The following is a 288,358-nucleotide window of genomic DNA, read 5'->3' as shown; positions in this document are numbered from 1 at the left end:
TTTCTGTGCAGGTGAAATAAAAGAGAACCAATGGTAATCTGTTCCTTCTACAAGCCACCACGATGATTATGACTCGATGTCCCTTTATTAAAAGCGATATTTAGAAGCAACGGGAATAAGCCCATGGCGATTTCACCTCTGAAAGCCAACTTTTCGATAGCATCACAACAAATCAGGATGGTAGGGTGCTCGCCAATTTTTGTCATGCAAATATGATTGATGTTTATGCACCGCAATACCTACACATTATCCCTACAAACATTCAGCATAGGTCAGACGTAGTTGACTTTGACTTGACAAAAAACGTACTACACGGAGTCACCATTGAGGTGCTCAGTGCTCTCGGATCTGACTATAATCCGGTACTATTCGAAATTGACAGTGGTATCACTTATCAAATTCCACACGTGCTTCGTACAGATTAGACTAACGTCCGTACAACACTGGAAAATGAACCAGTTCATTGATATCAATAGTTTTTCAAAAGAGATCATTCATATTGCAGCAGAAAAAAATTACTGAGGTAATTCAAATTGCCGTAAATAATTCGGCAAGGCGTATTAAGCCTTTTAAAATTATGTCATTCCCTAAGGAGTTGAAGTGTAAAATTAGCTTCAAAAATCAACTCCGAAGACGAGTACAGCGTACGAGAGACCCCAACCTCCGTAACACGCTGAACCGTATGTCCAGAGAAATAAGAATCAGCCTCAAGGAATATCACTCTCAGAAGTTGAATGATTTTCTTGACGAGGCTGATGTATCGGATGGGTCTCTCTGGAAATTAATTAGAATTTGTAAGCCCAGAGCCATCAACATTAACAGAATACATGGTACAAATGGTCTTGTATACACTGATGAAGAGAAAGCAGAGTCATTCGCTAACACATATGGAGACCAGTTTCCACCAAACACTAACAAACCGCCTATTGTAAGAAGCACACTTTGAACAGGTGGTTAACAACTTTTTACAAAACAACCAGCCGCATATCATCTTGACGGCTGCTCCCACTGATCCTGAGGAGATCCTCGAGTTAATTAAAAGACAAAGATAAAAAGGCCCCTGGATATATCATAATATTACAAAAACAGCTTTAAAGATACTTCCATCTAATATTATCGATACATTAGTAAACATCTTTAATGGTATGTTAAAAATTTGTAATTTTCCTTCCATCTGGAAACATGCCATTATTAGAGTTATTCCAAAAACTAGGGAGATAAGTCTATTTACGAATGATTTTCGCCCGATCAGCTTTTCCGTGGGAGATTGTCCAAGATTTTTTTTTTTTTTATTTACTTCACAAATACAAACATATAATACACAAAAAGTACATACACACATATCACAAACAAACACTTTGTAGCCTCAAGGGACTGAAAAGTCCTTCCAGCAGGCCTAAAGGAGCTAGATTTTTTTTTTGCTCTTGCGCAACAGCATTATTATATTTATTAGATATGTTTTCAGATGTATTTTCGTTCATGTATATTATCTGAATAAAGTTCAGAATTAAGTTGTTTATCGTGAATCTCAATATAATATAATTATCGTACACCATTTTATTATTATTATTATACTCTTTACTTGTACTCAGTTCAAAATTGATTTTATATATCCTTTTAATACATTCATTTAAATGTTTTCGTAATCTATGTGTCTGACGAAGTCAAAAATCACATGATTTATATTCTTATTATTCTTAAATTGATTTTCAGTGTGAAAAATGTTTAATATCACTGGGGCAATGAAGGAAAAGCTCTTTTTATAAAATGTTTTATTTGGTTTTGGCACTTGATAAACTCGATTATACAAATACAAGTACAAATACAACGCCAAAACAGACAAAATGCCCAACGAGGTGGCTGATAAAAAGATGCCCATAAAAATATGGTTGCCATATATTTCAAAAACACAGCAACGCAATTAAAAATGCAATTAACACAAATTATAAACAATATATACACAGGCCATATAATTTGATCATTATATAGGCTTTTCACTGTAGTATGTTATCGCTTTACACTGTAGCCTCTAAGTTATGATTGTACAAAATGCTAATTATTAGAATTTATACATACAAAGAAGGCGCAAAGAAAAAAATAGGTTTTTACATCAATTCAAAGTGTGCTGCTAATGAAGATCTAAACATTGCTCATTAGAAAATGTCAGATTAAGAAATTTTGGTATACAATATACAATTTCAACCACTTAAAGATATACCATCAGAATGTACCCCAAGAATACAAAATGTGGTAAGAATGAAAAATTTTGACTAATAATGAAGCAATATATTTTTCAGGGGGAAAAACATATTTTGGCCACTTTTTGTGATTTAAAAAAAGAAAAAAGCAGACTGGTTTTTTTAAAAACCACTTGTTTCAAACCAAGCCACCCTGATATGTAGTAAGCCATAAGGCAGTTGCTTCTTGAATTTTTGCAGAATCTTTCGGAAAAGTAAGCTTTTCTATATATCTTTCGGGAAAGTAAGCTTTGCTACAAATAGATATGTTTATATCTATTTGTAGTTCTATTTTGATTTTTCGTTACGATTTTTCATTTAATTGCGAAAATTTGATAACTCTACAAAAAGTTTTCTCAAAGTTAGGGAATGACATTACATTTTGGAACTTTAGATTAATATTTGAGATCTTATTCTGTTATATATATATATTATCTAATTTCCGAATATTCTCGTGATATGCTCTTTCCCAGGTATTAATTGCATAATTGACAATTGAATATATCCATAGAATAAATCTTTCAAAAGATCAATCAAGTTTTTCATTTCGTAAATAATCACGGCATATTTTGTAATATTTTTTATTAAAATATCACAGTGCGGGTTCCATTTGAGACCATTCTGTATTGTGATACCCAAATAATAGTACTCCCGAACAATATATATTTCTTGGCAATGGCATTGATTGTTCTCCAGGCACTGACAATGATTATGTATTCTTAGATGTATGTTTGTGTTATAATTTATGCTTTCTTGTCTTTATATTAATAAATTTTGTTCTTTGAGTGTTAAGTTTTAATTTATGTTTAATGAACCAGATATTAATATTTGTTAGATCATCTTCTACTTTTCTAATTAAATTTTCTGCATCAGTATCTTCTACATACAGCACTGAATCATCGGCAAAGGTTATAATTTTCCCATTTAATCTCAAGTTACATAAATTATTTACATATGTTAAAAATAATATAGGACCCAGAACAGAACTCTTAGGTTTTTTCACTTCTTGAAAAGTACTAACTTCTTTTTGAATAATAACTGCTTATTTCCTGTTGCAATAGTATGACTTAATCCATTCAAGTATGTTTCCTCTCACTCCTATTTCAAATAGTATATTTGTTAAAATGTTCAAAATCCACAAAATTGAACGCTCTTTTCAAATCTAGGAACACAGTTATGGAGCATTTATTATTGTTGAATCCATTGTTTAAATAGTTAGTTAGATCAAGTAAAGCCATTTCTGTATTTCTTTTTTTTTTTAATACATATTCGTTAGATGAGAATTTTTTTTTTGTCTATTTAGGAAATCAAGAAGCTCGTTTTTTATACATTTTTGCAATTATTTTTGAGAAGACTGAAAGTATTAATATTGGTCTGTAATTTGTCAAATCATTACTATCTCCTGCTTTACACATGGGATGGACTAGAGACTATTTCAAATCATGGTAGAATATTCCATTCAAAATACAGAATGATCGATTAAATTTTTTATTCTACTTAAGTGGTATTTCGCAATTATTTTAGTCATTTTAGGGGTCAATCCATCATAACCACTTGCTTTATTCTCCTTTAAATCCTTTATAACATGCTTTAATTGTTCTTGATTTATAAGAGTCATGTTTTTCAGTATAAAACATGGGATTGATCGAATTATTTTGTTCCAAACAATGGGTGCAAAAATTATTTTGTTCATTAGTATTTAAATTCCTTGTAATAAAGTCAATATTGAATTTAATGGCCAAATACATTGGATCTTGAAAGTCTGGAAGTACGTTATGTCCAGTATTTTTGTTTAAAATATTTTCATTAATGTATTTCTATTGCAATGCGTTTATCTTTTCCAATTTCTTTAAAATTGCTTTTAATATACTCTTGTTTAATTTTTTTATATGTTTTTCAAATTTGTTTCATATTTCTTGCATTACAATTTGTACGAGACTATTTGCGGATTATTTTTGTATATTTGTAGAGTTTTTCTTTATAATTCATTCTAATGATTTTTTTATTTTTATTATTTTTAATTTCATTTTTATTTGTTTTATTTGAACGAGTCTTTAGGGCGAGATTATCCTTGTATCTCGATGATAACAGCTTTATCCGAGATACACAACATACCTTTCGTAGCGGACGTTCTTGTGCAGTACAACTGGTCCGTGTTGTAGAATACACACAAGATGCTTTCATCCCCAAGGACTATGTAGCATATTTTGATTCAGACATACCGAAGGCCTTCGATAAGGTTAAAAGCACTCAACACTCTTTGCCATTATAATGCTTAAAAATTTTCCGACCCACTTTATGTAATATGGTTCACAGCTACTTCGTGGATAGGACATTTCAGGTCCGTATCAAAAACGCCCTCTCTACTCAACGCGAACTTAAGGCATCTATATGTCGAGGGTCTCAGTAATTGTCTCAATACTCTTCAATATTTTTATTAACGATTTTCCGGCTCCACAAAGAGGAATCTTAACTTCTTATGCTGACTACTCGAAAATCCTTATGGCATCCAGGGACCCTCAGCAAGCTCTGAGGAACTTGCAAAAAATGGTCCAAAAGGTCGAGATCTGGTGTCAGGTACATGCAGTGGTCTACAAGGAGAGAAAATGTAACTTCATAAAATTTGCAAGAAGGCAACTACCGTCGAACACCACTATCACAGTGGGGCACACCATATTACAACAAAATCTCAGACAAAATATCTTGGTATTATTTTGGATAAAAAGCTCAGTTTCAAAGCTCACATTCATGAGGCGAAAGTTCGAGCCGCTAAGGCTGCAGAACTTCTAAACAGAGTCTGATACATACGATCTACACTCAGCCTCACAAACAAAACCATTATGTGTGTACAAGTTAGTCATCAGACCAATTATGCCATCAGACCAAGACTACGCAGCACCATACTTTTCCACAAAAAAACCCTCTGTCATCAAACAATTATAAGTGCAACACAATAAAATACTTCGGCGATATACCGGGCACAATGGTATATCAGAAATCTTGACATAATGAAGGATGTGAACATTGAAGCCCTACAGAACTATTTAGTCAAACTATGTAGAGGATATTTTGATAGGGCGGAAACATCAGAATATTATCACATAAGAGACATCTCGCCTTATCGTGCGTGAGAGATATTGAGGTTTCTTCGACCTAAGAACATACTGGCCTGATATTGGTCAGTGAATTGGTTTGGTTTTGTAAAAAGTGTAAATAGTTCTAATTCTATCTTCATTGATTGAAGGCATAGTGTTGCATATACACTGAACGCTCTACCCATATTTATCGCATTTAATCTTGTAACCACATGTAATCACATATATTGTATTTAATCACGCAATTCATTAGAATGGACATATATAGACTCTGTTGTGACCATTAGGTTCAGGATTCCACACTTTTGTCAATTATTTCCTCAGATAATTAACGGTTAGATTTGGTGATTGCATATGAAATGCGTTCTTGAATTTTGATACTTCACCTCCTTAGGACGTAGCTCTACAAATTCCAAATTCCTGTGATAAGTAAGCCACAACTTATCGAATTCATATTTTCTAAAATGATCTCAATTAATTTGACATACACTGACTCAGAGAGTCAGTTTGTCATATGTAAATTTTTTTATCTTTGTAAATTTTAAATGTCATATGTAAATTTTTTTTATCTTTTTTGACACGCCTTTTATATACGTACACTCACACACCCAACAATCACATACAAAGTTTCTTAACTTCTTCATTCAGCTCGTACAGAGCAGCATCGAACAGGGAATGTTATGGGATCTTAAAGACTCGGTACGCCCTGAGAAACTGTATCTACCTCAGTCAGACAAAAAAAAAATGCAAATGATTATACTTTAATTTCTAGTTTTACATGACAACATTGTTATGTATGTTTAACCAGCACCTCTTTCTGCTTGTGACGTCAGTAAGTAGTCGATTTTCCATTAGAATATTCAGGAAAAAAACAACTGCCTGCTCGTGCCAGTATCATCGTTGTGATTAAAAAAAATGATCGGGCTCAGAATTGGCGATTTCTATGCCCCGCATCCAATCACTATGCTGTATTTGTGAGCCAATCAGGAAGATTCTACGCCAAAATGAGAAAAAACGAAATAGGATGCTGTGCTTCAAAATGTGGCAAACTTGCTAGGTAGTCTGAATGACGTTTATGGCAAACAGTGCAGAGGCCCTCTATCTCTAGGAGGTGCTGCTTTAACTCAATAATACTCGTATTCATTATGAAATCAAGAAATTTATGGCAAACAAGTGTGTGTGTGTATGAATGATTAGATTAACATGTTGATTCACATTCGATGAGTCATGTTTATGAGAAGATCCTGTTAGATGGTGAATGTATCTGATATGAATATCTCTATGCTATATTCTTGAGCATTTCAAGAAAACTCTACATGCACAGAACTCAATTAATTATCCATTAGAGTGAGATGTTGGACTCTCGTCAAAACACACTCTGGACGAATTCTGTAGTCTTTTGTTCCACTGGAAAAATAAGTGACATCACTATTGAAAGTTGGTTCCGTCTGTTTTCCCTCTCCACACAAATGTCAGCTTATCCTTTTTCTTTGTGGAATGCGCGCTACATGTCGTTAATCAAAGCTTTTCAAAAGAGGTAATGACTCGGAAGGCTCGTGGTAACATCCTCCGGCCGCAAAGAAAAGCCGCAAACAGTCCCGACTTCTCCAGCCAATGCGAGATTCATTTCACAAAACAAAGAACGTTTTCCCCCGCCACTGAAAAGCTTCTTACACTGTCATTTATCAAATTGTGGCGGGCGGCTATTGTGCATATCCTTCATGGGTATAAAACAATATTATTAAAAGCACGCGTGGGGGGGGGGGTTGTTGGAAGAGTAATAATTTAGCCGTAGTGGTGTCATGTCCGCAGGCGGGAATCACGAGAAAAGGGGGAATAGCTCAAACAATCCGATATATTGTTGTCTCTTTTCCCGATTCTTCATCAATATTCCGACTTGCTGCTCGAATCGGATTATCCATTCGTAATTAATCAAAAGTCCGAAAAGTGTGTAACAAGCCTATGATGCTGATTCGCGGCGGTGCGAGTAATGAACTGGCATGCTTTCCTGCGTCCCGCTTCCGTTCGATACATCGGAAAGATTTCCGAAATGGCTGCAAGGAAATCCGAATGTTTATTTCTCGACAAAATGTTGCTGCATGTGCTTATTTCAAAGAACCAACCACACAAATATTAACGTACACAACACACTCTCTGTAGAAGACATTAAATCAATTCCCAGTCGCAATTCACGAATGCTCTTGGCTTTTCGACTCGTGCATGCATTCACTTTTATCTGAAATTTTAGCCAAATAGTGGCCAAATGTAAACCGGGTTAACAGTTCTAATCCTAGCTGAAGCGTGGATGACCTTTCTCCAATCATTCAGAATCACTCTAACGCAGGGGTTCCTAGCGCTTTTATGGTCTTCAGACCCATTGTGCCGATGAAGGGCACGGTTACCCGGTGTCATTAAAAACGATGGTCACTGTGCTATTGGAATGGGTTTACGGAAATTTAGCCTCCGATATTTCTTCCTCATTTCGCCCCTGGCACGTTTCTTACTCGGTACATTTCGCCTGTCCCGATCGTGTGAGTGACGAAGTAAGTGGGTAAGTGACGGTAAAAATGAAGACCGTAAGACTGATCAAGTCAGTGGGTGAGTGAATGGTCGCGTGAGGTGGGATTGATCAAGTGCGTGACCACATGAATGACAAAGTGCGTGACTGTATGAGTCGCCTAGTGAGTGATCGTATTAGTGATCAAGTTAGTGAACAATTGAAGGGGTGAATGGACAAGTGAGTGGGTTCGTGACCAGATGAGTGGTGGTTGGCCACATGAGTGGCCAATTGAAGGAGTAAGTGACCGTATGAGTGAACAAGTGAGTGGGTGGGTGACTACGTGAATGAGTGAGAGTGTGACCATATGGGGTACCTAGTGGCCACGCATACGGTCATTAACTTGATCACTCATACAGTCACTCCCTTTGTCACTCACTCTATCACTAACTTGATCACGAGAATGGTCACTCATACAGACACGCACTTGATCAGCCATACAGTCACTAACTTGATCAGCCATACAGTCACTAACTTGATCAGCCATACAGTCACTAACTTGATCACTAAAACAGTCACTAACTTGATCAGCCATACAGTCACTAACTTGATCACTAAAACAGTCACTAGCTTGGTCACTCATGCAATAAATCATATGGTCATTCACTCACCCATACAGTCACTCACACTCATTTACTCCTACGGTCACTCACCTACTCACTTCACTGCGCATACTTTCACGAACGGTTCGAACTGATTCAAAAATTACCCTGTACTAGTTTTGAGAGTGAAAATACAGTGCGTAACAAAAATTTTAAAAACCTCACTCATACGGTCATTCACCCATTTACATAGTCACTCACTCATACACTTCATAAGACACTCACTTGATCACTCATCCACTTATATGGAAACTCATACAATCACGCATCCAATCACTTGGTCACTCACAGAGCCAGTCACTTACTTTGTCGCTCTCATGGTCAGGACAGGCGAATTTTCCGAGGACAAAACATCGGGGCTAAATGTCGAAGGCGAATTTTCCGGATCCCATTAAAATGAATGCCACGAACGGACACCTATGCCATTAAAATGAAGGCAGTGCACCCCCTTGTGCTATTGAAATGAAAAAGCCAAGAATTCCTTTTTGCCATCAAAATGATCAAGATTCTTTGTGCCGATGATATATATGAACGCCACTGACCGCCATTTGCCACGGACAACCTGTGCGATTGAAACGGAAGACCATAAACATGTGGCATTTACATGAACGCCACGAACCCCTTTACAGAATCATATTCAGTATGAAATAATGAGTCCTGTGGATCCAAGTTCGAACCCCGTTGACGGCACAGTGGTGGCCGGCTGAAATTGATTCTCTGTGGTTTTCCAGCTTCGAGGCGCGAATGTGTGTGAGAGCCGGTCTCCCATTTCAAAAAGTCTATCCGCAGAGAGCAGGCTGGCCTACAATACGACACTGAAATAACACGAAAATCAAGCATTTCCATCTTTACTTCAGAAAATGTAAGCCAGATGGCAGCATGATACACGTAACTCGACAACATAAATACATTAGGGCCACTCATACATTCATAACACTCATTCCGGCACAGTGATGGTAACTCGTGGGAAATTTCCCATATTCGTGGGAAAAATTGGCCAAAATCGGTCCATATGGGAAATTTCTTGGCGTTTGTGGGAAATTTTGAAATTTGGTCAAACAAAAGAATTTCTGTCGAAAAAAATATATAAATGCCAAACAATGCTTTTCTAGTGTAAAATAATTGACTACATATTTCCACCGATAGATGGCAGCAAAAATTTTGGAATGTGTGGGAAAAATTTAGTCAAAAGGGAAATTTTTGTGGGAAATTTTGCCTGACGGGGTTACCATCACTGTTCCGGCATGCGCCGTTCCGTTAGAAATTCCGTAGAGCATAGTTTCCCAACTTTTTTTGTCCCATCACCCCCTTCTTCAGAATTTTTTTTTAACATCATCCCCAACGCAATCTAACCCGTAGAATCCTATGTTATACAAGTAGCTTCTTTCGCCCCCCTGGAACATTCCATTGCTCCCAGGGGGCGTTAACGCCCACGTTGGGAATCACTGCCGTAGAGGAATGTGTACGAGGCGCATGTACGGTTAATAAGTAGTAGTAGTAGTAGTAGCAGTAGTATGAAATAATGAAAAAACAAATAACTCATTGTTATCAATCCAAGATCACGGACCTACAGAAATCTCATCAAATGCCTCTCCCCCCCCCCCACAAGAAGTCCTTGTGGCAGTTCCTGGTTAAGAACCCTTGCTCTAAACTGTGACAGTAACTAATTACACTTCCCAACATGTTGCACTGTTCGTAAATTACATTAAATAAACAATTACACTCAAAATTTCAAACCAATATTTATTACAATCAGTAAATCTAATAATATACGGGTCGTCCTGTTAATGCTTATGTGGCCTTTATCTTATCAACCGTCCATTGTAGAGGTATGATTCCAATTCATAAAATGCTCAAAAATTTTTCAGGAATCACCCTCTACCAGTTTTGAGAGTGAAGATACAGTGCGTAAAAAAATTAAAAGGTCTAAATTTTAATACGGTCCTCCTGTGATCTAACTTACAATTACAGAGTTGTTGTCCTTTATCTCCTGAGGCCAACAAAAAAAAAATTCATGCTTCTAAGTGCAATATTCGCTAAGATATAGATAATTCAAAATTCATTCATTCTAACATAATTCAAAAATTCGATAAAAGTCGGGAAAGGACAGCATAAATGAGGGAAAGAAGCTTTTCGCCCGTTAGTTTTTGCTGTTCTTTCTCATAACTTTCCTCAGATTTTTTCAATTGGAATATCTCAGCGAATATTGCACTTAGAAACATGGAATTTTTCCTGTTGGCCTCTGGAGATACGGGAAAACAACTTTCTAATTGGAAGTTGGAGAGCATGGGGATCGTATAAACATTTATATTTCTTATTTTGTGACACACTGTATTTCCACCCTCCAATTCCCAATTGGAAAGTTGTTGCCCCTGTATCTCCTGTCGACAAAAAAAAATTGCGTGTTTCTAAGTGCAATATTCACAGAGATATTTTCGAAAAATGGATGAAATGTGGGGAAAGAACAACGTTAAATGCGAGTAAAACGTTTTTCCCGCATTTAACGCTATTTTTTTCGCGAAAACAGGGGCAAAAACTTTTTAATTAAATGTTAGAGCATGGGAGGGACCGTGTAAAAATTTAAATTTTTATTTCATTACACGCTGTTCCCACTCTCAAAACTGGTACAGGGTAATTTTTGAACGTCTTTTGAGCATTTTATTAAATAGAATCAGACCTCTACGATTTATGGTTGACGAGATAAAGGCCGCATTAGAACTTATGGGACACCCCGTGTATAGTAGTCACAATTTAAGAATATGCGTTTTTTCGGCCTCTCGTATTTTATCCATGATTAATCCTAAACTCCAGGTCACAAATTTTCCCCGGGCCAGGGAGGAAAAAAAATAGGATTATTGAATCCAAACCAACGCGATCTCCCGTTTTATCAGGGTCCCGTTTTCCCCCCCCCCCCTCCCTTCATTTATTTACGACCCGGAGTCTTTTCTTATATTGATTTATATGCAGCTTCCCTGGATCGTTTTATTAAGTTCCAGGACATGGAAAAGGTGGATCTTCTCCAACTTTTAGAGCTCTATCCTACTACCATCTTATACCTTACAAAACAATTCTTTTATTCGGTTCTACTTCTGCGTTAAACTCTATGGATTTTCAATGTGCAGTTTTTTTGTTTTTTTTTTACTTAAAAAGGGAATTTCCCAGTGAAAATCTCTGAAGGAAAAATGCCCTTTTCATGCTGAAGAGAAATGTTCTAGATTCGATTTTATTTATGATTTTTCTTTTTCTATTTTGAGAGAGTGGAATGTTTGGCTTATCACTAGGGGCTTCGAGACAAGAATATATTTGCATGGAATTTTAGATCGAATCTGTGTCGAGTTTATCCCCTTTGGAGTTCAATAAACGATGGAATACATTTTGTACTCTTATTTGATGGGTTTTTTTTTTATCTTAATGATTGTACAATGTTTCTCGTGAAGGACTTCAGTATAATATTTCGGCCATTGTGGGCCAGAAAAACTTTATATTTAAAAAAAAAAATGATTTTAAAATTAGCGGGACAAAGAAAGTTCCAGAATATTCAACAGAGAGAAATATTTCAAAATTGATGAAAAATATTTCTAGAATAATTCTGTGCTCTCAGATGGCAAAATGCCATTAAGTTACTCTTCCCAAAAAATTTAGGTTTTTCGTATTCAAGAGTCTCGTTCGAGAAAATTTTAGAAGGAGGCAAAATTTTTCGTCTTGCTCTTTTTAATTTATGAGGAAACAATCGAAGCTTTATGTGGAAACGATCGAAGCTTTATGAGGAAACAATCGAAGCTTTATGAAGAAACAATCGAATCTTTATGAGGAAACACTCGAAGCTTTATGAGGAAAAAATCGAAAGCTAGAATGCTTTCAAAATCGAAAGCGGTTCATAAAGCTTCAATTGTTTCCTCATAAGGAAACAATTGAAGCTTTATGAGGAAACAATCGAATCTTTATGAGGAAACAATCGAAGCTTTTTGAGGAAACAATCGAAGCTTTATGAGGAAACAATCGAAGCTTTATGAGGAAACAATCGAAGCAAATTGCAATAAATCAAAAAAGCTAGAGCATGGCATTTTTGCAAAATTTGTTCGCAAATTTGTCGTCGTGGAATTTTGAAAAATCGACTTATAACATTTTGCTATCTGAGCACAGAATTAGGAGAAATATTTCCATAAATTGGATAAAAACATTTCCGAAATTAATGAAAAATATTTCTCGATGAATTACTGTATTACTATATAAGTCTATGTGTGGGGAGAAGAATATATTTGCATGAATTTTAAATGAAATCTGTTTCGAGTTTATCGAATATGAACTTTCATTAGTGCTGAGAAATCGTTTCTTCATCAAATAAAAATCTTTATTAATTCTGAGAAATTGATTTTTCATATTAAATCTGTTTTCATTAATTCTGCGATAATTTTTTCATATCAAATACTATTACATATATATAATTCTGAATTTTTTTTTTTCCATTGAGTATGAATTTTTCTTACTTCTGAAGTCGATTTTTCATCAATTATGAATTTTTATTAGTTCTAAAATTGTTGTTCATTAAGTATGGAATTTCATGAATTCTGAAAAAATGTTTACATTATTTTATGAATTTCATTAATTCTGAAATTATTTTTTTATTAAATTTGAATTTATATCAATTCTGCAATTAATTTACATTAAAAATATGAATTTTCATAAATTCTCAAAGTACAATTTATTTCGTGAGAAATTTATTTTTTATAATAAATGGGAATATTCAATAATTCTGAAATCGGTTTTCATCAAAAATGAATTAAATTCAGAATTTTCCTTTTCATTGAATAGAAATTTTCAGTACTTTCAAAATCTTTCATTTTTCTAATACCAAATATGAATTTTCCTTAATTCTGAAATGATTTTCTTATTGATATGAATTTGATTAATAATAAAACTGTTTTTCCATCGATTTTGAAATGGTTTTTTCGTTAAATATGAATTTTCGTGAATTCTGAGATAATTTTTTCATTAATATGAATTTCATCAACTCTGAAAATGATTTCTCATCATATAGGCTAATCGTGAGAAATTTATTAATTTATTAAATTTATTAATGAAATGTGAATGTTTGGTGTATGTGAATTTTTGCACTAGGGGCGCTTCATACTCCCCAATCATACTTCATACTCTTTGAATACTGTATATTTGCATGGATTTTAGATGGAACCTATGTGTCGTGTTTATCCAATTTGTAAATTCAATAAACGCTGAAGAATAATCGGAAAAAAATATTTCCTGACTCAATGAAAAATATTTTTTCCAGAATATTTAAAATAATTTTTTTAAATAATTAGAAGAGAATTTTCCAGATTAATTAATTCCATTAAATCTGAAAAGAAATATTTTCAGATTTAATGGAAAATATTTCCAGAATATAATTGGAAGAAATATTTCCAGAATATAATTAGAAGAAATATTTCCAGAATATAATTAGAAGAAATATTTCCAGAATTGATGAAACATATTTCCAGAATTGATGAAACATATTTCCAGAATTGATGAAAAATATTTCCAGAATTGATGAAAAATATTTCCAGAATTAATGAAAAAAATTTCCAGAATATAATTAGAAGAAATATTTCCAGAATATAATTAGAAGAAATATTTCCAGAATATAATTAGAAGAAATATTTCTAGAATATAATTAGAAGAAATATTTCCAGAATTGATGAAAAATATTTCCAGAATTAATGAAAAATATTTCCAGAATATAATTAGAAGAAATATTTCCAGAATATAATTAGAAGAAATATATCCAGAATATAATTAGAAGAAATATTTCCAGAATATAATTAGAAGAAATATTTCCAGAATTGATGAAAAATATTTCCAGAATATAATTAGAAGAAATATTTCCAGAATATAATTAGAAGAAATATTTCCAGAATTGATGAAAAATATTTCGAGGAAAATCGAAAGAAATATTTTCAGAATTTTCGGAACATATATTTACAGAATCAATGAATATTCACATTCAATGGACAAAACTTCAAACATTGTGGGCCAGAAAAAATTCCATGAAGACTGAGAAGTCATACTTCGGTAACTAGATTCATACATTTGAGTCTTAATGGATGTGCACAATGAAGATCAAGGCTCGAGTCAAAAAGTCATTTCTTATACATTATTTGGAAAATTTCATTTTTTCAAGTCTGAGATTATTTTTTTCATTATATATGAATTTTCATGAATTATGAAATAGTTTTTTTGTTGAGTAAGAAAATTACATTATAGAATTATAAATTAAATTTTTAAATTGATTATGCAATCCATTAATTCTGAATTCTTTAACTGAATATTTCGTGCGAAAAATGTTTTTAGAGAAACGTTGTGCTGCCACCTATAAAATAGAACCAAAACTATTTATTGATTTTTTTAAACTAGAATTGATTGTTGTTTTAAACCGGTGTGCAGCATGAAAATAAATAATATGCTAAATGATATCATGTATTGCTTATGTTTTGCTGTATAATGGCGCAAATTTTCTGTGCCAAAAATACCGGTCGATATGTTTTTATATTTTCCACAAAAGTTTTTACGAAGAAGTGATTTGCATCAAACATGAAAACATAGTAGGGCGGAACGATATTTTGACGCATTTATGCCGGTTCGAAGCATAAAAATGAACAATATATAGAACTGAGTATTGTGCCACATATTGTTCATTTTTGTGCAGCAAAACGGTCTGAAAGCAATAGCCAATTTCATTCGAAAAACTATGACAGTTCTGGTTTTATTTGATAGGTGGCAGCAGGGACTCTCTTAGCTCAATGATGTTTCTCGCATTCATAAGTAGGATAGTGAATTTTGAAATATAAAAAGTAGGACGGTTTCAAAGGAAATCTTCCTATTACTATTTTTTCGTCGTTTCTCAAATTATTTCTCGCATTCATGCTGGTCAGCGAAATTATTTACTTTATTTCACCGGTCTTCAAGTAGAAAAAGATTGAAGAGAACACTGTCATAGATTACGTGAATATTACTTTCTTTCTTCACGGAAATATGCCTTTCCGCCGGTACGGCACACAAGTCTACTTTAAGTAATTTTTTTGCCTTTGTCTTTTGTGAAGAATACGGTAAAATGTCGAACGACGCACCTCGAATTTTGAAATTAATCTCAATGCGAGGCACAATCTGCCATCTATCGACGTATAAGAAAAACAATAATTCCCGACTGTCTCACAACTGTGACCTTATAAAATGTTGAAGAAATTAATTTAAGGTGGGGTTATGTTTCTTTTCCGAGAAACTCGTAGCTGGTACCAGTGGCATATAAATACAGGGCCGGAAAAAGGGGGGGGGGGGGGGTACAAAGGGGCAACTGCCCGGGCGGCAGAATTTGGTGGGCGGCAAATTTCATTCCCCCTTCCCCCAATTTTTTTGCCTTTTCAGTAAAAAGATGAAGTGGCAACCGAACGCTGGGCACGGTTTCTTTTCCTCTCTTTACTGTACTGCCGTCTATCTTTCGGATATAAAATAAGAATCTGACTCGAAATGAATAAATATTTTCTGGAGTAACTTTAATACAGCGTACCGAGTAAGATGCCATTAAGACTCTTTCATATTTTCGTAAAGGGTGGTGGATGACGTAAGAATCATCCAAACCCCTTGTCATCAAAAGTCAGCGAATCGGAAACCCCCTCCCTCATCGATGATAACGGAGTACTTGAATGACCCCCTAACCTTAATACAAGCCTCTTTAATATTCGAAAAGTCTTAACTAGACTAGTGTTTCCTAAAGCGGGCAATATCCCCAATAATATCCCATGGGGGAAGTTAAAGCGATGTAACGTACCAGTGGAAAGGGTGATAATTGTTACAGATAGGCTTACAGCATTACAATATTTTATCTTACGCGATTGCTCAACAGGAAGGGGAGGGGGTGATGGAAAAAATTCTGAGGAATACAGCGAAGAACAAAAAATGTCCTCGGAACTGGGAACTAGACTAGAATTTGGAAGAGTAAGTAATCCTTTGCCTGATATAATCACAAATGAAGAGCAACGATAAAGGCAAATACACGGAAAAATACGAAATACTTTTTGTTAACAAACCCGAGTGGGATCCCCGGTCACCTTTGTAGTCGTTATATTTATCTGAAGACCGCACCCATAGTGTGTCGAAATGCATTAGGAATTTTGTATTTTTTTGGTGAATTGTGCTTTACCGTTGTTCTTCCCGCATGATTAGACCAGTTTGCAAAACTTTGTTTCATTTCTCTCTCTCAATATTAAAGTTACTCAAGAAAATATTTATTCAATTCGAGTCAGATTCTTATTTTAAATCCGGAAGGTAGACGGCAGTACAGTAAAGAGAGGAAAAGAAACCGCGCCCAGCGTTCGGTTGCCACTTCATCCTTTTACTGAAGAGGCAAAAAATTGGGGGGGGGGGGAAGAGGGGAATTGAAATTTGAACACCAAATTCTGCCACCTGGGCAGTTGTCCCTTTGTACCCCATCCTTTTCCCGGCACTGTGTTTAGATGCCACTGGCACCAGCTACGCGGGTAATTTAAGTGATCTTTGAATGACACACGGACCTACTTCAGTGATCTTAAAATGTGCCACGGGCCACTTAAATGTTCTGGAATTGCCCCACGGGGCATTTAAATGATCTGTAAATGTGTCGCTTTGTTGATTTTTACAAAATTGGGTTGGGAGGGGCCGCATTTAGTCCACGAGTCAAGGGTTTACCATATATGACTAGAAGGGTGGATCTCAATGAATTTATTTAAGATAAATTTTGAGTTCTTACCCTTCAAATAGCATTGAAATTAACGGAAATTGATTATAATAACATAATATATATAAACTGAAGAGCCAAAAAAACTGGTACAGGCATGCGTATGCAAATAAAGAGATATGGAACCAATCAGAGTACGGCGCTGCGGTCGGCAACGCCTATATAACGCAACAAGTGTATGACGTTGTTAGATCGGTTACTGCTGCTACAATGGCAGGTTATCAAGATTTAAGTGAGTTTGAACGTGGTGTTATAGTCGGCGCACGAGAGATGGGACATAGCATCTCCGAGGTAGCGATGAAATTTGGATTTTCACGTACGACCATTTCACGAGTGTACCGTGCATATCGGGAATCCGGTAAAAAATTAAATCTACGACATCGCTGCGGCCGGAAAAAGATCATGCAAGAACGGGACTGACGAGAATCATTAAACGTGACAGACATTTCCGCAAATTGCTGCAGATTTCAATGCTGGGCCATCAACGATGGGCTTCAGCTTCTGTATATGTCGAACCATTTTGTCGCAGAAAATAAGGCGTCACGAACCCAGAACACTTTCATTTATGTTTTTTGAACGCATAAAATGTGGGGCCTTGATTTTCTCTCAATATATTTTGCGATCCTCGACATCCTTAAGTTGAGGAAGGTTCTATGATTTTCTATATGCTCCCATCTGCTGCAGTTTCTTAGATCGTTTCTGTGGCTTCAACGAGTTATAGAGAGTCACACCACGGTCATTTTCTGCACACGACAGCTAATTAGACCGGGACCTACAATTTATTGTCGATTCCGAACGGCAAGCTTGTTTCTATGCTCATCGAGAGGTTGGTTCACTAACTCCTCAATGGGGGACTTCCTGCGGTAGCAATTTTTTTTGCGGTCAAGTCGCCGTGTCTGTTGTACCCCTGTGTCAGGAAAGTTTTCTGACAAAGACGAACCGGGTATCGAACTCGCGACACCTCTAAACATCCTTTGGTACTTTAGGCGTGTATCTTATCGACCTCATCTACCGCGCCCGAGAAATAGTTTTATATTGATTTAAATCTTCGTCATCAGAACCGCTACTTTCTTCACTACAGTTCGACATAGGGTAGATCTATGCTCTTCTGCACTTTCATCATAACTGCTTCCACAGTTTCTCTCATCTAATCTGTGCATCTCCTGGAGATGCTATGCTGGAAGCTATGTTCTAAACCAGTGGTTCTCAACCTTTTCTTGTCCATGGCCCCCTTTCAACCATTTCTCATTCCTATGGCTCCCTCTTGCGAACATTAATAATTTTCTACCCCCCCCCTCCCGCCGGCCGTTTTTCCATTAGAAGATAGTTATTCAAAAATTGTCTGAAGTATATAAATATGTTTGAATTTAATTTGATTAATTTTTAATTTATGAAAATAACGAAAGAGCAAAATGAACGTAATAGAATACAGTAAAAAAATATATATATATATAATAAATTATTTTCAATCAATGTAAATTCTGCGCTTGAAGACGGTATAATGTCACCAAGTTACTGTACTGGATGAAATTTGTATTATTTCAAATTAGTTTATTTTTGTGTAAATTATTATGGTTTCGTTGAGAAAATGTCAGTTGTAGCTTCCAAAATACGCATTCTTGTAGTGATAAAAATCGCCAAATGTGGTAGCAAGCAGTTTTATTAATTTTATTCTCTTCATGCGGATAAAAGTGGTATATAATGAGGGAGTAGCCAGACAGAAATGAATCACAATTGAAAAGTTCAACCTTTCACTCGTTTTCAATAATGTGTCAAGGATATACATAGGTCCATGTTGTAGTAACCATACTATGAACTTAAAAAAATGAACTATAAATACGTGTGAAGCACGTGTGAAAGATTTTTAAATATTTGTTTGAAGCATTCATTCCAGAGAAAGTCACAGGGCCGGATTAAACATTAAGCAAAATAAGCACCTGCTTAGGGTATCAGTACTAAAGGGGCACCACCAAAAAGATATCATATGGTATTTTATTTTTAATGCACGATTTTCTTTCAGCATCCATCATCCGATAGAAGATCCTAAAATTGTAAGAACACTTCATTGTATAGATGAAGATCATTATCACAAGAATGGCACGAAAGATGAGAATTTAATTATATTGAAAACTAGACTTCACATTATTGCCAAGTTTTTCGATTAGCTTTTCGCAATTTTCATAAAGCCCGCCCGGGACTGTCTTAACATTATCATACGCCCGCATACAAAGCGACTTTTCTGAGAGAGGAACTACTACCTTGCTAAAAGTTCCTACCTACCTATTTGTATATTTACTCTTGAAAATCGGAACCAGATCTAATTGTCACTTGGTTGCCAGAGGTGACCAGATGGGTCCCATGCAGCAAACCAAGTTCTGAAGAATAAGGACATTTTTATGTGTCATTAGTGGATCAACTGTGTAGTTTGATCCATAGAAGTAAAAGAAATGCTACCAGGTGTAAATTACAAACTTGAGAATGTATCTAAAAGAAAAAGTACCCAATATTACGGCGATTTGTCAGAAATAAGATACCTATTGGCAGGGCCGCAACTGCGTAACTGGATACTTGGTTAGCGAGGGCAGCTACTCATTTAGGCACCCCCCCCCCCCGTAATGCTGAAGGACAGGTTGAATTTGCGCCCCCTTTTGTAATGCGCCCGGGGCACCAGACTCGCCTGCCCCCCCCCCCTAGTTGCGGCCCTGCCTATTGGTAATACTATGGCCATTATAAGTTTCAATGGTTTCTCCTTGGAGTGTTGGTACAGCCTTTATCCATCAACCGTTCGTCGTAGCGGTATGGTTATAATTTTAAAAATTCTGAAAATATGACCAAAAATCACCCTGTACGAGTTTTGAGGATGAAAATACAGTGTACACGAAATAAAAAATGTAAATTTTTGTACGACCCCCCCCCCCTCTAATTTCCAATGAGACAGTTGTTGCTCTTTCTCTACCGAGTCCAACAAACAAATCACATGTTTTTGACTGCATTATTCCCTGAGATAATTAAATTCAAAATCGGACACAGGTCCGGGCTCGGAAGAATTTCGCGGCCCAATGCAAAAAAAAAAATTTTTGCGGCTCCCTCTAAAAAAATTTTATGTAGTTGCTCCCGACTTACAAACTTTTCGAGTTGTGAACATAAATCTTGGAGGGAAATTTTTTTCCAGAAAGAACGCATTTTATTACTCTAATTTTTTCATTATTTCATGAACGCGTTGATAGTCTGTATCGTAATCAAACAGCACCCATTGACAGAGAATGACATTTAAATTAATTTTACAAAATTCGTAGATCATTAATAATAATTAGCGCGTGGTCCAGCTGTTGACATCGTGGCTTGAATCATATTGAACAGTCATAACATCTCTTTATCAAATATACGTTGCAATTCGATAACTTTGATCATTTTTCGAATTTTTTATTGCTATTTTTGTGTAATTAATGTAAATTAATAGAAGTAAAGGAATCAATTACTGGAATTCCATGATTTCCACAAGAGTAGGACTGACGAGCAGGATCGTCGTAATAGCATCATAGCCCCCCCCCCCCCCCGAGCCAAGAGATTTTTTGGAGGCCCTACCTGGATAATTCTCGAAAAATTCAACTACGTCTCGTTTTTCTGAGGCACCTCTTCTCTTGAGGCACTTCGGGCACGGCCCGGGGGGGGGGGGAAAGCATGCGTTAAGACGGCACTGCCTAAGGTTCGCACCAGGCGTTCCCCTTCTTCAGTTTTGAATCTGGTAACCCTATCCGAAGACCACATAATCCGTGTTTTCACTTATTTGTTCGATCATCCATATTTTCCTAATGATTTTGTACAAAGAAATAATTATTTTTTCTACATAAAATCGATTGTTGCAAATGTACGAATTTTGTTACCGAAATTTTCGTCTCATAAAAAAATTTCCTGCCAAAAAATGACAAAGAACTCTCTTATCCCTCTTTCATCATCTCATGAGTTGCCTGAAATTTCGAGATTAAATGGCAGCACCAACAGTATATAAATCAAGCCTTTGGAGAGAGTAGGCGGTCTCCGCCTTGGCAGTGCTGAGAACTGTGTTTCTCAATATCTTCCGTCCGGAACATCACGTGACTCGGTGAAAACAAACATGAACCCCCCCCCCCCCGTCACCTTATTTTCTTATGGCATAAATAGGAGTTTAAAACAATCAATGAAAAATAATTTCAGCTTGGATGAGATAATTCCAAAATTAATGAAAGTTATAATTTCAGCATTAATGGAAGAAACTATTGTAGAATTAATGTAAGAGAGAATTACAGCATTGATAAAAGTGATAATTCGAAAATTAGTGAAATAATTAATGAAAGAGATAATAATAAAATTAATGAAATAATTAATGAAAGAGATAATAATATAATTAGTGAAATAATTAATGAAAGAGATAATAATAAAATTAATGAAATAATTAATGAAAGAGATAATAATATAATTAATGAAATAATTAATGAAAGAGATAATAAAATTAATGAAAGAGATAATAATAAAATTAATGAAAGATATAACAATAAAATTAATGAAAGATAATAATAAAATTAATGAAAGATAATAATAAAATTAATGAAAGATAATAATAAAATTAATGAAAGAGATAATTCCAAAATTAATGGAGACAATTCCAGAATTCATGAGATATAATTTCAGAATCAATGAAAGAAATAATTCCAGCATTAATGAAAGAAATAATTCCAGCATTAATGAAAGAAATAATTCCAGCATTAATGAAAGAAACAAATCCAGAATTGATGAAAGCAATTATTTCAGAAGTAATAAAAGAAATAATAATTAATGAAGGAAATGAAATTCCAGAATTAATGAAAGAATATTCAAAAAATAATGAAGGAAAATCCAGAATTGATGAAGGAAAATTCAAGAAATTATGAAAGAAATGATTCCAGTATTAAATAAAAATAATTTAACCTTTTTTCATCTCTTTTTAGATGAGTTCTTCTCTCTATCCTTTTTTTAAATCTTTAAAACCCAATATTTAGAGACCGAACTGTACATTTCTATGTGCAAATTGCCAGGCGAGAAGTTTGTTTTGACCGAGTCACGCGATTTCCTTGCATTTGATGTCGCTGCGATCGCGGTGGCTGGATTCTACGAGCCGTTAAAACCCAAAACGGCTCAGTGATATGATTGGCTGATGAGGGAGTGACGTCAGTATAAACGTACTAACATGGTTTCATTAGTTTATCATATTTGGCAAGAAATTGTACTTTTCAATCTTAGAAACAAGTCGCCAAGATGACCTTATGTTGCCATCTTTCAAAACAGAACTGTATCTGGAAATCTCATGACCATGTAATCTGTATTTTACGGGACAAAATTACGTAGAACTCAGAAAATTGCAAAATTTTCCCCGTTATCACGTCATTTCTAGTAAAAATACGCATTTTGTGGATTTTCGTCTTCGAGAGAAAAAAGTTTTTTTCAAACCGTGAATTTTTAATTCTAATGAAAATTTCCCATCCATGAAATTTCTCGTTTTGAGATATTGGTTGCATTTAATACTACTGTGCTGTTGTTTCATACATGCTCGAACCGTGGCCAACTGTGGTCCTCGGACTTATCTGATGTGCCTGCGACCTCAAACTTAATTTTGTAAACATTTTCAGATCACTTGAGTGACCGCCGCACAGTTCCAGAGCACACTTAAACGGCCCGTGGCACATTTACAGAGAACTTGAATGGCTCTTGGAACAGTTTAACATCAATCACTCAAGTGACCCGCGACATATACACAGATCACTTATCTGCGGCATGGTCTAGAACACTTGAGCGAACCTGACACATTTCCAGATCATTTTAGTGATCCGCGGCACATTTTAGATCATTTAAGGGGCCTTTGGAACAGTTCACATCGCTCAAGTGGCCCGCGACACATTTACAAATCAGTCAAGTGACCCACGACATAATTACAGATCACTTAAGTGATGTGCGGTACAGTTCCAGAGCACGTAAGCGGCCTGCGGTGCAGTTCCACATATTACTCGTGGCTCAGCTCCAGATCACTCAAGTGGCCCGTGCCACATTTTCAAATCAACGAAGAAGTGGCCCGCGCTCTCCTAAAGATTGAGTATCCTTGCATTACAGTAATGTTGAAAAGAAAGGTCAATGGTAAGATTACGGTTGGTCCGTGTAATCACACGGACTAAACTTTTTTCACTTCCAAGCTTATAAGCGAAAAAAGTTTCGTCATGATTCTTATCAGTATAGTGTTTTAACAATAAGAGAGCCACTAGATCAAATGGACCCCAGGACCAGGGCAGCAAACAGATTTGGTGCCCCGGACCAGAGGGGGCGCAAATATAATCTATTAACCCCACCTTCAATATTAGGAGGACGAGGCACCAAAATGCGTGCTTGCATCGGCTAACTAAGCATCTATAATTGCGGCCCTGTCCAGAAATTTATTTTTGAGGGGAGGGGACAGAGTAATAGAGAGCAAACGATTATACCATGTTATAACATATATCTCTGTCATTTTCTTAGGTTTTGAGGGGATGGACCCCCCCCCCCCTCTCGGCACTGATGGACAATGGAAGGCTTTTACTGATTATCAAATTTTTTTTTCAAAAATGCAATTTTATAATTGTCATAAATTTTCAATTGCGTATTTCTTTCATTTATTCTAAATTTTCAACAATGGGGTTATAATTAACTCTCACATTCGATTTTAATAATGTATCTCTTACAATTCTAAATTTTCATAATTTTTTATATGTTCATATTTTTAATTAGTTTTCATCATTATATATATACTGAGTATGCTGTACTAATGTGCAACATACTGAAAAAAGAAGTGCAGAACCGCTGACGTACGCAAGATGGGGGTTCAAAACCCCCAAGCAGAAGCCTACGCGTGGGGGGGGGGGTGCTCAGGGAACCTATATGCCCTCCCCAAGCTATCAGTGTTTTTTTTTTTGCGGTGAAAAAAAATGAGCACCTCTCCTTAAGAAAATCCTGCGTACGCTACTGAGCAGAGACCAACGGGGAGATCAGTAATTTGGCAGATTTTTTTAATTGCTGGAAAAGACGTTGACACAAAATGAAATGTTGTTCGAACAACAAACTATCAAATTAAATTCTTCGGTGCCAGTCTTTCTATGCTTTGGTTTTACACTTGAAGTATTGCACAAATAAATTGAGCTATGCAAAATTTCGTTTGTTTGTATGCGCTCACGTTATCAGGTTTCACCCAAGTTCTGTGCTTTAATCACTAGAGGAATGATGGCGTGGATGGGAATACAAGCAACCTATTGTTTTTACATTGCTTTGCACTAAATATTATGGGAAAAGAGTTAGTTTTTTCAACTTCCGCCCTGAGTTCAGCCCTGACTAAGGATTGTAGGTGTGTTATCATTGAATTCAAGGTCTAAAAGGGTAATAACATTTTTTTTGATAGGCTACCATTATTGCCAAAAAAGCAATACTCAAATACCTTTATATTTTCAAAATTCAATGTTATTCAAAATATCTTCCACTTCTCGAATATCAAAATTCATAAGCTGGTGAATATAAATTAATACAGTAACAAAGGATAGGAATCAGACTTGTTTAGAAAAAGTTCAAAAGCACCTCCGCTCCAAATCCTAGCAAGTCTTCAGAGTTCAATGAAAATTTCACATCATTTTTGTAAATAAATCACAAAATACAGTAAATTGAAGTATTTATTGATGAAAAAATATCAACTACATATACTGTTCATTTACAATACGTATGATTGCAGCCACTATGCACATGCAAAGGACTTTCTAAACTTTCGATCATTTCTACTTTCTTAGCATAAAAGTGTCAAACTCCTTTTGAATGTTGTCTTTTTGGTGATTAAATGTTTCCTTTCGAGAACTGAAACTAATAAATCTGATATCATCTAGTGTTTTGTGGAGAAAGACCCCAGCTTTCATTTTATCTGAAAAGAGAATGAAAACAATTGTAAAATACTAGACAAGCAGTTATGATAAAAAAACATTCATTTAACAATTAATAATACAAATACAAACTGAAAGGCCGCAACAGGGAAATTTCCCAAGCGAGGACTGATGCTGGGAATAGGTTTTTAACTCAAGCAAGGACGGTGAGCAAACAGATGGTGTTCCAAAAAAGATGGGATAGTTTTAAAAAGATGGCAGAACAGGTGAAACCCCATTTCCACCTTAGCATCATGCATGGAACAAAAAACATGCTACAATACACTTGAGCAGAATTGACTTCTGAGAGGAGGGGGGGGGGAACCAAGGAATTTCCTACAGAAAAACTTTGAGTTACCAACCTTTAAAATGATCGAAAATAATTACAATAGCACGTAAAAGGTGTTTTCTTTTGTAATATTTTTTTCTGAAAATATTTGAAATCATTATTATAATATATTTAAAATTTTGCTGACAAGGGAGGTGGAGGGTATCGGAGGAGGCCAAAATTCTTCTTACACAATACAGTAGATACGGTTTATTGAAATCATGCATAATGCTATCATTTGGATATTCCTATCAATCACTAATATAAAATATAGAATGGACCAATATTGTAGCATAGGCAAAAGTTCATTGATAGTTATCAGGACTTATGGCTTTTGTTATCCTTTTTTTTTTTTTTTTGCATTTAGAAGCTGAGGTTTAACCATACTTTTGTAGGAGATTAAAAAATGCAACACCCCTCCACCCCATTGACAAACATTTCTGTATTCTGGTTGATGATTTTTGCTTGCACATGACATTGATAGGCTATCTGAATATTATTAGCTGCTATAATCCATGGACGTGTGAAGCTGCTTTTGTAATGAACTTCCGGCAATGCAGGCATACAAAAGGTAAGATCAAAAAAAAGAAACTTCAAATTCTCAGTCAATTATCCAAATCCAGTTTGCTTGAAAGACTGCCTTGAGGGATCTATAGAACACATACAGTACATAAATTAAACACATGACTGAATTTAAAAAAAAAAAAGATTTTTTTTTTCCTCAAAACAGTCCTAAATAATGTTTTTCGACTTTTCAGAGACTTAATGACTCCTCCTGATGTTGAAAGGCACACTGCAATAAAATCAGAAAATTTTGTGCCACCCTTAGACTCCATTTTAACAATCGCATGAATTTCAGGCGACCATTTACCCATTTTATAATCACCACGTCGACTGAGATTTGTCAAGCCCTGAGCTATATGTAAAATGGAGTTGCCCTGTTTTCATGTATCCTGTTTGACCAAGTAGGACTCAAGATCATCATTTGGCTTCTGGGTTTCTTTCGGATATAGTTATCAATTGGTTATTGTTATCTGAAACTATACGAGTCCACATTTTGGAAGAAAAAAATATTGGTTTGTTTTTTTCTTCATTTTTTATGAAAGCCCCATTTTTTGTGATTCCAAACCAGGCCTTTGACGCTTAGAACCGAAGCTATGCCCACTTTAGAGTTGAATTTTTACCAGGATTGGCAAGTTACCTCAAATATTGCTTTTCAATATAAAAATTCTCATTGGAAATGCATATGTTAATTACATGTAATGTTCAAAGTGACTGTTATACAAAGAATAAATACTTAATATGATTGTAAAATAACATTCTACTCTAAAGAATTATTTTGGACAGTATGTTTTCTTTCTTACAAATACACTTTTAATAAATATACACTTTTTAATAAAACATAGCATAAATTCTGAACGAAAAACTATGGAATGATTTAATATTCTTCAATCCAAGATGATTCTTGATCCTCCAAAATTTCTTTAACTGCTTATACATGTGTATTGATATAAATCATCTGCTGTACTCTCTTCATAACAGAGAGGTATTTAAAAAAGTTCTTTTACATCATATATGTAATGTTGTTTTCTGTTATTATTAAATTATCTAAATAATCACTGATATTCAAAGCGATACCCTTATCGTGTATAACATTAGAATATATCTAGCAATCAAAATAATAAATTGTAAGACTAAAATTTTCTCTAATTTGGCAGTGCTGTACATGATGCTTAAGAAACTCTTGTAACTTAGTGCATGAGTAAGGATAAATTTTTTTACTATGATATGGTATATTTACTAGCATTTATAATGCAATGGTTTTTTGACTGAAGCTGTATCTAAATATGCAATGGGCATCATGTCCTGCCAGTTCTTTGATTAAAAATACTTGTTAAAACTCTGGATTTATATGACCTAAGATATAAAATTTTTAGGTGAGAATAAATGAGCACCATTAGTGTATTAACAGATGCTACACGAGAAATTTTAAATGGAATAAAATTTTGTGGGTAGATCAGAAAATTTAAAATATCAAAATAGATATTTTGTGCTCAGTAATTATAATTCAAAATATAAAAACATGTTAATCTACATAAAAGCGTTTTGTTATTCAACCTATCTATCAGGTTAACAAAAACTGTTTGACATCAGTAAGTTTTTGACTGTTTTAATACTGAGCTAATTTCTGAGGTAAGAAACCTATCCCTGATCTCCTATCACACATATTTTGAATAAACAGCTCCACTTTGCTAAGTAAATTGAACACAGGTAATCAGTAGTGTAGATAAAATGAAACATATGAAAGTGTTTTTCATAATATTATATACTTATTGTGTTCAAAACATCATCCAAAAGCATTCATTTAAGATTTTGACGCTTATGTCTTTTGACCCAACCCTGGTTTTTACATCAAGTAATCTGTGAATGAAAATTTTAATGGCATTTTATGAAGAATGTTATTTCTGACATTTTACTTGGGTTTAAAACACAATTTCTAAAAATCTATTGACTGTATCATTGCAAAATTTTATTATATTTTGCCATTTGTTATTAAGTGTCATAAACCAAAACCTAAGGTGTATAAAAATCTAAGTATTTGTCTAATTGCAGTGTTTTACATACACGATATGTTAAGTGAGATTTCAAAAAATTCCCATGTACATTAATTGAGTGAAATGATACTTTTGCCAAAATTTGGGATTCAAATCGGAGTGAAAATGTAGTGTAGTTGAAGTTATATGATGCATAAATGAAATATAACTTTTTTTTTTTTAAAAAGTATAGAGAATAATTGAGGCTAAATCTAAACGTAATATAAATGAGAAAGTATTATAAATTAGTTATATAAACAGGGTTCCACTGTAAATAAGTGATTTCCCAAATTGTCTGGAAATACAATATCCTGTTCCCGGAGGCTCAAAAATGTCAGGAATTTAGAAACCCTAATGTCAGCCTCTCTCGCAACAGTTTTCTTTAGGGGCAGCACACAAGGCTTTGCACCCAGGCCGCAGTCAAGCTCGAGCTGCCCCTGGTGGAGGGGGCCATGGTACTATTTCTAATATAACATTGATTTTTAGATTGTTTCTGTAGTTTTCATGGCTATAACATTTTTGAAAAAAAAAGGCACAATTGAATATAGAAAAATGTAGGTTAGTGTGTTAATGACTTCATTGCTACCAACATGTCATTAAATATAAAGGTATAAGCTCAATAACTAGAAAAGATGCATTAAGGAAGGGGGAAGAATCACAATTTCTTACCTCTCTGCTTTGGCAAGAGCCAAAGGTTTGCCCAAAGTGAATTTGCCAGTGCTGTACTTTGATTCCTGAACTTTCAAATAATATTATTTCAGCAGTACACTAGACATTCATCTTTCCGCTACCCTGACTTTTCCAACCTCTATGGCTAGTGCATCTGCTGGCGAAATTTCCTGACCTATGACAGACAAAGGTCTTCCACATTCATTTTGTATCATTCTGATGCTGCTTTTGATAGAAATATTTGGACTGCCTTTCCAAAGATCAAAATCTACAAAAAAAGAAAATCGTGTATTTAAAAAACACAACTCAGGGCCAGAACTGGGGGGGGGGGGGGGGCACAAAATTCAGAAGGGCTACTAATTTCACATGGGGAAAAAACACAGTTGCAAAATCAATAATCAAATTCTAGTGGTGGGAACAGCAAAATCACACTTGGCCCCACAAAAATCACAGTAAACCCTTACAGCGGCAATCTTGAGATATCTTGTTAAACTTGATCTACTTTATTTTGGTCACCCCGAAATATCTCTGGTTCTTTTAGCACACTTTTATAAACATAAGTGGCAATTGCGATGCACATCAGGAAAATTTTAAAAACCGCTTAAAGGGTTAAGGTTCTGGCGTAATTTCCATTTTCAGTCATTTTAATTTTGTCGCCACTGGTGATTTCATGGTGGGGTGAACAAAAAAAAAAAGTTTTAGCTTTGTGTTTGCTTTACACGCAAACAAACGTATAATTTAAGAAATATGTCAGATACTAAAGATATGTTTACATAGATTAAATGAATTAATGGAAATACAGTGAACAAGCGTTATAACGACCACGTTCTTATCACTACCCAATTCTTCAACGTTTCCTATAGTGGAAAAACCATTATTTTATTCTAATTAGCTTATTTATTCAATATAAATTGAAAACAATTTTTTAAATGTATCATGATATCCTCATTCAACCTTGGTTTTCCCGCATGTTGGAAATGGACTAGACTACAAATTTCAATAAGCTGGATTCTCTCCTAATTTTTAAGGCATGCCAGCTAATGCAGGAAATAGGCTACTGTAACTTTGATGCCAGTGTCATCTTAATGCATGGGACCACCCCAGCGTGTGGGGTCGGCCCCCCCCCCCCCAGCCTGAGGGCATCGAGAGCAGCATGACTGAGATCCGGTTTAAATTGGACAGTAAGCATGGCAATTGGTGGGCAACAATTTGTCCTGGTGGGGGTCCCTCATTTTTTCCTAATTTTTGGTCGGTTTGGGAAGGGCCCCCCCCCCCCGGCACTGCGTACGCCTCTGGGGGCCGTGATGCTCTTAGAACGCCCCTGCCCAGCAATTTTAATGATGGTCGTATCACGATTTCTTTGATTCAAGGAATTTTAGGAAGTTTCTGTGCATATATCTGCATTAATAATGTCACCCCCTCCCCCTCCCGATAAAACAATTTTCTCAATTTAAGGTATGGAAATGCCAGTTTTACACAATTCGTTAAATCGAAGTTCGACTACGAATAATTTTAACAAACGAATCAACTCACCCAGGATCGATGAGAATACATGCTCCTCGCATTCAATTTCATGTCAATAGCTTTTCAATCAGATGATTGCGAAGAATGTCGAGCCGAGTGCTTTCACATTCTGAACGCATCAACAGTAGTCGAAAGTAGAATGTATTGTTTGTTGGCCGTTTATTTTCGTCATGGAATGACAATTACGAATTAAAAACCCGAGAAAAAGCAAGCGCAAAACGTGAGGGAAAAATGGCGGTACGATCAGTAAAGAAGGAAAGCATAAACAAAATGAAATTTCGACGCCAACCATGTACTGCCACTTTCTTCACCAAATCCCTCGCAGCCGGTAACCCATTCATTTTTGTTACATCATCGGCAGCCAATCATATCACGGAGCCGTTTTGGGTTTTAACGGCTCATCCCTCCAGTAATGTCGTCTGCTTCTCTCCAGGTTACTTGTTTCGGGCGTCTCCTTGTGTCCTTAAAAAATAACCGAACTGGTAGTTTGAACTTCCAGTTCTGTTTGTGAGCTTAGCTTGTAGGGAACCGAACAAACCGTCTGTCGTCTGCTCATTAAGAGGACCTTTGTTTTGGACGTCTCCTCATGCTCAAATAAAATAATCGAACTTTCAGTTTGAATTCCCAGTTCAGTTCACGAGTTTTGTTTACAAGGAACTGAGCGGAATAAGGCATATAGTTTTTTTCACTTTGAACTTCATCATCACCATATGAGTCACTTTTAAATTTGACATTAGATGGCAGCACATCACTATAACGTGGAGAGTGGAAAAATTCACTTTTTACGATCTTACCTGTCGTTTGCTTGTGTGGAGGATCTTTGTTTTGGATGTCTCTTTGGGTCTTGAAAAAATTACCGAACTGGAATTTTGATCTTTCAGGTCAGTTTATAAGCTTTGTTTATAAGGTGCAAAGCTGAATGAAGAATTTAGTTTTTTATACCTGAGCTTCGTCATCACCTGATAACTAGGGTGACCATACTTTCTCGACAAAAACACGGGACATTCGGTTCGCCAATACGGGAAAATACGGGACAGCGCTAATTATCGCCAAACTGCCGCCAAATTACGGCTAAATCACCAATTATGGCACAAAATTTTCTAAAATACCAGTGAAACACAGCGGTTTTTAATCCCCCAAGTTTGAAAGACTCGGAATGAGTTCTTTTGTGTTGATTCGAAGAATTCAGAATATTTTGTTTCTCAGTAATCTCGATTCAAATGCATTTTTTCGATACTTCACTCTACTTTTCTCCCTGAGGTGAAGGAAAAAAGATTGCTATAGCAGAACATTTTCCCATATTTAAAATTACTTCGTGCTATATATAATAAAAATATGTATATATTCTATGAAATTCATAGGCAGTATCCACGTTTTGTTGAAAAAAAATGAGTTACTATCCTATGTTGAATAAAATCTGTTAAATTAATTTTCGTTCACAGCTGCCTGTAAAATCTGAAAAGCAACACACTTCTGATAATGAAAAAAATTTCAAAAGCTTAATATTCTGTATGGTATTGTTTATATTGAGAATTACTGTCTCACTGAGTATTTTAAAAATTTTCAACTCACCTTTTATCCAAGCGCAGTGCAACAACAAAGACAAAAACTGTAATAAATATTTTATTACACGTTCACAACTTCCAAATAAATACGCTGTGTCCGAATAAATATAAAATTGTAAAAAAAAACAAGACATAAACTGAAATATTGTAAATTTTTGCAAAAAATTAGAATAAGGGAGCCTCTGCATTGTTATACCATGGATTATCTGATGAAGCTACCCTTAAAAGCAAACTTTTATCTTTCAACACCTTATCATAAAACTTCTCGCATTCCATGTTACAGTTTTGCCTAACAATAAGCAGAGCCCGCATTGTATCCACACCGAATCTAGATTTCTCCTTTGACCACAAATTATTCATAAGTGAAAATACTCGTTCCACGGGAGCTGTACTCCCAGGAAGACAAAGAATAAATTCAATAATGTTATTGAAGTCTTCATAATAAATATTTTTTGTTTTCAATTCAGAAAAAATGTGTACCCATCTATCAGGTAAAGAAATGTTTTTTTCATTCCATGCATTTAGTTCCCTCACAATTATACATCTTATAACATTCCATTGATCAAATACACGAGCTTCATCTGTTTCAGTGCGCGATAAGAATTCCTCATTCAGACTGTCCTGTATATCTTTCCATTCAGGTACCTGGTTTAATAGCACCCACTTAAACTTCTCTGAGTTGCAAAAACTCTCTTCCCATTTTCTGATGTATTCCAAACTTGTTTGATAGAAATCTCGAACAATTTCAAAGAAATAATCTTCATTAATTTCTCCAGTGTTTACTAATATTTTCAGCTGTTTTTTTACATCACTTGTTACAAATGATTCATTTTTTCTTAGCTCTAAGTTGCAGACGAGCTCTTCAATTTGTAACGCCACTTCTGTAGCTGAAATGTTTTCTTTTTCAATGCAATTTATGCATGTTTGGAATGTTACAATTTGATCTTTTACGAAAGTCAACCACAACTTCAGACAAGGATCTTCAAACAGTTTTCGCAGCATAACAGGACATTTCTCTTGAAATAGAAAATATGAACGAAGCCCATCAAACATTTTCAATATTTTCTCTATTGATGGTCCCAGGGACAAGAATCTTGTGTGTCCATGTTCTAATAATTTAGTGTAGTGGTTTTCTACAAACTCACAAAAATTTTTCAGCTCTTCTACTCTGACTGTATACACATGAAAATAGTTATATATTTTCACAGCAAGGTATTCGACAGCTACAGGTAGGCAGTCAATAGCACTCTGGAAGCAATTGTGCACAATATGTGCACCACAACCAATGCCAATGATTTGCCGCTTCAATATTTCTTCGAATTTCCGCCAAACATTATTCTTCCCTTGTCTTCTGCATCCGCCAAAGTTGGTATTGCAGTTATCTGCACACAAAGCAACAATTTTGTTTTCCAAGCCAAATTTATCAATGAACTCTTTTAACATGGCACTCTGCAAGTCAGATGTTTCACCAGGTAAGGAGGAAAAGTCCATTATTTTGATTTGAACTCCCCGAGTAGGTAGGAAATACCTCACAATGATAGGAAAAAGTTTTATGTTCTGCCTGTTCGATGCATCTATACTAACTGCAATACTTTTGATTTCACTCAAGTCCTTCTTCACTTCGTCTAGTATGTATGGTGATAAAACATTTACAATTATGGCTTCCGATTTTGTACGGGCGGACGAAAATTTGGTCTCGTACAATTTTCTAATTAAATTAGATAGACAATCATTTGACCGGAAACTTTGTCCATGGCGAACAGTATGGAAAGCTATAAGAGCTTCACTCGCTGCTATTTTTTCTTTCATGATATTATTGTCTTGTCTAACTACGAAAGAGTTGATGGTTTTAGCAGAAGCTACAGCCTTTTCGGCATTCTTGTGCCGCTGGGTCGACACATGTTGATTGATGTCATTTCTTCCTCCATGGGCAACAGAAAAATGAGCACCACAATGTGTACACATTACTTTGGACAAATCGTTCTGAATGCTATCCAGTTTGATGAAATTAAATTCTTTTTGGAGTGCATCATTGAAGCTGCATATTCTTTTCTTCGACATTTTTTGACACAGTTATAACGTTACCGGAACTCAAATAGGGTTATTGCATCTAAAAATCCTTTTCCTACGATGTTCTGATGAAGGCAAAGTCAAATAAAGAGCTAAAGACCACCCTTACAGCACAATAAGTAGAAACTCAGAAACAGAAAAAAACAATTTCTGGAACTTCAAACTGGTGCATTAGTAAGACACTCGAAGTGTTGCCAATACGTTTGACATACAGAAAAAATACTGAAAATAATGTCAACTCGTCAATTCCTAGTTATTGAGCTATGAAAATTATCTGTATCAACATTTCTGAAGAAAATAACGAATTCAAGCAAACATCGTTAAAAATACGGGAAAAACCGGGACATATTTGCAAAAAAGTCGGGACGGCCAGAAAAACAGAAAAAACCGGGACTGTCCCGGGAAATACGGGACGTATGGTCACCCTACTGATAACGCACTTCTGATTTTGAAAGTAGGTAGCAGCACCAACAATATTTTTAAAAATGAATTTCTTAAAGTATTCTAGAGCATTAAATTAATTTTAATTCCCTTTTAAAATTGTTAGTGCCATTGTGAATTCGCGGCAAATGCTGCTACAAGGCAAAAAAAAAAAATTCTATTGGCGGACGGCGTAACATTTCGAGTCACCCGGTATATACGGATTTTGTCATTGCGTAACGCAGTGACAAAACTGTTCATGTGAACATAATAATGATTCATTATCAGGATTCCAAGCCCGTCGGCAAATATAAATAAGGGGGCATTCAAGTATTACATAAGCAGATTTTCAGCCATTTTTTTGACCCCCCCCCCCCGCGTTGTCAGCAAAACACTGACCCCCCCCCCCTTCCCCGTCAGCAAAATTTCGTCAGCAGCTTAGAATATTTCATATCTTCAAAAAGGGGTCGTTGATGACGACGTAAGCAACCTTCAACCCCCGCCCCCATCATCAAAAGTCAGCAAATCCGAAACCCCCTCCCTCCCCTCGATGCTGACGTAATACTTGAATGACCCCTAATCAGATTTTCAAATAAGAAAATTATCAGTTTGTTGACTTCAATTTCGATACGGTGAAGATCTGATATATTTCGTTGATGATAAGCTACCTTCAAGTGGCTTTTTGGTTCATAATGTGACCGCTCTCTCGCAGGCGAACGAAGCAACGTGCGTGTTGGCTTGAACGCAACACAATATTTCACATGACAGTCCGTACTATATTTAATATACAGGGCGCATAGGTAACGGGGCATATGACATTTTACTGGCGAACCATTGGTCCTAGAAGCATACTTCCAGTTGGAAAAAGTACCCGAATAATGTGTTGTACTCAGATATTTGATTCATGTTGCCAGGGGTTACATAGTTATTAAAATAAAAATGTTAACTTTTTATATGGACACCCTGTGCCCCAAAACCCAGTTGGAAAGTTGTTTCCTTGTCTCCAACAAAAAAATTCAACATTTCTAAGTGCAATATTCCTTGAGATATTCGAAGAAAGTTGGAGGAAAAAAAACAGTATTAGATGCGGGAAAACCATTTTACCGCGCATTTAATGCTGTTTTTTCCCCCCAAATTTCCTCAATTTTTCGAATTCGCATATCTCGGTGAATATTGCACTTAGAAACGTGAAATTATTTTAGTTGCCATCGGAAAAGACAGAGCAACAACTTCTTAATTGGGTTCTTTGGCACACGAGGATGGTATAAAAAGTTGGTTTTTTTTTTATTTATTTTATAACTATACAACCCCTTACGACATGAATGACATATCTGAGTTGGGCACGTGATTTGGATACTTTTTCTAGTTGGGTATGTCTTTAAGACTAACGGCTCGCAAGTAGTGTTATACTCCATGTTACCCATGCAGTCTACATATACACGTAAAAAAATACAGTCGACTCTATTTTTAACTAATACCGTTATAACGGAAAAAATATCGTTTTAACGAAAACTTTTCTAATCCCCCCGGATTAGTTTACATAGGAACAATAAAAAAATCTGAAATTTAACGAAATTTCTTTATTACTCCGGTCTCTTGGAGTTCATTATAATGGGGTTGATGTGAAAGCAGTTCTTGCATAATTTTTGATGTGAAAGCAGTCCTTTTTATAATGATTATGTCATTTTACTTTTATAAAATTTTAGAAGGAAACAAAAGAAAGAAAGGGTGGGGAGAAAAAAAGAAAAATGGCCAAGAGGGGCTCGGTTGTCCGTAAATGCCTTGAAATTCCACTTGTGTGCAAGGGGATTCGGGCCTTACACTCAGTTTTATGACAAAATTTCACATTTATGAGACGTTTGACTACGGTTACGATTAACCTCTATATATATATATATATATATATAGCTTTCAATATTAAAATATTTCATTTATACGAAGCACAATTTCAATTATTTGGCATTTTCATTTTGACTCGAACTCCAAATCTTTGGCATTCAGACATCATTTCCAACTATCAAATAAAACGAGGTTTTAGCAGATTGTGAAAAATGCGTCGCTGAATTGGTTTTGCATGCGTATTATCAACACTAAAAACCACAAATTTTAGTTTGACAGATACAGACCAATACATTATCTGCTTGGATTGCATATAGAAACCAATCAGCAAACCAAACGACGTTAAGATCGTCGTAAATATGTTTAAAATCACGTTTTTCCTGTTAAACTGAAATGAATGGCACATGAACACTTGCGATATTGAAGCAACAGCAAATTTATGCAATTACAGTTTCTTAAGTTATACAGCAATGTAGTTTTAAAAAATTTAATTTCGCGGGTATCTTTCCTCATGTATGATTTGATCTCTTCGAGTTCGTTATAATTGGATTCGACTTTATTTCTTTTCAGCAAAGGCAATGGGTGTTGGCACACCCCCTACCCAAAAATTCATTGAAAAAATACCCCAGAGCAATCGTTCTTTATTCGATTTTTATAAATATATTCCCCATCAGACCACTCAGGTTTAGAGGTGTCGCGAGTTCGTTACCCGGTTCGTCCTTGTAATATAATTATAAGGAAGACAGGGTCGTGTCTCCAGTGGTGTAGATGGTAGCATGCATGCCCGGTATGCAAGAGGGCCTGGGTTCGAGTCCAGGCGAAGACGAGATGACTTTTCTTTCCGAGTTCACCTGAGCATAATATCCAGAAAATAAAATGTTTTCTTAATCTGGGAATGTGCGTTCGGCGGATAACTAGAGTGATGTAGGGCCGCTCAAGTACTCTGAAACTGTGCCACATGTCACTCAAGGGATCTCTAAATGTGCCATGGATCGTTTAAGTGTTCTGGAACTGTGTCGCGGGTTATTTCAGTGATCTTTGAATGTGAAAGTTATCTTTGAGGCCTACTTCACAGTGACCTGAAAGTGTGCCACGGGTCATTTAAGCGATCTGTAAATGTGCCACTTGGTTCATTTTTACAAAATTGGGTTTGAGGGGGTAAGCCGCATCACATAACCTTGAGGGCCACATTTGGTCCGCGGGTCAAGGGTTTACCATGTATGGTTTAAAGGGTGGGTCGCAATGAATTTCTTAAAGATAAATGTTTCGAGTTCTTACCCTTCATTAACAGAAATCGATTATAATAACATATAAAGGTATTTTGATTTAAAAAATATTTTTTCATCTGGGGGGAGCACGAGCCTCTATGCCCCCCTCCCGTGTACGTTTCTCATCCCACCAATATATGATAGGAGGTAGAGGGCAGTGCTGACGAAATTTCGCTGACAGAAGTTGGGGGGGGGAGGCAGATTTTTGCTTACTTTTGATGATAAGAAGGGGGGGGGGAGTCAAAAATGGCTAAAAATTTTCTTACGTAATACTTGAACGGCCCTAATAATTATTTTTTACCAATACACGTTTGTTTCAAAATACGGTGAAACCTCGCCACAACGATTCTCGAAATAATGATAAATCCCTGTACAACGATGTTTTCTCTTTGTCCGCAAAGTATCATTATATCAAAGTTTCACTATCAGAAAATCCTAAAAACATGCGAGTGCAGTTGATGAAATGATTGAATTGGAAAGTGTCAATTACAGTACGACTAATTTCCATTTTCTGGTGTGTTCATGTTGGGTATATCAGTGGCAAAAAATTTATATAACTTGGATTGAATATACCTCTCATCAAATGTCAAAATATTTTTCCCCTTTTGATTATATATATATATAAAAAAATGGGAAGGATATCATATTGCAAGAACAAATGGTGCACGTCTTCCCAGATTATATGTTTTGCTTTGACAGTATGGGCAAACGCATGCTGATATTGTGAAAATGAATTGTACTGTAGTCCTGGCTTTGATCATTGATTTTTCTATGTATTAAAAGGTATTGAATCGATTTTTATGACGCAGCAGTCACTCCTGGTATATACTTCTTGCAGGGCCGTCTTAAGAGCATCACAGGCCAAGTGATTTTTCTGAGGCTCTACCTGGAATATTCTCAAAAATTTCAAGCAGTTCTCATTTTTGTGGACCCCCCGCTCTTCTCTTCAGGCCCTCGCGCCATGCTCAGGTGGGCCCACGCGTTAAGACGCCACTGTAGTCTTGCACAAATAAAGCAAAACCCAATCAGGGAAGAAAAACATTTAACAATTACTCTTGCAATGTGATATCAATTTCCATGAAAATATTTCACGTAACAACACATCTTTTTTTTCTCTGAAACTAGTTTCTTGTTCATTTTAATTTTTTCAAATAAAAATGAAAAAGTATTTTCACATTTTGAGAAGCATTCAATCCTGTTCACATAAATTTTTTGGCACCCATATACTGTGTGCCGGTGGGTGAAGAAAAATATCTTAAAAAATGGAAATGTAAGTTGAGTATTTCACAAACTGCGAGTTTTTGGGATGTTTAAATATTTAAAAAAAAATATGATCAAAACATGTTTGTTTTTGAAACAAACATGTGAAATACAGGTTAAATTGCAAAAATGTCAGAATACACAAATAATGCAAGTGTTCAAAGATCACAAAAGTATAGGGAAGAAACAAAATTTTATTCCTATATAATCTAGAAAATTAGATTTTATTGTGTTAAGGCCTGCTGATCTATTACAATGTGTGGCAGAACAAAAATATAATCGTATCCATAAATACATACAGATCATAAATAATAATACAAATTACATAGATACTAGTTGCGGAATAATCAGGTAATTAAATGCAAATTGTAATTCTCAAATAAATAATAATTATAAAAAAATCACAAAAAATAATCACACGCAACTTCACTTGTAAATTTCTAGCAAATTCAAGAACAATACCACATCTTGAAAGAAATTAAATAATCCATTTATAAAAGGTCAATTAGAAATATGGATATCCAATAATCGAATTAACAATAGCTCACTTGATGCTCAAGAATTAATGAATTGTGAAATAGATTAACAGCGAAAAGAAGTGTACATCTGAGAACAAAAAATTACATGGACAAGATCGTTGGCCTCTCTCATGTCTGTTACAAATATTGCAATCAGAGCTATTTCTGAAAAACAAGGTTCTGACAGAAGGATGTCAGAGTATGTCATGGGGTTAATCTCAAAAGTTCACATAAAACCTTATCAAGTTTATTAGGAAGTTGATGAAAAGGTATTCTGCTGGTAAAATAGAAATTCTTATTCCATTCCCTTCTATTATATGGTTTGGCTATCTGGGGTGGCGACTTCGTTCCAAATCTTACACCAATAATGAAACTCCAAAAAAAAAGAGCAATAATCACAAGTGACTTTTTAACCCCTTCAAATCAACTTTTTCAGTCTTGGAATCCTCCCCTTACGCAGTGTCGTCTTAACGCATGGGCCCACCCGGGGGGCCTCAGAAAAATGAGAAATCATTGAATTTTTCAAAAATTTGTACAAAGGGTAGGGCCTCAGAAAAATCACTTGACCCCCGATGCTCTTAAGACGGCTGTGCCCTTACATCAGCTTCACTTCTATAAATATTCTATAATTATTTTTAAAGACAATTTGCTTTGCCTTTAAACAGTTCTCGTTTCTCAAATAGATTGAACAATATATACTCGCTACCACTTATTCATAAAACTCTTCTAAGAAGCATTTTACTTACCTCATCCCGAAATTTTGCAATTCTTTACCAACTGATATCCTTAATATTTATATACTAATTTATTACCTTTCAAAAGACACATGAAGCAATATCTTTTATCAATAAGTGGCATCGAAAGTTTGTTTTGATTTGCCTTATGCTTCTCAATCAGTTAAATTATGGATCTATTTGATCTTGCGCATTGCAACACTATATTTATTTTTGACGTTTATACTTATCTGAAAATCATGCAATGTGTATTTCATATAATTGCACACCTTGCTGTGGAGCCAAAAATACTGCAAATTATGTGACAGTTTTGTTTTGACAGATTTTTTTTTTTTTGGTTTTTCGAACCCCCTTTTTTGTATAACTGTGTGTGTGAGTTTTTCTAACATTTTACTTTTCCGTTTTAGTTTGTTGATATTGTTCACTAATAAGCAACTATGTTCCTTATTATTCATTATAAACTTGCAATGTATTACCCAGTATGGGTCTCTAGACCCCTTGGCTAATTTTTCTGTCTCATCTTGTATTTATGTAAAAAATTAAAACAAAACAATAATTAAAACATACAAAAAATGAAGAAGGTATGGGGAACCCGCCCCCCCCCCCACATTCAGCCACCATTACATTTCAATAACTTACCCATTTCCAGAGCTGATCAGTGGTGTTACATATTACTTAATTTAACCAAGCAGATTCTCGGAAATCAAGTTACAGGCATTTTTAATAATCGCATCCAAAATTTTATTATATAAGATGAATTACAAAGATTTTTAAAATAGGACGTCCCAACTCTAACATAATCATGTAGCCAGGTATATTTCTGCATAAATTATAAACTCTTCTGAAGAAAATTTGTTGAATTTTTTCAATGCTGTTTAAATCAAAAATACCCCATATGGGGATCACACAAAAAAATACAGATGTAACCAATGATTGAAAAGTTTGCAATGTATATTTAAATTATTACATTTTATCTTTGCAAGAATTGAGATTAAATTGTTAATTGCTAGCTGAGCCGTTCCAGTGAAGTAAGTACTTGTTAGTTTTTGTGAAGATCTTAGAGGTTAGTTTTTGTGAGATTGTTTTATAAAATGAATATCTCTGTTAGTTATTGGAAAAAAAGGACTCAGTTTCCTATACCTATGCGTATGGACATGGTGATCTTTATCTCTGCATACAGAAATACAATAATAAATCTATTGTGTGCAATATTAATGCAAAATAAATGCAATACAAAATTATCGGAATAAATAAATCTTTGCTTCCACTCAGTATACACATGCTTTCACCCCTCAGCTGTATGAAAAAAAGCAAAATTTTCTTTGGATTTTATAATTATTACTTAGAGCCAAAAAAAATTAATATGTATGATCAAATGTATCACTCTTTGAACAAAGCTCTTTTTTTAAGAGTATAGACTGTTTCTCTGTAATTTCACTGGAAGTAGGTTTAGAAAGTTTAATTTTCTTGCTGGAACGTGTTTTCTTAACTGAATAAAATCTTTTTTGTTTTAAGATTTTTTTGTTAGATGGCTCTGAACTAATTTTATTTTGATGTAGCAAAACACTCTGTGTATTAATTTGCATTAAATGTTCAATAGCATTTAAATGGTGGTTTATTTGCAGAGATGTATTATCATCCATGCTGCCAAGTGTACACAATTTTTTGGCGAGTAAATCTATTTTCATTACATTCATCTCATGACAATTTGTAGGAGCCTTTATAGAGTTTGCTTTAACCACACCTGTAGATATGGAAGAATTATTTAGATCATTTAAAGGACCAGTGAAGTTTTGTTCCTTGTTTAGTGAAAATATAACATAATGAACATGTTTGCACATGCAGTTAGAAATGACATTATCATGGCAAGTACATACATACGCTGTTGAACACACTGCACAATCTCTACAGGCAATAATGCAAGCATTACCACAAGAGTGCTTTTTCACGACATTGTATGTATTCCCAGTAGACACTATTTTCCACTCACCATCTTTGATTTGCTCAATTTTAGCATTGAGAACTTTCCCTTCTCCATGTCTCTTAAAATTTTGAGACCCCTTTCTTGTAATTTTTCCTTTTAGAGTTTTGATGTGCCCATCAAAACTTTTATCTTTTACGAAATTGATTAGTTCTCCAATAACTTTGTCCACTCTATCTTTTTGCCCTCCAAGTATATATGTTTAAGTTGCCGGTGGAAGCTTTCGAGATGCATGTTCGTATTAATTTTTGCTCCTTTCCGGAAACAATAAGCCCACATCTCAGATCTTTTTAGATAATGCTCTTTAAAATAATAAAAGAATTCTTTTGTGGCAGCATCTTCTTCAAGCATTTCACAAAAGTTCTTGCACATTTCATTAAATTTACGTTCATCCAACTCATACATTATGGTTTTCAAAGTTTTATACACATCTGCTTGTATTTCTCTTTTGAGAGACGAAAGATGTTTCTTCCACGCTCGATCCACATGCCAAGCACATAACAAATACTTGTCACATGGACCAAAAACACTTATCCAGGCATTCTTGTATATCACTGCATCATCACTCATGAATATACGAGATGACACATTATTTGGTGAAGATGCTTTTACGCAGTTAAAAAAATGCACTAGGGTTGCAGTGTCTACTGTTGACAAAATACAGAAGGCAACCGGCATTCCTTCTTCATACTCGTCAATCACAAGTAAAGTGACAAGTTCAAACCCATGTCCAGATATACCATGAGTAGAGTCTACACACACACGATCTCCACCAAAACGACTAAACATACTTTTTTGATAATTAGTCATAATGACAAGCATGAAGTCTTTTTTTGAAATAATAGGGTGTTCTTCATCTTGTCTTTTGAAAAAAAGCACTGGATTCTTTTCTTCACTTTTCATTATTTCCACCCAAGCACAGACACTGGCTTCATCATTTGCTAAAACAGATCCACTGTTCGGCAGCATCAGTCCAAAATCTCTTTTAATGTTGTGGAGATCTTTTTTTGTTACCAGATGCGTTCGCTCGGTAGGAAATTCCACTGGATGTCTGATGTCTTGAATAATTCTTTTTTCCCCTACTCCTTGCAAAATTTTACCTAAATTATAAAAGTAAAGTAAAATTAAAAGCAATAAAAATAAGTATCTGCTAAGAATTAGTCACATTTTATAAGCAAAAGGTTTCATGTATGCAGCGATTTTGGGTTATGTTTTCATTCAACTTTCAAATGTATCGGAAACCGCTCGACCTATCAAGACCTAAATTTTGCATATGTGCCAAATGATGGTACTCTAAGACATTGTTGGAAGCCATCGAAAACCAATTGTTTTGGGCTTAACAATCATTGTTTTAATGTTTACTAGGGGTCCCATAATTCCTATACTATCTTGGACTGACAAGGCCTGACTTAAATGATTTTATTTCTTGATTTTTACATTATATCATACGTATTGGAGGAAGTGAAAAGTTCAGTTCGGCGCCTTGCCCCCACTTTGAATAACCAATTGTTAGGAGGAGCAGCATTTGATTATTGTGGTGAACTGCAAATTGAGCTATATTGTCTTGTGTTGCTCATTTAAGTGCATCAAACAGCATTGTTTATTGTTGTGAATCAGGTATTGCACTGATTCACAGTAGGTACATATTTTGGTGTATCATGTTCTGGTGAGCACCGTGTTTTATTGTGCATCGAGGTTTCATTCTGTTGAGAGGGTGTATTACGGATCGTGAATTGAGCAGGCACTATTTATTATGGTGCATTAGATAGAGAGGTTTATCATGCATTGTTCCCTATATATTGCATATATCTGAGTTTTGTGTAATGAAGTGCATTGTGTGCGTGTGTATTTTTTTAGTGTATCGTAGTGTATTGTGTAATTGCAATGCATTGCGTAATGAGGTATGTTGCAATTGAATTTGTTTACTGTTGTATAATATATTATCCTAACTATTCGGCTGATTAATATGATCTCTGTATGGCTAATCATGGCCCCTACATGGGGGGGGGGAGGGGCTGACAGAGCTCTAGCCCTGGGGCCCGGGACAGTTCTCATCATTTTTTGCTCTTTCACGCTATAAATTAACTACAGAAGGGACCCGCAAAAGATGCCAGCCTAGGGCCCCCGCTCCGGGATGTGGGGGCCATGTGACTAATGATTCAGGATTATGGTAATACTCATACATCTATCTTCCAAATCAGCAGTTTGAAACTGGCAATTACGTGACTATTTTTTTAAGCTCCCACAATACATTTCTGCTGGATGAAATGAAAGTGTGACGAGTAGCAAGGTATATTGCTGGAGAAAGGGAAGTTGTTGGACATCAAAGCCATCGGGGAGTGGGGCCTCTATTTTAATGCCTGAAATTATGCAGTATTTCATGACTAAAAATTTATTTAAATTTATGAAATGGTGTTTCCTTTGGAAACAGAATTCTTACTACATACCTGCTATAATTTCTTTTTCTGATTTAGGTATTGGGACATGGCACCATACAGAGTTGTGCTTATAATGTTCTTTGTAATATGACACAGAAACATGACTATCAAAGTCCTTCACTTTCAGGCATGCTGTACAATGGAATCCTAATTTTCTTGTTCCTTGGGCTTTCAACTGTCTCTTTCTATCTCCAACTTTTAGTTTGGGTGATCCACTGCGATTACAAACCAATACAATGTGCTTGACATTTTTTACCGTCTTTTTGGAAGTTACAACAAACTTGGCATCAGTCTTTTTTTCTTCCTCTGCCAACCACTCACAAAAATCTAAAAGAAAAAGCAATATTTCAACAACAAAAATATTTTAAACAGAAAATTTCAATACATTTTTCAACATGAGAGAAAGTTATCTACTCTTTAGACCAGTGTTTTACCAACCTGGGGGGCGATGGAATGGTCCATGGGGGTGGTTGAAGTGCGCTACAAGTATAATATAGGATCTTATGACTTGGGGGGGGGGGATGAGAAAAAAAATTCTGGAAAAGGGGGCGATGGAACAAAAAGTTTGGGGAACTATGTTCTAGACAAAAGTAAAAGAATCCAATGCACCACACAATATCTTTTAAAAGAGTTCTTGTTTCAGCAAATGAATGTCTTAAATTGCCCTGTCAGCATTTGTTCTGTCTTGACTTGGTTCATCAACCTTCACAGGACCAACCATACTCAGGAATTTCACAGCATGATGCAAAAAGAAAATTGCAGCCCCTTCTTAAAAAATTTATTAAATTACTCCCTGACTTACGAACTTTCTATGTAACGAACAGAAATTTAGTAGTCTTGGTTATACAGTATGTAACAAAAATTGTACAGGCGGTGTACAGAATCAGAACGCTGAAAGGAAAAATATGTTCAGAAGGAAGTCATTTTATAATGTAACGTATGTATTCCTTTTCGTGTACATTCATTATATTCATTTTCATGGTGTAATGTATATTGGAAACAGGGCCACAACTGGGGTGCGGGGGGGGGGGGGGAGGCAGGCAGTCTAGTGTCCTGGGCGCCGGACCAGAGAGGGAACGAATTTCACCCTTTAACCTCTCCTTCAACATTAGAAAAAGGCGCCAAAATGTGTGCTGGCCCTAGAGTACCAAGCATATAGTTGTGACCCTGACTGGAAATATTTGGAGGGCTCAAAAATATTGGTGGTGGGCTTCCATAAGCATTACAATATTGGGTAGAAGGGGGTTTGATCCCAATACAATTTTAAACATACACTTTTTAGAATGCCTTCCATAATTGTAATAGCTATCAGTGCTTCAATATATTATTGGGGTTGAAACTGAAAGCTGTTGCCCACAAAATATTACTTTCAGGAGAGAAAAATTTAATTTTTATAAAATATTTCCCATTCCAGAAGAAAAGGGTTTCTTTTAGGAAAGTTGTGCGCCCCCCCCCCCTAAATTTTGTAGCCTGGTGTAACACCTTTCGCACCTGCTTAAGTCTGGGCCTAAACCTTTCAGTATCTGTAACTAAATTTCCCATAGTAATTTTAATCATGCTCCCCTCTTTATGGCTTACCTTTTTAAAAGCGTGCCGTGTTTTCCACATTTGCTATATTAAGGCAAAATTGACATAAATCATAGCTGAACATAGAGAGAGCTTTTGATGTTATGATTTCCAACACAGCATTATCAGTGGTAGTCACAGGTTCAGAATCAATGGTGTAGACCAATGATTCTCAAACTTTTGTCACCTGCAGCTCTCTTACCCAATTCATGATTCATCTATGGCTCCCTAGAATAGTTTCGTGGATATTTTCCCATAGGAAAAAACCACTTCATAGGCACACAAATCAATATCTCCAGCTTGCCACAACGTCCCTGATAAAGTTTGGTGACACCCTTTGGAGCTACAACTCACACTTTGAGGAAACACTAAAATATTTATTTCAACCGTAACTTTTCAACAACTGATATACATGCTAAGACAATTATAAAAGTTCATATCTTATACATCACATTTTACAATTTTGAGAACTGGGATTACAAATCCGTCTAAATAATCGTAATTAGCAGGGCTTGGAATATCAAGAAAACGATGCGCCAACTAAATATTTTAGGAGTGACACATAATTCTTTTGCCCAAGCTACAAATCATGCATAGAAAGTTTTAGATGCCTATATGAATTTTTTTAATCACCATGACGCCTGGAATTATCAATCCTTGCAAATTAGATGTTGAGTGTTTATAAAATTTTTCTCCTCTCGTATTCAATACTATAGGAGTCGTCTTTAAGCAATATCTCAATAATATTATAGCAGGGGTTTTCTAAAAAAATACCAATATAGTAGCATATAGGGTATATACTATACGTACCTGAATACTCTTTGAACTCCAAATCTTGGCAGTTTCCAATATTTCCAAAATCATGACTATCCTTCAAATGATCTCTGAGTTGGCACACAGTCCGGAATTTCTCCTTGCAATCGTCTTTTTTGCATTGAACAGTGAGTTTCTTCACTTCGTGGATTTCCCTCTTATGTTTGTTTAGACCACTCTGGGAAGCAAAACTTTTCTCGCAATATTGGCAAACAAACTTATTCCCTGCATAATCATTTGTCGTTTTTAATCCATGAACCCGGGACTTGTGACCACTCAAGTAACGCTTAAAATAAAATTCCGCGCCGCAAATTGAGCATTTGTAATCCATTTTTTTTTCAAGACCTGATATCAACAAGGAAAAAAAAAATCATCAAATATATGCTCCAAGAAAGGAATTTGGCCCTGAAAAGGGCCTTTTGAAAAATTAAATAAAACAAGAAGGATGAAATTTAAAATTAGACGAAAATGAAAACGGGCGAGAAACTACGAGCGAAGCACATGGAAAATAAGAGAGAAAAGTAACAAGCAGAGTTGCCAGGTCCTTAAAAATTTTCCAGCCAAAATCCTCTTCAAAAGTAGCCAAAAAGTAGCCCAAAATATTTGAACTTGTGCTGCCATCTATGAAGCAACAAGCGAGCTACAGTTTGGCGATATTCTAGTCTGGAAATGTGTGGTTTATAGCTTTTCTTATTATAGTCCAGTAACCCCCCCCCCTTTCCGTAAAAATATGGGGGGGGGGGGTTTACCGAATAAATTGATTTCTTCGAAAAGTTGCGAAAGTCAAGGCTACACATTTTCTCTCCTGGAAAAACGGCCCAGAGATGGCCTGGAGTGGAGGCCGTCTTAAAAGCATCATGGGCCTCCGGGCAAATTGATTTTGCTCAGCCCTCTATCCAGACTGCAATTGCCTACTTACGAATTCACATGCTTAATGTCGCAAATCTTAACCATATCTCATTATCCCCCCCCCCTCCCCCGCCGCTCTTCATTCAAGGCCTCCGTGACGTGCCCGGGTTTGCCAATGCGTCAAGACGACACTGCCTCAAATTGTGCATAGGTGCCTACGAAATTTGGTACAATGATTTTAAAAATTAGGTATGGGCTTTAAATCCCAGACCAGATTTTTCACGGTCTAGTAAACAAAAAATTTAAGAAGAGGGTTGTCTTCTTGTCTACTCTTCTGGGTTCGTTTTAAGAGCATCCAGGGCCCCGAGAGCCAAGTGATTTTTCTGATTCCCTACTAGAAAATCCCCGAAAAATACAACCACCTCTAGTTTTTCTGAGGCCCCTCTTCTCTTGAGGCCCCCGAGCCATGCCCTGGTGGGCCCATGCGTTAAGACAGAACTGGTTCCTGGGAGCTCTGCCAGCTCCACGCTTGTGAAGGCTACGGTTTCTTTCACAGGCTTCTGTGGTCTAGATACTGTGTTTCCCAACCGTCGGGTCAGAGCAACACCTTCTATAGCAGGCGGCCTCCGTGCGAAGCTCGTGAGGTCACTGAAGTCTCCCATTTCCCTTATAGTCATTGCATATACAACATACTACTTCCCTTATACTACATTGGATATATGATAACCGACCGGCCGTGGTATCATAAAGGTTGAAAACCACTATCTAGAGCCTAGGACAGTTCCCAAGTTTTTGTTTTACGGTCCCTTCAATTATTGGGTGGCAAAGGCATTATGGTTGAAAGTTCTGGCTTTCCATAGTTGGGTGAGATGCCCCCCCCCCATCCTTTCTGCCTTGTCAGGAAGAAAACACAACATGAGGTGGGGACTGAAGTGAAAAAGAAAAACTTCTTTGCTCGCAAGCAAAGAAAAATAAAGAAAAATAGGGAGAAATTCGCCATGAACACAATTTTGGAAAAACCGCCCAAAAACCCGCCACCCGCCAAAGCCAAAAATTTCCCGCCGAACCGTTTTCAAACCAGCCCAATTTGGCGGGAAAACCGCCAATCTGGCAACTCTGGTAACAAGCGCGGGAAAAAGAGAGAGAGAAAAAAAAAATAGCGCCAAAGCAATACCTTCTAAAGCAGAGCCTTGCTCTAGAAGGTGTTGGCCAAAGCCACATGCAAAAGGTTACAAGGAAGAAAATCCTGATTTTACGTCAATGATCACGTGGTAGTAACGGTCCAATCAAATCCGACACTAGAACAGAGTCGGACAAGGATTGAGGTGCTTTCCAAAAAATTACTACCGCTCGGAGTCCCCCATCGAAGGGTTAGCGCACCAACATCTCGGTGAGTATAAGAAACAAGCCTGCCTTTCGGAATCGGCAATAAATTGTAGGTCCCGGGGTCTAATTAGCCCTCGCGTGCAGAAAATGACCGTGGTGCGACGAAAATGATCAATGATCAGACCACTCAGTGCCGGTTGAATATAGCTATGAGCTAAACTAGATGGCTATCCGTCTGTAATTGCATGAAAACGATGGGTTTTTCTTTACACACAAGCTTTCATTTCTCACCCATCTACTTCTTGGATTGCATTTACTACCAGCACTCAAAAAAATTTCAATGAATGGTCAACAAATCTTTGTCTGCTTTCTTTATGGCAGCCCTCTTTGAATGAAAAGTCTTCGAACACACACAATTTTTTGTCTTTACAGTTACTCCATTTTGCTTTAAACCTCTTCTATAGTTTGTGTCAGGGCCTACTGTCACCCCCAAGTCGTAAACCCACCGAGATTACATGCAACGCCTTTTTTATTTTCTTCTTCATGTTAATGTTGCTTGAATAGCGGAAAAATTGCGAAAAATATTTTCTATGCATTTTTTGTTTGAAATTAAACTTTTTTAGTCAGAGTGACTAAAAAAATTTAATTCCACAAACTTCTTCGTGGCCCTCGTATCAGTAGCCGTGGCTCCCCTTTTGCCAGATTTTCATCCATGGCCCCCGTGCAATATCCTAGGGCCCCCCCGAGGTCATATGGCCCCCGGTTGAGAACCACTGTTCTAAACTAACTGTTTGAAAAGATCACATGCACTCAAATTTTCTACGTCCCAGAATAAACAATTTAACGGATAATATGACAAGAATGCTTGACAAAAACCAAAAAGGACACACCTGCTGACGACACTTGCAGGTAAGAATGAGAGGAAAAGAAAGGTCACACACAAGGTCAAATGCAAAAAAGACTTTCAGAAAGATTATAACCTACTTAGAAATCAATTGTGACGACGATAGTAGTATTTACCGCATAACGTGCTAGAATATAAGGAAGGGTCACTATGAACCCCTTCGGTCTTTCTAGGTATATTCGTTCGTAGCTTCGTTGTTAAAAAAGATAACGAAAGGAATCTTTGGTATACAATAAGAACATGCTAATTCAGGAACAGTCCAGAAATTCCAAGTGGTTTGGTTTATTCTTAGCAGAGATATGTAAGCTTAAACAACGTGCAGGGTCAAAAAGACCCCCCCCCCGTTCCGTCTTTCTACTGTTAATATTTCATCATTGATAAAGGGAACTTGCAAATGCGGATTATGCGATATCATTTTGTCTTGAAGTAACCGAGATTTTTATCTACGGATTTATGAACAAAAAATATAATGTATAAAGCGCCCGTTAACTCATCTATTCGAGGGAAAGTGACCGTGGTATGTCGGTCACGGAAAACAAATTGGTATACGTTGGTTTACCATATTTTATCGGTGGAAATACGGGAGATAGAGATCCTAAGTAAAGAATTGCTTATTGTTAGGTCGACCATATTTGCTCGAGAAAAATACGTGAAATTTGGGATTCGAAATACGGGAAAATTCGGGACAATGTCAATTATCGCTAAATGATGCTAAAAGTAAGCGAAGTCGTTAACTCGTGCTAAAATCACAGAAAATTCGCCAATCGCGAGAATTCGCCAATCGCGTACTCAAAGGTTCCCTTTGAGTACGCCAATGCTGATGATGATTATGATGTAAATTCCAAAAGCCTCATTATCGTGATGTAATTTCTAAGCTGGAAAGATAATTTTAATCGTTGATTTGAAGAATAAAAAGTCAAGTTGACTTCGTTGAAAATATTTGAAAACTCGGGACATTTCTGCAAAAAAGTCGGGACAGCAAAAAAACAGAAAAAAACCGGGACTGTCCCGAGAAATACGGGATGTATGGTCACCCTGCTTATTGCTATTCTATCTCTCAAAAAATTGTCAAATGTTGAAAAATTGCTAATTACGGTTAAAATTGATGGGAAAGAAATGCTGATGGGTATGTACGAAGAAGGACTACAATAAATTGCAGTAAATAAAAATGTATTTCACGAAATAAATATTATGTTATTGATATTTTTTTAAAAATGTCTTGTTTTTGTTATGTAAAAAAGAAACACGTCACAAATATGCGACATGAACGTTTATGTTTATAATCATAATTAATCGTACAGTGATTTGTAAGAAATTAAAATTATCTTCCTCCACGTTTTCAGTCAAGATTGAGCGAGTTTCAGTGAGTCAAGTGAGTTTAGTCGAAAATACGGGACATTTTGAAAAACAAATTCAGGACAGTGAAAATAAGAGATAAATAGCAAAATATAGGCCTACTTAGCAAACGTTTTGTGGTGACCTTATGCATATGACACATATGTCACGCATTTCCCGGGACATTCCCGTATTTTCACTTTATTTTGGCTGTCCCGACTTTTTTGCAAGAATGCCGTGGTTTGTCGCGAATGTTCTACATTGTAGAATCTACAAAGCCTACTTTTAGATGCTTATAGTTTTATACTTTATTAAAATCAACAATTGAAATTATTTTTCAACGCATAAATTATATCACTATAATTACAACTATGAATAAGAATGACCTGACCTGACCTGACCTGAATAAAACGTTTTTCGGCGGTTCCGCGGCACGTTCGCCGTTCTACCGCTCTTAGCGAACGGGCCAATGGGGTGGCCTATAGTAATAAGAATATTCACCTCACATACGTCATGGTTTTTTTTACTTTCTTGATAAAGTGATCCTCAAATATGTTCAAGAGATCCTGTATGATCTGTCCAGGGAATTTGTTAATGTTAATAAATATCCATGCCCGAGAGAATCGGGTTTGGAACCAACACTTCCACAGTAAAACGCTAGCTCCCAAACTACTCCACTGCAAGACGGCAAATACTAAACGTTCATTTAATTGTTTGCCCCTTCAAACGTTTTATTTCGTTATTTTACAATGTACTTTGTGGAATCCATTTTTGTTCACTGCAATTCTCTCAGAGTAATGCTTTGTTTCCTGTCATTGAAGTTTTTTTAGTGATTTCTGCAAAAGTTGGCAACTTTGCTTACATTCGACGTCATTTATGGCGATGATTGGCGATGTTCAGTATTTTACCCGTATTTAAAATCCTGAGTTCCGGTATTTTTCTCAAAGAAATTTGGTTAGCCTAAATGTGCAATAAAACTTAGTGACACGGTTTCTACAATCTACCAAAATTACGTGAATTCTTTGGATAGCAATGAAATCATTTACCTCAGCTTTGGGAGCTTACGTTAGTGGTGAAATAATTTACGTTATGTGTCTCATCAGGCCCATAGCCAGAAATTTCATTCGAAGAGGGATCACTTTCATTTCGTGGGGAGGGACCAAAGTGACAAAAAACTGGTTCCAAAATTTTTTACGTCGCGGGGCACTTTTCAGAATTGTTATCATTGAGCACTAATTTTGACAACATTTACAGGTTGGTGCCATGTATAAAATACAGTAATTGTGATAAATCTGGTGATTATGCATAATCACCGGTTATAATGCACAATAATTTCATCCGTTTTTGATCGGCGATTATGCAAATTCCAAAAAGAAATTACCCGCTTAAATTCAGTTGTGATTTTGACGAATGAATATTAATTTGACGAAAATTTGACATTTTATTTCGTCCATGCACAGATCCCTTGTCAAGAAAGCCAAAGGAAAAGTCTACAGAAAAAAATTAAGAAAAATTATATTAAATTGTAATCGTATAAATTGAATATTTTATACCGCCCCTAAACAGATCCCTTCTCCAGAGAGCCAGACGTTAAGGTTTCCCGGAAAAATCGAAGAAAACTGTGAAAATATAATTTGAAGACACCGCCCCCCAAGGGATTCCTTCTCAAGAGAGCGAAAGGGAAACGTTTACGGGAAAAAATGACGAAAATTCTGTGAAATTTCAATTCGATGAAATTGTAATATTTTATACCGCCCTCAACAGATCCTTTTTCACGAGAGCGAAAGGGAAATGTTTCTGGGAAAAAATGAAGAAAATTCTGTGAAATTTTAATTTTATGTAATATTGTATACCGCCCCTAAAGAGATTTGTTGGAAGAAGATATTTCATACTTTGCCTGGATAGTGTTTAGGCATTCTATAGAATGCCTAGGCAAAGTATAGAATAAAACCGGTATTTCATACTTTGCCTGAAACGACCAGGCATTGTATAGAATGCCTGGATTTCATACTTTGCCGGTAACATATATATATAATGGTATTTTCTTTCGAAATTTTTTTTAAATGTTTTTTTACATAGAATTTTTTTTTTTTTCGTTGTGGGGGAGGCGCACGAGCTCTCTACGTTTCTGATACCACCAATATGTGTTAGGAGGTAGGGGCAGTGCTGACAAGGGGGAGGGGTGTCACGGTTTTTTTTTTGCTGACGGGGGAAGGGAATTAAAAATGGCTAAAACTTTGCTGACGTAATACTTGAATGCCCCCCCCCCCTTATCTCACTTTCTGATTCGGGTTCAGGAGCTTCACTGAATCTTTATTTTTGAACATGTTACTTGAGGAACAAATAATCAAGATATTAGATGATCATCATCGTTATCTTTGATTTGACAATTTTTCAATTTGAAATCAAAGTAGTTCCAAAGACATGATTACCTCGTTTCCACGGTGCAAAACAAAAATAAAATCCTCCCCCCCCCCCCCCCCAAACAAAAATCTGAAATTTGAATCAACCATGTTGCGAAAAAAACAGTTCAAGCAGATATCAGAAACAATGCATAGTGGAAAAATGTTGGACATATTTTAATTTTTATACCAAAAAATTATCAACATCACTCTCATACAAATTACATGACAGACATAAATCTCATACACAACGAGGAGAAGAGGAATACAAAAAAAAAAAATCTAAATTTTTAGTCTTCTTTCAATACGATTGGAGCGTATCCCCTACTGTCAGCTTTGTACGCCTGATAAACAAACAGTCCCAGTATGATGTGAACCACCAGCACACTCACACCAGTCGCATAGATGTAGCTGCTGTTGGCAGGAATGTGGAAAATGTTCTCGACGACGTTCTGGCAAACAAAGAAAGCCCCGACGGGTAATGTCACCATGAGGATGCTGTAGAACAGAAGAGCTAACATCGGATTCTTCGCGGGTGCCATGTTGGAGTAACTTTTGGATTTTGTTCTCTAGACTGACTAAAAAAAATACAATTTTCAGATTAGACAAAGGTGAAGTAATACAGGATTATTATCATTTGAATTGAGGCAATTATAACAAATCATGCTTATTATAACTGTATTTTCAACATAAATGTAAGCAGCAATCTTTTTTGATACAGGGAGAATCACGCAACATTGTTTGAGATCTGACGGCTTCAAAATTCGCGGTTTGTTACCTATAACAATAATAATTGTGGGTGACTACTCAGGAAATTACAAAACAACTGCGGGAACTCCTGATACAATGTAAAATAAGCATTTTATCAAACAACAGTGAGAATACAAAAAAACATTCTATTTCAACATTCACAATTTAGACGAAAACCTTCTTAAAACAAGCAGTAGCGTATCTCAAAGAGAAGTGAATATATAATTACAGTAGAACCTTTGATTATTCCAGAAGCAGATTAATTGGGGCATAATGAGGAAACTTCTAAGAACGCGAGAGTCAAACACGAGATAATGTAAGGTCGAACAACAGATAGGCTAATATTTTTGGCAGGGTTGTTTGGTATAAACCACGTTGGTTTTACAAACCTAGCGGTTTTCTTTTCTTTCAAAAAAATCACATAAAAGTATCCCTGAATATAATTTTCCCCCTGTTAAAAATATCATATTGGTTCGTTATTAGTTAAAATTTTCATTTTTACCACATTTTTTACTCTTGGAGGAATTCTTATGGTATATCTTGAAATGGTGTAAGATGGTATTAGCGGTTTTTTGAAAAAAACTCATAAAAGTGGCCAGAATATAGCCTATATATACAGCATACATATTTTTTGGCATGTAAAAATATCTCAATTACTTAAAGTTACCTACGGCACCTAGATTTCCCAGTAGTCCCACATCTTCTCACGTCCTACTTTCTGATGCTGTTTTAGCAAAATTAATGAATGAAGATTGCATCGCACATCTAAATGAAGTGGAGTATTATCTCACAGCCCCCCCCCCCACACACACACACACAAAGAAGCAATCGTGACTTCATCATCATGCTGGAAGTACATGATGATGAAGTCACTATTGCTTCTGTAACTACTTATAATCCAATAAAGACACCAGCTGCACCTAAAGGATCAGTGTATTAGTAGTTACATTACCCCTTCCCCCCATTAAAAAGTCTTGCCGCAGAGAGCAGGCCTACAACGGTAAAATATGCAACCATTACACTTCACTCATAGTTGTAAAAATACAAAGTAGACGGCAGCACTATAATAAGTATTACACAAAAACAAAATTCACGTTAGGTTCACAACACGGACACACACATTCCAACATGCACCAATTCGTTAGAAGTTCCGCAGAGAAATATGGACGAAGTACACGGGTAGTTTAGTAGTTATATTACCCCCACAGACATTTTTATTCCATAAGAAGCAGCACATCTCATACTATATATCACCACTAGGCTCAATATTTTTCACCATTACCTCCAGTTAATCAAGGTTCTACTGCATAGTAGTAACAGATTTATAAAAAATAATAAGCTATATGCAGAGTGATTATAATTAAAGTTCTGGATTCCAAAACAATTTGCATGGACACTCCTGAAGCAATGGGGTTTTCCCCGGCTTCTCAACTGCATCAATATGCGGATAGCACAACGTTTATCCAGATACACATTGCAACACCAGCAAAGCAGTTCCCGAAGAACCATTTGACGATAGCAGGATGACACTTTCACCTGGCCGCCACATTCATCTGACTTTAACCCTTGCAGCTTTTAGCTTTGAGGGGCACCTCAAAATGTTATGTCGGATCGCAAACTTTGGTGAATTGGAAGCGCATCCATATCATTACCATGACATATTCTGATTTGTTGTTGAACAAACACTTTTCTGCGCTTCCATCACATAGCCAGTATACGAGGTTTCAACATACTTAATATTTCTTGTGTAAATTATAGGCCTAGTTGTTTGTTTAATGACTTCATTTTTGTGATGTTTCCATGAATTATGAAATCGTGCGATGCTAATTAAGACATTATTTTGCCCTGACTGGCAGTCATTTCCATTTTGAGAGTAAATTTCCCACGTATTGGATGAGTACACAGCGTCGCCATTTTTAAGTATTTTTCCCCTTTCTGCAAACAAAATTCCATCTCTCAAGGAATATTCATGCAAAATTTTCAAATCATTCCCACCAATGGTTCTTATTTTACAGTGTTTCGAAATCAGAACTTTAGTTATAATCACTCTCGGTATCATGAATCACTGATAATTAATCTGCATTAATTATGCTTCATTAAACGAATTGTGTATTTACCTAGGGACAATGCAAGGTTATGGTGTCGCAGGGAATTTTTCTCTAATTGCGTTGTTAATAGATAGAATAGCTTACCCCCGGAGGTAGTAAATTGTAACACAATTGGCAAGTTTAAAAAGAAATACGATAAACATCTTGTAGTAAATCGAGAAGCTATCCATACTTTGAATAAGACAACCATAAGTGTTCTTTATGGGCATTGTAAAATATTTTATCATGTGCATTTATTTTTTGTAATTGCATTTTTAATTGGGTTGCTGTATTTTAGAAATATATAATCTTTTTCCCAGCCACTTTGTTGGGCATTTCGCCTGCCCTGGCATTGTATTTGCATATTTGTATTTTTATCAATTTTTTGCAAAATAGCTTCTTAATTAATCATATTGATCTTTACTACATGGTTAATAACATTAAGAATTTTCAAACGAAATAATTTCTTGAGTTAAACGTATAAAATAATTCTAATTGCAAAAGTTGGATTTTGTTGCAATTCAAGGAAAATTTATAGATTATGTAATATGGGAATAGCGTAAATTACATTAATGAACATTTTATTTTAAATAACTATTATAAGTTTGAATAATTTTTTAGAAACTTTCATGATAATGCTATTTAAACAAAAAAAAAAAACCCCGGTATTTTGGTTTTTTTACCATCCCTGATTTTTGGTAAATACAGGGTTCATACTCATTCACATGAATAAATTTCTCCGATTTCTGTGGGTTTTCCAGACAAATTAAAAAAAAAAATTCCAGATACTGATTTTTTTCCTATCAAAAGTTTGTCAGGTTTCAATCAATCTAATAACTTTTCTTTTGATTTCTTGGCTCAACAGTGGCCATAGGCGCAGATAGACATGATTGCTGGGGGAAGGGAACGCACGATAATGAAAGGATGAGGGAAGCATGATGATGATGCCAACCTATATATATATACACAGGGTGTCTTGTAAGTGTTAATGCGGCCTTCATCTCATGAACCATTCGTGGCAGAGGTATAGTTCCATTTTTTAAAATCTCAAAAGGAGTTAAAGAATTACCCTGTGTCTACCAGTTTTGAAAATGGAAACGCAGTGTGCCATAAAATAAATACAAAATCTGAATTTTTATACGGTCCCGTCCTCTAATTTCCAATCAGAAAGTGGTTGCCGTGTTTTCTGAGCCCGAAGGGGAAAAAATCACGTTTTTAGCTGCAATATTCTCTGAGATATTTCAATTTGAAAATCGGAGAGAGAGGTTTGGAAACACAGTAAAAACTAGTATAAAATACGCCCCCCCCCCTTTGTGTTCATTCCCAACTTTTCTACGTTTTTCGAATCAGAATATCTCAGCGAGTATTGCACTTCAAAACATAGTATTTTTGTTGTTGGACGCAGAAGAGAGACAAAACTTCTTACTGGAAGTTAGAGGATGCGAGAGGAAGGAGGGCGTATAAAAATTTAGATTTTATATTTTGGGACACCCTATATTTCCACTCTAGCCCACACACAGCGCATCTGCATTTCAGGGCCCCTGCTGAATGCTGGACTACGGTCTGAATAAAATGGATACTCAAAAGACCGGAACTAACCAAATGACTAGTAAACCTCATCACCTTCCTGAGCGACCACCCTCAGAAGGCTAGGATGATGGGGAGCCCGAATGATGATGAAGAAAGGGTGGACTCGGACACCGCAGTGGCCACTCGGAGATCAGCTAGACTGACAACAAGGCAAGTATACACAAGAGATCCAGTCGGACCCAGAGGGGTAGGACCTGGAACTTGCGCAGAGCCACCAACAACATGAGCTACGTTCCCCTCCTTTGGGTCCAATGGTAGGACGGCCGATTTTTCTTTTTGTAAATTTTGCGTTTACTCATTGTGAATTGTATTTTTGAATCTCGAATGAATGTATCTTGTCCAGGGTCGTCTAAGAGCATCGTGGGTCCCCCGAGCCAGGTGATTTTTCTGAGGCTCTCTACCTGGAAAATTCGTGAAAAATTATACTTCTTCTCGTTTTACTGAGGTCTCTCTCTCTCTTGGGCCCATGCGTCAAAACAACACTGATATATAACGATTGCAGACCTATGTATATTGCCACAACGATTGTATGTATAACGATTAAGGAATGTATATAGCTAAAATCGCATAAGCGACAGAGCCTGGTCGTGCTCGGTCTGTTCTGTATTTCCACTCTTAAAACTAGCACGGGTCATTTTTTAACAAATGTTTAAATTGAAACCATACCTCTACGACGAATGGTTGACGAGATAAAGGCCACATTAGTAGTTACAGGACACCCTATATACATTAGACGTCTCTCGGCTCCTTGTTTGACTCTGGGGCGAGGCATTGCCCCCCCACACCCATGTCCCCCACTCTCCGCCCACGACAATGACTTTCAGCAGCGGTTCTCAACAGGTGCTCACGGAGCCCCGGGCTCCGTGTATACCTCCCAGGGGCTCCGCGGCGACTCGAGGAAAATAAAATGAATCAGTAAATTTGACAGATAAGTAAATAAGAGAGGCCTACAAGGTTCTGTCATAAAAATTATGTACAAGAAAGAGCTCCTCGAGTCAAAAAGAGCTCCGCCATAGAAATTATATACTGAAAAAGGCTCCGCGAGTCAAAAAATGTTGAGAACCGCTGACTTTCAGCATTCAACACAGAGTCTTACCCTGAAAATAATCTGATTATGTGTTTTTATTTTGCTTATGAGCACAGCTTTCTTTCCTGATGTTTGCTTATCTCAAAAGTAAGATAATTATTACTGGACATAACACTGCGATATCCCAGAAGTAATTTCTATTAGCAACCGCTTCATTTGACTCAGAGCTGCAAATAATGGATTGTGAAGGTTTATTTACCAAAGCTTAAACTCGATTCTGGAGATGCATAACCATGAGATAGATAAGATCCATTCTGACAATTTGGAACACATCTCTGAATATGCCAATTTGCAAAAGATACATTATATTCGCTTCTCTCAAAATGCATCAATTGCCTCAAGTTGTAATTAAAAGGATAGAGAGCAGGCAGAACTTCAATATTATACCCGTATGCCATGAAAATGCAAGCATTTCTGATTTTCAAGTCAAAATATGGAAGGCAGATGGCACCACCAATATAATACTAACATTTGCCGCTGTGGTGGTCGAGTGGTTATAGTGACGGACTCGCGATGCGAGGATCCGGGTTCGAACCCCACAGTGGTGGTCGGCTGAAGTTGGTTTTCTGTGGTTCCCAACTTCAAGGCGCAAATGCGAGCCGATCTCCCCGTTAAATGTCTCGCCACAGAGAGCAACAGTCCTACAACGATAAATCATTCAATCATAACACTTCACTCATAGTTAGAAAAACTAGTGGCAGATGGCAGCACTACACATAACAAGCATTACAGAGAAACAACAAAAAACTTCGTCAGGTTTCACTACACGTACACGCACATTCCCGCATGTACCGATTCGGTGGGGGGGGGGGTTCCGTGGGGGGTGGGGGTTGGGCGGGGTGCATGTGTGGTGTAGGAGTAGTAGGTAGGGCCTCCAAAAAATGGCTCGGGGATCCATGATGTTCTTAAGTCAGCCACCTCGTTGGGCAATTTGCCTGTTGTGGCGTTGTATTTGTATTGATGGACTGGTTTCAAATCTTCAAGGAGGAGATTTCAAAGCATTTCCCATCTTCAGCAATATAAGCAGCATAATGCTGACAAGATAAATTGGTTGAGGTTACACATTCCAGCATGTACCAATATGTTATAAATTATGCAATAAAATTATACATTCGTCTCTATCACTCCAGGTACGCTCCTTTTTGGTGACAAAGGCCAGGTTAATTTATTGTGTGTTTTATATACACTGCTGGCCACCGTAAATGCAACACCCTGAAGGAAGCATGCAAATAATATGAAATTTACAACATGCATTAGCGGAGGTGAGATATGCAAATGATTAGAATTTCAGCGCAGACGCACATCACGCGCGCCTGTGGCGCCACTTCAAAGCGCTATTTAAGGCTTGGAGATTTGGACGATTTGAAGTACGGCAATTGTGTTTTTCTTGTGGTTTTTTCAAAAAAACGATCAATTATGCCTCGTAGAAAACAGCGATCATCTTTTGATCAAGTATCCGAGTTCGACAGAGGAAGGATAGTGGCCTACCGAGATTGTGGATTATCTTTGAGGGAAATCGGTAGTCGTGTTGGACGAAACCAAACAACTGTAATGCGGATATGTGATCGTTGGATGCAGGAGGGTACGACGGACCGACGTGTTCGATCGCATCCACCTCAGTGCACCACTTCACGTGATGTCAGGCGTATTGTGCGTATGGCAGTGACGGATCGCTCAGCCACATCACGAACCATAGCACAGCACATTCAGTCTGTACCGCATCATCCAGTGTCTGCGCGTACCATTCGACGCCGTTTACAGCAGAGTGGTCTGTCCGCAAGACGTCCATTGCTTCGTCTACCCTTGACGCAGAACCACAGACGTCTCCGCCGCCAATGGTGCGATGAAAGAAGGATGTGGACGGTACAATGGAATGAAATTGTCTTTACTGACGAGTCACGCTTCTGTCTGCAACACCACGATGGTCGGATTCGAGTCTGGAGACACCGTGGAGAGAGGATGCTGAACAGCTGCGTTATGCACCGCCACACTGGTCCTGCACCGGGTATTATGGCATGGGGCGGTATTGGATATCACTCTCGCACTCCTCTAGTACGCATTGCCGGTACTATAAAAAGCCAGCGCTACATCTCCGAGGTGTTGGAGCCAGTTGTCCTTCCTTACCTTCAGGGCTTGCCCACAGCCATATTTCAACAGGATAATGCGCGACCACACGTGGCACGCATTGTCCAAAGGTTCTTCGTCAATCGCCAGATTGAATTGCTTCCCTGGCCAGCTCGCTCTCCGGATCTTTCGCCGATAGAAAACATGTGGTCCATGGTTGCTCAACGATTGACCCAGATTACATCCCCAGCTGCCACACCAGATCAACTTTGGCAACGCGTGGAAGCTGCTTGGTCTGCTGTACCCCAAGAACACATCCAAAGTCTCTTTGAATCAATGCCGAGGCGTGTTTGGCGTGTTGCAGCGGTGATCTCCAACAATGGCGGCTACTCTGGCTACTGATTTTGGCAGGAACCACACTTCAAGAAGTCTATAAATTTAATCATTTGATGCTTGGTCAACATGTTATCTACAAAATAAATATTGTTGCGATATCTCTTGTCTTTCTTGGTGTTGCAATTTGGGTGGCCAGCAGTGTATATTGTATTTTCACATATTTTATATTAAAGGTATTCAAGTATTATCAGGGGATGATACACGAGGGATTTCAAACTGAAACACTCTGAAATCCCTGCTTGCATTAACAGCAACAACACATAACGAAAGGGAGAGAGTCGTTCATGGGCTTGTGCTATGAACATCACTCCTGTAGTCAGGGGTGTCTTAATGAATGGACACAGGGCCAGAAAGGATCCCCAAGTCAGACAAGGACTTCTGAAAGTCTTTATACACATGCATACAATATATTTAAAAAATTTTCATCATGATTTTGTAATTAAAATAATAAAAGAAGCCGCAGAAATGCTTGGGCCTGGCTCCGGAACTCTCCAAGATGGCTTTGGCAGCGATGAGAGAAAGAGGGTTACCAACTTAATTGTGATCATGTGATGCTCAAAGAAAACAGGAATTTGTAAATTCTTTTACAGATTAGTCCTCATTTAAGAGACTTCTGCATGTGTACTCTCATATTGCAAGAAATCTCTAGTTCATCAAGTAAAAATCTATAAATTTTTTTAAAAGTTTTGGTCACCTTACGAGAAATCGCTTGTTCATCAATCTCTGCTCGTCTTGTGAAATACTTGTAAACTCATACTGTGCTACTTGTAATCCAAAGTTTTACTGTATTCCAAAATTCTATTGTACTTCCATCAATAAACCATGACCCTAACTAGAATGGGGGCAACCGGGGCAATCCTCTGGAGACCCAAGTTAAATAGGGGGGGGACAAAAAACATGTACATTTATTTCACAGATAATAATGCTTTCAAAGGGCTCCCGAGAAAAAGTCTGCCCCAGGACCCCCTACAGCTCTGCTGCAAACTCCAAAAATTCTTTTTTTGCTAAATCTGTATATAACTCTAACATTATAACTCATGAATACCATGGCCAAATAAAGTTTGGCCAAGGCCTATAGTACAAGAGGATGCAGAAATTATATATGGTGAAAATGATGGTTGATAGTACATGAAAATTTAGAAATTGCAGTACAATCTATAATATTTGATGGTAGGTTGTTCCAGTCGATGATAGTTCTTGGGAAGAAACTAAATTTGTGACAATCTGAAGAGGCAAAGATGGGCTGTAATTTTTGGGAGTGATTGAGTCTAACAGAGAAATGTGAAGATTTAATTAGAATATTGGAAGTGTCGATATTAAAAAAACCCTGGAGGATTTTGAAAAGAAAAGTTAAGCGAGAAATAAGTCTAAGGGAGGAGAGTGGTTGCATATTCAGTTGGAGCTTGAGTTCTGATATGGAGACAGATGAAGTCCAACAGTTAAAAATGAAGCGAGTGGACTTATTTTGGAGAGATTCTAATTTGTCTATGTTGGTTTGAGTGTGGGGATCCCAGACCTCACAGGCATAAGAGAGAATAGGGAGAATATATGTCTGGTAGCACAAGAGACAAACATGACGGGTGGAGTTTTTCAGATTATGACGAAGGAAAAAGAGTTTTTGGAGACATTTATTAAATGTATAATCAATGTGAAGATTCCAGCTGAGATCGGAAGATATTATTATGCCCAGGTATTTATAATAGGAAACCTCAGAGATCAAAGAATTGTTTATCGAGTAAGGGAAATCGTAAACAATTATAAAATTAAAACAAAAAAAAAGAAAAAAACAAGAAATGGGAAAAACTACCAAACTCTTTCATCATGACCCTATTTATCATGCTAACTACCACATTTTTACTTTTGAAATTAATACATATTTTCAGTTTTATGATCTCACTAGCTACAATACCTGGCGCTGCTGGGGTTTTCTTCAATGAGGCTTTTTGGATCATGCGATATCTCCCTCTTTCTTTGAGGGACATGCAAACCTTGTCTAAGTTAACCAATATGGCGATGTCCTGCGCGACTCATGAAAGAAATAAATCTAAATTTAAAGAAACGTAGAAATGAATAGTCCCCCCCAATTTTTTTTTTTTGGGTGTTAGGTATTTCGATTTCCTCCCCCTGAACTTCAAGTTATCTATTTCTGCCTGTTTCAGCTTCCAAAAATGCTTAATTAAAGCTGTGGAATTTTTTCGATGCACTTTACGGGGCCCATAACTAATTTTAAAAACATCCTAAACTATATGAATTTATGCAAATAAATATCAAAAGACAATACGGAGAACTTAATTTTCATGCTTGAGAAGATATAAATAAAAAGTTGAAATCAATGTTATTACATGGATATCCAACTCAAAAGTAGATCCGGCTAATTACTTCATATTTTTAATTTTCTGGGCTTTGTATCTCCAAGTGAATTCCATATTTCAAAAATCGAGAATTCAATTTAATTTTTAAAATTATTGATGTGGCAGGGAACCTCCCCCCCCACTAAATTTCCGTATTTATGCAGTTAAATCGGCAATTTTAATACTGATTTCTATGAGGATCACCCTTTTCCTGACCCTCAAAGCGATGATGGTGATGATTATGACGTCTATTCAAAAAGCCTCATTACTGAGAGTATTGAAAATGTGGCAAACCATTATAAAGGCATAAACTATTATACATAACTGGCAGCATTAAAGAAGTGACAAACCATTGTAAAGGCATAAACACGTCTGAAACGCATTGCTAGGGAACCACGGTAAACAAAGTAAACGTTCGGAAAGTGATTGTTGAGGCCCAAAAACCATTGTTGCCGGACAGTTTTTTGCCCATTTGGGGCATTTGCCCTGGTCTGACGAAATTTTAAAGTAGCCTATCGTTCAAGTCGGGTCCCATTTGGTATATATGCAAAATTTGGCGACGATCGATCTAAAATTGTAGATTTGTATAGAGAACATACAGACACACAGAAAATCAATTTTATATATATAGATAGATTTTTCATGTAAAATCTATCTGAATGCTAACATCTATGTCTTCATAGTTCTGTACCTCAGGACTATAATATTGTATGTCCATTTGTGTCAATTTTGAGTTCTTGTAGTTCTCATTCTGTAGTTCAGGGCCATAGTATTGTACTTCAGCTAAAATAATTTTTTAATGAAGTAGCCAGAACCCCAGACTATAGTATGTCCTAATATACTTTTCGAGGAATTAATAAAATTATGAGATAAATTATTGTTTTCTGTTCATACAATAAAATCACTCAAATGGACATACAATAGTATGGTTCTGAGGTACGGAGACTTTGTATGATTTAGGCAGGTCTATTGGAAATTTTACAGGACTTCAAATAACAGTTCTGTGATAATTTTCCAGGTTTATTGGTTTGATAATAATCCAGGCAGACCTACAACATAATTCTCTCATAATGTAAAAATTCAAGCATTTGTCATCTTTACTTCAAAATATGGAAGACAGATGGCAGCAAAAGTAAGAACACAAAACAAGTCCAACTCTCACAACATAAATACTATAGGGGCTCACACATGCACTCAGAGCACATTTTAGCACGTACCGATACATTAGAAATTCAGCAGAGGAATGTATACGAGGTGCATGTATGGTCAAATAGTAGTAGCAAAATTCTTGGCCTCCGTGCAGTCATTTGGGCATCGCGCTGGACTCTCATTGTCAGAATCCAGGTTCGAATCCCATTTGTGGCACAGTGGTGGTTGGCTGAAGTTTGTTTTCCAATTTCAATATATTAATGCCAGCCAGTCGCCCACTTCAAAAAGTCTCTGCGCAGAGAGCATACTTTACTCTCAGCAGAGGCAGACCTTCAACATGATACATGCATTACATGAAAACTCAAGCGTATATCATCTTCACTTGAAAATATAGGAGACAGATGACAGCATTAGAGCTATGTCTGTATCCTCAAAGCAGAATATGCCGAAATCCATAACATATGTTGCAGAACAATCTGGAAGAATTTTAAAAAAAATGTGGGAAACACTATTATGGGAATTTTTACTGAAAAACATTTCCAGTCAGCTGAGGTCTCGTTGTAGAACAAAACATTGTTTTAGGGACATGTAAATACGCAACAAGTTTCTGCACGTACTGATTTGTTAGTAATTCTACAGAGGAATGTGCAAGGTGCATGCACGGTTCAGTAATAAGAGTAGTAAAAATTTCAGAGACAGTGTACACATCTCTTCAAATTTTTCCCAAGATTGTTCTGCACCAGCACTGATTGTTCTGTGACATGCATTAGTTTCCTGTGTATCCTTGCTTTCGAGCACAAATGCATGTCACTTTCCCTGAACATGGTCCTGATATATTTTAGCGATAATCAAATTCCCTGACAGTTTTAGGTTTCCCCTAATCCATATGAACTGTGTAATTAGATGTTGTTAATATTGAAGTTATGATCTTTTTCAAATTCTTCCGTGTCAATAGTGATCTCAAAAAAAAAAAAAAAAAAGAAGAATGAGAAGCAGAAAAAATAAATCCAGAAGAAAAATTGTTTGTAATGACATAATTGCTTGTATGAATCCAAATTCAGTTGCATTACTTGCAATCAGGCAATTCAACTTCAAGAAGCTCTAAAAAAACACTTAAGGCGTCCAAGAATAGGGATCAAAGATGTTTGGTTTAGTATGGGATATATACAGTTTAAATTCAGATAAAAATTATAGGGGGACTTGGATAAATGTCTACTTCTTGGTGTGGAAATTAATTCTGACTTGTACAGTAAACTATAACAAGTAACTATAACAGGCAACTATAACAAGTAATTTTTTTTTTCTGCACTTCCGCTTTTCTTAATTTAAATTTTGATTGCTAGAAATGAATAGCATGGATGTACAGATTGATGTGCACAGGGCAGGACAAATCTATCACCCAAAATGTCCAAAGCATTTAAAAAATTTACCAGACATGCATTTTTTTCAACCACATGCCTGACGCCGGCACATAAAAAAAAACCACTTCCATATTTTTTTTTATAGAAATGACACAGCAGGCAAATTGCCCAACCAGGTGGCTGAGAAAAAGATGGGTGATTTTTAACCATAAAAAATATGGATGTCAAATATAACTAAAGTACAGCAACCCAATATATGAGCATATATCATGAGGTTGTTGAATAGTCTTTACTTGCTAACTAGGAGAAGACCCTACAATTGATTCATTTCTTGAAAGAATGGACTAGGAGTAGAGGCAAGGTCCAATTCACACCTTCTCATAGTGCAGTCTGTAAATAGCCATGTTTAACACGTGGTGAACAGATGTGGATGGGCTTCCTCCACCCCCACACCAGCCAGCGTGGAGGATTACTAAAAATAAACACAAACTGTCTCTAAAAAAATAACTAATTCTGAAGAGTCACATGCCTGTTTCATTATGCCTAAGAAAAGTGTTTAACCAGTGTGTGCTACCAGCACAGACTTATGAAGATGAAACATGGACACTTACAAGCAAGATGTTACAAAGGCTACAGACAACACAAAGGAGCATGGAAAGATGTATGTTAGGCATCACAAGAAGAGACAGAAAGCAAATCTTTTGGATAAGAAGCTACACAAACAAAGGTATATGATATCATGGAAAGAATTAAATGTTTGAAATGGAAATGAGCTGGACATATTGCAAGAAGACCAGACAACAGATGGGCCCACAAGTATTCTGGATCGGTGGTGTATCCTGTGGTATTAAACGTACAAGAAGGCATCCACAAACAAGATGGATTGATGAGATCTGAAAAATGGCTGGGGTCAACTGAATGGCTAAAGCATCAGAGTAAATGGGAAAATTTAGAGACCTTTCATCCAGCACTGGATTGAAAATGGTTGATGATGATGATGGGGAGAAAATAATACACATATAAAAAATATTATGGCTGTCGTATCTAAGTATGGATAGCTCAATTGTCTTAAAATTCCCGACTCCAGGGGGTAAGCTATTCCATTTATGCACAACCAATATATCACAGTCAATTGACGGTGCGTTAATAACTCATAGTCCATCCTATTCATGCCATTGAAAATTCTAAACAATTATATCATACCCCCCCCCTCCTGACACCTATGTTCTTCCAATGTGAACATATTCAAGAAATCAAGTTTCCCTTCATAACTTGATCCCTGTGTACCAACAAGAATGGGTGTGACTCTTCTCTGCACCCATTTAACCGCGTCTATGTCTCTCTGTAGATATGGTCACCAAAATCTTATGGCATACTATAGTTCAGGGCAAACTAAGCCTCGGAAAAGCAGAACAATAACTTTAGGAAAATGTTCAAATGCAGCATTTCCTGAATGACTTCTAGAGGTATAGGCTACTGTTCTACACAACTGAAACAAATGTAACAAGCTTTAAAGCATTAGCCCGTTTTATGCGGCAGGTCGGGATCACCTCATGATCTTTAGAAGTAAGCCCCTCCATGTAATTGTGAGGCCGTTCTGTCAGCAATCATCATAAGAATGCTTTCATTTTCCAGTAGAAAGTTTTTCACATCATGTGTGAGGTGTCCCTCATATGCATCCATCACTAAAATCGTCAGAAGCTTTAGCAATGCTCCCAGACAATGCAGCCATACTGTTTTCAACAAATCAATCGTAAGTTTGTAAGTTCATTCATCACTTTTCATGACATTGGATAATTTAGAAATGCCTGGATTAAAACAATCAATAAATAGAAATGTCTGTCTTTTTGCAACGTGTAAACCCAGCGATTCTTTGACCTATCCCTAGGGATTGGCCCAGCAGTAGGCTATAATTACAACATGAGCTATAAATGGTTAAAAAAAAACAAACAACATAGCAAATTCTTCACTCGTGCATTAGGACAGCCTAGGTTTATGAGGTAGTAAAAATAGAATAAGGAAAATAAGAAACTGAAAATCAAATCCAATAACGTAGAAGTGTGCACGAATTACACAAGTCAAGTTCACTACTGAAGGATGTATCTAGACAATATACCAATTAAGTTACTGAAAGAGGCAAAACTGGCAAAGACCATACAAACAGAGGATCATTTATGGTTTAGCCGCCTGCGGGCTGAACAAATTTTGCAGCCCCCTCTCCTATTCTAGTCTAATTTTCTCGTCTATATATATATATATATATATATATATTCTTTCCTCAAATTCGCCCACCCTGTGACATAACTCGCTTGGCCTCCCAGCACTCCAGCAAGTAAACCTACGTCTCTAAAGTGATTCTTTTAATCAGTCACATGCTTGCACGCTGTTTTTTTTTTTTGAGAGACAGAGAGTAAGGCTTATTTGCATGAATAAACTACATACAACAACACAACACATGAACTACACACAAACTGTATACAAGGGTATGATCTCCCAAGGGACCTACGTCCGTCCACGGCAGATCCATGAAAATAACACCAAAATGTTTTTTCGTGGCAAACACATCGTTTAATATATGCACGTATGTGTTACACGTACACACACATATATATATTGCCCCATGGTTTTTATGTATGTGTTTATTGGTCTGTCTTAAAACTTTATATACTATTTATGATATTGATATTTTCCACATGTTTTAATCAGAGTTTTATATTTTTTATGAATTTTTCATTTTTTATGTGTGAATCTAAGGTATTGTAAATTTTTGGTCCTAAATAGATAAATTGTTTTTTTATTATAGTTTTACGAGGAAGAATTATTTGAAATTGGGTCCCGTTATTTCTGATATTTCTTTGAATTTGTCTTATTTTAAACCAATCTGTATTTCTGAATAGAAAGAGTAATCTTATATATAAATGTGAAAGTATGTCTGTATGTGTGTATGTCTGGTCTTTATACAAATCTACAGTTTTAGGCTGGTCATCGCCAGATATTGCATATATACCAACCGGTATATATGCAATATCTGGCGATGACCAGACAGGTATATATGCAGGATTGAACCGTAGGCTACTTTAAAAGTTCGTCAGAGCTGGGCAAATACTTGAAATGGGCGAAAAACTGTCGGGCAACAATGATTTTGGGTCCTCAACAATTACTTTCGGAACGTTTACTTTGGCTACCGTGGTTTCCAACAATGCTTTTCAGACGTGTATATATGCCTTTACAATGGTTTGTCACACCTTTAATTCTGTTATTATAACAGTTTATTCCTTTATAACGGTTTATAACTGTTCCGATCCTCCCAGTAATTGAAGAAAACCCGGGAAGAGTGCCGGGTATTTCTGCTAGCCTATATACAGGGTATCCTGTAAGTGCTAATGCAGCCTTTATCTCATCAGCCACCCATCGTAGAGGTATAGTTTCAATTTAAAAAATGCTTAAAAGGCGTTTGAATAATATTCGCTGCACAAGCTGGACGTATGACGTCGCTAACAACTACAATGACAAAATTGGGAATAAAAATGTTTAATGCCAGCTGATGAACTCAATGCTTGCCTCAAATCATCAACACTCTGACATGAAGTTAAAAAACTATCATTATCCACTAACATGCGAGTTCAACTGAAAAATGACTCAGCACTGCTATCATTTTCACGTCAGTTGATCAAACTTGGCAATGGAAGAATTCCCGCAGAGACCCAAGCACTAGACTCATTACGTTCCCAAATGGATTTTGCCAGTTGTTAAACTCAGTTCAAGAACTTGCAGACTAAGTCTTCCCAAACATTGAACAAAATCACCGAAATCATGAGTGACTTTGCGAGAGAGTGATTCTGGCATCGAAAAATGACAGTGTGAACAAGATCAACGAAAAAATCCCAAAAATTATTCCGGGAGACTCCACACCTTACAAATCGGTTGACACTGTCACAGACCAGACAGTTCTGTATTCTGCAGAATTTCTAAACTCTTTGGATATTCCGGGTGTGCCACCACACAATTTGACCCTCAAAGTCGGAGCACCTATAATGCTTTTAAGAAATTTGGAGACACAGAGACTCTGCAATGGCAGCAGACTCTGCGTGAAGAAATTGCACAATTACATCATCGAAGCACTGATTCTAACTGGATGTGCCAAAGGAAAAGACGTCTTCATTCCACATATGGGGGTCATTCAAGTATTACGTCAGCATCGGGGGGGGGAGGGGTTTTTGGATTTACTGACTTTTGATGACAAAGGGGTGGGGGGGGGGGGGGGTTTGAAGGTTACTTACGTCATCAACCACCCCTTTTTGAAGATATGAAATATTCTAAGCTGTTGACAAAATTTTGCTGACAGGGGAGGGGGGTCAGTGTTTTGCTGACAAAGGGAGGGAATGGGGTCAAAAATGGCTGAAAATCTGCTTATGTAATACTTGAATGGCCCCTATCCTAATTACCACTAAAGAAATGCCATTCACTTTAAAGCGATTACAGCTCCTGATTCATTTAGCTTTTGCCATTACCATCAACAAAGCGCAAGGCCAGTCGATAGTAGTAGCAGGTATCAACCTACTTGAGCCCCGTATTTCTCACGGACAGCTTTCCGTCGCCTGTTCGCGTGTTGGTAATCACAAAAATTTGTACATCTACACACCAGATGGAAAAACAAAAAATATTGTGTATCCACAAGCAATTGCCTCAAGTTCTTAATTAAAATATTTAAAAATGAAAATAATTTTTTCTTACTTGATGCAGAAATTTTTTTGATTAGAAATAATTAATAAGCTATACATGTATAAATTTTTTACAGGGCGGGCAAAGTCGCCGGGTATCAGCTAGTAGTCTATAAACATAGGTTTTACGAACATTTGATCTGTAGTCATTTATTTGGATATTTGATGGATGATGAGTATTTGGCCTGATTATATTTAAGCTTTTGTTTATTGTTTTGTTGAGTAATTGGATATTACAGTCATAATCACCTCCCCATACACAAATTCCATAATGAATGGTGGACAGGATCCAAGCATTGTAAATAGTTTTTAAAAAGTTTTCTGAAATAATATTTCGGAGATTATACATTCTTATATTATAATATTTATTCTATTGCTGATTATTTCTCTATATGATTTTTCCATTTCAAATCTCTACTAAATGTTATTCCTAAATACTTGAAGGTTTCAATCTTTTCTATTTGAGGGCAATTGCAGAGCTCATCCATACAATTTAGAGAGTGATACCTTATCTGAAATGAAATGTCAACATGATTTCTTCGAAGCTGAAATTTTATGTATTTTGTTTTTGAGACGTTTAACTGGAGTTTATTCCTATGGAGCCAATATTGAATTCGATTTAAGTCTTCTTCTGTATATTGCTTTAGTACTTGATCATTTGAAGCTGATATGCTCAATGCAGCATCGTCGGCAAATTTAACTAATTTCCCATGCAGTTGCAAAGAATGAATGTGGTTTATATATACTAAAAATGCCAATGGTCCTAAAATTTATCCCTTAGGAATTCCTTTTCTTATTATCTTATAATCACTTATTACATTATTTATTTTAACAGCTTACTTTCTATTTTCAAGATAACTCGTTAGCAAGTTAAAAATTTTCCCCCTTAAACCTGCATTATAGAATTTTTTAATTAATATATCATGATCAATACTTTCAAACGCTTTCTTTATATCTAAGAAAAGGGCTAAGTTTATAATATTTTTATTATTTTCGGCGTAGATATATTTAGAGAATTTCAAAATGGCCATTTCTGTATTCATATTTTTTCGGAAACCAAACTGTGAACCCGAAAAATAACTATGTCAAGAAAATTGACAATTTTATTTCTAACAACTGATTCGATTACTTTTGAGAATATGGGCAAAATCGAAATGGGGCAAAAATTTGTTAAGTTATTTTTATTTCCGGTTTTATAGATGGGTTTTACAATTTCGTATTTTAATTTTCCCACAAATTTCCCTTTTAATATGGAAGTGTTTACAAGATAGAGTAAGAATTTAGAATGATATTTATACACTATTTTTAAAATTTTTGCAGTAATACCATCATAACACCATGCTTTATTATTTTCCGAACTATTTATCACTATTTGTAAATTTTTTTCATTTATTGGGCTGAATACCATTGAATCTCTTTCAGAGTGTGAAATATGATCCATATGCTCATCTAGATCGGGAGAAATATTTTCAACTGTGTTGATGAAAAAACCATTAAAATCCTCAGCCAATTTAACATCATTTAGAAATTCTGGTAAAACAATCTGTGGCTGAGGTGCCTTAACAATCATATTCACTAGTCTCCATTGTTTTCTATTATTTTTGCCACATTTAAGAAATTCATTTTGAAAATATCTTTCTTCGACAAATTTGGGTTTTGTTTCAGTAAGGTATTAAATTTTTTATAATCTCTGTATTTCTGTACATTATTAATGTCGTGCCTATGAGTTTTATATAGTTTTTCTTTATAATTTATCATTTGTTTTATTTTGGAATTCATCCAATTATGCTTATTCTTAGTATTTTCACTTTTGCACATCCAGTGTTCCTTATGTTTATTTATTAATTCTAAAGATTTAAGTGTTTTGGTCACTTATGTGTGTGCTTGCACACGCTCCAGATCTCTCACTGACCAGGTCACTCGTTTGGTCATTCACAAGCTTGCTCATGCTCAAAGTCACTCTTTTGCTCACTCACGTGCTTGCAAACTCTATATCACTCACTGACCTGGTCCCATGTCTGGGCAGAGGCAGATTTATTGAGGGTTATACAAATTTTGCAGAATTCTTTCTTCATTTCCACTAACTTTTTACTTTTAAATAATGCTTAGGTATTCGGCCAAATATCTTTGTTAAAATGGTTGAAAATTTTTTTTGTTAGATATAAATTGATATTTGGCCAATAAATATTCAGTATTTGGCCATAACTTTAGCCAAACATTCAGTAATCAGCCAAATCACTATTCGTCCCATCCCTAATTTTTACCAATTATTCCAGCACGAATCAGAATCTCCTTAGCAAAGTACATCAGACAATCTATTGACTCAAATTAATGTAATGCCTAAAAGCAGATTGTGCTAAAGAAAAACTTAATGTTAGTAATTGATAAGGTTTATGCAGTCATTGTCAATTTGAAGAGCGGTTCTTTGAACAAGCACTAGTGTTGGGAAAAACGCTGAGGAAAATGAATTCATACTGCGATGGTCATTTGCTATGAGAACCTATCTTTCAACTTACAGTGTTTCTGATGTAAGCGATAGAATGTTAAAATCAACTTGAAAAATATTTTATTCCCGAAAAAGAATATAATGATGAGGATGAATATAGTTTGCACATAAAAATGTTGCATCGAAAAAGTTTAAAATTGTCGATGAAGAATACCAGACTTGAACTGTTTGGGTTGACTGAATTGATTTGTAAGACAGACTCTTCTTACATCCATTATGAATGTCAGATTGGTACCAGAATGTGGGAATCCAATGAAGGGTGCTGCAGTTCATTCGAAGGTGGATAGGTTTCAGGAGGTGCAATGGTGGATGCATTTGAATCATGAGAAGATGAACGGTCAGACGTCATGTTTATAATGGCTGCTTCTGCTTCAGATACTGCCTGGAAAACTTGTGCCCTGACTCTATGTTGGTAGTTAAAGGGCATATTTTTAGTGAGCTGATACATGGATATGAAAAAGTTATAAAGAGGGTCATCGGAAGTGTTTTTTTGCTCTAGTAATATTCTTGGTGTTGTTGTTGTGTTAATATTCACCCGTTGTTGTACCCGCTCCTCCTGCTGTTGCATAGATCGTTGTAGTATGTCACACAATTCATTGTTGATTCTTTTCCTCTTGTGCACAAATCTGTCTTCACTATCGATGTGAGATTGCTCAACATTATTTCTTTTTTCATCGACTCTCTGAACATTTCCACCAAGGCACATTAGTGAACACCCTTCTTTTTCATGAGCCGAATCTACTCCATCACTTTCAAAATTCTTACTTGTTGGTGTGTTTAGAAGTTCCAATTCATAATCGCTGTTGCTAACATTTCCGTCACATGATCCAGTGTGCATATATGGTTCAAGAAATGACATCTGCTTCTGAAACTTCCATGGCTTGATCTGGTCTGGAGCAGTCCCACTTCTCACACATCTCTGCTGCCGTCGGCGTGCATCTCGAAAGCTGCCTCTTAATTTCAACCACGTGTTTTTTGCATCTTCTCCTGCAAAAAAATGACAAATTAGATATTTGAATTTCCTTTTTAAGATAATATTATTCAACTATGTATATTACTGAGTTAAAAACATGGTAGGAATTTCATAAAGTTCAAAGCAGAATTTAACACACTTTTAAAACAAATGAATTTTTTTTTCACTGCTTTTTTTATGCGTTTTGGCTCTACAATGGAGAACCGCTTCAGAACCTTGTGGTCAGAGAAACCACATACAAGTAAAACTAATGAAAGGAGGAGTGATTTTCACTTTTGGTCAACTGGAGAGCTCGCCTTTGTATTAGTTGAGCCTGAGTGGCCTTTGAATGTAAATTACTAATCTGTTGCAAAGTTGTGAAAACACTGTCTTGACAGAGGTCTATAAAGTCTGCTCAAGCTGACGATATAAGTGGCATGTTCCTTCTATCATTAATGAGAAAATCTTGGCAAGTTCTGATAAAATACCCCTCGAGAATTTTATGTAGGACATTGCAATGCATTCCTTATCCTGAGAAGAAACTACTTTGGTGATCATCAGGTGATACTAAGTGAAATAGTTAATGCAGCCAGAATTTACAGCTTGGTAGATTTTCTTAATTATATTAAACAACTAAACTCATGGTGACAAGGGCGTAGCGAGGGAGGGGGGACTTGGAGGTCTGGTCCCCCCCCGAAATGTAAGAAAATGACCGAAAAAAGGGAAAAAGATGGCCAAATCCATTGTTCTGTCACTTTGGTCCCCCCCCCGAACGAAATTTCTGGCTACGCCCCTGCATGGTGAGTATCAATTCTTTACTCTGATTCGAACTCTCGTGTGTTATTTTTCAATAACTTCATGTCGAGTTTCTGGCCATATCCCCAGGAGATCTCGGCCTCTTTTACCCTTAGAAAAATGGTATTGCAGATAGGAGCAGCATCCTCATTTATTCCGATATGGCCTACATCGTTTGCAGGTATCTTATAATATCCCCTTTACAGATTTTGATATTCACAAAAGGTAATATACGGGGTGATTATAAAAAAACTATCCTGACATATGGGCCCCTAACTATCATACCATTCACAGAAACTGAATGAAATTTTGGCATAAGGTATTTTGAGGTATGCGCTCAAGAATGATATGGAAAACAACAGTGTCACTCTAACAGTTACGGTTACAGTGAGAAAATTTCGAAAATATCAAATGGCAACATCAAGTTTTTTGTATTGGAATGCGATCTCCATACTGAAAAACACTAAATAGCATTGGAATGGCACCTGTAGCACGAAAATCCCCGGAGCTAGGCAAGGAAAAAGTAAAAAGGACTTTGCCGTGCACCAGAGCATTAATGTTCGTTTCATTCGTCACACCATTTCTTGGGCTGAGATCCCAGCCTGATTAGTCCTCCACAAGGTCATGTGGAAAATTTGTGAAACAAAATAAAATGCTTTATTTTATGCTGCTTCTCTGTCCTTATTGATCATGTCTGTCCTCACTTTTAGCCTATCTACTGCCAGTGATTTTCATGCTACAGTTGCCGTTCGAATGCTATTTAGGGTTTTTCACAATGGAGATCACATTCCAATACAAAAAACTTGGTGTTGCCATTTGATATTTTCGAAATTTTCTCACTGTAACCGTAACTGTTAGAGTGACACTTGTTTTCCATATCATTCTTGAGCGCATATATCAAAATACCTTATGCCAAAATTTCATTCAGTTTCTGTGAATGGTATGATAGTTAGGGGCCCATATGTCGGAATAGTTTTTTTATAATCACCCTGTATATAGTTACCATGCCTTTTGTTTCCAATGTTTTTTGCAAAACTTCTGGGAAATATCCACAAAGTGATACTTCTTCACATCTACATGATCCATAATTTGAGTTATACTACTTGGTGTCAGAGCAATGGGTAAAATTGCCTAAGCTCTTCCCTCTTGAGACACCAATGATTGATGATTATAATGACCCATCGAGAAAATTAAGTTCGGAATTTGTAATGCTTCCTTGAAAACACTTTCTCAAAATCAAAATTATGCAAAAGTTACCAACACCTATATCATCAGATTGGGTGAACAGACTTAATAGACCTCAGCTGAGAAAGGATTTTCCCCACTTTGCTACAAGTGGCATCTTGATTTGCATTCAAAGACCACTCAAGCTCTGCTAATACAAAGCCAAACTCTCCACATGACCAACAGTAAACATTACTCCTCTCTTTAATGGCTTTGCTTGTTTGTGGTTTCTCTGACTGCAAAGTTCTGAAGACAGCTTTCCATTGTAGAGCTGAAATGGTTAAACCAGTAAAAATAAAATATTAATTTCTCTAAAAAATATGTATATAAAAAATTTAATTTTATTGTAACGTTTCTATTTTTTGCATAATATCATAAAGTCATAAACAATATGAACAACAATTAAGTCAGTGCTATGCAGCAAATTAATTCAGAACAAATTTTTTTTATGCATGTGATTATAGTAAACATCAGTTATAACGAGAGCTCAGAATTATGGGAAAAATTAGTCATATCAGCCTTATCAATCTAAGGAAGAAAAATATTATTTTTGGCTTTTGAGGTTACAAACTTTCTTTTTCAAACTGAACACAACTTTGGTCTATTGCCATGGCAATTTACTACTTGTGTCCAAAGTGTGAGTGTGTGTACCTAACAGTCTGAGTGCATGTATAGTGTTGTGTCTGATTTTTCAGTACTGCTTTCTATGTTTATTTGAGGTGAAGTGTAATGATTCAATATTTGTACCATTGTAGGCCTGTTGCTCTCTGTGGCGAGATCAGCTTTCAATAGCGCCTAGAAGTTGGGAACCACATCAGATTACAAACTGCAGAAAGAATTCCCTGCAATATCTCTATTATAGTCTTGCAGTGGTCAGCATGCTCACCATAATACAGACTATGAAGGACTTCTGATTAGAACATATCTACATTATAATCGTATTTTGGATCATTCTGTTCTAATATTTGAGAAGAAACAGGAATCTAGTCCCGAAATTAGTCACACAACATTGATTCTGACGTTTTGCATAGAATTTCTTACTCTCAGAACCGTTGAGAGGACTAACCCGGTCAATTCAAATTCTTAACTACCATATCACTGTTCAATTCCATGGCAATATGGACTCGTTAACATTTTTCCATTTATCGTACAAGTTTTTTTACACAATTTAATCAGCTGTTTGTAAACAACTTCAAATTACAAGTTGTGGTCAAGCCCTGGCAGATAAATATGGTAAAAATGTGGAACTCAAAATTACCCCCCCCCCCATTTGTGTAAGTTCCCTGTTGATCAGCCCTGAAACCAGTCGTTGTGGATTTTGTGGATCCTAAACTGCCTTTACCAGACGTGGAAATCCGTTCACAGGGTTAATTTCACATATTTTCAGATTTTTTAAAGTTACAATGTTAGAGCTATTATTTAATTTTATTCACTCTAGGATCATGTTCTAGTGCCTGCCTGGACCATGAGCTTATCATTGCATTCCTTTCCCTTCAGCCTGAATATTCTGTTGTAACACTCTTAATGACTAATACATAAATTTGATAGCCAAATCTTTTCTAGCCTAATGTGTCTTCTCTCAGACTCTCTTGTTCTGTCACACATGCACACAATTTTTTTCCACTACACTATAGCCAGTCAGTAAAGGTAGATGTAATTTAAACATCAATAATAAGTAAAATACCACAAAAAACACAATGATCACAAATTTTTTTTTTTTTGTAGGAAAAAAATATACAGTGAAACCTTCCTACAACAATACTCAATATAATTATAAATCCCTCTACAACAATATTTTTCCAGTCTTATTTGGAAATACCTATTATTTGGAAATGATATAGTGAAAAACTCTCCGCAACACACTCTTTCCCAAATTTTTTCTTCTCAACCCCCCCCCCCCTCAACTCAAGCCAACCCATAGGATCCTACACTAAACCCATAACTTCTATGAACCATTCCATTGCCCACCTTGTAAAACACTGCTCTACAAGCATGTTTTTTTCTTGGTCCACAGAGTATCGTCATATTGAGATTTCACTGTACAGGCCTATAGTCTTCGAAGGAAAAAAATCTATTTCTGTAGTACTGAGAGTGTTCCCTGTAATTGCTTTGTAGTTAAGTGCGGCCATTCATAGCAGTTGAAAATTCTGCTAGCTAGTTCTCTCCTTATTTAGGATACTTGTGTCATGAACCATATTCAGATAACTTAATTCAAATTTCATATTTGTTTTTGCAACTACAAATCTTGATTGAAATAAATATGTTAGATATCAAGCATGCTATTCATTCATGTAGATCAGATGAGTTAAATTTAAATATAAGTAGACTAGTACTTAACCATGTATGTACCTTGTGCACATTCCTCTATGAAATTTCTAATGAATTAGTATATAACAGAATGTATGTGTAAGTGTTGTGAGCCTAACATGAAATTTGTGTAATGTGCAAATCAGTGTAATGTGCAGTGTACAGACATCCACCACCAATTTTTCCAACAATAAGTGAGGTGTAATGATTGAATAATTGTAGGTTGTAGGCCTGTTGTTCTCTGTGGCAAGACTTTTTAACGTGGAAATATTAATAGACTGCAAAGTATTTTCACATTGCTTGATCATGTGTTCCAGAAAGGAATAAACAGACCAAAAAATTACAGAATCTCAAGGTAAAGCATGATGTTGTAATACAAAAGTGGCAGCATATTTCTTGTTTTCTGAATATGCAAAAAATTTTGCAAAACACTGTATTTGAATTTCGTATTAGGTTGATTGAATATTTGTACCATTGTAGGCCTGTTGCTCTCTCTGGCGAGATCAGCTTTCAATAGCGCCTCAAACGCTATTGAATGCTCAAACCATTGCTTTAATTGCTAAATTAGAGCAATGGTTCTCAACAGACCTAAGGGTTCCATCTACACCAGGCCTTGGCAAGTGTCAGGTTGCTATGGTGATTATAAAATAGGTATTGGTGTCTAAAATTTTCTTTATGTGACTGCTAATTTATCTGATTTTGAGTCTAGGGATGAAACAAGATTTTCTTTTTTATTTACTGCATGTCTTATGGAAAGAAATTTAGTCCCTGAGAAGTTGAAAAAACAAAAACAAAAACCCTGCTTGGGGCTCCTAAGAAATTCAGCTGGGACCTAGATATTTTTTTTTATTTTTCAAGCTCTGGTCTACACTTCCCAGAGGCTCCACAGCCACTTAAATTCAAATATGAAAATTGATCCTGAAAAAAGGCTCAGGGAGTTGAAAAAGGTTGAGAAAACTGCTGAATTAGAGCAATAAGAAAATTCTTAGTTTTCATTATCGTTATTCAAACCCCTGAGGAAAACCCATTTGCTAGAGTGAAAAATCATTATAATTTGATTTACTTATTCATTTAGCACTTGATAAAAACTTATAATTCCTCTTTTGATGTATTATATATATTCTCTGATCCTTATCAAACCTAGCTTCACCAGACATGCCAGGAATAGACCAGACTCAATCCCTTCAAAAGCTGGTGTCCTCCCACCCCAAGTTTTATGGTATGGCAACTAACACAGGGAAATATGAAATAAATTTGTTGTCCCCATAAAATGACTAGAAAAAAATCGAGAAAAGCTAATAAAAAAAATGAACCTAAATTCATTTCTGGAATATATGGTAGGAAGTTATTGATTTTGATATCTACAAGTATACAGTGAAACTATTTTGTGCAGTTTTTTCGTTTTAAATAACGTGAAAATATTATTTATATTACAATTACTCACCGTCATTAAAATGTAACTTCCTCGCAATGTCGTTCCAGATCCTTCCCTTCAGTTTTGCTTTCATGTAGTTGGAATTTTTTGGGTCATAAAGCTCTCTGTGCTGCCTGACAGCCTCTATTAATTCCTCGTCCGCCATCACATATTATGAAATCGAAATAAAAAGTAAATAACGCAAGCCTCTTTTAAATTATTCAATTCTCATGACCATGAAATTTTGCGAGAATCACCTATAAAAAAAGAAATTGCCCAATAAATATGAAAACTCCTGCACATGGGCGCGAGAAAGTGTGCTTTAACAGCCAAGGCTAGGAGTCGGGGTAATTTGTGTCAGGAGAAGTGGCGATAAATAAATAGATATATATACAATATTTTTCTTGCTGAAAAAGAATCACCATCCTGGTAAAAAACATCAGGATTTTTTAGTGCAGATTATACACTGCTGCATATTTCTGCAGTTTTTTTCCTGAGAGGTTGAAATAGGATATTTTGACATTTTTTCTTACAGTTTTGTATGTATAGATGGTGTATAGACGTAGTAGAATGTAATTTTTTTTCTACAAAAGCGTGAAAATAACCCATTTTATTCTTTTAGATTTCATTATTGACGAATGGGATTTCATGAAGAGATTACACATCACTGATTGTAATGTCTTCAATTGCACACTCAGACGACGTAATAACAATTTTTCTTTGTGCACAGAATTTTTAGTCTGCTGGTTAAACATCACTCTTTATTATACCCACAAAATTACAGTGATTTTGCTGATCCCTCCACAGTTAAAGTAATGATATTACAGTTGACACACTTATTATAACAACCCCACATTATAGTGAGGATTCCGTTCCAATGATAAGTAGGATGTCCAGAATGTTTTCATGTTACTTTTTCTTTTGATATAACATCGGTTTTTGACAGAATAATAAAGGTCGTTGTAGCAAGCAATGATTGTAGAACAGTATTTTTCTATTTCCCCCAAAAATGTACTGCTCCCTCAAGATTGCCCAGTTCCGACCCTGTCAACAGTTGCCCACACACATCTGTAGGCTACTCATACCCAAGCAGCACAGCATTACCAATTTGCACTGTCCTATCAATTTCTGTTGGTTATAAAACAGTGTTCTGTGATGCGTCAGCTCACAAGTTTCCCACACATCTCAATTTACACCTAGCGTTACAATTGATACAGAAATGTGACACATTGAAAGCACAAAACATTGCACACTGAAAGCATGAGACCTGACACATTGAAAGCATGAAACACGGCACATTGAAATTGAAAGCATGAAACCTGGCGCACTGAAATTTAAAGCATGAAACATTGAAAGCCCCACAAAACATAATATACTAAAGCATACCTCAAAAACACAGAAAACTTTTCCTTGAATAAGGTTTTTCAGAGTTCTACATCACAGCACCTGAAATGTCATATATAGACCTATAACATTAATTAATATTACCTCACAAGCGAAATAATCAGTTCAATATAAAACTTAATGTTTTCATTCAAATAAGCAAAGAAAGTTTTAAACCTGGTGCTCGAACAAATCACTGTCTATTCATAAATACTGTAGATCAGGGTTTGACAAATAAAAAATACATTTAGGTCAACCCAATTGCTTAGGAGCCGAGCGTGGGATTTTTTTTTTTTGCTCCAGAAAATGGTCCTAAATAATGTTTATACTTATTATTGTTGGTTTCCACTTTTGTTACGATTCCTATGCTGGTGATTTTTTTTTTTCGGCGTCCGCAGTTACGGCCGTCGGACATGTTTGTAGCCAAAAGAAAAGTCGCCAAGGGAATCTTGATATACCGTATATATTTCGGTATAAGGATTTTTTGGTATAAGCTGAGTTTTTTGTGGAAAAATTTGTTCCCCAAGTGGGGGGGGGGGGGCGGCGGCTTATACTCGGGTCAGTTTTTGATGAGAAAATATTGACCCCCACAATCAGTAGTCATTTTTGAAGCAGTGTTCGAGAAACTGGCATTATTGGTATTGGATATGTTCAAACCCCACAGAACTGATGATGTCAAAGCCGGGGCAAAGAAATTAAAAACATCATTGACTTTGACACCAGGGGGGCTAACGCGTCGATTGTACAGCCTTCAGATGTGAGCATCAACAAGCTTTTCAAAGACTATTTAAGGAATTTGTGGATCGAATGGATGAGTTCTGATGATAAAGAAACTACAAAAAGTGGTTCTTTGAAGAAACCTGACATTGGTCTAGTGTACCAATGGGCACATGAGGCGTGAAATTCTGTTCCCATCGAAATTATCATCCGATCCTTTAAAAAGTGTTGCATCAGCAATGCGATGGACAGAACTGAAGATGATATCCTCTTTGAAAGTGACAATGGCGATGACAGCCCAGATGAGGATAAAAACGAAGATACCGCACCCCCTATGATGATCTGATGGATTACCATGAGCTTGAAGACTTAGAAGAAACGGATTAAAAAGTTTGAACCATTTTCTATTGTAAATTTCCGTAAGCTATTCATTTTGCATGAAAATATAAGGATTTTTTTCTCTGAAATGCACGGATTTTTTGGGGGTTGGCTTATACACGGGGTTTCAATTTATTGCGGTTTTGGTGGTCCTGAAGTCGGGGGGTCGGCTTATATATGAGTCGGTTTATACACAAGCATATATGGTACTTATTATTCCAAAAACAAAAAATAAATAAAATCTGATCCGGAGTCATTATGTCACTCTTGGGGTCTACCTATCATTGGACAAAAAGTCACCAATATTTGCGGTGGATTATACTATAGCTGCTCCAATAATATATTCATAGAATCAAGTTGGGACTCTGGGAATTATGAGAAAGACATATGGGCTAAGATTCCATTAGCAGCATTGCAGCAAATATGGTAGTTATTTTTTTGTCATGAACCAATCACTTTGGTACTTTCAAAATTTTCAATCGGTGAAAATTTTTTCAAGTCACACACAATGTGTGCTATTCTTATCTATTTCAGCTCCATTTTAATTTTTTATTGCCACCTGTGTCTTAGGTCTCATGATCATGTTTGTCATCATTGAAATTTAGCGTCAAGTTCAAAATTTAATGGGTCGGTAAATCAAGTGGCAAATGCTTTCCTCAATGATTCTAGACTTTATTGTCACACATTCTAGCTTGAAAAAAAAAAAAAAAGAATTACAGGGTTTCTTTTGTGTCATCAACAGAGGTGCCATTGACATGCTATAATGCGTCAAATACCCGAAATTTCGGGAAAGTACGCCTAAAATTTGGTTCACGCATCCTCCGGGACGCGTTCTTTCCTAGTTCTAAAAGAAGAACAGAGTTTTTTTCCTAAGAAAGTTTCTAGATGAAAAAAGTAGAGAGAAAAAACCTCCCCAACTTTTTTGTTCTTCTTTTCACAGTCTTATCAAAATCACGTGCGACCTTGAAAACGGTTTTACTACTTCATATACTGTACTGTATTGCAGTGGTTCTCAACCTTTGGAAGCTTGCGGTCTGGTTGAGTATTTTTTTTGAGTGGAAGGCCCGGTCATAAGCACGACTAATGGGAAATGAATTGGAAAAAAAATTAAATGATGAATCACTCACTGCCCGGTTTGACTGATGCCAGGGCCCAGCAGTTTAGAAACACTACTGTATTATATTGATATACATGCAGGTTGTTGAAGATATTTAGTTTCCGTTAATGACGGGCCGTGTACCGAATTTTCAAAGAGAATTTTGGAGTTTTTACTCCCCTACAGATTTTCTCCCCTCCTGTTACATATCGGAAATTACGGTACTTTCGGGGCTATCTGCCGGCACTGAAAGACAGCGATCTATACGGCGTAAATTTGCCTTGTTCTTACAAGATGGTGAATGCACATTTTTGAAAAATCGTAAAGGATTTGGAAAACCTGTTCAAAGCGTGAAACATTTTCCGAGATCGTTAAAAAAAAAAGAATCTGTAAAAACTCTTGAATATTCAGTTTTGTCATCTAGCTGCTATGTGGTAGTCACCGTTTTGCATTGCGAAAATCACTGGTGTGTACACAGAATTCACTTTAGGAGGGGTAGGATTTCTTCCACAGAAATTGTTTATCATTAACGCTCAAAAAGAATTTTAAATTAACATAGTATAAAAGACTATTTTCTCCAATATTAAATTTTCTAACAAAATATTTGTAAATTTTCATTTTCCGAGTGTGGGGGCCTCCATACCCCCTCCACCCAATTTTGCCTTTGGTGAAAATCTGGGTTTTGAACCCGCAATTGTGTAGTGGTAATCGGCTAAGAATACAATTTTCTAAGGTTTTCCAATTTTGAGTTGGCTATTTCTTTGAAAAACGCTCCGGTTGCCACGAAAATCACACAGACCTACAACACAAATATGTATACATTAAATTTCAAATCCATGAAAAACCAATTTGGAGGATAGATTCAGGGCCGCAACTAGGGTGGGGGGAGAGCAGGTGGGTCTAGTCCCCCCCCCCCCATGGGCTCTGGACTAGAGGGGGTGCCGAATTCACCCTTTATAACTGATTTTTCTACATTACACGGGGTGACAAAATGTGTGCTTGCCCTATTTGAGAAAGTATCTAGTTGCAATCCTAAATAGATGGCACCACCTACTGAACACAAACACGCACACAAAAGTACAAACTGTTAAGTTTCACCAACACAAATCTGACATAGCTCCCATATTCAGGTGTGAAAATATGTGGCAGTTAAATGGTGACAGATCAGAGTGTTGGACCAACAAGGAGGGAAAATAAAATCATTCTACCAGAAAATCACTTCGCAAGGATTGGTATGAAATCCTTGCTCGTATGAATAGAAAGAATCGGAAGATAAGTGTCTGAGAGAGAGAGAAAATCTCATTTGCTTTTTAAATTTAAATCAGAAGATATTATTGAAAGAGCTAAGATTTTTTTAAAGAAATGAAAAGTCAATCAGAAGGGAATTTATAGATTGATTTATTAATATAAACGTGTGCCTCTAACTTTTAATAATAGTGGATCCTGCTTATAACTCATTGTAAAAAAACTAGAATCTTGGTTTGGTATAAGAATTGGTGCCTGTGCCATAAAAACATTGTAAGCAGGAAAACACTTGAAACAGGAAATCTTAATAAGAATTACTTAAAGTTAGGCCCATGAAAATCAGTTGTACTAAGTAGAAAAATTTACTAAATGGGAACGTTATAAGCGGGATCAATTGTATATTTGGTTTAGATTTGTTATATGTGTGGAATTCCATACGTTAAATTCTCATTAATGGGATTCTTTGCAAGCTTTTCCTACTAATGGACAATGAAAGTAAATGAACCTTTGTATACAACATGTTTTTAGAAATTAATCATTTGATTCACAGAGATACCTCTTTCTCCTACCCAGAACATGACACGCTGCTCTGTCTCAACGAACAGATATAAGCAGGTGATTAAAGACCTGGGGCATGCTGGAAAAAAAATTCATAAAGATACCAGTGAATTATGAGGAAGAGGGCATACCTTTTCTGAAATTTTTTTTTTTTTTTCGAGAGGGACCCACTTTTACTCAAAAGGGACTCAGATTTTTTACCTGGGACCCAGGTAAATTAAAGTACAGTGGCATTAATATTGATTTTCACGATGTCGAAGACGGTTGGCAAGCAAAAAAAAATTATACGTCGTGAAGAGGCAAAACCTTGGAGAAATTGTAAATCGCCAAATTTAGCACAATCCTACTTACGGAATCTTTACTAACCTAAAGGCCAAAGAGAAACACTGCATTTAATGACACTAATGAGCCGTTCAGGTATTGCATAAGCAAATTTTTAGCCATTATTGCCCCCCCCCCCCTCTTCAGCAAAATTTCGTCATCAGCTCTGCCCCTCTGAATTCTAACTCATATTTTCATAAGGGTTGGTTGATTACATAAGCATTATCCAACCTCCCCCCGTTGTCATCAAAAGTCAACAAATCGGGAACCCCCCCCGCCCCATCGATGATGACGTAATACTTGAACGGCCCCCAACAAGATACTTTTTGATCACTTTTCATATAAAAAAATTCAAATCGGTGTGAAACATCTATTTATAAAAGCCAAAGTAGAGCATCAAGAAACAAATTTTATCAATAGTAATATCACTAACAAGACTCGATTCACGAATTCTCATTCAATACCGAAACTTAAATTCGTTTATTTACCCAAAGATAAATGAAAACAGTAACGGCTTGTGGCTTGTGTAACAACATAACATCCTCCTACGGTTAACACAATCCAGGAGAGATTAAGACGGCTGTGACATTGCAATTGTATTGTGTTGCCAGACCAAAACCTTCAAGATATATCAAAAAACATTTTTATAAAAACAATCAAAAATGCTTCTCTCTACGAGGAAAAACTGATAATGTCGAATATGCCTGTCATTTATACACTTTTTTGTTCCGAATGTGTTCAATTGAATAATTTTTATAACGTTAAATGGATTGAAGAGCATGGAAGTAAACAACTTTGCTGAATGACGAGCTACACGTGTATACCATCAGCATTGCAGAACCGAACTAAATTATCGTGATCCGACACGTGCTTGACATCAATCAAACTGTATCAGTTTCATTTGAATACTTACTGTTATATATACAATAAACAATGGGAAGGAAAGGCAATTTTTCCGAAAAGGCTAAAAGAGGTCCTGGCCGGAAAGCTAGAAAGCAAAAAGATCCGCTATTGCCTTCCCATTTAAGAGGTTTGTAAAAACATTTCTTCATACTTTGTTTAGTTAACTTGCATAAATGCTTTCCCAATAATTTGATAACTTGCATATTGATCTATTACATATTCGTGCTAAGCAGTTATATTGTGTGTACTTACAGATGAGCCGAAAGAATCTCGTAGAGCTAAGATGAGGTTTGTATCCATTTTTTTAATTAATGTTCTAAACATTGTTTCTGAACATTGTTCAGCGGTTGTCAAAAAATCGAATAGAATGCTTGGTCTCATTTTCAAAAAGGTCTCTTCGCGTTCTCCTAAAGTCATTCTTCCGCTTTTTTGAGGCTTAGTTCGTCCTGGATTGGAGTATGCTGTAAGGTTTTGGAGACCATACCTACAGAGGGACATAGACTTGATTGAAGGGGTGCAGAGAAGAGCTACACGTGTCCTTATTGGCACACAGGGCTTGAGTTATGAAGAGAGACTTCATTGTTTGAATATGTTTACATTGGATGAACGCAGTTGTCGAGGAGATATGATCGAAGTGTTCAAAATTTTCAATGGGATGGATAGGATGGGCCATGAACTTTTAGTACACCGCCAATCGACTGCTTTTACAAGGGGACACCAGTATCGATTGGTGAGGGACAATGCAAGGTTATGGTGTCGCAGGGAATTTTTCTCTAATAGGGTTGTTAAATGGAATAGCTTACCCCTGGAGGTAGTAAATTGTAACACAATTGACACGTTTAAAAAGAAATACGATAAACATGTTGGGGTAAATCGAGAAGCTATCCATTCTTAGAATAAGACAACCATAAGTATTCTTTATGGGCATTGCATAATATTTTATCGTGTATATATTGTTTATAATTTGTGTTAATTGCATTTTTAATGGGGTTGCTGTATTTTTGAATCATATGACATCCATATTTTTATGGGCATCTTTTTATCAGCCACCTCGTAGGGCATTTTGCCTGTTGTGGCGTTGTATTTGTATTTGTATAATCTGAATGACAAAGATAATGTTCATTTGCTACGCTGCACATTTGAATTGTGTGGGACATCTAATCAAAACAATTTCAGAAACATTCAATTTTATCAGTACCGTATATACTCGTATATAAGCCGACCCCCCCCCCCCCCACTTCAGGACCACCAAAATCGTAATAAATTTAAAACGTGTATAAGCCGACCCCAAAAAATCCATGCATTTCAGAGAAAAAAAAAATTCTCCGTCAGATCATCATAGGGGGTGCGGTATCTTCGTGTTTATCCTCATCTGGGCTGTCATCGCCATTGTCACTTTCAAAGAGGATATCATCTTCAGTTCCGCCCATCCCATTGCTGATGCAACACTTTTTGAAGCATCGGGTGGTAATTTCAGTGGAAACAGAATTCCACGCCTCATGTACCGATTGGCACACTGGGCCAAGGTCAGGTTTCTTGAAGGCACCACTTTTTTAGTTTCTTTATCATCGGAACTCGATCTACAAATTCCTCAAATAGTCGTTGACTTATTCGTACTCACAAAATGGCTTTACAATCAACATTAGCCCACCTGGTATCAAAGCCAATGATGTTTTCGATTTCTTTGCCTTGTCTTTGACATTATCGGTGTTTTGAACATATCCCATACCAATAATGCCAGTTTCTCAAACACTGCTACAAAAATGACTACTGATTGTGGGGTCGAAATTTTCTCATCAAAAACTGACCCAAGTATAAGCCCACCCCCCTACTTGAGGAACGAATTTTTCCACAAAAAAACTCTGCTTATACACAAGTATATACGGTAAATAAAATAAATATTTAGCACTTTACATTGATGTCGATTAGAAATGCTAACTTTTCAATGGTGGTGCCTTTACAGCAGATTCCCAACGTGGGCGTTAACGCCCCCTGGGGGCAATGGAATGTTCCAGGGGGGAGGTAGAAGTTACGGGTATAATATAGGATTCTATGGGCTAGAATTGGGTTGGGGGGGGGGGGGTAATGGGAGAAAAAAAATTTGAAGTTGGCGATGGGACAAAAAAGGTTGGGAAACTGCTCTAGAGCAGCGGTTCTAAACTGATGCTCCATGTGTGCCTCCCAGGGGCTCTGCGGCGACTCAAGGAAAATAAAATAAATCAGTAAATTTGATAGATAAATAAGAAAAAGGTCTGCAGATCCACCATAAAATTTACCTGCAAAAAAGGACTCCTCGAATCAAACAGAGCTCCGCGATTGAACTTATGTACTGAAAAGGGCTCCGGGAGTCAAAAAGCTCTCTACAGCAGTGGTTCTCAACCTTTTTTGACTCGCTGAGTCCTTTTCAGTATACAAGTTCTATTGCCGAGCCCTGTTTGATTCGAGGAGCCCTTTCTGGCGATTTTTGGCGCCAAACATGTCCAACGACCCCATCAAAAGTCACCAATGCTCGACACATTATGGGTGCCAAAAAAAAAAATTGCCAGCATAGAAAGCAATCGAAACATAAATAAGAGCTGGATTGAGCGAGCATAAAAATTCTAAAACCAACAAGCATAATTATAATAAAAATAATTATAAAAAAAACCCCAACTCTCTTTCCAGGAATCTGTGTTCTTATTAATAAATAACGTTCGTGCATGCTGTATAAATAAATATATTCTATGTATTATAAATTAAAAAGGATGCAGGGGCATCCTGTATGTAGAAAGGAATAAATATGGTACAGGTGCTGCATAATCCAGAGATTGCAAATTTTTTTTTTCCGGCTCCAAACACTTCCATAGAAACAATCTCCAGCAAAAAAAACAATAACGGGAAAAATATAAAAAAACTCAACAAAAATATAACAATAACAAATGTAAATATTCTGGATTAAAAATAAATATTCTGCGTTAAAGTAAATAAATTTCTAATAGTGATGGCCGGAAAGTGTTAAATATTATGTATATAATATTTTATTATATAATAAAATATGGCAGGTACAACCTCAGGAAAGAGATATCAAAAATAATTAATGCGACACACACTACATTATATATATATATATATATATATATACGGAAGGAAGAGAAAATGAACTAATCTCCCAACGGTTTTTCAAAACAATGTGGCTATAAGGTGGCATCATTTGGAAGAAAAAAGAATGGAAAAAAAGACCTGTTTGAAAGACGTGCTAGGAACACGGAAAAACAACCAGTGCCGCCACCTGGCAGAATTCAGAACAGCTTTAGAATAGCATGAAACATTCTGGAACAACACTGAACCAGAGCGCGCCAACGATGGCAATTTATCGCTGGAAAAAAAGTTGCCATTTTGGCGTGTCCCTTACACCAAAGCTGTTTTTAACACCAATGGTAGCACTGTATTTGTGAAATCCATGACTGAAAAATCAATTGTATAATCAAAATTGCATATCGTACTTGTGGGAAAGTTGTAAAATCTATTGATATAAAATGCCACCAACTATTAATACAAAGGCAGAGGATACATGTACGGAACTGAACATTTCTAAAGTGTATGGTAGAAGACTCATTGACAGCACACTTCCTTGCCAGATCTTTTGCACACACGTGACATCCCACCGGTGCCTCGGAAAACTTTTCCACGTCCCAGTGGTGAAGATGAAGATGCTCCTCTGCCACTATGAAGGTTACCATCAAGGATCAGATGTGGTTTGGAACATCGGAAACAAGTTCTTTACCTACTGGACTAGGTGTGTGGTCCCCAGGCTGGAGCCCTGTCAGATTCGCCTTTATAGGGGGCCATTCGAGCCGAGACGACCCTCCAGGGATGATTGGATGCTTTATATCAACTTTGAATACAATCAAAAACAGGAAAAAAATCAGTTATCCAAAAAACAAAGATGCAAGTGAGAGAAAACTACAGTTGCGTGCTGGATTTGAAGCCCATCAACCTTTATACTGCAAGTTGTACCCTCAACCAACAGGCCTAATGGTGGGTACTGGGCAGAATCCCAATTTAATTCAATTCTTGAACATCCACTTGTCACTAGCAAGCATGCACTCTTAGATTGAAGACACTGAAGTGACGTCAGTTCTTGTTCTGCGCGTATGCTGAATAAGCGTCCTTTGCTGTATAAGTATCCAGTGCATAATATAAAACTGGTAGAGACTCCACGCCCCTAAATTTGGTCCTAAGATCTCAAATCCAATTACACCATTGTACTGTTAGAGACTGTCTCCAACAGTTCAGCTCAAAGCCGCTTGTAAGTTAAGCGTACCCACTCAATGTTAAAGAAAGGCCGCGGAATTGATGGCAGCGCCATCTGAAGTCTGATGGGTCAAACTTGCCGATTGATCACGTGGCTCCCACGCTTCTCTTCCCCCCTTTCCTTGATCGCGTTATTCCAATTTCAACTTTGATTTATTTTTCAGTCTATTGCTACGGAACCTAAAAATCTTAATTCCCACTAAAGCGGACATTTCTTACTTCTTCATAGGAGACGTACTTGTGCATAAAAATATAAATCACTCAATAACAATATTATCGACACTTCAACAGCTAAATCTATACTTGTGAACACCCGTCTTCATGTCATTTTACACCCATCAAATGCACGCGGACTTATTCAATAAATATAATTTTAGTTGGCCCTCAGAAGGCCCGTTTTTATCATTTTAAAGATGAACAATTTGCCAAAATAACCACAAGCAATAGCTAACCTGAGAGTCTTCACATGAGTAAGTAAACAAAATGGCGCCGTGATGGGGAAATGCATTATGGGAAATGACTTTCCTACCTGATGCTAGCAGCCAATCACAGGCCAGCAGGCACCCATCTAAACAGAGAGGGCGCTGATGCCGTTTGGCTACCAGTTTAACGATAGGACTGTTTACGCTTACTCTTAATGCAGCTTTGGTTCAGCTATAGTACTATCCTTTTTTTGGAGACGTGTTGACAATTTTTTCTTTTTCAAGAAAATTACTCAAAAGAATGATGAGGAATTCTCAGTAGTGAAAGTTCCATAGTTTCAGATGTCTATCTTGCCGGTGAAGAAAGTCTCCAACACATCGTCAAAGAGTGATAATACTATAACTGTTAAAATGAAAAAAATTACAATAAAGAACAAACTATAACATTCTTATACTAAATAAGGAATCAAGGTTGAAAGATCCTTCAGATATGATATTCTAGACCAGATGAAGGATTGAAAATGAAGTAACATAAAATGATCAAAAGGGAATGAAAACTTGTTAAAAATAGAAATGGGATCTGTTTTCAAAATTATATGACAGTCGGCTAGCTCTCTAGACTTGAAAGAAACACGATTTTACGAGATTACAAACTCAAAGTATAAGATCAAAAAAAAAATTGTCTAGATCAAAAAAATTACTAAAAATTGGCATGTATGTACAACATGAGAAAAAACGAGATATTTCGACATGAAAAACTGAAGGTGAACATACTGGGGGGAACAGTATATCGTACAACAAGATGAACAGAAAAAAAAAGCTTCAGTTGCAATAAATAACAATGAAAAAGAAAATGGGGTAAGCCTAGAAGCCAAACCAAATCATAATGACTATAGTCAACAGAAAAAAATTTCGACAGAAGGAAATGGCTGACCAGGAAGAAAAACTCCAACAGGCTAGAAAGGAAATCGCTAAAGAAAAAGATTATACTAGACCAGTGATTACCAATGTGGGTATTAACGGCCCGGGTGCGGTGGAATGTTCCACGGGGCGATAGAAGCTACAAGTATGACATAGGATCCTATGGGTTGGATTGCATTGGGGGTGATGGGAGAGAAAAATTTCTGAAGAAAGGGGCGATGGGACAAAAACGTTGAAAAACTATGTACTAGACCTATATAGCTGCTCCTGATTTCATGTCGTTCACTAATATGTCTTTCAAAATGTTGATGTGTACCTCTTTGTAAACATACAATAGATGTTTAGATTTTATCTACCGCGTCACCATGTCTCTCTCCCCCCCCCCCCCATGGAAATCAAAAATATGATTCTTGCACTCGTGTTAGGGGAAAACACGGAATCAAAGTCAGTGCCACTGACTTGTCGGATCCACATTGTTTGCCTCATAGCATCTCATCACATTACTTGTAGGCTCAATAAATTGCATTTTGTGAAATGACATTTTTTCAGCCTGAAATATAATGAGAAATTGAATTTTCTGGATGTTATGCTGAAACTAATATTTGGGGAAAAAAGTGATTTGTCTCCTCCAGGAATCAAACCCAGGCCGATTATTAGTTGATGTAAAATTCTTGATAATATTCTCTGGTAGGACTACTATTATAAATAACTTGAGAATATTCTTGTAAGTTCTTGATGAGAATATTCTCCTGTTTATAATAAAGTTACATATAATATCCTTGGCAATATTCTGTGGAAGGACTACTTTCATATATTACTGAGGAATATTCTTATTGAAAATAATAAGAATTATTCTAAAGTTAATAATAGTTCTTCCACAGAATATTCTCCTCGATGAGAATATTCTTCAGTTACCGAAATCTTTCCACAGAGTATCAAGAATATATGTAATAACATGTATTATAATAAATAATCTTGATAAATAACTTGAGAATAATTATTATTTTCGATAAGAATATTCTTTAGTAATTTATAATAGTCCTTTGAGAGAATATCCTCTGTCCCTGTTTCGCTTCCCGTCAAAAAGATAGGTCTATTGAAGTTTGTAGACCACAACATGAAAGTTTGAAAGCAAGAAAATTAAACCAACAGGGCTGAATTACCCAACTTTGAAAGAAATGTGATACAGAATTTAAGTATATGTGCATTGAAGAAAACAACAGTTCTTTCTCTTCGAATGAAGGTGATTATATAAGAATAGCTTCCTTCATCAATCGACTTTGGTTCAATTTCTTTTGTTTTGAACTTATTTCTGAAAATTTGTCTAATTTTGAAATAATTTTTTAAGGTTTTAATCTAATGGTTTCTAAAATCTTTATAACCAAACTTTTTTAAAACCTCTCGTCATGACCTGAATAATATTCTGAGAATGTTCTTGAACTAAAAGTTGACATTGGGAGTGATTATACCAAACATTGTTTTGTTGTAAATGTTTCAGGCAATGAACGCTGATTTATATTTTAAAATATAAATAAAATTAGTAAAAAAAATCTAAATTATTTAAAAAAGAATGAATATTCTCGATTATTTTCCAATTTTTACATTCAAGAGAATATTCTCACCACTAAGTTGATGGTTGGCGCACTTGCCCAGTATGCAAGGAGACGGGTTCGATTCCCAGAGGAGACAAATCACTTTTCTTTCCATATTTTAGTTTTGGCATAACATCCAGAAAATTCTATTTCTCACTTTTCTGTAGCTTTTATCTTTTTTAATGCATATTATTTCATTTGAATTTCATCTATTTTTCAGATTGAAGAAACGCCTGGAGAAACAAGCGAAGGCATCCAATGTTCTGGAAATTCATTCGCCTGCTGATGACCGTTAGTTTTCAGCATTGTTTTTAAATTTGAAATTGTCATGTAACTTCTGGCTTATTACTTTTCAACACAGTGGAACTTTGATTAACAAGCTTAATTCATCCTACCTACCTGCTCATTATCTGGATTGTTTGTCGTACTTTTCCACCAAATCCTATCTGCACAATTTGTTTAATTGTTTTTATGAACAGGGAATCATTGATATTGCCAAATGGTACATATGTTGTAAATTACAATTAATGATTCTGCCAAAGCAGAAATTGTATCACTTTCAAGATTTTTTGTTGGTAGTATGTGGACCATTTGATTTATTCATTTTTCTTTTACTTAGTTTTGAGGGTTCAACATGTAGAGTAATTAAAAACTAGTCTATCCAGATGGAAAAAAATAATTTTGTATTTACTTATCATGGTCTTGGACAGTAACTAGCAGTCATCATTCAAAATTATTGTGCACATTTTGTGTATAAGTGAAACGCAGTTTCAAAGCCTAGAAATGAACGTGCTTCATTTTTCAAAAACGATTACGCTGGTATTGAATAGTAAAATGTAAACAAACCCTTTAAAAAAGGGATGTAACACACACAGTAAAACCATCCAGTTCACCTTGACCTCGGATGTAAATAAATATTGGAGCTTGTAATTTATACATTTTGCACTATGCTTTTGAAAGTGGTCTCAAAGGTGCATATCATTCTTAAAAATCTTACATGCCTTCATAATTTGCTGTGCATTGTCGAAAAGAGTCGACAGATTAGACTTTGGAAGACTTCTCAAAAAAATAATGTAATATACAGTAATATAGTGAGGGAGAGACAAAAGAGAATTATCTGTAGTCGCTAGTACTCTGTTTTGGCCAAAAATTTTTTGTAACCAAGTCATTTCTGTTATTTTGCTTTGACTTGAGTCAATCTTACAGGATACTGAAATAGTGTTACGAAGAAGAAGAAAAATAATGAAAAATATTTTTTTTTTGTTATGCTACGATTATATGTAGGGGGGTACCCTCCCTCCATCCTACTTTTTAGTCCTGCTTTTTTCTACTTTTTTTTAATTTTTCGAGTGGAGCCCTGGTGACTGGGAAAAAGAATCTGTCAAATGATGTTTTGCCTCCTTAAGATTTTTCGGAAATGAGAAATTGCATTGTCTCTTTAGACAGATTCATTCCTTGCTTTGCTACAGATTTATTTGATTGGCTCTTTTCTACAAAATTTTGCAGATTCCCACATTCTATAGATCTCTCTAGACTCGTTTGAAGTTAGGGACTTCTCTCTTTCTTAGACAAGATACCATTCATAAGCACTTGCTGTTATGTGCAAAGTAGATCTGTCAGTTCATCTGCAGTCAACTCCTGGCCATGTTCTACAGCTGGTTATTGCATATCATCCTCATGCACCTCCAGTCACGTGATCTTCTCCAAAGACATAACCTTTTCGACAAAATGTGACTCCTATTCATGAGCTTGCCCCCCCCCCCCAAAGTCACTTTCAATAATACAATCATCCCATAGTTTCCTCCAAGAAGAATTTGAAAAAGTACACACACATGGCTACAATGCTGTATTTAGTTTCGTATCAAGCAATCATGCTCACATATGTGTTCATTTTTCGAGTGAGGTACGCTGACCAGAGACTAAGGGAGAATATTACCCACATTTTACTGTATGTGTGTGGATGAGAACGAAAAACCATCACCTCAGTTGTAATAACGGGAAAATAAATAAAGCGCAAAATTTTTGCTCATAATGTAAATCATCGTTCGTTATCCGAGTCAAAGTTTGTTCACAATTTTTGCTTGTTAACCGAAGTTCCACTGTATTTAATATGTGGGTATTTCCATCCAGATGAAACTGAAGAATCAAAGAAAGCAAAAAAACTCAAGTTGTTTGATGAAGACAGTGGTCTTGATGAACCTCATACCTCTGGTGGCGATGAGGTAATAATAAGGCATTTTAACTCATTTTTATTAAATCATTCCTTTGCTTAGATATTTATGAATAATTTATGTTGGTGAAACAAAACTGTGTTGTCAATTGCTAGTTATGTAATGTAGCCTTTAAACACTTGCAAATCAGAGTGACAACCATAGTCACACTAGCATACGCAAGAGGGTTTTTTGCAGGGTTCACACTGTTAAATACCATTTGGTTTGGTATGTAAAGTTGTAATTCCTGTCCAAATGAAAACTTTATGCATATAGTCTGTAAGTGCATCAGGGTCATTATGGAAATGTTTTGCTTTTGATTGCATCTGATACAGGACTGATGAAACATCAATACAGTATTTGATATTTTCATTAAATTGTACAGTATAATTTCAAATCGAAAGAATGGGGGGGTCAATGCTTCTCATTTTTTTGTATCATAGAAAAACACTCAAATTGTGCTTTGTAAAAGTAAAAAATCCCTAAAAATAAATCTCTCAGTACCTGCATTTTTATGCAGGGTTCCTCCAGAAAAATTACAGGAAATCATCGTTAAAACAAAATTTTGTTATAAAGGAATTCCAGGTTACCTAGTATTATTCCTATGTAAACTTATTTTGGGGATTAGAAAAGTGTTTGTTATAAAACGAGATTTTCGCTATAATGGTATTCAGTAAAACAGGATTCGACTATATTAATACTGATAATAACATGACAAAATCACATTCTACCTAATAAATTAAAGAGATTATTAATGATAGTTTCTTGAGACCTCAAAACACTTTTTTTTAATCATGGTCATTTTTACTCATTTTCATCCCATAATCAACAAAAAGAAAAAGAAATGCATGCATACTCTCATCCTTCTTTCCGCTATCATTATTAGTGTAGGCCTACATCTATCTAGATTTCAATATACACTGTTGAAGCGAGCCTTGGCATTTTGAAAATTAAATAATGCATTCAAGTGGAAATTTTGTATGCAATCAATAATTTTGTATAACAGCTCTGATTTATTCAGAATGCTTAATGTTTGATTTTCATTAAGGGAGTGTCTGATGACGAAGTCATGGACGATGATTTTGGACCTGCTGGTTCAGACAGTGATGATTTTGAGGATGATGAAGCTGGTGAAGGAGATGAAGAAGTAAAAATGTTTTCAATATTTTGTTGCTCAATGTTTTTAAATGGTGTCTCTCAAGAAATATTTGTTTGGCATCTTCACATTGCATCTTTATCCTATGTTTTCCAACCTTGTCAAGTAGATGTCAGTAATTGGTGTAGTTCAGTTAACCATCATTTTTCATAGTTGGAAAACAAAGTTCCACAATTTTCATCAGCATTCAGGGTTATGAGTAAGGTTGTACAAGCAGGTTTGGTTGACAAACCTGAGGTGGGAGGCTAATTCAAATTTATTTTATTGTAAGCTGCCTGTTTCTTTGACAGTTGACTCAGTATTATGAAAAGAGGCTGTCTGAATATAGAAATTAGCCTTATGACTGGGTACATTTTCTTTCATTTAGAGTTTTTTTACTACACTTAAAAAATAATATTCTGTTTCATGTGTAAAAGAAAAGTCTTGAGAGTTTCTTTTTCCTAAAGTGACATCATGTGTATAATGTTAGTTATCGTTAAGGCTTCTATGTAGGAATTCTAGCTGTATGATTGAGATATTTCAAGGAACTCTAGTAGTGGCCATCATGCCTAATCACATCAAAATGTTTCATTGTGGCAAGGAAAAGATTAATTTTGCCTAAATGTCATTGCAGATTTGGCTTTCTTGGCAATTGAATCAGAGAAGTGACTTGTGTTGAATGACAATACACCTTGTTTTAGTGAGGCTGTCCAGTTTATATGAGGTTAATCGCACTTGTCAACCCCGCCCTCCTCTGAAACTGTTCTGAAAGTTGCTGAACATTGTCCGCAATTGGCCAACAAAACATTTCATTTCCGGATTTTTGTGCATGCTTCAAATGTCCAATTTGACAATCAAGAGGATGAATGGATACTCACAATTTTGACATTTCATTTATTTGCTAAATGAAATATTTCATTGCAATTTAGCACAATGGCAACCGGCTGCACAAACTCTGCCCCCGACTGACCGAATGTCAATATGATTCCAGTGCTTAATATTTGATTAAGCGTAGTATTCATATGTAGGGAACATTTTGATCATTATGTCATATCATTAATATAAATAAAAACAGGATTTTTGTTGGAAAAAAGTCTTAATTATGTCTGAAATAAATTGATTATAAATGGAATGAAAATTATGACAGAAATTATAATTTCCTCCTAGCATTACCCAAAAAAGGAGCAACTTTTTTTTAAATCTTCTGTGTGGTCCAAAAATTGTTTTAATTTCTATTCATTTCGTCAAAATTTTCTGAATTCGTTCATTACAAATTTTTGCACGTACAAAACCTGCAATGTTTTGAACATTCAACTTAATTGTTTCTTTGCTGTCATAACCATTACTTTCAAGCAAAAAAAACTTTCACCTACTCTGTATATAATTCATTTCCTTTTTTTTGCAGATGTTACCCATTGAAAAAGCTGCAAAAAAAGAACTAAAGAAACAAAAGGCTCTGAAGTAAACTGAAAATTTTTGTTTGCATAATTTATTGTATACATATGTTTATGCTTTCAAGTTGTATTTGGTTGTATAGGAATTTCTGGAACTTTTCCTAGTAAGCTACGGAGCAAAGAGGAAAATTGATTTTACCTCTATCTTTCAAAATAAACCCAATTTCTCACCCCCCCAAAAAAAAAACCCCACATCTTACAAGCTATTTTTCAGAACAGAGTCTCGCTGCAGTGTTACATATTATGTTTACCAGTACAAGTAATGATATTGTCATATAATAAATGTAGCAGCTTACTGAAAGCAAATTTTATATTTCCTTTCTTAGGGAATTCATTTTCATTATGAACCAGTAACAAAGAAATGGGTTGGCTCCCCTGCGGTTGCAACACATTTTACCGCCTATGAACACAAAGACAGTTTCAAATACACCTTCTCTTATAGTATTAAGTACAAGCTAAAACCTCTCCTTAACAACTTATTGGTCAAGAGCAAATCTTTCGATGAAGAAAACAGTAATTTTAAAACATACTTATCAGTAAGGCTTGGATTTGTATGACCTAAAGATCAAACGTTGTTGCTAATAGGTTAAAAACCCTGAATTTCAAGTTTTTTAAACTATGAGCATTAATGTTTCATCTTTAGGCCATAAAAATCTGAGCCCTACTTATCAGTCAACAAAAATCAATCAGGATCATTGTCTTGATGAAATCCAAGTCGTCGCCCAGCAGGTCAATCTAAAAACATTGACACTTCTAATTAGTACTGATATCGAGACATAGACTGAAGGAGTCATGGATCGGCGATCAGCCCAGATATTGATAAGGAAGCAGCACCAGATGTAGATCGAAGATCAGTCCAAGGAGCTGATAGGGAAGTAGCATCCAATTTTGGAGATCGGCACAATCCTGCAAATAGGATCAGAATCAGTAGGATTTGAGAAGATAGTGAGATTGAAGATGACCATTAATAGCTTCTTCCCCTGTGAGCATTAGGCAGTCTTGCGTGGCAATGGTGAAAATTGTTTTAGTTAATAGAAATTGCTTATAACAAATCGTAAACAAATAAACACAAAAATGACGTCTGCACAACTTTATTAACATGTAATATAAATTCCAACTAAACACAACATACAGTACATGCATTATACTACACAAGGTCAAATGGTCAGGCGAATGTCAGCCAATGTTACATGATTACCCTGACCTCGGTCTCGCCATGTTTGCGGTTCGGGAACAACCCAATCCTATGCACCATGCAATTGGTGGTGAAATACAATACATTAAAAATGACTTGTACTTTTGATTTTTCTAAAAAAAAATTTCAGAAATTAAAAGGACAAAAATAAATTCTATAGTCACAAGTGGGTTTGACAGCCTTACATCCTGACGAACTGTCTTGCAAACTGTGGTCTTAACTTAATATATCAATTCTTGACCCCATCCACTTTTCTCTAATGCGCATGCACTTAAAGACGTTCGTCACCACAGTGAGCCTTTTTTTTCCAGTCACCTAACCCTTTAAAGCAATGTTCTTCCTGATCTACGATTTCACTGTCTTTGTAGAAATCACTGAACCCTCTGCGAAATTCCACACATTTTTTTTCAAAAAGAAAATATTTTGTAGCTGATAGTGCTTCCACCTTCCAACTAAGAATAATGAAAGAGCAACCGAGGATGAGAAATACTCTGCCGTTTCCTGTTAATTATGCCATATGATTTCTATATTAACTTGAAGGGTGCCAAAAAAATTTCTGTTATAAATATTTCAGGAAAAACTGAGTCTGCCTACTGGCAGTTGATCTGATAGATTGAGGGATGAACATGCCATTAGGTACAAGCCGATCTCCCCATTAAAAAGTCTCACCACAGAGAGCAACAGGCCTTCAAACAGTACAAGTATTCAGTCATTGCACTTCACTCGTTTCACTTTTGAAATATAGATGGCAGCACTGAAAAATCAAACAACACTAGATACACACTTGGACTCTTAGGCTAAGCGCAAATTGAGACATGCAGTGTTCGCGACACGCCATAGGGCAGCACTCTGTTTTGCAGCCAAGGGAAATCAGAAGGGCATCTCAAATTGAGACACGACAATACGCTAATCACACGTACACGTGCATTCGTTGGTGCTGCTGTTGAGTCACAGATTTTCTTGTCCCATGTACACGATTCTTCCGAATTTTCACTAATTTTGTGATTGTTTCCAAATTTTAAATTGTCATTAATTCTGAATTTTAATTAATTTTTATGCATCCATAATTTTAATTAATTTTTATGCATCCATAAATTTTTTTAATTTTTAGAGGAAAAAATCCACTTTTATTTTTTTGAATAGCCTATGAAATAATCTCCATTTAATTTCTGAATTTGGCTTTAGTTCCGAATATTCATTAATTATGATATTTCATCAATCGATAGAGGAATAATTTTTCATTAAATCTGAAATTTAATTATCAAATCCACTAATTTATGGTGTTTCATCAATCTAGTTATTTTTCGTTAAAAATGAATTTTCTGCAGTTTTGGCATTATTTATTAATTTTAAATTGTGATGAGTCATTTAATTTGCTTTAACTTTTCACAAGTTCAAAATTTTCATTCATTATGGGATTAGCATTGGAAATTAATTTTGGAAAAATTCCATTAATTTCAGAATTTTCGTTCATTCAAATTTCTATTAGTTATATAATAATCTTTATTTGATCTTATTGTGTGATTCATTCTAAATTTTGAATTTTCTTCAATTCTATAATTTCATTAATTTTTATCCATCTTATATTTGCATTAAGTTTTATCCATTTTCAATTTTGATTAATTTATGTAAATAGTTTCCATTAATTTATGTACCTTTAGTTTTTTTAAGGAATAATTCATCAGAAAAATCTGAATTCTCATTGATCCTGATATTTTTTTTGTGCTCATGTTTTTATATACTGTATTTTAATATATTTCAGCATTCCCGTAGTTGATATTTTAATTAATGTTATGTCTTCATTAATGTCAACTTTAATTACCAATATATAATATCAGGTTCCGGGAGCCTCCCAAATGCCAAAGTCCTGGGCCCCTGAGATCTTTTCCTTCCAAAAACGCTCGTGCACTGGAAACTAGAGATGTATAATTCTCGAGAATAAACAATATTCTCTGCTAGGACTATTATTATAAATAACTTCAGAATATTCTTATAAGTTATTCATGAGAATATTCTCCTCTTATTTATAATATAGTTACATATAATATCCTTGAGAATATTCTCTGGAAGGACTACTTTCATAAATTACTGAGGAATATTCTTATAGAAAATAATAAGTATTATTCTGAAGTTATTAATAATAGTCCTTCCATAGAAATTCTCCTTGATGAATAAAATATTCTTCAGTTACCGAAATCTTTCCAGAGAGTATCAAGAATATATTTAATAACATGTATTATAATAAATAATCTTGTTAAATAACTTGAGAATAATTATTATTTTCGAAAAGAATATTCTCTAGTAATTTATAATAGTCCTTTAGAGAATATCCTCTGTCCCTGTTTCTCTTCCGGTCAAAAAGATGGGTCTATTGAAGTTTGTAGACCACAATATGAGAGTTTGAAAGCAAGAAAATTAAACCAACAGGGCTGAATTACACAACTTTGAAAGAAATGTGATACAGAATTTAAGTATATGTGCATTGAAGAAAACAACAGTTCTTTCTCTTCGAATGAAGGTGATTATATAAGAATAGCTTCCTTCATCAATCGACTTTGGTTCAATTTCTTTTGTTTTGAACTTATTTCTGAAAATTTATCTAATTTTGAAATAATTTTTTAAGGTTTTAATCTAATGGTTTCTAAAATTTTTATAACCAAACTTTTAAAACCTCCTCTCAATCATGACCTGGAGACTATTCTGAGAATATTCTCGAACTAAAAGTTGTCATTGGGATGTGATTATACCAAACATTGTTTTGTTGTAAATGTTTCAGGCAATGGAAACTGATTTGTATTTCACAATATAAACAAAATTAGTAAAAAAAAATTAAATTATTTAAAAGAAAAATGAATATTCTTGATTATTCTCCAATTTTTACATCCAGGAGACCTGGATATAAAAATTGAGGTGAGAATTTTCTCACCTCACATCTCTACTGGGAACATTCAATATGCACATCCCCTCACTATGCTTGGGGCATGTTGACATCATTGCACTCGGATCCCGCCCACCGCTGCACGTGACTCAATTTGTGCTTTGCTTTAGGTACACATACTTATACTTCCAGCGCAACTCACTAGGTAGTAAATTTCCCATGGCGATAGACCTGAGTTGTGCTTAGTATTTAAAAAAAAAAAAAATGCTATTAGGCAGACTTGCTGGGCTTTGCAATGTCCAAATGAGAGTGTTTTAAGGATGCAAGATATCTCAGAATTGCCAAAATAAAAAGTATGGGGTTGGGCGAGATTTGGCATCATTGCCATTGTAAGGGTTAAACAGTTTGCAAATATGTTGATACAAAATTAATTTTAGAATAATGATAGTTAAGATAATGATAGATAATTTAGAGAAATTCTTCAATTTTGTTTAATTAATTAATTTAAAAAAACATGCTCCTTTTTCATGTTTGTGGGATTACCAACATTTTATATTTATGTAAGAAATTTCATCTTTTCTAAGCATTATGCTGGTTAGCATTATGGCCTAGATATAAAATAAGACAACTTCCATTAATTTATTAGTGTGCATTGACTTGTGCATAATTAAGTATCCAGAAGTTAAATGTACTTTTCTTTACAGAAAAATTCGTGAATGGAAAGTTGTTTTGCATTTGGAAATTTGTTCTAACCAATTATTTATATTCTCATACTTTTTCAGAAAACTGGAGGAAGCAGATAATCTTGCCACAAATATCAGAGAAACTGAAATTTTTCACCTTCCTAGTGGCCAAGAAATCGAAAAAGAAAATATCCTTTGTTTGATGAAAATTTGCACAGGTTTATAGTATTTTTAGCTATAGATAGTCTTGAAAACAAAGATGCTAGCACATTGGAAAAAATGTCTCTTACAATTTCTGTTCCGCTTATTGCAGATTGAACCAGGGGCTGTGGTGGTGTGCAAGACTTCTGGCATAATCATTTATTGACATTCCATTGAGTATTGTTTAACCTTCCAGTGTTCAGATTGGCCGCAGATGATCCAGTTAGGGTGTATGGATTTGTTAAGAGGCTCTTTTGGGAGAATCGGTGGGAATGGGAGATACAATGTTAAAGAGCTGTGAAATAGCCAATATTTGGACAAGTCCTCTTCACTGATTTCATCACTGAATACTTAAGAGTTGATTTGATTTTTAGTAAATTTTTCAAGTAAAATCTGATTTATTTTTTTACTTCAAAGTAAAACACAGTTACTGTATGTACTCCTATATAAGCTCCTTTGTTCAAAAATCTTCCAAAATTGGAGAAGTTGGCTTATACACATGTCAGCGCTTATAAAAAAACACTTTACCCGGGTTGTGGCGGTCCTCGATTTAGGGTGTGAATCAGCTTATACAAAATATTGTGGAACCTCCATAATGGACACTTATGGAGATTGTGGAACAGGAGCCTCTCCATGTATTTTGCTATATATTAACAAAGTTAGCGGACAAAAATATCAGTTTCATAGTGTCCATTGTTGAGAAGTATCACCGTAACGAATCCGAATAAAATAATAGTTTTCAAATATGTTTTGCCCATCAATTTGATAATGAAAATTCAACATTTGCTTATTTCTCTAATTCAATTATGTTCAACCCATTATAAAATAGTTACAGTGATGTCATGGCTCATGAATTTTTGGGCTAAATAAGATTTTTCCCTCTGCTAACAAATTGTTCTTGTTGCTATGCTGGTGCATACTAACAAAATACAGCCGCATTGCAAGCTGAAATTTAATGCCAATCGTCAAAATTATTGTCACTCAATCTTGATTAGTTTATTTCTGCCTTGGAATCACTTTCTCCCCAGATGCATCTTCACTTCTCTTTTTTTACGTTTTTGAACCATGGAGCTTATTTTCTCCATGTATGGGATAGAGAGTAGAGCTGAACACATTACTAATGGATGGGGGACATCTACGAACTCAATAGGGTTATGTACGCAGTGTAAAATAAAAAGATCTTCAGTTTTTCATCTTGCAAATTCTTATATATTTGATTTTGCCTTTAATCAGTTTTTTCTTTTTATAGTTCTTCAGTGTTTCATGGGACTTACCATTGAATTTTGGTCATCACCTGGAACAAATTTTATTATTTTCCATAGAAACATGGGAAATTGTATTTTGTTAACGAAGATTTCGACTTGTGAATTAAATTAACAAACTACCTTTGTTAGCTGAGATATCACTGTACTATGTTCTGCAAGTCCAGAGATTTAAGAAATATTCTGTAATTTTTTTCATTACATCGTGATATTTGGCATTGTTTTGCAAAAAGCTCTTGGCTGGCAAAAAATTTTCTGTGGTAAAAACTTTCCTCGCCAACATGGCTTTGGTAATCACTCATACACCTTTTTGGGACTGATTGGGAGTTATGTTCTGTTTTTGTGGTAAAAGTTTCCACTCAAATATCTATGCCAGATAGGGAGGAGGAGGCATCTGGTACTGAGGTATTTTCTTAAAATTTGTACTGATTGTTCTACAACGTGGGTCACAGTTTTTATCATATTCTGTTTTGGGGCATCATGTTTTGCCTTGCAATTCTTTAATATTTTGCTGTGGTAATTCTAGTTTTACATACGTTTAAATATTTCAAAAACACTCCTAAGTCTGCTCATGTTTACAGAAAAATACGGTGAAATCTTGATATAACAATATTCTGGAGACCAAGAAAAAATATTGTTGAGGGATTATCGTTATTTCAAGAGGCGATAGTTTAACATTAGATTATAACCATTTCCAAACAAGACATGGAAAAATTCTGTGTAGAGGGATTTAGCATTATATTGAGTATCGTTGTAGTAAGGTTTCACTGTATATGATGAAAATCCAGTTTAACGGTACCCTCTGATAATTACCTATATAACAATATTATGCTCCAGTCCCAATTTTTGATCGTGATTCTATCTACAACGTTAACTCCTTTATAACAATGTGGTCAACTAGTTTGTAGAATAGAAAGGGCCCTAGACAAGACATGCTGGGAACAGACGTGGTCCAAATCAGCCAGTTCAATCGATTCATAATGTGCAGATGTTTGAGAATCGTTCAGAATCTGTGACTTGAATTTCCTGCCATGTTTGCTGATGCAGTAATGTATTTCCTCTCCCCCCCCCCCCCTGAAAATCAAGGAAAGTATGAAACCCTGAATCATAGTTATGTTTTCAGTTTCATCCAAAGGTGCTGTGGTGATTGATTGCTCATAATGAGAGACATTGTGAGGACTCGGGTTCAAATCCCAATGGCGATGGCCTGCTGAATTTAGTTTTCTGTGGTTCCCAATTTTGAGGCATTAATACGACTGGATGTCCTAGTTAAAGAGTCTCACTACAGATAACAATACGCTTGCAATGGTACAAATATTTGATTTTTACACTTCACTTCTGGCAGCACTGAAAAAGACAACCCTAGATACTCAGATTGTTAGGTGCACATCTTTGTTTCAGACCATGATGCTTGGCGGGAAGAGATTTTGGCGACAGGATACGTTCAGTAGCAGAGTCCTGGTGTACATCCATTCACTTATGTTCAAAAATTTAGTTATCATTGTTATATATTGATGCTTAGCTATTTACTGTTTGGTCCACTAACTATAGCGATGGACACAGATGACTACAACCAGTTAGCATGGCATCCAGAGCATGACTGCCCTTCTTTATTACAATCACTATCTTACAAGGCAGAATGATGCTGCCATTTACAAATGGTATTATGAAGTAGTAGATACATTACAATCATGTAAAAGACTGTAACACCCTGATCATTTTCTGAATAGATCTGATAATGTATTAGAAGGAAAGGTGGAGCATTTGGTAAGTTTAAGGTATAATAATCTAGAATTTTCTTTTTTTATAGGGATATGCAGTTGATGCTCGTTCTAATGTAACAAATTGTTATTTCCCATGTTTACCGTCACCATATTGTATCATGCCTGGATGGCCTTGACCGTGATGTTTCATGTTAAAACATTTTTGACCATATAAAATTGTAAAACTGTTGCCATCAATAAGGTCTCTGTCATTCTGAGACAAGCCTATAAAGCTGGTTGTTGCCGGGAATTTCCCTCCCTTCCGTATGTAACAACTAACCAGTGAGGACCTGTTGAGTCTCCCCCCTTTTTTGTAATTTTTTTTAATTAAATTACGCTCATTCGTGAGACATATTTGTCACAGGATCTTCTGAGATAGCCAGATGCATGAGTTGGAGGATCGGCCGACCTAGTCACCTCATTGAGACTTGCTTGAAAACAGTGGTGTGAAGGTCAGTGAGTAATAAATTCTTGTCTAATGGAAGAACTTTACTATTTTCTAGTTTTGTTGTTTGCTTGTAAGTTCTCATAATAGAACAACCAAGGAATCCGGGGCAAAATGTGTTAATGACTTCGTTACAATAACGACCCCATGTTATGCCATCCATTCCATTGGAACTACCAGAAGGATAAGTCCCAAGTGTTTTCATAAAATGACTATCATATGTTTTACTGTCGTATATATATAACGTCTGTTTTCGACAGGATAAAAGGGGTCGTTGTATTGCGTGTCAACTGTATATATATGTTTATTATATATTTTGCCATGATACTTGTATATGTTTCAATCAAAACAATTTTCTACCTTAACTGTTTCACGTGCTCAGCCTCCAGACCTTGTGCTATTGAACCAAAGGGTCAAAGACATTGCTTTTGTGCTTGCAGATTTCAGTAACCGCAAAGAAGAGGGAAGGTATGACATTGTGATAGAACTTTCTTCTGTTTTTGAAATTAAAACCGAACAATTCCATTTAACCAAGATCTTAATGACAAAAGGAATCAATGAATTTTTCATTGTTATAGGTCAAGGCAAGATTACATTGAGCAGCTGAAACAAGATCTTTGTGCATATTACAGTTACAATACTTTTCTCATGGACAAGTTTATAGAATTGTTTTCTCCATCCGAGGTAATTTTTTAATAATCAATGAGACTTTAATTAAAACAGCCTCGGCCACTTTTTAAGTTTTCCATAGGCAAGTTCTGGATAAATTAATAAAAAAAATCAACCAATTGATGTAAAACAATGCAGCTGTCACTAAAATATTTATCATGGCCGAGAATGTTTTGGATAAACAAAAAAAGTTTAAAATTTCACTCAGAGGTGGCACTGTATCTCACAGAAAACTGTATGTTATGCCCCCCTCCCCAGTCTTCAGATTTTAACCTCCCTTGATATCTTCTTGAGGAAATATGCTAGAGCAGAGTTTGTCAACTGCTACAGATTGTCAGTAGTTTTTGCAGGTGACTGCAATGAACTATGGAGCTACGGTCGACACTCTCAATACTACGGAAATTGGTAAAAAAAAAATCGGGTCTTTGAGTTTACTTATGGTGTTTCACTTATTATTTTTTGTGAGAGAGTTTGAGAGAAGAAAACTTGGATCTGATCTGTTTTGTCTGTGTGTGAAAGGCAATCTTCAAAGCCATGTTGACACCTGCTGCTCTACTCGAGCCCAAATGCACAAACGTCGGTTTTCTGTGAAACCGCCCACGTTGTGGGCTAAAAACAGGTTATTGAGTGGTTCAGTGTGGTCGGTTTGGACTCATCTTCATTTGCATCTAAGCCATTTGAAAGTTTACTCTTAATGCAGCTTTGATTTGCATAGTGTGTGGTCGAGCTTGTGGAACTTGTGTCTGAAAGAATCCTTCATCGTTGATGCTGTAGGAGCTCTGATCAGAAGAAAACTGAGGTGGGTCTAGGGTTGCTAGATGTCTGTATATATGGCCGGCCCACAAGGGCGTATATATATATGTAGGGATTATATTGAATATTCATGAATTAATAAGAGACTCTGCAACCTCGGAAAGTTGCTTCAAGAGGTGGGTTCATGTGGCCTGAGCCTTCTAGGGTCCAGTGCCAGTGAGGTGCTGTATTTAATGAACTTTTCAATTAATTTTTAAAAAATTGAATTTTTGAGTGATTATTTTTTTATTGCACTATGTTTATGTTGTCCTAGAGGGGTACCTTCCATGGCAAAGCTGAACATTCATCACTACTTACAAGCTTTAAGCCAATGTTGGCATGTCTGTTAGAGACGAAGTTTACACCACATACGCAACCAACATCAATGAACTGAATACAAAAATCAAAGGAAGTGATCGAGACTTCTGAAATCTCTGTTAGTTGATACTTGGGTTGAAATTGAGTATGGTTTGGATGTAATCCTAACTACAAAAGGTTCTTGTATTGAAATTTGTAGGGTTTATGTGAAACAAATCATAACCTTGAATATAAAATTGATTTTCCATATGTGTGTGTGTCTGTGGTATGTTCTCTATACAAATCTACAATTTTGGATGGATCTTCGCCAAATTTTGTTTACAAAAAAAAAAAAAAAAACAGGACCAGACTTGAACGAAAGGTTACTTAAAAGTTTTATCAGAGCTGGGTGAATTCCTGAAATGGGGAGAAATTAACTATTGGGTAACAATGGTTCAAAGTTCCCTAACAATGACATTGTTGGGATGACACCCCATGTGTCACCACACATGTCTGGAACACATTGTATGTGTTCCAGACATGTTTATCCCTTTAAAATGGTTTGTCACTTTCATGCTCTCAGTTTTCGATTTTTGTGATACAGTACCATATGTGAATGAAATTTTAAACTTTTTAATTTATCAAAAAAAAAAAAAATAAATAAAAAATAAAGTTGTTGGCCATGATAAGTACTTCAGTGCAAACTTCACCTTTTTATGTCAATTGGTATTTATATTAATTTTCAAAATGTGTTCAGGACATCTTTCTCACCTTGTATGTTTTAATGTGCGAAGAACTGTTTCAGATCTACCAACTCTCAGGATTTAGGCGGGAGACTGGATTTTTCACCCTTCCTCCCACTTTGTGGAAATTTTATGAATTTCCTCTGATTTTAGCCAAAAATAATACTTTCTGGGAAAAGTTTTAGCAGAACATTAACTGCACATATGGATGAAGAGTAAACTAGAGTTGCCAGATGATCATGAATGGTGAAAACCATGCAACTCTTGAGGGACAGAGTTTTTTTTTCTACTATAAAACAGGCTCCTCCTGTGAAAAACAGTGCTCGACTGACAACTGGCTGTGTGCTTCATCATCTTCTTTCTACAGTGATAATCTCGTTCTTCTGGGGTTAGCCTAACTTTTTTTTTATACCCATTGTATCAGAAAACTAGTTTGCCATTTCAAGCAAATTTCTTGCTCATGAGAACACTAGATTCAGTTTATATGTGGATTCCTCTGCCCTTGTTTGATTGGTTCTGTCACTCCATCAGAATCACCTGTGCTGTCTTCAGCCATGCTTCTAAATTGGTTTGGTGTGGCACCGTTCAAGTCTGTCTGGATTCTGCTCTATATTAAAAACTGTGATTGCCATGGGTTACGATAGCTGTATTGATCCATGGGAGCTTGCTGCCATGTGCCAATCACATGGGAAAAGCTTGAATGATATGGTTGTACAGTAAAACTTTGATCAACCGTCACCGTCTGGACCAGGGCTGTGACGGATAACCGAATAGAGGTAACAGAAATTTCTTAATACATATGTACAATAACATGATTCCACTGTGGACTTGGGACGAAAATGAAAATAAAATCCTTTAAAACTGAACATTTCATACATATTGTATTCCATTTTACAAAACAATCAATATAAACTTCAATATATAGTTGGCCCAGACAGTGGCCACATTGAAAATATCTTCCTTTATGTTGTATCTCTTCCAAAATTCTTTGACAGTCATGGCATCATCAGATGAAAGCAAGTCTTTGATGAAAGTCCTTCTTTAACTTTGCTTCATATTTTCAATTATGTCCTGGTCCGAGTGGAGTTATATTCACTGGGAGAAAGAGACATGTTATTTTGCCATCATCACTTTTGAGTTCACAAGAGAAGTGTGTCGGCGCATTGTCCATTAACAGCAGTACTTCCTGTTGCAACTGCTTTTCAGCCATATGAGTTATAACTTGAGGCACAAAAAACATTGTGGAACCATTCTGAAAAAAAATTGTTTGGTCCATCCAAGCACTTTTTCGTTCACAAGCAATGTGTTCATATTCAAATTTTTGAAAGCACATGGTTTTTGGGTTTACCAGTTGCTAGTGGGGGCAATCTATGATTGCCTGTGACTTTAGCACACACCGTAGCAGTGATATGATCTTTTTCGATCTAAAAACCTTTGGCTGTTTTTTCATTTTTTTACGATGACGAATAACAGAAACTGGCTGTTGAACGAGTGAGGGTTAATCAAAGTTTTGCTGTAATGAAAATAAAAACGGACACTCCAGATAGAGCATAAAATTTGAGCTGCAAAGGTTTTGCATCATTTTCTCAATACTGTCAAGTTCTCATGGATTTCTCGGGAGGCTCCCAAATTTTTACTCCATCTCCTGGACTCCTGAGAAATTCTCATATCTCCAGAATTTCACCCGTGATTGTAAAAAAAAATCCCCTACTTTTGGGGGAGGGGAGAATTGTTCCTAAAAAATTTACCCAGCACAAAAATGATGCTTTCGTTTTCATTTCTGGAAATGATGTCACAAGCGTAATGTAAATTGCCACAATTGCATCAAATCACAAAACAAAAAAAAAAATCAGTTTTGGAGGGATGAGACAAAATTCGCCAAACAGCCACCATCAATTTGGCATTTTGACGTCCAAAATTGGTGAAATGACTTGTATTTGCTTTGTCCATGTGCCCCATTAAGTCTGTATGTCCCGATTTAGATCTGATGGCAATTCTTTTTTTAACATGATTTGATTTGAGAGTAGTAATGATATGATTTTTAACCTACTAATTGGTGACTTAGCACTAATCGACAATGTCTTGCTGCCTGGCAAGTGGTTTCAGCTTCTGACTGTGCAGGTCTGGGTTCGAGCATGGATGTCTACTAACACTAACAAATTCCCTGGACAGATCGCAAAAATCTCTTGGGAATACGTAATGATCATGTTATTTAAAAAAAAGTAATGTTTTTGCTAGGGGGGAAATCCTTATAATTATACTTATGTTATTAAAAAATTCTCTACATAGTTTCTCTAAAATCCTGTTTATATTTATTTTTATACTGAATTTGGATCAAAGCGCAAACTGCCCTAATTCTCATTCTCTAAAGTTGGCAGTTATGTATTCTGTTCAAGGGAATGCGCAAAACCTTCCTGTAGGGAGAAGGGGGGGGGGGCGCTTTTCTTTTATTAAAATTGATTTTAAAAAAATTCGCAAAAATGAATTAAAATTTATATTATTTTTGAGTGGAGCTTTGGCAGCTGGGAAGGGGAAAATTGACTTCCTCCTCCATCCCGGGAGAATCCCCCAATTTCTGGCCTCAAGTTTCTACTGTTTATTTACAGTATTTTTTGAAATTTTTTAAATTTCTGCTGTTTATTTACAGTAAATCGAGTGGGACTCTTAATCACATTCAAAAACATAATGGGGGGTTCCAACTTAACAGGATTGTTCATACTGGAATATGTATGGTGGACAGTGGCTACATTAAAATCCTTTATGTAATCTGTCTGAACTTTTTTTTTCTCTGCTGAATCACTTTTTTTTTTGCTTCACTACCATTTTGTAGCTCATAGAAGTGCTAGAAGCAAATGAAGTAAAAAGACCTGTGACTATAAGAACCAACACATTGAAAACAAGAAGAAAAGATTTGGCACAGGTTAGGGTTCTTTTTTTCCCCTCTTCATAAATCATGCATGAAGTTTTTATTATGAATTGTCTTATGTAATGGTACTTGAGTTTTTGTTTTATGTATGTGAAACAGGCACTTATAAACAGAGGTGTCAATCTCGATCCTGTTGGAAACTGGTCCAAAGTTGGTCTGGTGGTGTACAACTCTCAAGTGCCAATAGGTAAGCCTAATTTAGTGTGGATTTTTGTGTTATGCATATTCTTAAGAAAAGATTTTTTAAAATAAGGTTTGTGTTCATAAAAAATATTGTCAAGGGCTTATGCCCACTCTTGATGGAGCAAAAATGTGACCGTGTAAGATCCAATAAATGGAGTAAAACCATGATCATGAATTATTTTTCTGTATTATGTATACATTATTATATTGTGACTTTGTATCACTTAATAGGTGCTACTCCAGAATACTTGGCTGGACATTACATGCTGCAAGGTGCTGCTTCTTTTCTACCCGTGATGGCGCTTTCTCCTAAAGAAAATGAAAAAATATTGGACTTGTGTGCCGCTCCTGGTGGCAAGACATCGCACATTGGTGAGATGATTCGGCTAGGAAACTATTTTTCTCTTTAACTTCAATGTTTTCATCAGTGTATATTGCGAGAGATCACATTTAAATTCCTTCAAATATTTAATTTAAAAAAAAACTTTTTTTGTTTTCTTTGCAGCATCACTAATGAAAAATACAGGGATCCTCTTTGCAAATGATGTTGTGAAAGAAAGAGCCAAAGCTATCGTTGGTAATATGCATCGTCTTGGAATTACGAATACAGTTGTGTCTGTGAAGGATGGGCGAAGTTTTACTAAGGTATGAGCACTGTCTGGGAAGTAAATACTCATTTTATAATTGAAGAAAAACCAGTGGGAATTTTTTGGAAAACTTTTTTGTATAAAACATGCCTAACACATGCTACTTCATAGTCATGTGAATTCAAATACTTATAACATTGTGGTTTGGATGCATGAATGAATAAACGCCAGAACTTTGCCACTGAACTTATCCCGTTGCAGAGATCCCTTCCAGCCCAGCTTCATTGCAGAGTCTGGAACACTTTATTTTGTGTTGTGGTTTGGATGCAGCCTTGTGTTTCTTTGCTGCCAGTTCACTTATTACATTGACTAGTAAATATCTTGTATTTATTAGTCAGTGCTCCCTTTTTCATTATGAAATTGTGTTCCATTCAGAAGAATATTTTTGGATATTTTTCCATTTTCAAAATAATTTAATTTACAAGTAATGTCTTGTAATTTAATTTACAAGTAACTCATCGGAGGATTTTAATGCATGGAATTCTTTTATAGGTAGTGATTGGATTTGACCGTGTGTTAGTTGATGCACCTTGCAGTGGGACAGGAGTTATATCAAAAGATCCGGAGGTCAAATTATGTAAGGTAAGTTGAATTTGTATGACAACTGTAATTATTGTCTCAGTTTTTATTTTTTAAAGTAAGTAAATTGATCACTGTGTTGTAATCGGTCTCATTTTATTGATTTTTCTTCATTAAGGTTATGGAAACCATGAGTTAATATAAGAATTTTTCTTGAACATGTGTGACCCTTAATAGTTTCCTCTCTTTGATGATTTCAGTTTTCATCAAGAAGTGTGATGGTATTATGCATAATTCGAAATTTGTATTATAAAGACTTTATCATAGGATCCAGTGCTTCCGATTATGTAGTCTTATTGAAATCTTCCGATCAAAAATCATGGCTTTTTATCAAGCTTTCCATTGCAAAATCCCAAGTAGGGTTTGTAGGGGGTCAGGGAAAACCTAGAATTGTCGGGAGAATTTTTTATTCAAAAAAGTAAAAAAAATCAGGAAAAATAGCCCATTTTGTCCTAAAACCTGGAAAATCGTTGCAACTGTCATCTGACAAAAATAATTCCTCCAACAGAGAAATTGAGAACATAAATCGCAATCTGATAACATCGTAAATATTGATAATCATCAATATTTATGATGTTATCAGATTGCAATTTATAATAATTAATTGATTTTTATAATCTGTAATGGATACAAAGTGTTTCCGAAAACTTATTCTAACTGTGCAATCGCAGAAAGTCATGCATAAAATATCTCAGGCAAGCTTGGTTGCAATAATTTCGTAAGTTGACTTCGGTGATCAATGCCGTATGAAACATGTGTATATTATGATTACCACGTGGGTACTTTTTATTTGAAAACGATGAGTGGCAAGAAAACTGTTTTCAATCCAGAATGAAGGGATAAAACTCTGAATCTTCAGTATGTGCTGATTGGATTGAAGCAATCAAACATAACCAGTATTAAGTGTGGTGTCTGCTTTGCAGCTATTCAGACCCATACTGAGCATATGAAATCGGAAGCATTTTGTAAAAAAACCCTGGTTACCCAACTTTACTGTTTTAGGGTTAACGCGAATGTGAATTGCAAGCCATCTGTAAAAATTTGTGATGCAGCAAAACCAACTACATCTTTGACTTATTATGTCACAAAGGAAATAACAGCGAAAGCTCAAATCTTGTAGCCATTGAAATTAGTGATGTCCCTCTCATCCTATTATAATTCAAGGATGTTGGAGAAGTTTTTAAGTTAATGTTTTCAGACAGTGATATTGCAGAAAAGAGAAATCTTGCACTCCTTGATTGTGCTACATTTTTTCACCAGGTGTATTTGAAAAGTATCAATGCATGTATAAAAAAATTTAATAAATGATATATGATGATTATGATAACAGTTATTGTTATTAATATATTCCAGAAGGCATTCGATCGGGTCCAACATGGCAAACTCTTGAAGCGTTTACACGAGATTGGAATAGGGGGCAACTTGCTGAATTGGATAGAATCGTGGTTAAGAGATAGGTCGCAACGAGTTATGGTGAACGGGGAATTCTCTGGTTGGACAGACGTCACAAGTGGAGTTCCTCAGGGAAGTGTCCTTGGCCCCATACTTTTTTCACTTTTTATCGACAAACTCGATCAGGGTATCGATGGAATTACTAGCAAATTCGCAGATGATGTGAAGCTAATGGGGGTAATCGGGAATGAAAGCGATAGGGAGTTGCTCCAGACCAACTTAAACAAGATTGCAGCATGGGCAAATGAATGGAGCATGACGTTTAGCGTAGATAAGTGCATGGTCGCTCATTTTGGTTCGAACAACCCACGGTTCTCTTACGAGTTGAATGGTGTCACTATCCCGGATGCAACTAGAGTCACCGATTTGGGAATTCTCATTGACGAGCGACTTAAGTTTTCTGAACATTGTTCAGCGGTTGTCAAAAAAGCGAATAGAATGCTTGGTCTCATTTTCAAAAGGGTCTCTTCGCATTCTCCTAAAGTCATTCTTCCGCTTTTTCGAGGCTTAGTTCGTCCTGGACTGGAGTATGCGGTAAGGTTTTGGAGACCATACCTACAGAGGGACATAGAATTGGTTGAAGGGGTACAGAGAAGAGTTACGCGTGTCCTTATTGGCACACAGGGCTTGAGTTATGAAGAGAGACTTCATTTCGTGAATATGTTTACATTGGATAAACGCAGGTGACGGGGAGATATGATCGAAGCTTTCAAAATTTTCAATGGGATGGATAGGATAGACCATGAATTATTAGTATACCGTCAATCGGCTGCTTTTACAAGGGGACACCAGTATCGATTGGTAAGGGACAATGCGTGAATTTTTTTCGTACAGGGTTGTTAATAAATGGAATAGCTTACCCCCGGAGGTGGTAAATTCTAACACAATTGTAAATCGAGAAACTATCCATACTTGGAATAAGGCAACCATAAGTATTCTTTATGGGCATTGTATAATATTTTATCATGTATATATATATATTGTTTTTAATTGAATTTTTAATTGGGTTGCTGTATTTTTGAAATATATCACATAGATATTTGTTATGGGCATCTTTTTCTCAGCCATCTCGTTGGGTATTTTGCTTGTTGTGGCGTTGTATTTGTATTTGTATATATGAACTGTGACAGCAATCAATCTTTTCAGCGAAAGAGGCTTAACATTAGTTACTTTCTGGGCTAATCTTCGGCGTGTATGTTAGCTGCAGCCGTCGTCACTTTTGGATTTGATCACACTTACTATGTGTTGTAATCTTGCTGAGAATCAGAATCAAGTTCGTCCGATACTTTCAGTTGGGTTTAAGATCCAATGGTGATTCGGGGATTAACTGTAAAAATGGCGTATGACGAAACCAGGAAAAACTATTGGATTGAAATTCGCTGATTGGCGAATCCCCCCCCCCCCCCCACCCCGGAAAAATGAAATATTTTTTGTTATTTGACGATACGGCGACAATTTACCCAAAGCTTATGAAGCACCAATAAATACCTACAGAGGGACATAGACTTGACTTGATTGAAGGGGTGCAGAGAAGAGCTACGCGTGTCCTTATTGGCACACAGGGCTTGAGTTATGAAGAGAGACTTCATTTCGTGAATATGTTTACATTGGATAAACGCAGGTGACGGGGAGATATGATCGAAGCTTTCAAAATTTTCAATGGGATGGATAGGATAGACCATGAATTATTAGTATACCGTCAATCGGCTGCTTTTACAAGGGGACACCAGTATCGATTGGTAAGGGACAATGCGTGAATTTTTTTCGTACAGGGTTGTTAATAAATGGAATAGCTTACCCCCGGAGGTGGTAAATTCTAACACAATTGTAAATCGAGAAACTATCCATACTTGGAATAAGGCAACCATAAGTATTCTTTATGGGCATTGTATAATATTTTATCATGTATATATATATATTGTTTTTAATTGAATTTTTAATTGGGTTGCTGTATTTTTGAAATATATCACATAGATATTTGTTATGGGCATCTTTTTCTCAGCCATCTCGTTGGGTATTTTGCTTGTTGTGGCGTTGTATTTGTATTTGTATATATGAACTGTGACAGCAATCAATCTTTTCAGCGAAAGAGGCTTAACATTAGTTACTTTCTGGGCTAATCTTCGGCGTGTATGTTAGCTGCAGCCGTCGTCACTTTTGGATTTGATCACACTTACTATGTGTTGTAATCTTGCTGAGAATCAGAATCAAGTTCGTCCGATACTTTCAGTTGGGTTTAAGATCCAATGGTGATTCGGGGATTAACTGTAAAAATGGCGTATGACGAAACCAGGAAAAACTATTGGATTGAAATTCGCTGATTGGCGAATCCCCCCCCCCCCCACCCCGGAAAAATGAAATATTTTTTGTTATTTGACGATACGGCGACAATTTACCCAAAGCTTATGAAGCACCAATAAATACCTACAGAGGGACATAGACTTGATTGAAGGGGTGCAGAGAAGAGCTACGCGTGTCCTTATTGGCACACAGGGCTTGAGTTATGAAGAGAGACTTCATTTCGTGAATATGTTTACATTGGATAAACGCAGGTGACGGGGAGATATGATCGAAGCTTTCAAAATTTTCAATGGGATGGATAGGATAGACCATGAATTATTAGTATACCGTCAATCGGCTGCTTTTACAAGGGGACACCAGTATCGATTGGTAAGGGACAATGCGTGAATTTTTTTCGTACAGGGTTGTTAATAAATGGAATAGCTTACCCCCGGAGGTGGTAAATTCTAACACAATTGTAAATCGAGAAACTATCCATACTTGGAATAAGGCAACCATAAGTATTCTTTATGGGCATTGTATAATATTTTATCATGTATATATATGTTACCGGCAAAGTATGAAATCCAGGCATTCTATAGAATGCCTAGGCATTCTATACAATGCCTGGTCGTTTCAGGCAAAGTATGAAATACCGGTTTTATTCTATACTTTGCCTAGGCATTCTATAGAATGACTAGTCATTCTATAGAATGCCTAAACACAATCCAGGCAAAGTATGAAATATCTTCTTCCAACAAATCTCTTTAGGGGCGGTATAAAATATTACAATTTCGTCGCATTAAAATTTCACAGAATTTTCGCCATTTTTTCCCGGAAACGTTTCCCTTTCGCTCTCGTGAAAAAGGATCTGTTGAGGGGCGGTATAAAATATTACAATTTCATCGAATTAAAATTTCACAGAATTTTCGTCATTTGTTCCCGGAAACGTTTCCCTTTCGCTCTCGTGAAAAAGGATCTGTTGAGGGGCGGTATAAAATATTACAATTTCATCGAATTAAAATTTCACAGAATTTTCGTCATGTGTTCCCGGAAACGTTTCCCTTTCGCTCTCGTGAAAAAGGATCTGATGAGGGGCGGTATAAAATATTACAATTTCATCGAATTAAAATTTCACAGAATTTTCGTCATTTGTTCCCGGAAACGTTTCCGTTTCGCTCTCGTGAAAAAGGATCTGATGAGGGGTGGTATAAAATATTACAATTTCGTCGCATTAAAATTTCACAGAATTTTCGCCATTTTTTCCCGGAAACGTTTCCCTTTCGCTCTCGTGAAAAAGGATCTGATGAGGGGCGGTATAAAATATTACAATTTCATCGAATTAAAATTTCACAGAATTTTCGTCATTTGTTCCCGGAAACGTTTCCGTTTCGCTCTCGTGAAAAAGGATCTGATGAGGGGTGGTATAAAATATTACAATTTCGTCGCATTAAAATTTCACAGAATTTTCGCCATTTTTTCCCGGAAACGTTTCCCTTTCGCTCTCGTGAAAAAGGATCTGTTGAGGGGCGGTATAAAATATTACAATTTCATCGAATTAAAATTTCACAGAATTTTCGTCATTTGTTCCCGGAAACGTTTCCCTTTCGCTCTCGTGAAAAAGGATCTGTTGAGGGGCGGTATAAAATATTACAATTTCATCGAATTAAAATTTCACAGAATTTTCGTCATGTGTTCCCGGAAACGTTTCCCTTTCGCTCTCGTGAAAAAGGATCTGATGAGGGGCGGTATAAAATATTACAATTTCATCGAATTAAAATTTCACAGAATTTTCGTCATGTGTTCCCGGAAACGTTTCCCTTTCGCTCTCGTGAAAAAGGATCTGATGAGGGGCGGTATAAAATATTACAATTTCATCGAATTAAAATTTCACAGAATTTTCGTCATTTGTTCCCGGAAACGTTTCCCTTTCGCTCTCGTGAAAAAGGATCTGTTGAGGGGCGGTATAAAATATTACAATTTCATCGAATTAAAATTTCACAGAATTTTCGTCATTTATTCCCGGAAACGTTTCCCTTTCGCTCGCGTGAAAAAGGATCTGTTGAGGGGTGGTATAAAATATTACAATTTCATCGAATTAAAATTTCACAGAATTTTCGTCATTTTTTCCCGGAAACGTTTCCCCTTTCGCTCTCATGAAAAAGGATCTGTTGAGGTTCGTAATTTTTTCCGAAAACATGCATTGGCCAGCGACGACTTCCATTCTTATTGGTGTATAATCGCACCATTTGATCCACGATGTAAACTCCTTATTTAATTTCTTTATTGTAGGCAACTATTTCTGGGGTCTTTTTCACGTTTTCGTTGATAGTTACATCCAGGGTGGTCTTAGGGCAGTGCGACAGGTGCAATTGCACCGGGCCGCGAAACGCGTTATGAGAAGGGGCGCCGAAACGCGTTAAATATACATTACTAGAAAAATATCTTTAAGATACGTATTTATAAAAAAACTGTAAAATATATATGAAAAAAATGACCGAGATGAATTTAGAAAAAAACAAAGATTTGAGTGTGTATAATATTAGTTATTTTTCGAAACGGAAATAATCGATGGGCAGTTGTGCAGTGCATAATATGGCCCCTTCCCCAGGGCTGTAGCGTGCTTTCTCGGGGGCAGTCTTTTCTTGGAGTCTCCTTGAAATGGTTATGCTCAGAAAAAGGAAGAGTTACAAGCCTCCCCCCCTCCATTCGGCTCGTTGCACCGCCCAAATTGCCTCAGAATAGTTACGGGCCTGCCCAAGTTGCAGGGCCCGGTGCTTTAGCTGGTGTTAGCCTGTCCCTTCCGTTTCTTGGTACTGGTTCTGAAAGGGGTAATTTCAAATGAAGTTCATGTGTTTTATAAATATGAAAAGAAATCATACGGAAATATCACTAATTTAACCACTTTTATTATCATCTTAGCCCGTACGTGATGCGTGCGCTACACGAATTTTACCATAAAACTCAATTAACATAAGTATGAAGAAGATTGATCCTCCGTGATGAGTATCCTGCACAAATGTGTGACGTTTTGCTTCTTTAATGTTTTTAAATCTCTTAATTAAATCAAACAAGTTGGGTTTTTATGCTTGTTTACAAGTTAAATAGCGGTGTGCCGGGGATGGGGGGGGATGTCACAACACAAAGAGTGTCTGATGATATGGTAGAATGAATCTATCCCGTATGACTAGCAAAAATTGCCTCCTCTGGCACATCACTCTGGATTTACGCCTGGGGGGGGGGGCGCTGACTACTTTTTTTTGCACCGGGCGCCACTGGGCCTAAGACCGGCCCTGGTTACATCAGTATGAAGTGAACTCAGAACTAGAACATTTTTAATCTTTTTTCTCTGATAAGATGTCAGTGTAATATCAGTTCCTGTTTTTGCATTTGGAGGTACCTCACGACGGTCTTTTTGAAGGGTCCCAACCAAGCTTGTCCTTTTAAAAAATGCACATAATCTCAGTGATGTAAAATAATCATCTGTTGTTTTGTTTCGAATTACATGTTCATAGACAAGTTGATTTGCTGGTCTGGTATTATCTGCCCCAGTGTAATCGAAACTGATTTTCTGTCCATTCAGAATATATTTGGAATCAACGCAGGCAAGAAGCCAGAATTTTATCCCAAATTTATCAGGATTACTTTGGATATACTGTGTAAATGGACATCTTGCTTTTGAGGGTAGAAGTTGTTCGTCCACAGTTAGATTGGGCCCTGGTTTGTAGCAAGTCACACTGTATTCTATGAATGAAATCCATAGTGAACATGCAAGAGAAAATTGGTCAGTTTTTAATATTTCAGACTTTTCAGATTTCAGATCGAATCGCATGAATTTCAAAATTTCTTTGAAACAATGTCTTGTCATTGTTTGGGGAAAAAATAGGGGACCCCAAATCTCGACGACCACAATGAATTCAGTAGGAAGTTTTTTGCACCTCTTGCATACATAATGGATATCGTTGCATCCAGTTCAAGCAAAGAAACTGACCAAGAAGTTTCATTCAGACGACGATGGGCTTCAGCTTCTGAAGCCTCTGAAGCCCATATATATGTCGAATCATTTTGTCGCAGAAAATAAGGCGTCACGAACCCAGAACACTTTCATTTATGTTTTTTGAACGCATAAAATGTGGGGCCTTGATTTTCTCTCAATATATTTTGCGATCCTCGACATCCTAAAGTTGATGAAGGTTCTATGATTTTCCATATGCTCCCATCTGCTGCATTTTCTTAGATCATTTCTGTGGCTTCAACGAGTTATAATGAGGCACACCACGGTCATTTTCTGCACACGAGATCTAATTAGACCGGGACCTACAATTTATTGCCGATTCCGAACGGCAAGCTTGTTTCAATGCTCATCATCGAGAAGTTGGTGCACTAACTCCTCAATGGGGAACTTCCTGCGGTAGCAATTTTTTCTGCAGTCAAATCGCCGTGTCTGTTGTACCCCTGTGTCAGGAAAGTTTTCTGACAAAGACGAACCGGGTATCGAACTCGCGACACCTCTAAACATCCTTTGGTACTTTAGGCGAGTATCTTATCGACCTGGGCTACCGCGCCCGAGAAATAATTTTATATTGATTTAAATCTTCGTCATCAGAACCGCTACTTTCTTCACTACAGTTCGACATAGGGTAGGTCTATGCTCTTCTGCACTTTCATCATAACTGCTTCCAGAGTTTCTCTCATCTAATCTTTACATCTCCTGGAGTATTTCTTCAGTAAATATACGTTTTCTCGTCATTTTAAACCAATGTTTCCCAAAGTGGGCAATATCGCCTCCTGGTGGGCGATAGAAAGGGCCAAGGGGGCGATAGAAGCCACGGGTATAACAGAGGATCCTATGGGTTCACTTGAGTTGGGGGGGGGGGGGATGAGGGAAAAATTTATCTGAAAAAGGGGGCGGTGGAACAAAAAGTTTGGGAAACTATGTTCTAAACTAACTGTTTGAAAAGATCACATGCACTCAAATTTTCTACGTCCAAGAATAAACAATTTAACGGATAATATGGCAAGAATGCTTGACAAAAACCAAAAATGACACACCTGCTGACGACACTTGCAGATAAGAATGAGAGGAAAAGATAGGTCACACACAAGGTCAAATGCAAAAAAGACTTTCAGAAGGATTATAACCTACTTAGAAATCAATTGTGACGACGATAGTAGTATTTACCGCATAATGTGCTAGAATATAAGAAAGAGTCACTATGACCCCCCTCGGTCTTTCTACGTATATCCGCTCGTAGCTTCGTTGTTAAAAAAGATAACGAAAGGAAGCTTTGGTATACAATAAGAACATGCTAATTCAGGAAAAGTCCAGAAATTCCAGGTGGTTCGGTTTATTCTTAGCAGAGATATGTAAGCTTAAACAGCGTGCAAGGTCAAAAAAACACCCGTTTCGTCTTCCTACTGTTAATATTTCATCATTGATAAATGGAACTTGCAAATGCGGATTATGCGATATCATTTTGTCTTGAAGTAACAGAAATTTTCATCTACGGATTTATGAACAAAAAATATAATGTATAAAGCGCCCGTTAACTCATCTATTCGAGGGAAAGTGACCGTGGTATGTCGGTCACGGAAAACAAATTGGTATACGTAGGTTTACCGTATTTTATCGGTGGAAATACGGGAGATAGAGATCCTAAGTAAAGAATTGCTTATTGTTAGGCCGACCATATTTGCTCGAGAAAAATACGTGAAATTGGGATTCGAAATACGGGGAAATGCGGGACAATGTCAATTATCGCTAAATGATGCCAAAAGTAAGCGAAGTTGTTAACTCGTGCTAAAATCACAGAAAATTCGCCAATCGCGAGAAATAAAGTGCCACTTCAAATTACAGTGAATTAAAAAAAAACATGACAAATGTGTGAGATGAATATTCTTGTTTTTAGTCTCTTAATGAGGCTTTTTGAATCACGTGATATTTCCCTTTTTCTGGAGAGACATACATGGTAACCAATATGGCGACTTCCTGCGCAACTCATGAAAGACATAAATCAAAATTAAAGAAACATAGAAATGAATTGGTTTTTTTTTTCTTTTTGATGGGTGTTGGATATTTCGAAAATTTTCTTGAAGCTCAAGTTATGGATTTGCCTGCTTTTGCTTCAAAAAATGCTTGATTAAAGCTGCGGAATTTCTTCAGTGTAATTTATGGGCCCATAATTAACTTCAAAACATCCTAAACTATATAGATTGATGATATTGGATATTATAAAACAATACAGAAGTATTAATTCTCATTTTTGTGCTTGAGAAGATATAAGTCAATGTTATTGCATGAATATCTAACTCAAAAGTAGGTCCGGCTAATTATTTTATATTTAATTTTCTGTGCTTCATATTTCTAAGCGAACTCAATTTTTCGAAAATCGAGAATTCAGTTCAACTTTTAAAATTATTGATGAATCGGAAAACCCTACTAAATTTCCACATTTCTACGGTAAATTCGGCAATTTTAACATTGATTTCCATGGGAAAAACATGCTGTGCTTGTCCCTCCAAGTGATACTGATGATCATAGGAGTACGCAGAATTTTCTCGAGGGGGGATTTGAAATTTGTTTACCCTATGAGGGAGTTTTACCTTTTTTCCTGTAAAATAACACTATAATCTTGGCTCGGGGAGGGGAGGGGGGTGGTTAGAACACCTTCCCCCCCTTTGAGTGCGCCAATGCTGATGATGATTATGATATCTATTCCAAAAGCCTCATTATCGTGATGTAATTTCTAAGGTGGAAAGATAATTTTAATCGTTGATTTGAAGAATAAAAAGTCAAGTTGACTTCGTTGAAAATATTTGAAAACTCGGGACATTTCTGCAAAAAAGTCGGGACAGCAAAAAAAACAGAAAAAAACCGGGACTGTCCCGAGAAATACGGGATGTATGGTCACCCTGCTTATTGCTATTCTATCTCTCAAAAAATTGTCAAATGTTGAAAAATTGCTAATTATGGTTAAAATTGATGGGAAAGAAATGCTGATGGGTATGTACGAAGAAGGACTACAATAAATTGCAGTAAATAAAAATGTATTTCACGAAATAAATGTTATGTTATTGATATTTTTTTTTAAATGTCTTGTTTTTGTTATGTTAAAAAGAAACACGTCACAAATATACGACACAAACGTTTATGTTTACAATCATAATTAATCGTACCGTGATTTGTAAGAAATTAAAACTATCTTCCTCCACGTTTTCAGTCAAGTTTCAGTGAGTCAAGTGAGTTTAGTCGAAAATACGGGACATTTTGAAAAACAAATTCGGGACGGTGAAAATAAAAGATAAATAGCAAAATATAGGCCTTTTTAGCAAACGTTTTGTGGTGACCTTATGCATATGACACATATGGCACGCATTTCCCGGGACATTCCAGGGACATTTTCACTTTATTTTGGCTGTCCCGACTTTTTTGCAAGAATGCCGTGGTTTGTCGCGAATGTTCTACATTGAAGAATCTACAAAGCCTACTTTTAGATGGTTATAGTTTTATTATGGATATACTTTATTAAAATCAACTATTGAAATTATATTTCGACGCATAAATTATATCACTATAATTACAACTATGAATAAGAATATTCACCTCGCATACGTCATGGCTTTTTTACTTTCTTGATAAAGTGATCCTCAAATATGTTCAAGAGATCCTGTATGATCTGTCCAGGGAATTTGTTAATGTTAATAAACATCCATGCCCGAGAGAATCAGGGTTCGAACCAACACTTCCACAGTAAAACGCTAGCTCCCAAACTACTCCACTGCAAGACGGCAAATACTAAACGTTGATTTAATTGTTTGCCCCTTCAAACGTTTTATTTCGTTATTTTACAATGTACTTCGTGGAATCCAGTTTTGTCCACTGCAATTCTCTCAGAGTAATGTTTTTATTCCTGCCATTGGTGTTTTTTAGTGATTTCTGCAAAAGTTGGCAACTTTGTTTACATTCGGCGGCAGTTATGGCGATGATTGGCGATGTTCCGTATTTCACCCGTATTTGAAATCCTGAGTTCCGGTATTTTTCTCGAAGAAATTTGGTTAGCCTAAATGTGCAATAAATCTTAGTGACACGGTTTTTACAATCTACCAAAATTACGTGAATTCTTTGGATAGCAATGAAATCATTTACCTCAGCTTTGGGAGCTTACGTCAGTGGTGAAATAATTGACGTTATGTGTCTCATCAGGCCCCTAGCCAGAAATTTCATTCCAAGGTCAAGGGGGGATCACTTTCATTTTGTGGGGAGGGACCAAAGTGATAGAAAACTGGTTCCAAAATTTTTTACGTCGCGGGGCACTTTTCAGAATTGTTATCATTGAGCACTAATTTTGACAGCATTTACAGGGTGATGCCATGTATAAAATACAGTAATTATGATAAATCTGGTGATTATGCATAATCGCCGGTTATTATGCACAATAATTTCATCCGTTTTGATCAGTGATTATCCATAGTAATCGATATAAATCCGGCGATTATGCGTAATTACAGATTTATGCCATTTTGTTTACAGTAACATATTCCACGAAAAACGTCCGAAAGCGATAAAATGTTGTTGTCCGTATCCGATTTGAAATTCCAAAAAGAAATTACCCGGTTAAATTCAGTTGTGAATTATTTTGATGAATGAATTTTAATTTGACGAATGAATTTTAATTTGACGAATGAATTTTAATTTGACGAATGAATTTTAATTTGACGAATGAATTTTAATTTGACGAAAATGTGACATTTAATATCGTCCATCCACAGATCCCTTGTCAAGAAAGCCAAAGGAAAAGTTTACAGAAAAAAAATTAAGAAAAATTATATTAAATTGTAATCGTATAAATTGAATATTTTATACCACCCCTATAAACAGATCCCTTTTCCAGAGAGCCAGACGTTTCCCGGAAAAATCGAAGAAAACTGTTTGAAAATTTAATTTGACGTCACCGTCCCTCAAGGGATTCCATCTCAAGAGAGCTAAAGGAAAACGTTTGAAATTGAAAACTGTGCGAAAGTTTAATTTGACGACACCGCCCTTCAAGAGAGCGAAACGGAAATGTTTCCGGGAAAAAATGACGAAAATTCTGTGAAATTTTAATACGATGAAATTGTAATATTTTATACCACCCCTCAACAGATCCTTTTTCACGAGAGCGAAACGGAAACGTTTCCGGGAACAAATGACGAAAATTCTGTGAAATTTTAATTCGATGAAATTGTAATATTTTATACCGCCCCTCATCAGATCCTTTTTCACGAGAGCGAAAGGGAAACGTTTCAGGGAAAAAATGACGAAATTTCTGTGAAATTTTAATTCGATGAAATTGTAATATTTTATACCGCCCCTCATCAGATCCTTTTCCATGAGAGCGAAAGGGAAACGTTTCCGGGAAAAAATGGCGAAAATTCTGTGAAATTTTAATGCGACGAAATTGTAATATTTTATACCGCCCCTCATCAGATCCTTTTTCACGAGAGCGAAAGGGAAACGTTTCGGGGAAAAAATGACAAAATTTCTGTGAAATTTTAATTCGATGAAATTGTAATATTTTATACCACCCCTCAACAGATCCTTTTTCACGAGAGCGAAACGGAAACGTTTCGGGGAAAAAATGACGAAAATTCTGTGAAATTTTAATTCGATGAAATTGTAATATTTTATACCGCCCCTCATCAGATCCTTTTCCACGAGAGAGAAAGGGAAACGTTTCGGGGAAAAAAATGACGAAATTTCTGTGAAATTTTGATTCGATGAAATTGTAATATTTTATACCGCCCCTCATCAGATCCTTTTCCATGAGAGCGAAAGGGAAACGTTTCCGGGAAAAAATGGCGAAAATTCTGTGAAATTTTAATGCGATAAAATTGTAATATTTTATACCACCCCTCAACAGATCCTTTTTCACGAGAGCGAAACGGAAACGTTTCCGGGAACAAATGACGAAAATTCTGTGAAATTTTAATGCGACGAAATTGTAATATTTTATACCGCCTCTCATCAGATCCTTTTTCACGCGAGCGAAAAGGAAACGTTTCCGGGAAAAAATGACGAAAAGTCAGTAAAATTTTAATTTTATGTAATATTTTATACCGCCCCTAAAGAGATTTGTTGGAAGAAGATATTTCATACTTTGCCTGGATTGTGTTTAGGCATTCTATAGAATGACTAGTCATTCTATAGAATGCCTAGGCAAAGTATAGAATAAAACCGGTATTTCATACTTTGCCTGAAACGACCAGGCATTGTATAGAATGCCTAGGCATTCTATAGAATGCCTGGATTTCATACTTTGCCGGTAACATATATATATTGTTTTTAATTGAATTTTTAATTGGGTTGCTGTATTTTTGAAATATATCACATAGATATTTGTTATGGGCATCTTTTTCTCAGCCATCTCGTTGGGTATTTTGCTTGTTGTGGCGTTGTATTTGTATTTGTATATATGAACTGTGACAGCAATCAATCTTTTCAGCGAAAGAGGCTTAACATTAGTTACTTTCTGGGCTAATCTTCGGCGTGTATGTTAGCTGCAGCCGTCGTCACTTTTGGATTTGATCACACTTACTATGTGTTGTAATCTTGCTGAGAATCAGAATCAAGTTCGTCCGATACTTTCAGTTGGGTTTAAGATCCAATGGTGATTCGGGGATTAACTGTAAAAATGGCGTATGACGAAACCAGGAAAAACTATTGGATTGAAATTCGCTGATTGGCGAATCCCCCCCCCCCCCCACCCCGGAAAAATGAAATATTTTTTGTTATTTGACGATACGGCGACAATTTACCCAAAGCTTATGAAGCACCAATAAATACCTACAGAGGGACATAGACTTGATTGAAGGGGTGCAGAGAAGAGCTACGCGTGTCCTTATTGGCACACAGGGCTTGAGTTATGAAGAGAGACTTCATTTCGTGAATATGTTTACATTGGATAAACGCAGGTGACGGGGAGATATGATCGAAGCTTTCAAAATTTTCAATGGGATGGATAGGATAGACCATGAATTATTAGTATACCGTCAATCGGCTGCTTTTACAAGGGGACACCAGTATCGATTGGTAAGGGACAATGCGTGAATTTTTTTCGTACAGGGTTGTTAATAAATGGAATAGCTTACCCCCGGAGGTGGTAAATTCTAACACAATTGTAAATCGAGAAACTATCCATACTTGGAATAAGGCAACCATAAGTATTCTTTATGGGCATTGTATAATATTTTATCATGTATATATATATATTGTTTTTAATTGAATTTTTAATTGGGTTGCTGTATTTTTGAAATATATCACATAGATATTTGTTATGAGCATCTTTTTCTCAGCCATCTCGTTGGGTATTTTGCTTGTTGTGGCGTTGTATTTGTATATATGAACTGTGACAGCAATCAATCTTTTCAGCGAAAGAGGCTTAACATTAGTTACTTTCTGGGCTAATCTTCGGCGTGTATGTTAGCTGCAGCCGTCGTCACTTTTGGATTTGATCACACTTACTATGTGTTGTAATCTTGCTGAGAATCAGAATCAAGTTCGTCCGATACTTTCAGTTGGGTTTAAGATCCAATGGTGATTCGGGGATTAACTGTAAAAATGGCGTATGACGAAACCAGGAAAAACTATTGGATTGAAATTCGCTGATTGGCGAATCCCCCCCCCCCCCACCCCGGAAAAATGAAATATTTTTTGTTATTTGACGATACGGCGACAATTTACCCAAAGCTTATGAAGCACCAATAAATACCTACAGAGGGACATAGACTTGATTGAAGGGGTGCAGAGAAGAGCTACGCGTGTCCTTATTGGCACACAGGGCTTGAGTTATGAAGAGAGACTTCATTTTTTGAATATGTTTACATTGGATGAACGCAGGTGTCGAGGAGATATGATCGAAGTTTTCAAAATTTTCAATGGGATGGATAGGATGGACCATGAACTTTTAGTACACCGCCAATCGACTGCTTTTACAAGGGGACACCAGTATCGATTGGTGAGGGACAATGCAAGGTTATGGTGTCGCAGGGAATTTTTCTCTAATAGGGTTGTTAATAAATGGAATAGCTTACCCCCGGAGGTAGTAAATTGTAACACAATTGACACGTTTAAAAAGAAATACGATAAACATGTTGGGGTAAATCGAGAAGCTATCCATTCTTAGAATAAGACAACCATAAGTATTCTTTATGGGCATTGTATAATATTTTATCATGTGTATATATTGTTTATAATTTGTGTTAATTGCATTTTTAATGGGGTTGCTGTATTTTTGAAACATATGACATCCATATTTTTATGGGCATCTTTTTATCAGCCACCTCGTTGGGCATTTTGCCTGTTGTGGCGTTGTATTTGTATTTGTATTTGTATAGTTTTATAAGAAGGGGTTTTACTAGATAACCTGGAAAAGTCAGGGAAATTATTTTTAGAGAATGAGTATATGAACTCTGTCGATGTATACTCGCAATCGTGCGGTGGTGGTCGACTCAAAATGGTTCTCTGTTTTTCCTAACTTGAGCCTGTTTCTATTTCTAAAAATAAAAGCCACCATATCAAGCCGAAGAAACAAGCAGGTTTTCTATTGTTGATTGTCATTGCGTTGAAGCTGAGCGAAATTTTTCATTTCATGCACACAAAAACAATATATATTTGGCTAAATAGTGAGTGGTAAAATTGCCAATGATGTCACCAAATAAGTCAAAGAAAATTCACCATATTTTCCTTCTGGTAGACACACCTGTAAAAAGTAATTTTAACTTCTAGAAAATAAAAGTGGTAGTTAAGAATAGAAAAGGGTTGGCGCTTGCATCCCAGTCACAAATAGGAACCCCACCCATCCATTGTTGATATGTAACTTATTGAAATCGGGGCCAGTTTGGAAAAGTGTGTCAATGGCCATAATACAGTAAATGGGGCAAAAAAAATTGTCCGTGAAACAGGGAGTGACCGTAAATCAGGCGTTTGAAATGCATACTTTTTATACAAGGGGAAATTATTATTTGATCGTAAAAGAGGGGTGACCACATCTGAGAGTGTCCATTAAGAGGGGTTTTACTGTGTGACTTGCCAGGTTCCAGAAATGTTATGCATTAAGAAAAAACTACTGGATAAATGTTAATGATATTTATCCATTATATTCATAACATTCATTTGCAGGAAGCTGTTGACATACAGAGGTGTTATACATTACAAAGACAACTTCTTCTAGCTGCTATAGACTGTACAGATGCACATTCCAAGACTGGTGGTTATATCGTCTATTCTACATGTTCTGTTCTGGTGAGTTCACATTTTTTAAAAACTTGTTTTTATGTCAATGCTTTTGTGGAGTTCCAAACTCCCATTCAAAATATTTGTGAGAATTTAATTTCCTATGGAGAGAAACTGAGTGAAATTAGTTTATTGGAGTAGGACAGAGTAATGTCACTCATCATCGCATGTGCTAATTGTAAAGACTATTCTGAGTTACTTCTAAAGAAAAAGGATGGATACAGAAAAGTCATATTTTTTACCCACTCCCTTATTTTCTTACATACATACATACAAGGCATTTAACAACTTTTTCATTTTTAGTAACTCATGGACTATGATCATCTTTCACTGCCAGGGCTTATTTGATCAGAACTTTCTACTTCATCACACACCAACTTCGACCATATTGCTATAGTGCAATTTACTGTGGATAAGAAGGTGGGTCGGAAATGAAGGTGCCATCTACTTGTGGTCGCTTCAAGCCCGTTAGGGAAAATAACTTACCTATATTCTTCCCCCAATTTTAACCTGGAACCTGGCAGCAACTTTCACGGTGGTAGATGAGCATCTTACTCTTACCACCACACCACTCGGGCACAGATCGGAATTTACTGGCTGAAGTCTTTTCCAAATAGCAGAATTTATTAGGCTAAAGGAAAAACTTTCCGATTTGGGGAAAGATGTTAACCCTCAACTGGCATTATGAAAGTTATGTGCATAACTGGCATCTTGGTGCCATTTTACTCCAGCAAGTATTAATTCATTTTAAAAATCAACAAAAGAAATTTTCATAAAAACAATGGGTTTTTTACATGACTCTGTTCATCTAACAATCAAATCACTAAATATTTTTCAAATTTCTTTAATTATTTTCTCAAAAATGGTCTTTTATTAACCCTTTGCACTCGAGAGATTACTCTCAGTCACCACTTGATTTAATGCGATAATTCGCGCAGTAACGATGCTTATTTAGGTTTGGTATGTGGGTGAGACCAGATGTGGCCTCCCACACTGACGCTTTTGTTGTATTATTTGTAACATAGCCTTGTCTACGTTTGCCTGACCTTTGCCCCTGATGTTATGGTAGTGCATGTGTTATGTTTTATTATTGAGTTTGTTATGTCTATTATATACTTTATGTTTATAATTATTTCCTGTCGACTAAACAAACTTGTTACTTACGGACGTTTTCGGTGCCGATGTGTCACGAACTGTTTTAGGAAGAAAGGGAAACTAGTTTCCGAACTTGCCGCTTGGAACGCCAATGTCGATGGGGGCGCATGTGCGTTACTCCTCATTTGCATGCTTAGTGATTTGGGAGCTATATATAATCACGTCCGTGCTTCAAATCGGGCCTTCAGTCATATAGCGCTAGAATCGCTAATCACCCGAACAACTCGGCTGGTCCGATGTTCTCGTCACGTAAGTTCCCGTCAGTTGCTCTCCAAGAATGACGTTCAGGGATGTCTGCTGGTGTCCGTTCTCGATCTTAATGCCTTCGTAGATCTGGCGTTGGCTGGCATGGTCAATAGCAGTGATGACGCTGTATGACGCTGCAATCTGATGCTACCCTTTCGTCACGACGTCCACCATCGGACTCCACCGCTTGAACACCGAAATCCACGTGTAGCACGCCGATGTCCGCGATCTAACGACGCCTCTTCGTCAACGCCCTGGGTTCGTCGAGATATCCGTTAACTGGACTCCATCACTTGATTGCCGAATACCTTGTGTGGTTCTACCGGTGTTTGGGATATAACATCGCCTCATCTACGCTCTGGGTTCGTCACGATATTCGTCATCTGACTTCTACTGCTTGATCGGTGAAGACCAAGTGTGGTTCTGTCGACGTCCGTGATCCGATTTCGCCGCCTCGTCGACGCCTTGGGTTCGTCGCCGAACTCTGTGTGATTCTACTGACATCTGTGGTCGAGCATCGTTTCTTTAAGACCATAGCTGAGTGTCACTTCCGCCCTAATCGTTTCACTATAAGTATACTTTGCGATTTTCCTACTAGTGAAGGGTTTGCCCTTAAATTGATGTCTTAACTAATGTTTGAATTTGTAATAATAGAAATAAATAGTTGTTCGAAACTGTTTTGTTCATTGGCAGATAAAGACATATGTTGCATATTTTGTTTCTTATTTAATGAAGATCAATAGGTTAAACTATCTTAGTATCCCTTTTAGTTGCATTAATGTGAGCATTGTGGGGAATATAGCCCAATAAGCATAGAATAGGATGTAGGAATCAGTTCAAGTGAAGATGAGTTTGATTTTTCGTTGATGATGAACTAAATTATGTCTATGCATAGACTACTTGACGATAGAAAGGAGGAAAGCGGCGATGAAGTAAGAGGTGTAAGAAGGCAAAAAATCTTGGTAATAGATAGTGAATGTGAAAGCGACAGTGATTCTGCAGAAGAGACAGAAAATTCAGAATGGATAATGTGCACAGAATCAGAAGAAATACCGCAAAGAATACTGTTTGTATCCGGCGAAAGAGCCACAGTACCGCAAGTATCGTCAGACGTAAAAGAGCCATTAGATTTATTTGATGTATAGAAAGATATATAAAATGTGGAAATATAAAAGTTTTAAACATTAACTTGTGTGTGAAATCATTTGAAGCTAGCTGTAAGAAATTCACCAAATATGCGGAAAATTGTTTGGAGTTGGTTTCCAAAGTGCAAAGTGTTAAGACACACATTCGAAGAAAAAAAAAATGGAGAGAGACATGACTTTTTCGAAAATTGTTTTTTAAATTATTTATTAAATTTTTTTGAACTCCACTTTCATGATTAAAAACTGAATAGATGTGATTAAAATATACTCAGAAAATAAAATTTACAAATTAAAATAACATTTACTATTTTTTCACGAGCACCAAAATTAGTCTTGTTCTAAGTTGAAAGCACAGTACTTGCAAACAACTCCATGACATGTTGATCACACAGATCTTATGTACAATTCACTAACAACACTATACTTAACCTCACCTTGGATATCCAATGTTTCACCATTAATTTGAAACTGTTATCGAGAAAATTGACGCTCTTCCGATATGCCATTTCAACCTGAACATTCCGTATTTAAACCACAACACCCAATAGAAATTTTTTACAAAGATCAGCATTTGCAACTTTTTTTTAACTTTTGTGTACCCATCATCCAAAAATATTTTCAAAAAGATGATCATTCCACCAAAAATAAGCCATAGCATGATTTTTTGGGATACTTCTAATATAACTTGCATGCTTAGAATAAGATAATCATAAGTATTCTTTATGGGCATTGTATAATTTTTTTTATCATGTATATATATATATATTGTTTGTAGTTGCATTTTTAATTGGTGTTTGCTGTATTTTAGAAATATATGACATCAATATTTGCTATTGGCATCTTTTTCTGAGCCACTTCGTTGGACATTTTGCCTGTTGTGGCGTAATATTTATAAACCCTAATGCATTTTTGAAGCAAAAATTTACAACTGGATCTTATCTTTGGAGAAACACTGTAGCTTGAAAGGTAGTGAAAAATAAGATGGTCCAGATGCATTTCTTTTTCAAGGGGTGACAAGATGAAGAATGTGTGGGGTCATTTGGACCCTACCACACCAGTTAAGGGTTAATGAGTCTATAGAGCTAAAGTGAGCAGCGAAGTATTTTAATTGTTCAATCAGTTGGCTTAACATTTTGAAGAATGCTAACGTTTATGCAAAAAGTTTCAGAGAATCAATTGATGCAAGCCCAAAAAATCTATCTCTCGACTGGAGCCTCTCTCCCCCCCCCCCCACCACTCATGAACTGCCGTACTGGCTGTTCTCATGTGCTTCTTGCAAGTTCACACCCATTATGCAGTGAGCCCTTCACCCATTTGTATATATTGTATAATTTTTTTTCTGTGTTTATTTTACATGTTTTCTGTGTTAGGTTTCACATGTTCTACTTGTATATAGCTGCTATATCTGTGTATTTTATTTTTCATGTATTATATAATAAAATTCCCCATGGTCTAACCCCATTGGGATATGCTAAAATTGCCTGATGGCGATAAAGTATGGGCCGTTTTCGGTTCGAAAGGAAAACACTGAAGTCCTATTAATGCCCTCATACTACAATGAATTGATTTTAAAACAGTTATATAATGGAGGTAATGCAAGAATTTTCTACAATTTATTTCCTGAAAGAAAACAAATTTGCTTATACTGAGAAGTCTGTTATGATCACCATTTCTCCAATGATTGTGAGCTCTCGTTATAACAGACTTTGACTGTACTTCGTTAAAGACACAAGAATTCTCTGTCTGTTGCTGGAGACTGGAGGGCCACATGATTCAGTAGCTCTCGTATGCACTGATCTTTTGTATATTTTAATTGCTAATTTAATATTTGCAGGGTTCCCACTCGCCATACTTTTCCTACTTTTTGGTAAAATTACCTACTTTTTTCCTACTTTCTCTGTTTTGTCCTACTTTTCCTACTTTTTTACCGAATCCTATCGACAAAATTTGTGTAATTCATTTTAATTGAACAGGAAATCATTGATGTATTGCCAAATATTACAAATGTTGGAGAAGGCAATTAATGATTCTGCCAAAGCAGAAATTGTATCGTTTTTAAGGTTATTTGGGGGGGGGGGCTGTGTGTTTAGCATTTGATTGATTAATTTTTCATTTGCTTAGTTTGAGGGTTCATCAAGTATAGTAGTAATTAATAACGTCTGTTTGGATAGAAAAAGTAATTATGCATTTATTATATATATATATACTTTATGGTCTTGGATAGTAACTAACATTCATCATTCAAAGTTAAGGGGCAAGTAGGTGAAACAACATTTTGCATTACGAAGCTGTTGGATACATAGGCTTATTCTAGGTTTGGTGATTCTGATGCTACTCAATAGCATTCAGTTTTCTTCTGTATTTTTAAGGCATGAAAAGAGGCATGAACAATATTTACAATGCTCAGCAAAGAGCTAGAAATGAAAGTGCTTTATTTGTCAAAAATGATTACATCGGCATTGAACAGTAAAATGTGAACAAATCTCTTTAAAAAATGATGGACAACGCAGTATACCTATCTGGTTCACCTTGCCTTATTTACATGGAATATTGTAATCTACACATTTTGCACTGTGCTTTCAAAAGTGGTGTCGAAGGAGCGTCATTCTTAAAAGACTTACGTCTTCAAAATTTGCTGTGCATTGTTGAAGAGAGTTGACAAACTCTGCACTTTGAAAGACTCCAAAAAAAGAATGTTATATATATATAAAAGGAGAGACAGAAAAAAAGAGAATATTATAGTCCTCCTACCACGAGATGAGATTTGGCTACGGCACATCATGTCACGTCAAACGATTCTATTTTATCCTAGAAGGACATGCCAGTCGTGAAAGCTCAGTCACTGATGAACTTTTCTCGATGTGCAATAGTTTTACCAAAAAAAAATTGAATAAAATCATCCGACGTGACATGACACAGTGAAAATTCATCTCGTGGTCGGAGGACTATATCTGTGGTTGCTAGTACACTGTTTTGGCCAAAAATTGGTTTTGTCACCAAGTCATTTGTCATTTTGCTTTGGCTTGAGTCAATCTTATAGGAAACTGAAATAGTGCTATGAAAAAAAAAAGTTAATTCAAAATTAAAATTTTAATTATTTGAAACAATTTTTTTTTCCATTATGCTATGATTATGTTGTCTGAGGGGGTTACCCTCCCCCATCCTACTTTTTATTCCTGCGTTTTCCTATCTTTTTAGTGGGAGCCCTGTATTTATTGAAATTATGTTCGAATTCAGCCTTTCTTCCCCCCCCCCCACAAATGTGCTAGCAATACATTATCGTGCATTTATAATATAGTTTATAATATAGTTTACTATTTTAATTTATGGTTCATTTAGTATATTTTCTTCCGATTTCTATAGCCTGAAGAAAATGAATGTGTCATTAATTATGCATTAAACCACCGTAATGTCAAAATGGCACCCACAGGACTAGATTTTGGCCGTGAAGGTCTTTCAAAGTAAGTTCATCTGTTTTTTCTTAGCTCTTGAATACAAAGCTTTACAAATTCCCAAGGTGCCTGATTGCTGTGGCGACTAGAAAATCTGTATTGGTACCAAAAATTTTATATTTTATATGCAGTTGCTAAAATGGAGTTTGAAGAATTGTGCAAAATGTTCTGATTTCATACATGAAATCGTATCTTTTAACATGGGAAGTAGATGAGCCCCTGAAAAATAAAAAATAAAAGTTATTTAAAACCAGTTTTCTTGAGCAAAATTTATGCTTGGCTCCTAAAATGTTATGTTGGCACTTGAATTATTTTTCAATTTGTGAAACCCTGCTTGAACATCTTTGAGATGACTATGAAATGCTGCATATTTAGGAATAGGTTTTGGGGGGGGGGGACCAATTAATAGTGAATGGATTGCATCAATAAAAAAGGTTATATTATCTGAAGATGATGTCACTCTCCTCTATTACTACAAAGGTTTCGAAACCTGGCTGATGTAAAGATAAATCCAGAAAAGAAAATTCAACTGTCCTTGCAGGGAGTCGAACCCACATGCTCTCATTTGCCAGGTGAAAGCACTAGACCCTCTTTCTGTAGAGCTTGTGTATGTTGAACTGGGTCATACACATGGACAGCCAGAGCTCAATTTCTGACACTGCCACCAGATGGTGACTCATCCAAATGGGGTGTCACTCTCTGCTATTACTACAGTTGGCTGATGGAAAGAAAATAGTAATAGTGGGGAGTGACATCTTCAAATAAGTCGCAATCTGGTGTCAATGTCAGAAATTGTGAACTCTGGCCTGAGTTAGGTCTGACTGTGCATGTATAGTCCCTTTTGGGGTACTCACCCGGCAAGTGAGAAGACATGGGTTTGATTCTCTGCAAGGCCAGTTGAATTGTCACTTTTGGATTTATTTTTGCATCCGTCAGCTGTCAAAACCTTTGGAGGCTATATTATGTTTGATAATCAAATCAAACTTTTAAATAAATGCAAATGCAAAATTAAGTTTACCAAAATTTTAAGTTGAGCATTGCTATTGTCAGGGGATCCAGAATTGTTCTCAATAATTTCTCTAACTCTAATTATTCGCATGATTGATTCCTGCATCCTAGGTAAAAATATATTTTAGCCGTTTTGTGTCTGGAAAATTCATAATTTTTGTAGTTCTGTTGTAAAATGGAATGAAATCTTAAATTTGTATTACTACTTGTCAATTTATAGTGATATTGTAATTAATTCAAGAATAGTTGATAAGGTTTTTGCGGCCATCATTTGATACAAATTGTTTTTTCGGGTTCGAAGACCGTCGTCCGTTTGAGTTGGTTCTCAACGTTTCCCCAACACTAGTGGTTGGCATCAACAACCTGAGACTCTGGAAAACTTGACTTTGATCCAGTTTATCATTTCTCCTGATGATGCCAACCACTAGTGTTGGGGAAACGTTGAGAACCAACTCAAACGGACGACGGTCTTCGAACCCGAAAAAACAATTAATTCAAGAATGTTATCTAATATGAGGTGATAATTTTTGTGTTTTCTTCGTTTGCTTCTAGGTACAGAAATTACAGGTTTCATCCATCAATGAAGCTTGCTCGTAGATTCTATCCTCATGTCCATAACATGGATGGATTTTTCGTTGCAAAATTGAAGAAGTTTAGCAACATCATACCCAAAAGCAGTACGTCTCTAGATGTTAAACTGTAGTGTTTTGCTTCTTTTTTGTGTGTTTTTATATATAGCGACGATTTGACAGACTTCAGTGTTCCTACAGTTCATTAGAAGTCCTTGAAAAACAATTAAATTTTCAAGCGCCATTATTTGGAAGTGCAATTGCATTTTTTTATAGTGCCGACTGCATTTTTTTTTTTTGGTTTTTTTTGTGAACAAAGAAGAAAACACTTTCTTCCCCGCCTCTTCCTTCTCAAATGATTCTCATAAAGTATTTGAAAATGCATTTTTTGAAAATTTCCCTGGACTGGTTCACAGTGAGTCCTTGAAAAAAACCAAAATATTTTGCCTTTCCCCCCCCCCCCCAATAATAGTTTTTGGCTATGTTCCGACAGAATTGTCGGAAGTTACTTCTGTCAAACAAAGAGTCTAGCATCTGAAACGTATTATGAGAACTTTGGTGCTCGATCAATTATCCAAGAGTGCTAGAATCTTGTACCAGATTTTGTAGTTACAAGCTATTACCTGACACCCAAACTATAAACTGTACGAACAAACTGAACTGAATCGAACCGTACAAACTATAAACCTATCAACGCATGGACACCCCGTTCTACTTCGGAGATGGTTACGTTCGTGGGCAAGGTACAGTGGAGGGCGAGAGTGCTATCGAGCCTTCCCTGGAGAGGACCATCGTTCAGTGCTCCGCCTTTTCGACCATGGACACTGTCTTGATCGGTAATGCAGAGGACTTCGACGGCCTTTCGAATAATCATCTAGATCACTCTCCCGTTCCTTGGACCAGAGAAGACGTGCTCAACAGCACGTTCATGGATGGAGTCGAGGAGAGTTTCCTTGATGATTATTTGCAGGAGGATAGCTCAGTCGACCTTGCTGAGTTTATGGTCGGATGTAGCACGACTCCTAACTGGGAAACGTCTTCTGAGTCGGATCATGGTTCCGGAGTTATCTGGGTAACGGAGAGTGCTCACACCGAGTCCGATTCCGGAAGTTGGGAGACAGAGAGCGAGCTCTCTGATCTCGACTCCGGAAACAGTTGGGAGACGGAGAGTGAGTACACCGACTCAGAGGAGGAGTTAATCTTGGATTAACTCATTGGCCTACAGACGCGAAATCGCGACGGTTGTGGGATCGCGAACTGCACTGTTCTTCTCTTGTTGACTAAGAGGAGCATAAGATGCAGCGTGAAAAAACAGATCAACAAAAACTAAAAAATGCAGTGCATGGAAGTTTTTGGATACGACTTCTTTGAGCCAAGTTGTTAGACAAAGCTTGGCTCAACCGAGGGGTAGGACAAAGCCTCATCCTACCCCTCATTTTTCCTTCTCCGCTTGTCCGCCTTGTCGTGGCGAGGAGGCTTGCGAGTGTCGATGACGGAGCCAGCTGAGCCGGCGGTAGCAATGAGCTACCAGCAGGGCCACCCTTGCCGGATAGGTGACTCCTCGAGACACCAGACTAAGTAGACAAGCAAGAGGCTCTACATGTAAAACACGAACGCACCCATTCCCTGACTGGGTTATGGACCTCGATAAGGGTACGGAACAAAAGGTGCCGGCTGGTTTACTATTCTGCGAGTCGGCGCCAATTTGCGCCTCATTCGTCGCAGGTTCGTTCAGTCTCTCACTCGCAGACTTTCGGGATGTTCGTCGTGCGGTCAAATAACTGCGGTGTAACTCCGTAGTTGGAAAGTAAGAATTGCAGTTGGAATCGCTTGTCTTTCTTTATTTAAGCAATAGTGTGGCTTTTGCCACGTCCTTGAGACGAGTCTATGACGTCGTGGCGAGCTGTTTGTAATCAGAGACGAATTAGTTATTAATTACATTCACGGTAACGATACGCAAACACGAATCGACAACATGGCGTAAATCAAGGGGAATTAAATTTTTCGGAACTGTTCCGAGAATTTTTTGAACTATTCTGCGAATAATTTGGAATTATTCCGAGAATTCTTTGAATTATTCTGCGAATAATTTGGAATTATTCCGAGAATTCTTTGAATTATTCTGCGAATTTTTTCGCAGTTTTCCTCTCCGGAGGGTATATAAGGGCGTTCTGACATGTTTCGCGTTCTCGGTTTATCCGGCTATTTTAATTTGTGTATCACGTTTTTTCGGTGCATTCGTTTTAATGATGTTCGTCGTTGGTTTTGTCGCTTTCGTAGCTGCCTTGTGCTTCTGGGGGCTATGGCGAAGGGCCAATTCAGACGCTGTGTCTGTGACCGTCCCTAAGCCTCGCCGCCACCGTCAATGGGAGAAGCCAGTGCCTCTCGCATTCGTGCCAGGCATTGGTGCAAGTCCCTTCAAGGAGATCGAGCCTCCACTTGACCTTGATGCTTCGTATACTGGTGTTTCCCAGGTGTCTTAATACATTTTGTGATGATACAAGGAGGTGATGAGTTACCCAATCAAATGTCTCGCTAACATTTCATTGCTGCTTGATTTAAATACCAGCACAGTGAAACCCCCCCTCCCACTTTTTTACAGACACCAGCAGGGAAAAAAAAATTGTTCGTTAAAGGATTGGATTGGATTGGATTTTGAATTTTTTTGGCGCAAGGACCAATTTGGTCAAACTGCGCCAAAGCAAGACATAAAAATGAGAAAAATGTCCTTCTGTCATGTCAAAAAACTAAAACATATAAAACGGAACATGAAACGTATAACAATGACATAAATTTTAAAAACTATAATTTGTCATAAAAACCAATGGCTTTGATGAATTTAAAAATGCGAGATGCATCGCTATTGTCATTTAAAATATCATGAAGTGAAAGATGACTATGACCAAAAGCGGTCGTAAAATGATGACGATGATGTGAACAAGTAAAAGTATGAGCAATGGTCAATGGACTTTGACAATGAGGGCACTCTGGTTGACTCTCTCGTAATAACAAATATGATTGTGTTAGGCGACTGTGTCCTATGCGCAACCGGGCAAGCAGAACTTCCTCCTTTCTGCTAGTTCTGCAGCTCGAACGCCAAAGGCCAAGTGTGGGCTTGATGGCATGAAGTTTATTATTTATCTGATGGTTCCAATGATCTTGCCAGCGGTGATGCATCACTTCCCGAAGGATTGAGAAGTGGTCACTGGCAGGTACCAAAAGGTTATTGTCAATGTTAGTTGTTGTTCGAGCTGCGGTGTCTGCTTTGTCGTTGCCCGGTATTCCTACATGACCTGGTACCCAGTATAATTTTACTGTGGTACCATGATGAATGAGGTAATGCAGTTCATGAAAAATGGCATGAATGAATGGATGAGTGTGAAACGTACAGGAACACAGTGCTTGTAATGCGCTGAGAGAGTCACTATAAATGATGCATCGTCGGTGGCGTTTGCGTCGTATATGACGTAGAGCCTGAAGGATTGCGTACAGTTCTGCCGAATAAATAGAGAATGTGTCGTGAAGTTTGAAAGATGTCTCCTCACAGCAGATGTAGGCACAACCGACATGCCCAGGGCTCTTGGAGCCGTCGGTATATATGGGGAAGTACCTGTTGTACCTACCCCTGTGCCTAAAGAATATATGACATCTGCTGTGGTGGCTCTGGGGTATAACGATAATGAAACAGAGACATCTGGCAGAGACTGCTCCCATGGTGCCAGTTGCCAAGCAACTGGGGCCACACGACTGATGTCTAATTCTAGTTCTTCCACAAGTGCCCTCATACGAAGACCGTAAGATGGAACACATGAAGGTCGAGCAGCAAAAAGTCTATGAAATGAGGGATTAAAAATGACACGATGAAGTGGATGACCTGGTAAAGACTTCATTTTGATATAATATTTCAAAGAAAGTTGTTGGCGTCTTGATGTCAGTGATGGCTCGTTGCATTCGACATACAGGCTCTCCATTGGAGACGTCCGGAATGCTCCAGAACAAATCCGCAGGGCGAGATGGTGGACTGGGTCGAGCACACTCAGATAGCTCCGAGGTGCCGACCCGTATACAATGGAGCCGTAGTCGAGCTTCGATCTTATTAAAGCTTTATATAAGTGAAGGAGCGACTTACGGTCAGCTCCCCACGATGTAGAAGAGATGACCTTCAAGAGGTTCATCGTCTTCATGCAACGAGCTCTCAACTGTGAAATATGAGGTTTAAATGTAAGTTTCTTGTCAAATGAAATGCCGAGGAACTTTGTATTCTCTACAATAGGTATTTGATTATTATTTAAAAATAATTGTGGGTCATCATGAAGCTCACGACGCCGGCAAAAATGCACAGCGACGGTTTTGTCAGCGGAGAAAGAGAAACCGTTATCATGAGCCCACTTGCTAATCTTGTTGAGTGCGGTTTGTAATTGTCTCTCGGCTGACCTCATATTCACTGATTGATATGATATTAACAGATCATCCACATAAAGTGCGCCAGTGACTGACAACGGGAGTTGGTTCAACACCCCGTTGAGTCTCAAAATAAAAAGTGTCACACTTAAAATGCTACCTTGAGGTACACCTTGTTCTTGAATTTGGGGAGCTGATAATGTGCTTCCGATCCGTACCTGGAAGATGCGGCGAGCAAGAAAGTTCTTAATGAAAATGGGCAAGTTGCCCCGCAAGCCGCAATTATAGAGGTCGGAAAGAATTCCGTGCCTCCATGTACGATCGTAGGCCTTTTCTATATCGAAAAATATAGCTATCATATGCTCCCTCTTTACGAATGCTTGTCTTATTGATGTCTCAAGGCGTAACATATTGCATGTTGTGGACCTGAACCGTCTAAAGCCGCTTTGATGTTTCGATAAAATATTGTTAACCTCAAGGTAGTGCATAAGGCGATAGTTGACCATGCGTTCCATGAGCTTACACAAACAACTGGTCAAAGCAATAGGTCGGTAACTGTTAGGTTGCTGAGGATTTTTGAAAGGCTTCGGGAATGCAAGAACAATGGCTGCTCGCCAGGTGTCAGGAAATGAATGACTGACCCAGATCCGATTAAATAATATGAGTAAATGTGAGAGTGATTCAGATGAGAGATGCCGAATCATGGAATAATGAATGGCATCCGGCCCTACAGCTGAGTCAGGACTTCGCTGCAAGGCCGTCGTCAGTTCATGAAGGGTGAACAATGAATTGTACCCCTCCGGTGTAAAAGGCCGGAAGGTGTACGATGTACGTTCGGCCGATGATTTAATGGGATGAAACGATGGGGGATAATTCGCATCGCTGGAAACAGCGGCGAAATGGGCGGCGATGGTGTCCGCAATATCCCTCACATCGCTAATGATAGTGCCATTGGTGTTTAAAATAGTGATCGGATGAGACTGATAATGACCATTGATTTTTCGGATCCGGTCCCAAATGACTTTAGATGAAGTAGATGAATTGATTCCCGTGGTAAACTTGTGCCAGGACTCGCGTTGAGCCTGGCGCCTGGTTCTTCTCGCTATCGCCTTTGCTTTTAAAAATGCCAACTTGTTGTCATGGGTAGGATACCGCCGGAACCTACTCCATGCTTTCTTTTGTGCTTTAATCGTAAGATTACATTCGTGGTTCCACCAAGGTTTAGGAAATTTAGGAAGTTTCGAGGAGACTTTGGGTATTGTTTCATTGGCTGCTGAGATCATACAACTGGTCACAAGGTCGACACAATGGTCGACGTCGGGTTGCGAAACCATATCCTCCGTGATTTCTGCCTTGACCGTGAAGTCTGCCCATCGGGCGGCCACAAGCTTCCACCGAGGAGGACCCTCAGGTATCCTACGGCTTCGATCAAGACACTTAACCACTAGAGGAAAATGGTTGCTCCCGTGGAGGTCCGGATCAACCGAACAGGACCAGTTGGGCAAGAGTGAAGGTGAGCATAACGATAAATCTATTGCAGTGAAACTATTGTTTGGGGCATGGAAATGAGTGAAACTGCCATCATTCATGATGGCGAGGTTCATGTCGTCTAACAGACGTTCAACCATTTCCCCACGAGGGGTGTTGCTGTTAGAACCCCATATCATGTTATGAGCATTGAAGTCTCCAAGAAGAAAAAATGGTGGATGTAATTGATCAATCAGATCTTCTAGATCGCTCTGTAAGATGGTGTCATTTGGTGGCAAATAAATAGAACAGATGGTAATTCTTAGGCCTGTAGAGATTTCCACCGCGATGGCTTGCAGGTTCGTGCGCAGCGTTAGAACGCGCGACGACACGTGATGTGGAACCAGCAGAGCAACACCGCGGCAAGCTCTACTCCCGTCATCGTAATCAGTACGGAACAAGGAATGTCGCCTGATGTTCCATGTCTCCGAGGGCTTCGTAAAAGTTTCCTGGAGTGCCACGCAAACAGGATGATAACGATTGATCAAATCCTTGAGATCTTCATAATTGGATCTAAGACCACGAATGTTCCATTGAATTATGTTGGCCATAAATTAAGTAGAATTAGACGGTTCAAGATCTTTAAATTTATTCCGGTCTAGTTTACGGCGAGTAGTACCGGTATCTGATCTATTGTCAAGCTCCATGTCACCAATTGATGTGTCATCAATTAGTGACACATTCTTCATGGATGGACATTTCAGCACTCTCTGTACAGCTTTTCGTGAATATCCGGTCTTGAATGGTTTTTTTTTTTTGATTTGTTTGCAGAGTTGATTTTTGGTTTAGTATCTGTAGTTATTTTGAATGTGTTAGCCGTTGCTTTTCCCGCTTCTTCTTCGGAGGTAGTGGACTCCCTCCGGAATCCAGCTGAGCAACAGCAGCCACAATTATTGCACGGTTGGTTAGATGATGATGTTTGAGTTGATGTGTCAGCTATTGGTTCAGTCTGAGTTGTTACAGATGCTTTGGTGACAGTGTTAGTCTTATTAGCTGACGATGGATTTGTTACCATATTAGAGTATGATCTAGTACCTATTGGAGTTTGATTAGAGGTTATACAACGGCGTGCTTCGATATATGAGATGTTGTTAAGGACCTTGATCTTCTGGATCTCTTTTTCTTCATTCCATTTCGGACATTTCCTGTCATATGCGGGGTGGTCGCCACCGCAATTGACGCACTTGAATGGTGAATTAGTGCAGTTGTCCGAAATGTGGTCCTTCTCACCGCATTTTGCGCAGGTGGGTTGACTTCGGCACGCCGTTCGTGAGTGACCGAATTTCTGGCAGTTAAAGCATCTAACAGGGTTAGGAATGTATGGGCGGATTTTGAGGCTATAATAGCCTATCTTAATATCTTTCGGCAATGTCGGTGATGAGAATGTCAGGATTATGTTACGTGATGGAGCTGGATTGCCATCTTTGCGGCTCATGATATGCTTGGCAGATGTTACGCCTTGAGATGCCAGCTCTTCTGTTAGTAGTTCTTCATCCATGTTAATCAAGTTAGTATCTGAAATGACACCACGTGAATAATTCAACGTGGGATGAATTTTTGCTGTTATGGGAATATTCCCAAGAGATGTGAGCTTTTGAATAAGTTCGGATTGTTTCGGTGTGTTAGTTTCAATTAGAAGGTCTCCTGAACGAAGAGCCTTCACTGATTTTAATGTGCCTATTGCGCCGTAGAGAGCTTTGTCTATTAAGAATGGTGATGCTTTGGCCAGAGGTTTATCGGTGTCAGTAGAATGCAAGAAGAAAAATGAAACAGTAGGAGCAGGTTCAGTGACAATTGTTTCACTCATAGCTAGACGTTGACGTTTTGGTGCATTTGTATTTTTCCCCATTTTGGAGGTAGTTTGTTCGGCCCCTACCGACCATGCCCACCATGGAGCCCTACGAGGGGACGCGCACACGTAACCGGTGAAGGTTAGTAGCAACGTCAGGTTCGGTAGTAACTATACACCACCGAAACAGGCGAGCAGACGCGTTCAAGATCCAAGATCGTCGTGAAGCAGCACCAACAAACCTCAACGACGTCCGGCAGGCCCGGTCCCTCTACCTGCCCAGTAGTGTAACCCCTTCAGCCACCGAGGCGACCAGCCGATTGACCCAGACGGGGCTAATCCAGGCCTCCCGTTTCGGCTGAATCCGAGGCCAAAGCTAGCGCATCAGGCTAACCAGGATCCCCATCTCCAGCCTTACGGGTCTCCACGCACGGCAAACACGCAGGTAGACAGCGTCCCGGATGGGGCATACGCTAGAAGCAACGCCCCATCCGGGAGGACCCCTCCCCGCCGGAGCGGGGCCCACAATGAGGGGTTGCACACATAAACAAGACAAAACGAGACGCAAGACAGGTACTGAAGTTGTGTAGAAAAAACATGTAATCTGGGCTATTGAAAGTGAAGGTTATGAGCACAAAAAGCGATGACAATGACGTGTGATAGATTTAGCATTACCCAGGGTGCACCACGAGGAGGCCTATCACATTACACCCCTGTTCGTTAAAGAGGAGGAGTGACTGTTAATCAAAGGTTCAAAATGCATACTCTTATTCTACAAAGGAAATTATTATTTGGTTGTCAAAGAGAGGTGACCATTAAGAAAGGTTCCATTGTGTTATGCTAGATTTAAGTTTCACTGTGGATATTTCGTCATTAAGTGGTAGTCGAGTGAAATTGGTTTTCTGTGCTTTCCAACTTAAAACCATGAATGGGTGCTGATTTTCTTATTAAAATGTCTCACCACAGAAAGCAATAGACCTACAATGATATGATTCAGCCATTGCACTTCACGCATTGTTTGAAAAATTGATGACAGTGCTAAATTTTATGCACTTAGACTGTCAGGTACTTACGCAAACTTTTTGTTTTCTTTCTAACTGAGCACAATTCTTGTCTATCACCATGGACAATTTTACACATGCACCCTTCTGGCGCAATTCATTCGGTAGTGAATAATTGCCTATGGCAGTAGCCTGAAGCTGTGCTGGGTTTGAGAGAAAGGATGGAAGAAAGTTGAGTACTCTTTTTCTGCTTCCAATGGACCTATAGATGGTACTTGTGACTTTGAAAAAAAAGTTAAATTCCCAGTTTAGATCGATCTTACTAAGGGAAATATCTAGCCCTACAAAAATATAAAATTAAACAAATAACTAACATAGCACCAGTGATACATTGTGCCTCAAACTTGTTTCCCGCAGTTCCCTTATCCAATTCATGGTTCATCTGCAGCCCCTCAGAATAGTTTAGGAAACATTTTCACTTATAAAAGAACTACTTTAAAAGCATAAATAGGCACACAAATCAATATCTGCAGTTCGTTGTGACACTCGTAGGAACCATTACCAAACCACAAATGCACCTCGTTCACATTCGTCTGCGAAACTTCTAACAAATTGTTACATTTTGGAATGTGCTTGTGCGTTTGTGAACCTGATATGAAGTTTGTTTATGTGTAGTGCCGCCATCTGTATTTCCTAACTATGAGTGAAGTGTTATGTTTTTACAAAAATTCTGAGAAACACTTGATGTAGTGCATTGGGACATAACATGTAGGAACGTAAAGAAGAATTACTAGCTACAGTAACTTACAGAATAAAATGTTTTAACAATTTAATAACTATTTATTTAGCTCTTATAAATTGCTGATTCAGAAACAGCATTCATTATGGATTTAAATATAGGGCTGTAGCAAGCCAGCCCTGTGCAATAATTTGAATTTAGGCCTCTTCTGACCTATTTTTGAGCCCATAATGGGCACCCTTCCAAGTGGGCCCTGTATGGGTGCACCTGCCTAGTTCCTGCCCTGAATTTAAATATTTGAAAAATCAAATTTTGCTTGGTAGAATGGGTGTGCAACGTTTTCAATCTATAGGCCAAATTTGCAGGGGGACTAATTCTGTAAACACAGTGAAACTTTTCTCGGGTCTTCAAGGAAGGTTATTTCATACATTTTTCATACATGTTTGCCAAATGAATTGCATTTCATACTTTTTTATTGTCCATTTATTTTCTTATGTGAACATAACATTATTATTTCCTAGCTGAAGAAGAAGAAGAGTTAAAGAAGAAGCAACTTCATAAAAGAAACAAAAAGGAAGCAAAAAAAGCAGCTGCAAGAGGAGCCCGTGAATCAGGTGACACAAAGCTATCAGAATCTGAAGCAGATGAAACTGATTTGGTGCCTACTAAGAAGTTTAAAAAGGGGCAGAAAATTGTGTCTTCTCAGGGGGGAGGTTCATCTAAAATGCCTGTTGGCAAAAACAAGGTGCAAAAGAAATTTCAGAAAAATATCCATGCTTCATCGAATGACCAACAGCTGGTATCTGTACCAGACAACTCTAATTCAAATACACCTGATGGTGATGCCTCATCAGGGTCTGCCAGTGCAAAGAAACAGAACTCTTCTAAGATATCTTTTACAGTGAGAGCAGGTGGTAAAATTTCGCATGGACATTCTTCTAATAATGAAGATTTACGCCTAAATTCTGATGAGGATGATAACAAACCAAAAGAAGAGTCACCAAAGAAAAAGAACAAGTCTGCCATAATGGCGAGGAAGAAAATGCTTAAGAAGGTGGTGTCTGAAAAATTTGACGATGGTGTCCTGAGAAAGAAGAAAATCAAGAAGACAAAATTCTCATCTGAAACAAGTAAGGGTCGTTCTGTGATGATAAGAGAATCACGCGTTTCGACAGAAGAGACTGATAACAACGGACGACAGATTTCTGCCAAGAAGAAGAATATCAGGGTTAAAACTACAAAGAAATAATTCTGTTGGTATAAAATGTACATCTTCATCACTGTAATTGTTTTGCCATTGATTCAATGTTGCATAAAAATTATGCAGATATTGATTTCTGCAATTTATTACTGAATGTTGAGCAGTTCATTCATTAGATCCATGATCACTACATTTCATGAACTAAATGAAAAGAACTTCACAATAGAGTCAATCATATCATTGTTAATGCGCTTCAACTTCCACTTTATTCTCAACATCAAAAAATGTTTCATTCGATCACTGACATCAGTTAATACTGAAAGAACCAAGCCAGTCATTTTGACTGTTTTCAATTTACTTGTTCTGTTTCGATAATGAACCAAATTGTTTAGAAAGCTGGAAAATACTGAAGCAATATACTGTCCTACCAGTGCCGGTCTTAGAAATTCTGCTGTCTTAGGCGACAACAACCCACCCTTAGCGATTTTGAGGCTCTGAGGTGATTTTGCCACCCTTAAGATAAGAGTGTCTGAAAAGAGTTTTCTTTGTTCACCCCATTATCTTAATACAGTAGTTCAGCGGTTCTCAACCTTTTTGACTTGCAGAGCCCTTACAAGAAAAAAAATTCTATGGGGGAGCCCCGTAGGTCAATTATTCATCAAAGTTAGTGATTTATTTTTACTATTTAAAAATATTTATAATTGTTCTTTTTAAATTTTCCTCGAGCTTCCGCTGAGCCCCTGGAGAGTACACAAGGAGCACCGGTTGAGAACCGCTACAGCAGTTTCCAACTTGTTTCTCATGACCCCCCTTAGAAGGGAGAGGGGGAACATTGATGAATTTAATTTCCTAAATAAAAATGACCTGATGAGAGTAAATATATCAAATCAATATAATAACTCTTTGGCGAGAGGGCATAGCGGATGCACCTATTTAAATTTTTCCCCTATTGGTTTTGCAAAATGTCTGCCCTTCAAAATATTAACTGAACTATTTAGCACATATACTGGTTGTCCACTCTTATTGTTATCCAATGGCTATTTCCTGAACTGGGGGTTTAGAGAACTTTCAATTAGAAAAAAAATGTTTCAAAAATGATGTCGCTCATTATGTTAAATGGCATTCAAATTAAAAAAATTATTGAAGTTACGGAATTTAAATTTTACGGTCTACGTGTCCTTAAACTTCGAATTAGAAAATTTGTGCCCTATCACCTAAGGCCAACAGAAAAATTCCATGTTTCTAAGTGCAATGTTCGCTGAGATATTTAAATCCAAAAATTAAAGAAAAGGTGGTGAAAGAACAGCATATAAACTAACGTATAATGCTCCTTTCCCTCATTTACACTGGTGATACGACCTTTCTTGTTTTTCGAAGTGGTTTCTTGATTTGGGAATACATGGACAACACCTTCAAATCTTTGTGCAGATGGGTGAGGCGGAAAAGTTTTGGTTCTCCAGTGAAGCACCTGAGGACGTGATTCTGGAATCTTAATTTATACATGTTGCTTTTAGATGTGAAAGCCCAAGGAGTTAATATCTTTGCTTTGCTAGTTTTACTACGCAAAAATAACAGCTGTTAAAACTTCGAGACAAAAATTTAGCAATTTAACTAATATTATTAGTTATAAAATATCATCATATACAGCTTTGTTCATGCAAAACATGATAAAAAAACCAGGCTCTTTTTGTAATTTTATTCAAAGAATTATAACAGCTTTGTGTTATAGGCAGCAAAAATGGTTCCAGTTCATTAATGCACTTCTCACATTTAATATACTGTATACTTGTTTTTAATATTTACTAGAAAGCATATTTTTTAGTGATAAAATTTTAATTTTACCCGTTTATTGATAATGGACAAAAGTAATTGAGGAAGGCATCTTTTTTTCATAAGTTCGCAAAATACAGAGATTTAGATTCTTAGAATGACTGAGAACAATTTTTATTCGGGAAAAAACAAATTTGAAGAGAAATTTCACTTTTTTCCAAAGTTTAAAGCCACAATTTTGTGAATAGAGGGAGTGTTTTTGTTGTTTCCTTTTAGTGAATAACAGAAATATAACTGTTACAAAAGTTACCTAAAACTTGAAGGAGTATATTTTCATTCAATGAAATTTGAAGCAGTAAAACTGAATTTTTTGTGGTAAATCATACACATCGAGATGCTTATTGGCGACCATTGCTGAGAACGCTTGCATATACACAGTATTTGTTGAGCAGAAAAAAAATTCTCGCTCACTGTATACAGTGGCACAATATTCTTTTCATTTCACACAAATATCGAAATTCTGTGCGCAGAGAAACAACGGTTGTAGGTGAAATTAAGGAAATCGCACATTTCATGTAAAAATAATTTTTTCCCCTTTAACTGCGAGCATTCTAGAGCTATCCCCATAAGACAGATCTTTGATGGGGTCTCTATAGTGAATTTAGTATATGGCAGGGGGTTTCCAACGTAAAGTTTCTCGTGGAACCCTTGATAGTTATAAGGCTGTTTTGCAAAACCCTTGATGATATTGAGGCTGCTCTACGAAACTCAAACAAATGCAGGGTGGTTATAAATAAATTGACACTACTCAGACATATGTAGCACCTATTATTGTGGAGGTATTTTGATGAAACTTGGTGTATAGTTTTGTATACGGACCTTTGGAAAAACCAAGATTCAATAAAAAAAAATAGTTAAATTTTGCTGTTTCATTGCAGTTACCTTTTCCTTCGTGGTCCGAATAATGTATATGTCGTAAGTCGATGAAACACGTCCGCCACAACGGGTGCTACATAGATCGGAGTAGTGTTAATATTTTTCCCATGGTCACATATCTTATATACATACCAAGAAGTTTATCAAAATGCCTACATCAGGATAGGCTCTACATATGTGTGAGTAGTGTCAGTTTATTTATTACCACTCTGTATTTGAATATTTATCAAAAAGTGTGTCCCTCTACTGTTGTCTCAAAAGCATCATAGCCCCAGTGCAAAAAATGACCACCACCTCAGAGCATCATATTTATTATCATAAATCAATGTGCTAGATCAGATCTTGTGGAAACTACTATGCAACTGAGGTCCCCCCCCCCATGGCCCTCACAAGGAAGGAAGGGGGGGGGGGACAAGCCTCCAATCCGGACGTCAAAGATGGTTCATAATTTTTTTGTTTTTCACTCTGTGAATTAATAGAGCAGCTCACCAAAGATCCTAGCCTAAAGACCATGGGAGTGTCATGCCCAAGTGGAACTCGTGTGTCTAGGCTAGGCCATGGGTTTCCAACTGTGTTCCGTGGCAGCTTTTTTTTGGGGAGTTCTGCATGATAAAATCACTGTACCAACTGCGGATGTCGATTTTTTGTATACTTAAGTATGTATATCTATTATTAGTAGGGGTTATGGTGTTCACTTAAACTTGTGGTTGTGTGGGGGCTTTTCTTCTGGTGATGGTTATAATCGAAGCTCTTGATTCGTGAATATGCCTCCTAATAGGATGGCGGTGCTCCAACTTCGTGAGTCCAAACTATGAGTTCAATCGGGCAGGTACGGAGACCTTTAGTCCCCACATCCTGCAGTAGGGCCACTGGGCCGAGATCTTGGGTGGGACCCCTCTATCATGAATTTATAGTGTGAAAAAAAATATGAGAATCATCTCGGGTTCGAGCCCTGCCATCCCTACCTCCTTGTTCGTTGCCATGCGGCGACCTCAGTTGAATAAGGGGTTCCACGATGAGATCCGGCACAATGATTTATGACAAATATGTATGTTAAGAGCAAAGAATCATGCGGGGAATAATCTGTGCCCCCCTCCCTAAAGCTGACCAAAAATGGAAGGAAAAAAAGTTGAATATTTCGGTAAAAAAATTAAAATGTATCGAAAGAAAATTTATTTTAACCAAATTCGGTTAATTTTGATGCTTTTTGAAATGTAACATAAAATTTCGTGGGAAGACAATTTTTGTGTCCATTTGTATACCCTCGAAAGATAGAACCTGATTAAGAGGTGGTAACTATAAGCCCCCTTTTATTTTGCCCCGGGTCTATGATGCTGTTGAAATGGCAGTAGGGTCACACTGTTTTGGAGAAATGTTCAAAAATTTGTATGAGTTCCGTAGAACAGCCTCATTTTCATCAAGGGTTCCGCGAAGAGTTTTACGTTGGAAATCCCTGGTCTATAGATCAGTGGTTCTCAACCTTTTCAAGCCCTCGGCCCGGTTTCATTCATTTTTAGGAGTCGAAGGCCCTGTCAAGCACACGACCAACGACGAATGAGGAAAAAGGAAACGGCTAATCACTTGCGGCCCGGTGGTTGAGAAACACTGGTCTAGATCAGGGGCTCTCAACCGGGGGCCATATGCCCCCCCCCCTCCTAGTGGTACTGAGATACTTCAAGGGGGGGGGGGGGCATGACAGGTGGTTTGAAGGGCTGCAGAGAGCTGAGAAGAAAAATTAAGGTGTGAAGAAATAATGCTTTTATATTAGTGACTATACACTTAAATAATCCAACAAAACCAGGGCCGTCTTAGGGCATGGACCCACCCGGGCCACACCACCTACATTTTGCAGCAGGTTCCACAGGATGGGATTTTTCACACCCCAACCCTCCTCTATATTAAATTTATAGTGTGAAAACAAAAAAATGAAAACCATATCAGGCCCCGGGCTGCAGCTCTGTCAGTCCCACACTTGTGAGAGGTCATGCCCAAGATCCTTTAGGATCTTGCTTCAAGATGAGGGTAAGACGCGAGCCACGAGAAAAAAATTCTTCAAAGGGCCCACGGGCAAAAAAAGGTTAAGAAATGCTGGGTCTAGGTGGCCCGTAAAGCACGCGTAAATTCTGCAATCCATTCCAAGAATCCTCAATTATAGTGGATAAAAATTTCCAAAACAAAACATTCTACGATTCATTGTATCCTGATCAATCGGAAAATGAGATTCATGCACTGGCTTCTGTGATTCAAAAATTCGAATTTTATTTATAAAGACGAGTGATTGTGTTCGAACGTTTTTTTTTATTGGATGTTTTCGCATTTAAGGCCAGCGTTACACTGTAAAAGTTTGGTAAAGGTGCTTTCATAAAACTTGAAAAATACAACCAATGAACTGATCGGTTATATTCGAGCAAATGCAACCGATCAGCTTATTGGTTGTATTTGTTACTGTCCACTTTTATTGTATCATCGAGAACATAACATGTTGAATCAGCGTTATCTTCAGGTCTGTCTAGTCACAAAAAATTCTCTCGCGCAGTCCCCGCACTTGGCGACCGTTGGCACAGTCTTTGGTGAGCCGCCGCACACTCCCCCCCCCCCCCCCCAGTAGCGAACTTACGGTTCGAAACGGTCCGGGAAATGGACAGTTCGTCCGGAACGTGTTTTTCTTGTCTGAGGAACGGGAGGTGTAGGTAAGGTAATTCTTGTTGGTGACGGACTGGAATCGTTCACGTCTGAAGCCAGGAAGGCGGGTTTCAGTCTGTCCAGAGAAACTGTTCTTTTTTTTCCACGGACATCGATGTCGAATGTCTTTTCACGTCGTTGAATCACTTGAAATGGTCCGTCATATGGAGCTTGAAGCGGCTTTCGCACTCCATCGTGCCGAATGAATACGTGTGAGCAGTCTTTCAAATGAGGGTGGACGAAAATACTTTGTGGTGCATGACAAGATGTTGGTCGCGGTCGTAATTTTGTAAAATGTTCTTTGATAGTCTCAATAAGTTCTTTTGATGATGTTTCCCTCGGAGTGGGATCGAATATTTCTCCGGGAAGTCTGAGACTAGTGCCGTATACCAATTCCGCGGTGGTAGCTTTCAGATCTTCTTTGAAGACGCTACGGAAACCGAGTAATATAGTGGGCAAAGCAGTACACCAGTGTTCTGTGTTATAGGCTTTGATGGCAGCTTTGAGGGGTCTGTGTAGCTCCTCTACGAGGCCATTTGCTTGCGGGTGATATGGTGAGGACCGTATTCGTTGAATTCCTAGTACTCTTGCCAGTGCTAGGAAGAGGGAGCTCTCGAATTGACGGCCTTGATCTGTTGTGATTTTGGATGGCACCCCAAAGCGAGATATCCATGTTGCGTAGAATGTGCGAGCTACAGTCTCGGCGCTGATGTCTGGAATCGGGACCGCCTCCGGCCAACGTGTGAACCTGTCGATCATAGTTAGACAATAGGCATTGCCACCAGAAGGAGGAAGAGGACCAATGATATCAAGATGGATGTGATCAAATCGCTCAGTTTGGTCAGGAAATAAACCTAATGGGGTTTTCGTACGTCGTGTTATTTTGGACTTTTGACAAGGTATACATTGTCTGGACCAGTTATTACAATCTTTATTTAATGAAGACCAAATGAAGCGAGTCCGAATCAATTTAGTTGTAGCTTTAATTCCTGGATGGGAAATATTATGAATGGTCTCGAAAACCTGCTTACGAAACTGTTCTGGTATGTATGGTCTAGCTGTGCCAGTGGAGAGATCACAAAATAGTGAAGTATTTGAGTCTGGCAAAGTCACTTTTTTGAGCTGTAATCCTCGTGGATTTTGTAAAAGATCAGTTAAAGTTTGGTCGCGTTCTTGTGCTTTTGAAATTTCGTTATAGTCAATAGGATTGGGCATTGAAATTGATGTTATGCGGGAAAGTGCATCTGCGGGTATGTTTTCGCTACCTTTTATATAGTGTATGTCAGTAGTGAATTGGGCAATAAAATCTAATTGCCTGCATTGACGAGGGGAAGCCTTGTCTAATTTTTGCTTGAAGGCATATGTTAGTGGTCTATGGTCCGTGAGTAAAGAAAAGTCCCTAGCTTCTAACATATGCCGAAACTGCTTTATAGAAGCATATGCAGCCAGCAATTCACGGTCGTACGCGCTGTAGTTGCATTCCGCGGGAGATAATTTCCTAGAAAAAAATGCAAGAGGCTGAAGCTCGTTGTCAACCACCTGAAACAGTGCGCCGCCAATGGCAAAATCGGATGCATCTACCTGAAGTACGAGTTTGGCATCGGGTTTCGGATGTGCTAAAAGGGTTGCGTTGGACAATAGTGTTTTGGAATTTTGAAATTCCTTATTTGCTATGTCAGTCCAAGCAATTTCTCTGTTGTCGTTTTTTTTTTACCCTTTTAAATAATTATTCAGTGTAGTTTGTGTATGTGCTGCGTGTGGTAAAAATCTACGAAAAAAATTGAGTAGTCCAAGGAAACGTCGTAGTTCTTTAATTGTTCTTGGTCTTGGATAATTGAGAATCGGCTCAACTTTTTCTGGCAAGGGTTTGGTGCCTTGTTTGGAAATGGAGTGGCCTAAGAATGATATCTCCGCAACACCGAAGACACATTTGGAAACATTAATTGTGAGGCCATAGTTATTGAGCCGTTGCAAAACAGTGCGTAAGTGAACCTTATGTTCAATTTCACTGTCACTGAAAATCAAAATGTCATCTAAATAGACATAACAAAATTTCAGATCACCAAGAATCTCATTCATAAATCGTTGGAAAGATTGGGCAGCATTACACAAGCCAAAATTCAGGTAAGGAAATTCAAATAAGCCGAAAGGTGTGCAAACAGCTGTTTTCGGAATGTGGTCGGAATGAACAGGAATGTGAAAATACGCGCGCACAATGTCAAGTTTTGAAAAACAACTTTTACCGTGTAATGCATTTGAAAAGTCCTGAATGTGAGGAATGGGGTACCTATCTGGGACCGTGCAGGCATTGAGTTTGCGGTAGTCACCCACTGGACGAATACTGCCTGAACTTTTTGATACGACATGTAATGGTGATGACCAGGGCGATTTAGAAGGCCTACATATTCCTTGATTCATCATAAATTGGAATTCCTCCTTAACAGCATCATAGAGCTTGGAATTTAATCGCCTGGGTTTGCTATGTATAGGCGGGCCGGTGGTTTCGATGTAATGTACAGTGTTATGCTGAACAGGCTTCACTTTGTGCGACACTTTTGTCAGTTCAGGAAATTCTGCCAAGATTTTGTGATATTCCGAAGTTTCGGATATTACCTTAATGGAATAGTTTTCAGAGTTATATTCAATTTTTCCAATTTGCGAAAGTTTCGTGACACTGTCCATTAATCTACGGTGTTTGAGATCAATTAAAAGTCCAAAGTTGAGAAGAAAATCCGCGCCTATGATCGGTATTGGTACGCTTGTAATGAGAAACTTCCACTCAAAACAACGTCTTAATCCAAAGTCAACATTGAGAACTTTGGTGCCGTAAGTGTGTATCTTAGAGTTATTGGCAGCAAACAATTCAAATGAATCAGGAACTATTTTTGTGTAATGTTTTGTGAGTGGAATGCAAGAGACGTCAGATCCTGAATCAATTAAAAATCTCAAATGGGATCTTTTATCAAATACATAAAGGCGACAAGTTTTCACGGCCATCGGTGTTGACGTCGCCGATATATTATAGTCGACGGCCGTGTTTAGTTTCCCTGTTCCTTGGTTTGAAAGGAGCACGGTTGTTGACATCTGAAGGCGTTGTTGCCGAATCTAGCATGGTAATAGCAATAGCCGGTTGTTTGTGATGAGGGAGTGAAACGACGATAAGGAGATCTGAACCTCCGTCTCGTATAGTTTGTTTCTCTCTCTCTAGACAAGCGGTCGAGTTTTTTGCTAAGAGAAGCTATCTCCGCTCTCATGGCACTCATTTCTGTCAGAGGGGAGGGATTATCGGGTTCAACGTTGTTGACATGTAGCTGCGGGGTCCCTGTGCGTTCCGCTCTCCCCATGGCATAGATGCTGTTGTTGTATGTGTCTTTACTAACTTCTATTATTTTGTCGGCCATTTTCGCTAATGTCTCTAAGCTCTCTGAGCTAACTGATAGGATGGCCTGTGTTTCTGACGGCATACGTTGGAACCATAGAGTTTTTAGAAAATCGTCGCTTACAGATTTGCCGGCTAAATCTCTCATTTCCCTTAATAGGTGTGAAGGTTTTTTTGTCCCCCAACTGTAGTTCGGACAACAACTTGCGTACTTGACAAGTGTTAGAATCAGAGAATTCTTCGATTATCCGTTGTTTAAGAGTCTCATACTTGTTTGTTTCGGGTGGGTTCAATAAAATATCTGAAACGGAAGCGAGCGTTTCTGGATCTATAACCGCAATCACGTTATTGTATTTGGTAGCGTCGTTAGTTATGGCGGATATTGAAAAACAACTTTCCACTTGAATGAACCATAACTTTATATTTTGCCGCCATATGGGCGGGAGTTTCAAGGCAACGCGACAAATTTGTAAGTTTTCTGGTGATGGGTCAGGTGGCGAAGGGTTAGGAGAGTTATCGTTAGGCATTTTTGGATACAGACTTTTATGCGAATCTAGTTATATAATTGCGAAAATAAAAATAAGAACATTTGTTATCCTGACCAAACAAAATAGAGCGATCACAAAAAGGTCCTACCCTGATCTTAATGGCATCGGCGGTGCTGCACACATTGGGCTTCGGCTGAGTAGATTCGTCATCTTTATGTCATCAGAAGGTTGCTTCGGTCTAGGTCACCACTGTTACTGTCCACTTTTATTGTATCATCGAGAACATAACATGTTGAATCAGCGTTATCTTCAGGTCTGTCTAGTCACAAAAAATTCTCTCGCGCAGTCCCCGCACTTGGCGACCGTTGGCACAGTCTTTGGTGAGCCGCCGCATATTTTTCAAGTTTCATAAAAGCACTTTTACAACACTTTCATAGTGTAATCCCGGCCTAAGAAATTTATAGGTTTGGTAGTGTTCTGCTATCTACTGGAATTTTCAAATGAATTTTTCTAAGATGTTTTATATATTTATTTATCTTTTTTTTTTTGAAAATAGGGTGGCAACACACTTTGGTTCTTGTACTAAGGGAATTTCGGCGGCGATTGGTCAAAGCCCGTAAATGTGTGGGAGTGAATAAAAAAATTTCAGAAACATCTCAAATGGACGATAAAAGGACGAATTTTTGAAAACGTAGGATGATTCTTGAAATTTCATTAAAAAGGAAGGCGTGTGTTAACCCTATTCATACACGCATGATGCAACTCTGCATTTTATGATTTTTTTTTTTTTTTTTGAAAAAATCCGGCATTCAGATTGAGATAAGAAAAGAAATCTGGTGCAAGTAAGCGAAGTATACAACATACTTGCTCAAATTATGGCCAATGGGCCATATGTGGCTCTCGGAGTCATCTTATGTAGCTTGCGACTTGATTCTGTAAAATTAGCTATAGTGGCACATAAACAGATCTCTTAAGTGATCCACTGCATACCTACATAACACTAGAGCAGTTTCCCAAACTTTTTGTTCCATCGCCCCCTTCATTAGAAATTTTTTTCTTTAATCGCCCCCCAACTTAAGTGAGCTCATAGGATCCCATGTTAAATACATAGCTTCTATCGCCCACCAGGGGTCGATATTACTCACTGTGGGAACACTAGAGTAACATTCAACACAGTTCCAGAGCACTTTGGCACCCGTGGCATAGTTATAAATCACTTAGGGCCGTATTCACCGACATGGTTTAAACTGTAGTCACAATTTTTGGATAAGAAATCAACATAGATTGGTTAAAAAATCGAATTTAACCAATCCGTGGGGATCTCTTATCAAAAAATTGTGACTATAGTTCAAACCATGTCGGTGAATACGGCCCTAAAGTGACTACTACTAAACCACGCATGCACCTCGTCCATATTCCTCTGCGGAACCTCTAACGAATTGGTACATGCGAGAATGTGCTTGTACGTGTAGTGAAACCTGACGTGAAGTTTGTTTCTGTGTAGTGCTGCCATTTGCCTCCAGTTTTTCTAACTATGAGTGAAGTGTAATGATTGAATAATTAATCGTTCTAGGCCTGTTGCTCTCTGTGGCGAGACTTCTTAATGGGGAGATCGGCTCGAAGTTGGGAACCACAGTAAACCAACTTCAGCCGACCACCACTTTGGCGACGGTTGAAGTCGAACTCGGATCCTCGCGATGTGAGTCCGTCATTATGACCACTCGACCACCACAGCGGCCACTTAAGTGACTTTTTTTTCTTTCAAACCGAGCACAACTCAGGTTTATCGCCATTTATGGGCGATTTACTACCTAGTGAGTTGTGCCGGAAGTGTAACTGTGTGTGTACCTGACCTAACAGTCTGAGTGTGTGTTTGTATGTAGTGTTGTGTTTGATTTTTCAGTGCTGCCATCTATATTTCAGAAGGGAAGTGAATGATGTGTTATGATTGAATTACATTTGTGCTGTTTGTAGGTGTGTTGCTCTCTGTGGCGAGACTTTTTAATGGGGAGAAGTTGGGAACCACTATGGCGACGGTGGGGTTCAAACCCGGGTCCTCGCGATTCGAGTCTGTCGCTATGACCACTCGACCACCATAGCGGCCAATTAAGTGACTGCGGCACATTCATAAATAACTTCAGTACCCTGTTCTATATCACTTAAGTGAACCACGACATATTTACGAAGCCGACACATTTACAGACCACTTCAGTGACGTGCGGCACGGTTCCAGCTCCCTCAAGTGACCCAAGATGTAGTATTTACGGGTCGCTTAAAATGTTCTGCGACATATTTACCGATCATTTGAGTGACTCGTGGAACATTTACAGATCATTCAAGCGGCCCACGACACATTTACGAATCACTTAAGGGACTTGCATCGCTCGACCAGATTGATAGACGGAGATGCGGGGGATCAAGTGGCCCGCTATCCGTTTTCTTACGAATGATGTGGCCCGAGCGCTCCTAAAGATTGAACACCCATGGTATACATACACCAACTTGTGTTTGACAATCAATGAAATTTAATTAAAGTTTAACGACTTTAGCACCATCTATTGTTGACGTATGCAACATGGATACCGTCAAATCCGATAATTAAAGTTATAAAGGCTTTCGACAAATTAAACGGTTGCAATTCAAACTGACAAAAGGCAATGAATTTTTATTTTTTTACCGTTGATTAAAATTTGGGTGCCCTTTTCCGTTTCTGTGCTTTACTGTTCAGTGCGTAACACTGCCAATACGTAGCTCAGCCCCAACACCTTCTATAGCAGAAAGTCTCTGCGCGAAGCTTTGACGTCACTGAAGTCGCCCATTTCACTTGCAGCCACTGGATAAAGCAGGCCGACGTATGCGAAATCTTTTTTTTTTCAATGTATGCAATCACTATAGGTGAAATGGATGACTTCGATGACGTCACGAGCTTCGCGCGGAGGCTTTCTGTTATAGAAGGTGTTGACTCAGCTGAGATGAACGCTGGGTGTTTTTATGTTCGATTTTTATTTATACTGCGAAAGATGGAAATAGATTTCCTGTGTAAGTTATTTGAATTTTGGAAAGTCTTTTGCAAACCCCCGCCCCAGATCATTACGTTGCCCACGGGGGTCACGACCCACAGTTTGGGAACCAATTTTCGAAACAGCATACATGCTCAATTTATGGCCCTCAGGGTCCTCTGATGTGGCCCACGACCTCAAACCTAATTCTGTAAAACTGAACTATTGTGGCACATAAATTTCTTCAATGATCCGTGGCATACCTGCGTATCACTTGAGCAACATTCGGCACAGTTCCATAGCACTTGTGCGGCCCGCGACATATTTCTAAATCACCTAAGTGACCTGCGACTCATTTCCAGATCACTCAAGTGACCCGCGGCACAGTTCCAGATCTCTTAAGGAGCCACGTCAAATGTTCAGATCAATTAAGTGACCAGCGGCACGTTTACAAATCACTTACGTGCCTTGCGACACACGCTGTTGCATATCACTTAATTGGACCACGATATACGGATTACTCTTGAGTGATCCGAGATATATTTACGGATCGTTTAAAAGTATTCTGCGACATATTTATTGGTCATTTGAATGAACCGCGGTAGGTATACAGATCATCAAAATGGCACTTTCTATCGGGATTTGCGTTTCTCTCAGCGAGGAAAATCGGGACGCCGGATAATGCAAATCCCGACAGAAAGTGCGAAGTGCGGCTTATTAAAATTTTCAATTTTATTTTGAAATTCAATTTTTCAATTCGACCTTGTCGGGATTTTGACGCGTCGAGATTTCGATCCTGACGGCCGGCAGTGCCGTAACTAGTCATTCCTGTGCAAGAATTCGCATTTATGCTCGTTCTGGTCCATTGTTTGGTCCAGAATTGCCCATACTGGTCCCCCCCCCCCCTTCAAAGTGGGCAGGATGCTAAATTCGCTCCCCTTCATAGCAGACACAAAATTTTCTTTGATTTTTTTCGACCAGTGGAACTTTTTTTTAGCCATTCATCTCGCCTTTAGCACAACTCTTTAACGGCGCCCCGTGTAGCCGCATGGTTAAGTGTCACCCCGTGAGTCAAATGGGTCCCTATATACTGTATATGCAAAAGTTAAATGAAAACTTGACCCAAAATCGTAACTGACTTCCGTAACACAAAAACATAACTGATTTCCGTCACTCAAAAAACGTCACTAATTTAGGTTGCCTAGAACAAGGCCCTTTTCGAGATTGTGATTTTATATTAGAGTAGATATATAAGGACATGTCCTGACTGACTGAATCACCATCGCCGCGCGGGAACCACCGAAGCTATAAATATCAAATTTGGTCAATATTTATATTTTATGGAGTAAAGACCCACTAAGAAAGGGGTTTTCAAAATTCGACCCAGAAAGCCCCGTTCACATGTACAATAAAACATCCCTGGAAGTTCCCGGTAACGGGGATTTTCGCTATAAACCGTTCACATGACGTTAAGTTTATGCCGGTAATCCCCCCCCCCCTTCTTTCCGGAAGTCGTCACTGGTTACGTAAGTTGAACGGAAGTGATTGATTCAAGATGGTTGACGAAGGAGCTTATAGCAGTTTTCGCGGCGCATAGGATTATGGGAGAGAAGGTTTGTGTCGACCTCCAATCCACCCCAAGAAAGATGGGCTTTTTTTATGAGCTTTTCTCCCTTTTTCTTCCCTAGGAGGGGAAAAAAGTTGTCATGCCAGTAATTACCACCAAAGCGACGCCAATCTTGCACATGTGAAAGGGGTCATAAGAGAGTTCAAAGGTTATACAGAAAAATCATGCCAAGCCGAAATCGCTGGAGCCAACATTTATGAAATTTGGTCGGTAGTTTTATTTCATGACATAAAGACTCACTCAGGTTTTTCAAAATTCGACTCATAAGAGGGGGTTGAAATGCTGTGTAGCGAAATCATGCCGAGTGAAAAACCGCTGAAACTAAATTTGAAATTTGGTCATTATCTTCATTTTATGATGCAGACTCGCTATGAAGGGATTTCTCAAAATTCACTCCCTAAAGTTCTCTCATGGAAGAATTTTTGGATTACCAAATTCACGCGAGCGAAGCCGCAGGTTACAGCTATTGCATTTATATTTTGCCGAATAACTTTAGTATAAAAATGAATCAATTAACTATTATAACAAAAAATATGTAGAAAAAACTATTAAGAACAATAATGATGTACCAAAAAATTCGATTCCTTTTAGCATATCTTTACTCTTCTGAAGTTCTGATATTTAAATATTTTATAGTTGCTGACAGATTATATATTAACATGAATGATATATTTTTTATACTATAATTTATAGGTTTATTTTTAGTCGATTTGCTATCGAAAAAAATGCATTGCTAAATTGGGGAAATTTTTTACTTGCAAAGATTTTCTATCACAGAAATTTGAAATCGTTATCCGCCTTTAACTGTTTGAATATTTGTTTGCTCTCAATGTATAAATTTGCTGGTTTAAAAAATAAAATCGTTTATATAGCATTTGAAAATAGTGCGATTGCATATTTGAAGTGTCTCATGGAACATCGGTGGAAATGTCAACCTTGTTTGCACCGCTGTTCCGCGATCAGATACGAAAATATCGTAGAGTTACGCAAATTATCATAGAGGCTGAAGCAACGTGATTGGATGTGTGGAAAAAAATTACTGAAAAAAATCATGTAATGGCGGTTCATTTGCGAAATATGCTGACGGGATTGTGGCTTGTCGGGATGCATATTTCGCAAATGCACCGATATTCCGCGATTACACGATTTTTTTCGTAATTTTTTTCCACGCAGTTAATCACGTTGCTTCAGCCTCGACGATAATTTGCGTAACTCTACGATATCTTCATTTTCGTATCTGATCGCGGAACAAACAGTATAGTGCAAACAAGGTAGACATTTCCACCGAAGTTCCGCCAGGCATTTCAAATGTGCAATCGCGCTATTTTCAATGTTATAAAAACGATTTTATTTTTTAAACCAACAAATTTATATATATTGAAAGCAAACTTAAATATTCAAACAGTTAAAGGAGGATATAACGATTTCGAATTTTCGAAAATGTGATAGAAAATCCTTGTAAATTTTAGTAAAAAATTTCTTCAATTTTATCAATGCATTTTTCGATAGTAAATCGATTAAAAATAAACCGATAAATGATAGTACGAAAAACAATATTTTATATTTAAATATCTATTTAAATATCACAGAACTTCAGAAGAGTAAAGATATGCTAAAAGGAATTACATATTTTAGAAAATTATTATTGGTCTTAATAATTTTTTCTACATATTTTTTGTTATTATTTGTTTAATTGATTTATTATATAACAAAGTTTTAAGATTCGGCAACATATAAATACATTATTAACTCGGTACAAACTGTATTCAAACAGCCAAAGTGGGGATAACGAAAATCTTTGCAAATTTTAGTAAAATTTATCACTGCATTTATTGATAGCAAATCGACTAAAAATGAACAGAAAAATTATTGTATAGAAAGAAATATATATTATGCACGTTAATTAGTCGTAAACAACTATAAAATATTTTAAAATCGGAACTTTGGAAAAGAAAAGACAACTACGTTTTTTGTAACATTATTGGTCTTAATTTCTTCTGCATGTGCTTTTGTTATAATATTTAACTGATTTACTGAGTACTCTATTACTACCAGTGCCGTCTTAAGGCATGGGCCCACCCGGGCGCCTCAAGAGAAAAGGGGCCTCACAAAAATGAAATGTGGGTGAAATTTCCGAGAATTCGCCACATGAGGGCCAATATATCGCCACGTACCGCTTCAGAAAAATCATTTGTCGCGGGGCCCCATGATGCTCTTAAGACGGCCCTGATTACTACTATAATAGATTTACTATTTTGAGTCCGCAAAATATATTGTAAAATATATTGCATCAGTAAAAGAGAATTAAAATGTTTAAATCATTCTCTGGCGAGGAGTGGAAAAAAAAAAAACAACAGATAACTTTCACGAACTGGATTCGAACCTTTGTCTTCAGGTTCACAGTCCGTTATCGCCTACACAGTGGTTCTCAACCTTTGGAAGCCCGCGGCCCGGTTTCATTCATTTTTGTAAGTGGAAGGCCCGGTCAAACACTTGGATTAACGGAACGTGAATGGGGGAAAAAAGGAAACGGCAGATCAGTCGCGGCCCGATATGAATGATGTCACGGCCCAGTACCGGGCCGCTGCCCGGCGGTTGAGAAGCACTGGCCTACACTGATTCAGTTGATTTAAAAGGTTTTAAAACTGTTTATCACCAAAAGCATATACTTTTAGTGCATTTTTTTTTCCCGAAACTTATTACCACCTTCATCCCTCGCTACCATTGTATAACCACGGAATTTCAATCCTCCCTTACGCGAATTGAAATGAACAATTTTGTTTGTCATACAGAGTGTTAATCTTTCAGAAATACATTCCAGTTATTACATAAGGAAGCCACCTTGTGACCGAAAGCACAACAAATCGTACGATATTAAGGTAGTGGGAATTATCGTAAACCAAGAAGAGACGTAATTGGCTGAAATCATGTAATCGCGGAATAGCGGTGCATTTGCTAAATTAGCTGTCGGGATTATGAACGAAACTGGTTCTAAGCGCTGATTTTTTGTGACAACTTGAACAGCGCCATCTTACGATGTAATAGAGAAATGCAACTATGTTTTTATCATTTTAAATAATTTGAATGAAATTTAAATCTCAAAATATTGCTTATCTAACCCGTTTAAAAAAAAAAACTAACAATCTTCAATTACTTTTTATTTTATAGAATAATAAAATCTGTGAAATAAAATGAAATTACGTAAGACGTGCCAAAAGTTTCTTGCATTAGACGGGCGGCCTTACCTCCGAGGGAACATTCGGTCTGCCTGCGTCGTCCTAACAAGATTCACAATAACATCGTTGTTTTTACAATGAAATTTTCAAACATCCCCCACCACTGAAAAGTATGAAGAATTCGCGTCAGAAGATTATGAAAAAGATGAATCGAGAAATTCCAAGTTATTTTTGCGAAGGTTCTTCAGTTAAGGAACGAATGATAAATGCTCCAGAAAATGCCTGTCTTAGGCCGGGATTACACTATAAAAGTTTGATAAAGGTAATTTTATAAAACTTGTAAAATGTCACCAATAAGATTATCAGTTTCATTTGCTCGAATGTAACCTATGAACTTTATTGGTTGAATTTTTTGAGTTTTATACAAGGGATTTTATCAAACTTTTATAGTGTAATACCGGCCTTAAACAGAGGCGCACATCCTCAAGGCTGGTAGGTCCAATGCGGCCAAGTGATTCCGTCCGGCCAGCGAAATGTGTTCAGGTAAAAAAAAAACATCATTACCTACAACACGATAAATGGTTAAGCTGGCCATATTTCTTTTATAAAAATACGAGATGTCGCCAAAACAGTTATCAAACTAGTAAAGTTGCCAATTACGGCCAAATAAATTGTCAATGGCAAGTAAAGCTGCCATTTACAGTCAAAAAAACTGCCAGATGCCAGTAAAGCTTCCATTTACAGCCAAAAAAAATTTTTTTTTTTTTCAATTGCCAGAAAAGTTGTCAGATCAAAAAAGTTTTTCAAGTAAAACTGTTAAAGCCAAGAAAGTTGTCAAAGGCAAGTAAAGTTGTCATCTATCACTAAAATTAATGGAAAATTTCCAATCGCGGAAAATGATGGGTACTACTACTAAGCCACACATGCACCTCATCCATATTCCTTTGCGGAATTTCTAACTAATTGATGCATATTAGAGTGTACATGTTGTGAACCTAATGTGAAGATTGTCTGTGTAATGCTCGCAATCTCTGCCATCAGTTTTCGAACTATGAGTGATGTGTAATGATTGGATATTTGTACCGTTGCAGGTCTTTTGCACTCCGTGACTAATATCTAACGGGGAGATCGGCGCGAAGTTGGGAACCACAGAAAACCAACATCAGCCGACCACCACTGTATCACACGGGGGGTTAAAACCCAAGTTCCCGCAACGCGAGTCCATCACTATGACGAACACCACCACAGCAGTAATGCAAGTCAAAATGTGATTCGCCCAAAAAAAAAATGTATATATACGTTTGACAAATATGTGAGATGCATGTATTTTATATGATTATGTTACTGCCAAACCCGAATTAGCCGAGAATTTTGGCGAAAGTCCGATTTTCAGAAATGATTCGAGTTTTGCCCGCCAATTGTGCGAAGTGGTCGGAGATCCCTGGCCAAAGTTCGATGTGAGACAGTCCGGTAGGAACTAAATCCATTTTTTTCATCGCCAATGTGTGATACATAGCTATATATACTCGCAAACTTGGCGATAACCCTGAATCACGTCTTTTGTTATCGGACTTTGGCCAGGGATCCCGGCCACTTTGCGAACTTTCTGGCCAAAGCCCGAAATTCGGACATTGGCCTGGTCTATTTACAACGATATTGGCCATTTCGCGATCTGGCTGATTCCGGGCTATGGCATTAAAACTAAATTTATTATGATAATTAGGGTCATAATTATCATAACTTTCCCGTCAAATGGCCACCTTTTATGCTGCTTAAGAACAAGTTGCTGTCCCGAGCGCCGCTGCCCGAAATACCGCACATTTGGACTGAAAAAGTTGTGCACCCCTGGTCTTGTATTAGTCTGGGAGGCAGTGGCACTCTTTTGGGTTACACATTTTACACCGACTGGTTTGTGCAACAATAGTTAGCTAATTTATGGGTAATGTCAAAAATTAAAGGGGCGCGGTAGCCCGGTCGATAAGATACTGGCCTAAAGTACTGTTTAGAGGCGTCGCGAGTTCGATACCCGGTTCGTCCTTGTCAGGAAACTTTTCTGACACAGGGGTACAACAAAAAACGGCGACTTGACCGCAGCAAAAAATTGCTACCGCAGGGAGTCCCCCATCGAGGGGTTAGCGCACCAATCTCTCGATGAGTATAAAAAACAAGCATGCCGTTCGGAATCGGCAATAAATTGTAGGTCCCGGTCTAATTAGCCCTCGTGTGCAGAAAATGACCGTGGTGCGACAAAAAAAAAATGGTCAAAAATTAAATTCAGCTGGTGCGACCGACGCAGTGGGTGTAGGCGAGAGGACATTCAGAACATGTGTATGGAAAAAGTTAAAGTATATACGTATTTCACACCGACTGGAAATTAATTTACATGTTATTTGGATATTTTCTGATGTTTTTAGGTATTCAGCTGGTATTCCGAGGGTGGGTTACACTTCAGCTGCTCGTTTGTTTAAGTAAAAAACGACGTTCTGTAAAAATATTTTAACATCGTATGGAAAATTTAACGCGAGATTGTTATATTTAGGTATTAATCAAGGAAATACTCTTCTACTCTGGCTCGGTAGTGGTGGAAAGATCTTCAGCTGAGTCTATGAAGTGGCTCCACGCTAAATTATATTCGAGCGCCACGCGGTCTCTTCAATCATCTAGCTCAGTTTCCCAAAACATTTTTTGTCCCATCGCCCCATCTTCAGAATTTTTTTTTCTGCCATCGCCCCGAAACGCAATCTAACCTATAGAATCCTATGTTATACTCGCAGCTTCTACCCTTCCCTCACCCCACCGGAACATTCCATAGCCCCCAAGGAGCGTTAACGCACACGTTATGAATCACTGATCTAGCTGGCTGAAGATCTTTCCACCCACTACTGAGCCAGCTGAATGTGATTTTTCTAAATCTTATCTTTTATACTATAACATACATATTTTGAAATATATGACATCCATATTTGTTATGGGCGTCTTTTTCCTCACCCACCCCGTCGAGCATTTTGCCTGTTGTGGCGTTATATTTGTATTTATAGCATGCACAGTTTCGTGTGGTGTAAAAATTTTCCGGACACCTCCATCCTTCAGGAATGGTTCGAGAGATGTGAAGTGGGGTGTGTCACAGTCCTTCAATATATCAATGTGTTGTGTAAAATTGATTTGATTATGAAATCATTACCAAACATCGGAAAAACATTCAAAATTTGACTTCGTTATATCTCAAAAACGGGAAATATAGTTTGTTATGGCAGATATGAATAACATTAATAATTTGAAGGAAAAACTAAATATTCTCATTATCGGAAATATCAAAATCATCCGCAATATCGGGGGATCATTGTCTCCTAGTGCACAAATGGCGTTCATTAATGAACGCCAGGGTCTCTGCCACCGGACTTATCCCGTTGCCGAGATCTCTTCCAGCCCAGCTTCGTCGCAGAGTCTGGAACAAAGCGAGTGTGCACACCTAACAGTCTGAGTGTGTAGCTAGTGTTGTGTATGAAATTTCAGTGCTGCCATCTTCAAATTGTGAGTGAAGTGTAATGATTGAATATTTGTAACGTTGTAGGACTGTTGCTCTCTGTGGCGAGACTTTTTAACGGGGAGATCGGCTCGCATTCGCGCCTTGAAGTTGGGAACCACAGAAAACCAACTTCAGCCGACCACCACTGTGGGGTTCGAACCCGGATCCTCGCATCGCGAGTCCGTCACTATAACCACTCGACCACCACAGCGGCACCTAGTGCACATCAGAATAGTCATCAATATCGATTTCCTGTGATGTCTGCATCATGTTCTGCTTCAGGGCCATCTGATGTAATGAAGAATGTTTCTAGTTAAGATAAATAAAATAATTGTGTAATATTGAAAATCAACGTATTCAATTTTCTGTAGTTTAATATGCGCCGCTGTGGTGGTCGAGTGGTCATAGTGACGGACTCGCATCGCCGTCGCCGCAGTGGTGGTCGGCTGATGTTGGTTTTCTGTGGTTCCCAACTTCGAGGCGCAAATGCGAGCCGATCTCCCCGTTGAAAAGTCTCGCCACAGAGAGCAGCAGTCCTACAAAAAGTACAAATATTCAGTCACTACACATCACTCACTTCACTTCTGAGATATAGGTATCAGCACTGAAAAATCAAACACAACACTAGATACGCACTCAGACTGTTAGGTACACGCACTTAAACTTCCGGCATAACTCACTGGGTAGTAAATTGCCTATGGCAATGGACCTGAGTTGTGCTCGGTTGGAAAAAAAAAAAGAGTTTAATATGCAGGGTGGGCAAAAAGTCTGTAGAAACTTTAAAAATGAATAAAAACCGGAAAAATAACCGAAATAAAAAACGGTTTGCAGGGTTAGCATCGCTAGGTCACGGGAATTTTTTTGACAGCAAAAAAACTCAAAAACAGCCGATAGGTGGCGCTGACGTACACAAGTCAACGAAAAGATACGCAAATAACGAACAGATGCCTCCAAATCATTTATTACAGCAATATGTGTTCCACATGACCACCACCACAGGGGATAACACATTGCATTCACCAACAAAACTTTATCCTTCGCACTCAGCATCCATGTTCACATACACGGTGAACTTATTGTGAATTAGGAGCGCAAGTTCTTATAACCGTCTCATTTGCATATTTCCACCGAAGTCACTCGTACCAGCGCTACCTATCGGCTGTTTTTTGAGTAATTTTCTTTCTTGTGTTAAGAAAATTCTCGGGACCTAGTGATGCTAACCCTACAAACCATTTTTTATTTCGATTATTTTCTCCGTTTTTTATGAATTTTTAAAGTTTCTACGGACTTTTTGCCCACCCTGTATTTTTCTAACGCTGTAAATCGCTGTTTACACTTGGCGTGATATCGTTGAAAATCATTCATTAGGGTTGGTAGTATCAAATCTTTAAAAGATAAATTTTGGCATCCTTGATGATTTTCAATATTTACAAACATTTTTTGCGAACATTTTTTTTTTTACACAGAATGCACAGAACGGTTTGTCTGACGACATTTTCTATGCAAGACGCTCCGATCATTTCGCTTCTCAACAGCGTACTGGGACGCCAAGAGCTCAAAGAAGAGCACAGCTGCGCTCTAAAATTTTGGAGTGGCGGCAGGTAAGCTAGCGAGGACACTTGTATCAACACCGCCTATAGTAGAAGGCCTCTGCACGAAGCTTGTGATGTCACTGAAGGTCATCTCACCATTGGATATAGCAGGACGAAGCATGTGGCATCTTTACACTTTTTTGTAGTATCTCCAATGGCTGTAGGCTTTTTTTGTATACCCGGTCCAGGAGGACGGATCGTGTATGTTCGCTCGATCGTCCCGAATTTTAACGAGTCAAACACAAATTTCCCCATATTATTCGGATCTTGGGAGGGTGATATTTCCTATTACCCCCCCCCCCCCGGATCCACACCTGAGTGAAGGTAGGCAGACATCTTCAGCTGTGAATGGAGTGGAAGCAGATAGGTAACTTTTCAGTTGTGAATGAAGCTGAGGCAGAATTCTTCAGCTATGAATGGAGTGGAGACAAAAATTTTCAGCCAGGGGTGACTCGAGAGAAAATCTCTACCCGTGCGGGATAAATTTTTAGCGCCCCCTGAGCACGGTTTTTTGCTCCACATAGTTTTTTTTTATATTTCGCCCTCTTTCAACTCCTATTTTTCTCCTCACTTAGAGCGGCCTAAAAAGGTAGGCAGATATCTGTGAATGGAACGAAGATAGGGGGATCCAGGAGGATGTGTCGGAGAAGCGAATACTACTACTACTGAACCACACAAATACAAATACGAAGGCCACAACAGGCAAAATGCCCAACGAGGTAAATGAACAAAGATACCCATAAAAAATATGAAAGTCCAATAAATATCGAAACCACGCCAAAAATACAGCAACCCAATAAGAGCAATGCAAAACCAATAGTTATGATAAAATATAAATATATATACTGCCCCTAAAAAATTATGGTTGTTTCATGCACCTTGTCCATATTCCTCTGCGGAACATCTAGCGAATCGGTACATGCTGGAATTCTACGTGTTGTGAACCTGATGTGAAGTTTGTTTCTGTGTGATGCTTGTTATATGTAGCGCTGTCATCTGCCATCAATTTTTACAGGGTTGCTGCTACACGGTGTTTTGTGTCCCATTGGAACCGCTTTCGTTTGGCAAAATTGGGCCAAGTTCACCTTGCATATTCTGATTTGCATCATAAGCAAGTCGCATGCGGACGCATCATTCGTTAGTTACATATTGTCATCATAAGTTTCACCCAATAAAAATCCATCAAACATCCCTATCTCGTACTTGAATTTTGGAAAGCAGTGTAAAATAAAACACAAATAAAACCCAAACAAGATGAGGATAAGGTTAATCTTATTACAAAATGGTGGTCAAGAGAGGGGGAAGAATCGAAAGGTAATGGAGTTTACTTTTGTTTCTCCACGTCCATTTATTTTTTTTTTTTGTTTCCTGTAGGATCATGCTCGGCTGCATCAGTTAATGACCAACGTAAAAACGTCCAACTGACGTCATAATCACGGCATCTCAAGATGTTCAAGTTTTTCGAGCAGAAACTCTCCTGTTACACAGAGCCCGCAACATCCTTTTCACATGGTTTCTCGGTTAACAACAGCTCTTGGAAACGAAAAAAAATTATAGTTATCGGATTCATTTCTACTACATTCTTGTTTGATTTGGTTTTTTTTTTTTCTTGTATGGTGTTGTTAGTGAATTGGTCTATTATGAAATGCTTTCCTTAGATTGGACAGGTGAGTGTGTTGGAATGACAAGTTTTCTTCTTATTGTTTCATCCATTGATTAGTTGATTGATGGGGGGTAAAATCAATAGATCTCTGGCAGTTTCTGTGCAGCATACATGATGTATAACCAATGAGCCGTGGGCCAAATAATGCTCTCGGAGACATCTGATATGACTAGCAGCGTCAAACTTGGTTTTGTAACAGTTAACTGAGAGGCGCATTTAAAGATCACTTAAGTGACCTGCGGCCATGGACGGAACTAGAGAGAACGTGCGGCGGGCAACTGCCTTAAGCGGCAAAATTTAAGGAACGGCAGTTTTTTAGGCGGGAACAAAGAACACCGTTATAGAATTATCGAATCTTAAAGTTGTGGGGGCGGCAAGAATTCCTAATTACGGCCCTGATTGCGGCACAATCAAAAATTCACAGAAAATAAATTTATTTCCAAATTTTCATCAATTCGAAATTTTCATTCATTTTTGTGGTAATTTTTATTTAACTGTGTTTATTTATTTATTTTTTTTGTATGGGTATTTTTTAGCATTTCTGTAATAATGAATGATTTTTCTTATATATGCCAATTGCTCCCTCTCCCCCATTTTTGGATGTCGGCTAAGGGGTCGCGAGATTCTTAAGACGCCTTTGGCCCCGTTTGCAGTTTCACACCTGGCCATGCGTTAAATAAATATAATGGCTGCCCTGAAAAAAAATCCAGCCTGATGCATAGGCGGAGATAGACTTGGAAGTCTGGGGGGGAGCACGGTCATTATTGCTGGGAGGCACGATGCAGACCTCCCCCGCCCCTTTTGCCCAGTAAGATAAAGGCCACGGAACCTGTATAGGATAATATTCGGTAAAGAAGCAAAAGCCAATTAATTATCTCATTGAAGATCTGGGACCCCTGAAACTTCTCCGATTACCAAGGTTCTTGTGGGGTTGAGGCACTCAGAAATTCGATCTCCCTCCTCCTCCTCCTCCCAACGAAATGTGGGACAATAGCTGATATGTATGGAATATATATCAGCTTTCGCGTCCCCTCTTTCGCAATAACAGTTTTCCCTCTCCAGAAAAAAATTTCTGGCTACGACCCTGGCTATGGCTAATGGTTAAGAATCACTGGCATAGTAGCAATTATGGTAATGTATCTGAAGAGTACTGACAGTTCAGTTGTTGCAGCAGCTGCATCTATTTCGCGCACGTGCTGGACAAATTATGCCACTTATACGATTTATATAAAATTGATGCCGCCGCATCATTGGAGAGCTGCGTTATCGCGGGGTGAGGAGAATGCTTTCAAAATTTTTATTGATATGTGACATCTTTTTTCTAGCCGTGTCAGTAATAAAAATTCAAGAGAAAAATCCAATTAAATGGCTCCTCGGGCTGAGAAAAAAGCCATTTATCTCACTCTAAACCGTCCCTACCGGGCGCCATTTCCTGAAGTTGAGAGGCTACTGCCTCTACTTCAGCGCCTCACGCCACAGTACGTGAAATAAGGAAGGCAGGGTCATGTGTCTCCAGTGGTGTAGATGGTAGCATGCTTGCCCAGTATGCAAGAGGGCCTGGGTTCGAGTACCGGCGGAGATGTGATGACTTTTCTTTCCGAGTTCACCTCAGCAAAATATCCGGAAAAAAACTGTTTCCTTGAAATGCAATTAAAGTTAATGCATCGCTTTAGATCTCAGAAACAACGCTGAAGCCACTTATACAGGGTGTCCTGAAAGTCCTAATTCGGCCTTTATCTCATAAACTGTTCATCATATTGTCATGGTTCCAACTGAAAAAAAATGCTCGAAATGCGTTCAGACAAAGCCGCAACTACGGGGGTCTGGTGCGCCGGGGGAGGGCCCGATTAGAGCTTTATCTCACATAGTTTGTGGAAGAAATTCAATTTTCTCTCAAATTTTAAACTAATAAAAAATTTCAAATCTACAAGTTCACGTAAATACAATTTTTTTCCATATTAGACTCATCGATCATGATATTTATGGATTGAAAATTTGAGAATTATGCATAATCACTGGTAAATGTGATAAATGTAGCAAAATTTATCAAACTTTATCGAAATAATCCGATATTTTATCACTATTGTCAACATATATGTGCTGTATATAGACTCCAACAATGTTTTCAACTTTCCCACACAACCTTCAGATGACTTTTCGATATAACTTAAGAAGTCTGATGAATTCCTTATTTGGAAATAAAAATGCATTGTTACATTTTTTCGTCATTTTTTTAAAATATGAATCACATAAAATAAACTATTAAAGAAAGAATTTAAGTTATCTCGCATGGACGAAAAAATTGTTTACTAAGAATCGAGCTAAGAAGTGGGCAGCTTCGGTTCTTAACTCCCTTCTTAACTACGGAACAAAAACGATTCTTAGTTAAGAATATGGTAGCAAAATTCCCTCTCGATTCTTAACTAAACATCAAATCCATAGTTAAGAAGCGGATTCTTATTAAGAATCAGAAGGTGGTACATCCCCAGATTTGCAGATTAAAAACTTTCTCCTGTCCTGGTCAGAAGCAACAGTTAACGTTGCAATTTGTCTGTTCATGGGGGAAAACAAGAGATTTGAGTGACTTTAAGCGCAACATGATTGTGGGGCGCCAGAAGGGGTGGTTTCAGTATCTCCAAAGCTGCTAACCTTCTTGGCTTTTCTCGTTCAAGTCTTCGAAGGAGGCACAGAAGCCAAACAAACAACTTCGAGAGGAAAGCGGAATAGTGGGTGGAAATCACTTGTAAACAAAGGAGGTGTCAGGCGACTGACACGCATTTTGTGCAACAACAGAAGAGCTACAACGCAACAAATTGCAGCGCAACACAACTCAGGATAATCGCAAAGCATATCCGTACGCTCTACAAGACGAATCTTAAATCGGATTGGTTTTCATAGCCGGAGACCAAACAAGAACCCCTTTATTTTCACTGGAAAACATAAGAAAACGGCTTCTGGGGGTAGAGAATGTTGAAATTGGACACTTGATAAATGGAAGAATGACCCCGCCTGAACCCGTGCTGCTAGGCCCGAAGAATGTTGTGCGAGGACAGGAAGAGTTCAAGACGTGAGAAAGAGGCGTCCAAAAATTTTAGAGATGCCACTAAGCAAGCTGATAAGTCTAAAATTTTGAGAGAAAAGAATATCAGTACAGGGCTTGTGGATAGGTTTAACGATTGACAGCTTCCAGACATTAGAGAAGTAGTTGATTAGCAGCATGCAATTAAAGAAATTAGTTAGAGATGAAATAATAGATGGTGATACATAGATTATTAAGAGCAAGGTTAGAAATTTTATCAGAACAGAAGCTTTTTTTTGTTTTTAGTTTATTAATGATGCCCTTTTCATCATCAACATTAGTCTGCCCGGCAGCATCCGCTCAGCGCAAGCCATCCTCACGTACCCTAATTCAGAAAGTCCATCTCTTTTCTAGAGTTTGCGACGGCAACACTTCTAGGGTGAAGTCTATTTGGCATGAACTGTTTTTCATAATTGTAGGCAAAAGTCTCTATAATTTCATCGTTTACGTTCAACATCTGACTCTGATCATTGAAGATTTTGTTGACTGCAGGGGATTTCATTTTGCACAGATTAAATGCCTTCCATAGAAGCAGGGGCGTCTTCAACGAAATCAGCAAATCGCTCATTTATAAACTCTGAATTTGTATGAGGGGTCTTGCTTCTGGAGGTTTGTGGCTGTGTGGCTTGATGTGGGTAGTTTTCTGGTCTTGGATGTCATGGGATTTCTCCACCGTGGTCGGTCCACGTCTCCTGAGACGGACCAGCTTATATCCCCTAGGGGAACAGAGCGGTGGTCACGGTTGGTCTGGTGGTGTTTAACCCAAGAATTTGGCTTTGGAGATGAGACGTTTTCTATAGAGTTCGTATTATTACTGCTGGCATTTCTACTCTCAAGGACTGATCGGTCTCTAGAGTTTTATATTATCGGAAATTCTTCAAGAGATGGTGGTGACTTTTGATATGAAAGTTCTTCCAATATCACCTGTGGGTCTAGCCGAGCATTTTAAATATGTTCCTGTGTGTGGACCTCTCCACAGAAATAGCACCTGATTTTCCTGGGGGGGTCTCCTTTTATCAAGCAGTTTCTGGTACTGTGCTTATTGGCACAGAAAGCACATATAGACTGGTTATGGGAAAAATAGCTTAAATGTCCAAATTTCATACAATTTCCACATCGAAATTTGAATCTATTTCCTTTATGCCTCTCTATTTCAATAGGAGTTTCATCTACTTCAGTCAAATTTGCAATTTCTTTAGACTTAATTGGAATCTCCACCAGAAAGAGGGGTAACACACGGACTGTTGCATAACTTTTGAGGTTGCAAATTTTAATTTCCTCATAACCCTTCCTTGATAAGTCACTGGTGATGTCAGAATGTTCAACAATTGCTGGCAGGCCTCGTATCACAAAATTCAGAGTTCTTTCGCTATTCATCTAATTGTGATACTCTAAATTGTTGTCGTCCAAAAATTTTGTGACCTTCCTGTGATCATTTTGACTAAAGAAGTTTAATAGCATGTTCTTATCAGTAGTTATAGACACCGGCGTGATGTCACACGTTCTTCTAATTTCTCGCAATGTCGACAGCCAAATGCTTCCCCAGTTAGTTAAGACAATTTGAGGTACGCTAACCTTCTTCCTTCTTCTATTTACTTGAGTAAAGTCATCTTTAGAGCCCCGATTATATGCACTAAAAAGTGGCAAAATATGCTCTAAAAATATGCACCTAAAAATGCAAAAATAAGCACTTAAAATGCCAACATATACACTGAAAATCCCAAAATATGCATTAAACACCCCAGAATATGCACTAGAAATCTTAACAAAGTCAAAAATTCCGAAATATGAACAAACATGAGAAAATATGCATTAAAAAAAATGACCACGCAAAAAAAAAAAGCAGATGTGTTTTAAAAGGCATCTTTTCTATTTCTTAGTGCATATGTATTCATTTACAAAAAAATAACCCCTCATATATATATATAGCATATGCAAATAAGTTCTACATATGCTGAGAAATGGAATTTTCTGGATGATATGCGGAAACTGATATTTGAAAGAAAAGTAGTCTGAAGTGCTGAGTGGAGTCAGCATTCACGCTACTAATGCATGTTATAAGGAATTGAAAAGTGTGTCTCTGATGTATACGTTAGCGCACTTGCCAGATATGCAAGGGGACCCACAGGTTCGATTCTCGGAGGAAACAAATCACTTGACTTTCCAAATATCAGTTTCGGCATACCATCCAGAAAATTTCCATTTCTCAGCATATTTCAATCCGATAAAATATCCTCTCTTCATACAACTTCCACATATGCTTTTATTCAGGCATTTTTTTTAAATTTTTAGTTTGTTGTAGCTGCTCACACAATAACGAAAATGCCAGTAACAAAATAATTTCGACACTATTTCTATAAAACATTTAACACTTTGACAATATCTCTAGAAATAGCCTTACGATAAAACGGTTAATATTCGTAAAATACTTTATAAATATGTGTTAATTTATTAAATTTCACGTGCGGGGAAAAACGATTTATGAAAATATTATGACAAATATTTACTTGAAAAATTATTAAAGAAATTGAGTGAGCTTAAACAAACCTTCAAAAATATGCACTTATATTGGAAAATTCTTTGATTTTATGGATTAATGCTAAAAAAGGCCTAAATATGAAAATGCAATCCTATCTCTAGCCATCAGCGTTATATCTTACGAACCCTGAGTCATACCAATACTTTCGGCATTGATTAGACTTTTAATGCATATTTAGGCAACATAGGACTGACCAATTCATAAATTGTGAGTTTTATTCATATTATTTTATCATACACAAATATCAATTGTTGAATTTTTGGGAGGCTTATTTCATGATTTAACCAATGCTATTACTCATAAAATATTTAGTGACATCATACTATATTGTTGTTGTTTCTTTTTCCATGCTGTGTGTTAGTCAAAAACAGGTCAACAAGTTCAATCGAAGAATAATAAAAATTTTATGTGATAGGTAGCAGCAAAATTTCTAGTTCAAAGATGTTTCTCATATGCAATATAAATGTAATACTGTACTGCAATGGTTTTGAACCTCTTTTAGCCCATGACCCCCTTTGGATCATAGTTTTTTTTTTTCTCGTGGCCCCGTCTTACCCATAGCCGCTACCCTCATCCAGGACTGAAGCCCCATTTACCGAACTGAATTTAGTGAAACCTGAATTTGCAATGAACAAAAAGTTGTTTTCAGAACACTGAAAAAGGTTATAAATTCATCCATATTTATCTGACTTTCCAACTTCATTAAGGAATTATGCATAATCGCCTCTAAAAGTGATAAAATAGTGAAATATATAGTCAAACTTTCTTTATCGAGGCGGTTAGGAGTTATGCATAACCACAGGTGTGTGTCACTTTTACACACACACAGTAACAGATACATTTTAACATTAGAATATATGGGAACGAATTGCGATCAAAGCCAAACGTCGTATAAATGTGAAAGTCCTATAAAATGAGGTTCCACTGTTTATCGTACATCCCCATTCCCCGTTGGCGGACGAAATTTTTGGTCCCATGAGTGTCCGTTACCGAGAGGTTCTACTGAATATTGTTTAGCCCCAGCGTTTCACAACCTTAAGTTCACGGCACACTCAGAAATAATATTAAAAACTTGGGGCACCCTTCCTTGAATACACAGAATAGTTTACTACAACAAAAATCACAGTAAAAATACATCAATAGTTTTGTTCTATTAATCATTAATGTGAAATTAGGATGAGAGTAATTAATTCGACTTAATTTATTTTAAGACCTTAAGGTGGACCATAATACTTTTTATGTATCTCCATAATGTCTGGGTGCCGGGGCACACCGGTTGGGAATCACTGGTTTAACCAGTTCGCATATTATTTCTCTCGCCGGTCAGTGAAAATTGATTAGGCCTACTTTATTTCACCGGTCTGCAAGTAGAAAAATGAAGTTCACTGTGGTTTAGATTAGTGTACTTCAACCACTAGAAACCGTGCACAGGTGTCGGTTCTTGAGAATTTTGCATCTTCTTACTTGCCACACAAGACTTCTCCTCACTTCTTTTGAAATCCCAAGCTGCGGTCTCCAGTCCTTATGTGACCAGAGGGCAACATCAACACAGAGATCGAGTTACGAAAATAACAGGCAAGTTACATGGAACAAATCCAAGGGCTCTGGGACAAGCGAACCCACCATCACTGTCCACCTCCCAGGGCTAAATAGGAGGGAAAGAGAACACCAGGGAAGAATTTACCACACCCGAATAGTTTCTTTCAGGAAGAAAAACTGATCTAGCGGAATCGACCCCTTAACAGGCGCATCGGACCATCTGCGAGCAACAACTCAGAAATTAAAAGCAACTCAGGATGAGAACGCAAAAACTGAATATACTTCAGTTCAACAGTGATAAGGGTAAGGCTGCTACAAACCTAATTGAAACAGCCGTCAAAAAATATAAAATTGACATAGTCCTGCTTCAGGAACCATATGTGTACAATAACCAAGTAAGAGGAATTCCAGGTGACTGGGTACAGTGGCTGTCGAAAAGTGGCAAAGCAGCCATCCTTATCACCAGCAAAAACACTCAAGGAGCAACAGTAAACGTCAAACAAAATAGCGTAACTATAAGAACAGCCCTTAACAACAGCGAAATCTTAATCACGACAGCTTATTCCTCGCCATATGAAAATCTCCGGCATACCATAGATGAAATTAGAGAGACAACCAGAAGAGCAGGGAAGACCCCACTTCTAATAGGAGGCGATTTTAATGGACCACACTCTGCCTTCGGATATAAATTTATAAAACCGAGAGGATCCAAACTTCTGGACTTTTTCAGATCAGAAAACCTCTCGATACTTAATAATGGTGAACCAACGTTTAAGTTCGAACGAGCAGAAGGCTGCCCAGACGTAACAGTCATCAATGAAGAGGTACCTCCCAACAACGTAGAATGGAATGTCAGAGACGAAGAGACACTAAGCAAGCACAGGTACATAACAATCACAATAGACGACGCCCCGAAAATTCTCCATACAGCAAGATACTCGAACTCGACAAGGAGAATCAACAATTTTCTTAAATGGTTCCAACCCTACGCCAGAGCCCTCACGCAGGGCTTCAAACGCGACATTAATGAAGAGGAACTAGAACAACTGGTGAACGAAATGTTTGATAACATTAAAAACATAGGGGACAGAACACTTAGGATCATAGGCGCAACGAAAAAAGACACCACCCCACGGTGGAATGAAGATCTGGAAATAATGCGGAAAAAAGTGAGGGCCCACAAGATAAGGGCAAGAAAGGCCTCAGATGAGGACAAGATAGAAAAGTGGGAAGTCTTCAGGAAAAACAGAGCACTCTACACCAAAGCGATTAAAAAAGCGAGAAGGGACAGCTGGAGGAGGTTCTGCACCGAAGCATCAGACCCCTTCGGCATCTTTTACAAATCCACAGTGAAGAGAGGGACGCCAACCCCACAGATCATCATAGATCCTGCAACCAACGACTCCATCACCAAGGCAGCTAAAAAACAACTTGAACAACTCTTCCCAGAGGATCAAAGCACCAATACTCCCACAGTCCAACTCCTCAACCCCCAGCAGAAAAATAACAACTGGGTCGAAAAAGAAATCACAATACCAGAGATATCCAGAGTGATATCAAGGCTTAAAGACAGAAAATCGTCTGGCTTTGACAACATCAGCAACAAGCTTCTAAAAGCAGTCTTCAAAAAATTCCCCAACCTCTTCCACAGCATGTTCAACAGATGTCTGGAGCTTGGGGTCTTTCCTGAACACTTCAAGACTGGGAAAGTAGTCCTGATCCTGAAAGAAAACAAAGACCCCACAGACATCAAGTCCTACCGTCCAATACAACTCCTACCGACAGTAGGGAAAGCTCTAGAAAGAATTCTAATGCAGAGGATGTCGTATCACACAGAGAACAACAAATGGTGGAGCGACGAACAATACGGCTTCAGACCAGGGCGCTCTACAGAATTAGCGTTGCTGAATATCAAAGAATACATACAGCACAAAAAGGCAGATGATTATGACACAATCCTTCTCTCGTTGGACATCCAAGGAGCTTTTGATAACATCCAGCATAACACCATAGTTGAAAGAATCAGGGAAATGCCGATCTCCGCTAAGCTAGCCAAAATAACCTGTAACATCCTAAAGAACAGGAAAGCAGCACTGCTGACAGCAGATGGTCTTGTCTTTCATCGAATGACAAGAGGATGCCCACAGGGTTCCTGCTCCGGCCCGACAATGTGGAATGCAGCCCTGGACCCTCTCCTGAAAATGCAATGGCCAGAAAATACCAAAGTCCAGGCGTTTGCAGACGACATTGCTGTGGTTGTATCTGGGCAGACTATCAGAAGTACAAGAGAACGAGCAGAAGAAGCCCTCAAAATAATCGACACATGGCTAGTGACACGTAACCTGAAACTTGCTGCTGAAAAATCAAATTACATGTGGATCACACACAAGTCACCAAGTGAATCCCCCAAGCTCAACGGAGCAACTATCAAACGGGTCAAACACATGAAATTCCTAGGAGTCTACCTAGATACAGCATTTTCCTTTGCCGAGCATGTCAGCAGACAGGTAATAAAGACAAACTTGATCCTACCCAAACTACTGGCTAGCGCAGGAAGAAATTGGGGCATAAACAACAGAATGAGACGAACTCTATACATCACAGTGATACAACGAATTTTTGCTTATGCAGCTCCGGTATGGGGTGGCAAACTCACGAAAGCAATCCAAGCGAAACTCGACTCGGCACAGAGGGGGTTTCTGTTATACATCACAAAGGCCTACAGCACATCCCCCACGAACGCCCTACAAGTCATCACTGGACTTCCACCACTCAGCCTATGGATTGAGTATGAGGCCAAGGTGGGACTACTAACTAGAATGAAACGGGACGTGGATAACCTACAGGCTTCAACCATGCAACAGAATAAATCAGGATGGTCAGACCACCCTGCCAACACGCCAAAGGAAAACCAGATATCCTTGACACAAACCAAAAAACCAGAAGGCATAGAGATCTTCACCGACGGCTCTAAAATGGAAGATGGTATTGCAGCAGCATACGTAGTCTTAGAACACAACACAATAACTGACAAATGGTCTGCGAAGATTAACAATGAGTCTACAGTATTCCAAGCTGAACTCCACGCCATACAGGAAGCAGTCAAGAAAGTAACCACACTCAGAGATGACGCAGTCAGGATACAGACTGACTCTCTTTCCTCACTGTATGCCATACTGAACCCACTGACCAAATCAGCAGTAGCAAGAGAGATAAGAGCACTACTTTGTGACCACCACGAGATCAGATTATCTTGGGTCAAAGCCCACGATGGAACTCGGGGAAACGAGGAGGCCGACATGCTGGCTAAACAAACCACAAAGCGCCAGGCAATAGACGTCCACCTCCCGTTCCCCAACTCCTGGGTAAAAGCTAGGTTCAAGAGGGAAATGGTGCAGAAATGGCAAGGCAGATGGGACCGGGGGAAAACAGGGAGGAAAATCCATCAGCTCCTCCCGAAGGTGAAAATAGAAAACCAGAACTGGTCCAGGGGAATGACCCTCTTCTTCACAGAACATGGGCCATTCCCAACCTACCTGGAAAGGTTTAAGATCATTGGCAGCACATCCTGCAAATGTGGAAAAATAGGATCTCCAATACATTACGCAACCGAATGCCCGCTCATAAATATCCCCCACTTTGGAGCCCCCTCAGAGACAAACCTGCTAATATGGAGGAAGAAACTGCTGGAATCCACAGCCTGCACCAAGAAAATCAACCTAATGGTGGACAGGCTTGAACAACAACAAGAACTATTCATTCCAAGCGAGCGAAGACGGCAACTGATAAGAACAAGAAGATCCCCATCGATGGACTCAGACGATTCAGAACATGAACCATCCCTGACTGCTCCACCCCCACGGAGAGGAAGAACGCTTCAAATGGTGACGCGCAGTTGACGCGCAACAATGTAGACTAACACCCCACAGCAAAGAAGAACAGGGCGGGCAGCTTACTGAGCCTCTGACAGCACTGACGTACAGTCGCAAACAAAACCAATGTATACACAAAACAAATGTATATAGTAATGGCTCTGCCCTGCACCATGCACAGAGAAATCCTTCACAGAGCCTCGAACAAATTGTTCCCCTTGAAACTGGGGAGTATTTCAGACATCTCATTTGAAAGGTCTAAGACAGAGCATCATATAAACGTAAACATGGCGGCCAAGTATCTGGGCTAGTCATGTCATATCACCATCTGCAGAACACCAGAGCCAGCTATCTGAACGTAGAGTGGCCCAGCGCTTGGTCGGACCACGACATATCAGCAGGACATCAGAGCCATCTAACTCAACGAAGTGTGGCCCAGCATAGGCTGGCCCCACACCAATGGACACCAGAGACTTCAACTGAGAATCAAGCGGCCCAGCTCATGAACTGACCACATATCAACGAACTCCAGAGACACTCTCTGAAAGTGAAGTGGCCCAGCCCTCTGGGCTAGTCACATATCAGAGGTATCGAAATCCCCACAAACTCTCTTTCGATGGCAGATCAACTACAATGTCAAAACCGCGCCCAACAAGGGCGAATGTCGCGATGAGCGGTCCAAATTTGTGTTCTGTCTCGGATCAGTGGCTGCACTCTGTAATAAGTCCGCGCCCACTTGGGCAAATGTCGCGATGAGCGGTCCAAACTTTGTATTTTGTCTCGGACCAGTGGCTGCACTCTGTAAACAGACCGCGCCCACTTGGGCACCTGTCGCGCTGCGAGCGGTCTGCCAAGTGTAGAAGAGAACGTGTACATTTGTATATCCTGTATATTTTTTAAATAAGGAAAAATAAAACCCTTCTGGGGGTTTTTGGCTCGGGTCACCGGGGGTGTGGGTGGGGGGGTCGTCGACGGCTGCTGGGTTTGTGGGGTCCTCCGGGGTGTGCCCGGGAGGGGGGGAGCTGTGGGATAAGACTGCTCCGGGCAGTGGGTGTAAGAGGGCCGGGCCTCTTGGCCTGCTTACGGCCTGGAGCACCAACCTTAGAATTCGAGGGTCGGAGACGCCGGGCCGGGGGGCTTGATTTCCGGGCCCTCCGGCCCGGCGTGGCTGGCCCTCCCCCAGCGTGGTCCAACCCTTCTGGGTAAATGGCTTACATCCCATCAGGGACAGAGCCTGGACCGCGACTGGCCTTTAAGTCCTTATGTGCCACTGGGCACACGTGCAACTTTTCTCCCTGGTCATTGGGTTCAGCTATCAATTTTAGCCAAATATCCGAATCGACCTGATAGCTGTCTTCATAGGGAGAACGACGCAAGTGATTGATACTTGCGAGCGCGAGGCCGCTACAATTAATTTTTGCTAATTTTTCCGACACAACCCTGCCTGTTTTAAGGTAACGGAAGTAAGTTGCTTTGCAACAGCCCGGGGTTGTGAGCGGTTCTATCTATCTATCTTACCGGTCCACGAAACATCCCGCGCAATTCAGTTAGCTGGTGTACTGTATGGTTACGAAAATTGTTTTATCAGTAAACAATCAGTGGCGCAATTTATTAAGAACCTCCCCCCCTCAAAATCTACATATGTCCTGTTGCCAAACGAGAAATGCGAAGGTACGGAACGAAACATACAGATTCTTCTGGAACGTTCTTTTTCTGCCCGTCTCCGGTGGCGTCACTAATTTGGAAACTGCGAAATGTTTTCTGGAATCTTCTTATTCTCGAAGCTTCGACTGTACCTATAAAGAAAGTAATCCAAGAGAGTCGTCGGTTTTGTTGGACTTTATCCTCAAAGCGAGATTCTTATTTGAGAATAATTGCAAATAGCTGTTTTCGGAGAACAAATCTGTGACATCGTGAAAATTGTTTCATTCTTTGATCATTTCAAGTACTTGTGCGAGACATTATCCGGAAAAATACTTTTTAGATGTAATAAGTGAAATACAGCGTCATTCTATGTACTGTTTTTTTTTGGTTTTTTTTGCAGGTCCTACCAGTTTGCGAAATTGTTCAACTAGTATTATTGGTTCAACATTTGTAAAAAAGTTGGTAACACTATTCTAGAAACGGTGCAATAGAGTCATTTCGCCCTATCACAGGGGTCTTCAAGACTCTCAAGATAATGTCTTTTTCAGACATTGAGGGCCAAATTAGAACTTTCCATGAAGCCCGCGGGCCACCGAGTCATACCATTGTATATTCCCCGTCATCTCTCTCAAACCGGATTCCTCAAGTTATTGAACACTTTTATTTAGCCATTTTTTTGACCCCCCCCCCTTGTCAGCAAAATTTCGTCAGCACTGCCTCCTAACACATATTGGTGGGATTAGAAACGTACGCGGGAGGGAGAGAATGGGGGGGGGGCTCTTGCGCCTCCCCCAATGTGAATTTTTTTTTTTAAATGTAAAAAAGATTTTAAAAAATTAAAATTTCGAAAGAAAATATATAATTTTATATGTAATTATAATCGTTTTCTGTTAATTTTAATGCTATTTGAAAGCTATGAACTCGAAATGTCTCATTAAAAAATTCATTGCGACCCACCCTTTAATTTTTCCATTTATATGGCGAACCTTTGACCCGCGGACCAAATGTAACCCTGAAGGTTATGTGGTGTGACTCGCCCCCTCAAACCCAATTTCGTAAAAATGAACTAAGCGGCAGATTTTTACAGATCGTTTAAATGACCCGTGGCACAATTCCAGAGCATTTAAGTGGCCCGTGGCACATTCAAAAAAGATCATTTAAGTGGCCCGTGGCACATTCAAAAGATCATTTAAGTGGCCCGTGGCACATTCAGAGATCATTTAAGTAACCTGCGACACAGTTCCAGAACACCTAAACGATCTGTGGCACATTTAGAGATCCCTTGAGTGACATGTAGCACAATTTTAGAGCACTTAAGCGATTCCCGGTGCGGTTCTACATCACTTAAGTTTTACCCGCGGAACATTCCCAGATTACTTAAGTGATTCATGGCATAATTACGGATTACTTGAGTGGTGCGTAGCGCAGTTCCACAGCACTTAAGCGTCCCGGACATATTTCTTCAGCACTTGAGGGATCCGTGAAACATTTAGAGACTGCTGAAGTCGCTGTGTAAGGGATTTATCATTAGGGAAAATGTTAGTTCAGGTGCCCACAAAGTAGCGAAAGATTTTTCTCGTTTTTGGCTCACTGAGTAAGATGCCATTAAGAATATTTCATATTTTCATACAGTGATGACGTAAACATCATCCAACCCTCCCCCCGTCATCAAAAGTCAGCAAACCAGAAACCCCTCCCCCATCGATGATGACGTAATACTTGAATGGCTCCTTACCCTGAAATTATTTCTTTCACAAATCCTTAATTTTGTTCCCCGTGAACTATAATTTTAGCAATTCTGAAATTTCTCTTAATAATTCTGAAATTATTTCTTTGATTGGTATTTTCAGCATTTCTATAAATTCTGTAGTAATGATATACCTTTAAGATGCCGAATTATGCCTCTCGGAATACATGAAATTATAGGTCTCAAAAAGTATTTTGCCTCTGGGTCCCCCCCCAAATTCCCAACGACGGCCCTTCCAATCATAGGCAGGGATGGAAGTCTGGGGGAGGCACGGTCATTATTGCTGGGGGGGGGGGCGGCACGATGATGTGAATTCATATATAAACATATATACGTTATATCAGTCACTCCACCTTTGACACTGGGGGGGGGGGGATGCCCCCACGCCCTCCGCATCTCCGCCCATACTTCCAATGTACCAAATGCACACAGCCTTACTGGAAAATATCTCTCAGTACTGAATGCAGCAGTGCAGATTTCAGTGGCTTAGGGGTCATTCAATATTACGTCAGCATCAATGGTGGGAGGGGATTTCCGATTTGCTGACTTTCGATGACAAGGGGGGGGGGAGGCAGGGTTTGGATGATGCTAACGTCATCAACCACCCTTTATGAAGATATGAAATATTCTTAACGGCATCTTATTCTGTGCGCCAAAAACGGAAAAACACCTTTCGATAGTTATTGGGCACCTGAACTGACATTCTCCCAATTGATAAGTCCCCCCTACAGAGCCACTTTAGTGATCTCTAAATGTTTCACGGATCCTTCAAGTGCTCTCGAAATGTTTCCGGGCCGCTTAAGTGCTCTGTAACTGTGCAACGCACCACTCAAGTGACCCGTAATTATGCCGGGATCACTTAAGTTATCTGGGAATGTTCCCAGATTACTTAAGTGATGCGTGCCACAATTCCAGAGCCCCTCCCCCCACCTCATAAATGTTGACGTAATACTTGAATGACCGCTTAAGATTCTAAGAGGCCGAGGACCCTCGAGATCTAAGATTTTGACAACCCCTCTCGAACCCGCGGCCGCATCTCATAATTTCGTGCCATAGGCAAATGCTATTTTTGGGCGGCTCTCCTACAGTTTTCTTTGAGGCAGACGTGTGTGTGTGTGTGGGGGGGGGGATTTGCCTGTAATGCAAAAAGCAGCCAAATTCTGGGCACGTGCCCTATTTGTTCAGGGGCGCTGGAGAAGAAAAAGAGCGCTGAATTCTCACTCCCACTACTTACTTATTTACTACTCGGGGGGGGGGGGGTATGGCGAAATGCATGCTTGTCATAGCTGGAAGAGTATTCGTGACTGTGTACAGATGGCGCCCACATTTTGAGGCAGAATGGATCTGCCTATGCCAGAGAATAGCATAGGCATCGGAACCAAGTGGGCTGAGTCTCGAAACACTATTTCGGAGGGCCACATAACAGTTAAGCCCGTCTCTGCGGTGATGATATGCGCGATGGAACACATACCATAATTTAAACTATTAATTTATAAAACACAAATGCTCTGTTAATAAATTAAAGATTAATTGAACTAATTATCTTTTGAATTAATTATCAAATTTGATTAAAAACAGTTTTGTATACGAGTATGTTTATTTTAGAGAGTCTCTATTTTAATCATTTAAAGTGAATTTTTCCATCCTGTTTGAATTCGCAAAAATGTATTAATAGAGGGCACTTTACATATTTCAAAAACTGAGTTGTGCATTAAAAATCGCATGGTAAATGATTGGTTCATCATTCAGCCTTTGACTACATTATGGTTCCCGCACATCATGCAACACGGCGCCTAGGCCAGTGCCGTCTTAACTCATGGGCCCAACCGGGGCTGAGTCTTATTTCAGCCCCCTCAAAAGGATCTTGAAAAATTATTTCGTTGGGCCGCAAAGCAGCTGTTTTCGCACCGGGCCGCAAAATAGCTAAGCCCGTCCCTGCACGTGGCATTCCTTTCATGAGAGTAATTAAAGGTAATTCCAGAATTAATGAAAGATATACTTTCAGCATTGACGAAATTGGTAATTCCAGAATTAATGAAAGTGATAATTCCAGAATAAATGAAAGTGATAATTCCAGAATAAATGAAAGTGATAATTCCATAATAAATGAAAGATAATTCCAGAATTAATGAAAGATAATTCCAGAATTAATGAAAGATAATTCCAGAATTAATGAAAGTGATAATTCCAGAATTAATGAAAGTGATAATTCCATAATTAATGAAAGATAATTCGAGAATTAATGAAAGATAATTCGAGAATTAATGAAAGATAATTCGAGAATTAATGAAAGATAATTCAAAAATTAATGAAAGTGACAATTCCAGCATTAATGAAAGATAATTCAAAAATTAATGAAAGTGACAATTCCAGCATTAATGGAAGATAACTCAGAATTAACGAAAGATGATTCCAGAATAAATGAAAGAAAAATTCTAGTTTTAATGAAACAGAAAATTTCAGTTCCAAAATAAATGAAAGCGATAATTTCAGCATTAATAATGAAAGAAATAATTCCAGCATTAATAATGAAAGAAATAATTCCAGCATTAATAATGAAAGAAATAATTCCAGTATTAAGAAAAAATCGATAATTCCAAAATTAATGAAAGAAATAATTCCAGCAATAATGAAAAAGTGATAATTCTAAGATTAATGAGAGATAATTCTAAGATTAATGAGAGATAATTCTAAGATTAATGAGAGATAATTCTAAGATTAATGAGAGATAATTCTAAGATTAATGAAAGATAATTCTAAGATTAATGAGAGACATAATGCCAGAATTAATGAGATATAATTTCAGAATCAATGAGATATAATTTCAGAATCAATGAAAGAAATAATTCCAGCATCAGTAAAAGAAATAATTCCAGCATTAATGGAAGAAACAAATCCAGAATTGATTAAAACAATTACTTCAGAAGTTATGAAAGAAATAATAATTAATAAAGAAATAATTCCAGAATTAATTTCAAAACACCCTGAACTATATGGATAGATGCAATTGGATAATGAGACAATTGGATAATTAAGACAATACGGAGAAATTAATTTTCATTTCCGTGCTTGAGAAGATATAAATAAAAAGCTGAAATTAATGCTATTGCATGGATATCCACCTCAAAAGTGGGTCTGGCTAATTATTTTATATTCAATTTTCTGTGTTTCGTATCTCTAAGCGAACTCAATATTTCAAAAATCCAGAATTCAATATAGTTTTTAAGATTATTGATGAGGCGGAAAACCCTACTTAATTTCCACATTTCTATGCTAAAATCGGCAATTTTAACATTGATCTCTATGGGGAGGATCGCGTTTGTTTTCACCGAGTCACGTGGTCTTCCGAGAAAGATGTTGGGGGACACCGTTCTCAGCACTGCCAAGGCGGAGACCGCTGACGTCATACTCCCTCCAGTAATTAGGTAATAAAGATTAATGAGAGACATAATGCCAGAATTAATGAGATATAATTTCAGAATCAATGAGATATAATTTCAGAATCAATGAGATATAATTTCAGAATCAATGAGATATAATTTCAGAATCAATGAGATATAATTTCAGAATCAATGAGATATAATTTCAGAATCAATGAGATATAATTTCAGAATCAATGAAAGAAATAATTCCAGCATCAGTAAAAGAAACTCGGTGTTTTCACCGAGTCACGTGGTCTTCCGAGAAAGATGTTGGGGGACACCGTTCTCAGCACTGCCAAGGCGGAGACCGCTGACGTCATACTCCCTCCAGTAATATAAGCTCGATGGGCAAGCCACATCACATAACCTTCAGGGCTACATTTGGTCCGCGAGTCACACGAGCCCCCCCCCATGCCCCCCTCCCGCGTACGTTTCTGATCCTCACCAATATCTGTTAGGAGGTGGGGGCAGTGCTGACGAAATTTGGTTGACAAGGGAGGGGGAGAGGGTCAGAGTTTTGCTCACTTTTACTGACACGGGGGGGGGGGTCAAAAATTGCTAAAAATTTGCTTACGTAATACTTGAACGGCCCCTTAAACGATTTTTTTTTCTTTTGTAATTTAATAGTTTTTCTATCTTGAGCAGCTATTTCCACAAAATGGTCGGCGGGCCACTGCAAAAAAAACTCTTGAGGGTCACTCCGCGGGTTACTCTTGGGCCATAGGATGAAGAACTCTGAACTATCATATGTAAATAAATAAGATAAAGCTCGTGGAGTACTTTTTAATGGCCAAATATAAGAATCGAAATTTTTGTGTACGGTCCTTGATCTAAAAATTGCTAATTTGTAAAATTTGTGCTCTTCTTTCAGAAAAACCTAAAAAAATTTACAACATTTGGATAAAAACTTCCCAGTGATTGTAATTTTTGATTTTCACACTCGTTTTTAGGATTTATTTTTTTAAAGTACAATATCTATTGATGTTAACTATTGATACGTTAATCTCTTAACGATCAAGGACGAAATAGAGGTGGAAGAAATGCACATTCCAGCTCTCTTTACTTTCTTTACCTCTTTCTCTCACATCGCGAAGCTTTATTGTAACCCTACTATAATTTATAGAAGAGAGATGCATTATATGTTTGGGAGAAAATCAGTAAACAGGAGTGTAGAAAGAATGGGAGGGAGAAGCTGTTTCTTTCCCCCCCCCGGTCTTTCTATACTTCTGTTTAGTTATTTTCCCCCTACATATACAAATACATACAAATACAATACATACAATACAAATATAACGTGTATCTCTCACCTATATACAAGTATACATGAGGGAAAGAAACACATGGGGGAAGGTTAAGGATGTGGTTGTTCACTAAAGAGAAATCTATTACACTAACCCCCCCCCCCCCCTTCTACTTATAACATGCGAACAAGGAAACCAGTTTTTAATATTTATCGTCGATATTTCAAACTCAAAGATCGTCAAAAACTTTCGCCAAAAGCCTGTACGTGATGGGGTTACAGTAGCAGAAATGAAGTTCTCTTCCGAAGAAATCATCTGTTTTTTGGAATTCTTATTCATTAGATGACATTTAACAAACGAGAAATAACATCAAATATATCCCGCTTTTAAATTTTGCACCCTAAATTCGTTAGTTGGGTGCCACCATTTATTTCAAGTAAACAACTCGATGAGGTAGAACGTGTCCTATGTTCTAATCAGCGTTATCTGAATAAGGTTGTTGGAACAGTAACGTTAATGAAGAAAACGTAGCTTTGAATGGCCTTAAAATGTAGTAAAAGTAAATTCATCATACATATAAATGTTCCTGAGTACGTGTTTAGTTTGCTTAATATGGTCCCCTGTTCATTGTAGAATACAGGCACGTTCATCTTCGCTTGATATATCAGATATATCAGTGTTTTTCAACCGTTTCATCAATTATCAATTAACCGTTGTTGTTGTTGCTGCTGCTATCCGTTATTAACCAATCGAAGGGAAAAACACTTTCAGTCAACGAGAGTCGAAATTAATGTTTTTTGTGGTTTTGCATAGCTCAGTGCAGTCTCTTTCAACCACGTAAAACACCAGAGGCAAAAATGCTTTCAGTCCGCAGTAATAAACAAAATAGATACGGCATAGGGGGGGGGGGCAATGATTTTAGTCATAGATTGGAGATGGAAAAACGCTCAGAGTCCAGCACATGCGCTGTAGAAACGAATTTGTGACATGAGCAGAGAGCGATATTTGAGCGTGTGTGTGATTTTTTGATTTACTGATGCTTCTTATTACTTTGTGTGATTTGTACTTATGAATTTGTGGTTAGTTTGTGTATAAAAAGTATCACTGAGTATAGATTTTTATGTTGTATACTAAACAAACGTCCTCTCGAGATTCCAGAGAAACAGTCGTGCAAAACCATCATAGTGAATGACTCTAAACAAGTAGTGTTTAAAGCTTGGATGGATTTTTTAAAGCCTATGGCTACTGCCGACAAGGTCAATCAGATGCTTTCACGTAGATAGTTTTACACCACGTTTAGTGTGCGTACCACCGTTCCAGTTTCTTTGGTAGTAACACCAGCCATGAAGTTACTTTTAAAAACAAGCAAAAAAATAAAGAAAGGATCATCCACAAGAGGACATGCGTATCGAAGAATTGGAAGTTTTGAACAAAGCCCCAATCCCAATCTCTCGTGCGAAGTACAGTGACCTGCAGTCTTTAACACGGCCGCTGTGGTGGTCGAGTGGTCATGATGACGGACTCGCATCGCGAGGATCCGGGTTCGAACCCCACCGTCGCCATAGTGGTGGTCGGCTGAAGTTGGTTTCCTGTGGCTCCCAACTTCGAGGCGCAAATGCGAGCCGATCTCCCCATTAAAAAGTCTCGCCGCAGAGAGCAACAGGCCTACAACGATTAATTATTCAATCATTACACTTCACTCATAGTTAGAAAAACTGGTGGCAGATGGCAGCACTACACATAACAAGCATTACACAGAAACAAACTTTTTACGTCAGGTAACACTACACGTACACACACACATTCCCGCATGTACCAATTCGTTAGAGGTTCCGCAGGGGAATATGGACGAGGTACATGTGTGGTGTAGTAGTAGTCTTTAACACGGTTTCCCCATCAATCCTGAAGCTGAGAGCTTTTGCAACATCTCGACGCGGGATGGACGTTAGAGCGATGAGCAGCATGATGACGTATACTTGCAGTATATAAAGTTTATATAATTTCTACAATTCATGCATTTTATGCCAAACCGTAAATAATTTTCCTGTTCGTTTATATTTTGAAAATCCGCAAATCATTTAAAATTGATTTATTTTTTGCCAGTCTAAAAATTATATATATATATACACTGCTGCCCACCCAAATTGCAACACCAAGAAAGACAAGAGATATCGCAACAATATTTATTTTGTAGATAACATGTTCACCAAGCATCAAATGATTAAATTTATAGACTTCTGTGAAGTGTGGTTCCTGCCAAAATCAGTAGCCAGAGTAGCCGCCATTGTTGGACATCACCGCTGCAACACGCCTCGGCATTGATTCAAAGAGACTTTGGATGTGTTCTTGGGGTACAGCAGACCAAGCAGCTTCCACGCGTTGCCAAAGTTGATCTGGTGTGGCAGCTGGGGATGTAATCTGGGTCAATCGTTGAGCAACCATGGACCACATGTTTTCTATCGGCGAAAGATCCGGAGAGCGAGCTGGCCAGGGAAGCAATTCAATCTGGCGATTGACGAAGAACCTTTGGACAATGCGTGCCACGTGTGGTCGCGCATTATCCTGTTGAAATATGGCTGTGGGCAAGCCCTGAAGGTAAGGAAGGACAACTGGCTCCAACACCTCGGAGATGTAGCGCTGGCTTTTTAAAGTACCGGCAATGCGTACTAGAGGAGTGCGAGAGTGATATCCAATACCGCCCCATACCCTAATACCCGGTGCAGGACCAGTGTGGCGGTGCATAACGCAGCTGTTCAGCATCCTCTCTACACGGTGTCTCCAGACTCGAATCCGACCATCGTGGTGTTGCAGACAGAAGCGTGACTCGTCAGTAAAGACAATTTCATGCCATTGTGCCGTCCACATCCTTCTTTCATCGCACCATTGGCGGCGGAGACGTCTGTGGTTCTGCGTCAAGGGTAGACGAAGCAATGGACGTCTTGCGGACAGACCACTCTGCTGTAAACGGCGTCGAATGGTACGCGCAGACACTGGATGATGAGGTACAGACTGAATGTGCTGTGCTATGGTTCGTGATGTGGCTGAGCGATCCGTCACTGCCATACACACAATACGCCTGTCATCACGTCAAGTGGTGCACTGAGGTGGATGCGATCGAACACGTCGGTCCGTCGTACCCTCCTGCATCCAACGATCACATATCCGCATTACAGTTGTTTGGTTTCGTCCAACACGACTACCGATTTCCCTGAAAGATAATCCACAATCTCGGTAGGCCACTATCCTTCCTCTGTCGAACTTGGATACTTGATCAAAAGTTTTCTACGAGGCATAATTGATCGTTTTTTTGAAAAAACCACAAGAAAAACACAATTGCCGTACTTCAAATCGTCGAAATCTCCAAGCCTTAAATAGCGCTTTGAAGTGGCGCCACAGGCACGCGTGATGTGCGTCTGCGCTGAAATTCTAATCATTTGCATATCTCACCTCCGCTAATGCATGTTGTAAATTTCATATTATTTGCATGCTTCCTTCAGGGTGTTGCATTTACGGTGGCCAGCAGTGTATTTATATAATTTTTGATTTCTTTAGTTTTTTCGGTTCTCAAATAATTTCTTCCAAATTATTTATTTCTGGTAGCTCCGCAAATTAATTAATTTATTTATTCAATATTGTTGGCCCAAGACCTATACAAGAGGACGCGGTAGATTTGTACACATATGCTTTGAAACATTTGACAAGAAATCGGAGATCGTGGGGAGTTAACAATAGTAGAGGATAGTTTGTTCCATTCAATTATGGTATTGGGAGAGAAACTGAATTTAAAACAATCTGTAGAGGCAAAAATTGGTTTTAATTTTTTGGGGTGGTCAAGTCTATTGGAAACATCGGAAGGCCTAGACAAAATACCGGATGTATTGAAATTTAAATTACCATGAATAATTTCGTAAAGCGTGGCTAAGCAGGAGATAAGTCGGTGAGTAGCGAGTGGGTGGAGATTAAAAGAGGCCTTTCATTTGAATTTTTCACGTTTTATGAAACAGCTTCTACAAAACTTTTAAACTGCAATCATACTGTGTAATCAGATTACATTAAGAAACCATAAAAGTTTGATAAAATCCCTTTCATACAACTTAAAAAAATTCCAAGCAATAAAGATCATAGGTTACATTCGAGTAAATGCAACTGGTAAGCTTATAGGTATATATATATATATCTCTTGAAAATATTTGAAGACATTTTCTCCCATCGAATACTTGTGAGGATCGGAATGAAGACATCTTTATTCCCATATTCTATTGAACTCTAGATTAAACCACCAAAGAATGGCTCTAGGCTGCCTATGGGCACTGAATCGGGGGTGAAGGAAAAAAATAATTACAAAAAGTTGCGAAAAAAATAGTCTTTATGCACGAATTTCAAACTAAAGATGCAGGCGATTCGTCCGCATCTTTAGTGCTCGTGTGAAAGAGTATGCGGACCCGCATCCGCTCCGTGTGAAAGGGGCCTTAGTTCGAATTTAGGATCGGAAACTGAACTAAAAAGATGACCAGCAGTCGTGAATAAAGCGGGTGGATTTATTTTGGATAGATTCAAGTTTGTCGATGTCACTAGAGGTCTGGGTGTCCCAGACCTCAACTGCATGAGAAAGAACGGGAGAAATATAAATTTGGCAGCAGAGAAGTTGGACGTCTCGAGTAGAATGTTTGAGGTTGCGACAGAGGGAAAAGTTTGTTGAGACATTTCTGGTAGGCAATAATCGATATGATTATTCCAACGGAGAGATCAGCCGAGATTATGACTCCCAAATTGAGAAACTTGGGATATGGTTACGTTATTGATCGAGTATGAGAATTCAAGGGGAAGAGTTTTACGAGTTTCACTCATGAAAACTGTTTTAGATATGTTGATAGGCATATGCCAACATAGCACCAATCTGAGATGGAAACAAGATTACGTTGGAGAGTTTCTTGATAAGATTGATGATTAATTGCGCGGTAGATTACACAGTCATCAGCAAAAAAAATCTATTGGTGCAGTTGAGGGTTTCAGAGAGATCATTTATACAGTCGAATCCCGTTTTAACGAATACCGTAAAAGTGAAAGTTTCGTTTTAACGGACATTCTTTTCTAATCCACCAAGTAAGTTAACATAAGAACAATGCAAAGACTTGGAATTCCTTTATAACGAAATTTCCTTTTAACGAAGTGATTTCTCCGGTCTCTTCGAAGTTGTTATAACGGGATTCGACTGTATATATTAAAAACAATAAAGGCGAACAAAAATTAAAAATTGTTTTATATTTGTTGGTCCTTCAGATTTGTCAACTACTTTAACCGGTCTGCAGTTGTAAGCACCACACACACACACAGAGAGAGCGAGAGAGAGAGCTCTACAATAATACAATTAGTCAATCATTAAACTTCATTCACTATAAGAAGAATTACACAGAAATAAACCTGACGTTAGGTTCACAACACATGCACGAAAATTTTCCATCATGGTCTAGGCCTTCTTTGACCACCTGCTTATATCTCTCCATCTGGTTAGGAGGTCTGCAGTTGCAAAAAGATTGAGAACACAGTTGAAGATATCAATGAAATGATTCAATCTGTATATACTGTATATTTATCACATTGAGCATAGACTTCATTTAATGGAATTGGTATGTATTGTTTTCTCGAAGGTGGATTCTTGGCATTTCTTTTGCTGTTCTGCCTCCACGGTACCAATGCCGGCTACATCAATGACATCGCCAACGCCGTCCGTAACTGCAACAGCCGTCACATCAGGACATCATGTGGTAACTCTACGGAATCTGTTGTATTGACTGCTAACGTGTGAGCATTTGCCGATGTACATCATATATAATTTTTTTTGTGATTGATCTCTTCACATGACGGATTCTGACATAGCTTTAGCCCATAAATAATACAGGATGGACCAGAAGTCCTGACCTATTTTGATAAATGGCTTAAATAATTTTTGAAAGGGGAAAAGGTTTCTATAGTTTCTACAATATTTCTACATGCGCACCTTTAGTGACATGGAGGATGCCAATATAACATTTATTATCAAGTTATTTGTAATGGATGGGGAGAGATGGTTACAAAGAATGGAAGTAAAATAGATGGACGTAAAAACAGGAGGAACTTTGAAACCTTTTCTTTCAAATGATTCAAATCAAGGGGGTTCTTCAACGTATGGTTCCGCGGGTCACATTTGGCTCTCGGAGCTGTTTGTTGTGGCCCTCCGATCATTTTCAGAAAATGGTTGAAAACATTAAAAAACGATTAATTCTTGAATTAATGACAGAAACAATTTCGGAACTGATGAAAGAAACAATTCTAGAATAAATGAAAGAAATAATAATGGAAGAAATAATTCTATAAATGGAAGAAATAATTCTATAAATGGAAGAAATAATTGAAGAAATAATTCTATAATGGAAGAAATAATTCTATAATGGAAGAAATAATTCTATAATGGAAGAAATAATTCTATAATGGAAGAAATAATTCTATAATGGAAGAAATAATTCTATAATGGAAGAAATAATTCTATAAATGAAAGGAATAATGCTAGAAAGTTGATGAAAACTCAGAATAAGTGGAATAAATAATTTTTGAAATAAGCAATTTCAGAAATTAGTGAGAAAAATACTAGGAGAGATGGAAAGAAGCTGTATCTAAAGAAGTCAGTGGAAGCAAAATTGTCTTTCATTATAAGGGGAATGGCGAGTTTTCCTATCGAGATGTAGGATAGTTTGGCTAAGATACCAGAAGTTGAGATGACCATGGGGAATCATATATAACAGGGTTAATCGAGAAATGAGACGAAGAGTGGAGACAGAGGGAGAAGATTAAGTTCGTTTTGAAGTTGGGACACGGAAACGAAAGATGACCAGATGTCGTTACGTTAATGTAGGTATTCACCTACAGGGTTTGAACTATAGCCACAATTTTTAGATAGAAAATCTACATGGATTGGTTAAATTCAGGTTTTTAACCAATTTGTGTCCATCGCCTATACAAAAATTGCGACTATATTTTAAACCCTGTCGGTGAATATATCACCCAGTTGTATTGCTGAATACTGCATTGGCAGATTTGTTTCTAGCTACAAGTCTAAGACTTTTCAACTGCTGATAGACTGATATTTCATCGATTTCTGGTTTTTTTCATATTGTGAAAAGTACCGCTTTGCCCTGATTGTGGACAGGTGTGTCTTTTGAGTTTAGAGCATCCGTACGTTTTAGTACATTTTAAACTGGAATTACACTGTAAATGTTTGATAAAAGATCTTTTACAAAACTTGAAAAACCCAATGAGATCATCGGTTGCATTTTCCCGAATGTAAACGATACGCTTATTCGTTGGATTTTTCAAGTTTTACGAAAATCTTGTATGAAATACTGAGAAAAAGAATTTTCTGGATGTTATGCCGAAACTAATATTCGGAAAGAAAAGTGATTTGTCTCCTCCGGGAATCGAACCCGGGTCCCCTTGCATACTAGCTTGTACAAAAGTTTGATAAGAGCACTTTTATAAAACTTGAAAAATCCAACCAATAAGCATATTGATTACATTCGAGCAAATGCAACTGATGATCTTATTGGTTGCATTTTTCAAGTTGTATAAAAGAACTTTTCTAAAACATTTATAGTGTAATCTCAGCCTTAGACACCTCATGATGTCAACCGCAAGCGTTGGGAAACAGTGAAAAAAATGAACTCTGATCGACGACGGCTCTTTACCTCAAATAAACTCTCTAAGGCCGGTATTACACTATAAAACTTTGAAAAAATTCTTTTATAAAACTTGAAAAATGTAACCAATAAGCACATCTGTTACATTAGAGCGAACTTAACTGATCCGCCTATTGGTTGCATTTTTAAAGTTTTATAAACGAACTTTTATCAAACTTTTATAGTGTAATGCCGGCCTAAATCACAGCAACCCGCAAGGGTAAAAGGCTTATATCCCTGGAGGGACAGAGCCTGGGTCGTGACTAGTCTGTCGGCCTAAATCACAGACAGAAATAAAAAATAATCATTTTTGAAATGATCAAAAAAATTTGTAAACAGTAACTTCTGCATAATCACGACATAATCAATTCATTCGCAGCTGTACGGAAGGCTACCGTGATGATTGCGGCGAATGCGTTTCATGGGAGAGTTTCCGTCACACTTTGATGATGTTCGACGCTTGCCGCAGAGACGATAGAATTTTCCGTATCGTCATCAAGAAATATCCCAAGAAAGGTATCATTTATAACCAATATTCACAAATTTAGAAAGAACTGTATACAGGTTAACCACAAAAACCTTGATTTCTAGCAGATATAGAACTAAAACAAAAATTACTGCCTGTCTTTCCGGGTAATTTTTTTTCGAAGAAAATGTCGTTCTGGGTAAAACGAATGTAGTTTCGGTTTTGGATATGGTATGAGATTAAGAAAATACTATTTTATGAATATTTTGGCATAAAAAAAAAAGATTATTGTGCTAATTTTATATGCAAAATTAGCATATTTTCAGTTCTTCTGCTAGACGTTGTACACTAAAAACTACTGTGTTTGTATCAGCGTGTTCTTCACACGGATATTATTGTAAATTATTGCTATAGCATTCTTCTGTGCACTGAATCAAAAGTTTTGTAATATTATGAAAACTTTTTTGAGGTATTTTTCGTAAAAAAATACTTCATATGCTCAATCCAAAATCATGTAAGTCAAAAATTTCAAACATATCGATTAGTCTTTAGTTCATGTCACAGCCAGAGTTGTTTAAAACACAGTAGGAAAGTTTTATAGAGATAATAATACAAATACAAGGCCACAACAGGAAAAATGCCCAACGAGGTAGCTGAGGAAAAAGATGCCCATAACGAATATGGATGTCATATATTTCTAAAATACAGCAACACCCAATCAAAAACGCTATTATAAAGCCTAAAAACAATATATATACACGATTAAATATTGTACAATACCCATAAAATATAATACTTTGAGAAATGCTTGAAATCAGGTTTTTCGTGAAGTGAAAAAGCAAAAAAAAACATAAATCTTCAGAAAACGCATTCAAATACTTCATTTTCAGACTAAATTCGTTTACTTTATTTACAATAACTTTGTTTTTAGATATTGTAGGGATAAAAATGAAACAGTTTTAAGGTGTCCGACTACGTTGAAAACGTCATTTTTTGACGAAAATATATAGATTTCCATTTTTTATTCCTTTTTTTTCTATGAAAGCCCTATTTTTTGTTCCCCAAACCGACCTTGTTTGGTTTATATGACGCTTAGAACTGAAGTTACATGCACTTTAGTGTTGAGTTTTTACATACAAGTGAACAGTGAATTAAAACAGCGCGTTTAACAAAGAATGCTATTTTTGACATTTTACCTGAGTTTGAAACATGATTCATAAAAATCTATTCATTGTATCATTACAAAAATTTTGATATGTTATTCTGCTTTATATTGTTAAGGTTATGAACTAAAATCTAAAGTCTGTCTTATATATTTGTCTAATTACGGTGAATTAAACACGATATAGTAAATTAAATTTAAAAAAATTCGCACATACATTAAAACATTTGAGTGTAACTTATGCGCACACCATACAATCCTTTAAATTTTGATTCATTACCTGTGCCATTACTTGCTGAAGGTGCTGTGAAATCAACAAATCATTCCAGTCACAAAACTTTTTTGCAATTGTGATTGCAATATTATATGAATTTTGCTTAAGATTTGTCATAAAAATGACTTTTTCACGGAAAATGTCATAGGTAGTACAAAATTTATTACTGTTTTCATCATTTTTGGAAATTTCTATCAAAACAATATTATTAAAAATCCACTACCGTACCATTTTATAGAAAAGTGGCAAGAAAGGTATTTGGATACCTTAAGAATTCTAGAATAACTGCACGTTCAAATGAACACAAACACTCACAAACATTCAAAATTTTTGCGAAGTTTGTCATTTGAAGGCAGGCAGTCGCCTAAAGTTACATCAACTCATAAATAATTGATTCGTCATCACTTTCATGTTTCCCGGGCCTCTTAATAAGTTGAAGGTAACAGCTTACACGTACATACTTACTCTCGCAAAACAGCACCAGATCTCGTCATGCAAGCGTTCGGGATCCTGACTGGATGGCCCTCCATGTGTTGAGTTTCACCCTGGTTATATGGGCGTTAGCGCTAGAATGTGAAAGTAGCATAATTTTCCCACCTTATTTCTCCAGAAAACTGGTGGTTTTCTCTAAAATTGGTGCTGTTTGCAGGGATGGATGAATCTAAAAAAGGGAATTGCATGCCCGGACGGGCATTTAACTTGTCGAAAACAATGCTTAGTTTTATTACTAGATTTACTTCATCGTAGAAATCGTTTCTCTTTGTCAACAAAAAGTAGTTATCCTATCCTTATCTGTAATGTAATATTTATTTACACATTCAGGAACATAAATCTTCTTCAAAAAAAGAAATCGGAACGAATGTATAGTGTTTAAAACCAATTATCATCATCTGAATTTGCTTCAAAAGTACCCTGGCTGTTGATATGTCAGAAACATTTAACAGACAAAAGGTTTATTTTATTATTATTTCCATTGTTGGGAGAAGGGGGAATTTGTCAGCTCAAGTTCTATCGAAAAAATGTTTTCTTCTTGAAAATAGGTGGCAACTTCTAGAATGTTCAGTGATTTCTACTGATGCAGTTATAATGCCACAGTAAAAGGATCAGGAAAATTTAAAAACCGCTTGAATGGAGTTAACCCAAATGATGAATTATTTTGTGGTGACCAATGGACTTTGACACAAAAGGATGATAAAAAAAAATTAACTATGAAGATTTATGCGCGTATATTTGCAGACAACATCGGCGTTGACTGGCTGTCCAAGGAAAAAAGACTGATTCACAAAAGACAAGCTCCGAATCCAATCGGTCAATCATTGAAATGCACAAACATCGAACCTCCGAAACCAGGAAAGATCTCGTGCAGGATATTCACCAGGGGCATGTGAGTATCTACATGTGTCGTACATTAATTGCAGATACAATCATTATAGTGTCATTAATACCGTCTTTTAATGAGATCGACCATGAAGTACACCACAATAATACGTAAATTTCCTCTAACGTTTTTGGCCATTCATATTCGCTTACGTCCGTCAAGATGAAACTAGTCGTTGCGTCAGAGAATCAACCGAAGGTTAAAAATAACGTTTACGGGACTCATTCGAGCGTTTCGTCATGGTCAAGGTATCGGTTCGATGCAGTAAAAGGGTGCTTGAAATATTATTGATTGTATTTCAACGTTCCCGAGACGGACATAAAATTTGTTATTTGTTATGTGCATACCTCAAGCCACAGGAACTTGTTTCGTAATGTGCGATACGTATCTTTCTTACACCACCGTGGAATGAATAGTTAATAGTTTTCCCCGTTCAGAGAGAGCATGTGTTTTAATGATTTATTGCCATGTTGTTATACTGTGAAAGCTAAATAAATTTGATTATATTTTTCTCTCTCGCTTCAATAGGAGTTGTATTGGCTATTGCAACGATGGATACCTGTTTGATGACGGTACGAGACGTAAAGTCATAAATTGCTCAAAAGATGACCTATACGAGGAAGAGGATGCTGTTGATGTTGGATTTCCGTTGTGTGAACGTATGTATGTACTAGAGTTAGTCAAATCAGAGGGTAATAAAATAACATTGGCAGCATAAAAGAATATGGGTACCAGTTAGAAGTAACTGTCTTTGGTTCGAAGGCAGAGATCCCCTGGTATGCTACATTTTGGAAATCATTATCAAAAGGCAGTTTGTGAAGTGAATAGACGAGAATAATGTATTGTCGGATAATCAGCATGGGTTCAGGAAGGGGAAGTCATGTGTGACTAACCTCCTCTGCTTCTATGATCACGTTACGAAGGCTTTGGGTAAGGGTAAGATTGTAGATGATAGGAGAAGCTTTACGGGAAAGAGTTAGGGTGCTAAAGGGCCCGGTTATAACGGAGCCTCTGGTCGTCGAGCCACCTGTTGATGAAGAAGCAATCTCCACGAACAACGACAGTTTAGAGGGCGAATGGGTGGTCGTGGATGAGGTAGAGGGGGATAGTGATAGGGGTTTAATCATCGGCGATTCTATGGTTAGGGAAATTGGGAACCGAGTGTGTAGGGATGGTAATGGTAATGAGGTTTCGAGCGCTGTTGTCTTCCTGGGGAGAAGACTGACAACGTTCGAGACTTTTTCATCGCCGAAAGTTGCCCTTGCGGGTGATTCTGTGGGTGGGAACAAATCAGGTAGGAGCGAATATTAGTGAGTCTCTGTCACAGTACCGGGATTTACTATTATCCGCTAGGGAGGGGGGTTCAGATGTGGCAGTGATTCCAGTGCTGCCAAGGGGTAGTAGAGGATATAGGAGTAGGATCCACCAATTCAATATAGGCTTGAAGGGCATTTGCACCTCACTTGGGGTCACGTTCTTGCAGATTCCTGCATTTACCGATAGGTGGCTTCGTTCGGATGGGATCCATCTAAATAAGAGGGGGGTATGGGAGGTTTACGATAGTCTTAGGTCAGGTTTTTTACTCCCAGACCACGTAGTCGGGAATGCGGGTTAGTTAATGATAATCACAACAGTACTGACGGGGAATTACCCACCTCTGACTTGGATGGCTTCTGGATTGACACTAAATCACCGGGCAATTTAAAATGCGTGTTAATAAATGCCAGGAGCTTTTGTAATAAGAAAGATTTTTTAGGAACTATGATAGTTGTGGAGGGCTTGGATCTTATAGCCATTACAGAATCTTGGAGATGAATCTTTCTTACACATCTCAGGATAGGATACTTTTTTGAGAAATAGATCTGATAGGAAAGGGGGTGGAGTGTTGATATACGTGAAATCCTGTTTGAAGGCTAGAGAGTGTAACGTGCAGAGAAGTGATATTGAAACCATATGGGTTGAACTTGAGAACAAAAGACGTCATAAGCTTATTGTTGGGGTTTGTTACAATCCACCGAATAGGGATCAAAACTACATTGCCAAATTGCATGATGAAATTTCCTACGTGTGTAAGCGAAAGAGGGTTCTCATATATACTAGGGGATTTCAATTACCCAGGTATTGATTGGGAGAACCTTTCATCTGGAAATCAGTATGAAAGAGACTTTCTTAAGTTGGTGCTCGAAAATTTTTTGTATCAGCATGTATCAGAAGCCACTAGGGGTACTGCTATTTTGGATTTAGTTCTTACTAGTTCTGAGGATCTAGTTGAACATGTTTCGGTGGGGGAAGAGTTTTCTTTCAGTGATCATCGTATCATCAGACTTCACTGTAACTTTTCCTCGGGTAAGGTTGATAACAAAAGACTGGTTCCTTGTTTTCGGAGAACTAACTTTGATGTTTTGAGAAGAAGGTTAGCGGAAGTTTTCAAAGACCGGTTGGAATCAGTAAGGGTGGTAAGTCAATGGGAAGAATTTAGTACGAAGCTGTCCTCTGTTGTGCACGACGTCATACCCTTTGTTCGAAAAAAGCGTGCTTGTACATCGCACCCTCTATGGTTCACGGATAGCGTGCGGAACCTTTACCTTGAAAAGAAAAGAGCATTCAGAGAGTATAAAAGGGGACGAGGTGACCTATCATTGTTTACTGATAAAATAAGACTATTGAAGAAAGCGATAAGGGATAGTAAAAAGGAAGTTGAATCTTGGTTGGCAGATAACATTGGCTATGACCCAAAATCATTTTTTCGATACGTCAATAATGGATGTAAGGGGACAGTTGGCCCCCTCTCGATAGGACGCTCTAGGGTAGAGAGCAATGTAGGAATGTGTAGTGCTTTCAATGACTTTTTCGCGTCGGTTTGTAATGGAGATAATGATATTCGATGTACGGGTGTTGCATGGAGTAATAAAACCCTCAACGATATTCAAGTAGAAGACGCGGAGGTCCTAAATCTTCTTAGAAATGTATGTGCAAGCAAAGCACCAGGACCAGATGATGTCTATCCCAGGGTTCTCAGGGAATGTGCTAATGAATTGTTGGGGCCAGTCGCACAGATATACAAGAGTAGTGTTGCTGAGGGTATAGCCCCAAGAGATTGGAAACTGGCTAACGTTGTTCCGATATTTAAGAAGGGTAGTAGAGAAGTGATGTCAGATTATCGTCCAGTGAGTTTGACGAGCTCCCTCTCGAAAATTTTGGAAATTATCATCAAAAGGCAGTTTGTGAAGTGGATAGACGAGAATAATGTATTGTCGGATAATCAGCATGGGGTTCGGGATAGGGAAGTCATGTGTAACTAACCTCCTTTGCTTCTATGATCACGTGACTAAGGCTTTGGGTAAGAGCAAAAATGTCGACGTTGTTTACCTTGATTTCCAGAAGGCATTCGATCGGGTCCAACATCTCAAACTCTTGAAGCGTTTACACGAGATTGGAATTGGGGTCAACTTGCTGAATTGTATAGAATCGTGCTTAAGAGATAGGTCGCAACGAGTTATGGTGAACGGGGAATTCTCTGGTTGGACAGACGTCACAAGTGGAGTTCCTCAGGGAAGTGTCCTTGGCCCCATACTTTTTTCACGTTTTATGGATAAACTCGATCAGGGTATCGATGGGATTACTAGCAAGTTCGCCGATGATGTGAAGCTAATGGGGGTAATCGGGAATGAAAGCGATAGGGCGTTGCTCCAGACCAACTTAAACAGGATTGAAGCATGGGCAAATGAATGGAGCATGACGTTTAGCGCATGGTCGCTCATTTTGGTTCGAACAACCCACGGTTCTCTTACGAGTTGAATGGTGTCACTATCCCGGATGCAACTAGGTTCACCGATTTGGGAATTCTCATTGACGAGGGACTTAGGTTTTCTGAACATTGTTCAGCGGTGGTCAAAAAAAGCGAATAGAATGCTTGGTTTCATTTTCAAAAAGGTCTCTTCGCGTTCTCCTAAACTCATTCTTCCGCTTTTGCAAGGCTTAGTTCGTCCTGGACTGGAGTATGCTGTAAGGTTTTGGAGACCATACCAACAGAGGGACATAGACTTAGTTGAAGGGGTGCAGAGAAGAGTTACGCGTGTCCTTATTGGCACACAGGGCTTGAGTTATGAAGAGAGACTTCATTTTTTGAATATGTTTACATTGGATGAACGCAGGTGTCGAGGAGATATGATCGAAGTGTTCAAAATTTTGAATGGGGTGGATAGGATGGACCATGAACTTTTAGAACACCGCCAATCGACTGCTTTTACAAGGGGACACCAGTATCGATTGGTGAGGGACAATGCAAGGCTATGGTGTCGCAGGAAATTTTTCTCTAATAGGGTTGTTAATACATGGAATAGCTTACCCCCGGAGGTAGTAAATTGTAACACGATTGACACGTTTAAAAAGAAATACGATAAACATGTTGGGGTAAATCGAGAAGCTATCCATTCTTAGAATAAGACAACCATAAGTATTCTTTATGGGCGTTGTATAATATTTTATCATGTGTATATATCTTTTATAATTTGTGTTAATTGCATTTTTAATTGGGTTGCTGTATTTTTGAAATATATGACAACCATATTTTTATGGGCATCTTTTTATCAGCCACCTCGTTGGGCATTTCTTCTGTTGTGGCGCTGTATTTGTATTTGTATTTAGATGTTGTTTACCTTGATTTTCAGAAGGCATTCGATCGGGTCCAACATGGTAAACTCTTGAAGCGTTTGCACAAGATTGGGATTGGGGGGGGGGGCAACTTGCTGAATTGGATAGAATCGTGGTTAAGCGAAAGTTTGCAATGAGTTATGGTAAACGGGGAATTCTCTGGGTGGACAGGCGTCACAAGTGGAGTTCCGCAAGGAAGTGTCCTTGGCCCAATACTTTTTTCACTTTTTATCGATAAACTCGATCAGGGTATTGATTTGATTGCTAGCCAATTCCCAGATGACGTTAATCTAATGGGGGTAATCGGGAATGAAAGCGATAGGGAGTTACTGCAGACTATTGGTGGAGATACGGGGGGAGGCATGGGGGGGGCGATGCCCCCCCCCCAGCGTCAAAAGTGCAGTCGACTGATCTAATGTATAATTGTATATATGAATTGACATCATCATCATCATCGTACCCCCCCCCCCCAGACTTCCAAGCCGCCTACGCTACAGACCAACTTAAACATGATTGCAGCATGGGCAAATGAATGGAGCATGACGTTTAGCGTTGATGGTTCGAACAACCCACGGTTCTCTTACGAGTTGAATGGTGTCACTATCCCGGATGCAACTAGGGTCACCGATTTGGGAATTCTCAATGACGAGCGACTTAGGTTTTCTGAACATTGTTCAGCGGTGGTCAAAAAAGCGAAGAGAATGCTTGCGCTCATTTTCAAAAAGGTCTCTTTCGCGTTCTCCTAAAGTAACTCTTCCGCTCTTTCGAGGTTTGGTTCGTCCTGGACTGGAGTACGCTGTAAGATTTTGGAGACTATACCTACAGAGTGACATAGACTTGGTTGAAGGGGTGCAGAGAAGAGCTACGCATGTCCTTATGGGCACGCGGGGCTTGAGTTATGAAGAGAGACTTCATTTCGTGAATATGTTTACATTGGATAAACGCAGGTGACGGGGAGATATGATCGAAGCGTTCAAAATTTTCAATGGGATGGATAGGATGGACCATAAATTATTAGTATACCGTCAATCGACTGCTTTTACAAGGGGACACCAGTATCGATTGGTAAGGGACAATGCGTGAATTTTTTTCGTACAGGGTTGTTAATAAATGGAATACCTTACCCCCGAGGTGGTAAATTCTAACACAATTGACACGTTTAAAAAGAAATACGATAACATTTTGGGTAAATCGAGAAACTATCCATACTTGGAATAAGACAACCATAAGTATTCTTTATGGGCATTGTATAATATTTTATCATGTATATATATATATATATATATTGTTTTTAATTGCATTTTTAATTGGGTTGCTGTATTTTTGAAATATATCACATCCATATTTGTTATGAACATCTTTTTCTCAGCCATCTCGTTGGGCATTTTGCTTGTTGTGGCGTTGTATTTGTATTTGTATAGATGGACTGTGACAGCAATCAACCTTTTCAGCGAAAGAGGCTTAACATTAGTTACTTTCTGGGCTAACCTTCGGCGATAAGGTTAGCTGCAGCCGTCGTCACTTTTTGATTTGATCACACTTACTATGTGTTGTAATCTTGCTGAGAATGAAATCAAATTCGTCCGATACTTTCAGTGGGGTTTAAGATCCAATGGTGAGTCGGGGATTAACTGTAAAAATGGCGTATGACGGAACCAGGAAAAACTATCGGATTGAAATTCGCTGATTGGCGAATTTCCCCCCCCCCCCGGAAAAATGAAATATTTTTTTGTTATTTGACGATACGGCGACATATATATATATATATATATATATATATATATATGTGTGTGTGTGTGTTTTAAACGAGGTATGTAAAAATAGATGGAAGTGAATTAGACAAATATCTGGGATTACAAAACCGTCGTATGTTATATCCACGGTGAATGAAGGAATGTAATAAGTATTACTCGACTGTATGCTGCTACTAAGTAGCGCGAAAGCATGTCACTTTCTAGAATATGCAAAAAACCAGCTTATTAGTTGCATTCGAGCAAATTTTACCAGTAAGCTCATTGGTGACTTCAATATATTACTTGCTTGTGAGCAACAAGGTCGGAAAAGGCTTCCCATTCAGAAGAAATCACTATACTTTATGCAGAAGCTTCTTGTTTTTGTCATTCCGAGTAGTTATCAGAATGCGAGGAGCATCAACTAACAACAGGCACAGGCAAATAGACAATTAGAGGTCCCGTTTTTGTGCTGACAGAACTAGTTCGAATATTCTGGAACAACGACAACCCGGAAGAACAACAACGAACCAGAGCGCGCCAACAATGGCGACTTATCATCGGAAAAAAGTCGCCAATTTGGCGTGTCCCCTATATCGAAGCTGTTCCTTGTTTAAGATTGTAAATATCGAAGAGGTGGGTTGTTTTCAATGAAAAACAATAAGGAAAAACTTATGAAACCATTAATTATATCAGTTTGTTTTGTTTTTCCCTTTCAGCGCAATGTCATCCCATTTGTCGAAATGGAGGGATTTGTTCTGACGTCGACAGTTGTTCTTGCACCAACGAATTCAGGGGAGAAAATTGCCAATATCGTAAGAAACCTCTCAATTACATGTTCAGATTTGTCAATTATAGACGTCAACTTATTTTAGTCAATAATAGGACAAAAGTTGTAAACGCTGTAAGTGTCAAAAGGGAAAATGTTGGGAAATGTCGCAAAAAAAACTGTTCGCATCTCGTAGAGACTTTTACATTCGCGATCACTTTACATGATCTTTTGAGGACTACCAGGCACTTTTCATGTTGGCAACATGGTAAAGCATTGCTCGTTTCACACAATTTAAGGTGAATAACGGTGTTTGAACTTTCGAGGATATGCGAAAAATCAGCTTATTAGTTGCATTCGAGCCAATTTTACCTATAAGCTCATTGGTGACTTCAATATATTACTTACAAGGCCAGAAGAAATCACTATATTGTATGCAGAAGCTTCTTGTTTTGCCATTATGACTTCCGTTTTTCTTACATACATGATCAATCAATGGCCTCTGAGTGTTCTCATGTGGCCCGCGACCTCAAAACTAATTTTATAAAAATTAACGAAATGACATATTTCCAGAATAACCAAGTTACCCGCGGTGCAGTTTGAGTGGCCCGTGACTTATCCCTAGATCACGTGTGCCCCGCGGCACATTTCCAGATAACTTAATTGACCCGCGGCATGTCTATAGATCACTGTGGCACAATTTCAGAGCACATAAGTGCCCAGCAGCTCAGTTCCAGATCATTCAAATGTGCCGCGGCACATTCCCACATCACTTAATTGACCCACGGCATGTTTACAGATCACAACGGTGCAAGTTCCAGAAAACCTAAGAGACAGACCTGAGGCTTTGTTCCAGAAAAATCGGAATTCAGAAAAACGGGGAATGAAACAGAAAAATTGGGAACTGTCCCGGATAATACGGGATATAAAGGCGGGACGTATGGTCACTATAATCATAACAGTCTGTAAAAATTGTCCCTTAACAAAAGCGATCTTCAGACTCGCCCCTGGTTCAAAGAATTTCGTATGAACCCTTGCATAACAGACAGTGCAAATTGAGACATGAGGTGACGCTTTGCTAATCGCGTGTGAGCGCGCGCGCGCACTCGTTGCGCTGCTGCTGAGCCGCAGATCTTCGTGTCCCACGTGCAGATTCTTCGTATTCGGGGGTATAGATGTTTTTTTTTTCAAATAAACAGTCATGAGATGGAGCTCTCATTCTCGCATGAAATATTGTTTAATATCAACGTTATTTGCATAAATACGGTATATTACAGTGGAACCTCCCTTAACGGACAGTCCCCCGTTAGCGGACAGTAAAATCAGGCAAATTCAAATTTGGTTTTTTTTTGGTGAATTTTTGTTCATAAATAGGGAATTTATCATATTCAATGGCAATCTATATATATAAAATTGATTTTCTGTGTGTGTGTCTGTGTGTGTGTGTGTGTATGTTCTCTATACAAATCTACAATTTTAGATCGATCGTCGCCAAATTTTGCATATATATATACCAAATGGGACCCGACTTGAACGATAGGCTACTTTAAAATTTTGTCAGAGCAGGGCAAATGCCCCAAATGGGCAAAAAACTGTCGGGCAACAATGGTTTTTTGGGCCTCAACAATCACTTTCCGAACGTTTACTTTGGTTACCGTGGTTCCCTAGCGATGAGTTTCAGACGTGTTTATGTCTTTACAATGGTTTGTCACTTCTTTAATGCTGCCAGTTATGTATAATAGTTTATGCCTTTATAATGGTTTGCCACTTTTTCAATACTCTCAGTAATGAGGCTTTTTGAATAAACGCCATAATCATCATCAGCATCGCTTTGAGGGTGAGGAAAATTATAATCCTCATAGAAATCAGTGTTAAAATTGCCGATTTTAATGTAGAATTGCGGAATTTTGGTGGGGTTTTCCGTCACATCAATAATTTTAAAAATTTTATTGAATTCTAGATTTTTGAAATATTCAATTCGCTTAGAGATATACGAAGCCTAGGAGATTAAATAGGAAATAATTAGCCCCGGACCTACTTTTGCGTTGGATATCCATGCAATAACATTGATTTCAACTTTTTATTTACATCTTCTCAAGCATGAAAATTAATGTCTCCGCGTATTATCTTTTAATATTCAACTGCATAAATTCATGTAGTTTAGGATGTTTTAAAATCAATTATTGGTCCGTAAAGTACATTGAAGAAATTTCACAGCTTTAACTAAGCATTTTTGAAAGCTGGAATAGGCAAATGAATAACTTGAAGTTCAAAAGGTGGGGGGGAATCGAAATACCTAGCATCCTTTAAAAAAGAAAAAATATATATTTATTTTTACGTTTCTTTAAATCTAGATTTGTTTCTTTCATGAGTCACGTTGGAAGTCACCATATTGGTTAACTTAGACACGGTTTGCATGTCCCTCAAAGAAAGAGGGAGATATCGCATGATCCAAAAAGCCTCATTGAAGAAAACCCGGGCAGCGCCGGTTATTATAGCTAGTTATGTATAATCTCAAGCTCGTATTGGTAAATATGATAAAATCCGTCAGCTATTTACTTGATTAACTGAACATAACTATGGTCCAAGATGGTGAATTCAAATGGTGATGTTGGTTTCGTTTGCACATGTTGGTAGGTGTGAAGAAAGCCAACATTACAAGACTGATAATGCTATTTGTAAAAAAATGTTCTTCACATTTATTTTAATTTAATTCAATTTTTATTACAAAATATGTGCACGTATCGTGTGTGGGGGTAAAATAATTAATTTGTTTAATTACGAGCAGAATGGTCATAATGTTTTTCTATAGTTATCAGACATTCCAAATTTATTTGAGAATTACGCATAATCGCCGGTAAAAGCGATAAATGTAATGAAATTTAATGAAACTTTTTTTTTTTTTTTATCGAGACGATTGATGATTATGCATAACCACCGGTGTATCATTTTTACACACACTAACGTACAGGAATCAATTGCGACCAAAGCCAATCGTCGTATGAATGTGAAAGCCGTACAAAGATTCTACTGTATATCGTACCTCCCCCAATAGCGGACACTCCCGTTAGCGGACAAAAGTTTTGGTCCCATGAACGTCCGTTATCGAGAGGTTCTATTGTATCAATTATTTCTTTAATTAATTCCAGAATTATTTTTTTTTTTCGCACGTTTTCTTGAATATCAGAATTGTTCTTTCGTTAGTTCTGAGTTTCCGTTCGGGGCCATTCAAGTATTACATCAGCATCAATGAGAGGGAGGGTTTTCCGATTTGCTGACTTTTGATGACAAGTGGGAAGTGGAGGGATGATGCTTACGTCATCAACCACTCTTTATGAAAATATGAAATATTCTTAATGGCATCTTACTTGGTGCACCAAAAACGAGGAAAATTTTTCGCTAGTTTGTGGGCACTTGAACTAACATTCTCCCCAATGATAAATTCCTTACAGGGCCACTTTAGCGATCTCTAAATGTTTCACGGATCCTTCAAGTGCTCAGGAAATGTGTCCGGGCCGCGTAAGTGCTCTGGAACTGTGCAACGCATCACTCAAGTGACCCGTAGTTATGCCGGGATCACTTAAGTCATCTGGGAATGTTCCGCGGGTACTTTACTTATGTAGAACCGCACTCGGGGGCCGCTTAAGTGCTCTAAAATTGTGTCACATGCCACTCAAAGGATCTCTAAATGTGCCACGGATCGTTTAAGTGTTCTGTAACTGTGTCGCGGGTTACTTAGGTGATCTCTGAGGCCTACTTCAGTAATCTGAAAATGTGCCACGAGCCACTTAAATGCTCTGGAATTGTGCAACGGGTCATTTAAGCGCTCTATAAAAATGTGCCGCTTAGTTAATTTTTTCAAATTGGGTTTAAGGGGGCAAGCAACATCAGATTATCTTCAGGCCAGATTTGGTCCGCGGGTCACGGGTTTACCACATATGGCTCAAAGGGTGGGTCGCAATGAATTTCTTAAAGAGAAAATTTGAGTTCTTACCCTTCAAATAGCATTGAAATTAACAGAAATCGATTATAATAACATATAAAGCTATTTTCTTTCGAAAAATTGTTATTTTTTTCTATGTTTTTTACATAGAGGGCCCGTGGGGAGGCTCACGGGCCCTCTATCCCACCTCCCTCCCGCGTACGTTTCCAATCCCACCAATATGCGTTAGGAGGTAGGGGCAGTACTGACGAAATTTTTTTGCTCACAAGGAGGGGGCGGGGGTCAGAGTTTTGCTGACTTTTGCTGACAAGGGGGGGGGGGAGGTCAAAAATGGCTAAACATTTGCTGACGTAATACTTGAACGGCCCCCCCCCCCCTAGCTCTAAATTTTCATTTATTAAAGGATTATTCTAAATTTCGGAATTCATATCATGGGATTCATTAGTTTCGAAATTTTCATTGATACACCGAATTTATATTGATTGTGTCATTGTATCCGAATTTTGAATTGTTATCAATTCTGAATTTTCATTAATTTTTATCTAAACTTTATTAATTTAGATTAATATAATGGATTTTATTAATATCCAAATTTTATTAATTTGCAATTTTTATCCATCAAGAATTTTCACAGAATTTTAATAATCCTGAATTTTTATGGATTTCAGAAATCCGCTTTTATTATTATTTTTTTCATTAGACTACGAAATAATTTTTCTTAAATTTCTGAATTTTGCTTGAATTCCGAAGTTTCATTAATTATGACATTTCATCAACACAGGAATTATTTCTCATTAAAAATTTGAATTTCAATTATTAATTTCACTAATCTTGGTGTTACATCAACTTAGTTATTTTTCATTAAATGCATTTCCATTGGACTTATTCATTGATTTCTAATTGTCATCAATCCTTTCATTTTTTTGACTTTTCATCAGTTCTAAATTTTCTCATTCATTATGGGTGTATTTTCCAATTATTTCGGAATTTTCATTGATTCTAATATTTGTTAATTGTGTGGTTCATTCTAAATTTTCATTTAATTTTCATAAATCTGGAATTTTTATGAATTTATGTAAATCCACCTTTATTTATTTTTTTAATTACGGAATAATTTTCCTTTACATTTCTGAATTTTTATTAACTATGATATTTCATCTAACGAGGAATAATTTATCACGAAACCTGAATTTTCGATACTTTTGCAATTACTCATTAATTTCGAATTGTCATCAATCCTAATATTTCATTATTGTTTTGTGTCACGTTTTTATGTATCTGAATATGTATTTTTCACCATAACCGTACTTTGTATTTGTATTTTAATTAATGTTATCTTTACTTTAATTGCCGATTTTTTTCACACCAATATATAATATCTAGGCTCAAGGAGCCTCCAAAATACCGAAGTTCCGGGCCCCCGAAATCGTTTCCTTCCAAAAACGCTCGTTCACTCTAGGCTCTGCGTCCAGAGTTCACGAATCAACCCTCGCTACGCGTATGTCGACGCCATCTCGATCGGGTCTGGCCATAGACTAAAGATATACTATTATTACTTACTATACTATACTAATATATTACTATACTATACTAATATATTACTACACTATACTCTTATTACTATAAATATTATTATTACTCTGTGGGTCTGGCCCACTCGAGAACGCTGCAAGTGGTTCAATTCGCGCCTAGCCTTACCGATTACTCAAGTGACCTGCGGCACATTTAAATGACGGTTAATTCACCCGCAGTGCTATTCCGGATCACTCAATCAAGTGGCCCACGACACGTTCACAAATAAAAGAAGTGGCCTGCACTCTCCTACAGGTCGAACACCCTTGCCGTAGCCTGTAGCTCGAGGTGGTCGATCAAAACTTAATTACAGCTTAAGAAGTTCGTAATAACCACTTTATAAAATGTACATGTAATAAAGAGACACTCGGTGAGGGTTTCTGTATCTAATAAATGCACAAAATCGAAGGGATGCTTGTTATCAATCCAAGTATACGATCAACAACTAAAGTATTCATGCATTCTCTGTCTTTATTACTATCCAGCAATTTCTCTGTGTGGCATAACGAAGACCAGCAGCGCAAGTAGTTGGCAGTGCAACCACACTCGAACCGACACTATGTGCAGGGTCGCCTGTTACCCACCCGGTTCTCTGCAGGCAGAGAATCAAGCTAAAGACCACTATTGCTCTATAAATGGAACTTGGATACCGGCGCTGCCAGTTTGCGTCCAACCGTACGGTACGTATTCCTTCATCTGTATTCAGTCGTAGTTTGATTCGATACATCGAAGACTATCATTGTATTTCACAATGATGTTTTGAAAAACCCTACTACAGCAGGAAGAATGCGATTTGTACTCTTATCTGAATGAAAAATTTATACAAGAGGGTTGACCCCTGTGCGTCTTAGGACGGAATTACACTATAAAAGTTTGGTAAAATCCCTTTTATAAAACTCAGAAAATTAAACTAATAAAGCTCATATGTTACATTCGAGCAACTGCAACCGATAATCGTATTGGTTGAATTTTTCAAGTTTTATAAAACGACTTTTATAAAACTTTTCTAGCGTAATATTGCCTTACTCACTCACAAATGTGCTCAGTAACTGAGCTATTTCTAAATAAGCATTTCTTCTGATGAAGAAGAAAGCGTTTCTCAACCTGTTGTCCACGACAATGGTATGAGTGGGTCCACAGGAAGACTCGATAATTTACTTCTCACTGAGGGAAAAATTATATAACCGTTGATATATTAGTATAAGTAATATCCACATGGGTTCATTTGAAAATATGCCTTCATACTTATTGCCACTAAATTAAGAATTTACTGGAAATCGCAAGGTAGCTCTCTGAGGGAAAAAAAACTTAGAACACAACATATGTGGTGTTTGGTCAGAACATGATAACTCTAAAATCACATTTTTGAGATATAAGCATTTTCATTGCCATTTAAAAATCAAAAATAAAGCATATACATCAATACAAAGGAAAATACCATACATCAGCATGCTGTTTAGCCGTACGCACGTATTTTTGCATTTATCTCACTTCTAATTAGTTATAATTAGCAAGTCTTGCGTTTAGATCAAAAAATGCCATTTTTTGGAGATATCGGGTTCTGACCAAACATCACAGAAGATTATTATTCATATCCATACGCTATTATCATAATGAAGTTTGTAAATGATGAAAATTATCTTCGTTCAGTGAAGATTGTCAATTCAAATACACCTCTTTGAGAAAAAAATGGAGAACGACCAAAAATAATACAGAAATATCACTCAAAATACGGGACATTCCTGTATAATACTATGTATATTTTACTCCCGAATTTAAATTGTCCTGCAAAAGGTTGAGAAACGCTGCTATTTCCAGGATATTTCAAAACGAGGTATTTCTAGGAGCGAGTACTTGTTGCGTCAATCACTGCCCTTTTCTCAGTGTGAAAACCACGGGGTATTTTATCTTGATTTACAGTAATCCAGGGAAGTGGGACGGATGAAACGCTACTATATTTTGACCTAAGGATTAACCGGGAAAGGACGAAACGGCACCTAGCCCCCCTAACCCTCGGAGAATATCCCTAGCCACCCTATCCTAGTAAGAGCCAAAGCCGGGTTTTCCTAGGAGTGGAATTTCTGCGCCGTGTGCAGCGTGAAAACGCTGATTGGTTAAAAACTTGAAATTCAGGTTTTTTTTTTGACCAATCAGAGTTTTCACGCTGCACGCACTGTGTAGAAACCTGCTTCTAGGAAAACCTGACTTTATGTTTTTCTTTTAAGCAGATGCGCAAATACGTCGTATTAGATATTTAGCTGTACGTCGCCCTTCTAGCGCATGTTTATTGCCACATGTTTGTGAGGTGCTAGGAGGAAAACATTCTTCAATTTTACGATCGAACGAATTAATGACGCGGAAAAAGCGGGGAGGGGGGGGGGTGGGAAGAGTCCGTCTTTCCCAGTCTATTATTATTTCCAAGAACAATAAATTCTTCTTCATAAATTTCTTCTTTACAGTAGAATAGGTAATTGATTACTTTAGGTGTTTCTCTTTGTTTTCCTGGCATTGTCAGCTAGATTATGCTCGAAGCCCGGCTTCCTACAATACGGCAGGATGGACATCAACTCTTCGGACATTTTCCCACCTGAAACTACGGTGACTTATTCCTGTAACAGAGGCTTCACCATGAAAGGAGCCAAAGACAGCATATGCCTCATGAATGGGACGTGGTCTGAATCCAGTCCAGTCTGTATCATGGAATATGGTGAACTATAAAGATTTTATTTTTGTCTCATATATATATATAAAAAAAACAGGGATTTTTCATGCATTAAAAGAAAAAAATTATGTTTGGGTCATTTATTATTCAATATTTTTTTATTCAGGATGCTCACATCCAGGAGAAATAGAGAACGGAAAGGACGTGAGTGTTGGCCGTGATTATCCGATTGGAGGAATGATCACATACTCTTGTCAAGACGGTTATATACTGGTCGGTAACTCTACCCTCACATGCCTAGACAATGGACGTTGGTCAAGCAACAAACCCAGCTGTTGGCGACCGACATTGGAACTTCAGCCTACGAACAGAACAATCGGCGGTAAAAAACGAACTGCTTACTTTCACGAAGAATTGTTTCACACATTATCAGTACAAAAATATAAAATTTAACACACACACATACACACACTATATAGCCATAAGTCACTGGATAACCTGTGGCCGAATGGGAAATAATTCAGTCGAACGTCTAAAATTCCTGTAAGATGTAGGAAATCAATGTGGTGTCCTTGAGCACTTCTTACCTGGCTGGAATAACTGACAAAAATAATAGTGATATATTTTATCATAGCATGGGCCGAGATACATGGGGGAGCATTGAGCGTACTGATCTAATGTATATGCGCATATGTGAATTGACATCATCATCATCACGCCCCCAGACTTTCCCGTCCATCTCCGCCTATGTCTCATAGCGCAGCCACAATTGCAGTCAAGACAAAAACGTGGTGACAGGCCCGAAGCTCATGGGGGAATGAGACGCTCTACAGTGTGCCACATAAATACAAATACAGAGGCCGCTACAGACAAAATTCTCCACGGGACGGCTGAAAGAAGATGCACATAAAAAATATGGATGTCGAATATATATCTAAACTATATTCAAAAATACAACAATCCAATAAGTGCAATAAAAACCAATATTTATGATAAAATATAGATATACATATGATGGTCTAGGGGTATAGTAGCTGATAGTTTCAATTGTAAAGGGTGCTTGGATAGAAAAAGGCTGGAACACGAGGTCGAAGCTTTACGGGAAAAAGTTAGGGTGCTAGAGGGTCCGGTTATAACGGACCCTCTGGTCGTCGAGCCACCTGTTGATGAAGAAGCAATCTCCACGAACAACGACATTTTAGAGGGCGAATGGGTGGTCGTGGATGAGGTAGAGGGGGATAGTGATAGGGGTTTAATCATCGGCGATTCTATGGTTAGGGAACTTGGGAACCGAGTGTGTAGGGATTTTCGGGGTTTCGAGCGCTGTTGTCTTCCTGGGGGGAAGATTGGCAACGTTCGAGACGTTTTTCATCGCCGAAAGTTGCCCTTGCGGGTGATTCTGTGGGTGGGAACAAATCAGGTAGGAGCGAATATTAGTGAGTCTCTGTCAGAATACCGGGATTTACTATTATCCGCTAGGGAGGGGGGTTCAGATGTGGCAGTGATTCCAGTGCTGCCAAGGGGTAGTAGGGGATATAGGAGTAGGATCCACCAATTCAATATAGGCCTGAAGGACATTTGCTCCTCACTTGGGGTCACGTTCTTGGAGCTTCCCGCATTTACCGATAGGTGGCTTCGTTCGGATGGGATCCATCTAAATAAGAGAGGGGTCTGGGAGGTTTACGATAGTCTTAGGTCAGGTTTTTTACTCCCAGACCACGTAGTCGGGAATGCGGGTTAGTTAATGATAATCACAACAGTACTGACGGGGAATTACCCACCTCTGACTTGGATGGCTTCTCGATTGACAACAAACCACCGGGCAAATTAAAATGTGTGTTAACAAATGCCAGGAGCTTGGGTAACAAGAAAGATTTTTTAGAAACTATGATAGTTGTGGAGGACTTGGATCTTATAGCCATTACAGAATCTTGGGCAAACGATGGGGATGAATCTTTCTTACACATCTCCGGATACGATACTTTTTTGAGAAATAGATCTGATAGGAAAGGGGGTGGAGTGTTGATATACGTGAAATCATGTTTGAAGGCTAGAGAGTGTAACGTGCAGAGAAGTGATATTGAAACCATATGGGTTGAACTTGAGAACAAAAGACGTCATAAGCTTATTGTTGGGGTTTGTTACAATCCACCGAATAGGGATCAAAACTATATCGCCAAAATGCATGATGAAATTTCCTACATGTGTAAGCGAAAGAGGGTTCTCATACTAGGGGATTTCAATTACCCGGGTATTGATTGGGAGAACCTTTCATCTGGAAATCAGTATGAAAGAGACTTTCTTAAGTTGGTGCTCGAAAATTTTTTGTATCAGCATGTATCAGAAGCCACTAGGGGTACTGCTATTTTGGATTTAGTTCTTACTAGTTCTGAGGATCTAGTTGAACATGTTTCGGTGGGGGAAGAGTTTTCTTCCAGTGATCATCGTATCGTCAGATTTCTCTGTAACTTTTCCTCGGGTAAGGTTGATAACAAAAGACTGGTTCCTTGTTTTCGGAGAACTAACTTTGATGTTTTGCGAAGAAGGTTAGCGGAAGTTTTCAAAGACCGGTTGGAATCAGTAGGGGTGGTAAGTCAATGGGAAGAATTTAGTACGAAGCTGTCCTCTGTTTTGCACGACGTCATACCCTTTGTTCGAAAAAAGCGTGTTTGTACATCACACCCTCTATGGTTCACGGATAGCGTGCGGAACCTTTATCTTGAAAAGAAAAGAGCATTCAGAGAGTATAAAAGTAGACGAGGTGACCTATCATTGTTTACTGATAAAAGAAGACTGTTGAAGAAAGCGATAAGGGATAGTAAAAAGCAAGTTGAATCTAGGTTGGCAGATAACATTGGCTCTGACCCAAAATCATTTTTTCGATACGTCAGTAATGGATGTAAGGGGACAGTTGGCCCCCTCTCGATAGGAGGCTCAAAAGTAGAGAGCAATGTAGGCATGTGTAGTGCTTTCAATGACTTTTTCGCGTCGGTTTTTAATGGAGATAATGATATTCGATATACGGGTGTTGCATGGGGTAATAAAACGCTCAACGATATTCAAGTGGAAGACGTGGAGGTCCTAAATCTTCTAAGAAATGTATGTGCAAGCAAAGCACCAGGACCAGATGATATCTATCCCAGGGTTCTCAGGGAAGGTGCTAATGAATTGTTGGGGCCAGTCGCACAGATATACAGGAGTAGTGTTGCTGAGGGTATCGTCCCGAGAGATTGGAAACTGGCTAACGTTGTTCCGATATTTAAGAAGGGTAGTAGAGAAGTGGTGTCTAATTATCGTCCAGTGAGTTTGACGAGCTCCCTCTCGAAAATTTTGGAAATTATCATCAAAAGGCAGTTTGTGAAGTGGATAGACGAGAATAATGTATTGTCGGATAATCAGCATGGGTTCAGGAAGGGGAAGTCATGTGTAACTAACCTCCTTTGCTTCTATGATTACGTGACTAAGGCTTTGGGTAAGAGCAAAAATGTCGACGTTGTTTACCTTGATTTCCAGAAGGCATTCGATCGGGTCCAACATGGCAAACTCTTGAAGCGTTTACACGAGATTGGAATAGGGGGCAACTTGCTGAATTGGATAGAATCGTGGTTAAGAGATAGGTCGCAACGAGTTATGGTGAACGGGGAATTCTCTGGTTGGACAGACGTCACAAGTGGAGTTCCTCAGGGAAGTGTCCTTGGCCCCATACTTTTTTCACTTTTTATCGATAAACTCGATCAGGGTATCGATGGAATTACTAGCAAATTCGCAGATGATGTGAAGCTAATGGGGGTAATCGGGAATGAAAGCGATAGGGAGTTGCTCCAGACCAACTTAAACAAGATTGCAGCATGGGCAAATGAATGGAGCATGACGTTTAGCGTAGATAAGTGCATGGTCGCTCATTTTGGTTCGAACAACCCACGGTTCTCTTACGAGTTGAATGGTGTCACTATCCCGGATGCAACTAGAGTCACCGATTTGGGAATTCTCATTGACGAGCGACTTAAGTTTTCTGAACATTGTTCAGCGGTTGTCAAAAAATCGAATAGAATGCTTGGTCTCATTTTCAAAAAGGTCTCTTCGCGTTCTCCTAAAGTCATTCTTCCGCTTTTTCGAGGCTTAGTTCGTCCTGGACTGGAGTATGCTGTAAGGTTTTGGAGACCATACCTACAGAGGGACATAGACTTGGTTGAAGGGGTGCAGAGAAGAGCTACGCGTGTCCTTATTGGCACACAGGGCTTGAGTTATGAAGAAAGACTTCATTTTTTGAATATGTTTACATTGGAGGAACGCAGGTGTCGAGGAGATATGATCGAAGTGTTCAAAATTTTCAATGGGATGGATAGGATGGACCATGAACTTTTAGTACACCGCCAATCGACTGCTTTTACAAGGGGACACCAGTATCGATTGGTGAGGGACAATGCAAGGTTATGGTGTCGCAGGGAATTTTTCTCCAATAGGGTTGTTAATAAATGGAATAGCTTACCCCCGGAGGTAGTAAATTGTAACACAATTGACACGTTTAAAAAGAAATACGATAAACATGTTGGGGTAAATCGAGAAGCTATCCATACTTAGAATAAGACAACCATAAGTATTCTTTATGGGCATTGTATAATATTTTATCATGTGTATATATTGTTTGTAATTTGTGTTAATTGCATTTTTAATTGGGTTGCTGTATTTTTGAAACATATGACAACCATATTTTTATGGGCATCTTTTTATCAGCCACCTCGTTGGGCATTTTGCCTGTTGTGGCGTTGTATTTGTATTTGTATTTGTATTTGTAAATGAAACATTGTGGTTGTCTCATCTAAGAATGAATAGCTTCTTGATTTACCCCAATATGTTTATCGTATTTCCTTTTTTAAACGTGTCAATTGTGTTTAGAATTCACGACCCCTAGAGAGATAAGCCATTCCATTTATTCACAATCCCATTAGAGAAAACTCTTTGTAACATCACAACCAAAATTGTCCATTACCAATGGATTTTGAAGTGTCTTTGCAGTTGATTGACGATGCATAATTATATCACGGTTCATCCTATCCATCCCGTTGAAAATTTTAAACACTTCAATCGTATTTCCCGACATCTGCGCTCTTCCAATGTTAATATATTCAAAAAAGTCAAGTCAAGTCTCTGTTCTCCGCTTATATCCTGCAAGGGAATTAGCGGGGGGGGGCATGTTTGGTGTTATGTTCATAGCTTAAGCCCCGTGTGCTATCAAGAGCACACGTGGCTCTTCTCTGTACCCCACCCGACCAATGCAAAGAAAGTATAGTCTCTAAAACGTGACGACACACGGCAATCCAGGTCGAACTTAGCCCCGGAAAAGTAGAAGGATCAGTCTAGGAGAACGTGAAGATACCCATTTGAGAATGAAACCGAGCATTCTACTTTATTTTTTTGACCACTGCTGAACAATGTTCAGAAAACCTAAGCCGCTCATAAATATGAATATCTAGATCAGTGACCCTAATTGCATTCGGAATAATATCACCATTACACTCATAAGTGAAACGTTGGTTGTCCGAAACAAAATGAGCGACCACGTACTTGTCAACGTTAAACGTCATGCTCCATTGATATGCCCATGTTGCAATCCTGTTTAAGTTGGTCTGGAGCAACTTCCTATCGCTTTAATTCATGACTACTCCCATCAGCTTCACGTCATCTGCGTATTCGCTAGCAATCCCATCGATACCCTGATCAAGTTTATCGATAAAAAGTGAAAAAAATGTATGGTATGGGGCCAAGGACATTTCCTTGAGGAACTCCATTTATGGCGCTTGTCCAATCAAGAAATTAACAGTTTACCCTAACCCGTTGTGACCTATCTCTTAACCAAGATTCTATCCAATTCAGCAAGTTGCCCTCAATCCCAATCTCGTGCAAACGCTTCAAGAGTTATCGTGTTGGATCCGATCCATGTCCTCGGTTTAAAGTGTCTTCTGAAAATCAAGATAAACAACATCGACATTTTTGTCCTTACCTATAATCAAAGCCTTTGTCACGTGATTATAGAAATATAGGTACAAACGAAAAGGGAGAGGGTGTAGGGAACATCAAAAGGATTGATAATTGCATAGGAACCCATGAACGGAAACCATCAAGGGAAAGTGGTCGCACAGGTACAAGAAATGAAAGGATGCAAGACAGACATTATCGAAAACATTAGTTGCACATAAATATTACAAATAGCGTGGTAGATGATTCCATTTCAGAACGTTATAGGAGAGGATCGGTGTTTCCGAATTACACGCTACTAGTAAAAATACCTGGCGCTTCCCGATTTTTCTTCAATTATTGGGAGAATTGAAAAAGTGACAAACCATTATAAAGGAATAAACTGTTATACTTTACATAATACTGGCACATTAAAGAAGAGGCAAACCATTGTAAAAGCATGGGCATGTATTAAACGCATAGTTAGAAAACCACGGTAACCAAAGTAAACTTTCCGAAAGTGATTTTTGGGGCCCAGGAACCATTGTTGCTCGACGGTTTTTCGCCCATTTCGGGAATTTAACCAGTTCTGATGAACTTTTAAAGTAGCCTATGGTTAAATCCCGTTCCTTTGGTACATACGCAAAATTTGGCGACGATCGGTCAAAAATTGTAGATTTGTATAAAAAACAAATAAACATACATACAACTTTCACATTTATATGAGTTACTTACCCCGACCTGGCGAATGTGATTCGCCATACGGGTTTCACATTTAAATATAAGATGCATCGACGGACCATGGATTGGCAGACACGGTCGAAGGCACCTGGATTTTCTTATGTATCAGCAGCAACGCAGATGATTATTGCAAGCAGATCCATTTTAGACTCGACAGATGCTTCATACACGGCAGCTTCAAGTTGCTCCCCAAAAAAAAACCCCAACGCTTTCATGAACAGCGCCGTCTACAGACGTGCGGTGACGTTTCCGGCCATGGGTTCCCCTATGCAATTCCCAATACTTTTTATGTTCTCTACTTCCCCTTGAACTTTTTTTTACCTTTATTTATGAGACACCTTCTATAAGTGAGCATCAAACACATATCTGTATATGCAGAATTATATACAAGTGAGTGTCGGAACTCATGGAAAAAACTTTGAGGAGCGATACAGCATATATAAACAAGCATCATTCAAGCAGTAATTGAATGGTCTTAAAGCAAGCGTTGAACCACTAGACGAAAATATCGCTAAACTCATTAAGTTCTAAATTTCGCAACTTATCGTCACTTATATTGTGTATTGTAAAAAGGGATGACTGGTTTCCTTTCATGAATCTGGAAAGAACGGACAAGCATTCCATACATGGGTGCTGCATCCGGGAATGCTCTGGAAGCCCAAAGGCTGTACCGGGAATGTTTTCTGTAAAACATGTTTCAGATCCAAAGAAAAAAAAACATTTGATCGATTTCACCGGTGTCTGTGCGAAACGGGCCAGTGGCATGTCAGTGGCATGTAGGATACAGGACTAGCTAAGAGTGTAAGGACGCCACAAGGAAATCCGTTTCACACAGACACCGGTGCAATAGCTCAAAGGTTTTTCAATCTGGCGTCTTGTCGTAAAATAACCCGGTACCATTTCAGAGCATTCTTGATCGCAGAATTATACAACAAACGCATGTCTGCCTTTCCATCCCTCCTACAATCCATAAGACTAAACGCAAGCAGTAAGCTGCACCGTCTAGCGGTTCACTACTTGTGTAAACAATCATACATTGTATGACGAAAACTGCTCGTTCAGACGCGTTCTATCACTCCTTAACAAGTTCACTGCGGGGCCTAAATTGCTTGTCGAGTCCGTGGGGCGCATTTTTATTTAAGATTAAAACTAGATTTGTACATGACGCCACCATGGCGTCATGAGCCTCCTAGTACAAGTCCTTCATGACGCCACTACAACATGCTAGCTTCTTCTTCTTTCTTGCCCACATTTCTTTCGAAATCCCAGTCTGCGGTCTCCGGTCCTTATGTACCACTGGGGCACGTGCAATTTTTCTCCCTAGTCATTTGGTAAAGCTGTCCATTTCAGTCAAATGTCTTGTACGTTGAATCGAGTTGATGGCAGTCTTCATGGGGAGAACGACGCGAGTGATTCGATACTTGCGAGCACGGGGCAAGGGGAGCCACCACTATAAATCTTTGCTAACTTTTCCGACACAACTCTTCCTCTTTTGAGTTAACGGAAGTAAGGTGCTTTGCCTTTCCCGTTTCATCCGAGGTGAGAACGTGATTTTATCCGCTCTTATCCCCCCCCCCTTTGTTATCAAGATTACACCTTCATGGGGGGGGATAACATGTCGAGTACCCGTTGTTCGTTGTAGCTATTGTACTTAATGTCCATTGGCTACCTAACCAAAGTAAAAAAAAAATTGTACCACAGGGTGATTGTATTACATTATTCCATACAGTACACAGTGACTTCATAAGCGAGATACATAGGTGAATCTTGCATAACTCGGATATAAGGTATTTAATTTCGAAAATATGAATAACGTAGACTTTATCAAAACCAAGACGGGACATTCCTGTATAATATACTATGTATATTTTACTCCTGAATTTAAATATCCTGTAAAAGGTTGAGAAACGCTGCTATTTCCAGGGTATTTCTAAACGAGGTATTTCCAGGAGCTCTATCTATGAGAACTTGTGAAACCACCGGGTGTTTTATCTTGATTGACAGTAATCCCTATCGACATGAGGGAGGGGAGGGGAAAGATGTGATCGGATGAAACGGGTCTATTTTGACCTAAGGATGAACCGGGAAAGGACGAAACGGTACCTAGCCCATCAATCCGGGGTTGTGAGCGGTTCTATCTATCTGTCCTTCATTAGGCTATCACTAATCGATGCCGTTCATTAGCAGTGAACGTGTTAAAGTGAGTTTCAATCACCCATGAGTTTTTAATTACCATGTATGAAAAGTGTAAAAAAAAAAAAGCAGATTTCCGCGTTTAGAATAATAAGATACATACGCGTTGCCGCACAGGCGGTATAAGCATTTTGTGCTACCAGATCTTGAGTCCTTGAGGGTAGGTGATATGAATGATATACAGTTACAAACGACAGCTGGTACCTTCGGACTCGACGACTATAATGTCCGTTGGCTTTTAGTAACGTGATAAATTTAACTATCCTCATAGTGGAAACCAAAAATTCATGCATATCTTATTTGTTTTGGATCTTTCACAGATTATTGCGCCTTTACAAGTACGCCAAGAAATTCTCTGGTTCGTTTCTTTAGACCTGACTTCCTACTAGGGTTTCTTCTTGTTACTGAGTAAGAAAATTCTTATTTTCATTTATTTTAAATGTACAGGGTGGGGAAAAAAATCCGTAGAAACTTTAAAAATGAATAAAAATCGGAAAAATAACCGAAATAAAAAACGGTTTGCAGGGTTAGCATCGCTAAATCACGGGAATTTGTTTATGACAGAAAAAAAAAATTAAAAAAACAGCCGGTAGGGGGCAATGATACGACTTCGATGGAAATATGCAAATGAGACGGTTATTAGAACTTGCGCTCCTAATCCACAATCAGTTCACCGTTGTAAACCGTGTATGTGCACCTGCTGCACTCTGCCGTTGCTGAATTTGTGACTCGCCTGCAATATAGTGTCCCCTGTGGTGGTGGTCATGTGGAACACATGCTGCTGTAATAAACGATTTGGAATCATTCTGTTCTTTATATGCGTATCCTTTCTTTGACTTGTGTACGTCAGCGCCAGCTATCGACTGTTTTTGAGGTTTTTTTACTGTCTTAAAAAAATTCCCGTTACCTAGCGATGCTAACCCTCTAGACCGTTTTTATTTCGGTTATTTTTCCGGTTTTTATGAATTTTTAAAGTTTCTACGGACTTTTTGCCCTCCTTGTATTATTTATATGTAATTCATTTTAAACAGTTTTTGTGCGCAATTGATGTATATATTTGATGCATTAAAATTGAGAAATGGTCTTCTATTGATTCATTTCAAGAGATAAAGACGATACCACCAGTGGATTAGGGAGAATCAGGAGTGATCTGCCGATCAGAACGTTTCCAGTCGGTTTTAGGATACACTACAGGTGTCGGACCCGATTCTACAAACTCTACGGATCCGAGTACCAAACTTGTCAAGTCTCTGGTACTTGGAGCGGCAACAAACCAGCTTGCGTACCAGGTAAAGCGAAAGAGTTTGGTAAGCGTTCTTGTTCTTGATTTTAAAGACATTCGATCGAGAGCAATCATCAACCATATTCAATATACTGTTGGATGAAGGTATCCTCTAAATTTTTCCATTTTGCTCTGTCTGATGATTTGCCATCCCAGCTACTTTTCTGACCTCGCCAATCCATCTTGTTTTGAGACACCCTTCTCGGACATTTAACACCACGAGGGCTGCACCAATCCAGAGTACTTGAGTCCATCTATTGCCCTGAGTTCTTGAAATATGTCCATCTCACATCCATTTTAAACGTTTGATTCTTTCCACGGTATCATATACCTTTGTGTGGTTTCTTATTCAAGTGATTCGTTTTCAGTCTCTCCTTGCGAGGTCTAACATATATCTCTTTCCATGCTCCTTTGAGTTGTTTGTCTGTAGCCTTTGTATCTTCTTGCTTGTGAGTGTCCATGTTTCAGCTCCATAAGTCAGTGCTTGTAGCACACGCTGGTTACACACTTTTATTTTCAGGCATAAGGGCATGTGGTTGTTTAGAATAACACGGTTTTTGTCAAAAATGCTCCATCCGATTTTGATTCTTCAGTTTATTCCATTAATGATTCGTTGTCCATGGCAATTTCTTGTCCCGGAGCTTACATAGCTTTCTTCTTCTATCTCTGTGTTGCTGAGCAAGATCTGCTTCGAAGCAAAGGAATTGAACGTAATTTTAGTCTTCTGAAGATTCATTTTCAAACCCACCTGAATACTTGCCTTCGTCTGTTCTTGTATAATTTATTCTAGTTCCTCTGGATTACTGCTGATAATTAGTAATCGAGAGCAGCAGGTGTCAGTAAATGTAAATTTGTATTCATATGATTTGTAATAATTACCTTCTTTACATTTGCCTGTAGATTGTGGCAAATCTGACTCCCCGAGGACACCTTTCATAATTTATGGAAACTCGACAGAAATAGGTCAGTGGCCCTGGCAGGTTGCCATCTCTGTATCTGTTAAACCGGATTACAGCCCGTATTTGGTTTGCGGAGGGGCTCTGGTCGGCGAGAAATTTGTCTTGACGGCTGCTCATTGTATAACCAGAGAACACTCGGCGATGCTGATCGACCAACGATTGATCACCGTCCATTGCGGCAAGTACTACAGGAGCTTCGAGAAGGACGACAAGCACGTACAGACAAGAAAGGTTTGCGGAATCATGCTCAAACTAATCAACGTTACTGGTTTGAATTCAACCACCTTTGTTATGCCCTTGAAGATAAATGGTGGACTGTTTTTATTGTTAGGTTCGTCGGATCATTGTCCACATGAATTACGATTTTATCAAGTACGACTCAGACATTGCTCTGCTGGAACTGGAATCACCCGTGGAGTTCACGAGTCGAGTCCAGCCTATCTGTTTGCCAACCGAAGCAACAACGTCAGATAATATCAGAGATGGACAACTCGGAGTGGTAAATATTTTTGGACACTTTTTATAAAATTTTAGAAGTAAATGTGGGGCTATTGTCGCGGAGCGACTGTCTGAAACTTTTGCGCGACATAATATGATACAGAAATTGTGAAAAGGACATGGCGAAAAATATTCAAGATACTACATTTGTTGTATGTTAACATTAAACTCGTTTTATTTTTATCACTCAAATTTTTCCCTTAAGGAGGGACAATAACATTTATAAAAACATGGTAAGATAACAATACACAAGTTCTCACTCAGTAAAAACAATAAAATACAATAACTTAGTTTCATTCACCCATACATCTCCTCCATGAGAGGTCTTAACAATGATTTCTTTCACCCACCAGTCATCATTAGGGGCGCTCAACCCGGGGAAGACGAGAGAGAGAGAGAGAGAGAGAGTTACAGCATACTCAAACGTGACGTGTTGGCCGACCAACTCCTAGAATCTCTCTGCCGAAAAAGCATCGTGTGTTTTCACACCAAGTCGGTGGAAAAACCTGCTATTGGTTGAAAGCAATCGCCTGATATCTATCAAAGGTTTTCATTGGCTCAGAGGCACATGCATGAAAACGTGACTTCTATTGTGAGAGGAATGTGCTCATGTCGCGCAATCTTGTACGTATCTCAGTACAAGAAAAATGTGTCCTAGAAAAATAGAATTCCAGGCGAGGAAAAAGAGAAACTCGACGTGTTGCTTCTAATGTATTTATGTGTGAAAGCATGTGGTTTGTGGTTTCGCTATGGGGGGGGGGGAAATGCGATCGTGTTACTTGGGCCGTAGGGGACTCTGACATGGGTCATCCGAATCCACTCACAGTCTTGTTATGAATATACTTATTACGTCACTGTTTCACTAATTTCGAAAAACAGTCCCATGGGTTGCGAAGATTAAAGGTGGATTCGCATCTACAACCACTCAACGAGACATGTCAGACACAGCAGACATTCTTAAACATAAAACCAATGAACGCATTGATATCTGTCGTATCGTCACTGCGCAGACAGACATTTTTGTGTTAAAAAATGTTTGCCGTGTCTGCTGACGTGAATACACCCTAACCACTCTATGCAAACATTACTGTCGGTAAATAATTATTAACACGAGTATATATTTGTGTAAATCTTTCGTTTTTCAGGTACTCGGATGGGGATTGACCGAGGAAAACCGTTTCACAGATGCACTCAGGGAGACCATCCTGCCAGTTGTGTCGAGGTCCCGGTGCGAGGAAAATTACAGAAAGGGCCTGAAGACCATATCCGTGACCGAGAACATGTTCTGCGCCGGTTACGAGGAAGGTCGTTCGGATACCTGCACGGGAGACAGCGGTGGAATCATGATGTTCCCAGACAGTTACCAGAGGCCTCCCAGGTGGATACTGGAAGGCATAATCAGTTGGGGCAGTGCCAATGGCTGTGGTATTCCTAAACAATTTGCAGGTTTCACAAAAGTCGGAAAGTTCGTCGATTGGATCAAACTGTATATCTGAAGCGATAATAAAGCTGGCTATTTTTAACTATTTGCGGTCCAAAAGTTTTCTTTTTTTGACACTCCGTTAGTACAGTTCGTACTCCCTTCTCATCGTAGGGAGAACAATGAGGAAGATCCCTGGATGTTTGTTCTTTCGTGAATTTTGTACAGCTTATAAATTTTGCTAAGAAACCGAATTCACAGAGGTCTTCTAATTATCGTGAGGGGCTGTTGTAATTCATTTATTCATTCAAACCGAACAGATCTCAGGTCTCTATCACCATAGGCAATTTACTACTGATGAGTACCGATTGAGCTGGAAGTGTGAGTGTGTCCCTCCGAATCCCCTGAGTCCCCCGAAAACTTCTAGGGCATGGCCGCGGAAATAAAAAAGTATGCAAGTAACACAGTACACAAAGCTGCCTCGCGACATTTGGACATTTCCATTTATACTGTGGTAGGTATTTATACTCTGTGTAGTACCGCCCAGGCTCTATCGGCAATTGTCAATTTTAGCCACTGACAAGGATGAGGGACTGGGCTGTGACGGATGCTTTATTATGCATATATACGTACATGTATTACATGGATCCGAATCTATATATATCATATATACACATATATTTTATTTCGAACATGCCATTTCAGTTTCATGTTCACACCTTAACGCGGAAATGGAAAGAAAAATTATATGTATATATATATATATATACATATACACCCATATACCCTTTAACGGAAAATTTCACACAAACAATGTGAGTGTTTGGCAACCAACAGACCAAAGGATCATACAAAATGTTAAATTGCTACACCGAAACTTTTTGCGCAATCTATTCTTGGAAATGAGAGGTGTACATCATTCACCCTTGGGTTTCCGTTTCTGTACTTGTTGTGGTTTTGATAAGCCATGTATTGTAAAGCAGTTGCTTCTGAAACTCTGACAGAACATTTTAGGAAAGCAGGCCTTTCCACGGGAGAAATCAGTGTAAGGGTTAAATTTCCAAATGATATGCAGGACTTACAAAATTGCATGCAGGCCGTGTGCATACCGTGATTGCAACGCTGACCAGATCAGGAGTTGATCAGAGAGAAGCAAAGGGACAACTGCCCTGACGTCAAAATTTACGTGAACAAAAACACAGTTATAAAATCATAAAATTTTACAGGGGTGGGGGCGGCAAAATCATGTTGCTATTTTACTCACAAAATTTCTGGTTAAGAACATCATGGATCCCCGAGCCATTTTTTGGAGGCCCTACCTACTACTGCTACACCACATATGCACCCCCCCCCCGCGGAACCCCCAACGAATCGGTACATGCGGGAATGTGCGTGTACGTGTAGTGAAACCTGACACGTGAAGTTTTTGTTTCTCTGTAATGCTTGTTATGTGTAGTGCTGCCATCTGCCACCAGTTTTTTTAACTATGAGTGAAGTGTTATGATTGAATGATTTATCGTTGTAGGACTGTTGCTCTCTGTGGCGAGACTTTTTAACGGGGAGATCGGCTCGCATTTGCGCCTTGAAGTTGGGAACCACAGAAAACCAACTTCAGCCGACCACCACTGTGGGGTTCGAACCCGGATCCTCGCATCGCGAGTCCGTCACTATAACCACTCGACCACCACACATCAAATGTGTGTTGAATTGATAAACCATATCAATAATGGATAATCTCTCGGCAAGTTTGATAAATTTCGCAACATTTATCACTTTTACCGGCGATTATGCATAATCTTTTTAGACCCTGCATGCACAAACGTGCGGGGTTGCTTTTTTCACTTTAGATATCCTTTTTTGAACCTCGTGGATGTTCAGCCTAAATTTCAAGAATTGTGCGTTATCGTTGAAATTGAAGAAGAAGATCCTGAGGTTAAAAAAAATCTACAGAGGGGAAAACAACCCCTTCCCCAGTACCTCTGCGTGCTTTCTCGGGGCAGACTTTTCTTGGAGTCTCCTTGAAATGGTTATGCTCAGAAAAAGGAGGAGTTGTAAGAGCCCTTTTCCCCCATTCGGCTTGGGGCACTGCCCAAGTTGCCTCAGCCTAGTTACGGACCTACCGCATCCGTTTCTTAGTACTGGGGTCTGAAAGGGATAATTTCAAATAAAGTTCATACATTTTATAAATATGAAAGAAATCATGCGGAAATATCACATCCATTATAAGTTTAGCCCATTCGTGATGCGTGCACTACCCGTATTTTACTATAAAATTCAATTAATTAATATGTGTGAAGAAGATAGATCTCTTGTGATGAGTATATCCTGCGTTAAATGTGTGATGTTTTGTTTTTAAATCTCTTAAAATTAAATCAAAAAAGTTGGTTTTTAAGCATGTTTACAAGTCAAATAGCAGTAATCCCATTCTCTAGGGGATGGGGGTTAAACGAAGCTTATCCGACTTCATCCCCTTTATATGCAACCAGGAAGGGGGAGACAGGTGCGAGGGCGATGGAGACGATCACCCCATCAAGAGCCTGATAATATGGGAGAATCTGTCCCGTATTTCACGGGACAGTGATGGCTAGCAAAAGTCGCCTCCGACACATCACTCTGGATCCGTGCCTGGGGGGGGGCGGTGGCGGCGCCGACACCGTTTTTGTACAGGGTGCGACTAGTTCTAAGACCGACCCAGGGACCTGTGGTATGGTCCTCCCCACACATCGTCTAACTTGATTTTGCTGTATCCATTGTATTTTTCTAGCCCAAAAATGGCACCAGAAAATTTATTTATAGTATATTCTCTATTATACGCTATTAAACTAATATCTGCTTATAGCGCACTAATGTTTTCGAATCGTCATAGATATGGTAAAGGGGCTATCAGCTGAGCCTACAATCAGCGAGGACCAGCGTTTCACCATTCAAGATAGTGCAATCCCGGCCTTAGTGCAACCGCACTGTTTTATCTAAATTGGTTGATTTGTTATTAATATTTAAAACTCAGTCTAGAACTTCTCGTCGTCCACCCCATATAATCGGGCCTTGATTAATCCTATAGGTTGTAGGATCATCTTGTTAAGATAAATCATCATTCAAAATTTTCAAAATTTTACTGATGATTGTATTGAAGATTTCCCCCTCATGTTTATAGTTTTGTGTAATCCGAAGGTATTCACATATTCAATTATAAAAAAATATTATCAAAGAAAGTACTTTTTGGAAATGTATGAGTCAAATTGTTATTGCAAAAATTGTAAAATTATCTACTTTTATCAAAATTTTAGTTATTAGTTTTCTCGCTGAAAAAAAGTTTTCTTAAGCTGATGCAGAAAAATTGCATGGTTAATTACATACGTTATCTTTATATAACATTCAACAATAGATGACAGCGAATTCCATAAAAATAATCACTCGGTCACATAAATTACGAGTTATCCCTTAAATTCATAAATACAGTCGAATCCCGTGATAACGAGCTTCAAGAGACCGAAGAAATCACTTGGTTATAAAGAAATTTCGTTATAAAGGAATTCCAGGTGCTTATATGGGGAATTCGAAAAGTGTTCATTTAAAACGAGATTTTTCGCTATAACGGTATTCGTTAAAACGGGATTCAACTGTGGTTTTAAAAATTCGGAAAAATTGAAAGAATTGGTATATTTGAATGACGTTTTCGTGAAAAAAATTATTGTGACGAGATGGTGATTTTTTGTGACGAAAAAAAAAAATAGTTCAAATTTTTACTGATAGAGAGCGCTGCACAAAAGTGAATCACTGGAAATATACAAACCACAGTCCTACGAACTGCAGGAGATGTGCGATTTACAACTCAATCCTGAATTTCTCTGTTACTGGTTCTCATTGCAATGTTGGCATTCGATGGATGAAGCGCTATTGGTGCAGTTGTATTAACTAAAGGTGTGAACATTTCAGATTCTGGAAATCTGTTTATGAATTTAAGGGATAACTCGTAATTTATGTGACCGAGTGATTATTTTTATAGAATGCGCTGTCATCTATTGTTAAATGTTATATAAAGATAACGTATGTAATTAACCATGCAATTTTTCGTTAACCAAGCATCGTTAAACCAAGCACACGTTACAAAACATCTTAGGAAAATAGCTTCCATAGAGTAACATGGCTAGAGAATCCATTCAAATGTCATTTCCCACGTTCTTTTTTTTTTTGCGAGGACATTGCACATTCGTGATTCTGGCATGGCGTAGCCGATATATTGGTTATTGCAGAAGCAGAATTTGACAAATTTATTGTAAGTTTTTACCTTGGAGAATCTCTCATGAACCCCCCCCCCCCAACCTCACCTCAGTTCATTGATACGACCCACGGTTTGCGCACCACTGTGATTCGTTCTTACCATAGTTGAATAACAATGTGTTTCAACAAATGAATTACTTTCTCGCTCATTATTGAGCAACGGAATCTTTTAAAAATACATTTTGGAGGTGTTGAAACGTCTGTTGAAAATCATTCGTGTTGGAGATTCCATTCCGGTAAGACGTGTTTGCGTCTAACCTCGAAGGAAGGCCTCTGTACGAGGCTTAATCTAGATTCAGGTAAGAATCACAGTTTTTAAGGCTTCGGTCGTGGGCATTGTACACGGTTAGGTAGCCTCTGGGAAGGGTTCCCAATGTCTACGTTTGATGATTTTGTGATTCGTTGTTCTTTCTCCCCTGTTAGTTTGGCTTAGCTCTGTGGACCAGAGAGGTACCGAGCATCGTGACCCCCGGCAGTTTGAGTGAGCGAACCCTTTGCGTTCGTCCTCTCTGCATTTGGAGGTCAGTTGCTCAGCCACTTACACACAACATCGTCGTGGCAATGGTATCACTGGCTCGTTGTTTCGAGTCACTGTGCCAATGGTGCCGGGTTTTGAGGTGGTGGGCTAAGGGTTCGCAGAGCTGAGCAGAAACCGTTTCATTCAAGACTACTGCAGTCAAACGTAGGTATGTACACTAAACCAGTGGTTCTCAACCGGGGGCCCTAGGATATTCCAGGGGGGCCACGGATGAAAATCTTGCAAAAGCGGAGCCACGTCTACTGATACGGGGGCCACGAAAAAATTTGTGGCATTGAAGTTTTTTAGTCAGAGTGACTAAAAAAATTTAATTTCAAACAAAACGCATAAAATATATTTTTCATAATTTTTCCCCATTCAAGTAACATTAACATGAGGAAGAAGGAAACAAAAAAAGTGGTTCATGTAATCTCAGTGGGTTTTACGACTTGGGGGTGATAGAAGGCCCTGACACAAACTATAGAAGAGGTTTAAGCAAAATGGAATAACTGTAAAGACAGAAGATTGTGTGTTCAGACTTTTCATTCAAAGAGGGCTGCCATAAAGAAAACAGACAAAGATTTGTTGACCATTCATTGACATTCTTTTGAGTGCTGGTAGTAAATGTAATCCAAGAAGTAGATGGGTGGAAAAATGAAAGCTTGTAAAAAAACACATCGTTTTCATGCAATTACAGATGGATAGCCATCTAGTTTAGCACAAAGCTATCTTCAGCCAGCACTGAGTGGTCTGATGGGAAATATATTTATAAAAATCTAATAGAGAATGATTGCTCTGGGGTATTTTTTTATGAATTTTGAAAGGGGGTGCCAATCCATTGCCTCTGCTGAAAAGAAATAAAGTCGAATTCAGTTACAACGAACTCCAAGAAATCAAATCATACATGAGGAAAAATACCCGCGAAATTTAAAATTTTTTAAAACTACATTGCTGTGATAATCTATTGGGAGAGGGGCGGCTTAAGCGAGGGTGCAAGGGGTGCGGTGCACTCGGGCGGCAGGTTGTAAGGGGCGGCAGCGTAGCCTTTACAACAAAATTTAACACAGTAAAAATTCACGACATCACGCTTTTGAGTCATACCTCGACAACGGAAACGTTGAGAAAATAGACAAGGCCTCTGATCGTAATACCAGAAACAAGAATGTAAGCTATCTGGGCGGCTCGAGACAACAACCTCGGCGTTAACGTCCACGTCGGGAATCACTGATTTAGACCATGGTTGTGTGTGATCAACTCAAAACGAAATGCTTTATTGCTCTCAGAACATAATTTTAGCCAGTCACGTTTATGAATATCAGAGACGACTCGAAACAGAGCATGTGATGACGGATAACTTCCAATTGCCTCGCCGTATCTAGCTAGGTACCTTCAGCAGATGTCTTGTCCTTGATCATTATATGCGCGATTTGTTCTCGTTCTGGACCAACCGCGTAGCAAGTCTCGTTGAAATCCTTGCGCAGTTGGAAAGCTCGGTTGACTTTCCTCATCAGTACAGCTCTCCTCACGCACGATTTGAAATCCAAGAACTTCAACTGTTCACGTGTAAAAAACAAAACAATTTTGAGCATTTCCGGGTCATTCAAATACTATACGCTCGTGAACAGATGAATATATAACAGATATAATTCAAATGACCGACTGTGACCGTGAAACAGTTAAATAGAGCGCCAGACCCAAATGAAAAAACAAAACAGTTAGTTTGGTGAAACTTTGTGTGGAGGTACAGCAAGAGGTGAGAAGGCAACGACGGTTTCGACAGCGGGTTGACGCAAAGATAAATCCAAGGAAGAAACCTTCAGGAAGACTTAACTGAAACCTTCGTAGTAATAACTGAGCGGGACATGATCTCTCTTCGGATCAGGGGTCATTCAAGTATTACGTAAGCAGATTTTCAGCCATTTTTGACCCCCCTTCCCCTTTGTCAACAAAAGTCAGCAAAACACTAATCCCCCCCCCCCCCCGTCAGCAAAATTTCGTCAGCAGCTTAGAATATTTCATATCTCTAAAAAGGGGTGGTTGATGACGTAAGCAACCTAAGCAACCTTCAAACCCCCCCATCCCCCTTGTCGTCAAAAGTCAGCAAATCCGAAACCCCCTTTCCTCCCTCAATGCTGACGTAATACGTGAATGACCCCCTAAGTTGCCATCTGGTGGCAAATTTTGAGTTTTGGCCTGAGTTAGGTATAGCAGTCCATGAACGGCCCGTTTCCTTTCTATTCGCAGCTGAAGATGCCTTGCCTAGGCTTCATTTGCAGTTATCTGCCAGCGCACACGAACTCTAAGGAAAGAGAATTCGGTGGCTTTGTAGTCTAGGCAGGGCTGTCTTAAGAGCATCATGGGCGCCCGGGCCAAGTGCTCTTTCTGAGGCCCTACCAGGCAAATTCCCGGAAATTTCAACTAGATCTCATTTTTGTGAGGCCCCTTTTTTCTTGAGGCCCCCGGGTGGCATTGTGTCTAGTGGTCTAGGGCGCTCACCCAGAGAGAACGTGGGTTCGATTTCCCGCAAGGCCCGTTGAATTTTCTTTCCTGGATTTATCTTCGAATCAGCCAGCTGTCGAATATTTCGCAGTAATAGCGGAGAGTGACATCATATTCGAAGGAAGGCACCCCCCACCCCCGCACTACTAGACCACAGATGTACCTCGTCCGTATTCCTATGCGGAACTTCTATCGCATTGGTACATGTTGGAATGTGCGTGTCCGTGTTGTGAAACTAACGGGAAGCTCGTTTCTGTGTAATGCTTGTTATAGTGCTGCCATCTACCACATATTTTTCGAACTGAGAGTGAGTGTAATGTTTGAAGATTTTACCGTTGTAGACCTGTTGCTCTATGCGGCGAGACTTTTTTAATAGGAAGACCGACTTGCATTCACACCTCGAAGTTGTGAAACGCAGAAAACCAACTTCAGCCGACCACCACTGCGCCGATGCGAGTCCGTAAGTATGACCACTCGACCACCACAGCGGCAACCGCCCCCCATAGTGGAATGGATTTTCCCAATGTCAAGGGTACTCAGCCAAGAGTGCACGTGACATAAGTGATCTGTAAATTTTCCGGAGTCACTCAAGTTATCTAGGAAAGTTACGCCACTTATGTGACCTGGGGGCACTGCTTCAGGTCACTTAAGTTATGTAAATGTGCCGCAGGTAACTTCAAGTTTTCCGGCGCGTGTGCCCATAGTTAGACTACCTGTTTATATTGTTTTCTATGGGTCATGAAAACATTTCTGCCCTTCATAGGGTTAAATGATCTCTAAATGTGCCGCGGGTCACTTAAGTGGGTCTGGAAATGTGCCGTGGGTAACTTAAGTTTAAGGGTGACAAAAACAGTCTGGGAATGTACCAAGGGTGACAAAAACAGTCTGGGAATGTACCAAGGGTGACAAAAACAGTCTGGGAATGTACCAAGGGTGACTAAAATAGTCTGGGAATGTACCAAGGGTGACAAAAACAGTCTGGGAATGTACCAAGGGTGACTAAAATAGTCTGGGAATGTACCAAGGGTGACAAAAACAGTCTGGGAATGTACCAAGGGTGACAAAAACAGTCTGGGAATTTACCAAGGGTGACTAAAATAGTCTGGGAATGTATCGCGGCTCATTTAAGGAATCTGGTTTTGTGCTGCTTAGTTCATTTTCACGAAATTACGTTTCAGGTCGCGTCTCACATCAGATGACCCCAACGGCCATGGGTTGAGCGTGTATGCCTTAGGTAATCGTGCGAAATCACATGATTATGTACTGGCGGTTAGTTTTTGGATTCGTTCAATGTGGATTGATTTTGTAATGGCAGAAGCAGTTCACGAAGTCCATTGACGGACGAAGGCAGTGTACGGTGAACATGCACTGCTATTGAATCGTGTGCAGCACTGGGCAAGCGTTACCACTGTGCATTCACATTCCTGGATTGAAGTATCTTTCTTTCCAAAGTGTCCGTAATGACCAAGCGTGGATCCAGAGGGAAGGGGGCGGCAATTTTCCCCATTGTTATTCAGCTTTTTTGGGGGGGGGGGAGGAAGAGCCGAATAAGTAAGGACAAAAATTGCCTGTCGCATAAAATACGGGATTATCCTCGCACATCGCCCTGTATTCGTCTATCTCCGTTCCATTCGTAGCTGAAGATGTTTGCCTTCGCTTCGTTCAAAACTGAAGATGTCAACCTCTTCTTCATCCGCAGCTTATGATATCTGTCTGCTCATTCGCAGCTGAAGATATCTGCTTCGGCTTCACTTGCAGCTGAATACAAATACAAATACAAATACAACGCCAAAACAGGCAAAATGCCCAACGAGGTGGCTGATAAAAAGATGCCCATAAAAATATGGATGTCATATGTTTCAAAAATACAGCAACCCATTAAAAATGCAATTAACACAAATTATAAACAATATATACACATGATAAAATATTATACAATGCCCATAAAGAATACTTATGGTTGTCTTATTCTAAGAATGGATAGCTTCTTGATTTACCCCAACATGTTTATCGTATTTCTTTTTAAACGTGTCAATTTTGTTACAATTTACTTCCTCCGGGGGTAAGCTATTCCATTTATTAACAACCCTATTAGAGAAAAATTCCCTGCGACACCATAACCTTGCATTGTCCCTCACCAATCGATACTGGTGTCCCCTTGTAAAAGCGGTTGATTGGCGGTGTACTAAAAGTTCATGGTCCATCCTATCCATCCCATTGAAAATTTTGAACACTTCGATCATATCTCCTCGACACCTGCGTTCATCCAATGTAAACATATTCAAAAAATGAAGTCTCTCTTCATAACTCAAGCCCTGTGTGCCAATAAGGACACGCGTAGCTCTTCTCTGCACCCCTTCAATCAAGTCTATGTCCCTCTGTAGGTATGGTCTCCAAAACCTTACCGCATACTCCAGTCCAGGACGAACTAAGCCTCGAAAAAGCGGAAGAATGACTTTAGGAGAACGCGAAGAGACCTTTTTGAAAATGAGACCAAGCATTCTATTCGCTTTTTGACAACCGCTGAACAATGTTCAGAAAACTTAAGTCGCTCGTCAATGAGAATTCCCAAATCGGTGACTCTAGTTGCATCCGGGATAGTGACACCATTCAACTCGTAAGAGAACCGTGGGTTGTTCGAACCAAAATGAGCGACCATGCACTTATCTACGCTAAACGTCATGCTCCATTCATTTGCCCATGCTGCAATCTTGTCTAAGTTGGTCTGGAGCAACTCCCTATCGCTTTCATTCCCGATTACCCCCATTAGCTTCACATCATCTGCGAATTTGCTAGTAATTCCATCGATACCCTGATCGAGTTTGTCGATAAAAAGTGAAAAAAGTATGGGGCCAAGGACACTTCCCTGAGGAATTCCACTTGTGACGTCTGTCCAACCAGAGAATTCCCCGTTCAACATAACTCGTTGCGACCTATCTCTTAACCACGATTCTATCCAATTCAGCAAGTTGCCCCCTATTCCAATCTCGTGTAAACGCTTCAAGAGTTTGCCATGTTGTACCCGATCGAATGCCTTCTGGAAATCAAGGTAAACAACGTCGACATTATTGCTCTTACCCAAAGCCTTAGTCACGTAATCATAGAAGCAAAGGAGGTTAGTTACACATGACTTCCCCTTCCTGAACCCATGCTGATTATCCGACAATACCTTATTCTCGTCTATCCACTTCACAAACTGCCTTTTGATGATAATTTCCAAAATTTTCGAGAGGGAGCTCGTCAAACTCACTGGACGATAATTAGACACCACCTGAAGATCTATGTTTTCTCTCAGGTACCGATTCAGAGGAGGGGATGGAGCCCGTGTTCCAAGAGCCGTATAACATGGGAAAATCTGTCTGTCCCGTAAAGTACAGAAGTTTTAAGGAACTTACACAATATTCACCCCTCTCATCACCTCGTCCTAGATCCTCGCCTGGTGATGACTTTGACCAAGTCGCATATCGTTATTCACAGATTCCCGTCTCTTGTGTGAAAACGCTTGTGCCAGTCTAGTCCTGCACACGATTAAATGACAAATGTATGTACACCATAACTTAGTGTACACTGCCTTTATTACTAAAAAAAGGAACAACACCACGTTGCTCTATTTTTACTCACGAACATTCCGCAGACGCAGATGAAAAAACAGCCGATTATCGGTTCGACGATACTGTTGGCCGACCGAGGACACAGATCACCTGATACCGCGTGGCTACCTAGGGCAGGGGTTCTTGCCCTTGGGTCACAAGAGCTTCCTAGATGGGTCGTACAAATCCACTTACAGCCAGGAATTCTTGAGCTATGGGTCAAACTAGATCAACAGGGGAGAGGCTTCCGAGATAAGTAGTGAGAATTCACTTACAGATACGTTTTCATGAACTATGGGTAACGACTGAAACTTCATCCGCTGTGGCTTCTGAGATGTAGTTATTGTTGATCTAGTTATACAGACCCATTCACAGCCAGAGATTCTTAAGCTATGGGTCACGAACCAAACTTGATTCGCTGGTGTTTTCGAAATGGGTCGCTTAAATCCACTGTTTAAACTTGATCCGCAGAGGCTTCCCACATGAGTCGTTCAAATCCACTTACACAGCCAGGTATTCTTGCTCTTTTTTTCTTTCAAATCGAGCTCAACTCGGTCACCATGTGTAATTTGGGATTCTTGAGCTATGGATCATGAAGGATGTAAGTGGATTTGTACGATCGATTTTGGAAGCCTGTGCTAATCGAGTCTTTGTTCGGACCCATAGTTAGAGCCGCTGGGACTAGACTGTAAGTGGATATTCACGACCCCTCTCGGAAGCTCTTGCGAATCAAGTATAAATCGGGACCCATAGCTGGTTGTTAATGAATTTGTACAACCCGTCTCCGAAGTCCACGCAAATAAAATTTGGGACGCGACCCAGAGGTTAAGAACCCTTACTCTGCATTGGAGTTGAACGAGTCCGACTAATAAAATTTTTTGATGCATTAATATTCAAAGACCAGATGCACGAACCCGTTCGTCTTGTTGCTCCCTGAGTATCTCGTGCCTTTGCTCTGAAGTTGCATCGGCGAATTCACTTCTCGATCTTCTTCTGATCCATTCGCTCAGCATCGACAGTCGACCGTTTGAGGGCCTCTGTAATATGACAGACCATCTCAAATTATACCTACTATCATATAGACTATTTATTCTTTGAAAATCAAAGAGTGGTAAAACACGAAGCTGAATCTTTTTTGTAACATTTTGATCATAATTTCGGTCATCATTTGCCCATTTTTCTAACAATTTTATCATTCGCAATTAATCATTTGTTCGTTTTTGTAACAATTTTATCATTCGAAAATTATCATTTCCAACATTTGGTCATTTTTTTCGCATCCTCGATCACAAAAGCTATTACTACCCCCCCCCCCCTTTCGAACCGAGCACAATTCTGGTCACTTATATCGCAAGAAAGCAATAGTAGTGCATTGGTAAGATGCTTGTTCGTCTTCCACCATGAAGGTCACTGTCGATACCCACGGGTTCGAAAATCCGGGAAAGAACACCGGAACAAAAGTTCTTCCCCCATAGATGACGCCTTCATTTCCCACCCAATTCCACTGGTTGGAAATTGCCGTATGGCGATATGACCGGAGTCGATGTGCGGTGAATTAGTGGTCTATCGCAAGAGGCGAATTTACTGGGGAACTTAACAGGCTATGGCCCAGGGCTACAAATTTGAAGTGTGAGTGGCCAAGAAAATTTAAAAAAAGGGTGGCAACACTTGTATAACCCTGAGCCAGTAAAACCATAAATTCGCTTCAGCTTATACAACGATGGATTAGATCCGTCAGTGACCAAACAAGTGACCTAGAGAGTTTGCAAGAGTTCGAGTGACCAGAAAAATGACCTACAGAGCAAGGGACCGGGTCAGAGAGGAATCTATACAGAAGGGAACCAGGTCAGAGATGAATATACAGAAGGGAACCAGGTCAGAGAGGAATCTATACAGAAGGGAACCAGGTGAAAGAGGAATCTATACAGAAGGGAATCAGGTCAGAGATGAATATACAGAAGGGAACCAGGTCAGAGAGGAATATACAGAAGGGAACCAGGTCAGAGAGGAATCTATACAGAAGGGAACCAGGTCGGTGAGTTACCAAACGAATGATCTAGAGAGCTTGCAAGCACGTGAATGACCTAAAGAACTAAATTGTAGGCCAGTGAGTGACCAGACGTGTGAGATGGAGAGAAAATGATCAGAGAAAGACATTAGGTCGGTGAGTGACTAAAAGAGTGATCCAAAAAATTTGCTGATTTTACGAATATTTGTCCAATCCTAAAATGGAAAAACACTTTTCGATAGTAGTTTTTCACAACCAACCACGTGTGTACTTATTAGGCGTTCGATAGCATCCACCCCCTGTATAAATGATTACCATGTACAAAATGGGTACTTTTCCGTTCCTGGGGGCTCCGCTTGATTAGATTTTTTTTATAATTTTGGCGAGAACCCCTGAAGTTTCTGGACAAAAACTGGGGATTTTTAGTTTAATTAAAACTATAAATCAAACTGGAATCCTTTTAACGAAAAGGTACCAATTTATACAGGGTATCAGTGCTAATGCGGCCTATCAACCGTCCCTCGTACAGATATGATTACAGTTTAAAAAATGCTCAAAAGACTTTCAAAAATTACCCTGTTCCAGTTTTGTGATTTAAAATACAGTGTGTCAAGAAATTTAAAAATCTAAATATTTATACGCCCCCTCCGTTCTCTAACTTCCGATTACAAAGTTGTTGCTCTTTCTCTTCTGATGCCAGTGCACTATTCACTGAGACATTCGAATTGAAAAATCGGAGGAAAGTTGGGAAATGGGCAGCATAATTTAGGGAAAGGGAGCGTTGTTCGTTGGTTTTTTGCTGTTCTTACATTGCTTTTCTCCGATTTTTAAAATTCAAATTTCTTATGAAATATTGCAATTAAAAACGTGATTTTTTTTATTGGCCTCAAAAGGGATGGAGCAACAACTTTCTAATTAAAAGGATTTCTGTTGGCCTCGCGAGATACAGGGAAACAACCCTCTCTAATTGGAAGTTAAAGGGACCGTATAAAAATTTAGTTTTTTTGTGACACACTGTATTCTTACTCTCAAAACTTGTTGGAGGGTAATTTTTGAAAGGTTTTGTTTTTTGAGAAACAAACGAACAATTTTGAGCATTTTTTAAATTGGAATCGTGCCTCTACGACAGACGGCTGATGAGGTGAACGCCGCATTAGCACTTACAGAACACCCTGTATATCACTTAAGGGATTATCTACAGATCGCATGAGTAACCAGCGGCATAATTCCAAAACACTTACTGGCCCAGGGTGTATTAAGTGACCCGCGGTACAGTTTCACATGACTTGAGGGCTCGCAGCATATTCACAGATCACTTAAATGGCTCGCGGCTCATTATTTTCCGATCACACAAATGCCATAATTACAGACCACTTGAGTAACCCCCTACAATTTCAGAGCACCTAAGCGCCTCGTGATGGAGTTCCATATCACTCAAGTGGCCGGTGTGACACATTTACAGACTAACTACTTCATGACCTGCGACGCTCTTCCAGCTCATTCAAGTGGCCCGCGACCAATGAAGGTACACCAATGAAGGTACACCAATGAAGCGGAATCTTGACACGTTCTAAAAGTAGCCCACACTTTCCTAAAGCTCGAGCATCTTTGCTGCGATGCAGTGTTTTTCAAAAACTGACAAAAGTGGGAGAACAACTGCTATAAGGTACTCAAGCACACTCCCAGAAAAACGCATTCGGTAGTAATAAATTGCCCGTGACGATAGACCGGAGTTGTGCTCGGTTTGATATAGAAGGATAACACTACTACTACTACTACGAAACAAGTTCAACTGAAAATGCACGTGACCACACAGGAAAAACATTCTCACCTTCCACATGCGGTTGCCGAAATCTTTATCGTAATCATCGTACTCGGAGATCTCCAGCCCGAGGTCCGGGAACACGGACTGCGACCTGCGAATACGGTCCAGCCATGCCCATTTGTCTTCTTGTGCTTCTTTTGCACGTTTGGCTTTCAATGCGACGTGGGGCAGCATGATGATGATGGCGATGGTGACGACGACGACGGAAGCTTTTCCTAGTTCTGGACCGCTGAGAACCACAACCACATATTTTTCGAAACGATGTCCTTTCTTTTCCGATCTTCAAAACTCTGATACAGCTAACTGCAAACTCTGTCTAAAGAATGGGATCACATCCTGTGTTTGTATGTATTTATAGTCTTTTAAACTAATATCTGATGCAGCTGCTCCATCAATACGACCATAGATGTTGCAAGTGGTGTCGCAATGAGGAGAAAATATCGGTAATCGGATTAATACAAGAAAATAAGAGATATTGACAGTGAATGTATTGATAAGAAGACAGTGAAACTTCGTTATAATGACCCCTAATTTTCACACGACAGTCAATAATTGGCTGACCGGGCCGATTCCTATAGAGTTGGGATGCACAACCACCGGCCTGCAGGCTAAATGCAACCCATCAAGCAAGCGTGTATCTGGCGGGGGGGGGGGGGCCCAAATTGAGAGAATTGAACGAATCGAGCAAATTGAGCGAACGCAAATTGCGTTCGCTAAATTTGCAGCTGAAGATGCCTGCCTAAGTTTCATTCGTAGCTGAAATGACTACTTAGGCTTCATTCGCAGCTGAAGATGAGTGTTTATGCTCATTCGCAGCTAAAGATGACTGTTTATGCTCATTCACAGCTAAAGATGACTGTTTATGCTCATTCGCAGCTAAAGATGACTGTTTATGCTCATTCGCAGCTAAAGCTTAGGCTTCATTCGCTGCTGAAAGTATTCGCCACCATTGAATTCGCAGCTGGAGATATTTGCTTCCGCGCAATTCACAGTTGAGGATATCTGCCTCGGCTTCAGCTGCTTGCTCCCCCCCCCCCCCCCCAATGAACGTCGTAAGAGGGTTTAGCCCCTCACCCTCAAGAATTCATAGATGTACAATGTAATTATGCATGTTCCTTATGTGGACGATCCTGAATATTGTATATGTGGGATGTCCTGCAGCTATGCCCGAAAATGAAAGCCGAACAGAAATGCATTGGACAGAAGGGCACCATAGTTATTATTTTACGAGTGCCTACCATACTAAATATAGGTTTGGCAGCCTACAAGACAATAATTCATAAGAAACAGATTGTTTCCGGAGTTTGAGAGAATTTCTTTGAAAAAATGGAATGGAATTTCTTTAATTTTTGGAGAGCGTTCGCGTGCCACTTGTGACATGCGTGCCGTGGGTTGGCCACCCGTGTATTAGAGGTTCCGCAAGGAATATCAACGTGGATATTTGTCTGGTATTTCAAGTTCAAGTATAGTACCAGCCCTTAAGTTTACAGATTAAAAAAACTCTCAACGATTAGTAAAGTTGCCGACTATCGCTAAAATAACTCAGAAATCGTCCGTCGCGGGATATTGAGAGGGCTGCTGTGAGTTGCAATAGATTAAAATGTAATGTATATGGCTGGGAAATTGTGAGATGATCATATAAATATGACTATAATTATTAAATACAGGGCGTCCATAATTAAAATACCCTATTTTAAAGTAGCTTACAGGCGAAACCAGTCATCAGAAAATTGTGAAATTTTTTGGAGAACTTCGTGAAGTGATGGGAATTTGTATGCACCTTCCCTCAAAAAATTTGACTTCAGAGTGAAGGTAAGCAAACTGCTGCATTTTAGCAAAATAAAATTCCAAACATATCTCTTTTGCCAACTCTTTACAAATCTGGCAATAAATTTGCCAACATAGGGGACGAAGCTAACACGTAAGCTATACGTAATAACAAGGTTATAACATCACACTACATGGAGAGATAAAGCGCCAATCGTGAAAGAAGAAGGCCGAACTTGGGTTTCTAATGGGATTGAAGATTTCAGTTAATTTTCAAGAAGTGACAACCCGCTGCTAGCGAAGGAATGTGGTGTCCTTCAGAGTTTGACACATAACTTACAATTAGTAAAATTGTACGTCACAAAATTTCCAAACCTTTTAACTCGCTTAATATTCGTTCGAACCAAAAACGGAAAGCAATTTTTCCATATCAATTTTTTTCAAGGAATCACGTGTGTAATTATTAAGCTGTCGGTAGTTACCACCCTATAAATACTGTTACGATCTGTAGGCGATAGTTGGCGCAATCCTTTATCGCAACCTTCCGTTGGCAACGGGAGTTGACACCAGTTTCGGTAAAGCGCACGAATGCGTGATTGGTGGAGAACTGGCAGGGCGTGTAGAGAAAAATCTAGAAATTCCCGCCCCTCCAGACATTGGTTCAACCCCGTACTCCGTACGGTGGCGCTGCCGACTAGGAAACTGTAAAATAGAATTTTGTGGAATATTCTTTTTCTCGAAGTTTCTCCGGGGTTATAAATACCGTGACGCTCACAAGATGGCAGGCTCAAAGAGACTCGAATAGAGAGATTCGATGAACAGTCAGTTGTGCTTAAACTTTGCTAGAAAGTTGTTAGCTCTCCGATTAGCTTGTAAATTGCTGTTCTGTAAATAAATCTGTGTTTGTCCGTCGAACCACTTCTTGTTTTGCAATCTCGAAGTCTTGTGGAAAATTTTCCGGAACAATACATAATATATTGAGTACATGTTCTTTACCCCCCCCCCCCCGTCCCCGGAAAAATTTGAAATGACGGTCCTGCTATCCTGAATCTCGTACACATGTGATGTCCACCAACTAACTTAAAAAAAGGGTGGCAACACTTGTATAACCCTCAGCAGTAAAACCATAAATTCCCTTCCGCTTATACAACGCTGGATTAGATCCGTCAGTGACCAAACAAGTGACCTAGAGAGTTTGCAAGAGTGCGAGTGACCAGAAAAATGACCTAGAGAGTTTGCAAGAGTGCGAGTGACCAGAAAAATGACCTACAGAGCAAGGGACCGGTCAGAGAGGAATCTATACAGAAGAGAAACAGGTCAGAGAGGAATCTATACAGAAGGGAACCAGGTCAGAGATGAATATACAGAAGGGAACCAGGTCAGAGAGGAATCTATACAGAACGAAACCAGGCCAGAGATGAATATACAGAAGGGAACCAGGCCAGAGATGAATATACAGAAGGGAACCAAACAGATAGGAATCTATACAGAAGGGAACCAGGTCAGAGAGGAATCTATACAGAATCGAACCAGGTCAGAGATGAATATACAGAAGGGAACCAGGTCAGAGATGAATATACTGAATTGAACCAGGTCAGAGATGAATATACAGAAGGGAACCAGGTCAGAGAGGAATCTATACAATTTTTCGTATAGATTCCTCGTCGAACCACTTCTTGTTTTGCAATCTCGAAGTCTTGTGGAAACTTATCCGGAACAATACATAATATATTGAGCACATGTTCTTTACCCACCCCCCCCCCCCGGAAAAATTTGAAATGACGGTCCTGCTATCCTGAATTTCGTACACATGTGATGTCCACCAACTATTCCCAAAGATGAAAAACCGAACAGCAACGCATTGAATAGATATCATCACATTGAATATATCATCACATAATCATTATTTTGATAGTGCCCACCATGCTAAATATAGGTTTGGCGACCTACAAGATCATCACTCATAAGAAAAGGGAATGTTTATAAGTTGGAGAGAATGTCTTTGATTGAAGAATGGAATAGAATTTTTTTATTCTTTGAGCAGTGTTCGCATGCCACTCCCGATACAATGACGCGCCACTTGTGGCACGCATGCTAGGATTTGGCCATCCCTGATTTAAATAATGGTAAAGTAGCTATAGAGATCTTTCTAACTTTACCATAAGCTTTACGGCACCAGCATTGAACTTATATTACTGTAGTATAACGATATTACTGTATTACAAGCTCGATGCAAACCAGCTCACAGGAGACGTTCTTCATATAGGAAACCAGACATATAATATTTTCTGAAACTTGAACTGGTGTGTTAGTGCAAGTCATTCAAAAGCCATTTTTGTCGTCGATATTCTTGAACAGCTGTTAAATTGCCGATGAGCTCAATATGAAAACACCAAAAAGCTCATGGAATCTTAAATTACCAGAGAGAAGACGTTGGCGAATCATACTCGATGGCGCGTAAAGTTGGCGGAAAATCCAAGTTCCCTTATTTGACCGAGGAACAGATGCAAGAGTACAGGGACGCCTTTTGTTTATTCGACCTCAACGGTGACGGCGTCATATCAATACACGAACTCGGGAATGCCATGCGTTCGTTGGGTGCTAACCCAAGCGAGGCCGAAATCCACCAGATGATGAGAGAAGCCGACACCGACGGCGACGGTACCATCGACTTCCACGAGTTTGTGCACCTCCTGCTCAGGACGCTCAATGAAAATCCGACGGAGACCGATCTCAAGCGGGCGTTCTCCGTCTTCGACAAGGACGGCGACGGATTCATCACGACCGAGGAACTAATGGAAGTCATGACGAATCTCGGGGAGAAGCTGACCCGAGAGGAAGCCCAGGAAATGATCAAGGAAGCGGACCTCGACAACAACGGAAAAATCAACTACGTAGAGTTCACTCGGATAATGATGACCAAATGAATCGGACGCCAGTAACAACAACATGGAAACATTACGCGTTCTTCAACAAGTTTCTCAACACAAACCTTCTCTTAGCGGATTTTTAACGCTCCGTCTTACATTGAGTTGCAACATTTGGGTGCACAAACAAATTAGGTTTTTGCAAGAAAAAACTTCAGTTTCCTCTCTATCGGTGATGCGACAGGTATAACGTATATTAAAGGTTTACTCTTATCACAGATGTTTGAATAGTTCTCGTCCAATCATATCAGCCGGGTTTTTTATATTCTCAACTATGCCGCCTGTCAGCCGAGTACTCAGCACCTCGGCTTTTTAGGTACGAACATAATGCACTCTTGGTTTCTGATTCTTCGAGTCAGCACCGTTACGGATTGGTTATAATACCTGAAAAATTCAGGTTTTTAACCATTCGGCAACGACATCGATTTGCAGAATCGGAAATTAGCGTGCAGTGCACTATGTTCGTACTCTTTGATTGGACTGGCTGGGTTTTAATCCCAGCTAGAGCACGGATGTGTTCGTCCAGTTATTAAGGGTGCCAACCTTCAGGAGAGTGCGGGGTCACTGCATTGGTTGGAAAAATGTCTCGAGTGTCACTTTAGTAATCTGTAAATGCGCCTCGGGTAGCTAAAGTGATATGGAACTGCAATGCTGGCGGCTTAGAAAATTCTGGAACTGCGCCGTGGGACAATTGAGTGATCTGGTACTGCGCCACGGGTTACTCAAGTGGTCTATAAATACAGACAGGTAGACATGACCACCCGGAGGGACCATCTTGGGATGGTTTGCGCTCTTTCTCAAAGGGATGAACGGTCTCGGAGAGGGTCTATAAATACAGTCGATGACCATTAAAACGGCATACATCGTCCAAAGAAAACGGACGTTATATTGGAAGGTCGTTATAGCATAAAGAAAACATATGACACAGTCAGTATATGAAAAAAATTGGGACTTTTCCTGCCGGTTGTTTTGGAATGGTCGCTATAACATAGAGTCGTTATAACGAGCGTCGACTTGTACATCGCATATCACATAGGTGATCTGTAAATGTGCCTCGGGTCACTCAAATGACCTAGAAATATGCCGTGGGTCACTTGATTGACTTGGGGATTATTTTGACATGACTTCCAAAACAATCCAGCTTATATTGAGCGACAAAATTTTGTTACAATATCAATATAGTTATGATAGCAACAGCGCCCATACCACAAGAGCCCAAGGTCATCTTATCGGACCCTTTATACCATAGCTGCGGTGTTGATCACGGACGCAGGAAAAACTGAGAAAGAACTTCAGAAGGGGTGCTCCTCAGAGCTCATTAGGCCCCTTGTTGGGGATTCTTGTTCTGGGTGAGCTGTTGAAAATTAAATGGCCCTCAAACGTCAAATTTCGGGATTATGCTAATGACCTTTTGATAATTGCATCTGCCCCTACTGTCAAGGGATCAGATGATCTAGCAGAGGAAGCCCTTAGAAGAGTGTCAAATTGGCTCACATTCATAAGCTCACTCTCTCTATGGCTAAGACAAAATTCTTGTGGCTATCAAAGAAAAGACGTCCGACTATCTGGTCCCAAGGAAAAACTATCAAGAAAACGAACGTGCTATGTCATTTAGGCGTCTTTATCCATAAGTAATTTAGCTGGGAAGATCACATCAAAGAACAGAAGAGAAAGGTGTCAGGTGCTCTTCAGAAGACGCCCGATAGTTGGACCACACTGGGAACTAACGCGGGCTCTGAGATCACTCTACTTAACTGTGGTTGAGCCTATGATAACTTATGGAGCTTCCTAATTCCATAATTTGGCATTCTGCAAAAGTCCAGATGTCCAAACGGCTAGATTCAATACAAAGACCCCCCTTCCTTCTATATATCTCTGGTGAGCAACACCTACGAAAGCTCTTCAGGTGATCCCGGGGCTTCCGTCGTTTTCTTTCAAGATAGAATTCCTGACAAGAGTCACGCGTCTTCTGTAGCTTCACAAGCCATCTCCAGTGCTAAAGGGAACATTAGTTCCGGGTGCCTTCGAGCAGAAAACTAAGAGAGGCAGGATCTTTACAGGTCAATCAAGTATTTCTAGACTCTTCGGAGATAAGAAAACCACCGTATACTACACTGATGGCTCGAAACTGGAATCAAGTACAGGAGCTGCCTGCATAAAAACGGTGGGGACGGATGTCGTGGATAAATGGGCTGCTAAACTAAAAGAAAACAATTCAGTACATCAAGCTGAGATGCTCGCTGTATTTACAGCAACTACAAAAAGGACGCAGACTGTAATAAGATTGAATAGCTGTTCTAGTATCCAGGCCATTCCAAACCCAATTTCTGAAAATACAATGGCGAGAAGAATCAGGAGTATACTTGTATCTCATCCATCAATACGCATCTCATGGGCAAAAGCCCACACCGGCCAGTGTGGAATCGAGGCAGTAGATGCGGCAGCCAAAGAAGCGATTCATACCGGAGTCTTTTGCGACATACTCCATCCAGCTTCTTACGCGAAGTCACTCCTCTGGAGGGACATGATAGCAAATTCGCAACTGGATTGGGATACGTCGGAGAATTGGAAATATTGGACATCTTTTGATCATTTGTGTGCACCCTAAACCACTCTTTTGGCCCCCTCACCGCCCTGATTTCTCGCTCTCCAGGTTTTAAGCCCTCTGACATTTTGCCTGCCCTGACCATATGAGTGACGCTATCAGTGATCAAGTGAGTTGGACATTTACCCCCCGACATTTTGCCTGCACTGACGATATGAGTGACGGTATGAGTGACCAAGTGAGTGGTCAAGTAAGTTAGGGATTTATTCCGTGACATTTCACCTGCCTTGACTATATGAGCAATAGTGTGAATGACGGTATGAGTAAACATATGAGTGACCACATGAATGATCAAGTACGTTGGACATTTACCTTTTGACATTCTAACTGATCTGACAGTACGACTGACCGTAGGAATAACAGCAGCAGTAACAAAGTGAGTGACCAAGTAAATGACCGTATGTGTCATCAAGTGAATGACGTATGAGTGACTACATGACAACGTGATAATTCAGTCCCGATGTTTCATTTCATACCCGACATTTCGCCCTTGTGTAAATGTTAGGTGAGTATGTGGCAAAAATATATTTGTGGCAAAATATGTGGCAAAAATCAAAGACATAAAGCTCCTCGGAAATCCACAGAGGTCGTTTATTAAACGAATAGAAGGAATGAGCGGTTTGTCTCATTGCCAGCGACTTCAATTTCTGGCTTTGCACTGGCTGGAATAGCGTAGAATCGCTGCAGATCTGACGATGTGCTACAAACTAGCCCACCAAATTGTTTATCTACCATCGAGAAAACCTTTCTTCGAGATCATAGACATGCGAGTTAACCTACGGAGGCATCGCTTCCAAATAAGAATACCAACGGTTAGAAGAGATTGATTTTTCCACTGATATAGATGCCGTGTAGCGAGAATATGGAACAGTCTTCCATCAGAACTTGTATGCGCCTCCTACGAAAGATTTGCTTCCGCTATTCAGGATTTCGACCTGGCTCCGTATGCGAAGTGCTATCCTTTCTGACTATTATTTGTAATTATCTTTATTATTTATTCATTATTATTATTATTATTCCAGTATAAGTGCATTTTATGCCTTCTGGGGTTATTATTGTAAATAAAAAAGTTTCTCATCATCGATAGAAGACAATAATGAATGCGTCTATTTTATTTGATTGCATTCCTGGAGCGGCAATAACAACAGGTGGGATATTTCTTAAGACTCGCAGTGGCAAATAGTCACTGACGGGGAAATTTAGATTTTTGTGATTAACTAAATTAATTATTCAGTAATTAATTGTTATAAAAATTTAAAAATTTAAATATCAAACTTCTTAATTGCAAAATTAATTTACTGAAGAAAAAAAACTCACAGGATCAATATGCAACACATAAAATCAAAATCACTATACATGCGTCGACTAACCTGTTTCTTTTTCATAGTAAATGGAATTTTGAAATTGAGTCTTTCTTTGCAAAGGCTACCTGCATATCATCACCTACATTCAAAAGATTTGTGGTTACTATTATCACAAGCAAAATTGAAGAAAACCTTATTTCGCAAAGCAGTAGCCTCTTGTAGAAGTGTTCGCAAAGCTGTCTATTCCCTAGCTTTGGAAATGGTTGCGACTGAACATACGGAAATTGTTCAAAATAAGTTTTTTGAAATTGCATTTAAATACTTATGCTGGCTCGCATATGAATAAAATAATTTTTCAATCAATAATGTTCAATTAAAAGTATCGGTACCACAGGTCAAAAAGTATTTCCGCAAATGGCAGACAAACCTTCAACAAGATACTACACTGCTGGCCACCGTAAATGTAACACCCTGAAGGAAGCATGCAAATAATATGAAATTTACAACATGCATTAGCGGAGGTGAGCTATGGAAATGATTAGAATTTCAGCACAGACGCACATCACGCGCGCCTGTGGCGCCACTTCAAAGCGTTATTTAAGGCTTGGAGATTTCGACGATTTGAAGTACGGCAATCGTGTTTTTCTTGTGGTTTTTTCAAAAAAATGATCAATTATGCCTCGTAGAAAACAACGATCATCTTTTGATCAAGTATCCGAGTTTGACAGAGGAAGGGTAGTGGCCTACCGAGATTGTGGATTATCTTTCAGGGAAATCGGTAGTCGTGTTGGACGAAACCAAACAACTGTAATGCGGATATGTGATCGTTGGATGCAGGAGGGTACGACGGACCGACGTGTTCGATCGCATCCACCTCAGTGCACCACTTCACGTGATGACAGGCATATTGTGCGTATGGCAGTGACGGATCGCTCAGCCACATCACGAACCATAGCACAGCACATTCAGTCTTTACCGCATCATCCAGTGTCTGCGCGTACCATTCGACGCCGTTTACAGCAGAGTGGTCTGTCCGCAAGACGTCCATTGCTTCGTCTACCCTTGACGCAGAACCACAGACGTCTCCGCCGCCAATGGTGCGATGAAAGAAGGATGTGGACGGCACAATGGAATGAAATTGTCTTTACTGACGAGTCACGCTTCTGTCTGCAACACCACGATGGTCGGATTCGAGTCTGGAGACACCGTGGAGAGAGGATGCTGAACAGCTGCGTTATGCACCGCCACACTGGTCCTGCACCGGGTATTATGGTATGGGGCGGTATTGGATATCACTCTCGCACTCCTCTAGTACGCATTGCCGGTACTTTAAAAAGCCAGCGCTACATCTCCGAGGTGTTGGAGCCAGTTGTCCTTCCTTACCATTGCCCAAAGGTTCTTCGTCAATCGCCAGATTGAATTGCTTCCCTGGCCAGCTCGCTCTCCGGATCTTTCGCCGATAGAAAACATGTGGTCCATGGTTGCTCAACTATTGACCCAGATTACATCCCCAGCTGCCACACCAGATCAACTTTGGCAACGCGTGGAAGCTGCTTGGTCTGCTGTACCCCAAGAACACATCCAAAGTCTCTTTGAATCAATGCCGAGGCGTGTGGCAGCGGTGATCTCCAACAATGGCGGCTACTCTGGCTACTGATTTTGGCAGGAACCACACTTCACAGAAGTCTATAAATTTAATCATTTGATGCTTGGTCAACATGTTATCTACAAAATAAATATTGTTGCGATATCTCTTGTCTTTCTTGGTGTTGCAATTTGGGTGGCCAGCAGTGTACTTACATAACATGAAAATTAAGGAATAAATTAACTTCACTTCAAAATGCTGAAGTAAGATGGCAGATAATTCAAAAAGAAAGCATTACTCTGACAACATAAATACATTAGAAGCCGCTGATACAACGCATTTTGTTATATACCGATCCGTAAGAAACTCCACAGTAAAACGCCTAAGAGCTGCATGTGCAGTTAAGGAGTCATAGTCGCAAAGGCTGCCCGTATTTTTATTTCATAAAATAAGTAAAATTAGCATCCATAAGGGGGATTTACAATTATATCCAAAAAAAAAGAAGTTTCAAATGTATATACATATAAAAAGAGATGCAAACTATCGCTAAAATTTCAGAAAAATTGCCAATAGTGGAAAATGAAGGGAATATACGGCAAGTCCCAATGGAAAAATATGTGCATGTTTGACCAATATCTCAGGTGAATATTGTTACAACTTGAACCGATTCCCTGACACAACCCTAAATTTATCCACAATTTCAGCCATCCCGCTTTTTTATTTTTATTTTTTGGAAAAATGTTACCTTCAACTTCATTTTTGGCAATAATACGCAATTTTACGTGAAAAATGTTAATAAAATCTTATATACCTACAGAGCATAGCATTGCCGGGGAAGAAAGATTGGACAAGAGAAAGAATCGATTGAGGGTAAAAAACGGGGGAGAAGGGAGCTCCTGCTGATGTCGGGGGCCACACTGGTGTCAAGCCTGGAAGTTTATTCCCGTGTAATACTTTGTTTTTCTGCCGCCATCTGCCATGTTTATTTTGAACTATGAGTGTGAAGTGTAATAACTGAATACTTGTACCGTTGTAGACCTATTGTTGTTCTGTTGTGAGACCTTTTATCGGGGATATCGCCTCGCAATCGCCCCTCGGCCTTGGGAACCACATCGCCATTATATTATCATATGAACCCTGTTTTTCCAAATATTTGCATATCCACCATTACTCGAAAACGCTTTAGAGCATACATGCTCAACCCACGGCCCATGGGCGAAATGTTCCCTCGAAATAAACTGATGTGGTTGTGACCTAAACTACTTTTTTAAAAACGAACCAAATGACACATATCCAGATCACTCAAGTGACTCGCGACACATTTTCAGATCACTCGAGTTTCTACAGAGCAGGTTCATATGAATTTTGTGATACGTGGCATACTTACAGATCATTTACATGATATCACAGACTCGCGACACTGTTCGAAAACGTTTAAGTGACCCCCGTGGTAAAGTTCTGTATCAGTTCAAGTTGAAACCATACCTCAACGACAAACGGTTGATGAGGTAAAGGCCACATCAGCACTTACAGGACACCCTGTATAAACGAAGATGCATCAATAAGAAATTTTTTGGAATACGGTGTTGATGCGTGAGATATATTTTTCTCTTGCGAAACCAATAAACAATAACCATTAGAAGACTTCGTAAGAATTCCGTGAAACAATATTATATACGGCTGTTACATCCCTCATTAGCCAGGTGTGCTTTTTTTGTCAGACGAATCATTACGATTTCACAAAACAACCGTTGATCGTGTATAAAAACGCAATATCATAAGAGCAATGTAATGATTTTTCCGTTAAATAAGCTCTCAGGACACTCAAACGATGCAGATCTTCGTAGTTTTCTTACTGCTTGTTTACGCGGCTTCGAGTTTTGCTAAAGATAAAGAATCTGAGGCATCAGAGAACACAGTAAGTGAGCCAAGCTTTGAAAGCCATGATTTTTTTTACATCCTCACACCATACTTACCGATTTTTTTCACAATATAATTATTATTATTTTCTTCATTTTCAGGATTTCAAAGCGGAATACGAAGAGGACCCTCGTAAGTTATGATCGAAATATTCAATTCTCTATTGTGAAACTGTAATAAATTATTTGCATATGTGATGTTAGTTATTTTATATTGAATTAGTCATAGAATTGAGATATTTTTAGATTTCCATATTCCGAGGTCACTCATAGAATCTAAGAGGTCGCACATGTTGGCTGAATGCGTCTCGGGGCTGAATGGATCGTCAATCGCAGATGGTTTAGCATACTGTAGTAAAATTTTTTTCATAATTGTTTTTCGTGGGGTCCCGTTATGTAAAAGAAGAGGAAGCATGAGAAAACGTTTGTCCAAAGTCAAAGTTCAATTATACTGATATTCCGCCTAACCAGCAGATGTAGCTTCGGGAATGATGAAATTCTTCGATTCGCCCAAGGGAATAAGGATGTAGTTTTCTTATGGAACAGCAATGTGTGGTAAACCGAACATTGACTGACGTGGGCATATGACAGAAACGTGAGGTGTATCGGACTTTCGTTGTAAGACCTACATGACACTAAACTTATCACATCCTAAGCACATTGGATGACGCCCAGATAACATCAAGAACATTTACAAAATGATATGTGTATATTGAAAAAAATATATGTACAGATAGCGTACAACGCCTCTGGGTCGTTCCTTTTAGCATGCCAATCGAAGAGCATCTCTTACCAGAGTCTGGATTTTGCAGCGGATGTGGCGGGGGGGGGGGGGGGGGGGAACGGCTTCGTGTCAATGATAGATGTCCCATCTTCTTTTGCACACAGCGATCAGCTTCTTTATCGCTTCACAAGTCCTCGTGAGCTGAACCAACACCACCTATAGAAGAAGGCCTCCGCACGAAGCTCGTCACGTCACTGAAGAAGACCATTTCACCTATTGCCATTGGATATAGCAGGTCGACGCATTCGATGCCTTCACCTTTTTTTGCGATGTATCCAATCGGAATCATTCTCATTCTCGTCTTCGCCGTCGTTGGGAACGGACGTGCTATTATCGCGCTCCGCTCACCGACGAATAGAAGAAGTTTTATCCGAAACCGTTGCCGGGTGATTACTGAAGGATTATCCGTCACGCCAGTGCGCCATTTTGTGCAGTGCGCCATTTTGTGTCTTTCTTTGTGTTTTTCTTCGTTCTCGTGAGTTTTACTTAGCGTGTTGTTTATTTTTGGGTCATATTCTGCGGTGATTTTCTTTATTTCAGCGCACGTTGGATTGTAAGATAAGTGGTTTTTTTTTTTATTATTATATTGCTCTCATTTTTTGTTAATTTTCGTTGTGTATTTTCGATCGACTTAATTTTATTTTTCTCGTTCGCATTTCATTTTCGTTGTTTTTTCGCCAGGTTCGCTCGCTTCTTTGATATAAGTTCGTAGGTTTTTGGACGTTAGTGTTAGCAAACAGTGTATACTTTTTCCCGGGTACTCTCAATAATTTTGTTTTCCTTCCATTTGGGCCTATTGTTGTAGTGTTAGTGTTTTGAGATAGTTAGCTAATTCTAATAAGTATAAATTGTACTTCGTAGCTTAATACTTTTTTTTAGAGGGTGGTGTTGTATTCTTTATATACATATTTATTTTATTCTTCGTGATTTAGTGCTGAGCATTCTACTTTACGTAATTTTTTCGTATAATCTCTTACGTATATTTTGCATAGTAATGTATTTTACATTATTTTAATTTCCAGTTAACGTTTCTCATTTTCCTATTTTTAAGTATTATTATTATTATCTAGCTTTAGCAATAGTGTTAGTATGCCTCGACCTCGACTAGTGTTGTGTAGAGCTTGCGACGGGAGGTTTCCCTGGTCTAGGGGTATAGTAGCTGATAGTTTCAATTGTAAAGGGTGCTTGTATAGGAAAAGGCTGGAACTCCAGGTCGAAGCTTTACGGGAAAAAGTTAGGGTGCTAGAGGGCCCGGTTATAACGGAGCCTCTGGTCGTCGAGCCACCTGTTGATGAAGAAGCAATCTCCACGAACAACGACATTTTAGAGGGCGAATGGGTGGTCGTGGATGAGGTAGAGGGGGATAGTGATAGGGGTTTAATCATCGGCGATTCTATGGTTAGGGAACTTGGGAACCGAGTGTGTAGGGATTTTCGGGGTTTCGAGCGCTGTTGTCTTCCTGGGGGGAAGATTGGCAACGTTCGAGACGTTTTTCATCGCCGAAAGCTGCCCTTGCGGGTGATTCTGTGGGTGGGAACAAATCAGGTAGGAGCGAATATTAGTGAGTCTCTGTCAGAATACCGGGATTTACTATTATCCGCTAGGGAGGGGGGTTCAGAGGTGGCAGTGATTCCAGTGCTGCCAAGGGGTAGTAGGGGATATAGGAGTAGGATCCACCAATTTAATATAGGCCTGAAGGACATTTGCTCCTCACTTGGGGTCACGTTCTTGGAGCTTCCCGCATTTACCGATAGGGGGCTTCGTTCGGATGGGATCCATCTAAATAAGAGAGGGATCTGGGAGGTTTACGATAGTCTTAGGTCAGGTTTTTTACTCCCAGACCACGTAGTCGGGAATGCGGGTTAGTTAATGATAATCACAACAGTACTGACTTGAAATTACCCACCTCTGACTTGGATGGCTTCTCGATTGACAACAAACCACCGGGCAAATTAAAATGTGTGTTAATAAATGCCAGGAGCTTGGGTAATAAGAAAGATTTTTTAGAAACTATGATAGTTGTGGAGGGCTTGGATCTTATAGCCATTACAGAATCTTGGGCAAACGATGGGGATGAATCTTTCTTACACATCTCAGGATACGATACTTTTTTGAGAAATAGATCTGATAGGAAAGGGGGTGGAGTGTTGATATACGTGAAATCCTGTTTGAAGGCTAGAGAGTGTAACGTGCAGAGAAGTGATATTGAAACCATATGGGTTGAACTTGAGAGCAAAAGACGTCATAAACTTATTGTTGGGGTTTGTTACAATCCACCGAATAGGGATCAAAGCTACATTGCCAAAATGCATGATGAAATTTCCTACATGTGTAAGCGACAGAGGGTTCTCATACTAGGGGATTTCAATTACCCGGGTATTGATTGGGAGAACCTTTCATCTGGAAATCAGTATGAAAGAGACTTTCTTAAGTTGGTGCTCGAAAATTTTTTGTATCAGCATGTATCAGAAGCCACAAGGGGTACTGCTATTTTGGATTTAGTTCTTACTAGTTCTGAGGATCTAGTTGAACATGTTTCGGTGGGGGAAGAGTTTTCTTCCAGTGATCATCGTATCGTCAGATTTCACTGTAACTTTTCCTCGGGTAAGGTTGATAACAAAAGACTGGTTCCTTGTTTTCGGAGAACTAACTTTGATGTTTTGAGAGGAAGGTTAGCGGAAGTTTTCAAAGACCGGTTGGAATCAGTAGGGGTGGTAAGTCAATGGGAAGAATTTAGTACGAAGCTGTCCTCTGTTTTGCACGACGTCATACCCTTTGTTCGAAAAAAGCGTGTTTGTACATCACACCCTCTATGGTTCACGGATAGCGTGCGGAACCTTTATCTTGAAAAGAAAAGAGCATTCAGAGAGTATAAAAGTGGACGTGGTGACCTATCATTGTTTACTGATAAAAAAAGACTGTTGAAGAAAGCGATAAGGGATAGTAAAAAGGAAGTTGAATCTAGGTTGGCAGATAACATTGGCTCTGACCCAAAATCATTTTTTCGATACGTCAATAATGGATGTAAGGGGACAGTTGGTCCCCTCTCGATAGGAGGCTCTAACGTAGAGAGCAATGTAGGCATGTGTAGTGCTTTCAATGACTTTTTCGCGTCGGTTTTTAATGGAGATAATGATATTCGATTTACGGGTGTTGCATGGGGTAATAGAACCCTCAACGATATTCAAGTAGAAGACGTGGAGGTCCTAAATCTTCTAAGAAATGTATGTGCAAGCAAAGCACCAGGACCAGATGATATCTATCCCAGGGTTCTCAGGGAAGGTGCTAATGAATTGTTGGGGCCAGTCGCAAATATACAGGAGTAGTGTTGCTGAGGGTATCGTCCCGAGAGATTGGAAACTGGCTAACGTTGTTCCGATATTTAAGAAGGGTAGTAGAGAGGTGGTGTCTAATTATCGTCCAGTGAGTTTGACGAGCTCCCTCTCGAAAATTTTGGAAATTATCATCAAAAGGCAGTTTGTGAAGTGGATAGACGAGAATAATGTATTGTCGGATAATCAGCATGGGTTCAGGAAGGGGAAGTCATGTGTAACTAACCTCCTTTGCTTCTATGATTACGTGACTAAGGCTTTGGGTAAGAGCAAAAATGTCGACGTTGTTTACCTTGATTTCCAGAAGGCATTCGATCGGGTACAACATGGCAAACTCTTGAAGCGTTTACACGAGATTGGAATAGGGGGCAACTTGCTGAATTGGATAGAATCGTGGTTAAGAGATAGGTCGCAACGAGTTATGGTGAACGGGGAATTCTCTGGTTGGACAGACGTCACAAGTGGAGTTCCTCAGGGAAGTGTCCTTGGCCCCATACTTTTTTCACTTTTTATCGACAAACTCGATCAGGGTATCGATGGAATTACTAGCAAATTCGCAGATGATGTGAAGCTAATGGGGGTAATCGGGAATGAAAGCGGTAGGGAGTTGCTCCAGACCAACTTAGACAAGATTGCAGCATGGGCAAATGAATGGAGCATGACGTTTAGCGTAGATAAGTGCATGGTCGCTCATTTTGGTTCGAACAACCCACGGTTCTCTTACGAGTTGAATGGTGTCACTATCCCGGATGCAACTAGAGTCACCGATTTGGGAATTCTCATTGACGAGCGACTTAAGTTTTCTGAACATTGTTCAGCGGTTGTCAAAAAAGCGAATAGAATGCTTGGTCTCATTTTCAAAAAGGTCTCTTCGCGTTCTCCTAAAGTCATTCTTCCGCTTTTTCGAGGCTTAGTTCGTCCTGGACTGTAGTATGCGGTAAGGTTTTGGAGACCATACCTACAGAGGGACATAGACTTGATTGAAGGGGTGCAGAGAAGAGCTACGCGTGTCCTTATTGGCACACAGGGCTTGAGTTATGAAGAGAGACTTCATTTTTTGAATATGTTTACATTGGATGAACGCAGGTGTCGAGGAGATATGATCGAAGTGTTCAAAATTTTCAATGGGATGGATAGGATGGACCATGAACTTTTAGTACACCGCCAATCAACCGCTTTTACAAGGGGACACCAGTATCGATTGGTGAGGGACAATGCGAGGTTATGGTGTCGCAGGGAATTTTTCTCTAATAGGGTTGTTAATAAATGGAATAGCTTACCCCCGGAGGTAGTAAATTGTAACACAATTGACACGTTTAAAAAGAAATACGATAAACATGTTGGGGTAAATCGAGAAGCTATCCATTCTTAGAATAAGACAACCATAAGTATTCTTTATGGGCATTGTATAATATTTTATCATGTGTATATATTGTTTATAATTTGTGTTAATTGCATTTTTAATGGGGTTGCTGTATTTTTGAAACATATGACATCCATATTTTTATGGGCATCTTTTTATCAGCCACCTCGTTGGGCATTTTGCCTGTTGTGGCGTTGTATTTGTATTTGCAATAGGAAAAATGGCCTTTTTCACTGACGTCACAAGCTTTGTGCGGAAGCCTTGTTTTGTACGTATATGTTGGCTGAACCCAGGAGATCTTGACGTTGCGCCCAGAGGAGCAATTGCCGAATCTTTTGGTCGGCCTGGTGCCCTGCAATTTGGGTCCAATATTGCTGAGAGGCTGTCCGAACATTGACTGACTTGTACCAGAACTCCATGTAACGCAGACGTAACGTCGATATGTCGTTGTACGGCTTACGCGACTCGAACTTGTGACATCCAAGGCACATTGGATGGCGTGGATGGACTGCCACCCAGACGAGCTAAAGATGGTATACTATTAATTCAGACTTCGAATTTTATTTATTCAATAACGATGGCCGAGCCCTGTGCATGACGATGCTGTTGTTGGTGACAGAAGTAATGTTTTAGATTACGGTTCATCATACGGTTAATTATTTTCCCAATTTATGTGCCTATAGATAGTCATCCTATTGTTCTGCTATACATATTTATACGTACAAAAAGTACACATACTTATTTAATGATATTCCGGACACATCAATCTTTTGCAAATGCTTTGATATCTCTATATATATCTTTGATATCTCTATATATCATTGCTTTGATGTGGGAAGCGAGGTGTGTCCAGTCGTTCCTAATGTTCAATGTATTCATATTGCGACAAATTCCCGAATCTATCAAGATCAGTGGGAATCAAGTTTTTTCTTCGAAATATTGCGGACATTTCGTACTTTTCCAAATTATTTATTTATTTAGTATACAAACATGTGAAAGGCCAACGGGCTCCGACTTGACTAGGTGCACAATACAAGCAATAAACGAAAATGGAAGCAAAAAGCAGAGATATCAGTAAAAACAATAAATTAATCAGACACACGAACATATGTAGACGGGAAAATGCATAGAAGGTGATAAATGTGTTAAAAGAATCCCCGCGAGCGCGAATACATAACAACCAATAAAATGCACATGTAGATACAAATAAAATTCAATATCTGATGAAATTACAAATTACATTTAATAAAAAAGGCTGCATGTAATTTCAAAGTAAAATAATATTACTCGTTGGGAAAAGCCGTAATATTTGTAAAACCATAAAACGATTACACTCAAGAAACGCATTAAAGGGGGAAATACATGAGAAAATTACACACCCATAAATACTAGGTTAAAACTATGAATAAATAAAACTGAAATACCGAACACAAAATACAATAAAATAAGCATATATACACACAGAGAAAACTCAATATGGTGAACTAAAATGCATAGCACACGTTAAAAATGATGAGAGATCAGAATCGCTGAGAGGGTGACAAAATCTATAATGTGTGGATGTCAACCAAATATCAACCGTTTTATCACAAAAATGAGAAACTTTGCCTGGTTTTAATTTATACAAAAATTGCCACGTTTTCAAGACAAATAAATTGATTTGGTCGAATGGTCGACATGTTTCAGCTCTTCAATGGAAAGCCGTCATCAGGACCTCGTGGTCAGAATTCACACGAATGAGTCGTGGAGGGGTGATGTTTACGTCTTCCGAAGAGTTCGCCTTTCTATTTGCTGCGTCCGAATGGTCTTTGGATGCGAATTGGGGAGCCATCTGTTGCAAAGTGTTGAAAGTTTTGTCACGACTGAGGTTAATAAAGCCTGTGCAAGCTGACGAAATGGGTGGCGTGTTTCTTCCATCATTAACGAGGAAATTCTGGCATGTTCTGATGAAGTATCCCTCGAGAAAATTCAATTCAGAATTGTGTGTTGCTTTTTTAAAAACAAACGCTTTATCAAAATCAAAATAATGTGAATGTTGCCAACAGTGTTGGGCAATAGCCGAATTATCCATCCGTCCCTTCTCAACATGCTTTCGGTGTTCGAGAACTCGAATATTTAGATTTCTTCTGGTTTGGCCAATATATCCATTTTCGAAATTCTTGCATGGGATGAAGTAGATACCAGATTCTTTGGAGGGTGAGATAGGATCTTTCAGATGGGAAAAGGTGAGTATATTTGTTGGCTGGAAGTCAGTTATTGTATTGTCAGTTATTGTATGGAAGTCAAATTTCTTGAAGATAGAAGGGATCATGAAACTTGAAGAATCGAATGGAAGAACAACGGTATTAGAAAACTGTTTTGAGTCAGCTGGGAGCAGGTTCGTGGTGCATGTCTGGGTCATTTTTCTGAGGATCTTGTCGATGATAAAAGGTGAAAAACCACGATTACAAGCGATGTCACGAAGGATATTGAGTTCGTTCTGGAGGGAGGCTGAATCACTGCAAAGTTTTAGTACTCGATGAACAAAAGAAGAAAATGCCGAAAGTTTCTGATTGGGAGGATGAAAGGATTTTGCATGAGGTGACATGGAGATAGCGAATGGCTTCCGGTACACAGATGTATGAAATTCAGTGTCTGTCTTTTTAATGAACATGTCGAGAAAAGGCAGCATATTATTTTTTTTATTTCATAGGTGAGTTTCAATATATTATGTGGGTCAGTAGAATTCATAAAATTGAATAACTCAGTGACATTAACATCAGTCTCATCAACTAAGGTGAATGTGTTGTCAACATACCCGATCCAAAGTTTGAAGTGGTGGGTATCCAAAAGTTTTGTTTCGAAAAAATCCATATATATGTCACAGAGGATAGGCGAGAGTGGGTTGCCCATGGCAAGACCTTCTGTTTGGCGGTAAAACTTTCCAAACACTGAGAAATAATTGTGCGATACACGAAGTTGGGTGAGTTGACAAATTTCATCGGTTTCAATCGAAGAGAAGTGGAATTCTTGCAGGCGTTGTTTCAGGAAAGAAACTGCACCGCTGATAGGAATGTTAGTAAACATGGATTTGATATCGAAGGAAATCATTGTAGCGTTATCTGGTTGAATGCTGCGGATGATGGAAACGAATTCTGACGAATTCTTTACTGTGAAACGATGCTTGTTGCAAAGAGGGGCAAAAGTTCAACGAGGAATTTAGCAAGTTGATGCGTAGGTGATCCACTGCAAGAAATTATAGGTCTTACTGAAAATGAAGGTTTGTGTATTTTTGGAAGAGCATAAAGTCTCCCGCAGTTTGCGGCGGATGGAAAGATGCGTTTCTTGGTCGAAGAATGTAGAATGGGAGTCTGATTGATTTTCTTTTGAACCAATTTTAGAAGGGTAGGAGCTGGATCCTTATTGAGACAAGTGTATGGTCCATCGTTAATTAATTTTTCAACCGACTCTTGATACATGGATTTATCAAGTACAACAATTTGGCCACCTTTGTCAGCTTGAGTGATGAAAATATTGTTGTTTCTTTCAAGTTCTCGAATGGCAGGCTTGGCCTATGAAAGACCAGAGAGCTGAAACCATAGCCTCTTCTTTCTACGCCGGATGGGTATCCAGATTTGGAGTGCCGGAAATTATCACCACGGACAGAGGGACAAATTTTGAGAGCAATCTCATGCAAAACCTCTCAAAGTTTCTTGGATCACAGCGTTCTAGAACTACAGCATATCATCCATGTGCCAATGGTCTAGTTGAGCGCATGCATCGTCAACTCAAGGCCGCTATTATGTGCCACACCAAAGTCAATTGGTATGACGCCCTTCCGACAGTGTTGCTTGGAATCCGGTCGTCACTAAAAGAAGACATAGGCGCCTCGTCAGCCGAAATGGTGTATGGTGCAACTCTGGTACTGTCTGGCCAGTTCTTTAGAGATTCATCTAGTTCAACTGTTCCTGCGTCGGATTTCGTCAGTGATTTGAGGGAGAAGATGCGAAGGTTACGACCAGTGTCTACTTCACAACATGGTGTTCCAAAAGTGTTTGTGCATCCCCAACTTGATGTGTGCACGCACGTTTTCGTAAGAAAAGACTCCGTGCGTAAGCCTCTGGAGCAGCCATATCAGGGACCCTTTCCTATTCTTCACAAAAGTGATAAGTTTTTCAAGTTGAATTTCAATGGTCGACATGTCAACGTGTCGGTTGACCGGCTCAAGCCGGCATACTTCGTATCTGAAGAACGGCAACTGCCGTCCTTGGTGCATCCTCGGGAGCATCCGTCAGAGGTCTATACCAGATTTGGTCGACGCGTGCGTTTTCCACGGTGGTTACGGGTCGGTTGACATCGTTCGGAGAACTGGCGGGGGAGTTCTGTGGCGTACCGACCTGAAAAAAGATTGTGATGCGAGACTGACTCGTGAGACTGTTCGGTAGAAAAGGATTATGACGTCATGCAGGCTGACTTTTTTCTTGTATTTGATCCTTTGTCAATATGCTAATTTTTACAGCGTTGTTTCAAAGTATATAAGAGGACTAATCCTGTATTTTTTTGCTCACTTGATTTTTCATTTGTGCTAGCGCTGGTCGTCTCATTTAACTAGTAATTTTAACGTTTTAACATTTTACAACTGTTTAATTAATTTTTTTTATTAATGCAATTCATGTTCTTAGTTTGAATAAAAAACCTTCTAAATATTATGGAGTCATAGAGTGCTGCATTTCGCCCCAGGTGTATATAAAGGAACAGTTGGGCTACTCTGCATCGGCGGTTCTAGGGTAGGAAACAATGTAGCCATGTGTTGTACTTTCAATGAATTCTTTATGGCAACCTCTAATAGGGAAGGTGATATTCAAAACAGATGTGCCATGGGGTGGTAAGTTCCCAATGAAATTTAATTCATCGGTCATGGCAAGAAATCATCGAACTCTGCGACTGATCGATTTCCTCGGTCATGGACGACTATCAAGGACCATTGATAATTGAAATCTTCGAAAATAGAACACATGCGAAGACTGTAAAGAAACTGCAGCTGCGAGAACGAACTGCACAACCAACTTCATCGTGCTACCTATTGTCAAGCACTCCCAATCCGTAATGGCATGCTAATATAATGAGCACGTAACGTCATCCCAACTGGATAGTGCAATGTTAAATTCGATATTTTTGTTTACATCAATTTTTTTCTAAGCTATCGTCACTTTTTCTACAAGATTACATACTATGTAAATTTCATTTCCCAGGTTCTGTGTGCCAAATAAAACCGAAAAAAGCAGAAGTTGTCTCACCACTTCCCGACTTGAGCCATTCCAATCGTCCTCCACCTGGGATCATAAACGGGGAGTTCGCTCTAGAAAATGAATACCCATATGCCGTAAGTAAACGAAAATTTTGTGGAACTTCTCATGGACGCAAAGAAATGAAAACTTATCAACATAAAACACTTTTAAAGCAAAATTTATGAATAGTATCAAATTATCAAGTGTCAGTGAATGATATCCTCAAATTATTGATTATTTTTATTAAAATTGCACAAGTTTTGATTCCAATGATGAACAGAATAGGCCTACTATAAGCAAAGAAAATGACTGACGTTTCAGGTTTTCTGAGCCACAATGGAAGAAGAAAAATTGGTTCTAAGCCACACTTTTTGAGTTTTGATGCTGCTATTGTGAATGAGGGAACTGCATTTATCCATTTTTTTTTTAAATTAAATTTATTCGTTGTTTTATTCAGTCTATTTTTAAAGTCTGTTACCACACAGTACTGGGTCTAGGTCTAACCCCATGACTTTGGTTCAAATATAGCCGTCGTGGGTTGTATGTGGTTCGGCTGTCTCACGTTGAACGCATTCGGTTGTCAGCTCTTTTTCGTAGCACATCCCGTGACTGTGGACCACTTTTACCTTCAAACTTCAAGTTACGGAAATGTGATATTGTATGGCAGGGGTTCTCAACCAGAGGTTCTTGGAGAGATTTCAGGGATCCGTGAGCATTTTTAGATGAGAAAGCAATTGACTCACTATTTCTACATTGTTATGAACTTACTTACTAACCGAAACGGCGACCCAGTCCATATTCCGAAGAATTTCCAACCGATACGTCACCGCCGGGGTAAAAAAGTATATGATAGGGGCAGGAAGAGTCAAGAAGGTGTAAAAAATCAAAGCACGCATGCAAGTCCGTTGTTTCCGAGTATCATACAATACACAAATTTTTACGTGAAAATAGATGAAAAAAAATCCCGTTATACAAATTATATGTGAAACGCAAACGGCTAGGGGTAGCGTTAAGCACTTCCTAGTCCATGAGTAATTATAGAGGAAAAAAGAGTGTGACTATTGCGGTCGCAACATGCATAGATACATAGTTACAAGGGAGTATACAAAGCATATATATGCACGTAATGTTTCAAAACTACACAGAGTAAGAAAAGTGGAGAAACAAGTTTCAGTTAACAATGTGAATACATCGGGAATATTCTGAGGGAGTTTTGGACAAAAATACAATATATCTATGAATGTAATTATTATTATCTTTGAATGTGACCAAAGTATCGAAAAAAAAAATCTACATTGAGAAAAGATGCCATTGTGTGTATCTGCGGAAAGGATACAAAATGAGTGACTAGGAGATAAGTACATATGGCAGTCTGTTGCTTTCCAAATATCATAGAATACACAATTTTTACATGGAAAATAAATGGAACAACAATTCAATTACAAATTATACGAAATACAAAATTATAGAGGTTAAAGTGGGGTGTGACTATTGTGTCCACATGATACGCAGTTACAGCACAAGTAAGAAAACAATCCAGTTACAAATTTTGGGTAATACGCAAACAGCTAGGGGAAGCGCTACGCACTTCCTAGTCCGTGAGAAATTGTAGAGGGAAAAGAGGGGTGTTTGTGGTCACATGATACATAGTTGCAAGAGAGTATACAAAGCATATATGCATGTAAAGTCTCAAAACCACACAAAGAAGAAAAGTCTGTAACGGGTTTCAGTTAATGTGAATACGTCGAGAATATTCTGAGGAAGTTTTGGAGAAAAATACAATATAACTTTAATATCTAGTCTGTACAATATTAAACAATCATTGTTGTTGATTTTGGATCTTACTGCGAGTTATTGGTGGGGAGTAATATATGTCTATTTCCGAGGAAGATATGGAGTCGTCGGCTGTAAATGGGCGTGTAAGATGTTTATTATGAAAGAATTGCAGGTTTTGTTCGAGAAGCCTGATGAGGGTTCTGGCTTGGATCGACAGAACTTGCGATCGGATGATAAGTTTCTTCCAAACATTTTTTAGTTTGAGATCAATCACTAGGAAGTGATGTGAATTTGTGTACTGAGAGCTGGTAAAATAGTGAAGGAGATCCCCAATCTCTCCACAGTTGCAATACATTGTTATGACCTGAATATTATTTTGTAAAGGGATTCGCCACTTTCCTTTTATTGGTACAGTGGGTCTGTGAAGCACAAGTGCTCAGGCATAGGTTTCACGCAACCCGCCGCAGAGGGCGTTAAGCAATGCCTCTGTTGGTCAGACGTTGAAGGGCAATCCCACTTAGAATTGTATTTAAAAAACTTCCACTCATGACACCATGAGGTCAAATGAAGAAAATTTAGGTGCTTACCGCACCAAAGTGTTTATTTGAAATTACAAATTAAAGTCAAATCTCCTAACAAAAAAAGCAAGTTTTGATTAATCCTCTTCCTGATTAATTTCTTCATCGAAGATAGGTTTTAAAGGATTTTAAAAGATGCAAGTTTACAAAGACAACTTTACAAAACACTACAAAATCCACATTGCAGAACTAATAAATCTCTAACAATATCTACAGAAATTACACTCTAATTTAAAATTCAACACACACACACATACACAATTAATTTAAACAATTAGTTCGAATTTTAAATTTTAATGCCTCTCCCTGCATAATTTCTGACAAAGACCTCATTCAGGGATGGTTTATATGTACTTTTATTTCACAACTTCTGTTGAACGCGATACAGTTGAAACAAGTCATCTCGTTTTTACAGTTCACCAATTTATGGCCACTTTGTGCGTCCACATCTTTTACATTTCATATCCTTACAAACATGTGCCGTGCGTCTTAAGCCTTGACACTTGAAGCATTGTAAGTGTATCGTGTATTCACGCGCTTTAAATCAACACGTTTATTGTCCGGTGTCCGATTGTTCCATTGAAAGAGCGGGGTCAGAACGAACGACACACAAAACGTCAAGAACCTCGAATGGCCTTTTCATACACTTGACATTTTTGTAAACTGTCTAATATAGTGTCTTTATGTGACCGATATTCCCCCATCGCAAAAGAATTGGTTCCATAATAGCGTGTGAAAAGTGCCGAAAATTTGGAGGTGGTTCTTTAAGACTATCTTGACTTCCAGATGTAAAGCTGTTCTCTCACGAAAACCCTCAACAGGAGACCCGAGACTCGCAACATTCGCTAAATTATTACTTTTATGTCGAAGGTAGAGGCAGCACATACTGTTTAGAAATGACTTTCACACAATTTACCAGACTCAAAACGCAACATTTGAAAAGGTTTTACCCTTGACACAAGGGTGAGATCACATTTTATCGTGACGTATGCGGGACATTGGAAGTTCCTGTTAGGGAAAATACGAGCCAGGTCCAATTGTTACCGTAAATGCTCCTGGTTGCCAAAAAAATGTCGATATTTTATTGGTGGAATCACTTATAAACTGCTGATGGGCAGGATTCAATAGGTCCCACAGGCATGTAGACAGGGGCAGCTTAAGCAAGTGGCTGCACCCGTGTGGCAGTTTGTAACTGGTATTACCTTAGACCATAGCTGCGAACTTTTGAAAATGAAAATTAGGGAGATTTTCGCGCGGACCCGTATTTTATGCTAAAACCACTCCCTAATAAATACAATAGGGGTTTTTCCAAATGAAATAGGGATTTTTCCAAATGGAAATAGGGATTTTTCCAAATGAAATACGGATTTTTCCAAATAAAATAGGAATTTTTCCAAATAAAATATGGAGTTTCCACACATGAAATTTAAAGCTTAGGGATTAAAATCTCTACGCAAAAAACAAGTGAAATTGGAGGCCAAAACTTTAAAATGGCGATCTAAAAGATACATAAATATTGTGTTGAAACAGAAACGATGTGAACAAACATTCTGCGCGAATGACCCCAAATCGGAAGATGAAGGGAAAAGAAAGCGTCAATTTTTGTGTGTGAACACTCTTCAACACACACCATATCGCTACATTGCAATTTACTGCCATTAGTGAGATGGGTTGGAAGTGAAGGCGCTGTCTACCGGTGGCCGCCTCGAGTTCGTTAGGGAAAATATCGTATCTATATCCTCCCTTGGGTTCGAACCCGGGACCCTGACAATAACCTTCACGATGGCAGACGAGCATCTTACCACCACTCCACTAAGGCACACTTTTCCTTGGAAATGAAGGTGCTGTCTATCGGTGGTCAATTAAGCAAATTAAGAATCCTGCTTCTTACTTGCCCGATTCTCTGGAGCACCAGAAACGACCTTAAAAACACTTAAAAATAAATAAAACTCGCCGAATTATATTTTTTGTTTGTAGGGTAAGTGTCATTAATGATGGCTCATCAACAAGAGCAACAAGAGCTAAAATGTGAATTGAGTTATCTGACATGATTAGGAACGGTAAAATAATTCTAAACCGAAACACAGAACTATCTTTTCTAATAGCGGGACGCGTAGTCACGCACATTCCATTTAGTTAAGGTAAACTATTGTGTGCTTTTTCTTTCAGTAGCTTTACCCAACGTAAAGCACTGTCAGCCTCCCGGAAGAGTCTTCTTTAGGGGTGGCACATGGGGCTTCACACCCGGCGTATTTACAACGGAGGGGATTCTGACGGCCTATAGCCGAGGGTGACAAACTTGAGTAATGAGTGGTCAATAAAACTGATAGGATTAGAGCAGGGTGGCTAAATCTGTATAGACCACAGGCAATAAAACTTTAAATCCATCATCAGTGTCTGCCTAGAGAGCGAGGAAGCGAGGGCTAGTGAGTGATTAAATGAGTGATCTAGAGGCTTTAGAAGCATGGACGAGATCAAAAGAGTGACGTAGAGCGTATGTAAGTATGCATGAAAGAGGGGCGGAAAAATGCATGTATCCCACAGGCAAAAACCATAAATGTGCTTCTGGCGGAAGTTATGCTCGAGCAGCCCTTGTGTGTAGAGAATTTAAATGCATTATCATCACTTTAAAACTAAAGACGTGTCAAGTATTTGCAATTAATTTTCTTATTCCAGACGCTTCTATTTAACGAAGAGGAGGATGGAGACATTGCAAATGGCTGTGGATCGACTCTGATAACAAACCATCACGTCCTGACAGCAAGGCATTGCATAAAAACGTATGAACATGGCTTCTATCTCAACGCTTCGGTATAAATATCAATTTAATGATATCTGAAAGTAACTGATTTTTTATTGATACTTTATTGCAGAGACACGCTTGATGATGTTGGCATGAGCATCGGTGAATACGATCTGAAAAATAAAAACGGTACTCATTTGCTCCATGGTACTTCTGGTTTCGTCATAAAAGAGGGCGAGTACGACGATATAGCCGTGATGGAATTCGAAAAGCCCGTTACTTTCGGATTCAATGCAAAGATCGGACGGTACATCTACACTGCTAGTTTGCCTGGACCGGATTTCGTCTTGAAGGAGGGATCGTTGATGACTATGTTCGGTTGGGGTGACACAGAGAGTAAGATTTTTACACACATTACACCATTATTAATCGTCGTGAGAGGATTGGAATCCTAAACATTCGAAACGCTGTGGTCATTGCTTTTGCTTCCATTCGCCTTCGCACCGAATCACGCTGGAATTATTCGTTTGATGAGAAAAAAAGAACAATACAATGTCGACGGAAGGTTCCGTCCATTTTAAAATATATAGCCAAATGCACTGGCTACCAAAAGTTAAGCACGCGACCGCTTATATGTATAACATAACGACACGCTTCAATGCACTTACACAATGCCCTCTGTATCGGGCAGTTTGTGGAACGCTAACGCGTGGAACTCGGGTATGGAAATTTCGCCTCCGACGTTTCACCCCTGACGTTTTGTCCCCGGTACATTTCACTTGCCCTGACTGTGTGTGAAAGACGAAGTGAGATGCTGAGCAACCAAGTGCGTGACTGCATGAATGATCAAGTGAGTGACGAAGTGAATGGGTGAGTGACCAATTGAAGAGGTGCGTCACCGTATGACTGAACAATGGGTAAGTGAGTGACCGTATGAGTGAAAAAGTGAGTGGGTCGGTAACAGTATGAGTCAGTGAGTTTATCAATATATGCGATATTTGCTAACTTGATAACTCAATTGGTCACTTATTCGATCACTTACTCATATAGCCAATCACACATTCACTTGATCACTCATACAGTCACTCACTCATTCATACGGTAACTATAACTCACTCCTACGGTAACTATAACTCACTCATACGGTGACTATAACTGACTTATACAGTCACTCATTCACTTATGCGGTCCATCATAGTCACTCACTCACTCATACATTCAATCGTATAATCACTAACTCATACGGTCGCTTACCCAATCACTTGGTCACTCAAACAATCAGTCACTCATAGTCAGATCAAGTGAAATGTCCGGGACGAAATGTCGGAGGAGAAATTTCTGACTCCCCACGGACGTGGAGCCTTCGGCCCCAGTACTGGCGGATATCGTCTTACCGAGTGATGCTGCAACCGTAGATGTAATAGTTGTGGAGGTCGCTCGACGATTCCACTTGACTACTATAGCAATACGCCGATTATGGACGCAATTCCAAACAAGTCAAACAACTGTCCGGAGTACTGCGCTCGGTCGACTGGTGGCGGCTCTTGGAACGTGCGATCTGTGTGGGCGCTCTAGAAGAAACACTGAACAAAAGCTTTGTCAACCAAGAAAAACAAAAGCAGGCAACAAAAGCATGGAAATGAACTACCTTTTGGGTTTGATAGCACAATTGAATAATCGACGTAGATAAACACAAAATTGCAAAAAGAACCACGGCTATACGCGTTTCGGAACTATATGAAGTTCCTTCATTAGTAACAGAAACAAAGAAAGAAAAATATTTAAAAAAAAACTCCTTATAGCGGGACTTACTCGCTGTTGTAGACAAAAGAGTCAAATTCGAAATGAACCGGCCACGAAAGAGTAGAGTAAGAGAACGGAAAAAGAAAAATGGCGGAGCCAATCGCAACCGAGAACGTGATAGTGATGCTGATGGAGAAGAATGATTATTGTAGAAACTGTTGCCAGATTTTTGAGAAGGGTGGTGAGCTAGATAGGTCGTTGACCAACTGGTTTGTGTTTTTGTTGATGTGGAATGATTCGAAGAAGTGCAAATCAGACGTTGAGGGGCATTTTTGGATGATTTTGGCAGAAGAGAAGTCAAATTTATGGTCAAAGGACCAGCAGTGTTGGGCTATGGATGAGCAGTTAAAGTCTTGGTGGGTTACGTATCTTCTATGCTCATTTAAACGGTATTTTAGGGCACGTTTAGTTTAGCCTATATATGATAATCCGCATTGGCATGAAATGTTGTAGATGCGCCAGTTGTTGAATGTGTCTTTTAGTTGAGAGAAGCGAAGTTTATTGACGGTCAAATTTATGGTCAAAGGACCAAAGAAAACCACAGAAAAATTGTATTTTCGAAGGATTTTAGCGATGCGTTGGCTTGTTTCGGGTTTTTGTTGGATGGTTTTATTTTGCCTTTCTTCCCAAAAACAAGCCAACGCATCGCTAAAATCCTTCGAAAATAAAATTTTTCTTTGGTTTTCTTTGGTCCTTTGACCATAAATTTGACTTCTCTTCTGCCAAAATCATCCAAAAATGTCCCTCACCGTCTGACTTGGACTTCTTCGAATCATTCCACATTAACACAAACCAGTTGGTCAACGACCTATCTAGCACACCACCCTTCTCAAAAATCTGGCAACAGTTTCTACAATAATTATTCTTCTCCATCAGCATCACTATCACGTTCTCGGTTGCGATTGGCTCCGCCATTACTCTTTTTCCGTCCTCCTCCTCTACTCTTTTGCTGCCGGTTCATTTTGAATTTGACTGTTTTGTCTACAACAGCGAGTAATTCTCTATGGGCTATATAAGGAGTTTTTTGAATATTTGTCTTTCTTTGTTTCTGCTACTGATGAAGGAACTTCATATACAGCCATGTCCATAAATTAAGGATAATGCCAGCTCCGGCAAATAAAGGTTCAGAAACAAAACAAACGTTACTTATTCATAAAGCCCATTTATTAAACAAAAGATAAAGAACAAAAACGATGGTGTATGTATGATACCATTCATAAAAACTACGAGTTTTGCTTCCTGGAGCAATTGTAAAAAATATCTCCTTTACAAAAACTTATTATTACATGGTTGGTATGATGGTTAATACATTGTTTTTCTCCCATGCGATTTTTTACAGTCCGTACAACGCCTAGGCATGCTGAGTATCAAATTATCGATCTGATCTTGGGGAAGATCACTCCACTCAGCAAGCAATGCTCTCCGAAGTTCCGGTACACATGTAGGAGGTGGTTGACGGGCTGCAACTCGTCGGCCAAGCATGTCCCACACATGCTCTATCGGATTCAAGTCAGGTGAGAATGCTGGCCATTCCATACGGGTTATATCCTCAGATTCAAGGCATTCGTTTACGATTTTTGCTCGGTGAGGACGGGCGTTGTCATCCATAAACACAAATTCAGCGCCCATGGCACCCCTAAACAAACGTACATGTTGTTCCAGAATGATGTCCCGATAAATTTGGGCTTTCATGGTTCTGGTTTGAACATGCAGATCTGTTCTGGAACCCAGTATAATTCCACCCCAAACGAGCAATGCTGCACCACCGTAACGGTGTCGTTCAATGATGTTGTCTTGGTGGTACCTGGCGGTCTCCATATGAAAGTCCGACGTGAATCAAACTGCAAGCTAAACCTGGACTCGTCGGAAAACATCACACAAGCCCACATTGCATGTTCTCTACTCCAGGCTAATCGCTGCCGACAGTGAGTTGCCGTGAGCGGAACACATCTGACAGGCCTGCGAGCGTATAGACCAATATCTCCCAAACGTCTGTACACGGTTTGCCTAGCTGACGAGACAGGTCGGATGCTGTGCTCCGCCTGCTTCTTTTGGCAGTTACTGCCAAATACCGGTCTTCATTCGGCGTTGTAACTCGGGGGCGACCTGTACTGTAACGTCTACTGACATTTCCGTTATCTTGGAATCGTTGCCAAAGCCTAGAGATGACACTTTGGACAATTCCAAGTTCCTCGGATACTTCCATCTGAGTACGCCCACATTCCAGGCGGCCTATGATTCTACCACGTAAAAAATCATCCACATGCGTCCTCTGTGTCATAATTATTCGCTTATGGCACTGAGCGCCTTACAGAACTCTTGCGAACAATTTCACTTCTTTGCCACCATTCCTTATATACCCCCCCCCCCCTTACACTCTCGTCATTGTGACGTACTATCGGCATCATCTGGCGGCTTCCTGAAATTTGCATATAATTCTTGCAGATGTGTGTGATAATTCTACAGGTGAAATTTTTACTTTAGATTTCGATTTCCGTGTGATTCTGAATTATCCTTATTTTATGGACATGAGTGTAGTTGTGAGATACGTTTCCGCGTATAGCTGTGGTTCTTTTTGCAGTTTTGGGTTAATCTAACGTCGATTATTCAATTGTATTAACAAAAGTATGTCCTGCAGGGATAAATATTTTTCATGAGCCTTCCCTGTGGTCGAACAAGGGATACTCTGTTTCCTTCTGATGATCGGCATATTTTTATGGTAGCCAAAAAGAATCGACGGGTGAACAAATTTATAACGAAATTTTGATTCGATTTTCAATAATATTCTAATTTTGTTCAACTTTATATAAAAATTACATTTCATTCGGTAAATTTCCGAAGTTCACTCAAATTTTTTTCGGAAGATAGTGATGTAATACTAGTGAGTGTTTCATTAATCCGTAAATTGTTTCAAAGTTGATAAGAATTAATATATTTGAACTCACGCCTTTCGCGGAGGGGGATTTTTCTGGCACAAAAAAAGTTATTTGACATTTTCGTCAATAGAAGGTGCTCCACGAAATAAAATCACTGGAAATATGCGAATCAGAGCCCTAAAAATTGCGAGGTGAACGATTAAGAGCCCATTTCTCTAAATTTCCCGGTTACTGGCACACATATGGCTTTCGTTGGGATATTGACCTTGGCGGATAAAGCACTATTGGTGAAGTTGGTTGAGGTCCAATCAGCCATGCCAGTCTTTCGTGAACCCCCCGTATCGACGAAAACCAGAAATTTTTCTTACTGTGCCAAAACATGCCTCTTTGTGAGAATAACGTTTTGGCAAACGACATTCAAAATTTTTTAATGATTTTTTCTATGAATTTTTTCAATTTTTTATGAACTTTAAATGTATTTACGAATTTATATATTTATTTTCACATCGTGGATATTTTTAACTCTTAACTTTTGATCTCATTATTAACCTTTACCTAATAAGTGCTTATAAATGCTATGTGAAAAATTCAAGTTGAAATCCTTTTCTGGGTGATTCAAAAAACGTCGACAAACTGAAAGGGGCCGTTCAAGTAATACGTAAGCAAATATTTAGCCATTTTCGACCCCCTCCCCCCCCCCTTGTCAGCAAAATTTCGTCATCAACTCTGCCCCCTCTGAATCCAACTCATATTTTCATAAAGGGTGGTTGATGACGTAAGCATTATCCAAACATTCCCTCCCCCCTTGTTTTCAAAAGTCAGCAAATCGGAAACCCCCTCCCCCCATCGATGATGACGTAATACTTGAATGACCCCAAAGGGCAATTCAGGCATACGATAACAATCCATAATCACATAAGAACATAGGTTGCGCAAAGGCCATCTGGAGCCCCTATACGGAGTTGTTCCATCAAAAACTTTTCGAGCAATCCCGAACTCGACAACCATGAAGTCACAATTCTAACAACGAAAATACGTTTGGGGCCACACATACACGCAGAACACATATTCTGACGTGTACCGATTCGTTACAAATTCAGCATGTACCGCTTGCTAGCTACTATTTAATTACAATATTTGTAACAATATACAGACAATATGTTAATTTAAAGATACGCTAATCTTTTTGTTTAATGTTAAATACTTATTGCGACCTCAGGGGCACCAAATTGCTGCTCGCGAGTTGTTGATGGTGCTCCCTGGGATAGGATGTATTTTTCCCCCAATTGAGAAAATGATGCTCCCCCTCTCGGGATTCCCCATATGGCGAATATGACTCGACGGGCCGGGGTAGGTTACTCATTACTACTTAATCGTACCTGCACCTCGCACACATTCCCCTGCGGAATTTCTAACTGTTGTGAGTGTATGTGTGTGTGTGGTCCCTAACGAATTTAAGTTGTCAGCATTGCGATTTTATGCTTGGCAGATTGGGGATTGCTTTAAAAGTGTGACGCAACAACTCCATATAGAAGCTTCGGATTGCGTTTGTGCATATACGTTCTTATGTGATTTTGGATTGTTATCGTATGATTGAATTAGCCTTTCAGTCTGGCGATGTTTTTCTGAATCGCAGTGTATATATGAAATTTACCATTTTTATACGTATATTGAAATGTTATTCTGTACTTACAAATGGCGACTGTACAAACTGTACTATTTAGTGGTGCTACTTTCTGTGCGTTGCATCTTTTAAAATCCTTTAAAGCCTATCTTCGATGAAGAAATTAATCAGGAAGAGGATGAGCCAAAACTTGCTTTTTTTGTTAGGAGATTTGACTTTAATTTGTAATTTCAAATAAACACTTTGGTGCGGTAAGCACCTAAATTTTCTTCATTTGACCTCATGGTGTCATGGGTGGAAGTTTTTTAAATACAATTCTAAGTGGGATTGCCCTTCAACGTCTGACCTACAGAGGCATTGCTTAATGCCCTCTGCGGCGGGTTGCGTGAAACCTATGCTTGAGCACTTGTGCTTCACAGACCCACTGTACCAATAAAAGGAAAGTAGAGAATCCCTTTGCAAAATAATATTCAGGTCATAAAAATGTATTGCAACTGTGGAGAGATTGGGGATCTCCTTCACTATTTTACCTGCTCTCAGTACACACTTTATCGAATGTCACTGCGATAAATCGGGATAAAATAATGAATTTGATAAATGAAAGATCTATTTTGCCAAAAAAAAATTGTTCATTCTCTGAATTCTTTTGTTCGGCTTTAAATGTATGTTTTTTTGTTATAAAAATCGGTACAAATACAGTGATTGACAAAAAAAAAAACGCTGTCAAGGGTCTTGAACTTCAACTTTGAGACCTTACTTGCTTCACCATTTGGAAATTATTTTCCTATCTTATGGACAGTGCTTTTAGTGAGAGCTCATGATCTGTAATCAGTAGTATATGAGAAACGAATGTTAGTGTATGAACCTGGTCAAGTTAATATTCCATAAGAAGAAACTAATGTCTATTCTTTCATTTCTATTTCACAGCCGGTACGGGAGCACCAATCCTGAAAAAATATGAAACACGATTAAATGAAACAATGTGTGACAAAAGCAATAACATCACCATTTGCGTTACAGGCGAACACGAGTATGATACTGATTGTTACGTGAGTATAAACTGATAAAAACAATTAATATCGTTCCTAAAGGTAGTTGGAAAAATTTGAAAATGAGGTATATTTTCAAAAAAGCAGTGACGATATACAGCAGTAAAGTAAATCTTCATTAATACTTAGGCCCTCCTCACACGGGCAAACTAAAATCGAACCCGAGTTGCCTCAACTTGAGAGTTGAGTTGACTTCAACGAGTCGAGTTGCCCGTTCTCCGTCACACGGCGCTACTAAAAAAATATTCAAAAGCCCGGGATATTGAGTAAAAACAGCACGGTCTATATTCTACTTCTTATCTTACAGTACTATCTTGTTAACCGGGATAGGAAAAATCGAAATTTATTTATTCATATTTAAATAAAAATCGTTACAGAGAAATAAGTGAAATAGTTTCTATATTATAAAAGTGATGTTACTACAGAATTTCAGCTCACAGGTAAATACGCAATTACTTTATTCAAAATGATTATCATTAAGATACGTAAAATTACTTATATCCATGCCAAGTCAATATGTACCAAAAAAATGGATTTCCTTGCAAAAGGTCGGGTATCGCTAATTTTGGGATATGTTGTAGGGACTAAGGCCACTAATAAAAAACTAAATTTGCAAGCAGAGTTATATTGAAAAGACGTTGACTTTTCAATATAACAAGAAGTGACAAGAAAATGTTCGGACTTTTTTTCGGTTTTTTCTTTAAATTTCGGTTTCTATGCATTAGAGAGAAAAAAGTGTAAATTACGATATTGTGAAAGCAAAATTTTCGAAAAATTTTAACTACATCGCAGTGAAAATGTAATAATTTTTGCAAAATCCGGGAAAATTCCAGCTAAAAACCAATTTGAGCATCAACATAAGCAATGGCTGTTTCACACAAGCAGTGATCTCACCAAGTCTTAAATAATGTCATTTGGTATTGATAATATTGATTAATTGGGCTCTAAGAAAGTATTCACTTATGGCTCTAAAACAGAAACGGCTACTGGCTGCGCGTATGTGGTACTAGCGGAGGATGGTTCAATAGCGGAGCAATGGAGTCGAAGGTTAGCTAAAGAGAATAGCGTATTCCAAGCCGAGATTTTTGCGATACTCAGTGCTGTTAAACGAGAGGAAGAGATGCTTTGTCCAGTGACAATCTTGACAGATAGCGCATCTGGCCTCCTAGCTATACAAGATCCTCGGCCACCTAACCTTGACGCACGAAGTATACGTCTTATCCTACGCGCTCACGACAACATAAGATTAGTTTGGGTCAAAGCGCACGCAAGTATTGCTGGAAACGAAAAAACGAATCGATTTGCCAAGGAGGTGACAACATTAAAACACCTGGTTGTTTTACCTTGGCCGAGGAATCATGCCCGCAATATCTTGAAAGACAGAATGCTTCATCTTTGACAAGTTGAATGGAACAAGAACTCAACGAAAGACACAAGATACAACGTCGAGTGGCTTTACGCAAGTGTGGCTTTACGCGATCAAAAACGATCCTTTTAACTGAGTATGGTCCATTTCCGACATACTTGCAGCGCTATGGACGATCATCTCACAATGCTTGTAAGTGTGGTGCTACGGACTCGCTATGGCACTACGTCTGCCAATGCCTACACAGATCAGCGTTTCATTTTGGTCAGATGCCACAAAGTCAGATGACGGCATTCGTGAGAAGAATACTAAAAAGTCCGATGAACTTCTCGCGCATTCATAATTTCATTAAATTTTTAGACTACAACCTATATTTGCTGCACGACAAGAAGGGTGGACTACGGAAGAAGCAGGATGAATTTCAGCCTTCCAGACCAGAAAAGCTGACATCAGGGAAAGTCTACAACTTGTGGCCGCGTAGGGGTACTGGAAATTCACGAAACTGATATGTCGTTGAATAGCAAACTTCATTGGAGAAACAATAAACACTTAACATGTAAACGTGGTGAATCAATGCCAGCCATAATCCAGCCGATGTAGCTTCGGGAATGATGAAATTCTCCTAACTGTCCAGCAGAATTAAGATGTAGGATACCTACGGATCAGGAATGTGCGCCTAGAATGAGCTAAAACACCTGGGTGTCCGAACATTGGCTGACTTGGACCAAGACTCCATGTGACTCAAACATCACATCGATTTGTCGTTGTACGGCCTACACGATTATAACTTCTGACATCCAACGAACGCGACGGACAGCCACCAACGGAACTTTGATTATCAAGGTCAGACGTGCCAAGGACGCTACAATATCAATTTAGATTTCGATTCTTAGATCACGGTTCATCATAATTATTCCGTTGATTCATACTCCTGTGTAATTGGATTTGTTATTCTGATATACAAATTTCTATTTATGTATATACATATACACATTAATAAACGTCCAGATGCATCCATCTTTCGGGAACGATTCCATATCTCCTTGAGAAAGGAAGTGGGGTGTGTCCGGTCCTTCAATGTATACGATAAAGATATATTTTCAGCCTATGGCAAACGCCCCAAACAATATACCATTTCTTGACCCATGCCTTTCCTATTCACGAATTAAAGTCCATACGGGCTGTGAAAAACGAATGTCGGCTGTATATGCGTGCCCATATCGTATTTATGTTGTCAGAGTTCTGCTTATTTTATGTTCTGTTGACGCTGCCATCTGTACTTGCATATTTTGAAGTTGTTCTCATCGACTGATGTACGGTTTTTTGATTTGATGTATTTCAATGATTTTTTTTTTTTTTTAAATTTTAGGGTGATTCAGGTAGTGGTATGATATATCGAGACCATGAAAAAGATGTCGTCGTTGGTGTCTTGAGCGGTTCTTACGGAGAATGTGGTGAGAAACACCTCCAATCGGTCTTCACCAGGGTCAGTGCTTACGCAGAATGGATTTATAAACACACTCGTAGCGCCGAATGTAAACCCAGCTACATATTTCAACAAGTGTAATGAATGAATTGATCAATCATAATGATATCTATATATATAAAATTGATTTTCTGTGTGTCTGTGTGTATGTTCTCTATACAAATCTACAATTTTAGATCGATCGTCGCCAAATTTTGCATATATACCAAATGACACCCGACTTGAACGATAGGCTACTTTAAAATTTCGTCAGCCCAGGGCAAATGCCCCAAACGGGCAAAAACACTATCAGGCAACAATGGTTTTTGGGCCTCAACAATCACTTTCCGAACGTTTACTTTGGTTACCGTGGTTCCCTAGCAATGCGTTTAAGACGCGTACAATGCCTTTACAATGGTTTGGCATTTCTTCAACGCTGTCAGTATATGTATAACATTTATGCCTTTATAATGGTTTGCCACTTTATTCAATCCTCCCAGTAATGAGAGCATTTTGAATGGACACCATCATCAGCATCACTTTGAGGGTAAGGGACCGTTCGAGTATTACGTCATCATCGATGGGGGGGGGGGTTGGATAATGCTTACGTCATCAACCACCCTTTATGAAAATATGAGTTAGGATTCAGAGGGGCAGAGCTGATGACGGAAATTTGCTGACAAAGGGGGGGGGGGTCAGCGTTTTGGTGACTTTTGCTGACAAGGTGGGGGGGGGGGGTCAAAAATGGCTAAAAATTTGCTTACGTAACACTTGAACGGCCCCTAAGGCAAAGGATGATGCCCCATAGAAATCAGTGTTAAAATTGCCGATTTTAATGTAGAAATGCGGAAATTTGGTGGGGTTTTCTGTCACATCAATAATTTAAAAAATTGTATTCAATACTAGATTTTTGAAATATTGAGTTCGCTTAGAGATATACGAAGCCCAGAAGATTAAATATGAAGTAATTTGACGGACCTACTTTTGAGTTGGATATCCATGCAATAACATTGATTTCAACTTTTTATTTATATCTTCTCAAGCATGAAAATTCAGTTCTCCGTATTGTCTTTTAATATTGAACTGCATAAACTCATATATTTTAGGTTGCTTTAAAATTAATTATGGGTCCGTAAAAAGTACATCGAAAAAATTCCACAGCTTTAATTAAGCATTTTTTGAAGCAGAAACAGAGATAGATAACTTGAAGTTCAAAGGGGGGGGGGGAATCGAAATACCTAGCACCCTTTAAAAAAATAAAAATATATGTATGTATTTTTTTTTTTTTTTTACGTTTCTTTAAATCTAGATTTGTTTCTTTCATGAGTCGCGTAGGAAGTCGCCATATTGGTAAACTCGGACACGGTTTGTATGTCCCTCAAAGAAAGAGGGAGATATCACGTGATCCAAAAAGCCTCATTAAAGAAAACCCGGGCAGCGCCGGGTATTATAGCTAGGCGCATTTGGCCAAAATCCTTATTAGTTAGATTACAGGGTATAATCTATATCGATCATCCAGATTTATCTCCCGCATTTTTGTAATTATACAAATCCTCATTCCTCTACCATTTTGGCAATTGTGCAAGTTCGAAACATGTTCCCTTATTAATTTTTGTAATTATGCAAGTTGCAAAATGTTTTTCTTTCATTTTTGTCGTTATACAAGTTCGTAGCATGTTTTCTTTCCCATTTTTGTACCCGGGCAACGCCGGGTATTATAGCTAGTCTATACATATATAATTGATTTTCTATGTTTGTGTCTGTGTGTGTGTGTGTGTGTGTGTGTGTGTGTGTGTGTATGTTCTCTATACAAATCTACAATTTTAGATCGATCGTCGCCAAATTTTGCATATATACCAAATGGGACCCGACTTGAACGATAGGTTACTTTAAAATTTCGTTAGACCAGGGCAAGTGCCCCAAATGGATAAAAAACTGTCCGGCAACAATGGTTTTTGGGCCTCAACAATCAGTTTCCGAGCGTTTACTTTGGTTACCGTGGTTCCCTAGCGATGAGTTTCAGACGTGTTTATGCTTTTATAATGGTTTGCCACATTTTCAATATACTCTCAGTAATGAGGCTTTTTGAATAGACGTCATAATCATCACCATCATCGCTTTGAGGGTCACAAAAAGGGTGATGCTCATAGAAATCAGTATTAAAATTGCCGATTTAACTGCATAAATACGGAAATTTAGTGGGAGGGGGACGTTTCCTGCCACATCAATAATTTTAAAAATTAAATTGAATTCTCGATTTTTGAAATATTGAGGTCGCTTAGAGATAGATATACGAAGCCCAGGAGATTAAATACGAAGTAATTAGCCGGACCTACTTTTGAGTTGGGTATTCATGCAATAACATTGATTTCAACTTTTTATTTATATCTTCTCAATCATGAAAATTAATGTCTCCGTATTGTCTTTTGATATTTATTTGCATAAATTCATATAGTTTAGGATGTTTTTAAAATTAGTTATGGGCCCAGTAAAGTGCATCGAAGAAATTCCACAGCTTCAATTAAGCATTTTTGGAAGCTGAAACAAGCAGAAATAGATAACTTGAAGTTCAGGGGGAGGGAATCGAAATACCTAACACCCATAAAAAAAGGGGGGGGGGATATTCATTTAAACGTTTCTTTAAATTTAGATTTGTTTATTTCATGAGTCGCGCAGGACGTCGCCATATTGGTTAACTTAGACACGGTTTGCATGTCCCTCAAAGAAAGAGGGAAATATCGCATGATCCAAAAAGCCTCATTGAAGGAAACCCGGGCAGCGCAGGGTATTGTAGCTAGTGATTGATAATGATGAACTGACCAATAAAATTAGCTTCTTCATTCGATTTCATCATGCAATCATGGTAAATACCGCGTAGTAAAACAAAAAAGGTGACATTTAAATTTTCGTCTACATGCTTATGTCACATGCTTATTAAACACAAGTTGATCGATAGAGGATACCCGTAGTGTCAACCGAGAGGCTCAAATCTTCCGACCTACATCTCGTCACGTGTAGAGGGCACTCACATGCAACAGAGAGACTGATATCTTTCCACCTACTTCACGTCTATGGGACGCACCGAGAGGCGTGAGGGCCTTCTCACTCGTTGATACTGTAGTCTTACGACTGACACGAGACTTGGTATCCATAGGGTCAAACACGAATATTTCTATGGAGCTCCTTACACGAGAATATTGACAAAATATCCAACGCGACGGAGTTACTGGTGACATTGCATGCTAGTCGAACGCAAAAGTAATGCGCGTCTTGAAATATTCCTTGATATTTTCGCCCATCGAGATTGTACGAGGGGTTCCCTGTGCTAAATATTACAGCAGGAAAAGTTGCATACAGTTATGTATCATAATAACTTTTATTTTCTATAGAAATATATTGTCTGACGCAGCACTCACATGCGCGCGTGCATGTGAGTGTGCATCGCTGCTGGAGGAGCTAAAAATATGATTTTTTTAATACTTTTTTACACGACCCGGTTCATAATGCACAGGGAGATAAGGAGGTAAATCAAAGACTGCGTCGTCTTTACTCATTTTTCGGGCTTTCAGATTTTTTTTAGTAGCGCCGTGTGAGGGAGAACGGACTACTCCACTCATTCACGTGAATTGAAGTTGAGGCTACTCTAGTTGAAGCTACTCTGTGTCTTCTTACCTACATCTCGTCGGGTCTAGAGGGCTCTCGCAGTGTCGACCGTGAGGCTGACGTCTACCCACCTACATCGC

General features: G+C 38.4%; 6 protein-coding genes, 1 long non-coding RNA gene and 1 pseudogene across 10 annotated transcripts; 4 read left to right on the top strand and 4 right to left on the bottom strand.

Annotated features, from left to right (window-relative positions):
* Positions 1–24,989: 24,989 nt before the first annotated feature.
* On the bottom strand, positions 24,990–30,696 carry LOC149066804 (uncharacterized). Its single transcript, XR_016195424.1, has 3 exons — positions 30,317–30,696; positions 28,784–29,051; positions 24,990–25,194 (listed from the first exon to the last, which is right to left on the bottom strand). It is a non-coding gene; the product is annotated as an uncharacterized LOC149066804 (long non-coding RNA).
* Positions 30,697–42,038: 11,342 nt separating this feature from the next.
* Positions 42,039–47,303, bottom strand: LOC149066803 (uncharacterized). Its single transcript, XM_089253203.1, has 3 exons — positions 46,777–47,303; positions 44,410–44,727; positions 42,039–43,062 (listed from the first exon to the last, which is right to left on the bottom strand). The coding sequence occupies exons 1-3, from the start codon at positions 47,108–47,110 to the stop codon at positions 42,110–42,112; spliced, it is 1,605 nt and encodes a 534-aa protein (XP_089109329.1). The 5' UTR covers positions 47,111–47,303; the 3' UTR covers positions 42,039–42,109.
* A 26,397-nt stretch (positions 47,304–73,700) lies between these two features.
* On the bottom strand, positions 73,701–86,634 carry LOC149066802 (uncharacterized). Its single transcript, XM_089253193.1, has 4 exons — positions 86,536–86,634; positions 81,736–81,795; positions 80,380–80,606; positions 73,701–74,644 (listed from the first exon to the last, which is right to left on the bottom strand). Exons 3-4 carry the CDS (start codon positions 80,513–80,515, stop codon positions 73,881–73,883), a joined length of 900 nt encoding a protein of 299 aa, XP_089109319.1. The 5' UTR covers positions 80,516–80,606; positions 81,736–81,795; positions 86,536–86,634; the 3' UTR covers positions 73,701–73,880.
* Positions 86,635–86,855: 221 nt separating this feature from the next.
* Positions 86,856–149,629, top strand: LOC149066801 (uncharacterized). The gene is made up of 18 exons (XM_089253160.1): positions 86,856–87,077; positions 87,205–87,238; positions 94,399–94,469; positions 96,309–96,400; positions 97,437–97,535; positions 98,929–98,984; positions 103,833–103,921; positions 107,779–107,872; positions 107,983–108,088; positions 112,736–112,825; positions 112,931–113,018; positions 113,246–113,386; positions 113,520–113,659; positions 114,154–114,243; positions 131,129–131,251; positions 137,152–137,249; positions 138,801–138,925; positions 148,796–149,629. Exons 1-18 carry the CDS (start codon positions 86,981–86,983, stop codon positions 149,521–149,523), a joined length of 2,361 nt encoding a protein of 786 aa, XP_089109286.1. The 5' UTR covers positions 86,856–86,980; the 3' UTR covers positions 149,524–149,629.
* An 8,272-nt stretch (positions 149,630–157,901) lies between these two features.
* LOC149066800 (uncharacterized) lies at positions 157,902–158,390 on the bottom strand. Its single transcript, XM_089253102.1, has one exon. It carries the CDS (start codon positions 158,388–158,390, stop codon positions 157,902–157,904), a length of 489 nt encoding a protein of 162 aa, XP_089109228.1.
* A 14,728-nt stretch (positions 158,391–173,118) lies between these two features.
* Positions 173,119–231,867, top strand: LOC149066799 (limulus clotting factor C-like). 4 transcript variants are annotated; one of them, XM_089253199.1, is made up of 14 exons: positions 173,120–173,317; positions 198,045–198,198; positions 200,485–200,621; positions 203,244–203,391; positions 203,914–204,044; positions 210,488–210,583; positions 216,538–216,732; positions 218,568–218,759; positions 218,881–219,096; positions 227,924–228,011; positions 228,708–228,892; positions 229,786–230,075; positions 230,176–230,343; positions 231,488–231,867. In XM_089253199.1, the coding sequence occupies exons 1-14, from the start codon at positions 173,296–173,298 to the stop codon at positions 231,836–231,838; spliced, it is 2,373 nt and encodes a 790-aa protein (XP_089109325.1). In that variant the 5' UTR covers positions 173,120–173,295; the 3' UTR covers positions 231,839–231,867. The 4 variants fall into 4 exon arrangements, with proteins under 4 accessions (XP_089109327.1, XP_089109325.1, XP_089109323.1 ...); XM_089253197.1 differs by having other exon boundaries at positions 173,158–173,317; positions 228,708–228,910; positions 231,488–231,848; XM_089253201.1 differs by lacking the exon at positions 210,488–210,583 and having other exon boundaries at positions 173,119–173,317; positions 231,488–231,866.
* An 18,832-nt stretch (positions 231,868–250,699) lies between these two features.
* On the top strand, positions 250,700–251,176 carry LOC149066798 (uncharacterized; annotated as a pseudogene).
* A 30,492-nt stretch (positions 251,177–281,668) lies between these two features.
* On the top strand, positions 281,669–284,776 carry LOC149066797 (uncharacterized). The gene is made up of 2 exons (XM_089253173.1): positions 281,669–281,784; positions 284,520–284,776. The coding sequence occupies exons 1-2, from the start codon at positions 281,716–281,718 to the stop codon at positions 284,715–284,717; spliced, it is 267 nt and encodes an 88-aa protein (XP_089109299.1). The 5' UTR covers positions 281,669–281,715; the 3' UTR covers positions 284,718–284,776.
* The last annotated feature ends 3,582 nt before the right edge of the window (positions 284,777–288,358 follow it).

Source organism: Pholcus phalangioides, unplaced genomic scaffold, assembly GCF_987345545.1.
Source record: "Pholcus phalangioides strain wild (caught in Gottingen) unplaced genomic scaffold, Ppha-v1.0 ptg000032l_1, whole genome shotgun sequence".
Classification (NCBI taxonomy): domain Eukaryota; kingdom Metazoa; phylum Arthropoda; class Arachnida; order Araneae; family Pholcidae; genus Pholcus; species Pholcus phalangioides.
Note: the sequence above shows the minus strand (reverse complement) of the source record. Positions and strands in the feature narration are given on the sequence as shown.

What these genes read in the sequence shown, in the direction of transcription:
- LOC149066802 (XM_089253193.1), bottom strand. Translation starts at nt 80,515, where the DNA reads ATGGCGGACGAGGAATTAATAGAGGCTGTCAGGCAGCACAGAGAGCTT. An exon ending in GAAGTTACATTTTAATGACG is followed by an intron (nt 74,645 to 80,379) that starts GTGAGTAATTGT and finishes ATTTTTTTGCAG; the next exon opens with GAGAAGATGCAAAAAACACG.
- LOC149066797 (XM_089253173.1), top strand. Translation starts at nt 281,716, where the DNA reads ATGTGTGACAAAAGCAATAACATCACCATTTGCGTTACAGGCGAACAC. An exon ending in AGTATGATACTGATTGTTAC is followed by an intron (nt 281,785 to 284,519) that starts GTGAGTATAAAC and finishes TTTAAATTTTAG; the next exon opens with GGTGATTCAGGTAGTGGTAT.
- LOC149066803 (XM_089253203.1), bottom strand. Translation starts at nt 47,110, where the DNA reads ATGGATTACAAATGCTCAATTTGCGGCGCGGAATTTTATTTTAAGCGT. An exon ending in GGAGTTCAAAGAGTATTCAG is followed by an intron (nt 44,728 to 46,776) that starts GTACGTATAGTA and finishes TTTTTCTTTTAG; the next exon opens with ATTTTTGTGAGTGGTTGGCA. An exon ending in AGAAAAAGAAATTATAGCAG is followed by an intron (nt 43,063 to 44,409) that starts GTATGTAGTAAG and finishes TTTATAATTTAG; the next exon opens with GTAAAATTTTGCAAGGAGTA.
- LOC149066801 (XM_089253160.1), top strand. Translation starts at nt 86,981, where the DNA reads ATGGGAAGGAAAGGCAATTTTTCCGAAAAGGCTAAAAGAGGTCCTGGC. An exon ending in AATTGTTTTCTCCATCCGAG is followed by an intron (nt 108,089 to 112,735) that starts GTAATTTTTTAA and finishes ACCATTTTGTAG; the next exon opens with CTCATAGAAGTGCTAGAAGC. An exon ending in CGGAGGTCAAATTATGTAAG is followed by an intron (nt 114,244 to 131,128) that starts GTAAGTTGAATT and finishes ATTCATTTGCAG; the next exon opens with GAAGCTGTTGACATACAGAG.
- LOC149066799 (XM_089253197.1), top strand. Translation starts at nt 173,296, where the DNA reads ATGCTTTCCTTAGATTGGACAG. An exon ending in AGTTTGCGTCCAACCGTACG is followed by an intron (nt 216,733 to 218,567) that starts GTACGTATTCCT and finishes TGGCATTGTCAG; the next exon opens with CTAGATTATGCTCGAAGCCC. An exon ending in GGGTTTCTTCTTGTTACTGA is followed by an intron (nt 228,012 to 228,707) that starts GTAAGAAAATTC and finishes ATTCATTTCAAG; the next exon opens with AGATAAAGACGATACCACCA.
- LOC149066800 (XM_089253102.1), bottom strand. Translation starts at nt 158,390, where the DNA reads ATGAGAGATTTAGCCGGCAAATCTGTAAGCGACGATTTTCTAAAAACT.